This window comes from Ciconia boyciana, chromosome 1 (assembly GCF_034638445.1).
Source record: "Ciconia boyciana chromosome 1, ASM3463844v1, whole genome shotgun sequence".
NCBI classification, from domain to species: Eukaryota; Metazoa; Chordata; class Aves; order Ciconiiformes; family Ciconiidae; genus Ciconia; species Ciconia boyciana.
The window spans coordinates 79,153,449-79,389,168 of NC_132934.1; the positions used below are offsets into that span (position 1 = coordinate 79,153,449).

At 40.5% G+C, this 235,720-nt stretch overlaps 3 protein-coding genes and 1 long non-coding RNA gene across 8 annotated transcripts; 2 read left to right on the top strand and 2 right to left on the bottom strand.

Annotated features, from left to right (window-relative positions):
- The first annotated feature begins 35,872 nt into the window (after window positions 1-35,872).
- Window positions 35,873-53,352, top strand: NUP50 (nucleoporin 50). Of its 2 annotated transcripts, XM_072876212.1 has the most exons (9): window positions 35,873-36,222; window positions 39,199-39,277; window positions 40,409-40,492; window positions 42,678-42,873; window positions 44,137-44,799; window positions 45,793-45,871; window positions 46,910-47,028; window positions 48,281-48,332; window positions 49,234-53,352. In XM_072876212.1, exons 2-9 carry the CDS (start codon window positions 39,209-39,211, stop codon window positions 49,319-49,321), a joined length of 1,350 nt encoding a protein of 449 aa, XP_072732313.1. In that variant the 5' UTR covers window positions 35,873-36,222; window positions 39,199-39,208; the 3' UTR covers window positions 49,322-53,352. The 2 variants fall into 2 exon arrangements, with proteins under 2 accessions (XP_072732313.1, XP_072732304.1); XM_072876203.1 differs by lacking the exon at window positions 48,281-48,332 and having other exon boundaries at window positions 35,876-36,222; window positions 49,234-53,350.
- Window positions 53,353-63,486: 10,134 nt separating this feature from the next.
- KIAA0930 (KIAA0930 ortholog) lies at window positions 63,487-138,844 on the bottom strand. 4 transcript variants are annotated; one of them, XM_072876241.1, is made up of 10 exons: window positions 138,404-138,844; window positions 101,070-101,218; window positions 81,171-81,278; window positions 79,233-79,310; window positions 75,040-75,141; window positions 74,467-74,607; window positions 72,380-72,574; window positions 70,068-70,230; window positions 67,123-67,278; window positions 63,487-63,939 (listed from the first exon to the last, which is right to left on the bottom strand). In XM_072876241.1, exons 1-10 carry the CDS (start codon window positions 138,546-138,548, stop codon window positions 63,899-63,901), a joined length of 1,278 nt encoding a protein of 425 aa, XP_072732342.1. In that variant the 5' UTR covers window positions 138,549-138,844; the 3' UTR covers window positions 63,487-63,898. The 4 variants fall into 4 exon arrangements, with proteins under 4 accessions (XP_072732342.1, XP_072732332.1, XP_072732324.1 ...); XM_072876231.1 differs by having other exon boundaries at window positions 72,380-72,569; window positions 74,462-74,607; window positions 81,171-81,275; window positions 138,404-138,843; XM_072876223.1 differs by having other exon boundaries at window positions 72,380-72,569; window positions 74,462-74,607; window positions 138,404-138,842.
- Window positions 123,898-130,599, bottom strand: LOC140649037 (uncharacterized). The gene is made up of 3 exons (XR_012041447.1): window positions 130,588-130,599; window positions 129,392-129,509; window positions 123,898-123,918 (listed from the first exon to the last, which is right to left on the bottom strand). It is a non-coding gene; the product is annotated as an uncharacterized lncRNA (long non-coding RNA).
- Window positions 138,845-169,715: 30,871 nt separating the features above from the next.
- UPK3A (uroplakin 3A) lies at window positions 169,716-205,001 on the top strand. The gene is made up of 7 exons (XM_072850220.1): window positions 169,716-169,790; window positions 198,111-198,184; window positions 199,006-199,161; window positions 201,849-202,128; window positions 203,358-203,440; window positions 203,923-204,055; window positions 204,914-205,001. Exons 2-7 carry the CDS (start codon window positions 198,130-198,132, stop codon window positions 204,999-205,001), a joined length of 795 nt encoding a protein of 264 aa, XP_072706321.1. The 5' UTR covers window positions 169,716-169,790; window positions 198,111-198,129.
- Window positions 205,002-235,720: the final 30,719 nt, after the last annotated feature.

Here is a 235,720-nt window from a genome sequence, read left to right on the forward strand (position 1 = left end):
GAAGTCAGCTCATTGGGGAATGCTTCCCCCGTTTATAAAATGCAAATAATGATACTTCCTTCATGTGCTGCAGACCAATAAGGAAATGCACAGTAGAAAAACCCCAACAAGTTGTTATAAGTAGGAGAAATTTCCCATGCACAGGTGTTGACTAAAAGAAACGACAGAAATCTTACCTGCCGTATCTCACTAGTCCCAGTTAAAACTATCTAATATTCATGCCCGTAGAGCTAAGTTGGTTCCAGAAAAATCCATTGTGGCAGTAGCTTTGGGCTTCTACCCCAAGATCAAAACCACCACTGCCACATAACTCAAAATGGTGACCTAGCATAAGTTCATTCTCCCAGTTTAAATATGTTCAGAAAGTATTGACAAGAAGTGTGCTCCTGGCAGGTTTTCATACTGAAGCAGGTACTCTCTGTCCTCCTACAGCTGGTGGAAAGCTGGAATAAGGTGCTCTGACTAATATGGGGAAAACAAAGTCATGTGCCCACACCTGCTCTGGATCGCAGTGGTACTGCAGGTGATAAAGTTGGGCACAGAATTAATTGCTGTAGCACTAGGGCCAAATACCCTGCATAGCACAACCTGCGCAAGGCTACGCCTGGTTTTATATCTGCCACAAAACAGGGGCCAGTGTTAAGGTCTGCTGCACACAACACTCAGGATATTCCTTCAATCTGCTGGTGGGGACGTACAATTTGAGCGTGGCCTTGGCATGCAAAGTGGTGCTGAACGACACCAGGATCAAACGGATCATCTTGTTTGATTTGCTGCAGGTTCCTCCAAGGCAGTGATTTCCTCCAGCCCCAACTGAACAGGAGTTTTAGGCTTGGGAAACTCAGCTGCATCACATAGTCAGAGGCTGAATCAGAAAAGAAAAGAAAGAAAAAAATACCACACAAGTTTCCTGCAGACGTTGAGGGCTGCCTGCCTCTGCTCCCTGCAAAACTGCTTTCCGTGTAGCCATCTAGTGGAAGGCAACCGAAATGTTCCCAATTACGAAAAAAATAGAGAAGGTTATTTCACGCATTCAAAAGACCTCAGTACAAATACCTGATAAGTCAAAAGGAACAGCCACCTCGCTGAAAGTTTTCCTAAAGCATAAATTTCAGTTACACAGTAGCAGTTTTATTAGGCAGCCTCCTGTCTTTAAGAAAACATAATAGAGGATCCCCAAATGTAATGGGTTGATTTCTCCTATCAGGTTGGTTCTACTTTGATGTAGCTCTGTTCTGCATTAGATGAGTTTGTTTCCGATTACAGGAAGGTAAATGAGATGGGAATTGGGCCTATTAGGTGTATATTTAGCTGCTTCCCTAAGCAATCTATTTTTTCAAAACCAGGGCTTGCTTGTTTGAGACAGGTTTAAACAACTAATAGAAAAACTAACTCCCTGCCTGAAGAAACCCAGTTTCGTTCTTACCATTAGCACAGCCACAGGTGACCCCAAAGGACCAAAGTTTCACTGCTGCTGTGAGCAGGTGTGTACTGCTCCATTCGCTAAAATACCTTGGGGGGAAAATTCCTGCTCCTTCGTAAGTGTGAAGCAAATGCGGGAAGCACTATACCAACTTAATCAGGAAACCATGAGGGACAAATAGAACATTTCTTAAGCTACTGTTGCAACTAAGCAAGGAGGCAAAACAGAGTCATGCTGCACTCTATACCAGACAAATCTCTCTGGTTTTCCATGTATTAATAAAAAGAGAATGCAGAACTGCATTACCTGTACTTTCTCCCCAGTTCCTTCTTCACTCCAATACTTTCATTTTAATTGCCAGCTGGGTTCACAAGAAACAAGTGACTCTGAAAGACTGAGAGATGCTTTAGTGAAGGGCAGCAGTGGTAACTGAATGTTAATTCTGCTCCCAACTTCCACTCACTTTCCAGACTAGAGCAATTTATAGCCATATTCCCCCCTCAGTTTCTCCACCTGTAAAACGAGAAATGGCAGGGTGAAAAAACACCAGAAGTTGGGATTCTTTTACTGCAAGGTTGGTCTCATCATGTAAGTTTTGATATGAACAGCAGTGTCCAGCTGAAATATTTCCTCCGTAAGATAAATGCTAACGAGTAATCAACTCTTCCTGGTTTTACCTAATTTACAAGTGCTGTGAACTCTAATGGTTTCACACCTAGCTCTGGGTTAGGCCAATGCATTGATTAAATGACAAGAGAATCTGGTTTAACATTTGCAAAGCATTTTAAGGATAAAAGACACCAATAAGCTGTAAACTGAGTATTATTGGATCTATGCAGAGCTGAACTGGAAAGGTGAAATTACCAGCATCGCCAGTATTTTCAAATCATAACATTGGATAAAAATGCACACCTGATTCCTCATGTTGAAAAGTATCTTTCTGACTGATATCAATAGAGCGAGAGGATAAGAAATGTGTATGAAGGTTTCAGACTGGGAAGCAGGAGGATCATACTGAGCTAGATTGCTTTATTCTGAGTTCCCTCTTACTCCATGAAAAGATGAGATAACTGGACAGACTTAGGTTGTCTGAAGGGCAAATTACTATCTAGGCTAAGTTGGGACTGTAGAATTTGTCCTTACGTCGTTCGTTTTATTTATAATTTGAGCTCTTTTTTGCCTCCAAGATAGTCCCATAATAGAAACAAACAATTACAGATGCTGAGTTACTCTAGGCTTTTTGGTCGCATTTTTCCTAGAAACACAAAGGTCTCATTTTTTTATTTTTCTGAATTCCCAGGGTTTACTTGCACAACTCCCATTAATATTGATGGGAGTTAGATATCTTAAAAATCCCAATGCACACAAAAAAGAATAGACTCCTAAGTGAATGTCTATTATAAAATGACAAAGAGCTGTAGTCTTTGCAAAAGCCAGCAAAGAGTATTCTTCTGTTTAATGCTCTAATAAGTGTCCTATTATCCATTTAGTTCAATTACACTGAATGAGTCTGGGTTTTCCAAAGCCTTTCACTTTGTCACAGTGAGTACAGGGAGGCTGACAAGAAAGATGAGCCACTGCTAGCTCTTGGGTAGCTACACTGATCTCTCACTATACCTCAGTGAGAACCAGAATCCACTCATTAGCAGAAAGGAAACAGGCATGACAATGGCCCCCAGTAGAGCCCTCGAGGTACAAATCTGACAATGATCCCGTTGTAAACCTCTTATCATCAAAATGTTTTTATTCTCATCCATTACCCAATCTTTAGGGGCTCAGACTTAGAAAACAAGGAGGAAATGGCTCCCTTCTGAACCGCTCAGAAGAATATAAGACCATGCTGAACAATTCAAGCCAAGAGCTACATGGTTTTTGATATGCTTCTTAATTCTCAGAAATTGGTTTTGTTGTTTTTCCACAACAGTGACTTTTTCTTTTAAGAGACACCCACTTTCTTTTTAGGAGAAGCCCTCCTCGGTGCCACAGAATGGGACACAAATACACAGTGCTTTCAAGTGGAGAAAGTATACAGAGATATCTCAAGCAGCAGTGATACCATCACAAGTTAGTTAATCTTATCCTATCAAAAGGGTCAGTATTTGAAAATAATGGATGCAAGATAATTACAGACTTCAAAGATATTTCATAGTATTTTAGCATATACTATATCTTTAAAGGTGGAGTATATATGCAGACTTCTGTTTTATCTCACCTCGTCTTTTACATTTCATGTTTTAGCAACTTACCCAACATGCAGAAAGACTAGTAGCAGAAATCTTATATATATTTATATATATATATATATATATTCCATTCAGTAAATAATCCGGTTTCTTAAGTTACTGAAACACACATGTATGCAATAGAGTGTCATTGCTCCACAAAAGCCCCTATAATATATTAGGTAATAACACATTTTAAAAATTGGCTACATTTTTTTTTTTTTATGAGGTACACCATAACAGTAACCTGTGAAGCGTTACGGCATGTCTGGTAAACCATAAGCAATTGAAAAATTATATTGGTAAACACACACCTACATAAAGATATATGCATACGTGTATGTGTGTGTATATATACATACCCTGATATGGTTATTTGAATCTGCTGCAGGGATTGGATTAAAGGGTCATACAGATTCCTTTTCTTTCCACCATTCTTGATTGGGGTCCTGTCAAATCATTGCTCATTTCCATCTACCGAAACTTCCTAAGAGGAACAGCAGTTGGCATCTTGATCCCTTCTGTCTCTATCTTAGTTTTGAGTTCCTCTTCCTAGACAGGTGATGCTATTCAGGTGAAGAAAGCTCTGTGTGGAAACACTTTTCCCTCTGTGAGGCACACCGGATCCCTAGCACCCCGTCCCTCGACCGCTGCCGTTGCCTGCGTGCTACAGCTGCTGGCAGCTGTAACAACCATTGCAGCCTGAGGAGCAGTTAGAGTGAAGCTTTGCCCTGGCTGTCCCTTATCCAGCTGTTTAAACAGAACCCACTAAGTTATACCAACACACACCAATTTTATACTGGCTTAAATATTTCAATCGGAAGAGTGCTTCCACCAATGTAATTACCAGACTATTGTCCCTACTACGGATACAGTTACACTGACACCGTCGTGTCTTCTGCCAGTTACTACTGTCATACCCCAAGGAATAAGCCTTGTTTGAGGAGTTAAAAACTATTTTAATATAAATAAATATTCAATAAATCAAAACCAAAACAACTTCTGGGTGGAGATACTCCAAGCACACAGGTTTCTTTGCCCATTAGAGGAAGTTCGGGATGTCCATGTGCTTTCACGTCTCCTTGTTCCCAGCACACACCCCAGCCTGCAGCATGCACACACGGTCCTTCTTCATTTCCCCTGTGAGAAGTGCTCAATGTTCTCATCTACCCAATGGCACCAGCATGTGAAGGAAAGAAATAGACTGGCCTTCAGCTTTTTCTTCCAAAGATAACCAAGGACTTTTCTAATCCTGATCCAAATCAGCATGAATAGGTGGAGCTGTAGGTGCAACATCTCCCACATGGCTCATTCCTGTCCCTGCTTGGGCTTTGCAGAGAAAGTTGGAGGACCAACAAATGACAGAATCCTGAGTTTTACAAGTTGAGTGTCTATGCCCATAAGCAGCCAGGATATTTGACTACACTAGCAGAAATGGTTAAAACAGGGATACATCTAAGTCCACTTCTCATAGGTTTTGGTCCAGTACTAAAGAATGACCAAACTGATGGATACGTGGGTCATTTTTGGTGCACTGAGGGAGAACACACAAGGGTGTTGATCAGAGCTGTGGAGGGTCAGGACTGAAGGCTTGTTCCTTTAAATTCTATTAAACAACAGCCTAAGATTTCTAACAAGGTGCTCAAAAGACATTATCTTAACAGCAGAAAATGTCTTGGCTGGTTTAAAGAGGTGGCTTTGTTGGATTGTAATACGTATTTCAAATGTTTTACAAAGTATGCAATGGCAATCAACATTTGACACTGCACTTGAACGTCAGAAAGATCTTTCTAGAAAATGCTTTTTTCTATTGATGTCAATTTTCATTTCCATTCAGTAGAGAACTTGTTAACAAAAGAGTAAATGTGACCAAACCATTCTCTCTATCTGTGATTACACAAAACATGTCCCTTTTCAGTAAACTCAAGATGTAATTATTTATGGCCTCACTGATCTCAGCTCTTTATTGCCTTTAAATCCTTTTTCAGTATATCTTCAGTGATTCAGACCAACTCTTGTCTTTATGGATATGATAATAATCTAAAAGCCAGCGTCTCAAAAAAAAAGTTAAAACTTTTTTTAAGTAAACGAGTTTATCAGTGAGGGCTAAAATAACACAGAGAAGTATGCCAAGATTGAAACAAAACCAAAAAAGCAACCCCCCCCAAACCATCAGCAGAATTTCAAATACCATCCCAAGTTTGGATAGCTATAACACACTTTAAAGACAGCAGGAAATCTGTCCAGGAAAGACATGTCAGGAGGACATTTGTATGAGTTTAAAAAGTTTCTCAGGAGATTCAACTCACCGAATATTGAAATCAATGCAAAGACTACCAGTGTCATCACTGGGTATTGTATTGATCTGAAAATGAATTGCTGTCTCACTGCTGTCTATTTAAAAGTTCATCCTTCCCAACATGTATTGGCCATGTCAAAATCCTGGTTTTCAGAATAAATATATTTGTCCAGCTTCATATTCCGTTTTTTTTTCCAGTACCTACTAAGAGTAGGTAACGATACCTTGTTACAATATATTCTTCATAGTACTTTTAGCTGATTAAAATAAAGAAATAGGGCTTAAATACAGTATATCAATAAAATCAAAAGACTGAAGACCCACTGGTCTTATCAGCCTGGACAAGGATTATCAAGCAATAACTGACATTGGTTAGGATTGAATTTATACTTATATGTGTTTGGATGAAAACTTTGAATTTCCTTTTCTTTGTTTCATCTTCCAGGAGTGATTGTACTAGTGGTATTTATTACCAGCAAGCTGTGAAAAATATCAAAAGTATTTTAGTGTGCTGAAATCAGGATCCATTTTGTTCCCTTGAAATCTCATTTTCTTCCACTCTTCCATAAAAGTTTCAATAGTCCACTAAGAGAGCAAAAATAATGCAACACTGACCTGGGCTTCTTAATACACATCATAGAAGGCAAGCAAGGATGCCACTGAAACAAGCAACTTTCAAGTGACCCTTGATTTATCATGAATTTGAAAAAACAAGTCAAACAATTTTGGTTAACAAACAAGCAAAACCACCACAACATATTTTTGAACAAAATTGTGACAGACTAAAGGTAAATGACCTGCCAGAAGTGTTTTACGAAGCTCTAGTTAACATGGGTTTAGACACAGGCAAAATTGCTTTGATAAAACTGCAATTTGTTTCCCAGCATAACTTCAGTATCATTATTTGCTGAAAGAAACAGAGATCCAGAAATTAAATTCTCGATCTCAATTTGGACTCAAATTAAAAACAAACAAACAGGAATTGGGGAAAGTTTATAGAAATAGATGTAATGTGTTTAGAAATAGATTTAATGATTTAACACCCCTGATACTCCGTGCCAATTTTTCAGGAGGTTTTAGAAGACAGATAGAAATAAAGGCTTAGTCATACATAGTCTTTGAACAAATGCAATGCCAGACCCAATTTGCTGTTCCCTAAAAGACGTTTTAAATAACTGCAAAAGGCAAATTTAACTACGGTTACACCAGGGATGAACTCAGCCCATTGTTTTCTTTCCTGGAGGCTATGACATTGAGTAATTATTAGAATGTTCCTTATTGTCAATGTTTGAAGGGAATAAATGACTAGGTACAAGTGTTTACCTGAGCACCATTTATTGATAGGTTGACTTCCAAATCATCTTTGGCAGAAGACCACTTCCAGTTTTTTAGTATGCAGCTGAACAATAGTTGTTTGGGAAATATCTACATACAAGTCTCTTCTGGCTACGCCTATGGAGCCTGTAGGTCTCACAGCACCACCAATATATTTTGAATAGGGTTTGCAAGCTTGTACTTGCTATGGTCAGAATTTTATCTAAGATTTCATAGAATTTAGAGCTTTAACGTTGCAACTAATAGTGGTTATTAGCCACATAACGCCCGCAGTTCTAGTCTCATGAAAATGTGATGTGCCATCAGTGCACAGCTTGAGAAACCGTATAAACTTTATGGGCCATATGAGAATTTCTGGCTGAATGGAAGAACTTGGACAGCCTCTGAAAGACGCCTCACGGCTGAGGATTCAGGCTGTCCGACAGTCTCCAGCAAGCAATCGTCTCTTGATGGTTCCCCTTATTCTAGAACAGTGAATGCTAAAAGAAACAAGGCAATTTAAATGCTTTTTCACCTTTAGGTTATTAATAACATGTCTGCCCCCTCTTTCTCCCCCCCCCCAGTGCCCCCTCCTTAATTCCATGATAAAACGAATTAATTACATTTTAAATACTGTGGGCAGGAGCTCCCCTCAGTAATACCCGCTGCCATTAGGACATTAAAGCCCACCTGCCTGCACTAGGATTTGGTAATGTTCTTGCTGCCATTTGCACTTCTAATTTTCAGTTTGCACATGGATGGTTCACCCTAAATCCAGAAACACCTAATTGCGTGTGGTGTCGCTGTATTCCTGGAAGTTTTACTATCTGTCCTCTTGTTACGTAATCCCTCTGACATTCCCTTTAAAAATGCAATAAAATAGGGCTAGCATAAAAGATGCGGCTGCAATACAGGGAAAGACACCATCTCACTTCCCTGCAGAGGAAAACAGACAGTCAAATTCTACTGCTACTCTTGTAGCACACTCCTGTACGCCTGAAGATTGTCACCTGGCCCTCTAGAAGGGAGAGAAGTAAAAATTATCAAACAATTTTTGCCTCCTAGAAGGGAAAAGTTTGGAAGAAGTCTCTCCAGTGTGAAAGGCTGATATGCCATAGCCACAGATATGCCACCATATGCAAGCACCCCTGAGGATCTGCCCTGAAGAAACCACGTAGCACCCACTTTCCTGTGTCACAGGGGCCTTCAGTAAGTAAAGTAGCCACCGGGAGCCAGAAAAACCTTGATGCCTGCGACAGCACATTACAATTATAATTTCATCCTGAGCTTATAATATCCCTTTCCACCATCCCACTGCAAGGATGAAAAGGGTCTCCTTCATGCATCGCTGTGTGGCTTCTTGAAGGAAGTGTTTTGTATTTTAGAGATTAGCCCACCTACTTTATGCTCCGGTACAGGAGTTGCCATGGGAGGTACTCGTTATAGCAAATCCTTCCACCCAAGTGCTAACAGCACAAAATTGATTTGCTCTAAATATCTTACCAACTCTCTGGAAGAAGTAAGTTGAGCCTCTCTTTAATGAAGTAACATGATTATCAGTACACAGTATTACAGAAAAGTGATAAGTAATAGAAAAAATTGAATTATAGTAATGGGATACTTAAATCATTCTTTACATGTGTTCCCAGAGCAGTTGTGGGAAAAGCTGCAGAAAAAGGCTGTTCTTCTTCGACCAGTGGATTTGCTTTTGTTTGGTTAATTAATGAAATTCAAAGTTTACTTGGGAAATTCCTGTCGTGTTCGAGGGAAGTTTCTATTTCACAAGGGCAGTTACAGCACAGTTATACTGACGATATGAAGTGAGAGACTCTGGGCTTTTTAAAATAAATGTGTTTGTTTTTCAGACAGGGGAAAATAACTTTCCTCTGTTAAGAGACAACATAATGTAACCCATAAATCTATACACTTTACTACACAGGCAAAGGACTCAGCTGTGAGCTAGGCTGCAGATACTTTCTATCAAAGGAGTACCCAGAAAATTGGCCATTGTACATTGAAAATCTTGTCTTTAAACCTTCCAGGACAGGACAAATAGAAAGAAAGCAGCATTTAATAACATTTCATGTCAGGATTATATTATCTCTTAATCTCTATATAGGTACATAGATGGCCATCCAATTACATGTTTCCAGGTAGAAAAATGACAACCACAATTTCAGATGATGAAATGGCCAGGATCCCATATAATACCTTGTGTATTGGAAACATGCTCCTTAAGCTAGCCAAAAGCTAGCAGGAATAGCCACAACATAGTTAGCAACTGATGAAGACACAAGCCCTAGCTTGTCCACTCACAGTTTTGGCCTCTAAGATGATGACTGAAAAGTTGCGATCATGTTGTTTGCTCTCAACTTCAGATCCCAGTCCTGGGTCCATTTTCCTTAATACACTAGCTCTGTTACTCCACAAGAAAAAAAAAACAAAATATTTTTTTTTCTTCCAGTCACGCAGCTCCATGGTGGTACAGTATGACACATAAAAAACTAGCAACTATGGAAATTTTTCTTGCGTTTGACTAGTGAAATTTGCATTGGTAGGAAACATATTCCTTACACAAAACTCCCTGTGGCCTTCAAACCTGCTTGTGGACTGATGAGGCACACTGCCAATGACTTCAAAAATTTCACATTTGCTGCAAAAATGTAACATTTTTCAGCAGTTTATTATGGGATCTTTCCTTAAGGGAAAAAATGTCATAAATAGCATTCTGGAAGAAACACCTTGCCTTGAGACACGGTGTTTATCAAAACATAATGGAACCTCTGAGTAGTCCTTCTCACTGGCGCTCAGCTACACGTAACAGAGTAAGAACCAGGTTAGCCAGTAACCTTGGAGTTTGCATAGGCTGCAAAGGACATAAAGTTAATTTTAAAATATCGGTTATTGTGATACCGTATTATATAAGGTAATCAGAATGTTTAATATATTTGTATGTTCATTTAATTAATGACAGACTAGCTAGAAAACTGACTTAAACTATTCATTGGCTTCAGATAAGCAGCCTCCTGCTAAACAGAGTGAAGGACCATTGGAAGATCTTTGCACTTACCTTAGAAGATGCTGCTTTCATGGCATAACTAAATACATTTCTCTTCTGGAAATGGTAGATCTGATGACTAAGAGATTAGTATTCACTCCTGTTCTAACTCGTTTATTCCTCTCAGCATTGCTTCATCAGTTTTAGAGGTTATTGCCACCTCAGTAGTTTTGAGACTGCACTCTAGGCCAGGTCTGGAGAAAGATCTACCTGAAAATAATTCCTAGGGAGAAAATAGTAACTACTGAAATAATATCAAGCCCTGACAGTGGAGTAATATAAGTAATAATCTCCAGCCTGTGACAAACTACGAGCAATGTTAACACAGCTGGTTTTGCCAATCTGGGAGCAAAGTGATCCAAAAGAACGGTAACAGTTAAAAAATGAAGATAGACTAAAATAATCTCCCTAAAGAAATTCCACAGTGAATAAAGTGCATTGATTCTACTGTAGGATCTGAAGAAGCAAAACTTCTGTGACTCGGTACCACAGGGCAAAGGCCTTAGGGTAAGAAAGACAGGCATGTAGCTCTTTTATTGCGTCAAAATGCCTTTCTCTTGTGTTCTGTTCTCTTCCGGCTATAAAGATTAAATATGTTGGTTTAAAGAAGCTGTTGGGCACTTGAGCACAAACTCTGGCAGTTTTCTGATCTGCGGGATGCTGAACTCTGAGAGGAAGAGAATCAGCGGGCTCTATGCTTTAACACCCAAAGTCCTGGCCTCCTCATTACGGGGATGTGTGGAGGCAGCAACATTAAACTAAATGAAAGGTTTTGCCTTCAAAATATTCAATATATATTTCAGCTATGGTTCAATACAGACAGCCCCCCAGCAGTAATGATCCCTTTGGTTAGTGTTAAAATCTCCTTTAATCTTCACAAATACACAGAAAATTCAAAGCTTTTGCAATCCCAAGGGCATTGTACACAATATTTTTAGCAAGCTTATTAAAGTTGCCATGCACTCCACACAGGGATGAGTGACCCAACTCAGGTGACCACAGTGCATCAGCTGTCGAATACTTCTTCCTTCTTGTGTCACAAAAAGCAGCGGGCCGTAGAAAACGCAGCTTGCTGCAGACAGGCACAACTGGTGGGCCAGTCAGCCATATGCATCAGCTACTAACGTATAGATTACCACTCTCTCATGAGCAAAAAGCAGCATCGAGAGTCCTTTAGAAATAAGAATATTACAGGACTGATGTAGTCATGTTAATAATGGACAATACAGCTAAGAAGAGGCTTTTTATTAAAGCCTATTATTTGGTTTAGTGAAAATAATAGCTTAACTGCTGTTCAGTCTGTTCCCCCCCTGAAGAGCATATTATTTCAAGTATTTCTAGATGTGAAATGAGGGCTTTATTATCTTGGATTTTGAAAAATAAAATAAAAGATGAGAACAACTCATAATGTTTTCTGACATTTTTTCTATACTTGAATCCCAAGGACTTAAAAAATACCTTGTACAATAGCTCTGAGTACCATGTTCTTCGAATATTTGATTCTGACAAAAGCATATTGCAGTTTCAAGTAATTCAGACATTAAATGTAGCCCCCCTTAAATGTTGATCCTCTTAGAGTCCTCATTTTAACATTTATTTCAAAGTTATTTTCCAAAAATGGGGGTTTTTTTCCAAAGAACTCTGAAGTTTATAATTTGTCTCATTGCTGACGCTCATTAATTATACACATTGTAATTAATCTTCAACTAGCTCAACTACCAAAAAAGCGTCTCTCCTCTCTTGGGGAGAGGCAATGGAATCACATCTATCTACTGTGCAGCAAAAGTGGTCTCATTGCTATGGATGACGGATGGAGAAAAAGGTGACAAATTTTGCAGCCAACCTTATCTTAATTATCTTTAACTCAGATTAAGTCTATTCATAGTGTAGCTCATGTTTATTAAGATAAGAACACAAATGCAATGTCTGCAAACCAGGCAAAGCAAAGACATAGTATCAGGCTTTCTTCCTGGCTGGTGTTAAATGAGCTCACCGCAGTGGAAGGATCCAGTTAGTCAATTATGTTTTTAAGAAAGATGATAGAGCACATTTTATGAGAATACATGATATAAACTCCCTCCTGTTTTGCATCTGGTTTAACCATCCCTGATGGTAAGGAAAAGGTTACTCTTAGGAGTACAGTAATTGCCAGTAACAAGGCATGCGTTAGTATTCTTTCACATAATGATAGCATGTCAAACTTTCTGTCATCCTTTCTCTATAATGGAAATTTTCAATATCTCCTTGCTAAGAGAGACCAACAAGCAGAGAAGCTAGCAAAGTAGTATTCGAATTACTTTTACTTGCCAAGATAACAATCAAAACACGTATCTTACTAAATTTAGCATCAATGTTTTCCCATCCCATAAATATTTTAGAGATGTCAAATCTCTCCCCATTCTTTGGGAGGGCAAATAGGAGGACTTTTGAATACGAGAAAGAGCAACAGACTGACTTTTAAAGTCAGCATAATGAAACAACAACAAAAAAACAACCCCCAAAAGAGATATAAAATGTGCACTGCAGCCATCACCCAGCCATGCTAGTACAAAATACACTGACCACAGTGATGTGTCTGACAAAGCAATAATTTTTTTTTTTTTTTTTTTCATGACTATTTGTTGGCTCCTTGGGCTATCACGTAATATGCCAAATCAAGAAACTACTTTATGTTAATGAATTTAGAAAAAGGCAATGCTCAGTAAAGGGGAAAAAAGGCCCACAGTGACAACAAGTTCTATGCAATAATCACAGAGCACGGCAGTGATGCCGTGTGTGGTGGGTTGACCTTGGCTGATGTGCCCACCGAAGCCGATCTATCACTTCCCTCCTCAGCTGGACAGGGGAGAGAAAATACAACGAAAGGCTCGTGGGTCAAGATAAGGACAGGGAGATCACTCAGCAATTACCGTCACGGGCAAAACAGACTCAACTCAGGGAAATTAATTTAATTTATTAGCAATTAAATCAGAGCAGGATAATGAGAAATAAAACTAAATCTTAAAACACCTTCCCCCCACCCCTCTCTTCTTCCCAGGCTGAACTTCACTCCTGATTTCTCTACCTCCTCCCCCCAAGCAGCGCAGGGGGACGGGGAATGGGGGTTGCAGTCAGTTCATCACACGCTGTCTCTGCCGCTCCTTCCTCCTCACTCTTTCCTGGCTCCAGCGTGGGGTCCCTCCCACGGGAGACAGTCCTCCACAAACTTCTCCAACGTGGGTCCTTTCCACAGGCTGCAGTTCTTCACGAACTGCTCCAGCGTGGGTCCCTTCCACAGGGTGCAGTCCTTCACGAACAGGCTGCTCCAGCGTGGGTCCCCCATGGGGTCACAAGTCCTGACAGCAAACCTGCTCCAGTGTGGGCTGCTCTCTCCATGGGGTCACAGGTCCTGCCAGGAGCCTGCTCCAGCGTGGGCTTCCCATGGGGTCACAGCCTCCTTCGGGCATCCACCTGCTCTGGCGTGGAGTCCTCCGCAGGCTGCAGGTGTGTATCTGCTCCACCGTGGACCTCCATGGGCTGCAGGGGGACAGCCTGCCTCACCATGGTCTTCACCATGGGCTGCAGGGGAATCTCTGCTCTGGTGCCTGGAGCACCTCCTCCCCCTCCTTCTTCACTGACCTTGGTGTCTGCAGAGCTGTTCCTCTCACATGTTCTCACTCCTCTCCTCCAGCTGCTGTTGCGCAGCAGTTCTTTTCCCTTTCTTAAATGTTATCACAAAGGCGCTACCACCGTCGCTGATGGGCTCAGCCTTGGCCAGCGGTGGGTCCGTCTTGGAGCTGGCTGGCATTGGCTCTATTGGACACGGGGGAAGCTTTTAGCAGCTTCTCACAGAAGCCACCCCTGTAGCCCTCCCACTACCAAAACCCTGCCATGCAAATCCAATACAATGTGAGAGGTACCAGGGATCCTTCTAGGTAGATGCCTTCCAGGTAAATGCCTACTTAGTGCAGCCATGACTTTGCTGCCTGTGTGGAAAGCATGAGCTCACTTAAGAAAAGCAGGGGAGAGGGAGGGGAAGGCAGTCTGCCTTCAGCTGCTCCTCCCGTTTCTGACATAGAAAAAGGCAGGAGATGCCGTACGTGCTAATTCATCTTTGTCCCCCCTCCCCAGTCTTCGACCGGATTAGGGCTTTTAGTACAAGCAAGATGGAAATGGGGGCAGACAGAGCAGAACCAAATGTCCATGCACATTCAGATCCTACATTAGGATAGGAAAAGATAACAGGGTCTCTAAATCATGGAGATAGTTAAGGGAAATGGACTGGGAGAGAAGAAGCTGTATCTGCAACCTGTTTTGCAGAGTATGGCCATCTACAGTCACAGGTCATGGACCAATGAAGTATACTGACGGCCACCATGCAGTCCCTCTGGAAGGAGGCTGCAGCCCTCGAACTATAGTGGAAGAAAGAAACTTCTCTTTCTACAGACTTTCACAGCCCTACTAGGATCACTTTTCCCACCCTCTCTTCTCTACCGCCCAAGCAACCTACTTCAGGCCATTATATCCACCAAGCCATGACCACAGAAATTACATTTGCTGCTGCCAGTAATGGGATCACACAAGCTACTTTGCCCCTTACCCTGAGGGTGGTAGAACTTCATTTTACCTATACTGCTCAGAAACACTGAACTTGTTGCTTACCTGTGTAGCATAGTTTTTCCTCAAATGCTTGTCATTGAGAAGAAAGACATTTCAAATAGGTACTATAAGAGAGACAGCCATGAAGAACACTGTTTTCAGTGATGTGAGAAGTGGTCACTGTTTACATATAGACTACAAAAGGTAGCACTGAAAATCAAAACCAGCCAGCAGTTCAGTACACATAATAACCAGCAAATTATTATTTGAATAAAACAGATTTCTCAGAATGGAGAGAAGACCCACAAATCATACCCACACAACCAATACCTCTGTACTCAATAGGACCCTTCCCGTAATGAGGAACTACTCACATGAGTAGGGTACACAAGATCACTGTTCATCTACCAAATCAATAAACATGTAGCTTACTGCAGAAAATACTGTCAGCTACTAACAGTAAGGAAAAATGGGGCAGTGGAAGGTTGTGTTGCTTCAGGACTATACTGTTGGCAACAAAAAAAGGCATTATATAGGGCTGTTACAGCTCCATCCAGTATACGAAAAAGGTAAATGCTCAGATGCATTTAAAACTAAAATACATTCAGAACTCCACCAGGGCTGAGTATTGTTATCATTCATGTTTTCTACTTACAATACAATGTATGCATATTTCTTGTAGACAAGGCCTGGGGGAAGAGAGAATTCAAATGAGATGTGCCATAGTTTGGCTGTCTGAGTCAGCCTGATTAGACTTTCATATATTCCGGAAGATTTACAAATGGATTGTGTGCCTTTATTTTGAAAACATCCTTGTCTACATGACAATCAGCAAATCCAAAACTGCTGCCCTTTCAAGGACACTTGTCCTGAGCACAGGAAGGTGCAAAAAATATTGATAATGGAGTTCAAAAATCTTTCTAGCTTCCCTAAAGGAGGAAACGAAAGACAGCCTGGAGGCTTTGAAGAACCACAGCTAAATATTAAACATCTATTCTGTTGGCTTTAAAAATGGATTCAGTTATAAATATATAACCACAACCAAACATTCACCTTTGTGATTTTTTCTCTATCTCCCTTGCAACATTATCTGTATTCTCCTTACAATATAATTAAAAGTGTTTCTGTAGCCTTCACGTTTCGCGTAACTTTACATCCCCTTCACATCAGCAGCCGCTGACAAACTCTAGGATCTTCAGGTCCATCCTCAAGAGCAACAGTGGGGCTGGTGTGGACCATGGTGCAAGGAAGGCAGGAAAGACCCTTGACCAACCATGTTCACTGCCGTCCTCTCACTTCCTGGGAGCCTGGCATCAGTGTGTGCCGTAAGCCTGTGAGCTGCTGTCTAGTTTCTTTTCCTCTCAAGGCAATAGTTATTACTGATAGCTGAGTTGCAGCTACGAAGGTTTGCTCTGTGTTGAGCTGTCTCACTGAACCATTTATTCCTTGCCTCATTATAATCTTTCTAAATCCTGCCAGAAAATGTGCTGCCTCGCTCCTACTTCTCTTAATTATTTCACTTTTATTTGCCCCTTCTTCTTAACTCGGTCACGTCTCGGCACATGAGATGTGTGCTTCATCCTCCGCACCTGGGCCCTGAAAGGTGCCAAGTGGCAGGGCACCATGCCGGCCGGCGGCTGGGGCAGCAGGGGATGCCCATGGGGGAGCAGGGCAGGCTGGTGGGGGAGCCAGGGACAGCCCCGGACATGGGGCACCTCCCTGGGGACACAGAGGACCTTGGCAGAGCTGCAGACCAGCACTGCTGCAGGGTCACTGGGGCAGGGACTGACGGCCCCGGGCTGGGCTGAAATGGGGTCTGGGGCTGTGGGCAGGGGCGGGAGGGGGTCCCAGGTGGGGCTGGGCAGTGACAGTAAGGTCTATTAGTGCTGCCAGGGCCCTGACATTGCCCCTCAGGCAGCTCATTTGTACTGTCCAGGTCACTGGGACACAGAAAATCCTATACTGTGTTGTGATGGGCTAAGACCGGATAACATTTCAGCTGCTTTTATATGCTAATATACCTTACATCCCTGCTCTTAAGTAAGATCCATCCACAGAATCCTGTGTACTTTAGTAACATCCTCAATAGATTTTTTTTTCAAAACTCTCATGTTATAGTATACAGGTCATTTGCCACATTTGTTAAAATTTTCCTTCCTTTGAAATCAGCAATACCCGGACTGAAAGTATGATCTTTTCAACTTTGTTTCATATAAAATCTTTAAGGGGAGGAAAAAAAAAAAAATTAAAAAATAAGCTAATTGATGAGAAAACTGCTGCCCCACTGGTTATGAAGCTATTACTTTCTCTCTCCTGGTTTGACCATTGTCCATGTGATCTGAGATAGCTCTCATAATGTCTCCGAGAATTTGTTCTACCGCTACCTTAGTGAAGATTTCAGTTATGTCCAGCTTATGTCCTAGCTAATATGTCCAGCTTATGTCCTAGCTAATATGGGACTTAATACGACGCAAGATTCATATCAAGGTTGTGCTCCATCTGTTTTACCTTCATTAGTCTGGACTACCTTGACCGTGGAAGAACTGTAAGACTTGTGTCCTATGTTGCTCCTTTGCTTATTTTCTGGAGTTGCTATAATTGTTTCCAGGGACATTTATTTTTGAAAGAAAAGTTCTGCAGGCCCAAAATTATAATAAACAAGGTAGCATAAGCTAGATCTGCTTGCAGTCATGTCATGCTGAAATCTATACTATCTCCTGACTTTTTTAGCCTCTTCCATAAAAGTAGTTTTTGTATACTGTGTGGATTATTCTAAAAGTGATGCACTAGTCTAGCTTATTCCTCCTGTAATACAAATAAAACTGGAATAAAAGGATTTCAGTGAGGCTGAGGGAATTCTAGAATTCTCCATCCTGGGTCTTTCCTCACTTTATTGCTCTTTGCAAATTCAGAAGAAAAAAAAATCTTCTGAAATAATGCACAGAAACTTTCACAGAATCACAGAATCGTATAGGTTGGAAAAGACCTTTAAGATCATCGAGTCCAACCGTAAACCTAACACTACCAAGACCACCACTATACCATGTCCCTAAGCACCTCATCCAAACATCTTTTAAATACTTCCAGGGATGGCGACTCAACCACTTCCCTGGGCAGCCTGTTCCAATGCTTGACAACCCTTTTGGTGAAGAAATTTTCCCTAATATCCAATCTAAACCTCCCCTGGCGCAACTTGAGGCCATTTCTCTTGTCCTATCGCTTGTTACCTGGGAGAAGAGACCAACCCCCACCTCTCTACAACCTCCTTTCAGGTAGTTGTAGAGAGCGATAAGGTCTCCCCTCAGCCTCCTTTTCTCCAGGCTAAACAACCCCAGTTCCCTCAGCCACTCCTCATCAGACTTCTGCTCTAGACCCTTCACCAGCTGCATTTAACTTTGCATGTATTGTGGAGAGTTTCTGGCTTCTTAATTAATTTTCCCACAGTTTTACTCTCAGTGTCTGACGTACATGCCACTCTATGCTGTGGATCACCTCAGTTTATCCTGTAGGGTCGTGAGAGCCCTAAGCCTGCGGTCCTCGGCAGATTCACGAGCAGCAGTCTGCAACACAGCTGTGCAACCAGTGCCAACGAGCGGCTGGGCGGCAGCTGCGCTTACAGTGCTTGCTCTCGAGTGTGATGATGTGGTCACTGAGGCCAGTGGCAGAGGCAGGCAGGTTCATGCTGGAGAAGCCTGTATGCATGATGCACAGGCATCTATGAGATGCCTTCGGTGCTGTAGAGCACTGGGATCAGCATGCAGAACAGGCATGACCTATCCATCCCAAAGCAGGGTCTGCTGCTTGCCCTAAGAGCCATGTGATGATCTTCACTGCACCTACCAAAGCAATTTACACACAGCCTCTGTTACTCATCCAGAGGTAATTTTTGGATTCATGAAGTCCTACAGCAACTAATGCAGGATTGCCACTAAACAAAAATAGCTTCAATTTAGAGCTTTATTCTGGTCTCTGTGCTGCTATTCCCTCGAGCTGGCAGAATTGTTTCTGTAACCAGGTGGTGAACCTGATCAGGAAACTCATCTAAGTTGAAACCATCCTGGTAAAGAAATGTAACAGTTAGTATTAATCCAAACCAGTTCTCTAACCTCAGCTGCAGAAAGCATCTGCCAACACAGAGGAAAAATAGCTTGAACTTGGAATGGGTAGTAGGACTACTTTTTCTTTTTCTGGCAGCAGTACCAGCTTAAGCGTTTATAAAACTATAGCCTGCCTTATTCAACAAGGCTTGTAAAGTTAGCTGCAGACAGACAAGTTGTTAAATGTCTTCTTGCAATAAGCTCCCAGAAGAGAATTACATCAGGGAAAGATCAGGATGAATGATCTTTCCTCATTACTTTATGGTCAACATTTTGTACTTTGTTGTGTTTGTTTTTTTTTTAATAGAAGGACAGCATTTCAGTCTGCTACCTAATGATCTAAATGAAGCAACACTGGGCTAAATCGTTACTTAGTTGAAGAGACTATAGGGAAAACTGGTGTTACAGAGAGTAACACCAATCATATGTAACCTCTGCATCAGCTTTCTGAAATCCTGTTTTAGCCTTCTTGCCTCCTCAGCTTGAAAGAAGCACGAACAGAAAATTACCATAGTTGTTGGGAAGATAGAGGACAGTGCTTTTGCAAACTATGAAACCCCACTATTGAGTCATTAAACAACTGGCACAAAGACATACTAAAATCTTTTTTTTTCTTTCCCATCAATTTAGAAACACCTTGTTAATGCTCCTTTCAACTTCCTCCCCATCTCAACTAAATCTCCTTAAAATCTCACCTGTCAGCTATATTGAAGACAATACATAACACTTAAACAAAACTATTAAGGATTTTTTTGCAGACAGTCAGAGACTCAATTTAACTCACAGTGATATCAAGAAGATTCTTTTCACCATCTTTTTATCAGTGACTTCATTTAAAGGAATACTGTGTGCTACTGGCAAGATCCTCAAGTGTAACTGAGGAGCATTTAGAACAATGACTACTGGATGGACGTGGGAACATAGTCTCTCATCACTTTAAGATAAGATTTACCCCTAAATGTGTGTGAAGTTGCTCTCTGTTAAGTGCAACAATTTAAAGACAAAATTTTTTCTTTATGTTATGATTAAAGAGACAGATTTTTCCTTGCTCTCTTAGCAAAAAACCCCCAGGATTTAAAAAAAAAAAGACTTCCAGTCCCACAGGTGATAGTTTTTCCATTATTTAACATGTAGGGGAACTATTACAGAGATCATATTGGCATCCCAAGCACACACAGAGATTTAACAGAAACCCCAATATGTAATATGGTAAATCAAAAAATGGTTTGGTTAGTTTTTTAAAACATTGCTGAGATAGGTAACGTTAGGGATAGGTAGAGAACTTAAAATGGAACTGGAAATTTATTAAGTCCTACTGTGAAGTGGTGCTAGATGTTCAGGATTAGATCAATATCTACCATATTCATAAAACTCACCACATTAATGGACCTTATTTTAGGTTACATCATGGGATTGGTATCTTTGCTGAACTGAGTCATCAAACTAAGACAACTTCTCTTCTTAAAAAAAAAAAGAGAAAAAGAAAAAAGAGAGGCCTCATAAAACAGTCTTCAGTTATATAAATTGTTTTTAATATTGTTTTAAATTGTTTTAATAATCAGTCTTAAGAAGAGCTAAACGTTCTGTCTGCTTTTATTACCCATGGGATTGATGAAAATATTTTGCTAAGCATTTTATTAGAATAAAGTTTTTGTCAAATCTTGTTTACTTTAACATTCTTTTACTTTAAAGAAAAAAGGACATATCAAGATCTGATAAAAGAAATTTAATTCCCCCCCTTTGGTAACTGAGAGGCTTGCTAAAAAAGGACAAAGCCAAAAAGGCATTATCCATTAAAACCAAATTCAGGGAGGTTATCTATAGTGTGATGCGTTTACATTTCCTGAAATTTCTGCATTTATGCAGGCATATCACAAAACAAGTTAATAGCACAAACGTACATTTTTCAAATGCATGGAGATCTTTGCAGTCAGGTGAAATGCAGATAAAAAAAACTATACTGAAGTGCAAAGCACTGGTCCAGATCCCTCCCCTTATATCTGTGTGAACAACAGAGTTATCTATCACCTCATTTAGAAAAGCTAAGTACTTAAAAGCAAGAAAATGAGTATTTAAGGACCCTATAAATCTTAGGCTGCCTACATCATAGACGCACTATTATTTCTAGGTATAAAGAAATGTCTGTTTCATCATAACAAAACAGCCTTAGCTACAGAATTCAGAATAAACATTATTCTCTATGTAAACATAGCATAAAAAGCCCTGCAAAAAAGAAGCATGAAAGTATACAATATGAAACATTGTTCAGCCTCAAAAATAAGATGAATGTAAATAATTTTACTGTAAAACAGAATTGAAGACTGTTCCTCTCGGACAGCAGGTACCATATTATTGTCAAGAAACAGCACATATAAATATTTTATCACATATTTCTTGACAGTCAGAGGGTTTTTTATCAGCTGAAAGGACATGTCCATACTAGTTTGTCTATGTGGTGTACTGCATATCTATAAAACAGCAGACACCATCCACAAAAGCATGTGCCTCCCAGTGTCCTCCATACCACCTTCAAGTTCACTGCCTTCCAGAAAACAGCTGTCATGCATCATAGGACATTACTGTGTACTATGGATACCCTACATTTCTGTTAAGAAACATTCTGTAGTTTCCCTTGTATTTGACAGCATTTTTAGATCGATTTCCAACAGGAAGCCACTTCATTCAGCACACAAGGTGGATGATAGTCTCTTGACACTTTGCTTTTTCCTCATTCAATGAGAGACTCAAGCCTTTCTTACTGTATGCTCTTCAAATCCTGCTCTAAAAATAATTAATTTTCTCTTTGCCTTTTTTTTTACCACCTTAAGATTTCTTAGCAAAAGCGTGCCTAGTTGTCTTTTGAGTAGCGAGTTTACTCCTACAAATAGCTAGCAGGTACAAAGAGTGTTGCTGGTGGCAGCTGAAGACCTGAAATCAGAAGAATCCACTGATTTTAAATGCTAAGTTGAGGCATCGCTTCCAAAAGAGAGGGCAACACCAACACAGAGTACCGCTTGTGGAACGTGTTTCCTAGTGGCTAGTGTTGAACTGGGCAGCCTGCCTTCTGCATCTTTCTACTAGTTTTGGATTTTTAGGGACCAATTGCAGTTTCTGTCAATCTGAAGTCTCACTAAAGTACTTATCAGTGAATTTTATGTATGAAGAATGTTGTGGCTTTAAATCCATTTGAAAACCGGGAAATCTTACTCAAAGTACAGATTTTTTACAAGTGATCACTAATAGCATGTTTCTCATTTTTGCATCTCCAGATCATGGATTACGATTTGCAAGTGTCTGAAGCACTCATGGCTGTACATTAACTCAATTGTCGCTGTGCCTAAATATATGAAGTACTGAATAATTCTAATTGCTGTAAAAAACAAACAAACAAAAGCATGCTAAGAGATGTCTCTCTTAGCAAACCACTTCTCTTCCTCTCCCTTCCAGCTCCATGTTTCTCAACTCAACAGGAAAACTGGTCATTAGACAGCACACCCTTGCACAGGGTAGAGCAAAACACAGATGACATGACACCTATGTACATTAGGTGATAGGCGCAGACAGTGCAATGAATATATGAAAATATATTGCTCTTAGATGCAATGTGCCTCATAAGCATGAGTGTTGCACATCTGCAGCACAAATTATCCAGAAACCTGGATAATCCACCCATGGATAAATCGGATTGCACGCCAATGCAAAGACACCATATGATACCCATGGTCACTGAGAACCTTCAAGTACCCCAGAAGAAATGTTATCTCTGGCCTCCTCAAACTCCCAAATCTTTCACCGATTCTTTCAGTGACTTCCCCCCCCCCCCCAATTTTTTTCCCCTATTTTTACTTATTACCCCTCTAATAAGTGAGTCTTAAGAGTATTTGATTTGATTCTGGCTCTGGGGGCTGATCCTATTGATAGGATAAGTAGGTTACTGTGGGGAAAATGTGTTCTTCTTGGACAATAGACAAAATATTGGTTATCATGCAGAAGTTTAGTTTTAAGGCACAGAGATATCCATAAACATCTTACTAAATATATGTCACTGCTTCTGCAGAGCAAAGTTAAATTAGGACAAAAATAAACATGCATTTGTAAAAAGCTTAATAGCTCATTTTTTTTTAAAGCTTGTTAACTTTTTAAAGCTATTTATTCTCACTGTCTCAGCTTTGGAAGAGGTTTTCCTTAATTGTGACTGAAAATCCCAAATTAATTTCTTAGATACACCTTAAGCTCAGTAATTCACTCTCCCTATATATTACTTTGTTCAACAGCTTCTTTTATAAACTATTAAAAGTAAAAATACAGTTCCTTAGGGAAAAATGTCATTATGTCTACCCTTGATTTCTGGGAAAAAAAGAAAAAAATAATAAAAATCAAAGGCAAGAGATACATCAGAAACAATTATTTATATAACTGACTTGGTATTTTAACTTGTCTTACTCTTGTCTTTACTCAGTTCCCCTGGACTAAACGGTATTTTGATTTAGTACAATGATGAGATAAAATAGCTTTTTGAGTTTTATTACATTTCTAAAGCTGTATGGCTTTTTGCAGTTGTGGTCAATAGCACACTAACACTCTGAAGTTGAAAGCAGACTGTAACCAGTTTGTTAAAAGTCTCCAGAAACAGGCAAGGCTACAAATTTTCTAGAAGACCCAAAACCTGTAACTACCACTGCAGATGGTAGGTACCACCTTCTGGCTTTTATTTCCCCCTACTGTGGACTGTTCCATTACCTTGGGAGAGAGAGAGATCCAAGTCAAGCAAGACAAAACCCAGAAATTTTTGGATGTTGAAAGCGTGCGCAGACCTATAAACCCTATAGTGGAATAAAGGGAGACAGAACAAGTGCCTGCTTTTTAAACAGTCTGAGCAAGCCTGGTCTCTCAAGGAAGAGATTCTATAGCAAGCAGCAGAAGGACCATAAATTGCTTTCTGCCAACAGCAGGTAAAGAATGATGGTTTCCATTGTGTCAAATTCCAGACACTTACCTTGAAACCTGTTGTGAAAGGCTGTAACAGAGAGACTAGAGGCAGTGTTCAGTTTTGAGATGAAGATACATAAATCTAGGTGTCTACATGCAGGTGATTATACATGCATCTTGTCTATAAGGTTGCATTATAATCAAATGGAGATACAGTAAATATTACCTAGTGGTATCCAGAAAGCTATCGAGCTGACCAGTCATAAGGTGTCTACTTCAGAGTAATCAAAGTCAGTCTCTGGCCTCCACTGACTAAACGGTCAATGAGAACTTACAGTTGACAAGAGCTTATGCACCTAGAGCCCAGGGAGAAGCCCAGACCGTTAATTCTTGAGAGCACTAATCATATTTACAGCAATAAAAGAGAAATTCAAACCACAAGGGAAATGGTTTCCTCTGGCTCAGGCAACCTCAGTGAGCGGCACCAGTCATTTCCACAGATCTGTTCATCACCACATGAATTCGGTTTATAACCAAGTGGAAGCCCTATGGCATAGGATGCAGCAAAGTGACCCTCACCTTGCTGAGCAAAGCAGAAGACAAAATAACTTTGTACTACCAGGGGGGCCTCCATTTATCCCATGTGGACTAGGTACGAAGAACAGGGAAATGTAACGTATTATGCCTGGACCTCTCCGATTGGTCAATATTCGTATGTGCCCCACAGTCTAAACTGCTTTTGAGGAAGCCTACTGGGGTGAAATATGCTTGTTGAGGAAGTTTGAGATCGTACATCTTCCTCTGACCTTTCATTAACATCAGCCTATGTAGGGAACACAGAAATAATATAGCTGGCCCCCTGTGAGCTTGGATTCACCAGGAATCTTGCTAGGGAAAGAAGAGTTGGTAGCGAGGAACAATGGTGCAGAAGATGAAAGACTGGAAGAAGAAAAGAGGCTGTCAGGCTGTTTGGTGGCTACGTTAAAGGTTTAGAGTTCTGGGAAATACAGGAGGAGGAGGGTACAAGCTCTGCCAAACATGTTTACTAGGGGTGTGAGACTGATAACCGTCAGGTACCCAAGTGCTAAAACATCCCTAAGCCCTCTATAGAGGGCTTCAGTGATTTAGAATAGTACCTAAAATACAAATACGCAATTTAACAGTGGTATCATTAAGTGGTGGAAGATTTATAAAATACATGGAATGCTCAAAAAGCCATACACCAGCAACAGCTTTGACATAGAGTTTCAGGAGGTCAGCCTTTCAGACTGTTGTAGCCAAAGGAAGTTAGGAAAGGAACGGCTAAGGAAAAGCAGGGCTAGGAACAGGACTAGCTATATTATGTAAAATAAAAACGTCATCATGAAAGATATTCACAGGGAAATGGACTGACAAAAGGAATCATTGCCATTCCCCCTCCCCAGAGTTTTGTGAGTCTACCCAAATATGCACTCAGCATCCTGGAAGCAAGGCCATATTTAATGAAAAATACCAACAATTCAACAATTTCTACATAACTAATTGCAAAGTACTTGAGGCTTCTGGAAGTTTGGCCCATGACAGCCAAGATACTCTTATGTATTGAGAAGCCTACTCTTGATTTAGCATGTCTTTACCTAAATGAATATACAAAGTCTGTTTAATGGTAAGCTTGCTGTCACTTTACAAAAACCTTCAGAAGTGTTGTGGTTAGGAGCTAGGACGCAACAAAAATCATACAAACAGGTGACGATTCATAATAAAATGTGCATCTGCCTTGTTGTCCACCAGGTAAAATAACCAGCTATCCAGAGTTCTTCATGCACAGTGGCTTGAGATTTTTGGCTCAGAACTGGCAACAAATGCTGCCTAGCAAATGGGGTTTTCTGTTGATTTTCCCCCAGCTTCCATCAGTCAATAGCAGATGCAATTTCATTTTTCTAACAATGACTATAGGCTTAGAATAACAACTCTTACATTTCCAACAGAGATGATGGAAAGCAACAACAACAATAAAAAAATCCCACACAAACATTCTGGCCATCTGGACACTGAAATGCAGAACTAATGCTTCTCTACAGCTAGGCTCTTGTAACATGCCCAGAGTCTCACCGTGGGTAGAATTAGGCACTGTATTTCTACGAACTATCATATGTAGATAATAACATAACTTGATATTCATTAAGAAATAGTTTTCTGTAAATATAGAAAATGTTAATAAACCTGATCGTTTCCTAAAGTTTATGGAGATGCAGCCAAAACTATGACATCCGTTTTTAAAATGAGAAAAAGCTTACATGTGAAAAATAGCTCAAATAATTAGTATTTTTTAAATTAAGACAGTTACTGCTGCAAAGATCTGCAACTTGGTACAAACTAGTCTTTTGCTTGAAGTCTGGTACAGCAGAATTTATATTACAGTCAGAGAATGAGAAAAATTGACAGTCGACCTATTTTGCAGCTAGGACTGAGCAGAAGAGTGCTGTAAGCACTTTTGGATTGCTGAGATATGTCACTGACGAAATATTCCACTCTTTCAGAACATGATTCACCTTAATACTGGTGTGTTTGCAAATATTAATTAGGGCTAATGACCCCACTTTGAAGTAAGTAACTAGTATTACAATCATGATAAAATAACGCACAGAAGAATCTTGAAAATGACATCAAAGAAATCTCTTTTCACAGGCATTTTTCTAACCGGGGGAGTAGAAACTAAACTGAACAGATATACCCCTGACTTTGAATTTTGACTTTGAACTGGTCAACTGTGTCTTCTTTGGACAAATCCATTATCTAGAATTAAGTGACTGTATATTAGCTGAGGAATATTTTACTGAAATTTGCCCCCCCCCCCCCCATAGGGAAGAGTGCAGAGAAATCCTTTCTCTTCCCTTTCCCTTTCCTTTCCCCCTTTTTTAAAAAGAATTATTAAAGCACACACAAAAAAATTAATGGAAACGTTTAATTTCATTTTGGACAAAGCATGTCAACTGGTCCTCACTTGTTTGTATCTTTTGCCTTTCTTTGCCAAAAACAGTAAAAATGTTTCCAGCTAATATGAAATTTTAATTTTTAGAATATTTTAGGGAAGGAACTATTAATAATTCATATAGCTCCTCTACTGTATTGACCCTCTTTAAGATGTCGTAGAGCTCTGTCTCCTTGGGGAAATGGGTGTTATGTCTTCCAGAGCTCTTTGATGCACAGTGATGAACATGCCTTACGCATCATCCCTTAGAAACCTACATAAACGTGCTAACTAGCCTAGACAGCCACCTTTGGTACTTGGTAGCACTGGATGAGCACAACACATTAGAAATAGTTTATAGCATGGACGATCCTATTAGGAGACTACAGGAATGACAGTTGTGCTCATTCCCTCCAAGAGTATTGTAAAAAAGGTGAGCTCTCATACATTCTCAAGCATCTTCCTCATTGGGGAGAACACCTGTGCTGAAGACACCTTGGTTTTCGCAGAACTGCAAAAAAAATTCATTTGAAAACACAGGAAAGAGGCTTCAGGCCTAACTTTACATAAATTGATAGGGAATCAAGATTAACAACTGGAGTCAACACATCTTACAGACCACTAGAAGAAATTTTTCCATTTCTTAGCTATATTAATGGAAAAGGTTTGGATATTCTTGTGTAAGTACAGTTTATTTTTAAATGTAAACATTAATCCTAAGAACTATATTTAATTCTCATTCTTTTCATCAACTTTCAAATTTCTAAGTCAGTCAATATTTTGAAATGCAGCTTTTGTAAAAGATCTCTCACATGACCCCTTACTTTGCAATTGTGATTTTTGTTATTTAGGGGTAGTATAAACTCCATTTCATTTCCACTCATATTCTTTCTCACTGAGGACCAAGAGACAACATGGTATTCTGAGGGGCTAATTAAGAGATTGGTGGTGACATTTTAGCAAATCCAATTCCCTGCTGGGAGATATTCCTTTAATTCCCTCTTTCATAATTTTTGGACTAGAAAGAAACAGTCAAGAAAACAAAGCCTTTTTATAGATAGTTATTTTGAGGAACTCGTGGGTTTTAACAGTTGATTAGGTAAACACTGCAAAACAGAGACAATGACAAGAAGAAAACCTGTAACAACACTCTAACCCTGGATCAACACTGAGTTTGTTACCTGCCAACAGAAATGCAGGTGCTAATGCCTGTATTATCACACAGTGCTGAATATTTTCTAATCATCAAGTCTTTTGCATGGTGTAGATCAGGAGTTTATACAACATAACAGACACATTTCCAATTAAAATACTTGCCAGGAATTCCTCAGAAACCTTCCAGACAACAATGTCCAACCATACAAGCATAAAAAACAGAATGAGGAAATGCCTAGAATCCAACTAAGTGACCCTGGAAAACTCCTTATTGAAAGACCATTTTATAAATGGACCTTTTCTTAAGCACTATGAGTGCTTTCGTTACAATGAATAAGAGTTGACAGGAAAAGCAATTTTAAAAGCTACACTTCTGGAATAATAAAATGTGTAAACAGTGGAGAAAATGTTTATCTACTTTGATAAAAAATGTATTAAAAAAAAAGAAGATATTTTTTCTTCTCCCATTTATTACATTTCAGCACGATATCTGTATTTGACTTCTTGGCTTTTTCTCAGCAAACTACACCTGAAATGCCTCATCCTTGGTAAAAACAGATGACCTGTCAAAGCCTCATACCTTCAATGGACCTGGCATGGTGGGTGATACAATCATGTGGGCAGTGACCTTTTCAATTTAAATTGAATGTGTCTTGCGAGGGCAATGCTGGATTTGTCTTTCAGTTCCTCTTCACGTGTTCTCTGCCCCCTACTGAGACAAAATTACAATCCTTATTTTCAGCATTCAGGCTGGAGACAGAGTTGGATGCAAACCCCTGTCTCCGGGTGACTTTCTTCTTGTCTCACACAGTTATTTCTGATGATTATTTTTGCTGCTGGAACAAGACACTATTTAGCATTTTCTAGAATGGGACTTGAATCACAAACCTTTCTACTGCAGCCTGCCTCACACTTCCGTACAGTTCTAGAGTAGCTGCAAACCAGAGGCTTGGTTTAACCTGGCTGAACAAAGAGCTCAACTGTGAGCCTTGGAGTGAATCCATATTTCTCTAGCACATGTTTGGAGTTGGTGTTTTAACTGGAGCCAGTCTGAATGTTTCCCAAACAAACTCTCCAGGGAAGTTTTCCTGCATCACTAAGACTGCATCTGCCTACTCACACTTTTTGATTACTTCGTTCAAACACTTAATGGGCCAGAATTTCTCCTGTGTCAAAATCTGCTAAGGCCAGGTTATGGTTCCCCAAGTCTGCGGTGCACATGCAAGTCATGGGGTTGCTCTCACTTGTGCCAGCTGGCAGCCAAGGCTGGCTGGAGTGCAGGCACCCCTCAAACACCCCTTCTCTCCCTTTCTGCTCACCAGGAGATTGGTGCCAGCTCCTACCTGCCAGAGCGCGATCAGATGCAATCTCTATCTGGCAGTGCTGGGTTGCCCCAGAGGGGCTATGCTGGAGGTAGAGTCTGATCTCAGACTGTTGCAATAATGAAAGGGGAAGATTCTGAAGCTGTTCTAATGGGATATTCCGATTACAAGAGAACTGCATGGACTTAAGGGTTGCAAACACCAGTGTTGCCTGATGCTGATGCAAAAATTCAGCTCCCTAGGCCAGCAGGAAGTATTTTCATGTACTATACTTTGGTTTCTCACACTGGAAAATAATCAGTCATTACAAAAGCATAGGAGTCATCTCTGGCTTACATTGAACAGGATGATACTGATATCTTTTCAGTGTATCAGGGGGAGTCTTGGGCCAGTTACACAAACTGATACACAGGTCTGCTTTCCCATGAAAATCAAGTGGCTTAATTTACTACATAAAGGATTGCAAGGTCTCTGACACACTTACCTCTTTTCTCAAAAGTATACTATTTCCTGAATCCAGTCTACTTAACTAAGTTTTAACAAGATCATAGTACAGAGTTGTAAGCCTAAACAAGCTTTGATCAAACCCAATAAGCTTATTTATTCTTTACTTCCCAGAAGAAGCATATAAACAAATGTGGTGCTAGGGCCTAAAAAGGATACTGCCAGTATCAGTGGTTTAAAAAAAAAAAAAAAAAAAGAGAAAAAAAGAAGAGAGGATTAAGTACTTAAGCTTTTCATTTTTACTTTTACTTAAAAGCTTAAGTAAACTCTATACACATGTATAGACAGTTCACAGTGAGGTCTGACTACAGCAATAATTTTAGCAGACATTCATCTGGACACAGTGAACTACACGGACTACAAATACAGAGCTTGCTTCAGTTCAGGGTCTCTTAAAGTAAGACCCTGAGCCTCTTAACACCCACACCTTTGAACAGGCCTACTGAGTTTTAAGACTTGCTCACACATGTTAGCACTGCAGATTCAACACCTAAATTTAGTGCTATTGCATCCAATGAAAAATGCATTACACATCAGGTGGTAATATTTCAAGGCTTGGTATAAGAAGACACTCTGGGAAGAAAATGGATGTTGTGGTTTAACCCCAGCCAGCAACTAAGCCCCACACAGCCGCTCGCTCACTCCCCCCATGGTGGGATGGGGGAGAGAATCGGAAGAGCAAAAGTAAGAAAACTCGTGGGTTGAGGTAAGGACAGTTTAATAGGTAAAGCAAAAGCCGCGCACGCAAACAAAGCAAAACAAGGAATTCATTCACTGCTTCCCATGGGCAGGCAGGTGTTCAGCCATCTCCAGGAAAGCAGGGCTCCATCACGCGTAAGGGTTACTTGGAAGACAAACACCATCACTCCAAATGCCCCCCCTTCCTTCTTCTTCCCCCAGCTTTATATGCTGAGCATGATGCCATATGGTATGGAATATTCCTTTGGTCAGTTGGGGTCAGCTGTCCCAGCTGTCCCCCCCCCAGCTTCTTGTGCACCCCCAGCCTACTCGCTGGTGGAGTGGGGTGAGAAGCAGAAAAGGCCTTGACCTGTGTAAGCCCTGCTCAGCAATAACTAAAAGATCCCTATACTATCAATGCTGTTTTCAGCACAAATCCAAAACATAGCCCCATACTAGCTACTATGGAAAAAATTAACTCTATCCCAGTCAAAACCAGCACAATGGTATGTAACTTTCATGAACTGTAACAACGGTGAAGTTACATAAACCAGAGATTACTCAATTTACGCTAAAAGTTATTTAGAAATAGATAGCTTTGTATTTTTATGTAATGGTCTATCATACTGTACTACATGGTGAGTATATAAACCAGGCAAAATGTATTCACAAATTAATGTTTAAAAGCTGACTAGAGATATCAAGTGTCTTGTTTTGGGCCAGGCCACTACCTCTGTCAGTTTTTAAGTGCACAGGGTATCAGCAGCTGGGACCCAGCAAGAGATTTGCACAAAACCATTCCTGAAAACGTAGTCAAAATGACTGATTTACAGGAACAGAAAAATACATATTTAAACAACTCTGCCAAAATATCAGCTCTTCTTTTCCCAGTTTACTTCAGCTCCAATTTATGCTCCAATCTTTAAAGCATACAAGTTCAGTAAGGCTAACTTCAACCTGTAGCATAACTGGTTATGAGAAAATGACATCCTATATAGCGCCATATTAACTGTGTTAAAAAGCTGCCCTAAAGAGTATGCATGGTGGAGAATAGTCCTCTGGTGAATACTCTTATGTGTATTTATTATGCAGACATGAATACTTCCTCTGTCTGGATTCCAGTGTGCTGGGTGCTGTACAAAACTGAGAAAAATAGCGTCTATCCTAGAAACTTTATAATCTAAACTGATAATGTATACATCTATTTAAGAAGCACTGTGAATGTCACTGTGAAACAGCATATGTAAATAAGCTGTACAGGTCCCTGATTCAGAGAACACAGAGTACAGTATTTTGACAGCATGCTGGAAGAAAATTAACAGAAAACCAGAAGCAAGTAGGAAGACAATACAGCAATAAAGCTACTGTTTGCATAAATCACATGGGGGTTGTCCTTAGAAATTCGTTATTTTGTATGAAAATCCTGTATGTTCCCATCCATTTCTTAATCAGTATGTCCTTTCTGAAACAGAAGTTGATACATTTTAGTGTAAGTTTGTTCATTTTAAGATTTGCATAGGCATTTTGCTCCTGACAGTTATGTTGTCACACACATTATTTTGCTTTGCAACCAGATTGGCCTGGAGGTGTACTCGTGTATCCTCACAATACCTTGAAATTGCTCAAAGTACACCTTAATTAAATACAGTAGAAGGATAATGCTGGACAAGACCTCCAGAAATTATACAAAATGTAACTGAACGGTATTTGTCATTAACCTGTAATTAAAAGTTCTAATGATGAACAGTGATTTTTCCTTGGTAGCCTGTAACAATACTTAATTGTTCTTACAGAACTTCTGATGTCAATTTCTACTTTCCCTGGCTATAAAGAAAGTCTATTACTACTTAATCATCCCTTCAATTGACATAAAGGAGGTGTTATTATTTTTCTAACAACCTGCTACATATTGGAGGACAAATCATCTTTTACTCTCCAAATCTTCACTTTTCTTCATCAAACAGACAATTATTTTGACTCTGCTTCATCATTCATCTGTTCTTCACTGTTACAATCTTTTATGATCATATGTGTGTATTTTGCATCCATCTGAAAGCTTAGTGCCCAAATCTGGACGAAGTATTTCACCTGCGGGCTTGTAATTATTTGACTCTACTCATTAGTAAACTTCCAAGCCTTATTTCCTCTTAGAAGGTTGTAAAACAGTGCTTGCGGTCCTCTATAAACCCCCAGGCCTCCCCAGCCTGCTTCTATTGTACCAGTTATTCCACACTGCATTTGTGGAGGGTCTGTTCCTTCTATTTCTGAGGTGATACACTTTTCATTTCCTTTCTGGAATTTATTAAGTTATGTGCTCATTCTTAAAACTTTTTTCAGTTACATCAGCTAAGTCACTGCTTCCACCAGGAGGGATTTCCACTGGCCAATTGCACTTCATCTGAACAACTTATTTCTAAGTTTTCAACACTGACTGACTGTAGTATTTCACTAAGTTGAATCTCTGTTTTTATATTATAGGATGACATAAAAGTAGGATCACCCTATTCTACCGTGACCATCATAAAAACCTCAAGAAAATGTCTTCCAAAACTTTCTTTTTAACTAAACCCCTTTAAACTGTGTTTTGCAGCGTTCTCTTTTTAGTCACTTTTATGTTTGTCTTTGAAACCCAACCAAGAATGGGGCTCCTCTGTGTGGCAGGCACCGCTGAAACACAGAATACTAACCCTACAGAGTTTTGCAAGCAGTGTGCTTCAGAAGAGCACAGGATAGAGAAACGGGGTATAAAACAAAGGAATAGCGAAAAAGCATAATGGTTGTATGTGGAGAGACAGAGCGAGACAATCAGGGAAAAAAAAAGTCAATAGTGACGATATGGGGGGCATGGCAACAGAAAAGGTAAAGGGACAGGACTTGAAGGAAACTGAGCTGAAGAGAACATGAAAGAAGGAACAGGGAAAAAATGTGACCCGGTGAAGACAGGACAGATGAAGCCTAGTTAAAACTGCAGAATTCTCTGAATGCCTGAGGCTCTCTGCTTTCGTATTTCTGCAGACATGCCTGCCTGCTGGAGTCTGCAGACATACAGCTTTGCTTCACTGACCACTTTATCGTCTCTTTCTGCACAGTTTCATTCTCATCTCAGCATTTTTGAGCACAGATAGCCCAAAATATCTGGTAAATAGTACAGACCTCACCCACAGACACCCTTGTTTTGTATCACACTAAGCCTCAACACAGCTACTAGGAAGGACAATTAAAAAGTGTATGTTCTTTGGGAGGGACGAGAATTGGCCATGTGACCCAGTGCTCACCGGGAGAACATGGAACGTTTCTGCATTTTTATGCAAATCCTGCTTGATTAGGGTTATCTACTCATTGTTGTACTGCTAATCTGCCTGGCCTTAAAGAACTAACTTCTGTGCAGAGTGTAAGGAAGGACACAAACAGAGCGGCCATTAACAGCTCCCTGCAACCCCAGAGGTCAGACAATGGCCGAGTACAGCAGCAGTTACAGCCAGAATGCAAGGAGTTCTTACGACGCTTTCAAACGGACCGAGGGGAAAGCAAGCAGGAAATACTAGCACCAAGGCAGTTTTTAAAAATTACAGAGAAAAAGCAGCTCACTAAAAAGGAACTCAAGAGAGCTTGCCTGCAGAAGGGAGCAACTTTGAGATTTTGGGGCTAAACATGCCAAACAACGTGAAATTCAGGGAGAAACCTCCACGACTCAGAGAGAAAAGTCCAGGAACACGGATCTGAAAAACTATAAATCTTCTGGTGTGATTGGACAATAGGGTCACGGTGTTGGTTAGAAACAGAGCCTTGCGCATTGTTTGTGCTAACAAAAGCAAAGAGCAATTATTTTAGAAATTATCTTTACAGACTGCGTCTTTGACTGTTATTGCAACTATGAAGGGGCAAACCAAAATACACCCAAACCCTGGAAAAAGATAACCTTAGACTATTAGGAGCCTGCAGGAGAGCAAGTACAGGTGGGATATTTAGCACAGGTATTAGGGGTAGTTCAGAGATTTTATTTTTTAAGAAAAAGAGTAGAGCTTTTTCAAAAGGGCTACCAGATAGACAATGCAACAAAAAGCTACAAGAGAATGTTTTTTGCGTTCCTATGTTAAAGAGAGTATTAAAAACACATGGAGTTACTGATGGGATCTAAACATAAATGGGATCTGAACCAGATGGGTGCCAGTTAAAAAAAAATTAATGGCACAGTCCTATTTTTGACAGTAAGTGATACTTAAGAAACATTTAATTTTAAATTCAAGGCATTAACGCTGGTTTATGCCATCGTTATGCAGCAAGACATTTTAAAATAGTGTATCTGAAATCCCAGGAGGGCAGGTAAAATAAGTTTTCCAAATCGTTAAAAATATTTGTACATTTTGTAAGGAAGAAAAACACGTGGTGAAAATACATTGTTTGAAAGTTAAAACTAGGTAATACAATTGGGGAGTAGGTCTATGTCTCAGGAGTCACAGGGGCACAGATACGATAAATATCAGTGCTCTTATCTACTGCTGAAGGTTTTTTGTTGTTTTTCCCGCCACTTAATGAATGTATATGCTTTAGAAGAGCAAGTTCTCTATAAAAAGTAATTTCTTACCTTCTTTTATTTTTAAATTTTGGTCAAGGCGTTTCAGCCTGCAAGCATAGCACCCTGTCTTAGCTGTAAGCTAGCACCTAAAGCCAGGGTATGAGAACTGCAGGTTTACTCCGATTGCCTTCATTTTTACTGTTACTAAAGTAGCACATGATTGCCGTACATGATGCAAAAACGCCTGGGAGTCACTATTTTCAACCTGTAACTACAGCAGAGGTCGTTACGTTCTCTCCAGTCGCTTCACACTAGCACTAATCCCACGCTCTATTATACCGCAGGGAGAAAAGGCCACGAGCGAGGCAAAAAGCGAGCTAAGGCTTTACAGGTCAGTCAGGCACAGAGCCTGGCAGACAACCGCTTCTCCCGCCGTAACGCCGGGAGCCGGCCCTGCCCCATGAGTCAGCGGCAGCCGCGCCCGGCCGGGCGAAGCAGGCGGGTGCCGGACGCGCCCGGCCACGCGTGGCTTGCACACCCCTCCACGGCTGTACACAGCCAAATTTCGGGTGGCGAAGCCGCGCCCGCCCGCGGTAACGGCTGCCCCGCCTCACGCCCGCCCGCGCCGGAAGGGGGAGGGGGGAAGGAGGCGCCGGCCACGTGACGAAAATTCGAACGGCCGGCGCGAGACCCATACCTTCCGCAGGGAGCATGCGCGGCCCAGCCGGCCGTTGGTAAGACGAGCCCGCCCACTGGGCTGCGGCAGCCACGTGATGCGCGCCCCAGCGGCTGTGGGGCCGCCGGCTCCGCCCCCCTCTCCCCCCCCGCAGTGCCGGCCGCGGGAGGAGTGGAGCGCATGCGCGGTGGAGCCGGCTGCGGGCACGGCGGTGGACGTTTCTTCTCTGTTTTTTAAAACAATTTCTTCCCCGTCTTTCAGGAGGGACAAAATGGCGGCGGCCTGACAGCGGGTTATGCGTCGCCGGCTAGCCGCGGAGGCAGAGGGGGCGGAGGGCCCGGCCGGGGGATGGTGAGCGGGCTCCGGGCCCGGGCAGCCTGTGACCAGACTCCGCCTCCTGTCCGCCGCAGCCGCAGCCTCGGCCCCGCAGCCCAGCACTGCGGGGGAGAGCCGCCCGCCCGGCCCTGCCGCCCCGCGCCCGCGAGGGGACGCCCCGTGGGGGTAAGTGCCTGCTCTCTGCTCCCCTCGCCTCTCCCCCGCCGGCGTTCCCGGGATCGCCCGTCCTGGTGCCTTTTACGTGCGCGGGGGGGACGGGACACGCCGCGGGGGAGGGCTGAGGCCGGCAGTCGGCCCAGGTGGGGTGCCTAGGGCGGGTGGACGTGCCGGCGTCCCAGGAGGGAGATAGTCCCCGCTCCCGGCGAGTCGGTGTCTCCCCCGGGGCGCCTGGCCGTGTGTGCGTCCCGCCGCGGGCGGGTGGCTCCCCGCAGGCCTCCCCGTCCGGGCGCGGGCCGGCTGCTGGCGTCGCCTTCCCTCAAGAAAGCCCGTGGAGATCAAACGGGGGTGAGGAGAAGGGATGGTCTGTCCGAAAATGTCACCCGTGGGCCTCAAACAGGAGGAGTGCAAGCCAGAGGGATGCCGAGTAGGGAGGCAGTTCACCCTTGGCGCCTCCCGGCTCCGTAGGGCCTGGTTCGCGGTGTTGGCGGGCGATGGCATTTTGGCGAGCTGCACCGTGGCGGGGGGCAGAAATACATCCAGTTGTTTTAAAAGCGCGGAGCTACCTTGTTATGTGTGCGGGGTGGGAGGGAGGAACTTCAGATGTTACAGGGGACTGCAGCTAGGCCTTTGGAAAGGAAGCAAGCGGGACTTGGTATGTTAAACCGAAAGAGCCTACGCTGAAACCGAAGATCTTCTCAGGAAAGGAGAAACGTGGGTCAGCTACCAGGCGGCAGCCTGGCTTCCGCCGCCTCTGCGCACCCTGAAATACCGCAGTTTCCTTCTCCATCACACAGCTCGGGACTGAAAAGTGTCCGCAGCGCTGGGTGTGCGTTGCCCCACCGCACGTCTTCAGTCTTGCAAGTATGACGAGATACCAGTGACTTCTTTTGCCGCCTGGTTTTAGGTTGGGCGCTCCGATAGTGTAAGTTTTGTAGCCTTATGGTAGATAGGTGATACTGTGGAATGCAAATGTTAAAAGTAAGTCTTGTTCTCAAAATGCTGCATGAAGTGGGGCAGCTGTAGTTACTAGGTGGATTTTAGTAGTTCAACAAAACATCTATATTGTGGCTTTTTTAAATAAAAAGAGCTGTTTCTCAAAATACTCCAATTGCAACGTGTTCAGGCCATTTGCTACAAAAACTTCTGGAAGGTTGTGAATATCCAATAGATGTGGTTTTGTGTTGCTTCTTGTTTCACAGGTTAGAAAATGTGTCTAGAATTCTCTTGCTCCTGTCTTATGTATCTTAGATTCTGTTTTCTGCTCCTGTTTTCAGTATTGATGTAGAGAAATCGTGTAAACACAGGTAGGTGCAGAGAACCTGGAGCCAAGGCCAACAGGTTTACCCCACTTCTATTAGTGGAGAACAGGCTTTTTAGTTAATGTCATGCTTGTCATGCTTCAGTGGCTGGGTTAAGAGTAGTAATTTGATCTTCCGTGGAATCCGATGGTGTAATTCTAGGTCTTACTAGCCCTTGAGCTCTAGCTGCTGCCAAACAGATGCAATCTTGTCTTCCTCTGGTTGCAAGTGCTTGCATACCCTTGTGCGAAACTGGACTAGGGAGCCAATATGACTTTTAATAAAGTTTTTTCAGTGGGTTAGATTTAAATAGTTCCCGAGTCTGCAGAGAATCAAGCAGGGCATGGTAGGACCTCTGCTTTTCAGGATGGTGTGGATTAGGGCATTTTAAAGTGTTGACATAAAATAATCTTTTGTCACTGTACTTCCAAAAGATCCTAATAACTTGACCTTATTTGTGAAGTGTGTCAGACCAAAATTCATGGCTTTGACATGTGATCTCTGTAAGACTGCTGTGCAGCTGGATTTACTGTTCTGTTTAAAAATATTTCATCAGCTAAACAAGATGTTCTGTAACCATGTATTGTTATAATTTTCATCTCTGAAATTCAACTATTTGCGAATTTTTTTTTAATCTGACCAGGTCTTACTCACAAACCTAAGAGGGTTTTTTGAAGAGTTTTAATTTTTGTGCTTGCTTGAGACTTCAATTGCTACAAAACTACATCTTTTATTTGAAAAGTTTTCATATTTAGTGTCAGATGATATAATCATAGTTAGTAAAAAAACCCTTTTTTTTCATATAAAATTTGAGTAATGTGGTTGCTTGCCAAGTCTTTCAGATACAAAATATCATAGCTGGAGTCATTCTTTGTTCTTGTATACAGCTGATAAGTTGTACTTTAGTAAAATGGAAATCAGAAGTTAGAACTATTACAGACATTCCTTCTCCAAAGTTGATTTTCCTTTACATTGCAGCAATAACTAGCAAAATGATGACTGGCTGCTTACAGTAATTGCTCTACAATCTATGATACACTTTATGTGTCCTTTAGAGGAAAAATAATCTGATTTATTTGTAATAGAATTTTTCAAATATCTAATTAGTCTACTGATCCTATTTTTTGTAGGAGAGCATTGTCTTCATTCTTACCCAAGCTTTCTGTCCAGTGGCTTCAGTAGGTCCTCATTGGTATTTATTTTAGATGCTATAAAGGAACTTACTTTTCTCTTGCTGCTTACATGGGTATCCTTAGGCAAGATGGAGTGGAATATGGAATGTTTTAACCAGATCTTTTTTCCATATTTTTGGTTTTTTGCAGCCCTTCAGAGTAAGCGGTGACCGGGTATATGGGTTATGGGACTGAAAGGAATTTCTCTAGCCAGCATCGCTGCTAAAGAAAACTTATCCCATAACTGAACTGCATGTTTCTGTTGTTGCTTAAATTTAAGATCAAATATGGCTTATCATCACAACTTTAATCTCAAGTGCTGTTGATTGTTGTTGCCACTACAGTTGTTAGAAACACTTGGTTTTCAACTGTCATTCCAATTTTGACCTAATTCTATATGAACTCTGATTCCCATTATTTATTCTAAGTAATACAAATTAAAGATCACTGTTGCTTAGAATTTAATTTTTGTGCAATTGATTCCATGCGTTTTTTTTTTTCCCCCCACACAGGTGTGGAAAAATGGCAAAGAGAATTGCAGAGAAGGAACTGACTGACAGAAACTGGGATCAGGAGGATGAAGCTGAGGAGGTGAGAGAAACATTAGATCCCCCACCCCTGCAGGTAGTAGTGTAGTTACTTAGATGTGCTATTTGTCTTGTGGGTGAAATCTACAGTAAAATTGGATAAAAGTGTAGCAATTAAAGATAATTTTATATAAGTGATTTTTTTTTTAATAAAGCTTCCAGTATATGCAGACCATATGGCAACGCAGCTTTTAACAGGTAAAATGACATCAGCAGCTTAGGGGAAAGGAACTTTACATTTCTAAAGGGAATCCCAGGCTTGTTAACATGCATAATGCTTTTGAACTCTTCAAATGTGTGATGGGTATTTACTGAGTTCGTGAGGAAAGCAGTTTTGATTTCTTGAGATTAATTTTCTTCATGTCTCGTCTTTTTTTTTTTTAAAGGTCAGTAATAGCTAATTTCAGAAATATGTTAATTTGGAGTGCTTAGCTGAATTTCCCTACACAGCCAGAAGAAGTAAGCAAACAGTCAAGTGATACGTTTCATCTGATTGTAAAAAGAAATTTTCATGTTTAGTGTCTCATACTTATGGTTCATGTATTATCTCTAAACAAACTGTGCTAGCTTCTGTGCTACTAAAAGTAATAAATGTGGAAAAAAGTAATAAAAGTAATAAATGGCCTATAAAATGTGAGGAAAAAAACCTAACAGTACTCTTCTAGAAATCTGAATATAAGGATAATTTGAATTATTACAGGGTAGTAATTAGTCATTAGCTGTCTTTGCTAATACTTGAACTACAGCAGATTGCAGGAGATTGACTTACAGCATATATCTCAATATACCTTCTCCAAACTGAAGATTGTTTGTAACAGTGCAATAAAAAAAAAATTACTTGAATTATTTGTCGTAATAAAATTGAGGTTGCATGAAGGGAAATGTAATGCAGAATAAGAAAGGCAGAGTTCTGAAAGTGTCAACTAATTGTCCAAGTAGCTGGCAAGCTAATCACAGTACGATATTTTCTGTTGGGGTTTTTTTGTTTGTTTGTTTTGTTTTTAAACTTCTTCCCTTATTTGTTAGGGAGAAGTGTTATAGTTGTGTTCAAAAGCTGATCTCAGCCCTCTCTTCAGAATATGATGACTACGCATTCCAAGAATTTCACTAATGATTCCATAACTTCTTCTTAAAGGTGGGAACATTCTCAGTAGCTAGCGAAGAAGTCCTGAAGAACAGAGCTATTAAAAAAGCAAAGCGCCGAAATGTTGGATCAGAGGTAATGTAATCACTGAGCATCAGTGTTGTAGTTTGACTCAGTTGTAAACTATGGCATCCGTGCTCAGGTTTTTACTTATTTGGGCTTGTAATAATACTGTATCAAGCTGTCATTTAGAAGGTATATGCATACATGCAAATTAACTTTTGCTTACTGTTCCATAGCAAGAGTAAGGCTAGAACAAAAAATGGGTGATACTAGTATTGATTGCGTGAAGAGAGATGTGTATTTTTGAAGTATAAATGCAGAGTGTTTCAGACACAGTGTCTTCTACAGATGGGTAAAATAGCATTTGAACTGCTCCAGTTTCATTCTTTGCAGAGATGGAAGCCTGGAAATCGAAAGTTACTAGTTACCCATCCTGGGGGGCTGGGGGCTGTCTTGGGCAGATGCTAAATAAGTAAAAGCCAAAATATTAAGCTGATCTGAGAATGAAAAAGATGTCTTTTGTTAAGAATGCTGCTACTTTTTTTTTTTTTCCCCCCCCGTGAAGAGCTTTAGTGCCACCTACTCTTTGCAAGTAACAAATTGAAAATTGAAAGGCCTTTGTTATAGGTTTAGTCCCTATGAAAGCATTAACCCAGTCCAACCAAATTGTAGTCCTTTCAAAAATCCCTGACATGCTTTGTTGTATATATCTTTCTGTGAAACATTCTTTTAACAGGGTATGCACTGTGTTAGAAATAGGACAGAAACTTTACCTATCACTCAAATTGCTTTTGGATTGAATGGGACTAGGCACAATTAGGGGCTAGATAGTTTTCTCCTGTGCTTTTGATTTTCCTTTTGCTGTCCAAGCAATGTAAATGAGGAGGCTGTCCTATCCCACTTTGGCCTATAGTAGTTTTAACCACAAATGTGGTAGAGAATGCAGTTAATTAAAGGATTGTACTGGGAAGAGGTGATGCAAGAAATAAACCACAACTTGAGGAATTCAGGGGCAAATGGAATGGGAAAAACAGAACTGGCTGAGAAAGGGGACCAGGTGATTGTAGAAGAAACAGTCAGGAGGCTGGGAGTCAGCTGTTAGAGATCAAAGCTGGAAGAAGAGCTAGGATAGGCTGGGAAAGTCTAAAAAGCAGAAGAGATGGCAGGACAGCTGAGGTTGCATAAGAAACCTGTGAAATATTTACAAAAAGGTAAACTTGACATTTATTGATGTTCCTAAATGGAGCAAGCTGAATGCTGCAAAGAAAAAGACTGCAGTTTAACTTGAATGTCCAGAGAGAGAGGTAGGTAGGACTGATCAAAGAGAGACAGAATAAAAATAGCTACCTAGAAATGAGAAACACAGGACTGAACTGGAAAAGGTAAAGCACAAAGGGAAACAAAAAGAGTCCATAACCACAAGGCCAGATACTGGAATAGAACCTAAAATCAGTAAGTTTTGCTATTTCTTCAGTGGCAAAAGCAGATGAAACTCAGAAGCAATTCTCCTTTTCCTCTGATGGTTTTCCAGAGACGTTGAAAGTCCACTTCCAGTAATAAGTGCTCATTACCTCAAAAGATGTTATCGGTAGTACCTACAAGTGGCAGTACCTATTTGCATGTTAATCACACTATATCTTTTAAAAACATGTAAAAAACTATACCGTAAAATAATATGGTTGTAAAGATAGCGTTCAGAACTAGGTAATGAAAAGGCTGCAGAAAGCATACATATTATGTTATCAAGTACAGTCTATCTTTGCTTCTCCCATCAGTCACATTGGAATATTTTGGGTAAATCACTTAAACGTTACATAGGTGCCTACAAAGCATGCTGTTTTGATCAGTGGCTTGAAGTGCTGGACTCTAACTGCGGTTGTAAATGCTAAAAGTTGCTGAAAATAAGCCTGCAATTATATATTGCTATGTAATTATTTAAAGAAAACAAAATGCTATGAATGTCTAAATAGGTAATCACACACATCCGCTGCTCTAAACAACTTTTATGTATCCGCTTCCTAGGTCTAGTTTATTTTTATACCAAACATTTGAGTCCTTTAAAAGTAGTAGCAATATGTGTCATAAGGAAGCTATTAACTTTGTTTACATAACTGACTTAGTGTGTCATTTCATGCGTTAACTCTGAACCAGGGTAAAATAAATGGAATATTAAGTGGGGATGGGATTTTTGTGGAGGAGCTGTATGTAACTGGTTGTCTTTTTTTTTTTTTTTTTTTCTTCCCCCCCTCCCCCTCAGTCTGAAAGTGGAGGAGCTTTTAAAGGCTTTAAAGGCTTTATATTGCCTTCTGGAAAAGGAGGAGGTGGCTTCAGCGGATTTGGTAATGGTGCAGGCATAAAGCCTTTAGAAGGGCTGTCTAATGGAAGCAGTAGTGTTTCTAGCACTCCTTCTTTCAGCAGTTTAAAGACCACCTCTGAAACACAATCAGCATTTGGTAAGTTTTAAATAAGCATACTTGTTTATCAACAAATTCAGCCATAAAATCTGTACCATTATTTTAACAGTGAAAAAAACAAATTCAAACAACCCCGTAGTTAAGTGTTTTAAGGTTTTGAGACTTTATTCCTCTTTGTAAGATTTCTTAAGAAGATCTTAGACTGCTGGAGGAACAAGTTATCAAATGCGTGCAGTTTTAAGAGGTGGAAACTAAATTCGTGTTTGATCTAATACTGGAGGTAAAAGCTTTATAGGCACAAATGGGAATGGAAGACATTGGTATAAGACACTCTCTGAATAGTATAAAACAGCTGATAACATGTTCCAGTTAAATACTTGTCCCAATTATCTGAATTTAATTAAAAAAAAAAAAGCTAATGGAAAACGTCCATTTAGTAGGACTGCAGTTTCTTTGTGTGATTTTTTTTTTTAAGGTCTTGTTTCTGTATTTTTTGCAGTTCTTGACAAATATACACTGCATAGCTAAAGTCTTAACCTTTTTTTCCCCTGTACCTCTTATATGGCAAACAGTCTTACTAGAATTTTATCTCTTACATTTATACCTACATTTTAAGACACTTGAAATACTTTGGCAAATCTCATGCTTTGGTAGTCCCTGAAGAATATTAGTTCTATCCCTTTGTGTTGGAGATATGGAAATGTTAACCATACCACAGAATAGAAATGGTGGAGTTTGAAGGTTAGAGTAACTTAGGTTTCAGTGAGCTTAACTAAATTAGGAGAAACTTAAATACTTAATGCGGATTTTCTTAATTTGCTTATGTTTTTTATATGGAAACCACTCAAAAACATGCAAAATTGTGGGCTAGTGTGTTCAGAGTTTTTTAAAGCACAAGTAGCAAGAGATAACTGAATACTTTGTTTTAATAACTGTTACAGCTTGGTAAAGCTTGAATTAAGATTTTGGGTGTTTTGGTGAAATACAAAGCTCTTATTTTTTTAAATGTTATTCTGTAAGATTGCTTTGGATTTTTTTTTATACAACTGTGTGCTCCATCTGCTTTGTCTATCCCTGAACTAACTTGTCTAAACTTAGGGAGCTTAGGTCTGTTTCACAGCACTGTCTGTTGACTTGTACCACAGTATCTGGTACACAGTGTTGTGATAAAAGACAAGGTACCTAACTGAGCAAGAATGAGTGATTTGAAAAAAGAAATACTGAGAACATTTAGTTTAGGTTTTTATGAGAACTGTGCTTTTTGGAAGAAAAATGTTCTAACCCATGTTTTTCTTCTAATAGGATCCACAATGTCAAATGGTCCTACTGCTACTGCATTTACTGAGAAAAAGGCTGCAAGCCCCAAAGCTAATGGTGGGAGTCAACCGTCCTCATCTGGCTATGCTCAGAGTAAAGTTTGTAGCTCTGGTGTTTACCACAAACAGTTAGCAGCTTTAAACTGTTCTGTGCGTGACTGGATAGTTAAGCATGTGAACACAAACCCACTATGTGACCTGACACCCATCTTTAGAGACTATGAGAAGTATTTAGCAAATATTGAACAGCAACACGGCAGCAGTAGTGATAGTGGCTCTGAAAATGAAAGCAACAAGACACCTGGCGCTCAGTCTGTTTCTGCATTTGGGAATTCAAAGCTACAGCAAGGATCAACTTTTTTGTTTAACAGCAACAAAACTGAGGATACCTCGGACAAAAAACCTGAAGCTGCAACCGAAAAAAAAGACCCATCATTAGGAGCTACATCAACAGTCTCATTTAATTTTGGCAAGAGTGTCGACAGTTCTGTTTTGGGTTCCCTTGGGTCAGGAATGCTTAGTAGTTTCTCATTTTCTCCTGGGAATTCAGGTTTGTTTGGAAAAGATGCAAACCAGGCTAAGTCTGTCACTGGAGTATCCACCAATGTATCGGAAGCTCAGACAGAAAGCGGCAATAGTGATGATAAAGGTAAATTCTTTTTAAAACAATTATTTTAATGGTAAGTTGTGAATGTATGTGACTTAAGAATACTGCAAAGATGAAATAATACTAAGTTGAACTAGATCATAATTGTTCTTGAATTTGAAAGTGCAAAACTACCGCTAATCTGGAAATATGAGTCTTGCATACTGTTTAAGTATAACTAAAAGTATATGGTTATCAAAACCTACGTATTTGTCAGATTTGTACTTTCTGTGATAGAATATAGTTCTTTAGCTGAATACAAGACTTGAAACAGAGAAATTTAAAGCAACTGGTATGTTCATCTTTGAGCCTGCAGGACATTTCAATCCTGCTGCTTTTCCCAAGAGAATTATCAAGAGATCCCTCAGTAAAATGTGTAAGATATGGAACAATTTCATACATCTTTCTTATAAGACTGTAAGGCTAGTAAAGTTGCATACTACCTGACAGTTTTACTCCGCTATTTAGCTAAGCTGGATATAGTAAGGTGATAGAAATCCTAGCAGTTGAGGGACTGGATAGGCATAATCCTGCCACTGTCTCTTGGCTGTCATTCCTGCAACTGATTACCCTTCCCCCAAATTAAACTTGGCTGTTGGAAGTATTTATTATGCTTTACTTGGACCCATTCGTGGAGACTATTCTTTGAAAAGTTATAACTGTTTTCCCCCTGACAGAAGGTTTTGACTTAAGTTTGACTTGTCAAGCTTTGCATTTTTTGGTTTTGATTGTTTGGTGGGGGTTGCGTATTTTCATTGAAGAAGAGCATGAAGTTGCTTGAGGGGTATGGATGAATGAAAAGAAAATAAGACTTTTTTTCTGTAGCTGAAGCTGCTTCAGAGCCCACATTGATTGCTAAAATGCATTTAAATAATTGACAGGCTACACATGTATATGTCAAATATAGCATGTGTAAACTAGTTGTAATACAATGCCAAAAATACCTTCCAGATTATATGCTCACAACATTAAAGTATTAAAACTTCTTATTTAAAGGAGGAGAAGAGGAGGAAGAAGAGCCACCAAAAGTCATTGTTAATGAAATAAAAGAGGATGATGCTTTCTACTCAAAGAAGTAAGTGACTTTAACTTGGAATAGTGAATAGAATTATAACTTTGAGAACAAAATTCATACCTACATACTGCTATTCTTCACCACTGCAGTGCAAAATTAATGATGTATATGTTCTTGACTTCCTAGTTAATAAAGCTTGTTAGGAAGCCATGCAGAATACGAAGTTCCACTTGTGTAAAAGTTAATTACAGACAAAAATGTGTAAGATCTTACTAAAATTCTTGTGTATCTTGGACCAGCACTGGTAGCTAGTTTGTGTTCTACTTGTGATCAGTTTTTTACAAATAAAGATGTTTCTGTCTTAATCAGGTTTTGGAAGTGTAAATTGTAGGGCTTGTACCACAGAAACAACGTACTGTACTTCTGAAAAATCAGTCAGGTGCTCAGCTATTTGCATAGCCTAAAATAAGACTCTTCAGCTGGAAAATGCTGATTGTTGTATGAAGGAGTGAACAAGTTGTACTTTTAAGTTCGAAGTGAGACTACCTCTACGATAAGCAGTTTTTCAAAGCATGTTCAGTAGTCCATGTAATTGTATGTCTGCTTAACACTTAGCACAGAATTTGTCCTTCTACAAAAAGTCATTTGCTTTATCTGAGAGAAGGTACGTGCTAATTTATGAAGAATGTTTTTAAACTTTACATAAAAGTCCTATTATAACTTCAGAACAATACAGCAAGTTCTTACGGTTTTGTAATTAGTGTTTTTGAACAGTAGCTTACAGTTATTACTCCTTATAAACCCTGAGTACAGGTTGCTGTGCATTTTTAACATTTCCCTGAAAGTAATACATTTGTCATTTCAATACTGAAAGAAATAATTAGCTTTCTGAACTGGAAGTACTATCTGTTAGCACATGAAACAAGGTCAAGAAGAATAAAGATTTATGCTACTCACAGCATGTTAACTCCTGATTATTGTTAAACTGTTGGCTTACTGTGAGTCAGATGTATACATATATGTGTGTGTACTTGGGAGATATCTTTGTGTACAGTCTGTACATATCTGCACAAACAAGTTTGGTTCCTCCCCCCACAGGTGCAAACTGTTCTACAAAAAGGATAATGAATTTAAAGAAAAAGGTGTAGGAACATTACACTTAAAACCAGCAGGAAATGAAAAAACTCAACTCCTAGTCCGAGCAGATACCAATTTAGGTAAGTAAATTTCTTTAGTAGCAAGTCTTGATGTGAAATTCCCTGCTAAGCATTAGGAGATTTTTGTTACACAGCATAACAGACATGATTAGTGAAAACCTTTCCACTTTTTTTTGAATAATTTCAAGTATTGAACAAGCAATTGGATGAGTATTACAAAATAGCACACATGAAGCAGTGCAAGGAAGTAAAAGGTTATGGTGTATGTTTGGGTATTCCCCCCCCCCCCCCTTTTTTTTAATAACTTTTATCTATCCCCGAGTTGTTGAGTGGCTTTGAAGTGTGGCTTAAGATCCACAATGAGGTATACACATATCAGGTGTGATGAGCAAAGGGGAACACATTTTGTGCTAAGATGCAGGCCAACTGTCATTTGTCTGCAATTCATCCTGAATATGTAAATAGTTGACCATGTGGGCAGACATCCATTGTACTTGGGGGTAAAGGGGAGCATTATTTAGGTCAGGCATGCAGGATTTTGCTGTATGCATTGCTCTTAAAACGCATGCTGAAGTCCAACTGTTGAACTGTCGTAGCTAACTTCAGTTGGATCACAAATGGTAGGTTGACTACAGAATGAGGGTAACAACCTGTAGTGTGATAGTTCCTCAGAGTATCTTTTGAGATGAACGTTAACGCATACAGCTAATTAAAGAGAAGAAAACCCAACCATTTGTTTGCTTTTAGAACCTAGAGGAACTTGATGTGTTAAAGGTGTAATGTTCTGGCTGAAGAGTGTTTACACACTCAAACTGTGCAAATCAGTGTTTTGATATTCATCGCTGAGAAACTTTGGTACACTTCAGTACCTAATTTCACCAGACTTGCATGTGGGGTTTGTGTGCACCTGACAACTTCCATAAAATAGAATAAATATGCTTACAGAAGACCTGAGGACTAAAGCTGTGCTGCACTGTAGGCTACTGGTAAACCTCACCTCCCTTTCAGTGTATAATGCACTCTAGCAAGTCTACGTGAAGCCTCTGCAGGCCCACGAGGGGCAGTTTTCAAATACCTGGTGAGACTGGGACTCCTGTGTTAGTCACTTCTAAATCATTAACTTCTTTTAGTGGAGACAAGGTTTGCCAGATAAAGGGCAGTTCTTAGCAATAAAACTGAAGGCAGATGTACAGCAGAGTTGTCAGTGCTTTCAGCATTTCCCTGGGGATTTGAATGTGTTGAATAGAGCATATGAAAACTTGATTTCTCCACATTACCTCCTCTTTAACACAAGTCTTGATTTTTCACTCAGCTGATGCTAATTTTCGTGATGTTGATTTACATTCCCTCTACCTTCATCTGAGGTGATGTATTAGGAAATCTTTCCTTTTTCTTCAGCTCATACACCAAGACATTTCAGCTTGGTGTTTCCAAGCATTGATTTCTAGAAGCTGCTGCAGTCATAGTGATGCACGCTTTCCTTTTTGCTATCTTCACACAGTGCTATAATCCTTTCCTAAAATCTCACTGTGTTGAAAAACTGAACTGGAAAGGAAGGTGAAGACTGACTTTTCCCTAAATACTACTACCGTGTTCTGAACTATTTACCAGGTTTACAAAATGTGTGCATCTTCGTGGAAGCAGATTTGAGTTTGTTTGCAACTGTTTTAATAGACCACTAATACTGAAGCTGTCAAACTCGCTGTATCATTTAACAAGTTGATGTAGAGCTGTTATTAGTAACCTGGTGGTAGACCACATCAGATGTGTTGTACGATTTAAGGATACAAAGTACTTATTCTACCATAGTTTGTCCAATTTTAGATTAACATGTCTGTATGCGTGTTAAAGCTAACTTTGTGCTTCTGCTTATGAACTGTGCTTGATGGTCAGAATGAGTAACCTGCATAAGCATAAACTAAGCACTGTGACTCGAGTCCTCATTTGCTGCTTCTCCCTTGTCCCCTTCCCTCTTTCCTGCGTGTCCCTACTACAATTTGATTGTAGTCTTCAGATGCCTCCCTTTAAAAAAGGAGGATGCAGTATTTTCAGAGATGTCCTCATTCTTAATGAGGAAAGAAAGCTGTGAGAACAGTGGCCATGAGCAGATGCTTAGGGAAGAATAAGACAAGTATATATGACATTTGTGAATTGCCTTCCTTCCAAACACAAACTTAAATCCCTATTTAGTAAGGATACTAACACCTGTATTGCAGTAAAAGCTGAAAAATTGCTAATTGTAATCTTTTTCCTCCTCATATGCAGGAAACATACTGTTGAATGTTCTCATTCCACCCAAGATGCCATGTACAAGAACCGGAAAAAACAATGTTCTTATAGTTTGTGTTCCTAATCCACCGATTGATGAGAAGAATCCAGCTGTTCCTGTCACTATGTTAATAAGGGTGAAAACAAGTGAGGATGCAGATGAGTTGCACAAAATCTTACTGGAGAAAAAGGAGGCTTAAATAAGTTGCAGTCAGTGATTTGAGGAATTATTGCCAAGCTGCTGCTGCTCTTTTTTTCTTCCATAACTTCACTTGAACACTTAACTCTTTACTCTGATATTAAGAACTGTTATAGGAATTCTGGAAAAATTCTGTGAGGAAAAGCTAAACTAGCTAATAAAAGCTTTAATAGAACACAAGTGTTGGACTGTGCTCCCTCATTTTCAATATCTAAATGCAGGACCTCTTCTGGATAGAGCATATTGATTTAAATTAAAGCATATGTTTTTAACACCGGTTGATTTCCCAAATGGACTGAAATCAGAGTAAAAAATATGGTACCAGAGCTTCCTCACAGACTGCGGTGCAATGCAACAGCCTCCTGTTGTGAGAAGGGAGGATGTTGAAGTTTAACTGTTGAAACTGTTTCTAGACTCCAGATTTTTAATTTTAATTGGTCTGTCATATTCTGGTGAGACTAATTTTTCAACCTGTTGATGACAACAACGTACCCCAACAACAAGGATATTATATATTGTACTGTGTTTTAACCCTTCCAGACTCGTAGGCGTTTGGGACTCGGAGACTGCATCTCCAGATATTTAAAAGAAAATTTGCTTGCGTAGTCTTGTTGAGAGTAGTGTTTCTTAGAGAAGAACTGTCAGTTATTCTTACTGTAGCAACAAGCTAATGATGTGCAATAGTACAAGCAGACAACTGGAAGACTGTTTATCTTGGACCACAACCGCAGCTGGCATTTGCCGACTTCTGACAAGTCAGAGGCAAAGGGTTGCACTTCCACTATGGTCCCTCCAAGGTATTCTTCCCTAGTCCCTTGGGCTAAAACTGAAACCCAGCAGAGGCAGAGTTGTAAATGTTGTACTTGTCTTGCTACTAGTACTTTTCTGAAGATAGCTCTTTTCACAAACAAATTTCAGGATTTTTATAGATCTTTATATTGCCTCTGGCTGTTACCAAGAAGATGTGCATAAATGTGTGTGTGTCAGTAATTATTTTTCCCCGTGTGCTAAAACTACAGTGCTTTACTGCATTACATTAAGTAAAGCAGTAGTTCGCAGCTTTAGGACAAGCTTTCTGTTGCAAAAGTAGGGAGCACTGGGTTAATCTGTAACTTCGTTTTCAGGTGTGTTAAAATTAACCATGTGGCAATAATTTGGATCAGAACCTCATTCTGTTCTCAGTTTCCATCTCAACTTTATCAGACCTTGTTTGGTTATTTAATTCTTTTCTTTCTCAAATCTTGTTTGCTGGAAACTCCTTCCCTAGTCATTGTTTTTCTGCTTCACTTCCAGCTCTGGAAACTATCCAAGAGCTAGATGTTAACATTAAACTTGAACTGCTCTCTGATCTTTCACATGGACCAGCTCTGGGGAGATGGAAGAAACATGCCAACCTGTCTCTGGCTAATGTGGCACAGAGGAAAAAATCCCATTCTTTAATAAAAAGCATCAGCATGCAATTCTCACAGGGGACCTGGAAATCCAATATAGTGGCATCCTGTGGGTGGGGAAAAAGTAGTAGCACCATTTGATTAGATGCAGCACATCTTTCCTGCTCCCCACTGCTCTCTGTGGGGGGACAAATGGCTGCCTTTAGTCCTCATTCACCGCACAATTCAGGTTATGGCCTTTTTTTCCCCTCTTAACTAAAAGGAGGAAAAACTTTATAGGATCTGTAGCCCTCTTGACCAATGTTCAAAAACAAAGGCCTTTGCTCACATTTCAGCTACACTGAGGTCACAGGAATTGCATTTTTAATAGTCAAGTGTAAAGGAAGCTTAGATATGATTTCAAGTATTATTTGAAATATAAACTGGTGCCTTTTTTTTTTTGCTTTTGCAGCTGGCTCAGTACTTAACCATTAAAAGTAAGTGGCATTTCAGGAAAGTAATGTGCTTTTTTTTTTAAAAGAAAAAATCTTGCTGATACCTAAATTGGAGGCCAAAAGCTGAAGGTGTGCATGTTAGCCGTGTATGAATGAAAAGCAGAACATCGCCTGAAAGTTTATTACAGGCTCAGGTTTAATGTCCAAGGGCTCAGTTAATTTTGCATTTGTCGTTTGGCTGCAGTGTCTTAAACGTGTCTCCATGCAGAAAGGTTTATAGGCTAGAGCGCTGGATGCGGGAAGCGGATTTGTTACGTCTCCCACTTTAAGAGCAACTCTGTACAGCTTGTGTCAGCGGTCTTGGGTTTGTGTCTGTCTACTTCAAAAGCTCATGGATATATAACTCTTTCTTCATCCATTGAAATGTGGACCAATTAACTTAAACAAGTGAGAGACAAACTGAACTTCCTATGTATCCTTATGATTTGCCTCCCAAGTGAGGCAGTCTTGGGGTTTTGCACGCCCGTATTTGGCCCAGTTCTAAAGCTGGCAAACTGAATAATGGCTGGTGCATCTCTGTCGTGTTTTCAAGGCTGGACATTCTGAGTGTGAGCACAGGGTGTAAAGAAAAATAAGTAGAATAATAATAAATTGTGTTGGAAAAATTAAACCTTACAATATCCCCGGTAGCAAGTAACATCTATTAGCTGTGGGAAAGACTAATTCAGATGAGACACTGTAATTCTTCAGCAACATATGTATTTATCAGTAAAGCTAGGGGAAGGTATATAATTGGAATCTTGTGTTAATTAGAATGTCAAATATATGCATAAACATATGATTTTAAACATTTTACACAGGGAAAGTTGCCACTAAAAGAACAGGGAAGAATTTTACTGCAAATTAGAGATTTTAATCAACATCATTCATAGTGACCCTGCAATTAGCTGGACTATGAAGCAGGAAAAGTATAAGTGATACACTTTTCACTTGGTGTTCAGTTATAAAGCACAACCCTTCTCCAATATTATTATAAAACCAAATTTTTGATGATGCTTCACTTTCTAGTTAAGGAATAATAAAATACATCATCTCTGGCCTTTTACAATATTTATTACATAGAATTAAAGGCCTAAATTGAGTTAAAAGCAAAAGTTAGTGGAAAGCATAGAAATCAATATACTAATGCCTTCATAACAGAGTGGCACATGCTGTACAAGGAAGGAATTTTGATCAGAAGTCCAACTCAATGAGGCATTCCTGTATCTTAGTAGATACTTAATATATTTAACAGCTGGATATCAGATACCTGATGTTAAAGATGCAAGTTTCCTCCCTAATTTGAGTTAATGCCTTCACTGTTTAAGCTGTACATAGGTGTTGGAGTGTCTTATGGATCATGCATTCTTCCTTCTGCTGGAATTTTGAAGTTTCAGCTGCTTAGAAGTCTTTCCTTTCCCTCTCACCTCCCCAAAATAGAAAAATCAAGATCTCTGCTTCTTTTAATTATCAGAATCATCTGTAAGGGAGACTATTACAGTTCGTTTGAATTTTATTTTAAAATATTAAATTGCTATATGCAGGGGTTTTTTTGTAATTTACTTAAAATTATCTATTTGGGAGCACAACAGCATGTTCCTATAATCCCTTTTGGTTGATGGATGTGAAAGTTTAAATTGAATTTACAGTTCAAATGAACATGTTTTAGAATGTAAACCAATTAGGAGGTATGCTTTACTATTAAGAACTTCAGCTCCCTTTGCAGCACTAACATTTAAAATGCCCTTAAAGACTTTCTTTCTGATGCCTTAACTTATTTGCATTTGCTAAAATTTTGTAGCTGGTGCCTGTGTGCAGAAATTAACTGACATTAAACAATTTAAAGTGGCATGAGCTAGTATAAATCCAATGAAAATGCTGAATGTGACGATTTGTTAATTGTTAATAGATTTCAAACTGCTCTGAATTTTTCAGTGGATACTTAAGTTTCACATAACTTGTCATGTAACAATGTTTTCATTAGTTCTAATACATTAAGGAAGTGTACAAAAATCCATGGAAAATGTGAATAAATGAATGGGAGATAAGTGTCGCGTGTGTATCACTTCCACTTCGAGTATGTAACACTGTATTAATAAAATGAATTTTACAATTAGTTGCTGGCAGGTGAACTCCTGGCTAGGTGTTCCTGCAGGTGAACTCCTAGGCAGGAGTTCCTGCCTAGGAAAATCCTGTGCACAGCCCTAGTACTGCTAAAAGAAGCAATGTCCTACTCTGCCCCTTCCTTGAGCCAGCTTTGAAACCTGTCACATTGTTAAGAGCCAGTTCAGCAAAAATGCTTTCTTCTTGCAAGGTCAGTGAGCTGAATCAGCTCAGAGAGAGCAGCTAGGGCTGCCTTTTACTAGCAAGAGAAAAAACTAGTTCTTACATGCTAAGAGAATGACTGTAGAGATCGACCTCTAAAAATCCCTCCACTTGAATATTGAAAGATTTTAGAGCAAAAGTAATCTCTGTTTGCCTGATGACATATGTAGAACTTATTTTAGATCTAGCCTAAAAGTACTATCCTAAAGCCAGCTCACAAAGTGATTCGTCACTGGTTTGTGACAGTTTGGCAAATAGGAGGGGAAAAAAAAAAGGAGACTAAAATCAAGACAGACTTGTCATGACAAGTGTAGACCATCTTTCCAATGCACCATAAACTACTGAGACCATGAGAGCACCTATCATCCAGCTGTACTTTCTGCTATTAGCCACTATCATGCTGTTTAGCCCTACCTTAATTCTGTTCATAGTTCTGGAGTTATCCACTTTATGCCCACAAATTGGAGCTACTTCTTGCATGAGGATACAATTAATGGTTAGCAAAGATTATCTCAACATCCCCCCATCATCATCCCCCCAATTACAATGATTGAGAAAACCAAGAGCCTATGTTCCATTTTTAAGGATGCAGTTGGTATCAATAGAGAACCACATTTCTATCTGAATTGCCCAGTACTACTTTTTAAAAACAAAACAAAACACAACTTCATGCACTTAGGGTGTTGGCATTATTCCACATTTTGGACATCTCTTTCTTCTACTTAAAAAGACAGCCAGGACTGTTTACACAGTCTCCTTAGCTTTTGGCAGCCATAAAGAAAAGAAAGCAAAGTAACAGTTCTCAAGAGCAAAAAGGAGCTTATTATTCATTTCAGGCTGGAGCAATCTAGAACATCTAATGCTTAATGCTTTGTTAATCCCCAAAGATTTTACCACTTGCACAACAGGAAGGGGCAAAAGTAACAGTGCAGAAAGCAGCAAGTTCTGAACATCCAGACTAAGAAAATGCAACACTCCAAGAACAGTGTGCATTAATCAAAATCGGTCTCTTTCCTAATCCAGCAGGAAAATGCCCCTCACAGCAGACTAGTTACAGCAACCAAGTCATACAGAAGTCAGAAGTGATTCATCTGAAAAGCACATCAAGTATAAGCTAAAGGCTATGTACATGTCATCGGCTAGAAAAACAGTGAAGATGGCAAGTAAACTTTAACCATGATCCAAACGATGCATCAACAGACAGGTTACCTGCTGTAATCGATCTCCTGCTAAAGACAAAACTAAAAGCCAGGTGAAGAGCAACAGCCAGCCAAGTAATTTTGAGTAACATAGCCTTACATATGACACAACATTTGAAGCTGTGAATGAGTTCAGACTCAAACTTTGGTAAACAGCTTGCTCTGGTAAAATACTCGCTTCACAGAAAGGTCGCAAGACAGACAGACAACTAAAGCTTAGGCGGAGAAGAGCAACAAACTTCTTTGGATATTCACTAGATGACGACTGGATTACAAACCTCTGCACTACCGCACAAGTTACAGTATGTGACTGTGTGAGCACCCATAACTGACTGACCTGCATGAAATACAGGAGGAACGGCAGACAAGAACCAAAGGCTACACAAGATTAGTAAAGAGGTAGAAGAAGATTGTACATTGTTTGTAGTCGTCATCAATATACTTACCCACATTTCTGTTAGGGTAGTATACTGCTCATTTTTTTTTTTTTAAGGCATCTACTCGTTTAGAAATTCTTATTTGCATCTGAGCATCCTGAATAAGTATTATAATAAAAATAAATATTCATAATCATCAGTTTAGTGGGTATTACTATTAGGAACATCATAACCTTTACTGAGACGTAGCATAGAAATGGATCATCTCTGGAAGTCTGCAGAGGCTTCAAAGATACAAATAGAATTTGCCTGCTCAGGCAGTACCACTGAGTAAAAAGTCTCCAACTTTCGTTTACTACCTTATATCACAGATGACATAATGCAGTACAAAATTTTTTGTCTAAATTATGGTCAATGCTAGTTTTGGAGCCCTACCTGAACTGGTGGGCACTTGGGACATTCTTCCTACCTGCAAATGCTACTTCTGTTGACTGCAATTCCAGGGAAAACTTGCAGATGGTTTCTCCACTGTAAAAAGCAAATTCCTAACACTGAAGAGAAAACAGCAGATCATATACCAAATTTAATTACTTTGGCAGTTTATGAAAAAAGTGTTTCCTTACCTTTACAGCAAAGTCCGAAATGACTACTGTGAACAATCACCTATGCTGATCATCATCTTATGTGCTGGGCAGGTTAACCATGGAGGTGCTTACCAGGAAACATGCAATTCAGAATTCTTGCTGAGAGGGAAACTTGAATAACAACTCTTCTTGCTCCTTGATGCTACATCTATCATTCTCATTTTCAAAACAAAACCTAGTCTGACACTGGGAGCGATGAGCAGGGATGGACGAGTGGGTTCTGCCAACCTTCTTGTCCTTCAGGAGCAAAGGAATGCCTCAGACTTGGTGCAGGCTTAAGACATTCTCTAAGTGACATAGGGTTTTGATGAACACAGTGATTGCATCTGAATTAAAGGTTGAGTATGAGACTTTGAAGAGTCTGTGGACTAGTAAACAGCTTTTGCTGGATTTCCCCAGCAATATTGCTCCAGCAGGAAAAGCAGAACCATAAATATAAACAGCCTTTTATGTCAGGGGAGATGGGAGGCAGAAGAGCAAGGGTTGAGTAATCACATATTGTGAAATACTAGGTTATGAATCACCCGAATCAACTGAAAGTTGGCATAAACAGGTAACAGGGAAAACGTTAAAGCACCTGGAACTAACACTTCGAGACAAAGCTTGTTTTAAATGTAGGTGGTCTCCACTGATCTCTGCAGGGTGACTTGGTATTTTTGAAAATTATCAGCCAACTCCATTCATTTCAATAGGATTTTAAAACTGTTTATTCCCATCTTCATTTAAGCAATTTCTTTGATGTGAATTCAGAACTATGCGAGTTAACTACTTGCACACATTATTCACAAATTGATGTTATTGCCTGAAGTTCAGCATGTTCAGCAGTGCGCTCACATCTGCACAGGCAGCAGCTGCCCCAGTCTGCTTTGTGTAATAGGATGCCTCCTCACCCTCTCCCACCCCTCATCCATCCTGTGCTCCGACAAGGATATTTTGCCAAAATATCATTCTTTTTGTGTAGGTGCCACAGAGTATACATTGCATGCAGGTTCAACGACACCTACGTGGCTGGCCAATTTTATCTTCTGCAGTGGAAGTGCAGTAGAGGGAAGAAGTCCACGCTCCTCACACAGAAGTAAATCCAATTTGTGCACACAAACAATTCTGTCTAGCCTGAACAAGAAAATGGATCATCTACCTTGGTTTTCACACCACCATCTCAATCAACATTAACCCTACTAGGAAAAGCCAACTAGCTTGACTTGGGGAAGAGGTTTCTGGCTTAACCAATCATAAATGACTTATTTCCCATGATGAGATCACTACATCCCATCCTTACCCCTGTAAGGAACCAAGCTGGGGACAGAACTTAAATTAACTCTTATTTTCCTTGATGTATTTTAATATGTTTTCTTTACTGAGTAGCATCTGCCACTCCCAGATTCTCATCTACAGTGTTAATGGAAAATTGGACCCACGCTCTTCCTGCCGTTTACTCCTTTGCTTCCTGCAAACTTTTAATTACAAATTTCAGGAACAACATTTCTGACAGGAGTACACAAGTAACTATTTGCTAGCAAAGATGCGTATTTTTTCTTCAATCTCCAAAGTGTGATTTTACTTTGTAAAATCAGACCTTGATGATAAATTTGCATGCAAAGCAATATTACGGTATTTCTTGGGAGCATCTCTCCAGATGAGGACAGGCAAGACACAAAACACTCCAGGACAAAAGGACATGAGTTAACCTGGCTTCCCAAAGCAGGGACTCTGTTGAACAAGATATACTGCCACACTGTTAAAACAGTATTTTTCTTTTAGCATATTCATGAAATTAATTCATTAAAGTTGTGAAAGCTTTTCAAAGATTTGTGAGGCAGTCTTCTGTCCCACCGGTATTTGGATTAAAAAACAAAACCAAAACAAGCACACCTTTCCCTGTCATTAACTCATGTTGAAGGACTAACTAAACAGGTGAGGTTTATGACCATGATTTGCAAGCTTCTGCTGCTCTTTGCCTTTTGTACTCTTTTAAATAATGCTTTCTCCACTATGGCCGCTTTCAAAAGCTTTCAATTTAAAGCATTCAAGGAAAATCACACTGTTTGTTTCTAAGCCATATTTTAGTATTTCCCAACCAGTCAAGATTCCTGTCCCATTGCATGTGCATGCACAGAACAACACCGCCAACAATCTGCTCAAATACCCATATAAAGAACTAAAACACCCTGTTCTCCTTCCTAAGCTCTGTTTTTTAGTTTTGCCTAACATACCACACATCTCCAAGCTACCATGCATGACTGTGCAGCAACGATGTTATGCCACACCTGGGTTCATAAAACAGTCCTGGTCTGGGATTCTTTGAATCATCAGCAAGTCACCTCCTATCTATAGTTGGTAACATTTGTTTGATGAGTGTTTCATTTTAACTAATTTAGATAGAAAAATCCCCCGAAGAAGCCTACTGTGAAATGTTAGTCACAAAAATCAGGTGGAGAGGGAGGATGCAGTGCCTTTGCAGGTCTTTAAACCAAAACCAATTCAATGCTGGTACGCACAATTTAAGGCAGTACAAGCACTTAAGAGCTAAAGGGCAATCTCATTTTCACAACATTGCACAAACCCATACTGAAGTTTTTCCTGAATTTATCAGGAAGAAATCATTACAGCCATCAGTCTCTCAATATTATACACTGTACAAACCTAAATGTTAATGACTACATAATTAAGTTTAAAACAAAACAGATCAGTTTAGAAAGGCTGTTTTGGGGCTTGGTTTTTTTTTTTTGTTTTAAATACTAGCATCTAAAGGAAAAACCAAAAAGCCTTTTTAAACAAATTCAGGAATACATTGACTTTTACCTTCTTCCCCCCTTATACAATGTCAAGTTGTCAGAGGCTGATCACTTCCCCCTTATACAATGTCAAGTGGTCAGAGGCTGATCATTGAAAGATACAGCAAGCAGAGTCAGAAGTTGGGCTTTGCTCAAAGTGGAATAAGAACGGAGAGTAAAGAGGCTACTTTGCCTCATGAGTGTCTATTTGGGAGCGTCTATTTGGCAATGCTTACCATGAGTGCCACAGAGCATTACTCTGCCGTTTATGCTTGCCACCAGTAAGGAATACCTTCAAACTCAAACACCACTAGAGAGCACAGTAGAGAGAAAACACTATTAACAAAATTAATGGTCGTTTAAGAGGTCTGTTTATTGGCTGCAGGGTTCAACACTTTCTGCACTGCTGCCATATGAAAAGTCAACTCCATTTTTGGTGCACAAAGGTTCTCCTTGCTCTTTGTTCAAAGGGCTCGGTACAGCGCCAGCATGATTTTCAACCCATCATCTTTTAATCAACATTGATGATCAATGAGGCAAAAAAACCCCCAAACCATGCAACATGTGTTAGTCTGATAAAATTAGGCTGAGAATATTTATATATTTACACAGAGAACATTCAACATTGTAACCTGCTTGCAGCCTTGTATTATCTTGACCAAGCATCCAAACAGCTACATTCTGGTGTAAATACTCTTTTGTTTAAGGTTTGGTGTAAAAGCTACTTATTTCACAATGCCTTTAACTGGATTCTACTGCACCTATTTTTGACACAGAATTTCTACACACCAGCGCCACACACTTTCAGTCGTACCTCACAAAACAAGATAAGGCATTCGCAGATATCTGACTGCTGTGGTCACAAGAAATCCATTTTCCAGAGCTTTCAGCCACAAACTTAGGAGACCATGAGAGTCTTTCAAACATGAAGGGCGAGTCCGTAGGAGACGGCCAGTTCTTCTGAGAACTATAAACTTGTCATTTCTTGATGCTGCTACACACAACACAGATAGAATTTAAGACTACTTTATTCATTTCCTAAATAAAAATTTGTTCTTAAACCCCACTGCATAACAACAGGGCTTAGGCACTTCTGAAGATTTTATCTTATATCTATCTTTAATAAGGGAAGCTTTAGACTACAAAATACAGGACAAGCAATCATTTGGAAAGGGAAAAATTAATGATTGGCAAGAAGCAGGTCAATAGCCTAAAAGTGTAGACTATTTAAGTGGACTTCATATCCATACAAAACCTCAGTGACCAGATGGGATTCTGTACATGAGGGTCTGCCAGAAGAAATCTGTCTGCAGAGCCAAGGACTTCACTGTTTAAATTAAAACTTGGTGTAAGAATGGGAAACCCATTTTACTGTGAAAAGTCACCCGTGCAAACAATTCTCTTTTCAGGAAAGCACACCATGCTCAGAAATGGAAAACTGAGCAACAGTGATCCAGAGCCCAACATGCTCAAGCCTTGTAAACAATGAAGACCAGGAGAATAAAAAGAGAAGGAACATGAACCCACACAAACTGGATTAGCCAAGACAGCTGAAAGATTTGTGGCATTTCTAAAAATGGCTTCTTCTTTTACAAGGAGACTTGGAACCCACCCTGTGCTGGCTGGCAATAAGAGAATGTGATTTCACATACGCGGTGGTCTCTAAGGCAGAGCAATAATCTGCTAATACAAAATAATTGATTTAAGACCTTTCTTAAAAAACAAAGGCTTTTTACTTGTTAAATTGATAGCAGTGAAAAACCTGTTAAGGGTGAAAAGATTTACATCCTTGCATTTGACATCTATCAATATACATCATCTATGGACAATTCAAGCGGTAAGCCTTGATCCCCAGAGGGAGTGAATGGGCAGAAGGATGGAAGAAGTTAACTGAGTAATGAGGTATGGGGGGATTCTGTAAATAAAGCTGTTCTGCAAAGCTTCCCAAATTTGTTAACGGTGCTGCTTTCTCAAGCATCAAGATAACTAACGAAGACCACTGTGCTCCAACAGCTAAGACGTCGACAGCCATACAGCCATTATGGCATGCAGAACACTCCAGTTAATTCCTCAGCAATTATTTAAATGGCCAACAGAGGCTCAAAATGGTTTACTGCTTAGGAGCTACAGAATTAAAAACCCCTCCAAATTAAAAGGGTGAGATGTTCCTATTAACATGCCCTTTTCTTTTTTGGTATAGTGCAATAGCATGCTAAGGGCCCAGCTGTGCCATCTTGACCCAAGCAAAACTTTGATCACATTCCCTGTCAATCTGTCCTATACGAGGACAATAAATTATAATTTTCAGGGTTCGTTTAAAAGCAGAACAAAATGCAGAATTGGTTTCCCCCACTTGATAACAGGAAGTGGGAACCAGGGGCTACACATAATAAGTGTAAGTCAGCTGTTTAGAGAAGGAATAACTGAGAATCTGGCACATCTACTTGTTTCCGAAAAGCACTATTGACATTCAGTAGACTTTTTGACCTCCTTTTTCTATGGATGTCCATCTGAGCATGCCTGTAGCCCTTTTCTACTAAAAAAGGTGAGGCTTCAATGTACCTATAGCATATCCACTAGCAAGATACAAGAAATAAATTTACTTTTTTTAGGACATTTACATTGCAGCCCTTCAAAAACTAGACATCAAAATCCACCCACTTACATGTAACAAAGCAGATGATACCTCCTGCATAATAGATGTGGGATCTGAACTGTATTTTCTGTAATGTTGCCTTTATACTAATGTACTAGTTTAGAATCATTATTCATTTGCTCTGAAATCTTACGCAGCAAGCTTTGCTCAGTCTTTCAGATCACATGAAATTAAGCTACCTAAATGTAATACACGATACCAAGAAAGCGTTACAAATTACTGTCTACTGAACAGTATTCAGGCACCTACCACTCAGGTTCCAATCTGGATACATTTCCTTTTCAAATATGTTACTCCTCTGGCTGTTTTAACTGAAAGGTATCAATTGCCACGAGTAGTACAAATACCAACCCTCTTGCCCTTCCCTCCCCAATGAATATTTAAAGGAAAACTGAGCACTGATTTTCCCAGACCAGCAGTCTGAAAGTGCAGAATAAGGAGCATCTTGAGAGGCTTCAGAGTAGGACTGATCTTTGAGCTGAAGAGTGGTTTAATTCTCAGCATGGGCACAGGGAGAATATTTGTACCGACTGACGTTAGGCACACTACCTAGGGATCTGAGGTAAGCACCTAGGCTGCCTAGCAAGTTCCTTGAGAGGACACTTCAGCTGCTGATTTAGGACTCCATCTCTCCCCCTGGCTCAGGAAGAAAGCCTAGGCACCCAAGTTACATGCCTCAGGTTAGACCGTGTGAACACCCTCACATACACACACGCACAACCACACACTCCCACAGAGCAAAGTTCAAAGGCTGCAACATCAAAAGTGGCTTGTGCTGGTAATGACAAAGTGAACATTTTTCTAACGCTGTTGCAACACACTTGAAGCGAACTAAAAAACTCGTCAGCCATCCCTGTCATGCGCTCATGCTGCCGGTATTAGAAATGCCATCACTCTGCGCTAAGGTGACTGCTTCCAGGCCTAGCCTCAAATAAAAAAAGACCTCCTTACCATGCTGGATTCACCATGTTGGGCTGAATGATAAAGTTAGTCTACCTTTATGCTGAAGTGGAGCTATTCCCATGGAACCTGGCCTGAGGAAAAAAGCAGAAAGTCCTATTTGAGCGGTTAAGTCATCAGATGCTATTGAGAGAACAACAACAAAGCACTTCGGGAAAAGCTGGGTATGAGGGAGACAAAGGTCCAGGCTCAGAGCACATGCCACTTGGTAACTGTGGCAACAGCGTTAAGTTTGGGTGCTCAGAGTCTGAAAAGTGACAAAAATGGCATCTTCGCTCTCCCTCTGTGCGTGTATTGGAGTCTCATGTGCTCTAGGCGACACGCTACCCCACCCATTGCTGTGCCAGTTATGCAGTCGTAAATAAACTGAAGTATTGACTGGCTCCCATATCAAAACAGTGAATCAGACTGCAGTAGTCTCAGTGTTCAATCACTTAGCTTTCAAATGTCAAGGACAGCAGAGTTTTGCTATTTAGAGAGAGCTGTGTTTTACCTGTAAACATAAGGCTTTTTTCCTGAGAGCTCCTGACACACAATTTTCAGACCTCCCACTATGCAATTTTTAGTCACTTTTCAGAGCAGAATTACATTTCAATCTTTTGTCTTTCAAGAAAACTCTCTGTGCTCCAGCATGTAACAGTACAGCGAAACACCACCAAGAGATGAAGAATCCGGGCAAGCTGCCCAACCATTAATCAGCTCTCATGCCCTCCTTGGCTACAAATGCTACCACAAGGACGACTCTACATACTCTGAAGTCCAGTGCATGCAGGAGGATGTTGGTTATAGGTAAGGTTTTTAGGTTTTGGAGTCCGATTATGGCCTCCTGTTTTTCCACTTGACTCAAACTTGTATCGACTTGGCTAACAGAGAGAGATAAGCAGCATTGGTACTGGACATGAACGTCGGCTTTACTATAGCAGCACATTTTAGCCTTCTTTTCACTGGCTTATTTTCTTAACCAGTTCTTGAGGATGAAAATGTTGCTGTTCTTTGGTAGATAGGGAAATCTGTCAGCAGAGTTTACCTGTCCTAACACTGACACACGAACAAATGGGAACATTTTCAGCCTCTCTTAAGCTCTGACCTGACCCGCTGCACATACCAAAATGGTGATGTATCTTTGTAGCATCTTTTTCCTTTTCCTCTCTCAGTAGGAAAGTATTCTCTCAACCCTTCAATCCCCACACGCACACACACACGCTCACACACACATTAAGCCAAACCAACAAGGAGAGTGTATGGGCGAGAGTCTATGGAACGACGTTCATTAGTACATCATTATGAAATTCTCAGGTTGTTTCTCTCCAAGAATATAAAGTTTAACACATTTTGTACATATTGTTGGTTTCTTAGTTATAAAGTAAACACAGTAACAAACTGTCCATAAAACGTTGACTTGTTTTAAACACAGCCCCTTCTCATTTTATCTCGCTGAAAGTCCTCTTCCAGTCAGAAACACTCAAGCGATGTACTGCAAGTGTGCATACGGTGTATGACAGCAGAGGAAGGAAGAAAGAGGCACTTTTGATCGGCTGGTATTCTTGGACTTCCCTTTTTCCTGCGGAGGTTTATGTTCCTGACACTAGATGGTAGTGTTAGCACAGAAAACCGCTGTGGTTAGGCACTTGGCAACAAGGCTCCAAGGCAGTGCCCGCTCTCTGCTATGTCATCAGAATTGGTTTCTGCCGCACTTCCAGGATATCTGGGCAAGGGAGAGAAACAAAGAGATACAGCAAACTTTGGAGGCTCCTGAAAGTAGCCACAGTACCAGAAAGCACGAAGAACCAGAGATGCAATTGTGGACTGCAGCACAGTTCCCCTGTTATGCCGCTAAAGGAATTTAAAACATAATGAGCATGCGACTTTGCCTATTACCTAAGTCCAATTCCTCCCCAGCTGCATCCTACTTAAGAGATGGTAAGCCGCAAATATATCCCATCACGTAGAGATGACGGCTGATCTACTAAGTATCATTTATAGTGGGATGAAGCAACATGTGTCAGACACAGAGTGGCATAATATTGGAGAGAAACAAGTGGAAGTGCCATTACAGGAGATGCCAAGGGTTTTCCCTTTCTTGAAGGGAGAAATGCACCATCCCCAAGACCCTTAAAGAGACTTTTGGCTCTGAAGATGTGGGCACAAATCAACTGTTTCCTCCATTCTATAGCCTGAAGCCTACATTTCTGCACTCAAAAAGCTGCCACAAAAAACACTCCTTTTGTTGGCTCCTCAGCTCCGTATTGTCCAAATATGACAGAATATGAACCTGTAAAATATCTGTCATAATCATAGGCATCTTTCCAAATATGGACAGTAAACCCAGCATGCTGGCACAGCAGTACATAGAAATATCTGGAAACTGGGCTGCTATGTCCTTTTCAAGGCTACACAGAGAATAAAGAACATGGGAAAAGGGAGCACACACTTAATTAAGAGGCTGATCACACACAGCTGCACAAAGAGGATGACGTGAGTAAAAATTGATCCACAGCTCCAGAGGGCTCTAGCCACACTTGTAAAGAATGAAACACAGTGGAGTGAGTCCAGTGAAGGGCCACAAAGATGATTAAGGGGTTGGAGCATCTGACATACGAGGAGAGGCTGAGAACACTGGGATTATCTAGCATGCAGAGAAGGCTCAGAGCGAAGGAAGTCTTATCACTATGTATAAACTCCAGACATTATAAAATGTACTTTTTTGACTATCACTAGGATTTAAATTTCTTAGTACAGGCTTCCTAAACTACCCAAGGGAGATGAGCATCTTTCCCACTTCACCCTGCCCCACATGTAATGCTCCTGCTTGCTGGAAAGCTGCCACTGGCACAAATTAATTACAAAAAGGCACTGGAAATGGGCTCCACCTGATGTGCCAAGCTAAAGCAAACACGGGTAGTGAAAAACTGCAGATTAAAATTCTGCCTTACAGCCCAGACATTTTGTCACATATTTCTGTGCATCTCAATATATACACCAACTCCTGCAACTGTATGTTAAACAAATTAAGTCTCAGAAAGGATGTTCAAGCTCAAAGCAAATATTTGAGCATGGAGGCATTTATACCACCCACTTGAGTGAGTATTAAATGCCAGCAGGAACAATACATCTTCTGTGAACTCCAAAATGCCTGTGGTGAGAGCGAGTAAGCTTGATAACTCCAGCTAACTAGCTGTAAGATTATCAACACAATTATCATAAGGAATAATTATGTATTTTGCTGAAACATTGTTCAAAATCCACCCTTAATTACAGAGGATCAATTTTTACTGGAATCCATAATTTCTTCTAAACTGAAATCAATCCCTATGTACAGTGAAAGGCCAAATGTAGAAACACCTCTTTGCCCATAATTTCCACCTCTACCTTATCAGCCACAATATTCTTCTCTGTAGAGTAAAAGCCAGCGTACTTTTTCAACAGGCTCTGAGATCTCAGCCTGCAAACGAAGACTGCAGCTATTACTATTACACTAGCATCGTACAACTGATGACATTCATACCCATACTATCTCCTCATCTCTTTTAGCAGCAGATTAACCTGTTTAACAACAGATTTCCCAACTCCTTTCCTCTTAGCTACCTTTCAGGAAAAGTCTGGAAATAACCGCTGTGTAATAGATTGGTTTTGTTTTCAAGTGTGTTCTCTTTTTAGACCCAGACAAGAAAAAGCAGGCACTGATCAAAAGCCCACAATCCAGACAAACCCATTCAGAAGTCATCCCAACTGCTGGATGGGAAAAGAAGGAAGAAGATTAAGTTCTTAGAGGAAGTAACAGTTATAAGGATCTTCCAAGGTTAAAGACAGGACTCTACATTGCTCTGGGATCATAACTTCCTTCTGGTCTAGATTGTGGAATTGAGCAATAGTTTTGCCTAAGACACAGCTGTGCAGCTGGATCAAACTTTCTTTCTGCCCACAATGGTCAATGAGAAGGGATTTCAGGGCTTCACTTTGGAAGAATGAAGAGAACGGATAGTAACACTAGTAATGTCTGTATGAAAGAAACTGCTACTGCATTTAGACAGAGAGTCCTTAACCACTGCTGCTTTCTCAGTTTTCCAATGTATCTCAAGAGTCCCATGTGCACCCTCATACTGCAAGCTGTATCCCTGGAAGGCTAGCAGGCTTGCTGATGGATAGAGTTCTAACAGACAAGTTGTTTTCTCTAGTCCACCTGTATATGTAGGCAGACAAGAGTTATCTGGATGAAAATCAAAATTTCAGTACTTCCTGCAGATGGTAAAACCCAACTTATTGTGCTATCCTAGCCCAGCTGAACAAATGCAGAGTTGGTCATCATCAATGCAGTAATTGGCATAGCTAGACCAACAATGTGGGGGACTGATTATTCATGGTAGAACACACAAACATCATTACGTCTAGCTGAAGACACTGGACACCTGACAGATTTATGGGCATCAGTGTGGACACTCCGATCAGTCCAAGCAACTTATATGGAAACGAAATCTAAGAGTTGAAATTGGCAAAGGAGGTCACTCCAAATTCCAGAGCTGCCTTTCTGTAACCCTCTCAGTCACAGGTCTCTGCTACAACTATGCTGTCAGTGGATGGGCTCACAATGAGTTGCCTTGCACTCATGAGATGGATGAAGTTTGAATTCCAGTATTAAAGCAACAAGTGTTCCTCTAGAAGTTTGTTAGAGCAATCTACCAACTTGTTTGAATTGTCACCAAGCAAAACCAGCCCAAAACCAGAGAACAGGTTGACACAATTCCACTTGTTCACACTGATTTGCTGCTACAGTATTTCCCTTACAGAGAAATACTTGTTCTTCTATCTTAACAGCAAAATCCCACAACACAGAAGGCTATCTTGGAATCAAAGGGCTCTCTGTTTATGCATAATACACGTTAAAATTCACCTGTTAAAATTCGATGCAATGGCAAAGTGATGTAAGTTAAGTGTGCATAGAGTAGAAAGTTTTCATCTGTTCTGTTCAGCTTCAGCCATGAGCCCACCAGAGACCGTCCTGTTCCAGATAAGGACCGTGACCTCAGATTTGTCGCATTGTGCAGATCTGTAAAGGTAGAAGACAGCAAGCTTAAAGTGATGGTACTTTCTGGGTTTTATTGGAAGACCCAATGAAAGCTTCTGAAAGTAAAAAAAAAAAGCCTACTATTCATTGTCTAGACAGAAATCACATGCAGGTCACTATTATTACTATTTTTATTTTTTTTAAATTACTCAGATCTTGCCCAGCACAGAATTCACCATTTACATTGAAGCTAATGAATTATATCAGCAGCTGGCAGCAGCAGTAAACCATTATCCACTAACAGACCAGCCAGGAGAGGGAATGAAGCCTTTGCTGCCACACTGCACAAGCAGAATCCTAACCCAGCCTTCCCTCATATACAAAATAATAGAATATCCCTACAATTAAGTAGTTACTCATGCAGAAATTCACTAGTGTAAGACAAGGAAAATTGTATCTTATGAAGAAAATTGACATCTACAAGACAGGGGGAGTGTCAGCGTTAATAAGCCAGTTTACTGCAGATTTCCATGCATCCCCCAAGCCAAACCTGGCATCAGCAATGCCATTCTTCCCATAATTAGTTTAGAGGTCCACAAATAACTTTTAAAACAAAAAGATGCTGAGTTCCCTGTAGGCTAGAGGCCATTTTTATAGATGCAGGTCTCTCCCACAGCCAGGAATGCACATGCCATATATTTTGAGTGTTTCTAAACTTTCCCTCCATTCCCCTGTAAAAATCAGCCCTGTCCCACAGTGCTAAAAGCAGATGTTGAACTGAACACAATTCTGACCCAGAGTGATCCAAGCTTTGGGATTCATCTGTTTAAAAGCGGGTCCTAATTCACACAAAGAGGCCCTAGCAAAGGAAAAATACGTAGTGGTAGCTACTCTAGCAAGATGCATAACAACGTGGGAGGGAAAAAAAAAAGAAGAAGAATGTGTATCTTGTTTTCCCTCCTTCCCTGTAAATGTGTATAGCCAAGCAGTCTATTCCCTTCTCCCCACGCATTACCACTATGCCAAGAGCACTGTGGTGATTGGGTCAGAAGGACCTGACTCCAGTAGCTGGAATAAATACAATTCTTCTACTGTGTCATGCTCGCACACAGCAAAAGCAAGTGAAGTGGGCCCTCATGGGCTGTTACTGTCCAGAACAGGTCTGTCTGCATTGCGGGCAGGTCTGCAGCAGCACTGGCCAAACCAAGGACACTGCTGATCTTTAGACAAGCAAGTTATCCTCCACCCACGAGGCCAAGATGCCCCAGAATCTCTCTGCTAGGTGAAATGAAGTCAGCTTTCCCACTCTGAAGTGACAATTTCACCACTGCAGCTCCTGAGCAAACACTGATAGGACACTCAGGTTTCTGAAATTTGTAAAATCTCATTTTAGTTACTTCTTGTAGAAATCTCACCTTTGAATAAATGAAACTTCCTAGCATAAGCTGTTAAAATATACCTCTATTTATTTTTAGGACCAGGAACAATAAGGTCAAAACATTTATAACTAAGTGAAACCACACTTCTCGGTATTTTATATACGTTCTATAAGATGTCAGAAAACCTGGAATTTGTTCATTCCATAAATATACTAGAAGGAAAAGAAAATGAAAATAAGAAGAATGTTCATCATTACGATTATGTATGCTAGGATCAGACCCTGCAAAACAATACTGAACAGACACCACCACCACCTATGAAGGCTGCTGGATAAATGCTTTGAACTCCATTCTATCCTGTGCACCCTCCAGGAGAAAGACATCAAAAGCAGGACTCCATCTGGGAAAGCTGCCCTTCTCCCCAGACGATGTAGTAATTGACCCAAGCCCTACCCTTTGCCTAGTAAAACATGCTAAAACACATCTCATTTGAAATAACGCAAGTTTTGACTAGGCAAATTAAGGAAAAAGAGATGAGGAAAAGTTTCTATTGATGGAACCCTGAATTAGTTACAACCAGTCTAAGTTGCACAGAATTTGAATTAAACATTATCACTTAAGCTTGTTTTTTAATGTGTAATTCCTCACTAGCTAAGCTCATCCAGTACCGCTGATGGGTAATACCTTTGCTACTACAAACAGAACTTGTGATCTGGAAATTACCTTTGTGTTTATCTATTAGCACGTCAACAGATAGTTAGATGTTTTGGCTTTTCTACTGAATTGTTTTCAAACATATGAAAAGCAGTTTGGACTTTGACATTTGTGAGCTTCCCACCTAACAAAACTGCAATATGATTGGATTTATACACTATATTCTGAATCAGACTCAATTTTTTATCTTGTTGGTTGTTTCATACTGAGTAACTAGAATTCAAAGGAAGAGTTCCACAAGGCGTTAAACCATTATATAAACAAATTCATTAGGTTTTCTTTTTAGAGAGTTCAGAACTGATCCCAAGCCAGTGGAAGTAAATGCCTTTTCACCAACTTCAACCAACTCTGGATCTAATCAGGGAATTCAGAAAACTTGTCCATGACACCATGCTCTGCTCTACCCCATTACATTGTGATATTTGGAAGAGTGCCACCTGAGAGTGTGGTATCTGTGAAAGAGGGAGGATCTTTGCCGCTCAAGTTTCTCTCAAATGGGTCTATATAAAAGCAGGAGATAAGTTTTAAACATATTTAGGAATTGTTGGTCTCCAACCTTCAAAGAGATGCTAAGCCTGTGAATAACCCCACTTTCAGAGTGGCACTGGTGTTGGACTTTCTGTGGAGCTAGGTTTTTTCCACACTGCAAACCTTTTGGAAAATCCGGCACTGGGATCCCTTTCCATAGCTCTGTGCTCCCTCCAGACAAGTCTGGTTAGTTGATATTACTTCTCTCACCTCCACCATCATCATCTCTGAAGAACTCCTCGCTGTCATTTGCCGAGTGGGATTTTTTCATCTCAGCAATTCGATTTCGGGGCACTTTCCTCTTGAGGGATGGGGAGAAAAATGATGGGCGATTGTTGCGTTCTGGAGTTGGCGGTGTGCTGAAAGAAGTGACCTGAAAGGGAAATAGAAGAAATGCTAGAGAAAGTTTTGTTTAAAAAGTTCTATGCTTCTAGAAAGAAATAATCAAATATGTGCCACGAGGCAGTCACATGTGTAAAAGTCAGAATCATGACTGGTGTCTAGTTGTAAGTTATATCAGAGTGGCCAGAGAATGTCAACTGAACAGTTCTCAGCTTCAAGATGATCATCAAGATGAAAATATTTTGATATATCATCACCATCAACTATTACATGAATAATGAAAAATCTCTCTCCTCAACTGATCACATTTAACAAGGATTTATAGTCATAAAGGAACAAAATACAGATTAATAATTTAGGCACCAAGAATGTCAATAATTTTTGAACGTTGAAATTCAGAAGACTTAATAGGCTAAGAATGTATTGTTCTGGACGTACTAAGATTGTGCATCTTAATTTCTTTGGCAAACACAAGACAGTGGTTTCCCTGCTTAGAAGGATGCCACATGGGATTACTGTGAAAGGTCATGGTGTCTCTGTGAAGCAGGATTACAAGGAACTTACTCAACCAAAGATGCTGACACAAAAGTGAAGTCAATGTACAATTATATTTATATCACATTTCAATATGGGATGGGGAAAAACAAGTTGAGAGGCCCCTGATGATTTGGTTAGTCTAAGTGATGACAAATACAAGGATATAATTGTCTATGGTGAAACACGGGTTAGGGATGAAACTATAGAGACACCCATCCTTCAGAGCAGTAGTTGCTCTTGCGTAAACCACGATTATAGTCAACCATATCTATTTCAGAAAGAATTGAGAGGCAGTGCTTATGTACTGGTTTTGCTAGTAATATTTTAATAGTTTCATTTAAAATTAAAAAAAAAAGGGATAACTACTTTGCTAATGGAGGTGAGCAATTTCTACCTTTTCCTTCCTTCTTTATAAAGTTAATTTAACAATCCCATTACTCTTTCTGAGATGAGATCTGATATTGCTCACATCTGTCCATACAAATAAGGAGGAAGGTGACATGTGAGTGAGAATGACAGACAAGCCAGGTTGGTGTTGCACTGCAGAAACACTCTATTTAGTGTACTTGATCTCTAATTTGTGTGTGTCTCTATTTTTAATTCTGAAGCCGTTTCATAATTACACCTGGAGGGAAAACCAGAAACAGACAAATCACCACTAAAACCATTACCAAAAAGCAATGATAATATATTATCACATGTATTTTGACATTTTACAGTTGACACTGGAAGTCTTGGAGCCAAAAGATCAGAAAGTCCCTCTGGCCTGATTTCTCCAGGCTGTATCTCTATTTTAGACAGCATGCACATCTGGTTAACAAGCTCTGTGCTGGCAGCTCATTTTGCCTTTTAGGAAGCCAGGAAACAAAAATTACACAGCTTGCATGGAGACCTTTAGAAGCAGACCTGCAGAACTTTGAACTACACAGATTAGCTATGTTACACAGGAAACCAGACTAGAATCCATCAGGAACTGCCCAGCCCAGGTCAGGACACATCTGTGCAGGTATTTTGAAGACATGTTGCCTAATCCCCATTAACTAGGTAAAATGCCTTAATGGAAAACAAGGATCAGGACTGAATAAGGGCCAAATCAGCATCTATGGATTGATTCTATTGGTATTTTGCTGCACTTGTATTAAAATTAAGCATATGCATAAATATGGTACTGCATCTCGATCCGTAATCTTTGCTTTAATATTATACAGGCTTCACGTTGGCAGCATTCATCAGTGGCAAAATCTCCTAACAGTACCATGTCCTGTGAGGTTTAGCAAGCAACCTACATAACATACGAATTCCACGTTTCTAGGTAAATCCCATCTTGTACAGAAATGGAATCTATTAATTTTCATAGAAAACAGGCAGAATCATCATTTTCCCTGGCATCAACATTGCTGTTGTTTCAACAAAGCACTCCTCCAGAAGTATGAATCATCCAGTCATCTCTGTATTCAGTATTTGCTCAAGGGAAACTGTGCTAAAAATCCATCTGCGTATACTCAGTATGTTCAAAATATATACAAGCAAGCCTAAATTCAGAACCCTGATAAGAGTTAATCCCAGCTTCAGTCCGTCTACTGGCTTTGGAAGAAAACTTGTTCATGCTTAAGGTCAAGTCAGTATTTCCATCTGCTACTTACTCTCTCATGCACCGGGGATTCTGGATTTGAATCTTCTTCTGTCCCATACGGTGAAGTGTCACCAGTAGAAACTCTACTCACTGCCATCTCCGCATGTCCTTTCCCTTGTGGCCCTTTCATTCGGACAAACTCCATGTTGTTATATTTATAAAAGCCGAAAGACATTCTTTGAGCCATCTTAGCTGCAACACTCACCTACAATGCATCAAGACAGGAGAGAAAACCATGTAATATCACCTCCATGTTTCAAAAAAATAACACTCTCTGAAAGCAGTTATCTAAGAATAAGTCAAACCCATAATGGGTACTGATCATTATCTTGATTTTTAAGAAGCATTTTAAGCCACAATCTGAAGTGATCTCCAAAAGGGAAGCAATTTTACAGATACAAAAACAGAGGCTCAGAATAGAATCAACTCCTTGAGCTATCCAAAAGGCAGAGTTACGCAATGGCACGCTGAGATGAAACAAAAGGTTTTTATCCAGACCCGTACAATGTGGCACACCAGAGCACAAGCAGACATACACACAACACAGCCTGTGCAGGGACACTCATTTGAGTTTGAAAAGCAATGGATACACACACGAGACGCTTCAAATTAGTAAAGTGCACTGCACAATTCTGGCACTACTTTGTGGCAAGTCAATTCAGACATTTGTGTGTCCACACTGTCAAGGCCCAAGCATAAAGAACCAGCCCCCATGCACAACTAACCTGCATTGCATTGCTCACTGCAAAACCCTGACAGCTTTTGAACCCTCTCAACAGACAGAAGGGCTCAGTTTCCAGTTAACACAACTGAAAACTGAACTGAGAACTGAAAAAAGGAACAGACCAATATGAAAACAGTCAAGGTTTTGCCAAGTGAAATACGTAGGACTTATCCATAAGTTTAAGTGGTTTATCACAACTTTCAACAGTTTATCGCCTGAAAGGGCCAAGATGCTCATCATGTAACACAACTCGTATTGTACTAAAAATTAATACAGACACAACTGAAATCAAGTAACCTTCAAAAGCATAGAGCAATTGCTTCTGTTCTGTTAAAAGAATGGTCAAATTTCAAGTTTTGCCTTTGGCCATAATTGAGTATTTGAAGAGCTAACAATTTTATTTCATCTAACAAAACAATGTAAAGTAGCTGTGTGGTCAACAGAACATTCCTCAGCTATGAGGTGACTTTACCACATCAAATCTTGTCTTTCCACTGCAGGGCTTTCTTCTTACGTTGTCTTTAGTGATTCTGCACTCCCATGCATTTTAATAACCCACCTGCTGATCGTGTGAGGCCATAAGATGATGATGGGACAGAGAAACAATTTCAGTTTCATGTTCTCTCGAAAAACTGCTAGAAGAGTATAACTACTCACATTTAAAACAGGAAGAAGGGAAATTATTCAGGACCTCTCCTGACAAGGGTAGGAACAAAGGTAAATGAAGTTTAGAGTTACAGTAGATATTGTGGGGATTTTTTTTTGTTTGTTTCTTAAAATGTCTCAGGACTGCTTTAGTAACAAACTTTGAGAAGTTTATTGGCTCTTGCACTCTCTTGGCTTCAGCACAAAGTACTGAATTTGAAGCTGAAAGTGCTGGCATTTCATGTTTCTGTAGGAAAGCAAAGAAAGCTTCTTTCTGTGGCAGTGAAACTACAGTGGTCTTTCGAAAATAGCTGTGAGTACAAAACACACTAAAGAAAAACATGTTTTACATATAGCAAGGTAGTTATCAGAGTTTAAGATCTCCCTGCAAAACACGCCTTCTCTGAATTAACTAGAAATATCTATGTCCTTTCAAGAAAATGAAGGAGCTCCCAGAACTCTGTTATTCAGATCCATTCCTGTGTCATGCTCTTGACTACTTATCAACTTCACTCCTTTTGACAAACACCAGAGTGATATATCCTGATCTGAATACTCTCAGCTGTCTGGGCCAAAATCATTAGTTTTCAGGTAACTTTCAAAGCCAAAAGACAGGCTACGATGCAGATGATCTAAGAGGACAAAAAGCTAACAGCCTCAGCAGCAAAGAAAAACTGTGGTCAGAGTATCATTGTTGCAAAGGATGTTGTCTTTCAGAAGCACCTCACCCTGTTGTCATAGACCTTCTTGAGTGCTTCATAGCGGATGGACCCCTGAAAAATCACCCCTTGGAAGGTGTTGCTTTTGTCACTGGCCACCAGCTCCACACAGACCATTTCTCCTTCTCCCACAGTCATGTCACTGAAAACCTGCCAAAGATGCAAGATGAAACACTTCAAGTCAAACTGCAGCTGTTAAAGTTCAAATATATTCAGATTCCCATGATTCTCCTTAGGCAGTTTCAATGTAAATGGCAGAAAGCAAGGGAGCTGTATGGTCCCCCCCAGCCTTTGAAAAAAACAGACTTCGGGTAGTGCACGCTGCAAATCAGGTGTTGAGATAAGCAGCTCTCACATCAGCCTGTCTTGCTTTAGCCCACCATAAAGACAGATGCCAAAATCCAGCTTTAAGCTCAGATGTCAAATATTAAAGAAAGAGGAAGGTCAAATAAATAAAATAAAAACTACTGGAAGATAACCCTCGATTAGCCAAGAACATTTGTCAAAAGGTACAAGAAAACAGCTCATCAGGACATAAGACTAGAATAGGACAAAACTCTGCTGCTGCAACAAGGAACTCACCTCTTCAAAACTGTCAATCATGAAGAATATGTTCGGGTAGCTGATCTTTGACTCCTCTCCTTTACTGTCCATTGGGTGTTTGCTAGGAGACGCAAACACTTGCTGAGTAAGACATGGGAAAAAAAAATACATCTTCTCAGTTAAACGTGCTCAGGAATGGACGCACTGAATACAAGGCAAGCAATACCAAAACACCACAGTCCAACACTGCTCAGTCAGCCAACATTTTCACTTACGCTAGAGATGCTGGACATCCTGCAGGCAAAGCTGAGCTGGTTTCTGACTACAGCCTGTTTTGCAATAATGACAACACTTGTGAAATACTGGAGTTTTCACATGCAAGTTATCAAATACTAATTGCTCCACAGTAAGTGTCCCTGTGTGTACCTGACCTCTCACCATCCTATGGTACAGCTAAGGTATCCTCCTTTTCATTAACAGAGAAAACCACCTTGAGCTGCCTTTAAGTTACTGCAATGCACTGCAAAGTAAAAGCACACACAGCAAGAAAGTTACCATGGAGTAGCTGACCTAACACTATTTGCTTGTACAGTTAATTTTATTGTTATTGTTTGCTTAGTACCACGGTAAGATCAACATCACTCAGTATGGGAAGCATGGCCCTCAGGAGGACAAGCTCTTGATTTCTCATCCTCATCTTCTGCTTCTGATTCTTTCTCTATCCACTGTGCTTCCTCTTGCACGTTTCTCCCTCTGAAGCAGTTCCTGAACTCCTTTGGTCACTTCACTCCTCAAAACAACCTATGTTCAAATAGCTAAAGGCTTTAGATTTTATCATTCCAACAAGATTAACAAGCAGGTAAAGAGGGAGAAGAATTCATACCAAATAGCTTTCTTTGCTTCCACCTCTGTTGACAAACAAAGCTTTGAATTAAAGAAACCTGTCAAATCTTATCCCACTGTGAATGTGGGCTTGAAAGCTCTGAATCTGCCCAGATTGTCAGGCTTGTGATACTCTTGCTACAAACCATTCAACACAAAACATGACTAAGGGTAGGATATTAGATATTCATGAGACGGTTGCTTTTCCGTATTTGTACTTATGAAGCCTACATGCACATTTAAATAGAGATTATTAAAAAGAAAGGCTGCTTCATGACAAGAAACAGCATGAGAAAGTAACAAGACTCCTCAAAGATGACACTTGCACCAGTGCCTGAAACAAGGACATCTTCCAGGCATCCTTGCTCTCATGCCATCCAATGTAAAGCAAAAAAAACCCCTCAAACTCATCTCCAGTCTGACACACCTGAGGAAAATACAGTTTGCAGAGATCTTATTGTCAAGCCAGTAGAGAATCAATGTAGTCTGCAAAATAAATTAAGGGAAGTCAGCCTTTTTTACACTGGTTTCGTGCCTTAGGTACTCTACTGGTATGAACACAGTAGTTTTGTCATAGGTCTGGAGTAGCACAGCAAGTCCTATGCCTGAAGAGGGCTTCTACCTATTCAACATCTGGCTGCACAGTGACAGAATAATATATGCTTTCTAAAGCAAGAACCAGAGCAGTAACATAGATCCAAAAAAGTTGGCTTTTGTTCATTTAAAACTAAGAGCCTCAATGGTACATGTTACAATGAAATGCCCTACTGCAAATATGCTTTCCACAGTATATAGAATTGCCTTTTCTCTCTCCATAGATCAACTTCATGATGTTGAAATGTTACTAGTATGTACTGGTAAGTTTTAATGTGTGCTGAGTTTCTCCTAGAAAAGGGGAGACAAAGAAAAATTTATAAGCAGTCCCACAGTACAAGCCTCTAGGAATGAGGAACAGAAAACCTCCTCCTTATTCTGAACACTGCTCACACACAGTGAGGGCAGGTTCCTCATCCTCATCTTCCTAGTTTTCAAATCTGCAAGTAATATTTACAGATTTTTCTCAAAAGAATTTTGCAGAAGTTAACAGGGGGTGAAATTTGGACTAGTAAACAGTGAAAAAAGCAATGAGAAATAAAAGGCTTACATCAGTGGTGTAATGTGGTGTCTCAACAGCACCAGAAGAAGGGAATTATGCACCTAACTAATGCAAATTACAAATACAATAATCAGTGTTGCTAGTTTCGTTTGTAGGCAAAGCAACAATTGTTTTAAAGTGGTAAAACAAAACTAAAGGATTAAAGAGCATTGGTTTATTTCAGGTAAAGCCACAGAAGCAGCTGAGTGAGCTACAGGAAATGCCTGGGAGAAACAGCCTTTTAATGGCAACAGGAGCCTTTTGCACATGGAGGACAGGGAGGTGATTCGAGACAGCCAACATGGCTTCACCAAGGGCAAGTCCTGCCTGACCAACCTAGTGGCTTTCTACGATGGAGTTACCACATCAGTGAACAAGGGAAAAGCAATAGATGTCATTTATCTGGACTTCTGTAAAGCCTTTGACACAGTCCCCCACAACATCCTTCTCTCTAAATTGGAGAGATATGGATTTGATGGGTGGACTGTTCAGCGGGTAAGGAATTGGTTGGATGGTCACATCCAGAGGGTAGCGGTCAACAGCTCAATGTCCAGATGGAGATCAGTGACAAGTGGTGTTCCTCAGGGGTCCATACTGGGACCAGTGCTGTTCAATATTTTCATCAATGACATTGACAGCGAGATCGAGTGCACCCTCAGCAAGTTTGCAGACGACACCAAGCTGAGTGGTGCAGCTGACACACCAGAAGGATGGGATGTCATCCAGAGGGACCTGGACAAACTGGAGAAGTGGGACTGTGTGAACCTCATGAGGTTCAACAAGGCCAAGTGCAAGGTCCTACACCTGGGTCGGGGCAATCCTCGGTTTCAATACAGGCTGCGGGATGATGTGATCGAGAGCAGCCCTGCGGAAAAGGACTTGGGGGTACTGGTGGGTGAAAAGCTGGACATGAGCCAACAATGTGCGCTGGCAGCCCAGAAGGCCAACCGTATCCTGGGCTGCATCAAAAGAAGTGTGGCCAGCAGGTTGAGGGAGGTGATTCTGCCCCTCTGCTCTGCTCTGGTGAGACCCCACCTGCAGTACTGCGTCCAGCTCTGGAGCCCTCAGCACAAGGAGGACATGGAGCTGTTGGAGCGGGTCCAGAGGAGGGCCACGAAAATGATCCGAGGGCTGGAGCAGATCTCTTACAAGGACAGACTGAGAGAGTTGGGGTTGTTCAGCCTGGAGAAGAGAAGATTGCAGGGAGACCTTATAGCAGCCTTCCAGTGCTTAAAGGGGGCCTATAGGAAAGACGGGGACAGACTTTTTAGCAAGGCCTGTTGTGACAGGCCAAGGAGCAATGGTTTTAAACTAAGGGAGGGCAGATTTAGACTGGATTTAAGAAAGAAATTTTTTTACAATGAGGGTGGTGAAGCACTGGAACAGGTTGCCTAGAGAGGTAGTGGAGGCCCCATCCCTGGAAACATTCAAGCTCAGGCTGGATGGGGCTCTGAGCAACCTGGTGTAGTTGAAGATGTCTCTGCTCTTGCAGGGGGCTTGGACTAGATGACCTGTAAAGGTCTCTTCTAACCCAAAGCATTCTATGATTTTATGATTCTGTCAAAGAAGAATTTCTGCCAACTAGGAGAAGTTGTTGCAAGATCTGCTGGAAACAGTGAAGAAGTCTGGGGTTTCTTGTTCCTATCCCCTCCATGCTTACTATTCAGTCTCCTCCACTGTGCTAAACCCTGGATTAACTATGCTGCGCACAAGCAAGTGATAAAAGCCTTTGGTGTGGAGATGGAAGGAATGAGCAGTTTAAGAGAGAAAACAAGAATCTCATAAGACAATGGAAAGATAAATTAGTAATCAGTAAATTGTCTACCCTTTAATAGCTGTACATTACAGATTTACCCTGAATGCTTCTTGTAACTCAGGTCTCTCACAATTTCAGGTTTACCCTCAGATTGGTTAACAGTTGGGCATACCCCCTGCCCAGCACCCCCCTCCCCCCAATCCAGTAGGCAAAGATATAAATCTTGAAAGCACGCAGAGGTTCTCTACAATTTTTTGAGAGGGGCCATAAAGGACATGTAGATCTCACATTTAGATCACTGGCAGGAAATGTCCCTAGACAAAGATTTGAGGTGCTTCACAAGGATGCATCTGTCATAGCACAGCCTGAGAACCACTGCCCTGGTTTTGATATAGTTTTTAAGATTAGGTAATACTGGGTGCCAACCTCTTACCCACAGTAATAACAGGGTAATCTCACCTGAGATTTCTTTTTGTGAATGTGAATATCTCCTCCATCAGAGCGTGTGCACACAGCACATGTCACCACATAATCCAGCTAAAACACGGCACCAGATAGAGAAATAAAGGTTTAGAGTTAGGAAAACAAAACATTAATGCGCATGAATGTACATTTCCCCCTGTACTCAGCACTGGTGAGGCCGCACCTTGACTACTGTGTTCAGTTTTGGGCCCCTCACTACAAGAGAGGCATTGAGGTGCTGGAGCGTGTCCAGAGAAGGGCAACGAAACTGGTGAAGGGTCTAGAGCACAAGTCTTGTGAGGAGCGGCTGAGGGAACTGGGGTTGTTTAGCCTGGAGAAAAGGAGGCTGAGGGGAGACCTTATCGCTCTCTACAACTACCTGAAAGGAGGTTGTAGAGAGGTGGGGGTCGGTCTCTTCTCCTAAGTAACAAGCAATAGGACAAGAGGAAATGGCCTCAAGTTGCACCAGGGGAGGTTTAGATTGGATATTAGGGAAAATTTCTTCACCAAAAGGGTTGTCAAGTATTGCTGCCCAGGGAAGTGGTTGAGTCACCATCCCTGGAGGTATTTAAAAGACCATGTAGAGGTGGTGGTTAGGGACATGGTTTAGTGGCGGACTTGGCAGTGCTAGGTTAATGGCTGGACTTGATGATCTTAAGGGTCTTTTCCAACCTAAACAATTCTATGATTCTATGAAGCAGATCACATTCTGTCTTCATTTTTTTAGCTGTCTGGCTAAGAAGTAAGATGTTTTGCTATTGCCATTTTCTTTATTCTGTTTACTATACTGAAACTCCTCCTGTTTTCAAGCCTGTGTTTGTTTATTAACTCAGTGATACTGAAATCTTTTGCACAGATGCTTGCTGAGGTGCACAACCTATGGGTAAAGAAACTCCCGTCAATATTGTTTAACACTAGCTGGCTGGTCAGCTGGGGGAATAAGCATGACACACACAAGCACACTTTAAGGTAGAAATGGAAAAGATATCCTCCCTTTGAAAAGGGAAGAATAGAAACACTAATGAACACAAGCAACACATTAAAGAGGTCAGAAACCATTAACGTAGCCCGCCAAACAACCTGAAAAAACTTGTAAGGAGCAAGCATGATAGCTCTGGACAGCAATGCCCAGCTGTAACAGCATCTCTGAATTCTGACTGTAGCAAATGGATTCTGGTTTTATTCAGCACCAAATAAAGGTAGAAACTGCTCTCTGCAGAGAAGTTCTGCAACAATACTTCTGGGAAGGAGAGAGAATGAAAACAATTTATTTTCCAGGATGTGTGCAATGAGCCAGCAGTCTCTCATTCCGAAATCATAATCGACAAAACTTCTAAGGGATCTCGAATGACTACAGTAACATGCAGCTTCCCTAAGGGCCAATGTAACATATGCAATAACTAAACAACCTATGAATTAATTAAAGAAATAATTTGTGCTAGCTTCATGTTTACACCACCAAAAAAAGTTTTATTAAAGTTTTATTAAAGTCAAGAGCAGCAAACTCCCAGTGTAATACGTAACACCTTTACTGCATTTCCACTTTGCAGTTCCCTCTCTTAGCTGCACCAGTATTGTGAACCCTAACGGAAATGTTTCTTGTCTAACAGTCTTGTTCACTCTCAGAAACTATTAAACTTGACAAAGCCTTCCATTTTGCAAAGCTTTGTTACAGAGCATAAAATTCAGCCCAGCTTCACTGGATATATTTAAAGTTTTTTGAAGAAAGCTATTAGGACTCTACTGACAAAGAATAAACATCTCAGTTTATGTTCATTTAGACTCTGAAAGGCAAAATTAAAGCCATGTTTTCTTTGTATCCTCCAGAAGTGTTCAAATCCCCCAAGCCAGGGAGGAAAGGCGACAGATCAAAGCCTACCCTGAAACTGCTCTAGCATAAATAGCCCATGAAAATTAGATAAGCATCACTGTTACCTTCTGCAGGATGAGGTTCAAGTAGACACTCTCTTCCCAGTCAATGTCGGGGTCTCCCAGGCCAGGAAGCTTCTTAGAATCTCTCCGGTAAACTTCAACTTCAACCTGCTAAGAAAATATCACATCTCCTTGAAAAATATTACCTAAAGGTACCTATATGCATAAATAAAACTGACACCAGAAGCTGCATGTTGTGTAGCTTCCCACTGCATTTTTCTGTCAGGATTGGATTTTGTTGACTGTGGAAGGTCAGCCCTTGTGGAAGGCTTTGCATGGAAGTGAAGCTGGGTGGGACAGGGGATACGAAGGAGAAGAGATGAGAAAGGCAGGTCTGTGCAGGGGAATCTCAGTTTTGGACAGCAGCTTCATTTATTCCTTATGATAGGTGTGTTGTAGCAAAAATGAAATAAATAAAATTTGCCATCCACACATGTATATACTTCTCAACACAATCCCTTGGAACCAAACATGTCACCAGACTAATGCTCAAAAGTCTAGCTGGTGGCTGTTGCTTGTTCCCAGGTGCAGTGGGAGACTCTGGGAAGATGTTCACTAATTAATGCCTCACAGGGGATATTTTGGTAACCCCTCTTCTAAATGTTTCACACTGACAGTATTGACTGGCCCTAACTACATGTGACATTTTCAGTGTACTAAAAACAAGCAAATAAAAAATCCCAAATAATCCCAGAAAGCAGAGACAACTCTACCAATGCTAACATATTGAAGCAACTGAGATAAATATAAAACTTGATGTAGTACAGAGTTAAACAGTAGTTTGACGCTTTACAAAAAAAATCTGCAGCACAGCTTAATCTCTGAACTGGTGTGTAATACAAAATAGGGTGACAAGTCGCACACTTAACAGATGTCAAAGCTATGCACTACCTTGACAGAATACCTGGAAAAGCATTTGTTTTCTCTTTGTTTGTTAAGTATCTTTCTTTGTTAACACAGTAACGTACTTTAAAAGATATTTAAGAAATATCTGGAATATTGTGACCAGTTGACATCACTACAAACAGGGCAATTCATGAACCTTTTTTCTGCTTTGGTTGGGGCAAAGAAAGAAGAGTAGAGCTGATTTGTTAGAAAACAGATTGTCATAAAAGTCAGAACATGTAAATGAAATCAAACAGAGTAAGATTAAGCCCTATAGTAACTGCGCATTTATTTCAAGTCCTCTGGGAAGCATAAAGCTACAAGACTGAAATATAGTGAAGAACAGTGAAACAGTACAATATTTCAGGGTTGACACCATCATCAGATAGCGTGAAAGCTGAACGCACTGCTTTCTATCATTAATTTTTTTTTTTTTTACTTACAAATATCTTTTAAAAACACCTATAGACTCATACATCATCATTCCCTTGTTTGTTTTAATTTTTTTCTAAAGCTCCTAACCATGAATTTTTTCTATTGGCAATACAATCGTACAAACTAATGAGAGTTACTGTAAAAAACTAAGATGTGAGCAGCTGAGGGAAACACTATAATTTAAATGAATCTCCAAATAAACAAAGGTAGACATTTGCACTGTCGTGCCTAAAAGTACAGAAACATCACATTCACAAGATTCCAGAAATACCCTGTGAAACAAAAGCCGTCCTGTCTCTGAAGGAAAGACACAGCAAGAGGACTGGGTGAAGACAGGACTAATTGCAGGGTAAAACTCCAGCTCTAACGCACGCCAGGGTAAGTCAGACCAAGTGCTCAGCAGACACCACCTCAGTCTCTTCTGCCTCCACATCTGTGGAGCCTTTATTTTAATCCAGGCAGAGTTTAATCGTCTCTTAACGGTAAAATTTAAACCTCCCTTTGCAGAAGCCAGCCACTAATTTTTTCTGCTGGTGAAATTAATTCACGCGCTGAACCACTTCTCCCCAGCAATTAAAAAGCCATTGCACAACAACTCTTTCACGGAATGCCCCCCCCACCCTGTCAGGTAACAACAGAAAAAGGGACTTTCTTTAATCACTTTTTCCCTATACACTAATTTAGGGTAGGATTCCCGGCCAGTACAACCTGTGGGTTAGGGCACAGTGGATCACTGTGAATCACCGCCACGGCTGTTCCCTGAGCCAAATGCTTAAGCCACACTGTATTCCAAAGGAAATTAATTTAGGGAATTTAAAGAATTCATTTTTTTTGCCAGGCAGTAAACTGCACAGGGTATAGATCTCTGTTCAACCGGTCAAACTTGGCAGGACAGGGGCGACCTCTTCCCAGGGAGAAAGGAGCCATCAGCAGCCAGAAGCGACAGAGGCAGCACTCATCCAACCCCAGAAGGACAGAAAATGGACTTCCAAATGCTCTCCATGGCACTGGCATCTGCTGGATGTGTTTTGCAGCTCCTGCTTGTACCTGGGTAAGCGTCCTCAGTGAGCATCAGGGGAACAAACCAGCCCTACCCAGCACTAGGGCAGTAGTTACACCGAGAAGCCAGCATTTGCTTTAGCAGTGAGTAGTTTCAGATGCCTTACTTTCCGCACCACCAAAGGATCTGCTTTATAAAATGCAATGAGCCTTCACCAGGGTGCTGTAACAAGCAGCACCACCTCTCCCCATCTGACTGGTAATACGCTTCACAGTGCAGGCAGCCAAGTAATTTTTGAAAAAAAAATCTCACCCTTTATCTCATAAACACCTCTATCTGCAACATCTCTTTTACTCATTTCTAAACAATTGTCCCAGAAATAGCAAAAAGGCATCCATAAGGCATCTCGGCATAAAGCAAAGTGCTAAATCTGGGTCGGCCAAAACAAACAGCACTTTGTAGGGGCTCAATTTCCCATGTAAGTGCTGTAGCTCACAGATCAGTCTCAGCTACCCTCTACTGCCACGGTGCTGGACATGTGAAGGTGGCCATGTGATATTATGTGAAATAAATCAACAGGCTCGGTTCAACTTGTAGCAAATGATCCCACTGTTGCTGGCACACTGTGGAGTCTCAGGCAGGGCCAAGGACATAGGAAAGATGGGCTGACTCCATTCAGACCCTGCAGCCACCTGTTCAGCATTAGCCAATAAAGGAGGCATCCAAATCAATCATTAAAAAAATTATATAAAAAAACCTCATACAAAGAACTCTAAACACAGATTTTCACCATTCTATACATCTTAATCACTATCATTTAAAATCAGCAATCTAAATTTCTTGGCAGGCTGACCTAGTTTGTCCATGTCCCAAGGAATCTTGCTCAGCATCTGTATGCTTATCTTCCTGGTACTATGTACAAACAGCATATATGCCAAGAACGTAAAATCAAAACCTGAAACATCAGAAAGCCCCATTACTCAGGCTCCTTATGTGCAAAAGAATTGCAGTTGTAAGATCACATAAATACTGTAGAAGTAGCTACCTTAGCTGTCACTAAGGGATTTTCTTCATTTAAGTCCCAATCCAAAAATCAAGGGGTAAGTACTAACCTTTTATATTTAAGTGAATCATTTCAAGTGAATGTAGGCATTTGGGATTGACATCATGTGAAACAGAAGACTGACATGTTTGCTGTTCTGACCTCTAAGTGCTCAGAGATCAACAAATAGGAGTGCTGTCAAAATCTCAATGAGTTCCCAGGAATAGAAACCATTACATGAGTTTAGGTAAGTCAGTGTTGCCAGTGCTGAACACAGTGCTTCCTAAATGAAGAGAAACACCTGCCTTACAGAAGTGTTGCCTTATATTTACATAGAAATCACATGGTAAATGTGAGCTTATTTATATATATATAAAAATAATATATATTTTATATATATTATATTAAAATATAATATATATATAAAAATACAAATTTAAAATGTAATTTCTTAGTATACCTCATGCTTTTCATCAGAACACCATTTTGTGATATTCTAGGCTTAATTCACGTTGTCGTGTTTGGCCTTCCAGAGTTAAGAAATGATACGGACTGGAGAACATACTGTATTTCAGACAGCTGAGTCCTCCCAAGAAAACAAATCTGTCTCAGCCGGGGATCCCGGAGACACTGGGTCTTTTTCCAGGTCTGCTGCTGATTCACTTGGCCATGCCTCACCTCTACGCTTGTTTATCTGTCTTTAGATTAGACATGCCTTCCTGCAAGCATGAAAATTTATTAATAGAAATAACTACATAAATACTAATTATTTATTCCCAGTGAAACCCAAGTGGGATATTTCCTCATTCAAGTCAAGATGATGACCCTTCTAAAACTTCAGCAAGCTGAAATCCATTATGCCACCTTTATAAAGTTTTCACAGGCTTACCGAGCTAAGGCTGTAAAGGAGAATTACATCAGCTAGGCTGACCTCCTACGTGTCACAGACATTTCACCCTGTTACTTCTTCACAAAACCCAGTTAATCACATTTGACTAGACAGTGCCTGGGAAAATACCTTATTTTGAGAACTCATTCCAATGATTAATCATCCTCTTGGCTGAAAGTGTGCAACTTCATTTAATTCAGCTGCTTTCCTTTCGCAGCCTCTGGTTCTTTTCATGTCTATTTCCACTATACTAAGAAGCTCTTTAATACTCAGTTTTGGTTTGGAATTTTTTTTTTTTTTTGGTCATTTGTTAATCTTTCAGATAAGCCAGACAAAATTCCTTTAGGAATTCTCTGTGCCTCTCAGCAAGGCACATCTGCAAAACGTTTGGTCCTTTTCCACCCTCTCGGTATTTCACCAGTACTGGAGTTTTCTGGTACTGGCACAGCACCGGTGTACACACTCTTACTACTCCCTCAGGACTGCACTTTTTCTGCACAGCAACACAACTGCGTGCTAAATAACTTGCACTCTGTGCCTTGCCTGTCCTTTCCAGAGCCTGTGTGCACTCCTGGCACTGAAGTATTGAACTATACTAATAAATGGATCCACATTTCCCAGGGATCAGGGCAGTGCGGTCCAATGGTCATGCCCTCATAATTTATGCAGCACCAATGTGTGTCATCCACAAATCTGAAGCCTCTGTAATTTTATAGTCCCACTCACCGATCCCTACAGAGCCCCCTTACAAACACCTCCACCTGAGGTAATTTCCCCCTTTGCCCACTCCATTTTACCACTCCTGCTAGCCAGGACCCCCACCATCATCCTGCTTTTCCTCAGCCTGTTTCTTTTCCAGGCTTGGCAAATGTTCTGGCTACCTTCTTGCACAGCTCTCGTGTACTAGCGTGGCCCATCTCTGGGACTTCATGGGCTTCTGTGCCACAATGCTTGTGCCTACTCTGGAGTGACAGCAGAGGTCCTGGAGAGCCTCATGGCTACTTCCAGCTGCAGCGACTCCCACCTGCAACACACATTATTACTGAAACTGTTGTCAGGAGTTATCATCTGCACAAAAAGAACATCCTAAGTGCAAAGGAACAAAGCATCTATTAACGCAGATGTATTTTATTCACAGAAATATGCCTTTCGGACATGTATGTTATGGACTGGTTATCTTTACAAAAGAATTCAAGCTACACAAGATCTTGTACTGGAAGCCAATATAATGCATGTGTTAAGTTACACACTTACAGACAGCTGGAACATTTTCATCACAAAACCCAGAAAAACCCATCTAAGACCCCAGCCTAGGTTTAAAATCTTTGTGATAAACTGGATACTTTTTCCACCATGCCTATTTGCTCCCCCAAACTTCCAATCAATCTTTTTAATTGATATTAAAAATATGAACACTGGGATATTTACACCCTCCCCCTAAAAACCCCCTCACTCAGGAGAACATTAATTCTATATAGTTCCCAAGGCACTAGAGCTGTTCGATAAAACCCATGTGAATTGAAAATCACCTTGTTTGCACAGCTTAGCACATAAGCCTTTTAAAAACTCCTGAAAAGAAATCTATAATCAAAATCAATACAGGCTGTCAAGCTGGGCAACACGGAAAGCATGGGGTAATAAGAACAGGGTTTACAAGATGCACTATTCTGTTGGCATTCAGAAGTCATCCAAAAAAAAGCAGATTCTGGTTTTCTGTTAAAAAGAAGTCTAATGGGATTACAGGTCTATCTAGCCTTAGCACCACTTTTCAGTTTTTTTCAGACCACATTCACTAAAAAAACAGTACAGGGGAGGGGGTTGAACATGAAAAGGGAGAGGAAGAAGATACAGTGAAGTAAATTCAAGACTTTCTACAATACAAGTTCAGCAAGGAAATGCTCCTCCTGTCTCCAGAGCCAGCTGCAATACAGAGACTGAAATTTGATTTTTAGGATTGTACATTGACAGGTTTGGTTCAAAAGATCAGGAAAAATCAGCAAAAGAAAAAAGTTTCTTTCAAAAATTGGTCCATCTTCTACAAAAGCAGAATTATCCCCCAGCGTGTGCTCACCAGCGCACAGTTTTAAAAGCCCCCATCACACAGTGCATCCAACTATTGTGAAGCCTAGTGGCTTTCAACATTAGAAGCATCTTTCTCACATTTATCCAAGTATTTTCTGTTACTAGTCTTCCTTTACTAGTAGCAAAAAGGTACCATTCCAAAATGGTATCTTAAATACTAACCAAATTAAATGTTCTTTCTAAATTAATGGACCAAAAGAACTAATGTCCTTCCCTCCCATGCTTAAGATCCACCCTCCAAACACAGTCCTAGTTTGTTCTGCTCTTTTCTTGTGCATTATCCACCACCCACTTGTTTTACTTCCTCCCACTTCAACAATCTCTTTTCAGCACTGGGGTACCTTTAAGCAAACCGTGTAACCCAGATGGACATAAACAGAGCAAATTGGTATTACTAGCCGCATAGCATGTCTCCATTTTCTAGACAACACTTTACTCTTGGACACCTAATATTTTGTACCTCCACAGGCACTTATTTAAGCACCTAATTACATAGCTGGGATTTTTGTGTGGCATCCTGTCCCCTCACCCCAGCAACTACACCCACAGCAGTAGGAAACCAGATAGTTTTGGTACCGGTACCTACGTAGCTGCAACAGCACAAGCCTGGCACGAGTCAGCAACTTGAGCTGTTAGGCTTTTTTGTTCCATTTAAGCAGCTTCACATGCAGCAGCACCACTACCACAGCGTGAAGCTGGAAATAAGGAGTTGCTTCACAGTCTGCAGGCAGTCACAGACACACACGTACCCCATCCAGACCTTCTCCGAGCATAAGTGTTGGTTCTCCAGGATTCAGGGCATCAGAAGAGCCCCTCCATGCAGGTGCAATACTCAGCTGCTTTCGTATCAGACTCGAACATAGTTGATACATACCATGCTTCACACAGCACAAGGCATTTAGTTATAAATTTGGACTGTGAAAGAAGATTATATTTTTACCAGTATAAACAATCATAATAAAATTTTTCTCTTAGGGGAATGAAAGATGTCTTAAAAAAAAATCAGAGAAAATATTTAAAGTACAACAGAGAAGTGGTGCTAAATGCTCAATGCCAGCCATCAAGCAATGTCAGGACAAAAAAAATAAATTATATTTAACTATAACTGCAATGTTAATGTAAGCTCTAGTTATATTCCCAAGCTGGGCAGAACATTAAAACCCCTTTTTTTCTGGATCCTTTGAACACACAGATTACAAGTAACTTGAAACACTTCATATAGGACCAGTAGTGCTACTATAGCAAGACAGTTTATGGATGTGAAGGAGAGAGAACTTGTGACTACAGCAGATTTTTATTGGAACCAACCGGTTAGACAGCAAGAACAAACTTTGGGGCATAAGCAGTCATCTTTGGCTCCTTCCGCCACAAAAACTAATCTATTTTTTCCCAACCTACGCAAAGACATCAGTTCTCACTCCCAAACCTCAGCTCTCCAGTAACCTGAAAATATAGTACCTTCAATGGATTCTCAAAACCTGATATACTTATGGACTTCTGCATCATCTCCACGATTAATGTCACCAAGGCTACCATTGATACAAATGCCTTTTGGAGGCAGCAATCAAGCTGCCAAATAAGCTCCAAATAAGCTATTGGAATGCTTAGAAAGTCCTAAAAAAGGTATTAAGAGAAAAATCCAGGTCCTATGATAGAAGTGGACCTCCATTAGAATGCAAATGATAGAGGGCGTTCACTTTCTACATTTTACTTTAACTGTATCTCTGAAACACTTCAAATCCCAGAAGGCTTGCTCCTCACAGTGTTAACTAAAAGAAAAAAATACATGCACATCCCTTTATAACTTTCAGAATATTATATAATTTAAAGATGTAGCAACCCGAAGTTTTGCATCAGCCTCACAAATGTTTCAAGCTAATTTAATACACTGGTGATGGGAAAAGGCAGGGTTATATTGATTTCTACATCTAAAAAACCATTTTTTAAAAATCAATAAGCTCCATGACCTTGATTTAATGAGAGCACCCTACCCTGGTCTGAACATTTTATGGTATTTTCACCAGGAGGTGTCAGGTCTGAGATTAGCAGATATTCGAAGGTAGATTCAGTCCGAGCCAAAGCCACCCAGTACCAGAAAAGGGTTTGTGTGCAGTGATTCCTGTTCATCTTGCACTTGGGGAGGGGGTGAAGGTAATTCATAAAAAAAAGGCAACGTGGAAAATAAGACTGCTGCCAACTGCTGCCTGAAATCCAGTGGCAATACAGATCTGTGAGACAAATGCTGACACCTTTGCGATGTCTCTGGCTTTAGCACCTCCTCCAGCTCATCAGAGCAAGGCTGGCTGCACAGACTGACCTGCCAAAAATCTGCCAAAACATGTCCAAACTTTCCCTACAGCATGGAGCTGCCGTTACAACAGCCATCGCTACTTTGGGCAAAAACTCCCCACCTCCAGACCACTGAGACGCAGGTCACTCCTCGCTTCCTTGCCTACATACTAGAATGTATCAACAACATGATGCAATTCAGAGGGAAAAGACAGTATCCCAGGAGCTGCCAGGACTCTTTGGCACAGAAATAGTGCATTTTCTCAGAACAAGAAATCACCATGAATGGCATGGAGGTCATTACTCTCATCTCCAAAGACTTCAGCCTCATGTGTATTTAACAAGATGGGAGAAGTTGCAATAACACAGACCTGTATACAAAGCAGTGTTTTTGTGTTTTGTAACAGGCTGCCAAGCATCAATTGTAGAATATACACCCGATAAGACAACATGAACTGATCTGACCAAGTCACCCATGAAAATCCATCTGCTCACTCATCCGCTCAGCATCAGACCCGTCTCTAATTAAATGGGAAGAAAAATCAAAGAAGTCTGGTATTTTCTGGAGCATGCAGAGAAGCCCTATGGGAAGGGTGCATCCCCAGTTCTGTCACATAGAGAAGCTGCAGAAGGAACAATGACATTGACTACAGATTACATTATAAGCCTTGCCTAGAATGTTTATATCCCAGATAATATTTAAAAGGGGACAACTGTATTTAACAATGCAACAATGTACTAAAATTAAAAAGAAAGATTCTTCCAGATGTCACAGAGCTTTCTTCTTAGGATTATGGCTACTGTAATTTTCACTGGCAGTAACTGTAGAGGACAACGAGAAGAAAGCCCTCCAAAACAAAACTCCGATTCCCTTTTCCCAGATACTATTAATTATTTGGAAGTTGCACCTGATCCTCCTGGAATGCACTCTGGAGCCCACATAAAGGCAGCATAATGCCCAGTAGCTATGGCAACTCAACACCCACCTTAGCTATAAAGCTGAAACAAAGCCCACTGCAATAAAGCAACTGTAAACTGTTTTGTGGAAGAGGCAAAGTTCAGCTACAGACTAAACCATCCATTTTCTAAAAATTTGCTTCAATACCAATTACTTAGAATTCTCTCCCCACAATCACTTTGTATAATCAAACGCCCAACCAACAGAAAGAGCAGTATATGATCTACAAAGCTGACTGTAATTTCTAGTGTCCGGATAAATCAGAACAGCAAGAAGGTAACTGACTCCAGTGTCTTGCAGAGGTTCCTTCAAAGGTCCAAATGGGACAAATTGCATGCCCAACAGCAGTTGCTCATCTTTTCCATGATGCAACTACCCAGGAGAGTCTATTCATAGCTTTGGACTCCTCCTTCCATTTGTTGATGTGAGAAATGGTGGATGACTGTAATTTCGGTTACCCATTCATGACTTGCAGGCGAGAAACTTTGCAGCCCAGATCATCCCAAAAGGCAGTATTTATGTCCTACCTCTGCCAACACCATGCTGACATTTAGCTTCAACATTCAACTTGGAAGATTTACTGCAAATGCTACGAGTATTTGTAGGCAAGGACACTCGAGGGTGTTTGCAGGTGGAATAAGAGCCTTGGAGAATGGCAGTGGATTATCCTCTTTCATCACCCAAGTTGCAGGATGGCTAACGACACATGAAAGGTATTGCTGCAACAGACACCATTCCTCCTCCAGACCATACTAATCTGGAACAGAGGGTTCACAGGTGGCTACCAGCAAACATGCTTTTTAAATTGAAATGTAAGCAAACAATTCACTCTGTTCTGTCACACTTATCTGTAAATGGGAGACCCATTCAACTCAAAATCATCCAGACTAGGTTGCAAGAACAGCTGCAATATTTCCGATCCTGAAGAAGCTGTGTTAGTTTAAATAAGCAGCTGAATTTGTTGCAAAATGTCTTCTCCCTTCCTGTCCTCTTTCTCACATCTCTTGTTTGTATTTAGGACTTCACAACAGCAGGAACCACCTCATGTGAATGTGGGGTTACCAGAGAGCTACCATCTTAGAGCAAACTGGCTATATGCATAAAAAGCTGTAGGGTCACTGACATAATGGTGTATATAATGGGGAAAAAATACAACATCTGGTTTAAGAAAATCAACTTGCACAACTGAGTTCCTTCCCACTCCCACCCATCTTTCAAATGCTTTAGCCAACTTCAGACAAACTTGACAGAGGTCTCACGGACTGTATCATCATGACAATTGGCAATGACACCTCCACGTTACTATTACTGCTAAAGAAGGGCCAGGGAAGCTCCGCCTTTTTCACACATGCCATTTGCCATGGACCACCCACAGCATAGGCTACCTTTTGCCTTGGTAACAACTGAAAAGACAGAAAAGGACTACATATGTTCAGAGGCATGGGACGTTGCTGGTGGGACACTGGGGACAGAGCGGGGAGATGAGCTGTACTGTGGCAGGGCCAGGGAATACTGCAGGAATGGAGTCACAGCAGATGAGAAGAAAAGCAAAGTTAGTCGAAGGGGATTTTTACAAGAGATCAGACACATCTATAGGCCTGGCTGTATTATTCTGCAATTCAGTTTATTTTACCCTCTATATTTAATGGGAATGAAATTCTTGCCCACTGAAGTGAATGGCAAAATTCTCAGGAACTTCAGAGGAGCTGGAATTTCACCTCAAGATTTTCCAAGTATTTGTAACTTATACACACATACCTCAAGGTAAATTTGACATTGGTGTATCTACAATAATCTAGATTGAAATGTTTAAAAACCAGGCAAACCACTGTAACTATGATCAGATTCCAAAGAGGAATAAATACATATAAGATTCATTAATATGACAATTCACCACACAGGACCTTTTCTTTTGGACCAAAGTAATTTGCTGGATTTATAGACCTATTTGCAGTCCTATCACTAAAAGCCACAGACCTTGTAAGGTTTATTAGTCTTCATATAAGAAATACATAAAGTAACAGTAATGATTATAAATAAGGTAATGAGTGCTGGGGAAGCTAAAAAGAAAACATGATTGTATAAAACATTTCTATTTGGTACAAAAATACAAAGGGCAGTAGGGCAGTAAAATACTGAATTATAAACATTTCATTTATATTTTGTTGTCACTTAAAGACTTCACTTGCAATTATTCAACCGGACAGATACATTTGGGAAAGAGAGACATTACAAGAAGAATCATTAGCATAATTTGTATTATATGTACTATTATTTTTTTATTCCTGAGGATTTGTATTAGTTAAGGAGGTTAAAACAGGCAGTGATTTCACCATATTTGATAAGGTTCAGCACGGTTCCCAATCACTTAAGTTTAGCTTTCATCAGGCAAAGAGCTAGAAGTATGCTTTCTTTTCATAGTTACTTTGGGATTTTAAAGAGAGTAAGATGACTAGGCTGACGACTGCTCTCCCTTCTGACAATCAAACAGGACTTAAATCCTTAAGGGAATAAGATGATCATGAACTAGATGGCTTGGGAACTTTTCCTTGTGCTAACCAAGAGCTTTGAGGGAGAAAGCCTCATACACCTGTGAAGGAGAGCAAAGCAGCTTGAACAAAGCTCGCAGCAAGATACGCTAAAATTCTAATCTTGCACCACTTCATTATACAACCTCTTGTACCTTCCACAGACTAATGCGCAGTAACGCTGAAAGGCTCAGGCTGGGGATGACAGAGGTAACTGTACCCACAAACCGGTTGACTCATCGCCTGTTCACTGAACAAGCGCCATTGCAGTCTAAGCTTGAAAACAGCAAAGTCAACTCACACGTAGCCTTTATTCCCTCCCATTTCTTTTCCTCTTGGTATTCAGTTCTGCAAAGCTATTCCCACTACTCACATGGGTTTCAGTGCTGCTGTAATTCCTTACAGCCTAATCTTTCTCCTGTCATTTATTGATCTGGTTGCAGATGACAGGTTAATGACATAAGACTGCCCTAAAGTCAACATTTTGGTTTACCTTAGAGCAAGAAGTGTTCTGATTTGTGAAGTCCAGCCCCTGAAATTCAAGCTCATCATCTGACACACATCATCTGACACTGCTCATCATCCCAACCCCTTTCAGAAAAGATGAGGCATCACTGCAAACATCCCCCAACTTTGATCCATTGGCATCCTCTCCTTCCACCCAACTGTGCTTTTGGGGGGAAGAACAGGCTTTGGTCTATGACTAGGTCTGAACTGAACGGTAAACTTTAAAAAGTCAGACCCCATTTATCTCTAATGAGACAAGAGTAAAAGGCCCTCAGGGCAACCTATAGCATCAGTTGGCAGCTAGAAACAGCAGCTTCCTCCCTCTTCAAAGATAGAAAACACCTTCCTGTAACTTTTGCACGTCATCAATCTGTAGCAAAAAATACTGTTTGCCCCCTTCATTTGAGGGCACACACCAAACACTAGTTTTTTAGATCCTGCACTGCCTTAAGATTGTGTTTTCTCACTGAATTCTCATTTTCTTTCTTCATTATTACATAAGTTTATATCTCGTATTAAAGAAATCACCTTAAAATTAATTATAGCTCTTGCAAAAGTAATTCTTAATCACAAGGAATTCCTACCAAACATATTCTCTTTTCTTCTTTTCAATGAGCACAAGACATTCCTTCTGGATCGGCAAGTCACAGTCATAGAAAAGAAAAGATTTAATAAGCCTACACATCTAACTGTTCCCAGTATCTGCATATTGTACATGAAGAAGCAGAATCTAAAGCGATAAGGAGGAGTAAATTTTAAGACTGAGAGAAGCTAATGGGACCCACAGAGTTAAAAGTTGACTTAAACCAGCCATAATTGAAATTACTTACGTGAAAAGGAACCAAGAGGTCTAGTTCTGTCTTTGCAATTCTCGCAATAGTAGAAGAGTTATAAAAGATTAAAAATAAGAAAAGTGCAAGTTGTTCAAATTACTGGAATGGTCTGAATGCTTGATGATGCTCATCAAACAAATGAGGGGAAAGCAACAACATGTAAATCATAGGACACACAGGGTGTGGAAACTGTTTTCCCCCAGCATAGCTCTGGCACCAAGAAAGCCACTGTAACTGTGGCTAAAGCAAGACAAGCCTGGGATTTAAAATATGCTGATCAGTATCAGCAAGGCAAGAAATCACTGTATTTAAGATACTGACAAAGTAATCCTAGCTGCTACCTGACACTTGTACTCTGTGAATCGCATCAACTTTCATTCCCCAATTCAAATGCTCCATAAATATGCTAAATCAGCTTTCAAAAATTGGAAGGATACACATGTGACTATTTAAGCACTATCAAATGTGGCCCCAGACCACAGAGTAACTAATATTTTCAGATGTAACAGGTTGCTCCCTGTTACCTTATTCCCGTAATATTATTTCCTAGCCTTTCTGAAGTCCTCTCTAGAAATCACAAGTACCTGAAGCAACATGTAGTGTGCCTCCTGCAGAATACAGTAAGCAAAACAAGGGAAGGCATACTACATCAGTAATGAAGGCAGCCGACAAAGACATGGGAGAAATAAGATTCCAGAATGTTTATAAATCATGGTATTTCAAACCATCTCTGTTGGATGTGGAAATGCATAAACTCGGTTACTGACCAGAAAACATGGGGTGGGGGGGGGTGGGGGTGGGGGTGTGTGTGCAACTGGTGGACAGACTAGACATTTAAGTTCTAATTACCAGTGTTATTAGAGACTTGACTACGATATTCCAGAGCTTCAATTCAATTGCATATTAATTTCAACACCGAAAACAGGCATTTTCATACCTCTAATGAGCAAGCCGACACTGTGTTACCCATAGATCAAACACACTAAGTGCTCTGCTGAACTAGTAGCCTGATGAGGCTTTCAGGGAGCTCCAAGCAGATGCTTTTACCTTTTCCAGGGTGCAAAGCCCAGCCTAGCAGCGCACTTCTGTCCCTCAACCCCCCAGTGACTCAGATATGCTGCATTTGCAATACTGAATTATTCATTAGAATTCTATCAGGTGGGGGAACTGGGTCTGGGCTTATTTTCTTCACAATGAAGTTTCTCTCTGCTGCAGAGAACTGAGCATCTCCAGCATCTCAGCCCACATGACCCAGAGCTGCCATGTTTCACTGCAATTCATATTAAATTCACTTCTGATCCTGGCTTTCTTGTCACCGTATTTGACTGCGTAAGAATAGTTCTTCAGAGACTGGTAGCAATAAAAAGCAATTCATTAAAATGCCCCTGCAGCACACAGCCCCTTCCTGAGTTGGGAGTTTACTGCCTGTGACACCGCAAGGACATTTCAGCTGCACGCTCACTTTGCCTCAGACACAAATTTACTCTGGAAATAGGACCGAATATGAAAGCATCTCCACCCTGAATGCTCATTAGGCTGCCAGGTATGTCACAAGCATATTACAGGTCACAGACGGTCGGATCCAGTTCTGTGTGGGAAAGAGATGTTAGCTGTCACACCTGTGGCAGTATTCTTCTCTTCATTTTTGCCAAGCAGTCTGTCACAGCACACATAGGAAGTGGAGATGGTCTTGCAAAAAATGCACCATGAGCAGAGGCTATCAAGTAGCAGCTCCTTTATGTTCATGTATTTAGACAACAAAACATCAGCAAAATAGCATAAGAAAGCACAGGAACTTCTGAGAAGGATAATTGTAAAAGAAAAGGCAAATCTTTGCATTTGAGATGTTGAGCTCCTCACAGGAAATCATAATATCAGTCTGATAACGCCAGCGTTCCTTTTTCATGTTTCAAAATGAGAGCACTGTGTTGATGCTGTCCTCTTCTGCAGAAGCCACTGTTTCTACTCACTGCAACACCTCCACAAACTTTGTACAACAGAACAGTTGAGGCAGAACAGCTGTGTCTCTGCACAAACTTGCACATGTTGCAATCATCGTTTGTTCCCACATACTATCCATGTACAAGGAGATAATTTATTTGGCAAAAAAGATGCTTTTTTTTGCCATTTGTTTCTCTGTTGCATTCAGATGGTGATGTGGAACTGCCATGAAGTATACCAAACAGCTCTTCTGGAGACATCCTCTTTGCTTACAGTGTTCAAAAAAAAAAAAAGCACTGCTCTGAAAGGTACAACAGAGACAGCAACGTAAGATTTTTAAAACTTGCATTTCTGCTATATGCTGGGTTCAGGCTGTCAAATCTTCCAGCCAGACAGATGGTGACAGTGAATTAGAGATTCGGCTATGAAAAATCCTGTGATTTTCAGTGGGAGTCATGTGCCTAAAGTAATTTAGCTTTGGAAACTAAGTGGTCTCCTACCACAGCCAGTATTTGTTGTGTCACAGGTCCAGATGCACATAAACGTGTAAACCATGGCTCCTGTTCAGTTCTGTCTCTGAAGCTGCAACCACAACATCAGTAGCTTAAGCTTTTTGAAGACTTAACAGCCTGAATGACTACCCCATGCATTTGGCAGCAACTCTACTCCTCCACATTTATAGGACACTGAAGAAAACAGGACCTACTCCAAAATCCAGGCAAGCTCAGAACATATACCAACAGTGTCTTAAATTTATCTTTTTATTGCTTTGCCCTATAAATACAGCACCATTTTCAGGTGACAAAGCATGATGCAAGGCTGAAGCTGTTAATACAACATAGCTCCGCTGGTCTATCACGGATGTTTTACCTTAGTTTCCCTACTCGGCAGCTGTCTCTGTTAACACCATACCAGCATCTTCCATAGTCCCATGAAAAAGTAAAGCTTCTCTCTACGGAAAGATAGGAAGCTTGCAGCTGTAACAAAGCATAATCCTTTATAAATGCCTTTTGCACTGGAAAAAGCCAGAGATATTAAATCTTGATCTAATACCATTTTAAAATCAGAATCCCAAGTCCAACCACTTTAACCTTTTAAAGCTGTAGGTTTTGGCAATGTATAGGACCCCTTATAAGTGAGGATCAGGGCTTACATTTTCCAGTAGGTTGCATCAGCTGGTGTGTGAGGCAGCAGCGAAGGGGTTTTTTGAGTCTTGACTTAACGGTGCATAAAGAGTGACAAGTCAAAGGGATTCCACCTTAAAAAAGCCTACTAAATCCCTTAACCTGAGAAGAGCTATGCTCCACAGTGCCCTGCCTGCACAGATCCTTACAGATGGGGCCTGTGGTTTTGCTTAAAGACACCAAGAGAGGAAGTATCTTCAAAATTTAGCATGAAAAACTGCAAGAGTATTATTGTGATGTGCCAAGAAAACACAGAGTTGAATGCAATTCTCTGGGATCCAAGAGTCTGTGTAATGGATATAGCCCAGAATTCGATATGGCAGTTCTGCCCTGGCATAGACCATATGAAGAGCTTAATTGCTGTTTCTCCCATACATGCGCAGTTTCGAAATTGGTGGGGTGGAAAAGAGAAGCAAACAAAGTTGCTTAGACCAGGGGGTCTACGAAGCAGATCATTTAAAAGGCCTTTTAAAATAAAATTTATGATGGTAGAGAAGTTTACCATCATCACCTACTGATACACCAATTTGTGAGATTTATTACTTCAAGCTGTTGTGACTAAGCTGCATCCAAAGCCCTTCTTATTTAGTCTTAAAATTGAACAGGACCTTTAATCTTGATCCTATCATTTTTTTCTGCTTATCCTCTATTACATAACTTCAACTTAAAATCAAATGTTGTTGCTGACACTTTTGAGCTCCAGTAAGCACAGAAAAAACACCACAAGCAGGAACGACTTTTAATCACACAGGACAGCCATCAAAACTTGAAAACCGTTTGATAAATCGACACTTGTTTCTCACTGACGTGAATCATCATGCCATGGCATGCAAATGATGCGAACATGCTGTGTGAGCTCGTCATCTCAGAAAACAAACATCACCATTGTCAGCATTCAGACAAACAGCCCTCCCCACTCAATCCGGTTTTTTTGTTGTTGTTGTCATCAGTCCTACAGAAGATTACTGTGCTCAAAGCTGTGCAGATCTTATTTTCATGAATATAAACTAATGCTCTGAGATGTCATAGGACAACGATCCACCTCACATGTGTCTGCCAGCATTCTTCAGTCAAAACCTACAATTGCCAGGCAAATCCAGAGCACATATATAGTGTCTATGGAGGAACTACAATGAACTTGCTTTGCTCTATACCCAAGCTACAAAGAGACCCACTTCTACGGTTACCTAACTTCTGTGTGGCCCATGGAGAAATCATCATCAGACTGTTCGGCACAGCCTGGGCACAAGGCAGGAGCCAAGAGTGCAGCTCCAGTTCTAGCCCTTCATGGTCCCAAAGAGCTCTGAACCTCTCCCCTTCATCCACCTTTTCAGTCTACCTCTGGGAACATAAATGAGAGCACACAGTTTGGTGGGTGGCAGGGATGCTTGAAGTTAGATTTGGCTTCTATAAATATCAGTTTCTAGCTTCTTCCCCTTTTAATAATACAACTTTGGTATTTTGACACCATCTTTCAAGAAAGAATGGCCAAAACTACGAAGTAAAATAAAAACCTGTCTAGTCATAATTCAAAGCGTAGGGGTAGTTGTTTGGTGTCTTGCTGCACAGGACAGGCTCAAAAATTAGATACAAGAGGAGCTGGAACTGCAAAGCAGTCAGCTAAAATCAAACAGGAGGAGAGCTGCACAGATACCAAAGACTCATCAAACTATGAAGTTCCACAAAGCATCTGAAGTACTTCAAAGTGACAGGAAAGGTTCATTTCTCAGAGGCTGAGTAAAACGCAAACAGTTGAGGGGGAGTTATAAAATACTGTGTGTGCTATAAGGCACACTCCCCATCTTAGTTGCTACAGCAAGCGATTCACTAATGCTGATTTTCTAATAACTACCACTTATGAAACCCCCTCACAAATAAAAATTATTTATGATGCTTTTAGGAGGCTTAAATAAAGCTCTGAGAGCAAATGCAAGGGTTTATTTCAGTCTCCTCTCCATGAGAGGTTCAAACACTTTAAACTGATAAATAAGTTAAACAGAGATTGATCAAGGGTCTGTGAATGAATTTAAGCAACCAGGCTTCCTCTGAGGTTCACCTTCCTTGTTGGGAAGGACAAGAAGTTAAACAACCCATACTTTTATTAGGCTGAACAAAGCCACAGTATTGTTTGATGTGAAACAGGAATGCATTTATAGTCATTTAAACAACGATTAGGATGCAAGTTTCCTCCAAAAGTCTTAAAGCTCCAAGTATGCTGGCTGAAGACTATTAAACCACTAATCTGACAGAGAAAGAACAATATTTTGCCATCTTCTCCTTAGTGGTTGTCATGATGGAACATGGAGGCGTGGGGGGGAAGAGAAAAGATAATTCTGCCCATTTCCTGTATCTCCAACAAAAACTTGGGAAAATCTTCTGGGATCCTTTTCTCAAGGGAGTTGACAGCTATGGCTCTTTATGTCACCACATTTAAACCCAGAGAACTCTGGTATACCTGGTTAAAAACACTCTCGCATACACCATGCGCATATATCTGTGATTCAGCAACAGTGTAAATTATGTACATATGTCAGGAAGTTAATCCCAGTTTTTTCTTCCTCCATTTATCCTTCTGCTTTTGATCCTCTGCAGCCATCTCCTTAATTCCCAATAAAACCATCATTTCTCTTGTTTCTATTTCCTCCACCTAAGATGCAAACTACCATGAAATGCTGAGAAGTTTCTCAAATCTCTAATGGGAAAATACCTGTGCAGCAGCACTAGGCTACCCGATTATGAGTTTTCAAGAAACAGTACTTCTATAGGAGGGCATATTGTCTTAAATGTAGATTATGAGAATACAGTCATTTCTTCACTGTTTATCACTACTGTATCCCAGCCCCAGGAGGCTGCATGTATTCTGCTACTGAGTACCCACTAGGTGTTCATTCCTGATACTCTGGTATCTCAGGAAGGGTTCTTCAAGAAACACCAGAGTGACTATCTTCCTCCTCCTTGTTTCCTCCCTTTCTACAGATGTAAACTTTCAACTTATAAAGTATCATCATTGAAAAGCAAAATGAAAATCAGCATGGATGTTCTCCCTTTCCCCCTAAATGCAGGCTGACCAACATAAAAGCTTCCCAAAAAGGCATGCCAACTCTCTGATCTCCTCAAGTCTGTGATAGTGAAGCTCACTTATACTGATGCTGATGTTCAGAGTTAACCACGGTATTTCTCTATGGGCCAATTTTGCATAACTTCTTGTGGTGGGCAGAGCTGGAGACTCCTTATCCTTGGTTTGTAGTTCTTCAGATGTGTCAGGTACTCCAGAGCACCAAATCCCATGTTACCTTAAATTTCCCAGGTTAAAATATATCATTACTCACCTTTTTCCCCTCTGTACTATCACCACTCACATAGGACAGTTTTCGACGGACATAGAAGAGCATATCGTCTTGCCGGGGAGCCCACTTCTCCATAAAATATGTTGAAAACATCCAAGTCCAGAACACAATACGGTCATCTTTGAAACACCCTAAGAGGCATAAAAGGAGGGAGAAATAAGAGTTGTGGAATTAGTATGTCACATTTGATTGTGCTTAACATGACACCTGAAGTCTTTGCTACACATGGTGCAGTTGAGCCCAGCTGTAGCAGAAATACTCTTGCACAGCTCAGAGTAAGTTTTTCCACAGGGCACAGGATAGCCGCCATTCAGCATGAACCCACACTCTGTCTTTGGCCTTCGTCAACCAAAACTACTTTCTGGCAACCAGTCTGCCCCTGTGCACAACAAACACAGATCAGGGCCCATGAGTATACCCTGGCTATGCCTGTGCCATGGAGAAGGACAGGACCAGCGCGCTGAGCGACAATACATCAAAGCAGCACTCAAGCAGTAATTTCAGAGGCATATAGTGCCAGTATATGCTCCAGTTAATGACGTGAAGCCATCAGCTGCCAACAGATTTATTATATGCTCTCAGGGAGCATAGCTAATCTTTCAGAAACTAGCAGCTGATACCTTCCTTAAATCAAGACACAGGAACAAGAACGCACCCGTGCAGGGGTGACTCATCCACCCTCTCTCTGACAAGGAACAAAACCAAGCTCTTCCTCAAGGAAATGAGGAGCTTTGAAGTCCTGAATGCCAATTAAACAAGAAAAAGCAGGGGGAGAAGGGGAAAAATGGGAAAAGGAGACAAATTACATCAGCATCAGCAATAGCGTGGCAGTTGGCCTCTCACCAGGAAAAGGAGGCACAGTAGAGGTGACATCACATTTTGTGAAACTCTTCGAAGCACTTAACTATAATAAAACAGCGAAAGGTGCTGCATCTCTTCTGTGCCGTAATGCTTGCACATTATTAAAGACCAAAATTTATACAGACAAGGAGAGAAGCCACTACTGTGCCTGGTGACAAGGGAGCTGAATTTCTCCACTGCTCCTCAGTCCTACTGGAGGCTCCTTAATGGAGTAATTGCATCGCCTTCCCAAAGCCCTACTGAGAGATAACTGTGGCTGTTAGCCACAGTCTAGCTGTTTTAAAACCTGTGAAGAGAGAAACACTAAAAAAAAATCATATTGCTGAGAAACAGCAAAAACCTGAAATGGACAATGGATGGTAGTGTTATGTACAAGTCAGTGAGACAGGTGGGGGTGTGTGTATGTACACACGTGCAGCTGACAACCTGTCTCCAGAACATCTATCCTTTACAGTGACTTATTTCCCAAAAAGCTATACATTGGCTGCCAGATTGGTACAGGTGTCACTCCCCAGCCCTCGGCTACCATTCAGGTTTGTGTGTTTCCCTCCCAGCGGTACACTGCACGTATGAAATAGTTCTGCAGAGAGGAGAATCTTGCACGAGGCAGAAGTGACATTTATTTACAGCGATACTTGGATTAAGCTTTAGAAGATTTCCCAATCAATTGCCAAGAAAGCTGACACATACCATAACAACAAACACAATTTTTCTTAGACATTGGTGGTTAACTTCAGGCCTTCATAAAGCAATCAATCAATCTTTTAATCCACAAGTGTAACTCAGCACATTTTCCTACTTCATTGTGTGTGCAATATTTGCAAGATAAATCTTTCTTCCAATCTTTAATTACTGTGGTGGGCAGGATATTAGACTTTCAAATATTTTAGCAGGCAAATAGGTGACTGAAATAGAAATCTTAGGTCTCTCCAACTAAACCCAAAAGTAATATTGAAAACAAAATGAAATTCCACTGATGGACCATGCACAGAATATGTTAATCAACATCATGTAGGATGGTATTTGAAAATATGTATACAGTTGATTATATTTAAAAAAAAAATAATGAAAAGGCTGAGATAAAACAGAAAAAGGCAAAGGTATTTAGTTCCCAGTGCAGGTTAATTCCAGGCCACGCTGGAACTGCTTTATTTGCATGGCTGCAGTGAAGTAATTTCAATTACTTAAGGTGGCATAGAACATAATATGCAATCGTGAATAAAATCTGCAATGCAATTAAGCACTATCCAGTTTTTTCAGCAGAGAAAGGGAATCAAGGACTGGAGAGATCAGATATGGGATGCTGGGCATCTGCATCATCTGAACCCCCCCGTGGGCACAGATGAACAGGACTGTATGGCAAACAGCTATATCTGAGAGCCAGCCACATAAGAGTGGATTCAAATGTGTTCAGACTCCCAAAACCAGGCTCAGAAAGGACAGGATTATCATCAGTCAGTATATTCACAGATAAACACTGAGAACAGAAAAAGAACTATTCAGGTTTAAGGATATACCGCTGACACAAGGACAAGTGGCTCTAAACTACCTGCCAACATATATGGAGGCTGGAAATTCAAAGCCAGTTCCTAAGCATTCAAGCCATGAAGTTCAGGAGCAGCCCTCTCAATTGGAACAGTGAAGGCAAAAATCCCTACAGTTGTAAAGATTCAGCTCAACTTGGTTAAGAAGGTTCATGTGGTATCAGTGACAGCCAAGGACACCATGACCCAGTCCTGCCTCTATATTTAGCAAAGTGTAGAAAACAGGGCATGCATTCATCGCGATTCATTAATAGTCTCAAAGAAACTTATTAAATCTCATGGGTTTTGAGTACCTGAATTCCCAGCCTTAATTACATGGGGAGGGGGGAGGAAAGGGGGAAAGAGGATTGGCCTGAGTTCATCTGGAGTTCTAGGAAAATCAAAGGAAAAAGAAAAAAAGAATCCACATTCTGTGAGATTCATCTCTGAAAGAGTTCTAGTGTTCAGAAATACACCACTTGGGTTTTGCTTCATAAATGAGTAAACCAAATAACCATAGCCAAGGCACTCCTAAATTTATATATTACTGTTTTTCTATCGGAGGGAAGTACTTTTCCCTTATAAAGCAAAAATAATCAAGTTACCTAAACCCAGCATTATAAACAAGGGTTAAACTACTTTTAGATTCTGGCAGTACCTGCAAAAATGTGAGAAGCTGTCATACGAGCTGCTTACACCATCAGATACGTTTTATGCAATAAAGCACAGGAGTTAACATGCTCTTCTGAACTATTTATGGGTGGTTATAACAGAGCATTAATACATGCAGGAGGACAGCAGAACAGGGTGAGTTACCAGGACTTTGTGTGTGCTTTTACCCTTGCTGGGGAATGCGGGACAAACTGATTCAATGTATTCAACGTTAGTATAAACAGAAAACCCAGGGACAGAAGTGCTGCAGCAGTGAAGCTACTTCAGCACTGCAGCATAATGCAGGGGAAAAAAAAAACCTGAAAACCATTATAGTAATGTTGGATGGCTGTCAATTCAGAACTTCACCTGCAACAGATTAGATGTAAAATCATTCTCCAAGCTGCAGGGATACTTGCAGACATTGCTGTAATTAAAACCACCCTGAGGATGTTCTAACTGTTCTGACTGCAGTAGCTAAAGGACTTTTCTTGAAGCCAAAAAGAGCCAAATCACTGCAGCACAGCTGCTTTTATTAAATTTTAGTAGAAGCAGGAAGGATGGGGAACAGCACACAAGAAGAATTAGCCTTTAAAATCGACTATTAAATAGCATTAACTTGGAAAGGAGACAAGAAAATTTGTAATTGTAATCCAGAGTTCTTAAAACTTGAGAGGAGGGAAAAAATCTATTCCAATTTCAAGCCAGAAGCTGTCAGATCCAATATGTCCACACAAGCTTGCCTTCAACTATTAGATCCCCAAAAGCATGGCGTACCCTTACAGTTATTTTGGTGGTTTACAGCATCTCACTGGAAGCCTTCCAGCTTTGCCGAGAAGAAACTTGGAAACTGCTTTTAAAATTGTTTTGGGTAATGGTTTTGAAACTGTTAGGCTAACAGCCCAGCAGACAAAGTTGTTCTTTTCAATAGACAGAACAAAGCACAAAGCCTTAATTTCTCAGACTTTACCACAGCACCCTATTGAGGGGCCTCAGCTGCACTCAAGATGGTAGGGCTCAGAGAGGAGTTCTGCCCCATTACATGCCATCCAACAAAGAAGTGGACAGACTCAGCTCGCAGTTGGATTGCTGATGACCTTAACCCTCTGCTATTATACTTGATATTGCTTCTATCCACCTGGCAAAGACTGAGATCAAAAACAGAAGCCGATCTTTCATAGCCCGGACAATCATGAGTTGGCAGCAGCCTTCTATCACATTGGACCATCGCTGTTTGCACCACACTCCGAAGATGTGCAAGCAACACATATACACTACTGTTAAGTTGGAAGGCCCTTAATAAAACACCTGGCACGTAAAAGCCCTTGAAGCTTTGGCTTCAGTATTTGGGGAGACCTTTTAAAATGCTAACAGTTTCATTTTTGCCAGAAGAGAATTTGAGCCTTCTGCAACACCAGAATTAGATGATATTTGCAAAGGAATCAAATTCCATCTATAGTTGAGAGCAAGTAGCAAGACAGCTTCCTGAAAACACTCCTCCCCTACCAAATTTTGCTTCTAAATGAATAAAATGGAATTAAGAGTTCAGACTATAAATCTTAATACACTAAAAGTTGATTATATAATTATGAGACCTTTGTCATGAATAAATCCTAATTACAACAATTTACTGTAATGATTCATTTACATGGATTTTATCCTCATTAGAAGCAAGATTTATGCCAGCTGCTATGTAATAAATGTCTTTCTTTTTACCTATTAGATTTTTATATTGAGCATTCATTTCGAGGAACTGACTCCAGATCCACATAAGAAGTTGTGATTTTTTTTTTTTTTAATTAATGCTTTCAAAAAAATCAGTGGATAAAGAGAAGTGTCAGCATATTATTTTGCTTCAAAGGAACAGAAGAAAAGATTTCCCATTTGGTGGCTAATAATTTTTTCAGCATGTACCACTCAGAGCTTAGAGGAACAATAATTTCAGCTAGACAGGGTTTCTTCCGATGCTTTTATTCCTCTAGCCTGCCATGAACTACTCTTAACTGTGAAACATCATAAAACTCATTTCATCCAATTCTGCCACAGTGCTATCATCTGTAAAATGAGCATCCTTAGATGTTTGGGGGTTAATTAAATTCTTATGAAGATCCTCACAGCCCCAGCAGGGTAAGCAAACTAGAGTTCTGAGTGATTCACACTGTATTTAATTTTTGTTTTGAGTTTAGCCAAGTATTCTGCAAAGACAATATGAGAAGCGTTTCACAAAGATTATAGCCACCTTTGACATTATAGAGCTATAATTATGACTGCATAAAATCAGAATGGATATTCTCTGTACAGTGATAGTTGCCAGCTAGCCAGATCATTAGGAATCTAAAGTTCAGTCTTCTTCCCATGTCTACATAAAAGGACACCATTTAATCTCTTCAGTTTGACCTTATACAACCACAGGACTTCACCAAATTTTCAGAAGTTCACTGGCAACCAACAATTTGAGAGCAGGCAACACAGAGGGAATGCATTACCAAACGAGAGGCCCTCAGAGCACACCCCTGCAGCACATTCCTCTCTCGTGGGGCTGGGGCTGGGGCTGGGAATACTGAGGCTGGGAAAGGAGCACCTCCACTGATGCCAGCTGTAATGACATAGCACAGTGAGAAGTGTGCTTTTGCAAGCACGCAAGTCCTAAATCTGTCAGAAAAGATGACATATACTTTCAACATAAGTTTTCCTGGCAGAACTCAAGCTAGAAAAGGAAGGCATCATGGTAACAGCAGTGACACGGACAAGGCAGATGCCACAGATTAAACGTCCTGCTCTGCCACAGACACAACCCTCCTCTTTTCCTCACCCTAAAATTGAGGTAACTCTTCTCCTACCACATCATGTGTTTCACACACACAGCCATTAACATAATATGAAGAGGATAAGCAGAATATAATTAAAGATGAGAAAAATAATTTTGTAACAAATACAGCACACACTTCTTTACTAATAGACAGTAATTTACAAGGAGGATGGATAGAAGCTCATTTGAAGTTGAATGAAGAACAGTCTAAACCAAATAGAAGTGTTGCTGCTCTCCCCTTTCTTTCCATGGGCACTTTAAGAATATACCCTCTATCATGCTTTCAAACTTGCACACATATATTAGACTTTTTTACAGCAATATAACCGATTTAAACCTTGGCTTCATAGCATATCTGTGAAGGAGTTGACAAAATTTGAGCTTCAAGCATTGAGTCATCAATGTTAAAAGGCTGAGAAAAACATTAGGCCAATTACTCTTACAGCTGCTGTGCTGTATTTAGTCATTTGCCAATAGATGATATCACCTCTCTCATATTTATCACCTTCTCTAAGCACAACTAAATTGTAGGCATCATTACGAACCCCAGAATCAATATGCAGCTTCAGTACACACCTTAAATTTAAAGCCTGTTCACACCAGATAATTGACTCAAAGGCCTAAAATAACATGAGCCAGAAGCTGCCGTTTGGATCAAAGACAAATGCAGTCCTCTGTGTGGAGAGGGAAAGATAAGCACATTTCTATGTTCAGGAATAGACTATAAAGTCTTCCATGAAGGCCTGTGAACAATTCCATGAAATAATAGGTCCAAAACACTTGAGATTCACAGAAACTGAGCTCATTTTCAACTGATAACTTCCATTTCCTAAAACACAGAAATGACTCAGAGCTGACTAAACAGAAGTTGTGCTTAAGCCTTATGCTGAACTAAACAATAGCGGATAAAAATGTAATTCTGTTCTGAAGATCACAGTTTACCCTATCCAGCAATAGTTTCCCTCCTATACCACAGAGCTTTAACTTTGAAACTCTATAAAAGTCAAGCCACGGTTGTAGCAATGCAACTTCATGGTCCATACTTGTAAAGCACCTGTAAATCACATCACATACCTATCCTCTACTTGCAAAGTGATGGAATTTTATCACTCTGGAAAAAGGGAAGGAAAATGCCACAATGTAACAAACTTTTGATTCAGAGGACTGAAGTATAACCTTCAAGTATATTTGACATTCCCTAGTGATGGCTCTCCACTGCCCCATGCTCCTCCTGACCTCTCAGACTCTCCCCTAATACAATGCATTTTCATTCATATGATTAGATAAAGACTTTGCCTAGATTCTGAAGTTTTCTCTTTTATCCACAGAGGCTATACAATCAGGGTCAAGACTGATGCATCAAGGGACATCCATCGCAGAGATGGCTTTTAGGAGGTATACGTTCCCTGCACCATAAGCATATCCCTATCTAGCCACTTGCTCTTTCATTGGATGGGATAGATTTGTACCATAAATGTCAAGACAGAAGGTTTTGGTTTCAATATAAGCACAATTTCCAAACATCTAAACAGCAGACACTTCACAGACAGTTTATCTTTGTTACCACGATTTACTACCTTCTTCAACATAGCATGCATGTCAACTACAACCAGTTTCCTGTCTCCCTGGAAAATATGAAATAGTTCATTTATATTGCAGCATCAATTTGGGTATCATAAACAAGCTCTTCCTTTCTGCCTAGGAGAGAAAATAATTCATGCAAATTAAACTTTCCCAATATCTCCTAAGGTTGTTAGGAGTGCATATTCTTCCCAACTAAGAATCATCCACAAATAATTTTGATGCCACAAAATGTACCTCATCAAAATATCCAATAGAATGGAGATAGACAAGAATCAGACAACGAAATTTACATCCATCATTTAGGTAAAAGTTCCTTCTTTTGTGAAGGGTCTGCAGAAAATAGTACAAGGTATTAACACAGAAGACATTTCTAATATTGACTGTGTTTGCTTGCATTCCAACAGCATGAAAAGACAGGAATAACAATTTCCAGAGAAATAATCTGTTCCAAGATTGACACAGATTTCAGCCTAAAATTTAGAGCAACACAGCCCATAAGACATTAAAAAAAAAATAAATTAGTTTTGTTCTTTTCCTAACATTTTTTTGTTTTAGGAAAACACCAATGCCATGTTTCTGGAAAGGGCCTAGAGAAACCTGCTTTTTAATAGCTACAAATTGAAGGCCAAATCCTGAATTCACTGAACTTGACCATTAAGCTTGTAAGGGTGCAAACTTAATAATAATGTTGGTTATCCATTGCCTTGGCTCTTACCCATATCAGTAAGACAGGGAGGAAAATTCTGCATGTTGAGGGATCAGTTCTCAGTGCTCCAGTGCTACCAATTACCCCCAATTGTAAAAAAGAACAATTAACATTATATGCATCAACAATAAGCAGATGTTCTACACCTTTTGACACAGAAAGCTTATTGAAATTAGGCTTCAAAGTGGTACTTTCTGAGCTTTTCAGGTCAAATATTACAATGATGAACTTAGCAGCACAGACAGCATATAAATACTGTTACATGACGAAGAGTGATTATTTCATGAATAAGGACCTACAGGTCCCATTAAATCACTTGAAGAGACAGTGACCAACTTCTCTTACATGACAAAAAATTCTGAAGACATTCAAATGTTTCAAGACCCATATCATGTAATAATGCACTGCTTTCAGTGAAATCAAAGATACTACTTTTTTCATACTAGCGTTAAAAAGTGTTTGCCAACAGGTAGGTATGGGATAACCCACTGCATGCCCAAGTCTCACCGTAATGCTTAGCAGCTGGAGCTTGTGCTGCATCTTGGAACATGAAGATTTTTGTCCTTTCTAGAACCTTGGAATTACCCTAATTCACCTCAATAACTTGGGAAAAACATCTTATGAATATAGGAATTCCTCTCTGAACTCAGCAGGTTCCCAGACTTAATTAATTAATTTTGATAGAAAAGAGCTGTGTAGTTTTGTTTTTCTTTGGGGGGGAGGTGTTGTGGGTTTTTTTTAAATAGTTCATAACATATAGAGCTAATTTTGATGAGGGGAATAATAGAAAAAGTGGTACTGCTAATTTCAAAGCTTTCACTTTGCCACTTCTGGAAAAAACACATTGAAAAATAGCCAGCTAGAACATTCCTAGAAGAAGATAAAATTCCTCTTGCAGCTTACAAGAAACAAGTGTATTGTCATAGGGATGGATTAGCAATATTAGCTCCTGGTTACTAATAACAGGTGGTAAATGTGTAATTTCCAGGGCAATGACCATGAACAAACACAACTAATTTTAGAGTACAGCCAAAATATCCTCCAGGTGGTTTTGCTACAGATAGCCATTTGCATATTGACACAAGCAAGTGCAAGCTGAGCACATACTAGGCTTCTCAAAGACAACAAAACACACTTATCATGGGAAATGGTAATATTTTAAAAACACATCTAACTTAGAAATCCAGATCCCATTTCCAAGCACCTGCAAGCACTTGAGGTGTAAGTTTCATGGAAATTCAAAGGACTTGGGTTTCTAAGTGCCATTTTATTACGTGACATTATTATTGTTATTAATATTATACACATTTCCCTCTGCTCTATCCCTTGGCTTTATTTCAAAATTCCCATTGTATGTCTTCTTTTCCCTGGGAAGACACACAACAAATAGAAAAAATCAGGATATCAAAACAGCTAGCTAAGAGAGAGTAGATAAATGCATATAATCTTTTAAAACCTGAACACATTCATGCATGGAATCTGGAAATTAATACTTTCTCCCCTTCCAAAGCCCTGAATTTCTCCATTAAATATGATTTATTTTAAGCTTTTTTCCATAAAAAGAAATTAACAACTTTTTCTCTTTTTAAATGCAAACAAAAGCATCTGGGATGAAAATGAAGGACTAAATCAAAAGAAGGGAAAGGTTACTGGAAATGCTAACAGATCTACTGAGCCAAGACAAAGCCTACCACAAGTGATGCCAGATTTTGCAAGCTGCCATCATTAGCAGAATTGGTGTAAATTCTAGCCCTATTCTAGTAGCTACATACTTAAAATATGTCACTTAAGAACAGAAGGTAATAACAGACAACTATTATCACTATAGCAAATTATTATCACTATAGCAAATGACCAAAAATGACCTTTTGAATGTATTATGTTTAATACACTTCCTCTGGCTACAAACCAGGAATTTCAAATGGACTGTGATTTATTGCAACCGCATGTGGAGAATGGGAGTGACGACTGAACAGTAAATACCTACATCACAAGATCAAACTAGAGTTGAGAAGTCTTGAATGTTTTATAAAATGTAATGCAGAAGACATGCACGAAATAGCTCTTTCAGCAAACAGGCACATTTCTTTAAAAAAAGCACTCACAGCTAGCAAGCAGTAAAAAAAAAAAGATAGATATAAACATCCTGGTAGAATAGGATTATGTCTTATAAATCCTTACATCCATATATTTCAGGAGAAAAAAAAGCTAGTTTTAAAGCAAACAGCTAACTGAAGGTAGCAGTTATAATTTTGCTCTCCAATGCTAACAAAAGACCACACCAATCTACTTTCAGCTGCTAACTTTCAAATCTTACTTTCTCATTAAAACCAACCATGCAGAACGAAAGAAACAAGAGCACTTCAAAGCAATGGGTAGCACAAAGGAGAGCTGCCATCACGGCTAGGACTGCATCGCTCACCGATGCTTTGCTTTGGCTTCTGCTGCAGGCTATTTTGGCTATCCTGGGAAGCTGCCCAGTTTCCTCTCAGGAAAATGGGGTAAGGGATGCTTTCTCTTGTGGTCAGCTTTGCTTCTTTAAGTTGAAAAAACACATACAGCTGGTTTTTTAATTTTGTTTTTCCTTTTCAAGTCTTTGTACTTCTTGAGCGGTCTCTGAATTCTCCACTAGTATACTAATACACACAATGAAAGCTATGCTGACTAAAAAAACCAAGATGAAACTGAAACGTGCCCCATCCCTACTTTAGTCCCATTCTGTAAGCTTTAAAATACTATTTCAAGACCTCATCCAGCTCTTTCTACTCGACACTTGCGTAGATGTCAGTAACTGCACAACATGCCAAGTTAAGGCGTGTGTACGTGGGGATGCTTGCATGGTCTGCCACTGGCTGGTAGGACGTGCTAATACTGTTTCCCATTCACAGCATAACAGTGATACCAGAATTACATGCCAGCTCTTCACAGTCTCTTACAGCTCTTCACAGTATCTTAAAATTCCTCACACTCAGGCCGGAAAGGATACAAAAGGATATCCTTCCTGCCTTTTTTCTTTTTTTTTTTTTTCCCTTTTTCTTTTTAGCCTTCTAGCTGTGAGACTGGGCCAGAACCAAATTTCCTTTCCAAACTTAGTATGCATAACTGCTCTGATATCTAAACCCTACTGAGATTTTATTGAACACTGCTTGAATGTTACCTGGGCCTACTTCAAGAAAAGACGAAGCAGAGTATGAATAAAATAAAAACTGTGGTGACATCAACAAGCAGGGAACTGACAGGGGAGAGCCCTCAACACAAGCCTTTTTACCAAGTACCAAAAGTAGACGACACAGTGCACAGCAACATCTATTGTGCTGATAAGCTGCCCTAGAACCAGCGTAACTTACCCTCAGTGAAAGAAGCAAAACAGGGTACAACAGAAACAATAAAAAGGAAGGGGAACACATTCATCTTATATCTTCTAACCTCATTTTGTGGTTTTTCTTCCCATAAAGCCCAGATTTGTGGCACCATCACAAAGTGAAAACTGCCTTCATTTACCCTCCGTGCATACCAACATCCAGCTTCCTCTGGTATTTGTATCACCTGAGACCATGGACCAAACCACAGATATTCTTGCATGTTTTGGGGAAAATATGGCATCTACCATCAGGCTTTGAATGCCATTTTGACACAAATACTTCTGGCTACGTGGAAGGAATGCATTTGTCGAGTCAATTGTTCTTAGCCAAACACCACTAAGATTCAGAACATCTGAAAGATCAAAGCAAGAAAAAAAAAGGGGGAATTTAGTATTAAAACCCATAAATACATAACTATTATTCTAGTCTTTCAACATAGCTTAGAAATGCCAGGCATTTCCCTGAAAGGCATGTGCTGAGCAGACAAGAGAAATGAATTATTTCTGTTTTTGCTAACAAAGACCCCAACTTTTCTTGCTTCTGGTGAAACAAGAACTTCATTCCATTAGAGAATACACCTAAGCAGATGTAGCTGAGTGAGTGGCTGGTGTTTGGGGCACATAAGGCAATTGGAAGAAAGAAAAGGAGTATGACAGAGTAGGGATAAACAGCTTCCAATTTGCTAAAGGGAGAAGAGGGTGAAAAAAGAGTTACCACTGAGACTCAGCACTTGTGCTTCACAAATTAAAAACCTCAATTCATATCTGCTCTCCCATGCAGCTTTCTTTTGTGTAGGAAACCTGACATCTTGATACCTTTGACATATGCATTTCTTTCTGCAGGAAAAAGCCTGAGCTTTCTTCACAGTGTATCAGTTGTCAAGCTGTCAAGATGACTAACGTTCACATCACTGGCACATCACTATTGTTGTCCTGTTTAAGCACTAAAAGCATTTGTCAGAAATTTTCTGTCAAATTAAAATACAGAAAAGAAAATAGCAGAAATCATTGTGAAAGAGGATTCCCAGCTGGAGAAAGAAAAATAAAAATAAATCATGAGCTGATTACAAAATTATGTCTGCTCCAAATATTAACATGGATAATTGTAATACCTGGAATAAAAAAAAAAGTTATTCTTAAACCTGATGTGTCAGGAAGATAAATTGCCAGGAGGAAGACACTTCCATATGTTAGAATTTTGTACAGTTAGATGAACCTCTTGACTAAAATATGTAATGAAGAAAAGTGGAAGAAAAAACACAGCTTTCCTCTAGCACAGCACTTACTGAAAATAGCTTAGTGCACTATTTGGATCACAAATTTTTTCCTGGGATGAACTAAAGTTCAAAACCTGAACACTAGCACAAGTAGCCTGTGGATAGGAGGGAACACATGAAAGTATCACTTTTCCACCATGGATGCGCACAAGGCAACTCCAAATACACTTATACAATTTCTGTTGGAAAAAATTCAAAGGTTGTCATCTATGGCTAATGGTTCCTTCTTCTACCATAAATTACTGCCTTTGGAGCAGGAACAGCAGAACAGGTGTTGAATTTGCACCTCAACAGCTGTAGTTCAGAGTATTAACATGAACTAACATTGATTTGTTGTTTTTTTTTTCTTTTAAGTCTGCCAGGCTGTGAGCACCTGAGGAACAAACGCAGTGACCATTCTGCAACCTCTGCTATGGAGCCAATCATCTCCAGCAGACAGAAGGGTGGACACAGCTGGGGCTGGCAGCCTCTCAAATCCTCTCAGCATGAGTCTGCTGATCATCTACTACATGTCTTTTCACATTAATTCCAGGTATTTGTTTCCTAGAAGCCCAAGCCAGTAATCTCACAGATGAGTAGTACTTACGGGGGAGAACTGCCTTCTAGAGCTCACAGAAAAGACAGCAAATTAAAGGTCCTAAGCTAATAAAATAGACTCAATATTATCCCAGCAAGAAAAACCGAGATCTCTAGCTTAATACGTATCCAGAAAACAGCTGTAGATGAGCCAAGAAATCCATAAAAGGGTGTGTAACCTGGCTGCAATCAAGCAAGTATTGTTTTCAAGGAAATCCATACCTACACACTGTGCTATAAAGCTGTGTAGTTACAAATTCAGAAAGTCATCCCACAGCATCAGTGACCTCTTACCAAGTTTGTGGCTTGATACCAATCAAATTATCTGGAGAGAATTAGAATGGGAAGAAGTTGTCCCCTCTCTCCTAACAAAAGTGAGAAAGCAATTGGCCCCCTTTCCTCCTCTGGAGTCTGGGAAGATGAGCTTCCTTCCTCCTTTTCATTAGCTTCAGGGACTAAAGAACCTCATGGAGGTAAACAGAAAGGAGATCAGCAGAGAGTACCACTACAGATAAGCAGATATGGAAGAACTCAAAAGGGTTTTCTTATGTTGCTCCACGCAGCAGCATAAAGACTAAGTGTCTGAAAAAGCAGAAACTGCCTAATCAAAAAAAGTGCACCAATTGTCTTTTTTTCAGCCTTCAGGTGATTTTCAACATCCCCCCATCTCCTCCTCTTTGAGACCAGATTCTTTTATTCACTCCCTAGACATCACATTAGAAGCCCTGCCAGGTCCCTCCAGCCTCCCAAAACTCCACAAAGAACGGCCATGAACTGGCATGCTTGAGCACACATGTTCCCCTCCGATCTGTGCATCCACCTGCCACCAGAGATTTTCCAGTGCTCTGTCCCACCAGACAGGAATGATACAGTGTCACATGATGCCATCTACATCTTTTCCTGCTCAGGCTGCCAATCCTCTCTGTCCCTGTGGCTCAAGGCATCACAGGCACTTAGGTTCTCAACAATAATGGCAAAACTGTTTCAAAACCTGAGATAAGTTGCATTAAAAGCTTCATAAACAATTGCATGAAATCACTGTAGAAAACACATGACATAGCAACGAGGAGAGTTCTATAAAACAGTTTAAAGTAAGTTTACCATCATCATCTGTACTTGAACAAAACAGTTTAGAAAACGTATCATCTCCCCTTTGCCACCCCATTCTCACCAAACACTTTATCCTCAGGTAAGAGAGGAGGTAGGAAAGCCAAGCACTAGAAAATCTGCTTGAAGCCTGGCCAGGTCCCCCCGGAGCCTGGCCTGCAGGGCGGCCCGGCAGCGGCAGCACCAGGGACAGCGGCCCGGCGGCACCGTCCCCGCCCCGCCGGGGATAACCCCGGGGATAACCCGGGTAGGGGCACGGCTCCGGCTGCTCCCCGCGCCGGGGATACCCCCGGGTAGGGAAACTTCAAAGTCTCCTGGCCTGAACTCAAAAAGAACCAGGCGAAGCACACCGAGCTCGATGTAACATCCCAAGGACGCTGCTTATGCGGCATCTCTAAATCTATCAGAAAGGATGAAAAAGCCATACGTTTTCAAAAGTAAAAGTAACAATTTCAACCCACACATGTTGACTTTAACCCATATACATTAATTTCAGTCAATAGCTGTACAAGCAAACTCGGTTATCGGGGATACTGCACTTAACCAAGTTGTAACATTTTACAGACCTTTTGAAGTAGAAATGCACATTGGAAACCCTATTTTAGTCCCCAGTCTGAAATACAGCACCATGCAGGCTGCTATGAAGAAAGTTAACTCCACCCGAGCCAGATGCAGTACACGGGTCTGTCTGGTGAGATGACTCATGTGACATCTAGGCCAGACACCTCCAATATAAGCACAAGCCGTGGCAAGCCAAGCTGGGGGAAGGGCCTCCAAAGACACCAGAGGAGACCGACTGGTCAAACCAAGTGCTCAGGGGAGATAAGTTCAGGAAGCCCCTGCCTTCACCAACTGCCTGAAGCAGATGACCTGCGTGTGGGGGGGCTCTGGTCCAGGACAGTCCCACCCAACCCACCCCAACAGCGGCAGGACCTGTCTCGGTCACCAGCGGGACCCAGCGAGGGAGCGCTGCCCTCCTCCTTCCTGCTCCCACAGCCCAGGCCATGCCCAAGAGCAGGAAGCACAGCTACCACGCTGCTGGTCCCTGCTTGGCCTGTCATCCTTCTCTTCTGCCCACCACCATCGCTCATTGGTTTTACGAATCATAAAATTGCCATTTCTCCGCTACCGTGCATCAACTCAGAACCATCACTTGAAATGATCAGTTGCCCAAAGCTAGACCTGCAAATTAGTTAAAAACAAAAAACAACAAAAACACCCAGTGCTGTTCTAAAATTCTTGGTTTGAATACGACACTGAGTGAATTACTGCAAATAAGATCACTTCCCTGAAGACTGATTTTCACAAAGCAACTCCCTTCAAAACCAAGCTAGGGTTATTCCCACCACTTTGTTCTCACAGCTCCTCCCTAACAGTGCACCTGAAAAAGCTCTGCTCTGCTCTCAGTAGATGGGCTGCCACCTTTCCCCCACCATGCTGATTTTAAAGATTTGGCCAGGCTTTTTGGCTGAGAAATTTCTTTTATTCGTTCTTTAACACAGAGATGAATACAACAGGTACCACAACACAAGTTTCACAGTAGGCAAAGAAGTGTTTCTCTGCTCAAGTCATGTAATAAATAAAATGTACTTTTTTTTAAAGGTGAAATTAGATACATTCAAAAACTAGACACAAAGAAAACAAATCGAAGCTAGAACAAACAGGCTCTGCAAAAGGTGTTTCCTTCGCCCAGGGCACTGTCTTTGCCAAGGGGGTTGTATGCGCCAGGGGGACTGTCTTCACTCTACAGGGCTTGTTCCATCCCCGCAGATGAGCGAGAAGTCTCCTCCACCAATTCTGCCTGACAGGTGGCTGGCCATCCTTGCCAATCTGCCCATGCTCCACCAAGACACACGGGGAACCAGTCAACAGACCCGCTGGGCTGAGACCTCGGTGGCAGCAGCCTCTCTCCGCTCCCACTAGCGCCACCCCGCCAGTCCCTGGTGGGGAGCTGGAACCGGACTTGCTTGGGGCGGCTGTTTCTCTGCCCTTCTCTATGCAGCATGGCTACCCAGGCCACTCAGAGACGCAGACGCCATGCCGGCAACGCCACAGGACACAGGGAAGCGCTCCTCCAGCTCCTGGGCTGGGGGAACCAGAGAGCCGCCTCTCTCGCCTCCTCCCACCTCCGCGGTCGCTCTAGGAGTGCGAGCAACGGCCAGCAGCTCCCGACGTCACAGCCCAGGCCCCTGTGACACACCAGCCCCGCCGATGATGCGCCAGGGAGCAAAGGCTCCTGGGAAATGCCGCAAGCAGCCAATGGGGTTCCACATGCAAGTGAGCACGGTGACACTGGCCACCGGCACGGCCTCAGGCCCGGGCCGCGGGACCCGGGGGTTGCCAGCCAGACCCTTCTCCACGGCCTCTCCTTGGAGACCCCCTGCCTCCATGGCCCCTGGACAGGCTCCCGAGAGCACACAGCTCCCGCCATAACCTCCCCAACACCTTCTGAACCCCGCCGCCAGTTCCGGCCACGCCTGGCCAGGAAGGGAAGTCCCACGGGCAATGTCTACCCAGAAGCACCACGGAAACAGAGGCGCAGCGAAGAAACTCTCTGTTCAAGGCCTCTGGTGCAGGGCGAGGGTGAAGCCTGAACTCACCTGTACGAACCACAGAATCCACCTGGAAAAACAAACACAAAGTACCCATGGGCCCAACTGGCCCAAAAGCTAGTCCTGCGCCACCAGCCAAGAGACAAGGGAAGGACCTGGCAGGTGGCATCCCTTCTCCCGTCACACACAAGCGATCCCTGCCTCGGCCTCAGTGCCACTGACTGTGGGAGCCTAACACAGGCACGCATAGAACAAACCTGATGAGAGATTTGGTAAAGCAGCATTGGCTTCCCCTTCTGTAAGACGTCACGCTGAGTTTTATCACACAAGTTTCCCTACGCTGCCATCCTCCATCAAATCCCTTAGAGACCCCTATTTTAGAGACATTTCTGGCTCTTGCTAGAAGCCTTTGGGAAAGCCCCTGCAAGTGACTGGGGGATCACGACAACCGGCCTGGCTACCCAAGCATGGCAAGGGACTCTTCTGCAGGCTCTGCAGGGGAACTGCCAACACGTTGCTCCTCGACAGCTCAACAGCCACACAGCCTGCTTCTCCCCATCCCATTCCTGAAGCAGCTACAGGCAAGGAGGCAGGAACACCAAAATCCTTACCCCCAGTTGCCTTCCTGTACTCGAGCATTATGCCAGGGTTTTGTGTAAATCTGCCTTGATTAACAAGAAGGTTGGCTGCAGAACTGAATTACCAAAATCAAATAATTAAAGACAAGGATAGCTCGTGCTAATCTAACACGTGTACACAGATTTCCTAATAAATGTAATTATAGTATTTCTGTAATATATTTTGGGTCTTTCTTTCTACCTCCTAATTAGCCACTGGCAAGCAGGAAGAGGAGTGCAGACACAATCAATGCTGAGAGATCGGAGCACAGTTCTTCCATGAAGCTGCTCTCATCTGACTCAGTACCGCATTAGCAGAAAGGAGACATTTAGGTTGTTGATCTGTCAGTTATTTCTGATTTATTAACAGTATCCGTGATGATCTACCAAACACAGAGAAAGCACTGACTTCCTTCTCTTTGCAGACTTTTGCAAAATAAATACTTTGTACAAAGAACAGAAAAAGTGGTAATACATTTATTCCACCACTTCCTGCTGATTTTGTATAAAAGTGCTTAAATATAGTCCAGGCACCAAATTATATATACCTATTACCAGGTATAACTATTATCCTGACTTCTAGAGCAAATTTTTTTAGAGGTTGTCGTAATTATTCCATTTAAATGTTTATCACTAGAAAAGTAATTCCTACATTAAGCTTGTACGTCAGGTGCTGTCTTTTGAGTTATTTTGCTTTTTATGTTTAAATAATGTTTTTACTGAAGTTAAAGAAGTTGATCTTGCTATCCTACAACCATCTCGAAAACCTACAGTCTGTTCACCTACCTTTTCCTGCAGCTCCTACTGTTTTAACCTCTTCTCCTCCTCCAACAGAAACTGCCTCCCTTCTGTGCATCTAGACAGAAATTATACCAGACCACAGCATCTAGATTCATTAATATAATACCATGCAGTCTTTCCAGATACTGTACATTAATACTGTGTATAAGAACACAGTGATAGCACTTCTAGTCAAAGATACAAACCGTTAACGCATGTCTAATGCATTTAAAGACTTAATTCAGCCCCAATGTTACTACTAGGCTCAAAGACTTTTGGAAAGGGAAGAGGAGGGCAAAGGGCAAAGAAAATCCTGAAACACAAGTACCAATTCTACCATTTGCAGCACTCAGTTTGGGAAAGGGAAGGTCTCAGCAGGTTTTCAACAACAAAATACAGTACTTTGGGATAAAAAAAAAAGTGTAAGAGGTGGCTCTAGGTCACCTGGGAAAGACCCCAAGGAAGGAAAAAAAAAAAAGGCAACCAAAAGAGGTTCTGGCCTTCCAAACCTCCCCAGGGAAGGAATACAAAGTAGAGGGCAAAGCAGAGAGCAGGGCTTAACAACTCAGCAACTGAAGGGTCTTTTTCAACATTTATTTTAAGGCCCAAAAGTTTCAGTACTTTCTCAGTAGCGAAGCGAGGGGAATAAAGGCACAACACTTCTACACACCTAAATCATAAGAGAAAAGACTCTAATCAGAAGGAGATAAAACAGTGGGGAGCAGAGTCAGATAGCTATAACCATAGCCCCTGACCATTTTGGAGGAGCTCTTTCACATACTTAGACACTAAGTTCAAAAAGAAGCATTCCCAAATTATCCCGTTTTGTACAGGGGGCATGAAAACTTAGATGATCTCACTTTCAGGATTGCCTGCATAACATTACTGAAAATTCAACTTTTGCAAAGTTGACCAAAAAAAAAATAAATCCATGGACTTCAAACAAACCTCATAAACACATTAATGGAGGGATTGAATGCAGCATGCTGCCCTTTATATGAATCCAAGATTTTACTGAAAAAGTTAGCATTCCAGAAAAAAGCTCAAGTCAAAAACCACCAGAAGAGTGTTGTCTCCCCCTGTTACCAACTCTTTTGGTTTGAGTAAGTCACTTAGCAGCCCTGCTTGACTCTATTCCATCTGTCAGGATGAGGCAATATTTTCTTCCTGTCAGGGAGACAGATCAGTTCATAAAAAAAAAAATCCTCCAAATATTTCATTTGTAGTTAGAGAAAGACATGCTTTAAGCTATTCTTTGTCAAAAATGCTCTCAGTTTTGTAGATTATGACTCCAAAGCAGCATAAGCATAGATGAGCCTAAGAGCATCAGTGGAAACATAGGAAAGATACCAAAGATCTATTTAGACACGTGTTATCAACATAATTTGTCATCAACTGTCTAGAACTACCTCTTTGGGTGTACTGACAAGACACAACAAAATTGCAGTTTAACCTCTTCCTAAACCAGCTCCATGCCAGTACCTTTATCTGCCTTGGTTAATTAAACAGTGACAGAAAAGAGCTTATTTTTGTTATCTGTTATTAGCTGCTTGGGATTAGCACTGGGGTATTATTCTGTGGCACAATTTCTTACATTGTGTTTAATGATCAAAGTTATGTATCCAGTAACTCTACAAAGTTACTACAAGAACAGCATAGAAATAGCACAAAGAAGCTAAATTCAGGTAACTGAGAACTGTAAAGTATGAAATTAAAGAAGAAATACTTCAAATTCTTTCTGTATTAAGCCATTACCTAGTGAAATGCTATTACAGGACATTCCTGATGAGGAAATCCCTTGGAGAACATTTTTCTTTCAATTCCAAGGAATACAAAATCAGCACGTGAGAACTGTGAGTCAAGACCAAAGGTTGTTTATCCCAGTACCATGCCTTAAACAGTAGGCAACGTAGATGGACAGGGAGGAATAGACAACAGAGGCAGGAATACATTACCTTTCTCCTCAGTACCCTCAGAGCTCCCAATGGTTCCCAGGTCAGTGACCTTCTGTGCCAGAGACCTGTGTATGTGGCAGCTCCCACTGCATCTCTGTTGTACTCACCTGTTCATGCTCTCCTTGGACCCACATAAGCTTTTACAACCTACAACTCTCTGTGACCATGAACCCCACAGCTTTTGCCATACATTGTGTGTTTTGGGTTTGGTGGTTTTTTTTGTTACCTACCAATTTCCAATTTTACGCAATGGCTTTCTTCACAGGACAATACAGTGAGCAATTACTGCCTATACACTGTATTCACGCCACCCACTTTACAAGTCTCCATTGCACACAAGATCCTTTTTCCACATTGATAAGTTCTAGCCTACCAGTTAAACATCCCCTGTATGGAAGCCATCCCCATAGCACCTCTGCTGCGCTTCTTTGAACCTTTTCATGTCTATAGTATTAAAGATGAGCATATGCCATGGAATCATTCTGTGGCAAAACACTGATTTCTACCCCTTCCCTCATAACTTCTAACACCTGACTTCCTCTTTTGACTGCATTGAACAGAGGAACTATTATGGAACTATTACAGCTCCAAAACCAGGTAATACCAACTTGTTCTGTGAACACAATGTTTGTAAATGAACTAAACCCAGTGGCAGAGTTTCTAATACAACCACTTTTTGGGCACATACATGCCTTTCAACAAAACCATCTCCTCTTCTTCCCTGCTCTTCAAATCTTCTCATTGCAGAGCTCTAGCACAACTAGAAGAAAGAATCTACCCTCATCCACAGCCAGCAACAACGATCAAGATTTCAAATGTGCTCTTGTACAACAGGACACATTAACAGGCCTAGAAGAGGGTATAACAGAGCCCACACAGGCAACACCTAAAATAGAACCATAGTATGAAATTGCACAGCTTTGTATTAAGGAAATTCAGGCCAGAGTTCTTTGGTTTGAACACCTCTATCAACAATATGTTAGGGCTCTTTTGCTGTGTTACAAAAAGGAAAGCTCAATATTGAATATGTTTTCATTTTCCAAGATTAAATTCATAAAAGCCCACTGCTTCAGCAACGGAAACAATTCCACCCACCTGAGGAACGGCCCTGGAACCAAAGAGCAATCAACCAACACATTTCTCAGTTGCCTCCTTACTCTTAAGATCTTGTACAGCTGTTTCTGAATTCAAACCATTCTTTTCTGCTATTTCCTGTTTTATTGAATTTCACCCAAGAGAGAAGTGATTCACAGAAGTTATCCTGAATGAGGCTTTAAGCACATCTATAATGTACAATGAAAGGAGAACAATACACAACACAAAGAGAAGTTCTTTCACGGACTGAATTGCTTTTTTAAGGTCAAATTGAGCACCTCCTTGTACAGAAAAGAGCAAAAAACCAGTAGAACAACTCCCATGAAGAGCTGTTACCTTGTGAGAGAAAGGACACTGTGGTTCAAATACTAGATTTGTTAAGCATGCTCTTGTAGTTTTGCTGTTTGGTTTTTTTTTCTTCTTCCTATTTTCTTATCAAACTAAGATTTTCTGCCCAGTACTCACCTCACCATTCTAGAGACCAATAACGCATCTTATCTACATCCTCAACTGCTTTCTAAAGTACTTCTGATCACCTCAGAAAACTTCAGTTTCTGGTACGCTTTAATTTCTGCTTTGTAAACATCGCATACCACCTGCCACTTTGATCACTTTTATCATATTTGTTTTCACTTTGTTTTCTCCCACTGAGAGGAACACAGAATGACCTTTGTAGAGGTCTAGCACGAGTTCATGTATTTTTTTAAGTCCTCAAAACATTTTTGTGGAAGTCACGTGAAGAGAACAACTTGGCTGATCCTGCAACTCATGCTAAAGTATATTCTAAACCTATGAATACCTGTACTTAGCAACACAAATATTAAGGTGACTGCCTATTTTTACATGACAGCCACATAATATCATATACTACAGCACTGTAAATGCATTTGATGCTGGCTGCCAAAATGCAATGGACATACAAAATCTTTGTGCAGTATTTTGGAAGACCACTAACAGTGACAGAGAAGGGTATAACTGAATACGCCTGAGTTTGAAAACTAGCCACAAAGTTTGGCTGGAGTTTTAGAGCTTCCTCAAATTTGGACCCTCTTTTGATTCCTCCCATCCTGGAAAAAAAAAAATCTTGCTTTTTTGTTACTTTATTTCATGCAAGTAATGATAATATCAAAGGAAAACAACTGTTCGCTTACACAAAAGCATCAAGAAATCTCAGTGCTTGGACCCTAGGCACTGTGGTTTTCTCCTTAATTTTTCTTGGGATGGTTTCTGTATTACTCAGAAGAGGAAGGTCAGGGAGACCTTACTTTCTCTCATCCACATTTGTTTCAATTCTCCATTTCCATTTGCACTTGTTCTTCTCCCACAGCAGAAGATTGCTGCATATCATCATGGCTGAGAACACAAACACAAACTCCTCTAGAAAAAAAAACCAACTGTAAAACATATTCTTAAAGTTCACGCCTCTTCCTGTCAGTCTTCTCTCTTCTATTACTACATACATGGTGGAAACCATCATTTTAGTTAATACTTAACATGGAATCAAAGCCCACAGGATTTAAAAGCATAAACCACTGTGCACCATCTACAGATATCCACTTTGAAAAAGTGGCATTCAAACTGAACCGTAAATAATTTGAGAAATATTTTCCGAGACAGAGCAACCCTAGATGTTACATTTAGAGAGAAATACTTAAATATCATATGTCAGTATGAAATACCAAATCGAAACAGCACCTTACAGGCATCTGCCAGTTTACTTTAAATATCTAATCATAGCAAGGGTCAACACAATTGACAGGATACAGTTAACTTTAGTGCACAGAAATAATAAACTCATTTTCATCCAACAGTCATCAGCTACTTTGCTGTACTTCAGCCTCCCATAGCACGTGGTAGTTCAGTTCCCCAGAAGCTGCATCCAAACCTCGCTCAAACCCATGTGCAATTCCATGAAGGACTGAAGCATCACTTCCACAGATTTAATTTATTCATGAGGATAACACCACAGGAATCACCTAGTTATGCCTTTCACATAAGAAACTAATGCAAAAAGCTTCTATGTTTCCTAACTGACATAACTGTGGGAATTTAGTGCAGGTGTAACCATCCTCCTGTAACAGAGGCAACCTTGATTCCACTGGATGCAATCACTTAAAACCCAGTGGAGGAAGGACAAATGGTTACACATTCCCTACTGCTGCTTCTAGGATCTACCAGCAACAGTCCCAAATTTTCTAAGACCTAAATCCAATCTGGGAAGATCACTTGGTAACTTATGAATCATGCTGGCACAGCTGGAGTGCAGAAACTTGTCTGTAACAGGACAAATGTGCATTTTCAATGCCACATATACATGCTATTTTTGTTCTCTGCCAAAGCAATCACTCTGATCAAAGACTGCTAGTCCTGTAAATTTGTGACATCCAATGTCTCTATTTTCACACTTAATAAATACCACTCCCAAAGCACTATCTGAGAGACTATTGTGGTAGATCAGGTAAAACAAGCAAATGGCATTGTGGAAGAACTGCAGCCTTACAAAACTACCTAGTGTGTGGTTGTTACTGATGTTTTAATGTATGTACCTCCCCTAGCATCTTATCTTTGCTGAGGGCTCCATGATGGCAGAAGGAAGGAGTAATTTTTACAACAGCAGTTTGCAGGGAAGCAGAGCTATTTCCTACACATGCCTACTATCACACACTGGTATTTTCCAAATTCAGTTTCTTTGTTCTAACTAGAAACATTGGCAGCAGCTTTCTGAGTGAGCACTTGGCAACTTCACACTGCAAGCTGTAATTCTCACTTACCTTGTAGACCACAAACCCACTTGCTTTTAGAAGCTGACAACCACCACTTTCACCCATCTTGTGGCCAAGATCGAAAAAAAACAAAGCTGTTTGGCACTGCATCTCACAACTGGGTGTCCAACTTGACACGCATACATAAGACGACTAATCTACAGAAGGAGATACTTCTTAAAAAAACAAGGCCTTTAAAAAAATCCCACTTTGGGTTGCTTTCTAAAGTCTTCAGGCTAAAGCAAAGTGGTACTTAATGTTATGTCCAACAAATTGAATATCTTTGCCAGTGCCTAGATACTTCAGTTAATTAGGCAGCACTCCCTTTAGCATTTCCATTATCATTAACACAGGCTTCTAAGGTAATAAATATAGTTGTTTAGCTAAAAATAAAAATGAAGCATGTCTGCCCACTCACATACATCCCAGTGAAACCTCCTCTTACTGCAAAAGCAGGCCCCTCTCTTTAAACAAACCACATTCATATAAGGAAGAAAAATGTTTCCTCTTACAGCTTATCACTCACTGTGAAACCATCAAAGGGGCAAGAAACGAGTCCAAGGCCAGCCTGTAGGCACTGCATGTAGCTTGCAGAACTCCAGATCTGGAGACCATCAATCCCCTTGATGGCACACCAGCCTTTTGTGCTGCAGGCTTCTTGTATGTGTGAGGAAAGGTATCGTTCCTTGACAGCCCCAAGTAAAGCACAAGATTTTAATTTAGTCCACAACAGAACAATTGAAAACAAGAAAAATTGGCTCTCTGGGGAAATGGTCATTATTGGTTAAAAGAGAGAAAGGAAAAAAAAAAGAAGGAATTTTAGTAACATCTGTGACATACTAAGTTCAGTCAGAAAGAATCCAAAACAACTGCCCTAAAGCCAGCAGCACCCTACTCCTTAAGACAGAGAGCAACTACTGCAAAGCTACTATTTAGTTTAATAAATGGAGATTTAGCCTACCATTAACACATTAGCTGCTGAAAACATGCCATCCCTTTCCATTTGTAACCAGCATCACTACTCCAATTTCTCCTCCAAAGAAGTGACTTGCACAGCTACAAAATCCTACAGATCTGGAAGGCTTACACATGGGTGTACTACAGTGACATGGCCCAAGGAATATGATATTGGACTAAATATTTAAAAGACTTCCTAGCTTTTTGCCTCCACCTTGCAACATGATTATGGTTTGACACTTCAGCTCTGTTTCTTCTGCCCTCCCTCCCCTTCCTAGGTCTCTCTCCCACATCACCTTCAACCAGCCACTCCCTCCAGACTAAAAAATAGTTAAGAAATATGGTTTATAAAACCCAAAAGTGTCAAAACCTTTATCTGTTGAGAAATCACTACCTCTATCTCATGACAGTTACAAGGTCTCAAGTAGGAACATGTGAGTTGAGAAAGAAAGGTCTTATTTAGAAAATTCTTCAGCAAAAGCACAAAGCAATGTCTTTTTCTGCTTTTCCCCACCACTGGGCTTATGAACACCCTCCCCTGTGATTTTGATTACATAGTTTACTACCTTTTGATGTTGCCACTAGAGTTTTGAAGAATATAAATCTTAATATTCTTCCATTCAATCATCAAAGCACTGAAGCATAGATCTTAGATCTGAAGAGACACATAAAGGCTTCAGATACAGTCACAGAAACTCCAATTTCCCCCTCTGTCCTTTTGTTTTCTATAAATTTTAGAAAACGTCCTCAACCTCAGGTTTAAGAGACAGTGACAAACAAGTACAAGGTAAGCATTACATTTTTAATTGCTGCATTTTTCACAGCATTTTGCTGAAGAAGAAACATTTGTGATTTCTTTTAAAGTTTCTTGCCAGGACAAGTAAAAAGAGGAAGGACATGCCTACACTTGATTTCCCCCTTTTGCCCCATTCAGAACAATACAGGATGAAAAATGTGAACCTGGAGTTTTCTTTATCTCTGGCAGGTACATGGAATAATTCAGGTTGGAAAGGACCTCAGAATTCAAGTTTTGACCCAAAACCCCCACAGACAACTCTGTGTTTACTGTTTTTCTTAATAAAGCAAAGTGTATGTTATTTATAGGCATTCATTTTGTTCAGATGGGAAACAAAGCCATTAAATCACTTAACACTGCAATATATGAACTGTCAGTCTTCCGTCTTCCTTGCTATTCCCATTTGCTCAATCTTTTTGACAAACCAAGGAGCTCAGGACTGAAAAGGACAGTCCATGCTGGACAGACCCACGCTTTCCCTGGTGAACTCCACTGTGGCTATGCTGTTCCACTCCTCCGGGATGTTGCTTACAGAGGGAGCTCTCAGATCCCACTCACCCTTTGTCCCTAAAATATTAGTAGAGTTGTCAACCATAGGAGAGTTTTCCCTCTGAGGTAACAGCTTATTATTTCCCAATAGCAGATGGGGAACACAGGTGCAAAGAGTGCCAGCAACTTGCCCAGAATCACAGAAGAAATCCACAGAAGAGCAGACACTAAATCCAGATCTCTTAAGTTCAGCATTAATGGTTGGTATATCCCTCCTCAGTGCATGCATACAGGGTTATAGACTTCAACTGTGTTCAAGCTTAGAGAGTGACTCATTCCTCCCCCTCCTGTAGTGCCAGAAACATCTAGTAAAAAGAACTAGGAATGATAAAACCTCAGGTTGACTAAGGACTCAAAGTCTCAAGCAAGCATCAGATGGATGACAGTCTTCTATACCCTGACAACACCTGAAAGTTTTCATGACAGTAAAATATCACTAGCTGAAGGTGGTGCTCCTGGCCATGCTACAGTAAGGATGTAAGGCAAACTGCCTCTTGTGCAGAGGATTGCACAGCTTCCAGGAACAGGACACCAGCCTTCTCAGAGTGCAACACCTACATCGTTAGTACCATCTACAAAAGCCAAATCATAAAGCCTCAGAGCAAAACATTAGAGTGAGCTTCAAGACAGGATTCCAAGCAAGTCCAAACTGTTAAATCTCTTTATATTGGAGAAACCTAGAAATGTTATTTTAGAAATAAATTCAAAACAGCAAAATTTTAAAAGTAGCAAACAGCATACTTTGGATCTTACATTTTGCCTGTTTTTTTACTTTTTCATCTTGGGCTTACAATCACTTTTTCCCCATTGGCTTCTAGGAGCAACTAGGCACACTCAAACATGGAACGAGTACTAAAGGCATCATTCTTCCATAAAAAAAGTAGTTTTATCTTGTCATAGGATCAATGCATTGAATTAAATATATATACACGTGTGTGTATAAACGAGTTAGCCTGACATTGCTGAACACAATAAAGTGAAAAATTTCATGATAATTATTCTGATCCTGGAACATTTTTAAAGCACTTGCATCCCTGAAGCACCTCATGTACACCTTTACATCTTTTGTTTCTTTTTTTAACTGAAAGGAAAAAAAGTTGCTTATGAAACACAATCCAGTATGAATCTGATGAGTCTGACTAAAGAACACAGCATAATGTAATCTATGCTTGTAATATCAAAGATCAAAGAAGAGGAAATTAGTTCCCCTTTATTCACATATAACATGGCCTACTAACAATTCACATAACGCTTTGACTAGAGTTTAGTCACCCTTGTTATGAAAAACATGGGTCATCCATTCAGTTCTTAATTATTTAGGCAGAATTAAACTTCTCATTAAAACCAAGAAAATTAAGTATTTAAGCATTCCTATGAAGTATATAAAAAGCTAGATCATGATTATTTAGGAAGCCACTGGGCTCACAAAGAGCCTTATCTCCAAGCGATGAGCTTGCTGCTTTGTTTCTGAAGTGATGAGCTCAGGCAATAACTAAGCAGAAGCAACCCTTATGAGGCAATAAACTCACCTCCTTAGGACTGATTACTTAAATCACACTAAACATCCTGTGTATTATTATGGAGTGCTGAGTTTTGTGGAAATTTAAAATCCACCTCTCAAGGCAGGTAAGTTTAAGGCAGGTAAGTAAACGTACTCCTTATTGAAAATATAACATTGCTACACATTCAAGAACTCCTGTATTTGTTCTCTGAAAACCAAATCTGGTGAAGTCTTTCACGACTCTTAGCAGAACACTATAAATACATTTCAAAACACTTCCCTCACCTTGATGATGTTTCAGCATCTCAAGGCAATTAAATCAAACTCTTCATAGTGCAAAGACAGCTCAAGCTCCACTGGCATTTTAATCCATCTCTGAAGTTCCTGCTGATCACATGGAGCCCTGTGAGACAGGACCAAGAATTCCCAACTCATTTCTTTTTTATCCAAGCTTGGTAGTTAGACATGCAAACAGAGATTGGAGCTAAAACTATCTATATTACTTCCAGATATAATCAGAAGTAATACATCTTCCACATCCATTTGATCAAGGGAAACACCTCCCAAGTGTTCAAAGGCTAAGTGCTGCCAATCTTCCCGCAGAATACATGCTGCAGCCCCAATGGATTGATAAAGTGGTAGCAACACCTAATGCAAATTTCCTGAAACTCAGAATCCAGGCATGGAGGGAGCCTCTGGCAATTACTGAATATAGGGCCTCTGTCCTCTGCGTGGTAGCTTACAAAAAGCTAGGTCGCTATTGAGCCATAAAGGTTTTCATCACCCCAACACTAGCATTAAAACCAAGGGCAGCCTCAGCCCGACTCACTGAGCACATCCTGGTTAAAGGGGAGAGACAGAAAGTCCAATAATGCAATTTCCCATGAGGGAAACCAGACACAGTCCAACAGATTAGGTGGCCTTAAATGCACTTCTGAACATCCAGCACACCATTGTACCTGGAAACACCCTGGAATGCTTCAAAAGTGGGCCTAACATGAAGGACTATTGATTGCCTGCCATGTGCTATGCTTTCTGACAGATCCAGTTGTAAGAAAGAAAATTATGCAAAGAATATTTTGAAACACCAGATACAGACTAAATACCAGTAGCCATTTCCTCATTCTGTGCTGGCAGGAAGGACACAGCCCCAAAAGGAATCGCTCTTCATGTCACAACATCCTATCTGCCTGCAAAACAGTACATTCACCTCAAAGGGATTTAACTTTGAGATCCCTAATGAAATATGTTTAAGAAACCCCCAGAGAAGGAAGATAAAGAATACTATTGTTTTCAGGGTTCAACTTCTGCGTAGTACTAGCACATAGTCAGTACTACAGTACTAGAGACCAGGCAAACCAAAATGACAAGAACTTCAGTTTTAAAGCCTTATTTCTAAAATGGGATTGCAGAAAACCCTATAAATCCATAGGTGTAGTATTCATGTCTTAAACAGTAAGAATTCAGGAAAAAAAAATTACTTCAGACTGTTGCTGCATCTGATTAACTTCAACAGTAGTTCTGTTGACTGAAGTGTGCCCAGGTTACTGCAACTCCTCTACAGGAGCAGTATGATGCTGTATCTGATGTTTCTGTATCCTGACTGTATTTTATTTCCTGCATCAAGAAAAGTAATCAATACATTATTTGGGATCACACACACAAAAAAAGAGCAACCTTGATTCACCCTGCTTAGCCCAAGGAGCTGCAAACAGACCAAAAGTAGCTTGTTTCACATTCTTTTGAATACCAACTGGAAGAAAGTAGCTTCACTATTCAGTGGGCTCCTGAGACCATGAATTGATTTTGTACAGACTTTCTCCTTACACCTTGTCATTCACTTCATGGTAATACTTTCAATGTCCGTGAGCTGCTACCCTGATGCTACTTAGCCCATTTACAAGGACAAGTAGATGCAACAATCATTACTAACTATTTAATTGCAGGGCTTTGTTTTTCCCGAAATGTAGCTGGAACATAAGACACAGTGTATTTCAACTGTTGAAAAGTTTGCATCCTCTGAGCTTTTTCTATTGATCATCATCCTGAACACAGACGATGAGAAGGGAGACCAACATGCTTCATCCTTCAGAAAATCCAATTTTTCTTTTCTTTGGAAAGAATCCAACCAGATATACTGTTAAATCCTTAGAAGATCCATCCTGAACTGTAAAGGTAAGCTGTATTTTAATCCCCAAGACAGACATCCCATCCATCTTAAAGTTAAAAACAGAACCCAGACTTCAAAATGGATTTGCAACTAGTACCCTATTAAAGATTTAGAGAGTATACTGCTAGAACAGCAAAACCAAACAGTTAAGGTATCAACTAGAACTACAGTATTACATACATAAGAGATGGGTGTTTTAAAGTACCCTGGCTATTCCCACTGTCAGGCTTACAGATTCATAATTCAGCCCTGAGGGACTCTCATTTTAAAAAAACTGGGTATCCAGCAACTTCTGCTAGCATCCAAAAATGAAGAGCAGCATGCCTTGTTTTAAAAACAAAACTGCTTATTTAGTTGGGGCAACAATGTTCTGAAGGGTAGTTTGGTTTTTTTTGTTGGGGTGGGGTTTGGGTGGGGTTTTTTTATATATTTTTTTAAAAATCTTGCCTCCTTACTTCAGCATCTCCAGTTTTACTCTTATAATTTGAACATTTGTACTCTTGAGCAGGACATGAAAATCCCATAAAGCTTCATCTCCATTAAAAAGAAAGAATAAACTAATAACTCAACTGCTCAAAAAATATGTAAAAGCTGTAATAAAAGAAAGACCACATTATATTATTGATCTGGGATGATGTCTGTCAAGCTCCTGACAGAAACTAACCTTCATAGGCAAATTACAAATCCCCTGAAAACACTGGTGTGTAATGGAAAGCCTGACAACAGCATGAACAAGGTTCTAATAAACAATGAAAATGGAATTTTAAATGAACCACCATTTAAAAAAAAAAAGGCTATTTACCCTGGAGGGCTGCAGCCCTAGAGTTTACCCCAGATTGCCATTCTCTGTGACTTGATCCTACACGAATACTCCTAAATATCCTATGCTTGACTGCAGAAGTGGCAGGATGGGATCCTAGGGCACAAGATCTCAATACTCCTGCTGACACCAGTTATTTTCTCTTCAGCCTTAATATTAAAGATCATTATTTGCCTCTGTCTGTAATCCTACAGAATCCTATCCCAACATCACAAGGCCTCCCAGTCCCAGTGTGAGATTCTCATTTGTCCCCCTCTCAGTCCCCACCACCACAGCACAGAAACACACCACAACAAAATCACAGCCTCTCTTCTGCTCTGTGATACCAACAGAAAGAAATCTCATCAACAAAAAGCATGCCACCTAGCACAGCCCTGCCAGAAAATAAATTTCCCAGCAGCCGCCTTCAACTACTTTGTTCTCAGTGATGCATTACAGCAAGAGACATTACCTTAAAAGTAGGTGCTGCACCCTGGTTTTAAAATTACTCGCTCCAGCTCTGATACAAGCACCCAAAATTACCCTCCATTGGACTTGCCCGAGTCTGACGTCCTTGGAGTACAAACAGTACTCCTCGCATGAGTAGTATTTGCTGAGGCCCATCCCAGATCAGTACCACAAGTTCCTCTTTCCCACCCTCTGTTCTCTAGCGCGGCCAGCCCTGCTCCTTGCCCCTGGGCCTCTCTGGAATAGAGAGCAAGACAGACCCCTCGCAGGACCTAGCGAGCACATCCCTCACCCCATCAGTTCTGCACACAGGGCTGCTGGACAAGCAGAAACACATTCCCATCCCATGACCAAACCCACTGGGTCTCAGAATTGGCTCCAGCTGGGGTTTCTCCTACACCACCCTATCCAAGCACTCAACTACACATCAAATGTCTATGTGCACACTTGATTTCAGAATTTTCTCCCAGACAGTTTTCTATACCAGGAAAAAAAAAAAAGCAGCTTTAAAATCACCCTCCCCTTCCTACTTCTAAAAAAAAATAATCACCTTATACCCATTTTCACACTGAAATTTTTGCTATTTGCTCATCTTTCTCCAACACAAATCTGAGTTTCAATACCCAGAGTGAGCTGGTTAAATCACTTTGACTTCAAAGTACCTACTTCAACTCTGATTTAAATAATCTGTTCTGATCTGGCTTTGCATTTGTACTTTCTAGAACTGTTCCTGGAAAGAAATACAGATTCTTTCTGTCTTGAACGCTGTGATTTTTTTAAATTTTTTTACTGATTAGGAAGCTACTCCATAAAAATTTTTAATTTTACTATTTATAAGTTACTTACATCAGTATCTTTTTTTTTCTCTTCAGTATTTGACTATTCATTTTCTATTGAACATTTCATATTCGTTAGCTGCAAAATGTTTTATAAATAGGACAAAAGAACTTGTACAAATATTAAGGTACAAGTAATAAAACCTTTATTTTAAACTCAAATTAAATCCTTCTAAATGTGTTGAATGAAAAGGAAGTAAATTTATCAACATATTTGCATATGAAACTAACTCATCACAGGGGACATTACCCGTAGTTAGTGAATTTGGTTGTATACGTCCCTCAAGTTTTTGTTAGGACAGATGTTATTTTCATACCTTCTTGTTATTCATAGATCAAAAGAAAACAAAGCTTCCTAGCTTTCGTAGTTTCTCACCTTTGACTGAACAACTCACTGAACTAACTTGAGGAAGAACCATGAATGAAGGATACGTTTTGTTTCTGCACGAAAGCTACTCCTGTCAAACCAGTTCTGTACTGCAGCAAATTCTCAGCAGACACGTCCACCTACTCAGTGGCTACACTTTCTTCAAAGTTTCAGAAGCAAACATATCCTTCTTGCATATTATAATTTAATTAAAAGTTATTACACTATGATAGAGTTAAGGCCTGAATCTGTACTTTCAAATCCAAATTATTCATTCTTCTTTTTAATTCTTCATTTTAACCTCTTTTGCTTTCCAAAAATTTCTTCCACCGTTCTTCATCCTTCTACCCACGTTTTCCCACTTGGGTCTTTATGTTTCCATCATATTTTCATAACACTCACATGCACGAGCACTTACTGTATGCCACCTCACCTTTCCTTCTCTCTAAGGCTAGAGACCTATTTATTTCCAGGATTTATTCATCAAGACGATTTGGCACATGAATCATCCCACTGTCTTTACTCACATGACAAGCCCTGAGGTGCACTGCTGCGCAAACAAGTCCAAGCAATCCTCAGACTTTGAGGATGAACATTCCTCCTTCTGCTGTCCCTATGCCAAGTACACCCTCCTCTCATCAACAGTTGGTCAAATACGAGAACAACTCCTTTACTACCAGGAAACCAAACAGAAGAAACACTTCATTACTGATAAGACTATCCACCCTTCTGCAGGGTCTGGCCTCTCCACCAGCACCTGTGACCACCACCATTACAGACCTTCAGTGCTTGGTGGCAGCAGTTTTCAACTGCTTGTTTACTGGGATTTCCTGCAGCCCACGGGGCAGCCACCTGCTTCTCAGGATCCTTACAACTTTTCCACCTTTCGCCTGGCTACACATCTCCATTACCAGTCAGCCACGGTTCAAGACATTATTCAGATCTACCTATTTATTTTTTCTTACTCATTATAAGTTCCAGTATGCACAAAGTCACACCTCCACCCAAGCACACTGTGCTACACCAAAGGCAGAGCAATTTGTCACTGGAGGACAGAAGGACACAGGGAAATTAAGCATCTGACAACATTACACAGTAGTTTCAGGCACAACCAAAAATAAAACCCTCCCAGTTCAGGGCTTTGGCCAAAAAGGTAACTTCAGAGCCTTACACGCAGCCTGGCTGAGGAGACAGACAGCAAGTCTGTCATTCCCCCAGGAAGAGAACTATTTTGCCAGAGAAATGTTCTAACAAATGGCATTTCAGGGTGAGCTTTGCACACAACACTAGTGTAATATTCTGCACAACTGGACGACACTAACATCCAGCCAAGGTTTCTTCTCGGAGAGGCATCATCCTCCCCTCTAAGCAGCTTGGTAGGGAGTCATGCATGAGTCATTATTTTGAAGCGCAATGTCAGATTTGCTGTATTATCTACATTACACAAACAGCACAATATGGAAAATCCCATGCAAGGGGATTTACATTTTTGGACAATACTTATCCAAATGCTCATGTGATATTCCTTAAATAAAGCAATTCCTCTCAACAAAACCCAGTGTCAGCAAAAATAGCAACTTCAACCTTAGGCTGGGGAGTAGGGGCTCACTTAAAGGAAATACACAAAAGGAGACAGGTCACCCAAATTATGACCCAGGGAGTCCCATTTTATTGTTGAGGGGTTAACAGCACTCAGGGAAAACCCAGAATTTAACATGGTCAAAGTCTTTGCCAGCTGATTTCAAGAGAACTCAGAAAAACTCACAAGAGGTTTAACCTACTGACACAGCTGAAAAGCATTTGGCCATTACAAAAAGAAACACCACTAGTATAAAACCAGCTGTGGGTACGCTACCCAAAAGGTGATGTGCCACAGGTTGGATCGTTGGGACTGTTTTGAATAACAGCACCCAGGCACAAAGAGCAGACAAAACCTCTGTGAGAGCCACCTGAACCCATATGAGACTGTGACTACTATCATGAGTACTGAACTCAAGGAAAAGCCTTTATGTCTGCTGTGCTGACGTAAAGTGCCCAGCATAGCTGGATTATGGCTATGCTAACTATGCTGCATGCCCTGCAACAGCATTTGCTAGTGCAGTCCAGACATGCATAAATTTAAGCCATAGGATTACACCTGATAACCTTCTGTTCATCTACAATTCCTACTGAGCACCACCCCAAAAGGTCAGTGTTCTTCCTAAGAGAAGTATTTAAACTATTTACTTCCCTAGTAATAAATCACAGAAAAGGGAAAAAGAGCACTCATTCACTGGGAGTGACAATGTTATATATCAGGCAACGTGCAGCACATAATGAAATTATGATCTTGGAAAATCCTTCAATATGTAAAAGTGGAGATTTATAGCACAGAGATTCTCTGTCTCCTAGGCCTTAAGGAAGCTTCCCAATATGTTCCTCCCAAACTTTAAATAAGAATATGTATAGATTTAAAAAAACTGGTCAGATGCTGTGACAATTTAAATGTCCCTATGGCAACCTGAATTTGCAATCTCTAATCCTGAGAGGGGTCCCACTTTGCAACTCTGCAGCGCTTGGGGATTAGCAAGGGGAGTGCCAGCAGGACCTGATATTCAGCAACTGTGCTCAGAAATAGCCACCACAAAACAGATTCTCCCTGCATTAAAATTGCCACAGTGTCCCACAACCACTGCAGCTGAAGGTGCATCATGCTCACAGCTGGCCTGGGCAGAGAGATCTATGGCACTTATCCACCTGCAGGACACTGCACCCACGAGAAAGGCATAACAGCTTGGCAAACTGCAATGTTCTCGGCTAAAAGTTCAGCTCCCTTCCCTGTCTATAAAAACTGAACATCCGAGGCACTCATATAAGCTATTTCCACACAGGTATAGACATACACAGGCAAATCTCCATAGCCAGGATCAGCCCCTCAGTTTAACAAGCTAAGTGGTTCTCCTGAGGTTTTCCTTTCAAGCCTTCATCCGGTAGAAGAGAGGTGCAATACTGTCCTATTACTTGTGTGATCATCCCGAAGTTACACAGCAGGATTTCTCGTGATGAGCTATTGTGGATATGTGTTCAAACACCAGTGGAAAGGAAGCATTTCTACGTTCTTACCACCCAACAGAGTTTTTCCCTTTTCCAATTTCAGTAAGAGAAAGCAATAGTAGTATTTCTATTCCCGTGAGTCTTTCTTTTCATTCAAACATGGTATGGCCAAACATGAGCTGACAACAGCTTTTCAGTGAATGCAATCTCACAGGCATTTAGATTTTGGGTTTTTTTCTGTCTTGTTTACAGTTTCTCTGCCACAACACTTTATTTGGCCCTGTAACATTTTTACACCACAGTAAAGCCCGGAGATCCAATTCCATTAGAAAAAAGCATAAAGAAACAAGAAAGACTCATCATTTATCTTTGTTTGCACAAGCTTTCATTATATGCAAGGCAAAAATAAAGAAGGGATAGCCCATTCCTCCCTGTGGAGACCACAGTAAGCACTGGCAGACAAACTGATGCACAAAGGTCAGATGAAGAACCGCAGAGACTTCCCATGTCAATCCACATCATGAAGCCAGTAAAACTCAAATAAAAACTCATTCTGAGTTTTTAAGGAAGACTCAGAAACACAGACTTTTAGGACCTTATAAATGAGCTGAGGAAGGATGAGCCATTAATAAAGGCCACATGGAAGAAACAAGAGAAGTATTGCACATCAGTGTTTATAATTTAAAGCCCTGACCCTGCAAAGACTTCTGGGCATTCATCCCCTTAGAGCACAGGTCCAGTCCAGGATATACAAGAGTTCTGAATAAAGTAGAAACCATTACTCACATCAAAAACTTCTGTCTATGATCCCTATTGTTGCACATAAGAATGAATTATTTCTGTTCATTAGCCTAGCCAGGAGAGTTTCCCGATGCAAAGGATTTTGATTAAAGGAGCTGTTGTACCACTCTGTCGCCTAAAGGCAACAGAATTTCAACTTCAAACTTTTATTTTGCAATGGGTAGGCTTTGCCAAAAGCTAAATAAAGACGTGTCATAAAATTTGCATCGATCGAGATGTAAATAAACAAGATAGCCAGAAAGCTGAAGAAAAACTCCACGATTTGAAAAATTAACTGACCACCAAGAGCCACTAGCCTACTAGACCATGGCAAGCAGCGTGAAGTCATTTACTCAGGGAAGGGAGGTGTCTGACTCAGAAGAAGAAAAAAAATCTACAGAGATCATTTGAGAGCCATACGATCGCATGCATTGGCAAGACTAACAAAAAATGTGTTCTGTTCGTATTCCAAAACACACGATACATAGTTTATACTTAAAAAAAAAATATATCTGCTTCTGTGCGTGGTGCCTTCTGACCATTTTTCTCCAAGGGCATTTCAGACAATGGAGCAGACAGCTGCTCTCTCTCCGGTTCTCGAGGACTTCGGAAGGAAAAAGGGCCCAGCCCCGTGAGAGCAGCACAGCCCGGCAGCCCACAACAGGTTTCCAGGCCACCGCCGCCGGCTGCACACGGCGAACCGGGAGCCTGACCCAGCCTGCAGCCGTGGAGGAGCGGAGGGTTCCCGCTCCCGCCGAGGGCCGCCCGGCCCCGGGGCGCCGCGCCCGCCCCTCCGCTCCCCCTCCCGCCCAGCCCGGCGGGGAGGCCCCGGCCGCCGACTCACCGAGGCCGCTGATCTCCTGGCGGAGGCCGGCGCGGCTCCTCTCCTCCGCTATCGCCCGCAGCATCTGCTGCAGGGAGCGGTCCAGGTCGCCGTTGGCCTCCTCGTCCCTCGGCCCGGCGCGGCCGCCGCTCCTGGCAGAGGCCATGCTGCCGCTGCCGCCGGCGATGATCTCATGTCAGGCCGCCCCGCGGAGGCGGCCGCGGCACCCGGCGCTGCCGCCCCCGCCGCCCGCACGGCTCTCCCGGCAGCGGCGGGCGGAGCCGGGGGCCGCCCGGTGGCAACGACGAGAAACCCTCCCGCCCCGCTTCCTCCGGCTCGGCAAGGGGCTCGACCCTCCCCCGGCTCCCCCCTCAGAAAGTTTCCCGGGCGTCGACCGCAGCCCCCCGGGACGCCGCGATCGTTCCCACAGGCGCTGCCCGGCTGCGCTCCGCCGCTTCCTGCAACAGCGGCCACGGGGGCGTCCCCGCCGGCTCCTGGCACCGCCCCCGCCCCGCCCTTGGGGCGGGGCGGGGGCGGTGCCAGGAGCCGGCGGGGACGCCCCCTTTCCCGCGACGGGCGCCTCGTTGTCCGGTAGCGGGGTTTTCGTGGCGGGAATTGGATATAAACCTAAAATACTTAGGCGGGCCTTTAGCGACGCAAACCTGCTGGAGACCTGACTCCTTGCTGCACAAACACACCTTCAGCTCTAGGGGCTAGGGAGGAAAAACTTCCTCTGGAAGCTATAAACAGAGTAAGGTAAAACAGAGCGGTACCATCAATGGGTTGGTCTTCTGAAGGCATCAGCAGAAGCCCTCTCACCCGGGATAAACCCATGCTCCCACCCACAAGTATTGCTTTTCACGTGCCACGTTGGTGAAAAATACCTTTTCCTCTAGGAAGAACCAAGCATGTCCAAGCAGAAAATGCAAAACAGTGTTTCAGGTGGTCTGTAACTCCACAAGGCCAAGCAGAAAGATAAGAAAATCCACCTGCAGGCAGGCTCTGTGAGGAGAGCAGAGCCACACTCTCGACCATCATCCAGGGCAGCCCACACAGTCCTGCATCCCTCTCATCTAAAGATCTTTTGTTTCCAATCAGGTGCTCTGGACACCTTCTTCCCCATCCTTTCCTCTCGCTGTGTCCCACAGATTTGTCCCCAGACTCTTGCTACTGCAGGCAGAGCTCTCCTGCCTGCCCCACTGACATCAAATCTCCTGAGCTGCTGCTTCCTTCTTGCTCGCCTGTCCCCCACCAGCTGTAACCATATGTGTACAGTGCTATGGGAACAAAACCCGACCTAAGGCATCCCCTGAAGTGTCTACCAAGAGCCGGGTCACCTCTCCCTGAGCATTAGCACTGCTAGTGAGGTGTCATGTAAATCAGGAAAGGGTCATCTCAGGGAATAAGCCAGCTTGTGCTGCAGAGATTGGACCCCAAGCCCCGCCGCTGCCGCTGGTTGTCCCCAGCAGATACCAACAACGGCCAAACCTTCCTCAGCTCATAAATTAAGGATTTGCTAAGCCACAGATGGAGAGCAATACAATGGCCTGCCCAGTTCTTCTGCAAACAATTTGCTTAACATTCTTTTGTTTATAATATTACTTTATGCTCTCCTCAGTTCCTAAAAATACTGTAAGGCTTATGCAGCCTTTTCTTATCTCTGAAGTCCTATTTGAAACTTAGCAGGCCTCAAAGGCGGTGGTGGGAAGGAGAGAAGGGGACAGAGGACTAAAGACTTGAGTTGACATCATTTGAGAGCTGGGCTTTTTGCTGCAGCTTAATAAGAAAGAAAAGTTTTCAAATGCTGCATGATCATTCTCCAAAATAGCATACATTTACACTGTGTTTCCAATTTCAGTTTCATGTCAACTTCTGACACCAATAAACTAACAATCAGACACCTGCTGAACGCTATTTACAACCATATACAGATTTCCCAGTACAAGGGTATAGACAAGAGCATTTTCTATGGAAGGCCCCTGTGCTGAATTGGACACGAGAGAAATTTGAAGCCAATGCAGCATTTTGCTAGTAAAATACCTAGTTTTTTACAAAGCAATGGAAAGCATGGACATGCAATCACAGGACTTAAGCACCTCTTCCATCGTTAAATCTGATAGTTCTGTTTCTCAGAGCGAAGGAAGGTTTGCAGTCACACATTGGTCCTGTAAATGGGTTAGAGTTTAGATAAATAACTTTAGAGTTATTTATCCCATGGGCTTACGAAGGGGAAGAGCAGCAGAAGACTGTCCTGTACTGTTAGCCTCCAAGTTGTTCCTGACATTGCCAAAATATGACACCCGACACAGGAGGAAGGAATCTCTCAGCTGCCAGAGGAGCTCATGGTCTCACTTACCTCGCATCATGCTGTACTAGCTAAGGATCAGGCATTTCTCCCCCATAGATTACTGCTCGACCCCAACACCACTATCATGTTAGGGATACATGGAAATACTTGACACTTGTTGTGTCACCAGCTGGTAGACAACTCTGCAGCAGTTTCTCCAGAGCCTCCAGCAGTTCAGCCCCTCTGCTGAGCCCTAAACACTCACCCTAAAATTGCAGCAACCCTGCTTAAAAAAAGCAATTAAGCAAACCTTCTGCTGCCCCATCCAGGCCTTTTGTATAACGAAATGGTATTCCTGCCCCTCTTCAGTTCCTAGCCTTACCTTCAACTTTCTCTAGCTTCTACCAAAACAGGCCCACGGACAAAATCCTTGGTTATTTTTCTTCTTGTAGGCCTCCCTAGCCAAGCGCACCTCCTAATAGATCACAGCTCTTGATCAGAAGACAGAGGGATAAACTCTGTTTTCTTAAAGGGGCTATTGATTAAGTACCCTTAGGATCAGTTAAAAATCTGAAATGCTAATTGATTTTGTTTTTTAAAGATCCCATGGTGCATTTTAAAACAACAAACCCCTCTATCTAGCCAACCTCTTGATGGAGAGGGGGGATTGTGTTCTATCTTTACATATTGCTCCTAAAGGTCTTCTTCACTGACACTTAACACTGTGTTATCACTATAATGGGTATCAGGAGCCCTATCCTATCATGTATGCTCTCACTGAACTCAATCACACACAAAATAATAAATTCTCTATCTGGCAAAGGGGTAATGGGTGTTAGGGCCCTGGGGGCACTAATAGGCCTTAATGGCCCTGACCAGCTTCACCTGGGGCCTCCACACGCTCACTGGCTGAGGACTCTATTTCATCTCAGCCCTGAGACCCTGCCTGAGCTACAGTGAAGGAGTGTTGGTCTTTGGTTCTGCTACAGCTGTGTCTCTGTTTGGCTAGAGATGCTGTTGATCTGGACCCTGACCTGCAGGCTGACTTCTCAGCTTGGCCATGGACCTGCCTTGTGACCATGGAGGCACCTTTTGACCTAGGCTCTGATTTACCCTATTCCCTTACTTAGGTTCTGTAGTGCTGAGCTGTGGCCCCCAAGGGCCCTGCCAACCTAGGAGTCTCCCCGCAGTTCCCTGGCCCCCAGGGAGCTTCCTGCCTGCACAGTGCCCTGATGATAGATCCCTGTGCTTTCTTATATAATAATGCACTTTGTGTCCTGATGTAAAATATGCATATTTATCAACAACATGGATAGGCTGGATGCATCTTTTTAACTTAGGATGTGTGTTCTATACAGCAGAAACCTAAAACAATACAAAAATTCAAGTTTGTTGTAAATAACCAGCTGACTTAACGTTGTGAAGTATGTCTTTTGAATTAGTCACTAATAGTCAAGCTTTCCTATGCTTACACAAAAGTCAAGCAAGTTATTTTTATAAGGTTATATTTTCCTTACTATATTTATTTTAGTGGCAGCTAATAGTGATAGTCTACAGTGCATGTTAAGACAACATGGTGTGTGAATATCTAACAATTAAAATGAGTTTGCAAGTTAGCAGATATGGGCTTATTTAATACATTAGAATGTATTTCTAATGGATGAGTCCTATACTATATATGCGATACAACACTGACCTCAAAACTTGTGTAGCTACTGTCAAAGAGATCAGCATTACTTACGTGCTTCAAGCTCTGTATGTGCATAAACTTTTGCAGGAATAGACTTTGTAATTCTGAAGCTTTGAAAGTCCTATTCAACCCATTACAAGCATGCAAAGTACCCTCATTTTTTAAATGTCTTTCTTTACTGATAATAATGAATTCAGATTTATAACAGCTACATGTGGCAAATTAATGTTATATCCACTTTAAAGATACAGGGCATGAAGTGCAGCTTTGTGCTGAAGAGATTAAGCAATTTGCTTAAAAATTCTGATCATATTTTAGTCATAAATTGGGGTATCTCCATCTTCAGCAGTCTGCTGCTTTCTGCTGAAGGCATGCTCATGGGTCAGTGGGCCATCCAGTGAGTTTATATGCAAAAATTAATTCTGCAATTTTTACTTAATTGCCTCCCTAACTGCATCAAGGCATTTTGACTTAGGACACAGCAGGTTTTGGCCTCCCATTATAAATTGTGTTAAATTTGTCAGCTTGAAAGATAATTCAAAGTTACTTTTAGAACTTTCCAGTGTTCAGCATAGGACTAATTCTCCTCCCAAGATTAAACCTACAATTAAAGCTTCTGAAAATTCTATCTATAGAAAGTTACAAGATTTTTTTCAGCTAAAATTATCCTTTGTAGTTACTCCTCTGAAGGCACAGCAGAGTACTTAAGGTCACATATTTCTGAAGGTAGATGTGTTCTACCTGTTTAGCTTTCTTTTGTCCTTCCCGGTTTCTTTGTACTACTCTTGTCATCCCTGTCACTACTTTCATCAGTCAATTGCCATGGGATATGCTGAATGGAAGCCAGAGATGCTCAGTCTTGCATTGTACAAGTAGAAACATATGTCTGAACTTGTATGAATAGCTTTCAGTCCAGCCTGATCCCTCTCTTCTGCAGCCAAAACCACTGAGCCTTCTGCACCTGAGCCTTTTATCCTAGGTTGCTCCTGTGCTGTTCCTGAGAGTGCAATTATCTTAATAGGATTGAGAGGTGAACTGCAGCCTTTGTGGTAACAGGCTCCTGGGTTTTATAAGCCACTTGCACAAAATCCATGTTTCATTGTTTTCCTTGAACTGTACTTGTATTGTATCCAGAAACACCTCACCACTTACGAACCCACACCAAGCCCTCCATCAGCTCAGCAAATTTGAAGTCCAAGTTGGAATTCATTAATTTTTTTGATTGTATAGCTAAGCTCTTGCCAAAAAGAAAATTGGGTAGTCCTTTGGTAAAGGCAAGCCTGTTGCAGGAAGGCAGCCCCTGCCAGTCTGGGCATGGCTTTGCATTCTGGGTACAGGATTTTGCTGAAAAAACTGAACTGTCTGGGAAGCTGCCTCAGACAGCAGAGGTAACATGGAGCTTGCACAGGCCAAGTATCTGCTGAGAAGTCTGTCCAAAGCAATGACAAACTTAGTATTGCTTTTCACTGGAGTGTTACTTGATGCTAATATATTGCCAAGCTGCTTGAAGTGTTTACCTTCTATCTGTCTTGTCTCTATGAATCTGTGGTCTTTAGCCTACATATATATATTTGCAAGCTTTGAGTGTGTAAGCAGTAACAGGTAAGGAAATGTAGTCCACCTCCTAGGGACACAGGATTTCTGAGCTGTGAATGTGTAAAAGAGTGCTCAAGTATTACCTATATCCTCTGAGATAACAAGTCTGGTTGAAGAGAACTGGGTGGTGAGTCTGCAGTAGTTCAGCAAGATGAGTCAGAGTTGTGAACTGACCTTGTGTAACACCAAGCTGCACCAATCTGGCTGCTGCTGCTGGGATCTTGGATGTTTGCTGTCCACATCAAATGATGCTGAAGGCTTATGCAAGGTCTGTTTGTAACCACAAAGAACAGGTTTCAGCCTGCCTTAAGGAGAAAGTTAAATCTTAACAGACAGTAATAGAGGGTATAAAAGAAATTACTTGTTCGAAGAAGTGATCAAATCATGCAGTTTATAAAGAATGTAGTGACTAACTTTTTAATCCTTTTGGGAAAAGATGTGTGACAACTTTTTCCAAAAATAAACTGAATTTTCAGCAGTAATTTCTAAATAATTAGATTGGAATTTGGAAATGAGATTTTAAACTCCTGAATTTTTGTGTATACTTCTAGAAATGTAGGGGCAAAATCAAATTTGAGAATGAGTAACAATTGCATGAATGCAAGTAGTAACGATTGAATCTCTTATGTTTTAGAAATATCTAACCAAAAGGATATTTGAAAAGCTTACAATTTTTGTAGTAGAACAGTATTTTTATTTTACTGTTTTTAATGTTATATTGATTATACTATATTGTATAGTTACGTTAGTATTTCAGTATTAATTTTAATGAACATTAGTTAATATTTCAAATAACAGGCAAAATAAGAAAGAACCCTGCACTAAGCTCAAAAAAACCAAAGGAAGTTGTTAATAATTTCAATAGACTTTTTAAAAGCATGTTGATAAAGATGTAAGTCTGGGATATATAATGTGTTATCCAAGGGTCCACCAAATTGAACTGTAGTGAAATTACTTTAGTTTTCCATTCTTCCTTAGGCATGTTGGTAGTTTACATAAACCAGAAGTTACTTGAAATACAGTAGAGCTTTCTGTGGCTCGACATTATGGTTTTACTTCTGAAGGGTGTATGTGTGTTTTCCTGCATTGTTTAGACATTGTCTCCTGTTAAAGGCAATTTATATATATGTATAAATCTTAACTGGGCTTGTAGCCTCCTCCCACAATGCATAAAGAATTCCCCAAATGGTATTTTGGAGGGATTGTGTGTCTTAGAATTAAAAGTTTCTTTACTGTTTGTAGACAAGCATACTCTCTGCTGTAAGGCATCTGGGTCACACCAGGAGTAAAGAGTTGAAACATTTGAAGGCTTGAGGTGTGTGGTGCTCTTTCTGTTAGTGGCAGGTTGCTCACTGGCCAGCTGTACACTCCTACGCTTTCCTAGGGAATACTGGGCTTGAATGAGTTATCCTGTTCTAGGAATTACGTGTTAAGATTATTTTGCCAGGGTTAATAGCAAAAGCAAATAACTACAAGTTAATTATTATCAGAAATGAGATGCTCTGCTTTCCCACAGCTGTGACTGTTGTGAAACTTTAGCAGTTTGTGTCCATCTCTGCTAGCTACTAGTGCTGAGGAGCAAGGCTGATGTCAGACTGAAGCAGTCGGAACAGGAAGAGATAGTTTACATCATCAGCAGTCTAGGCCATTCATGGTTTCTGGGGTTCTCCCAGCAGAGCACTCCTTCATGTAGTGGTGTTCTTCCTTAGCCAAATATTTTAGATTAACAAAAGTGCTCCCCAGATCAGCTTAAAAAGTATAGACATCTGTTAGATATAGGGAGCTTATATGCTCATCTTGTGCTTATCTTGGGCAGAAGACTGGGGGATTTCTTTCCCTGATGCAGTGTAATGGAAAAACAGGCAGTTAAGGAGCTTCAGGAGGCAAGATGCCTCTTTCTACTGAAAAAAGGCTTCCCTTAGCATATTTAACATAAGTAAGCTGAGGAACATCAATTTGAATTTCACAGTTCTAATTACTTGTAGAGCATTGAATGATTACTTGATGTCATGAATTCAGGCAGAAACTTTTCACTCTTGAAACATGAATTTGATTCCTAAGGCCAAAAGCAAGTGTATTGCAAATGTCTCTTCCTCTTTCACAGATGTCTTTTTCAATCCACCCAAAGTGTGGTTGTCAGCTTCTCTCCTGGAAAATCCTTTATCTAATAAGTGTTGCATGTCAGGAGTGCCAAGGGGTGCTGCTATGGCTGCTTGGAATCGAAGGCTTTACTGTGCATGCCAACCTTTACGTCTAGTCCTAGCTGCTTACAGGGACTGCTGAAGTTTTATGAATGTCAGATGCCAAATGCACAGAATTATTTCCTGCGTCTTACTAGCTCTTTGTGGAAACATTAAGGGAGAAAAGCAATTTCCTGTCAGGAAGAGCTAATGCCTCTAAGTGCAAGCATTAAGTCCCTGCAGAATGGTGGTTTCACATGCTGTATCTACTTGCCAAACTCAGTCAAGTAAATGGAAAGATTTGGTAGGTAATTAGCTAGTGCTTCATTGTCTCTTCATGGATGCCTGGCTGTATATTAGCTGTGACAAATGCTTTCATTCAACAGTGTAATTGATAACTGCCAGAGTTTCCCTTAATGAGCTAGTTTGATGTCATGATTTATTATAGTGGCTTGCATCTTTGCAGATAAGCTTGGGTCAGGACTCCCATTGTAAGGCCCACATGTTCAGAGGTGTAAACACAGCTGTAAGTCTTTGCAATAGGTAGAAAGGGACAATTCCACTTGAAGATAATACTCATTTGTTGGGCAGTATGAAAAGAATAAGAGTAATATTTTCAAATAAAACTAAAGGAAAAATGTCATGCATATAGCTTTGAATGCTCAATATCCCATGCAACATCTAGAGGCTCTAAATTATGCTGGGTCTAATTATTATGCATGCACAAAGGAAGAAATAGTCTCTGTCCTGTGGAGATTAAACAGACTAGTTATTTCTTATGCATAAAGCTTTAGAAATTAGATGTTAGAAGTCTTTCAAAAATCAGACATGGCAGCAATCAAGATAAAGAAATTGTCATAACAAAAGCATCCCAAAATGTCAGCTCTTTGCTATAATTTGGATGTCACCTGACATTTCATCCATGAAAATCTACCTTCCATATAGCTGGCTGCAAGCCTCACTCCCATTTCTTCTTTTGTTGTTTTTCCCATTCTCCAACCTTTTTGTCAAACCTAGATGAATCCTGCAATCCATGAGAGAAAGAAAACCTGTTTACAGCTCAGTCTGCCCACTCTTGAAATGTTTTACTACATCTTCACTAGCAAACCAAGCAGGAATGAGACTGGCCCTGAACCATGGCACACAACTCTTCCATGCTGGTAAGAGTCACTAGTGCAGCTTTGGTCTAGGGAAATGATTCCCAGCTGTGGTTTGGGGCTTGCACAGGACAGTCACTTGTGGTGGTGACACCTTGTCCTGCAGGATAAGGGAGTTTAGCTGTCTGGATGTCAGTTGTGCCAGTTTGTCTAGGGGACAGAGAAGGCTCTCTGTCCTGTTTTATATGCTAGCCTCTGAAGTTGCAGAAGAGTTCAGAAAGAATTCAGGGTAAAAATAAGTTCAGTAGGGGAAGTTCAAACTAGTGAGCAATAAGACCTACTGAACATGTCTCCCAAGGCTCTTCACTGAAATATACTCAATCAGGAAAATATCAGGGGATCACATCTTCAGGCTGGGGAACTTGCTGTAGTTGAATTCAAGCACCACATACCACATCCTCAAATGTTAAAGAGGTATAATAAAAATGTAAACAGACTTAACAGCACACAAAGGAACAAAATATGACTAAGCAGAGCCTTGAAAGGAGGCAGAGCTGACATGGCATAAAAATGCTGAAAAGCTACTTGAGAGAGCTGTCAGAGCCCTGGGGCTTTGGGTGCCTGGGCTCAAGGCCAGCCCAGAGTTGATGTAGCTGGTAGCCTTGAAAGAAAGGTAAGGAGCCTCAGCAGAGGCTGCCCCGAACATCTCTGCTGAGAAGCCTCAGTGAGGGTTCCTCACACTACTTTTGGGAGCTGCTTTCAAGCTGAGGCTCACACCTTTAATAGCTTGAGCTTTGCTGCAGCCATACCTGCACCTGGCGATGCACCCTGCTGATCCGGACACTGGCCCAGACCTCTGGTCTTGACTTTCCAGCCTGTTGCCATGAACTTGCCTGATGCTCTGGATTAGGGACTGCCCCTGGGCACCCCCCAGATCAGCTCCCTGGCTGGGGGTTGTGGGACAGGCTCTAGATGGTGAGGACCCTGCACTGCCAGCCCTATGGGGATCCCCTGCAGCTCACGGTTCTCCTCTTGCAGAGCAGCCAGCTGTCTCAGCACCCTGACAAGAGCTACTTTGGGTAGTCATTCACCAGCATGTGACCCGGGAGAGGTTTTCAATCATGAGGAACATGTGCCAATGTAAAGAAGTTTTTATGCAATGTTTCATTAGCCCTCAGGAGCACAAGGGTCTGATGTCATTACAACAAATGTCATCATCTTGCATTATAATAGCTATTATTGCATGTGGTAGGTATATGTAACAATCTAATATTGCTGGTTGGATAATGACAGCAGGTTGCCACAGTAAATGTTGACTTATATTTTTTTGACACTAAAATACATCAGTCTGAAAGTAAGACACTTAGTTTTGGAACTAACACTGGTGTAAAGGAGTGTGGGTCTGCTGCTCAAATGGTCCAGCACCAAGGGGGTGCCATGACAGTGTGGGCTAATTGAAATATTTGTTACCAATTCCATAGAAGGTTTTGTTTTCAAATTAAATATATTCCTTTTTAGTTATCAAGAGATTTTGGTTAAATATATATATATATGTATAGCTGCACTGGACTGTTTAGGACAGCTGACATTTCACAGAAACTGTCTTATTTCTTTCCTCCCCTTCTTCCTCAGGAGGAGTGATAATCAACAAAACAACTTTATATTGGAGAACCATTCAACATTTTTCTGCAATGGTGATAGCTCACATGGCTTTTGACACATCCCAAATGTGCACCAGGGATTAAGGAGCACTCTGAAAACATGTGTCTTCATCTCACAGATTGTCCTCATCTCACAGATTGAGATAATTCCTGGAAAAATTAGGTGAGAGAACCTAAGCTCTTTTATAAGCAACTAAAATGTGTGACTATGTAAGGAAAATGAGAGGAAAGGAAAAAGAACAACAAAAAGATGGTTTTGTGAGCAACACCAGGCAATTTCCTGGCTATAATGGAAAAAAGCTGTTATTTTTACCACAATAATGGTAATTATTATTCCCAGATCCTTTTTGTGCTAAGTATTGTACAAACAGAACAGAAATACAAACTCTTCCACAAAGAATGTATGATCCAGCCATAAAACAAGATAAAATGAACAGATACAGATTAAAAGAGCACAGCAAAATACAAAACAGTAGCATGGACGCTACAGAAACATTTCCAATGCATTCAAAAGTGTCTACACTAGAAATTGCAGTTGCTATCAGGTAGCCTCTGGTCATTAGCATAGGCTGAAAAACAAACATTCAGGGCAGACAAAATTACAGGTTGTTCCTTGTTAAATTTGCAGAAACTCCACCTTCCACACAACTGTACCTGATGCTGGCACTTGTTGCAGCAATAGAGAATTTTCTAATCTTCAAAGGTATTACTGGCTACCCTGCAGCATGTGCTGTTCTGCTGGGTGTTTTATGATTGCTACTTTGCATTACAGCAAGGTAATGAGGCTCTGCAATCCATACATGGCAAAGATCAGAAATACCCTTGCAAGCTAGGAATGTGGGAAATCTGGATTCTGCTCCGGGATGTGCTACTGACATGCTGGTCAGTCCTGAATGAGTCAGTTTAGACCAGTGTGCCTCTGTTCCCTGTCCAACCTCTTCTGTGTCAAACTTGTATGGACAGTAAGTAGTAATTTATTTTTCACCCCTTCAGGAGACTCATATATGTATGGAGCCTGGCATAGTGGATCATTTAGCATGATGGATCTTTTAGGCAGTGCCATAATAGTAATACTAAAAAGGAGGAAGCTCCGTATTTAAGCAGTGAATGATATAGGTAGGGGGAACTTCAATACAAGCTTTCCCATACCTGTCCTACTAATATATCTGTATCTTGGTCTGGAAGGATGAATCTAGTGACAGAAAATAATCTAGCTTTTCAGCCCAGCAGCAGAGGAGGACTTGGCTCCTTCCATTGCCAATAAGAAAGTGATTTGGAACTGCACTGTCAAAAGTGTATAAAAAAAATAGCTTTGTCTTATATTAGGTCTTTATGATCTGGTCAAGATGACACGTGATGTTAATGATATTAGGCAACTGCATCCAGATGCCTCATCCCATTTCTAGAGTCAAGAATGGATCATATTAATGATATTTCCACTTGTTTCCAAAACAGTTGACAGGAGAAGTGCTGTTCTGCGGTAGAAGACCTTGGAGTTATTTATCACTCGTTAGTATCTGCTGCTGTAATGAGGAAGACTTTAGAAACAGAAGAAATGAGCACAGCACTTGTGATGTTAATTTTACTGAAATGTCTTGGGTATTCAGGAGCAATCCATCATGCATGACTATTCAGATTTCCCATGTTGGCCCACTACCCGGCACATAATATTTGAGAGCAAAGAAAGTACTGATAATTCTAGTGTGGTTAAGTTCAGGAAACAGTGTGGTAGTGGAATTAATTTATCCTAACAGGCCTATGAAGATACAACATCTTTAACCCACAGTATCTACTATATTTAAGAAATCAAGCCAGTCATAGGACTACTTTAGAGGTGAGATTAAACAACAGAGGATTTCATGTGACTTCTGAGCACATGAAGCTCTGTAGATAGCAGAAATGGTCCTCAGCCCTTACCTTGTCAAATGTGCATTGCTATGATCAACGGGGCCTAAGCAGAATGATGCTAGACATAGACCTTTTAACAGACATTGAAGTGTTTTCAATTACATACTTCAGTGTTTTAAATGAGTGATTGAACCTGTTACAAATCCTAAAAATTCAAGGGACAGAAAGAGGCTAAGAACAGGAGAGCTTGTTGACTGTGCAAATATGAAATCAGAAAAGCTGAGTGACTTGAATCTGTCAATAGGATGTCAGTAATTAGAAGAAAGTGTCAGAAAAACCCACTGAAGAGCAGTCATTTATTTTTCCCTCATACAGGAAAAAGCAGCAAGGACTAGAGTTCACCTGGCTCTGACCAAAGAAAAGTGAAACAGCTCCTTTTGTGTCCTTCAGAGATCCAACCCAAAGTCCCTTCTTAGTAATGGCGATAGTCTGAATAGAGCCTCTAATGCGCAACCACACAAAATTACAATTCAAACACCTGTGAATTTAGTGGTGTTTAAGGACACTGGCTTCATGGTTTCCTCATGAAAAGGGCCAGAGACTATATGCAATACCACAATGTGACTCCTGAAAGTGAGCAAAAATCCTCCTGTGCTTCTAACTTCAAAAGCTTGGTTTGTATCAAGAAAAAGAAACATATCATGACATTTTTGTCTTGCCATTCAAATATGGGCACTTCCAAATTTCCCTACTAGGCACAGTCTCTGAGCTGCCTTAACTTGCTTGTGATGTTTGAGAGATTGCTGTTGGCCTGGGATGAAAGCATGCAAGTGACCATACCAACAATTTAACTGTATGGACAATTGTGTGCTGGTGCTCAGGGCTATATCCTCACCCTATATACTTATTGTCCATACAAAAGTTACTGTTGTTACTAGCCAGTCCAGGCTATGGATTTCTGTACCTGTTCAGTATGTTTCTGTGGAAATATGAGGTGTAGAAGGAGAAGTAAGAATTAGGTAGGATAATCAACATCCTCAACTTGGGAGAAATCAAGTTTCTGACTGGTTGTGATTTGTGCATGAAGTTCTCACCAGTACAGACAGCCATTGCACAGCATGCTGCTTAGGATGGCTAGGATGTGCAAAGTAGCTCAATGCACACAGCTAAGTGGGGTTTTCAAAAGTATTCCATACATCTGGCAGTGATTTATTTTGAATAAATGATGACATATCGTAAGTGTTAGTTGTGGTTGCCGAACTCTGAAAAATGTAAGGAGTTGCTGGTGTTGGTCAGATAAAACACTTATCTTTCAGCATTTTTGAAAATCTGGTTAAATTTTGAAGGGTTTACTGAGATTTCTACTGGTTCATAGACATAAGAACCTTTCTGCAGAGAAGTAAATAGCCCGTGTGCAAAAATATGAAGTAATTGGTTTTCTGTTCTTCAGTGAAATGGTACAGTGGATATGTTTTTCTTTAGTCTCTATGCTATAATATACTCATGTATTTCATTACGGTAATGAAATAAATTAGGAAGATGCTAATAGCTGCCATTAGGTGAATCTGATGCAAAGATTATAGCAAACCTAATCAAAGTAAGTGGATATACTAAGAGGCAAAAAGAAAAAAAATATTACCTTCCCCATGGTAGACAGTTGCACACAGTGGAAAGTCTACTGAAGACAGTGTTGTGTGGGTTGTAGAAAATGTTAGGATACTTTATAGCAGAATGTATATAAAATAGGCTATGAAAGTCAGCAGAAAGCTTGGGAAAGTATTGATAAAAGCATGAGAAAACATGGGGAAGCACATTTGATGTTGTTCCTGATCAAAAAATGGTTAACTATTGTTTCCATTCACAGACTTTTAGATGAATTTTTGTGAATAAACAAAATTCCTCAAAAAAATATACATTCCTTATGACATCGATATTTGATTCAAATGGAAATAAACCTGCACCTCTGAATTTTGGCTAACTGTTTGGCTAACTGTTTGTGGTTTCCAAACAACTGAAAGAAACCAAGACATAACTTATCATCACTGTGCAAGTTTTTTCATTATGGAAGGCTGACGGAAAATAGCAACAAATCAAAATGGCTGCCTTATTTATTCTGCACTGGTTAAGTAACTATAGAAGAACAGTGCTGAATCTGGCTTTATAATTCTAGCTCCAAGAATTCCATATGTCTACAATGTATAATGTGTAGAAATACCACAAGTAGCTTGAAATAAGCTAGTTCAGACTTGACGGCATTAGCAGGAAACTCTGCCTAGGCAAGTTCACCCAAACTTTGTGCTAGGTTGGAAGCTGCTCTGCCATGTGTTTCACTGAAACGTAGCCAGACCTGTACAGCTGAGAACTGTTCAGACTCAGACAGCATTTATTTTGCTAAACGGGACAATGGCTCTGCACGTTTTCTCATATTAGCTGCTTATAAAACAAGAAATTACAACGTGGCAAGATTACCAAGAATTGAGATCAGGACTTGACCAAACTTATTCTCTGGATAAGTACATTTTAAAGGGATAATTTTCATCTTTTCCTCTTCTGTATCAGTCAAAGAAAACTGAAGGTAATGTGCTCTCTTGGCACTGCAGTTGAAGTTAGAACACTAACTCTTCCACTGTCATCTGTATCCAGCTTCAATCTGTGGCTGCCTTCCAGTGATGGTTCAGCATTTGTCTCGCATCTTAACAGGATATTATAAGCTTAGCCTGTAGGCAGTGCAGGAAGTGCTTCTTCCTGCTCTGATATCACGGGTATGATAAGCAGCCCAGAGCAGTATACAATTGCCTAATGACATGCATACTGCGCTCTAAGCATGGCTTTAAAGGAATTGGAGTACATAGCTCTGCAGCAGTTCAGCTAGTAAGTAACAGCCTAACACAATTAAGGCAGAAATTTAGTCATCCTGGCCTTTGTTTTTGTGTTGATTTTTTCACTTCTGTCTGTGCAACACAATGAACCTTAGCAAATAGCCAGAGCTTTTCATTTTAGAGGAATTAAAATTCTTCAGTGGCAAGATGCCATATGTTTTCCTGTACCTTCTTTTTATTGACATTGGTTTTAATTTTACAACAGTCAATATCTTAGCTGGACAGCAGAAAAAAGGCAAATTATTTAATGCAATGTCTTTGAAATTATTGCTTTAAAGTTATAATGTAAATTGTAGAATGACTGATTTTTAGGAAAAGTCAATGAAAAGATACAAAAATCTTTTAAACATACACTCACATGTGCATGCACACATGCATACTCATTCGTTGTTGTTATCCAACTTAAGGTTTCTCTCCTACTGCTGCTTGGTTTCCTGGTTATATATGCATTTTGTTAGTAGTAAATGACACTCAAAAAGCTGTTCAGTTTAGGTGATAATCCTAAAGGCAGGAGGATGCTTTTATTTAAAAGCTACATCAATTTTCCTAAGCCTTCGAAAGCGGGCTGCAGTTTGAGTAGTGACAGACCTTAGGCTGACCAGGGTTCCACCTAAGTACCAGAATGGACTGGAAGGTACAGAAATCACACAGATGTAGCAATTGTCATTGTCTTTGCCTGTTAGCAATTTATAAAGAATATCTTTCTGCTGGTGTTGGGCAATTGGAGGAACAAAATGAGAAATACCGGGGTTGCTGAATGAACATGAGCAGAAGGGCTGTCTGTGATTGCAAGGGCATATTGTCTTCCATGTGTGTCCTGCTCCTTTCAGCCCTTTTGTTCCACTGCCTGTCAACAAATGCTGTTGAACCTACTGTCAAAGAGCAGTACTATCCTGCCAACTGCAGGTCTGTATGAAGGGTGGCCACTGACTACAGTGGTGATCCTCCTTCCAGGTGAAGTGGCAGAGCGCTTTGCAGCATATCAAGATGTTCTAAATCTGATGATGACTTGTGAGTATAAAAACTACATAGTTATATCAATGGGTTCTGGTTGTCATTTTAAATCATTTTGGTCAACATTTTTAAAATGTTGGGGGTGGCATAAAAAAAGGCATGAGAAAAAACAAAGGAGCACAACTCAAGTGCTCAGAAGTTCTGCAATGCCTGTGTTAACACAATTTGTGCAACCTGAAAGCAGCCTTTGTCACTTTATGCATCTATTTCTAACACTTGACCCCCAACTTGGAGCTGCTCTTGGGCTGATTTAGGATTGTGTAAAGAACTAGCTTGTCTACAACATCTCTGCTTTAGATGTTGCAGAAACTAAGAATGCATCTAGTAAATGTGGTCTCCTGAAGCTCAACTTGGTTGAAACTGGAGTCCATGCTTTTTGCACCTGGAAGAAATGACACAAAATGCAATAGAGGTGAAAAAATATAGTTCTTGCTCTCTCATATGAGGTACTCCAGATGAGTGTAATTTTTTTACTTGATTCTTTCTGTACCTTGACCTTCTAATGTTAAATGAGTATTTGTCACTCTCACATAAATTGTATGAAAATGCAGTTATTGGTTTTGAAATAATCAGATACAATTATGATGGAAACTGTAAGAATGTCTGTAAGATTATTGATTATTCCATGGTAGAACAAGTTAGAATTCATCATAGTAAGACAGAGGGTCAGGCAATGATTATTGAAAATACAACAAGGTATGAGTAATCATTCCATTTACTAGTCATAATCCATCTTCTACGAATTAACTTAGGGCTCAAGTTAAAATGAAAATAAGATACAATGAAAGACTGACTTTGAAATCCGAACATTTTTATATATTTTTGCAATTAAAATACATTCTCCTGCTATAAATAAACTTTGAGAATGCAAATATAATAAACTAATAAAATGCAAAACCATCACATACACTTTATTTCATACAAAAACACATAAAAGGAGGGCTTTCCCTTTGATAAAAAAATAGTCCCAAAAAATGACAGGAAGAAGAAACAAACCTTCTTTAAATTGATAACAACTGTTCTATGACTGTCTTGGGATAAGATCTTGAAGGTTGGCTTCTCAGCTGGAATGTATTGCCTATGTATCAATGGAGCTGTGCTGGTCTACAAGTGTGAAGGGTATGGCCATGTGTTAGTAATAATAAAAATTTATGATATTTACTATCTTGGGTAGACTATCTGCTTTTCATAGCATGCAGTGTATTTGGGGTTTGGTTGTTAATGAAGGTGGAGTTAAATTTCACAGCTGATTTTCAAAGAGGCTTATGAAAGTCAAAACTGAAAGGACAGCTATAGAAATAATACACTATTTCAGAAATGAAGCTCACATTCTACTGTAATTGCCTTTTTCTTTTTGTGGTTTTCTGATCTATTGCATTCCTAATAGGACCCCCTACACTGAAATACTATACTGCAGTCGTCTGCCTGTACCATAGTAAAACTCAGCAAATATAAATCAAAGTAATGTCTATTGAGGAGTGCACATGTACATGCATATAAATACTGGTTTTGAAAACTAGGTGAGGTAATTTCTCTCAGTCCCTTGCTTTATGTTTCCCCAAAAAGATCATGCAGGACTTGGCTTTTGGAGAGCTTTCCAATTATCGAAGTGGTTTGTATAATTCTGCCTTCCCACAGGCTGATGCGCTCAGTGTGGGAAGCCCTCTCCTCCCTGTTGGCTCAGAGCTGGTGGTGCTGCAGGGTGGCTAAGGACAGCCAGGTCTCTTGGTGCAGCTTGTCCCACTAGTTACTCATTCACAGGCCACAGCAGAATGGGGCTTCTAAGCTGTGAAGCAGTTTGAGATTGCCTGAAATGGATGTGGCTAGGGAGCTGCACAGACTCCTTCTGGTCTGTATGAGGATCCAGCAGTCCAGTATGTATCCTTGTGCTGTTTTTTATTGTCGAAGACTAGGCTCAGTAATGACCAAGAGAAATGCTTCCTTATAGTTGTCGCCTTATATGGCCATCGTATTTCCTTTGTGCCTCAGGGAATCTGTGACTGAGAGAGGTGGGATCCAGACTTAAGCCACTGAACATCAGAGCAGCACTTTATCTCCTTGCCCCTTTGCTACAAGTAAAGACCTTCACAGACCTTCAGCACATCTCACTCCCCACCCCCTCCAGTCCCACTTACACCAAGTATTAAAATCCTGTTTGAATGCTACCCTCTGAACTGGCATGGGGAAGCACCAGGGTCTGGTGAACAAGGGTACCAGACTGCCAGTGTGGGGAGCTAGACCTGACCTCTGGCCGCCACTGATGCAACATGTGACGTTGGTCAAATAACTTCACTTCTCTGTGAGCTTTCACTAAGCTTTAAGGACTGTTTCTCCCCTGCCAGGCAAAGATACAGTGTTTGAAACCAGTCAAAGACAAACTTCACAATGTATTCAGTTCTTGCATGAAGCTACTAAACCTTTGCTAAAATGAGGAACCACAAGAAAAGCTGATTCTAGCATGACTTACACTAAGCAATGCAAGGTGGATCAACAGTTGGAAAAAAGTGATGCCGCTCAGCTTTCACAATGTGTGGTTAGATGTAGGCATTACTTTGATTTACAGATACACCTGTGGTACTCTAATTTTAGAACACATTCTTGGAGTTTTTACAGGGGGCAAGCCATGGCTGCAAACATGCCCTGTGATGTTATTATCGCTATTGCAGGAATCCCAGTTCTGGCCTCTGCCTGGCCATGCTTGACCCACTAATGACTTGGACTATATGAGTATGTCTGCGTTTGTGTCTATAGAAGAGTTTACGTGTGTGATTGCATGGGGGGGCAAGGTCTTTTTTATGAGCAATATTAATTCTTTTTCTTTTGTGCCTATCTGATAATTAACAGTATTAGGGTGGGATACTTTTCTATGTGGGCTTTATTGCTTTATCTTGATAACCAGTAATAGCTCCATAACTGCAACAGATTTTTGTTTTCTGACATGAGATTCAAAGTGTTATAATGATTTCTTAGTCATACTCAGTGGAAAAAGAAAGACCTGGTTTTCACTTTCATGACTGTAAGGATGGAATTGAATGACTGGAGAAGTAATAACATAAAACCAGTCAAACCCTCAGTTCTCTCCAAGAAATAAAAGCAGTGTCTGGGAGTCATATTTCAAGATAAGATCTGGCTGGGTGTGTGCTCCCTTTTCATTTGGAAAGAAATTCCCAGATAGTGGTCTTTCCATGCAGCCTGAGAAATGCACTCAGCCTGCTGCTGTGCAGCTTTTGGATGACTTCAGTTTCTATAAAAAGAAGATGATCTCATCTTCAGTACTTAAAGATGTATCACCCTATCTTCCTCTTGCCCAGCACGAAGGGGAATTGGAATTTATGAAGCCTAGTGTGACTATAAAAGGATTGACCTGAATGACAGAAAGGCATTAGCTTTAACCCTTTCCCCACTTCCAGCCTGTACATGCTTGTGCCCTGGCAGGAAGAACAGTCACTTAAAGCAGCCGGGAACTGAGCTTCCCGCAAGGTTTGTATGGTGGACTGCAGAGACACTGCATTGCTCCACTGCAGACAGCATTGCTCCCTCTGAGCTGCAGTATCACTGACCTGTGGCAATACCTGGGTACAGGCACTGTGTAGCTTGCTCAGCTCTAGAGAGATCGGGATAGATCACCCAGTGCATTCCCTGGATGGACTGTGAGAGTACTGATAGCCTCCCAGAAGAGAGATATTCTATATTACAGGTATTTACCAACATTTTCAAAAACAGGAAAGTACAGTTTGAACCCTGAAGTTTGGTATGCCCACTATGATTTGATTTTCAAAAGACCTATGGTACATATTTAAGTCACAGAAAAATGCTTAAGGTCCTTAGGCTTTCAAGGACCAAGCTATTCATTTAGGGCCCAGATATTAAAAGGTCTTTAGGCTCTAGAAACCTCTTGACACTAAATTTAAACTGAGCATTTATGAACCTAACTCAAAACTTTTTGGCCCATATGTATGCAACAAGGCTGATTGCAGAGTAGCCATTTCACCTTAGCTACCTGCTTGCATTTTCATAACAAAAGGGTGCTTTTTTTCGGGTCATTTAGTAAACATAGTCTAATTCCAAAAAGAATTAAAAAAAAATGTAGAAGGGACATATAACTGTGGAGAACAAGTTTTGTGCAGAATACGTCTAGCATCCAACATTCAGGCCTTTGTGTATTCCACAGTAGTTTCCCATGAAGACAAGACCCAAGAGGAAGTGGACTGTAACGCAGAAATGGTCAACAGTACTGTACTTGTTGCATTTCCTAGCTAAATATTCAACTCTTCATATCTTATCACTACTTTGTTCCTGGCTATCACTGACAGCACATACCTCAGACTGCAATCCAGCCCCATGTTTACATTTCAATTCCTTCTATTGCATTGCTGCTTCAAGAAAATCCTCAGTAACTTCATCCAGTAGTTTTAAAATGGGCCAAAACAGATGCTGAATTGTCCTGAACACACAATAGGTGTACTAACAAAAAAGAAAGTTTCCAATATCCCAAAGTGTCTTTTAAAATTTGTTTTTCCCCTGAAAAACATGAATCTTTCAGGCTGGTTCTAATCAATACAGTTTAGTCTTCTCAATTTACCTCAGCCAGCACCATGCTCAGAGAGGTTGCTGTATATCAAAATTCATTTTCCACTGCCTTCAAGCCAAGGCTCAGATCTCACTGCCATGTGCAGCACTTCTCATTAGGGGTATCACTGTTAATTTATTACAACAAGAGAGACAGCTCACATGGAATCACTGTAGAAAAGGGTGATTTCAAAAGAAATTATTTTATACTGTGAGCAGTAGAAGTCCTGATGTTATGATTTTGTTTGGAGGGGAAAGAGAGAGCTGTGGATCGCTCTTGCACAAAGCCCATTTTCCCTTAGGTTTCTCATTACCCATTCCTCAGTCCTGTCACAAATAGTTCAGAAGCTTTCCAAGCACTCTATAAATGATTGAACTTCACCTACTAGAGAAATACATAGAGCAATAAAAAGGGACTCAAATAATAACAATTATGAATAAAAATATTTTGTGTTTGTATTATGTCTTTCAACAAGACCTTTCAAAAAACCTTTTTCAGTTATGACTTTTTTAGCTTTTTAAGTTAGACTTAATGAAGTCTTGAATATCTCTTAAAGGAAGATGAAAACTATATTGCTGGTATGCGTTTTACTGGTAAAATACAGCTGCTGTCAGGGTGCAAAAAACAGCTCTGTAATAACTTACTGTAACATTACAGTTCACAAAGGGAGGCATAAGAATTCTGCAACTGAAAACATAGGCTGAATTACTAGGAGTAAAATACAGAATTATCTCAGCTGAAAGTTGGCCAGAGCTCCAGAAATTACAGTTCTGTGAGGTCTTCAGTGACTGACAACAGTGAGCAGGCAGGAGTCTTGTTTTGTGTAACAGTCTAACTGGGACATTGCTAACACTACTACAAAACAATAGATACCTTCAGATTCTGAGTAAGGGGATCCTACTAAACCCTTTCTAACAACAATACCATCACCAGAAGGGAACAGATACTTTATTAAAACATAGTTAAACATTTTCTTTTATGACAAAAAAGTATGTTTGTGGAGAAGAAAACCGTCATTTGACCCTACTTTTAGGCTTGAAGTCTGGAAGTTTGGATTTTTATATGACTTTTGCTACAAACACCAAAATCCAAACTACAAGTGGATTTTTCCCCCAAATGCATCCTACAAAGTTTGCTTTGGGGGTAGCTGGCAAAAAATTTACTAAGGAATAAACTTCAAAGCAGCAAACTTTGTTCAAGTTTGAAAAAAGATATAGAAATGAGTAAAAAACTGACAGAATAGTTGAAAGTTGAATTTGCAGTAAACTGTCCAAATTAGAATGCCATATTACTTAAATATCACTCATTGAATGTTGTTTTCTTGAGAGATCCTTGGACCTATAAAGAATTGGGACTTCATTTGCAAATGGATCTTCTCCTTTTATACTAAAGCCAAAACCTCTCTTCAGAGCACTTCCCATTTATGGATTGCTAAAGGTCTAGATGCAGGTGCCTTGAGACAGGATGCCCCTTAAAACTGGCATCTCATTTTACTGTGCAAATGTGGTCCCCCTGAAATGTCAGTAAACCAGAAAGCAACTGAAACTGCTACACAATAACCCCCCCCCCCCCATTTATTATGTGATTTGTAAAATATATTGGAGTAAGTCTATTACTCAGAAGACTTCCTAAAAGAAAATATAAACATGAGAAGAATGGGCTTTCTGAATTATCCCTCTACCCTTCAAAGGCAGTAATTCTCAGGTAAGCTTAAGGGCATTCTGGCAGCAATCTCTCAGATGCCTGAGGCAGCACCTCAGGCAAGGTCCTCTGAAAATAATGGATTTTTGTGGTGGAGCATCATTGACATTCAAGAGCAATCAGGAAACCTGGGATATAAATGGAGATGGGAGGATAGCCTTGAGCAGCACCCTCAAGGCTGAGTTCTGTTGAGTCAAGCCCTGGTGACTGCAGCTAAGAGGTGTCTTGGACAACCCCAGACCAAAGCCTAAGGCTAGCCATACTCAAAGTCTGTGTTTCTTGCTTTTATGCTTTTATTTCCAGTTTTAAATGGAAATTTAACTCTGTCTTGTTTGAATAAAACTCTTTGTTTTAATTTTTAGTTTCTTTAACTCTTAAAATGAATTCCACTGAGCCTGACAAATTAGGGATTCTTTTGATTTCTCTAGAGGTATATACTCAAATGAAGCCAAAGCAGTGCTGCAGATAAACCAGGTGGGCGTTTGAGGAACTGGGGTGTATCTTCACCAAAGCTGAAATGCCGATGTGAGGCAGGTAGTGTCAAGGGCTAGAGGGGAGAAGTCATCCCCATGAACTAGGAGAAAGACAATCAACAGCTTCAGAAAATCTCAGATTATTTAATGCAGTTTGCAGTTGACCCTGAATCAGCAGTATTTATTATCAGCAGTATTTGTTTGCCATGAACAAAAGAAAAAAATAGGTTCTTTTTCCCCTTTCTTCCCAGCTTTTTTTCCTTAATCACAGAGAAAGAATGACATTAATGATGCATTTTTGAAACTCATTATTACCTTGTGAGCTAGAACCCCCAGATGAGACTGCTAGAAGTAAGCAGCCTAAGGATCAATGAACTGAAGTGAAAGACACTAATACAGAGTTATTCAAATGACATTTTGGTGGTAGCAGTTTTCTCTAATTGCAGAATCTCTAGAATACATTATGTTACATTACCTGAATAATGATTTTTTTTTTAATAATTGTGAGTCACACCATAAAAATATGAGTATATAATAAGTCTGTTCTATTGCCAATTGAATAGAGAGCATGAAATGGCATGAAATACATCTGAGTTCTAAAGAGAAAGAACTGTTTAGATCCATGAGAAGTACAGTTTTAAGTAGTCATGAGGTCTCACTTATATTAACTGAAAATACAGGTACCCCACACTTCTGAGAATTAGTTCTTAGTCATCTAGTTCTGATCAAAAGTAATCCATTATAAAACCAATATTTGCAAATATTTATTTAGTTTTGATTTAATGAAAGAAGACTATTGTCAGAAGTCTGATGGGTAAAAGAATACATTTAGTATAGTAATAAGTCTAGCATCTCTGTGTTTAACGCCTCCATTAATCATCTGGATGACAGGGCAGAGTGAACCCTTGGCAAGTTTGCAGACAACACCAAACGGGGAGGAACGGCTGACACAGTACAGGGTCATGCTGCCATCCAGAGGGACCTCGACAGGCTGGAGAAATGGGCTGACAGGAACCTCATCCAGTTCAACAACTGCATGAAGTGCAAAGTCCTGCAGCTGGGGAGGAACAAGCCCAGGCACCAGTATATGCTGAGGGCCACCCAGCTGGAAAGCAGCTTGGCAGAAAAGGACCTCCTGTGTGTCCTGGTGGACACCAGGTTGAACATGAGCCAGCAGTGTGCCCTTGCTGCAAAGAAGGCGAATGGCATCCTGGGTTGCATTGGACAAAGTATTGCCAGCAGGTAGAGGGAGGTGATCCTTCCCCTTTATTCAGTGCTGGTGAGGCCACACCTGTAGTGCTGTGTCCAGTTCTGGGCTCCTCAGTACAAGAGAGACGTGGACATACTGGAGAGAATCCAATGAAGGGCCACAAGGATGATGAAGGGACTGGGGCACCTCACATATCTGGAAAGGCTGAGAGAGCTGGGACTGTTTAGCCTAGAGAAGAGATGGCCTGGGGGCATCTTATCAATTTATATAAATACCTGAAGGGAGAGTGCAAAGAGGACGGAGTCAGGGTCTTTTCAGTGGTGCCCAGTGCCCGGACCAGAGGCAATGGGCACAAATTGAAACACAGGAGGTGCCCTCTGAACATCAGGAAACATTTTTTACTGTGCGGATGACTGAGCACTGGCACAGGTTGCCCAGAGAAGTTGTGGAGTCTCCCTCCTTGGAGATATTAAAAAAATATCTGGGCACAGTCCTGGGTAACCAGCTCTAGGTGGCCCTGCTTCAGCAGGGGGATTGGACAAGATGATCTCCAGATATCCCTGCCAGATGAACCTCTGCTATTCTGTGATTCTGTGTTAAAGCTGGGCAGAAAGTTTTAAAAAAAACACTTTCACATTTCAAGCCCACTGACTGGTAGTGATTAATCCCATGAATCCCACAGAACTGATTCCCTGTTTGTGAGCTGTCTGAGTTCATCTTGGATAGCCACCAGAATTAGAAGAAGCCATTCTGAGTTTGTCTTCTAGGGAGAAACTATGGGGCAACCCTTTCTTGAAAGATGAAATCAAGTCTTGCTTATTTTCTACCACTGCAAAATTGAAGTCTACACTCATCATGTAGCGCTGTTGACTTAGAAAAAATATTAGTCCTCTTTCATTTCACATTCAAGGCTTGATTTCTCTTCTGTTAAAATCAGAAGCAGTAAGGAGTACCGTGAGTACTCTAGTCTGACACTTGTCCTGGTTTCGGCTGGGATAGAGTTAATTTTCTTCCTAGTAGCTGGTGTAGTGATGTGTTTTGGATTTTAGTATGAGAGTAATATTGATAACATGCTGATGTTTTAGTTGTTGCTAAATAATGTTTACACTAGTCAAGGACTTTTCATCTTCCCATGCTCTGCCAGGTGCACAGGAAACTGGGAGGGGGCACAGCCAAGATAGTTGACCCAAACTGGCCAAAGGGCTATTCCATACCATATGACGTCATGCTCAGTATATAAACTGGGGAGAGTTGGCCGGGGGACAGCAATCGCTGCTCGGGGACAGGCTGGGCGTCAGTTGGCAGGTGGTGAGCGGTTGTATCACTGTTGTTTTTCCTGGGTTTTGTTCCTTTCTCGCTCTCTTGTTGTTTTCCTTCTCATTACAATTTTTGTTGTTGTTGTTGTTGTTCCAATTATTAAACTGTTCTTATCTCAACCCACGAGTTTTCTTACTTTTGCTCTTCTGATTCTCTCCCCCATCCCACCAGGGGGGGAGAGTGAGTGAGCGGCTGTGTGGTACTTAATTGCCGACTGGGGCTAAACCACGACACATTTAAGCATGAGGTCCAATTCTTAGTTCAACTCTTAGGTTCTTAGTCCAACTCTCCAATTACTCACAGTGTTTGCGTGGAGGACTCCAAGTATGTTTAGCACCTACTGGAGGCCTAACCTTTCCTTCAGATAGTCTCAATAGTTGTGTTCATATGTTCACATAAATACCAAGGGAACAGCTGATGTTTTGTTTTTAAAGTATGTTGTAGACCTAGCTATGGGAATGCATATATAATGCATTATTAAACAAATAAATAATTATTTGCTCATGAAATTAAGGGACATTCATAAGATAATCAGATGCAAAAGTATCTTGCCTCCCAGGTCCTCCTCTCTATTTCATTTAGCTCAGATTACTTAGGAAGTCAATGTGTGACTGTCTGGGTGGAATGTATTTCTCAATAAATTATTTTGAATATTATTTGAATATAAATTTCTCAATAAATGTATTATTTCACTGTAATGAATATGAAATGCAAGTTCATCATTCAGTATGCAATGTACATATCACAAGTGTTACCCAAGGATGAATAGGTTTTATTCAGCAGATAGAGCTCTGAATGGATACTGCTTTTGATATGCCTGCAAGTCCAAGCAGTGTTAAGCTGTGAGCGTTTAAGCTGGGGAAAGCTGTTATTGTCTTGCTTAATTAAATCTCTTCTGGTAACACCTTTATCACTGTTGACGACATCTTTCAGAAAATTTGAACTGAAAGTTGGTGAGTTCTCCCTAGATTTTTGTCATTGCTAACTATTAAGGCTATCTTTTTGCTTAATGTTGGACAAGCTCTTTTATAACCATGTTGGTAGAGTGGTCACAGTATCATCAGCAAAATCTAAATCAAGCTTACTGTTGTTAAGCTATCTGGTGCTATATAAAACAAATGTTAAATACTTTCTCATATAATCACCCATTCTCATAATGAAGCAAGCAATTCCATAAAGGTGAAACAAGAGAAGACATTTTCATTTGACACTGAGTTCTATGTTAAACTGTTCACTGAAGCTATGTTTACTTAAAATATAAAGCTAAGCCTTGCTATAAAAGTTTTGATGTCTATTATTTTCATTGGATATCATAACATTTCAAGATGTTCCAGAATGACATTGATGCTGAAGCCTGTCAAAAGCTTTCTTAAAATGTGTGAAGTTTGTGAGTGGCTTTTGCTATTCAATTATCTCTTTGATGACTATTCTTAGGGTAAAAATCTGGTGGGCACATGGTTTTCTGGAAAGAAATATGTCTTGCTCTTTCTTTACTTTTGCCGTAGTTCTTTAATTCTGTTTAAGTCAGTACTGTCTTTGTCTGCGGAAGACTGAAGGGACCCTAAAGCCTGCATAGCTGTTGCATACGCTTAGGTCACCTTTGGCATTTTGAATGAAATGCTGTTTTCACATTGATGTAAAAGCTTCTCCTGATCTCATATGTTTTTTTAACAGTTTGGTGATTTTACTGATAACCTTACCAATTCCAGGGTTTTGTGACTGGTTTCTTTTAAAGCTTCTACCTGAAACTGCATTGGTCTTACATTTTATAAAGCTTTTTCACAGCTTTGTTTGTGATGTGAAATGATTTGGGGTTTGGCTCTGACTGTTTCATCTTTGTCTACATCATTGGTTTTCTGTGCTGCTTGCCAATGTTCCACCTCTTAAGTACGATTTGTCCATAGGCTTAGGTTTTTTCTGTTTTTAAAATTATCCTCTGTTTATTTGTAACAGGTCTTCCAGTTGATACAAACTTGCCAGTCAGAACTCTGCTTTCCTTAATTAAGTGATTTACATTGTTGCATTTCAGAAGCTTTTTCACCTTTTGTGATAATGTTGATTCACATATTTGCTAGTTCCTCCTAGTACTGCTTTTTCCCAATGTATGTTATACAGGGTTTTTTTGCCGCTTCTTTTTCTGGAGGTATTTTTGAGACATGGATGCTAGCTTCAGCTTGCAGCTCTTCTTTCACACAGCTTTATGTGTCTTTATTCATCAAACTTCAGATTTGCTTGTCTAGAAAACAACTGCAATTGTTAAGGCTTCCTCAGTATTGGCACAGCAAAGATGCCATGCCGATTTCTTGTACTGGTCTAACCATCTCAAAACCTATCATTCTTTGGTTCAATTTTATATTCCTTTTGTTATGCTTCTATGTTAACTTTTTGCCCTCCATAAAATGTTAGAGCTTTGAGGATTTATATATATATTTTTAATTTCATCTCAAATTTTACCAGACAAGAACTACTTCTGCTTTCCATGTCAGCATCTTTATATGCTCAGACATTCCTGAAGGGTTTTTGCAATGAATCTTTTCAGGGAAGTTCTCTGGATTAATTACAGTCTTTTGTTTTCAGGGGGTTGATTTTAACAAGAACCAGTTCACCTTCACAAATGTTTGCACAGTCACAAGAGATGACAGGCGTGCAGTGACAGGAGCAGATAGCATGTAGGGTGGGAAGACCTCTGTAAGCTACACCACTGGTTTATGCCATCTTGAACTGCTAGTGGAGCTGCAGTGTGAGGAGATGATCCTCTCAGCAGTGCTGTCAGTCAGGATCTGAAGGCAACTCTACCACTGAGCATTTACCTCAGCTGCACCCTCTGAGTGCTCACCACTGCACAATTCGTCTTGCATGTGTCATGGCTGGTGTTTCATTCGGGTCTAATCAGCTGTTAGCTGGTTTCTGGATCAGAAACACCTCTCTGTTCTGAAAGTCATAACTAATGCTAGTCCTACTGAGTTTTGCTTTCCTTAAAATTTACAACTTTATCATTAGCTGCGAATGACTTTTATCAGCTCCAGAACACTGATGTTAGCTTCCTCCAACAGTCTTGAAATGATGTTTGTACATTTTTTGCCACCTCATAACTTTCACTGTTGCACCCAGTTTTCTAAATGCCTCAAATCTACTTTGCTTTGTCTTTAAAATGAAGGATTCTCAACACTGCAGTTACCTATTAGCTTTTGCAGACTTATCAAGAGAAACCCCGTTATTTTAGCAGGCTGCTTGCCAGAATGGCTATGTTACTGGGTTCCTGCATCTTAATTTGTTTCTCTGGGATAGTCTGTGAGCTTATGATTGAGCTTATGACCTTGACAACCACAGCATTTGTGGTCCCTAGTTTCAAATTATCCAGTTTGTGTGACTGACCAAGCTAAATGTCCTGCTATCACAGAAACAGGTAAGCATTTTCACCATGATAGCACATACTCCAAAGAAAGAACAGTATGTCTTGAGCAGAATGATTCCTCGGCTAGAAAGAAATGGGAAGGTTACAGCACTTTTCTAGCACTCTGTCCCATCTGTTTGGAGTAAAGGAACAAAATTTAAATTCTTATAATTTCCTTTTTTTGATTACCAGAGACAGTTTTGGGAAACTTAAAAAAACACTTGTTAGGCTTAACAAGTCAGACCCAGATCTGCTGAGAAGTACTGGAAGTATTAAACATATTTGTGTAGGTTAGCCCACCTCCAGCTATGTCCCACTTTCTCTTCCCAGAGTCAGTGATATACTCTACAGCTTCTAACTTCCAACATGATACAAACTTTTCCACATTTTCTTTCTAGAAAATGTATATATTTAATTCATACAGTAAGCTCAGGCAAATTCCTTATCAAATATGAAAACTAGAACTGCTCATAAAAATAGCTTGGGAAGTCTTTTGGAGAAAAATTACTTTCCATCAGCTCTGAACACAGACAATCTAAGAAGCTCTGTAACTTGTCAACAAAAAAAGTACCTTATCTTAAACAAAAAATACACCAAAGAAATACTTTTCCATGAAAAACAATTTTGACAGGATATGTTCAGCAGGCTTTGTGTAGGCAAGTGACTCTCTTGTTAAGACTCCCATCTCCTGCCCCCTGCCTCATCTGCTGCCTGCTCGCATGGGAGCCTGCTACTACCCTGCTTGGAGCACAGAATGCAAAGAGAAGGCAGTAGAGGACAAGAGAGCAGAGCAGGACTCTTCCTCCTTAGGTGAGGTCTTACTTTACCTTAACAATTGTATTGCTTCAGAAAGTAGAAAGGAGGCAGTGAGGCTTAGTTTAGAAGGCCATATAATGCCCTCCTGTCCCTCCTTCTGGCATTAAAGAGGCTGATCTCACACACAAAATGCAGAAACACAGTAGAAGCAGTTAGTCTGGAGTTACAATACACTGAAAAACTTCAAGAAAGGGCTGTTTATGGGAGCTGTTGAAACTGAGGTATTCTGATTTCCACAGTGAACCTTTATATGCTGCATAAAACAATAAGCTACTTCATAGTTTTATAACTGCTTGAGATGAGAATATCCCCAAAGAGCAACCTGCTCATGGGCCTCTTCCCTCAGGCCTTTGCAGAGGAATTTGTTGACAAATAGCTATGGACAAAGTCATAAGCAAGAGTCTGCTCCAGAAAACACTGACCAGGAAAAGGTATGTAATGGTAGTATGAGTGGCTGAAACTTCCTTACAAACCAAACTCAGTCATTACTCTTGACACTGCGGTATATCAAGTAAGTGGAGAGGGCAGCCTCTGTGGCAGATGCACCTCCCTGCAATGACGACGCATTTCATCAGCCACTTCAGGGATTAGAGGACAAGAACAGTTTGGCAAGATACGAACACAGAATAACTACCAAATGCCGACTCAGGCATGAAAACAAGGCAAAAAACCCCTCCCTGAATTCTCTGGGAGAAGCTAACAAAAATATCATAACGTCTGTTTTGAGCAACAGTTCAGTCATCCAGCTGTGCCAGAAATACGTGTCTCCAAAACAAGATGTGAAAGGGCTGGGATGTTCCATTACTGAGATTCCAATTAGATAAAATGGGGATAAAATTGGTTAATACTTAAGCTGATTCAATCAGCTGTCTTTAAATTTAAAAGCCAGAATGGTAATCATTTCAAGCATGTTCTCAGCTACGCGATCATGACAGCCTGAGGATGAGCCAATTCAGAAGATGCATCCAGTGAAGCTTATCAAGAGCTGGTTGACACATAATTTGATTTCTATTTTGGCTTCTCTCTTTTGAGTCAATCATTTTTGTGTTGAGAATTTACAGTGATATATCCATCAAAGCACTGAGTAACTACCATTAACACACATAAAGATATATAAATCTCTTACATACCAGTAGCAAAAGCTTTTAATTTTCATTTTGGTAGGGCACTAGAAATCTTGGCATGTGGCCTCTCTTCTAGTTTTTCTAGCTAGCTCACTGTAGTTATGAACATATATAGTTGTGTGGGTTTTAACCTCTTCTCCAAGTCACCCAGAAGATGAGCCAGCGCCCGTCTGGCAGCCAATTCACAGTATTAATATGACACAGTGCCTGAGCTCATCTGCCTGGTTCTCTGAAAAACCTCTCCTTAAACTCAGCATTGCATTAACAGAGACTTCTTTGGATATTAGTCATCTGTTGAACACAGGCAATATCCTTGTTCTGAACACAAACTAGAAATATTTCCCACTCTTTCCATTTGTGCGTGAGGCACTGGGAGCAGCTCAGACAGTCAGCGCACACACTGGGAATTGTCCACTCAGTTTTCACACCACTAGTCTCCTTAGTCATTTAGTCTGGCTTTAAAGGACCAGTCTGGAGAAACTGGGAAAAAGCCCATTGAGAACAATTACAAATAACCTGTCCATCAGAAGACTTTCTCTCTAAACCAATTGGTTAGTGATTGTTTTGTGTCTTTCACCTCCCAATTCAGTTGTTACTGTTGCATTGTGCAGTTTATAGCCATGAGAGGGGAAAAAGAGTAAAATTTGCAGGCTGACAGAACAGTCTCTTCATACCTAAAATAATAGACAACCTCCTCTTCAAAATATCCTTTAGCTGCTTACTACAGATGGTTTGTACATTAAGAGAATGTGTATTGTGTTCTCAGTAATATCTTTGACATCTTCCTGTGGTTAGCATCTGTGTTTACTTTTTGAACGAATTGATGTTTTATGGAAATATACTGAATCTTCTGAATGTACCATTACCATTGAGAAATATTTCATGTTTATTGGTATACAACCCCATTAAGCACTGAGAAATGATCAAAGGTGCCATACGTTAGTTCATTGTTCAATTCCTCAACAACTGTTCTTCACTCATCTGAAATCACGGTATGCTGTGGCACATGTCTACCTGCCCTAGAAGCTGTTAGAGCTATTTTAAGAAGTATATATGTCATTTTTTGGAAACATGCAAAGCACTAGCTATTATGTTTCCACTGATATTTTCATTTATGTATTCATTTATGTATTAATTCTGAGGTTTCAAATCCATGAGTAATATCCCTGTGGTATTGCACAATACTATCAAACCTAGATCAAGTACCTTTCATTCTACATTATCTGATTGTTCTCCAATGCATCTTCCTAAATTCTCTTTAAACTAGGAAGTGTCAGGTACAACATGGAAGATGAAGCTTCTCTCTTTCTGCCAGAGTACAACTCCCTAGAGCAAATGACTTATCAAAAGCCATTTCCTGGTTTTTCATTTAATTACATTTACTTTCTCTATTAAGGATAAAATGTCCCATTTTAAAGAGATATCCAGTGCAGTGCAGAGAATACTTTGCTGGAGGGCCTGCAATCCTGAATCCGGTGTCTGACTCTTCTACTGACTTCCTTTGTCTGTTGGGATTTTTTTCTTTCTTAGGTCTTGCTGAGTAACTTAATCTTCTCCCACCTTCTCTCTGTGATCTCAGCTCAGACTGTATGTTAAAACAGACTCTTAATCTGCGCATACGTGATAATTAAAAATAGGTTCTCAGGAAGTGATGAGCAAAAAAGACCTTTGCATGCTTTACATGCGCTGAAAGACAGGAGAACGCAACCAGTTCTACACAATGTCACCATATAAAATCTGACTATTCTGTTCCTTCTTCACCCCCTCACATGATCCTGTGGCACACAGAAATAGATGATTTAATTTTATTTCACAAACCAACCAAGTTTGACCTGCGTTAGTAAATTTTGCTTGTCCTTTGGAAAATCTGGACACCGTATTCACTTCTGTTAGTTCCTTCTGTGTTTTGCTATTAAAAGATTTCTCCATGGCAGAAATCAGACTGCTACTCTTCAGACTTCTATTACAAAGTCCTTTCGCATTTCCCTGAAACACTCCTGATCATTTTAATAGGCCAAATTACAGTCAAATGTATGATTTGTCCTAACCCACATGCTTCACATTATTGTGTGTCTTCTGGGAGCAACAGCTTGGGAAGTGTCAGAGCTGAGTAAGAACATGTGAAAACAAAGGGATAAAAATAAAACAGGACAGGAAGAAAACTAGAAAAAAAAAACCAACTTGGTTTTTTAATCACAAAGAAATAAAAGGCAAAGTAATACAGCAATGACTACAAACTCATTCTTTTCAATATCCTTTCCCTTATAACCACAACTCATCCATATTATGCACAATTTTAAGATGTAAAAGTTGGAAATATAGAAATATCAGCTAAAGTACCAGTTAAAAACTACAACTGGTTAGGCTGCATAAGATGAATATATGTGAAGCTGTTATGATGTGCAAAGCACCCATATCCAAAAGTAAATATCCAGGAGCAACTGAGCTGCACCCAGCTATTTGCAAAAACAAGATAGCCATTACGAATTTCCTCTTGTATTGCCAGTTGTGGAAATGGTTTGAGATACTGATGGAGGCAGGATGGACTACTACAGGAAGCTATAGAGAAAGCATTCAAAATTACTTTGAATCTGAATCTGAATGATCAAGTAGTTTTTCCTCAAACAATGTCACCTCTAATAATTCCTATAGGAAATAATTTCCCCAGATAATGCCTTCTTAATTCAAAATAAAAAATCAAAGCTATTGAAGATCTCTACTTGTTGAAATGTGGTCAGTAAAACTAGGACACTATTAATTCACTTCTCTCCAGCCTGATGAACATTGCTGAGGTCATGAGCAAGATTCTTCTATCCCTGTTAACCCTGGGCCATGCTTTACATATTTTCTAGATTAAAAATCAATACACTTTCCCTTCCTCAGTATTGTTCAGCAGAGGGATTCTTTTGATTGACCTCTTTCCTTCTATTCTTGGTCTGCCCAAAGGCATGCTCATCACAGTAGATACTTTGGCTTCACTTCCTTTGTGTCTCACGTAGTTATCCGTCTTCTCTGGACAAAGCTGATGGGTTATGTGACAATCTTGACACTTACTAAGAACTCATTATATACATTAACAAATGTTTTCCTGAGGTACTTGCCTTCAAAAGGCATTCTGAGATTTTTCAGAACATTGGTGGATTTCCAGGTTTCATAGTCAAAGATAAAGGGTGAAATAACATTTGAGCTGAAGATTTATAATTCAGTTTTCCTTTGCAGACTCTGTAATCTTTTTGAAGTTGATGACAGCACCCCTTGCTTTGCCTGTTTGTAAAATGATTTATTTCCTTCCTCACTAGCTTTAATGCAAGCTAGTTTACTACCCAATTCAAGGGAAAAGATGTTACTGTGCACATGCACTAAGAATATGACCAAGCTTATGGTGGATTTAATTCACTCCTAGTTTATCATTAACTATGTAATCTAGACCAACACTGTCTGGAATCTCAGCTCCCAGATTCCCTTCCACCACTCCCAGATGTCTTCCCCAGTGGGTAAGGCAGCCCAGGAAACTTTAATTTTCAGCCTGGTTAATTCTATCCAATGCCACACAGGAAGGATATGTGAATCTTGCTATATGCCCATAGTCACATTCACACTCCAAATTGTGCAACACTTACGAAAGATGGCTGTAAAATCATTTGTTGAACAGTGCTTGTTGGCAGTAAAGACGTTTATACCTCTCTTGCGGAAGAAGCTCAGAATTACGTTGTTAATCTAAGACATCACAGGAATTAAGTTGGAAGAATATTATTTCCAGTTCAGCTACTGTCTCATTCTGTTCCACAGTCAGGGGAAACTTGCTTTCCATGACTGCTTTACATGGAGCATGTCATTGACCACCTTGCAGGCTGCAATCTTGATTAATTAATATCAATTCAGAAGGGAAAAGCAATAAAATAACTAGATGACAAGAAAACATTTCTGTACTTATAGCTGCACTAAAAGCTTTTGCAAGGGGTTTATGTAGCACAAATAGTAATAACCATGAAGACACAGTTCATATCTCAATGTTTAGAATAACTGGTGATTCCTTTCAGGAGTTCATTTTATCTTGAAAGACAAACAGAAACACCAGTTCTCTTTTGTTACTGTTGTACCTGTCGTTTGTAGAAATGGAGTGAAAGGAGAGAGGTGAGGCTCAGGGCTTGGAAAGAGAGGGAAAAAAAAAGATGCAATGTTAGCTGGCATGAGAGAAGAGAACAGGTTGTGCACTTGAAATGAACAATCTGAAAGGCAGAGGAGTATTTAAGATGTTGATGGTTAGGCATGACAGTTTGACAGCCTCTGCTAAAACCCTTTTTCTCCATACGTCTTAGAACTCCTGTTTCTCCTTCTCCTTGCCAGAGATGGAGAAATGGAAACTGAGGTCCCTTGGGCCTGACCTTCTGTTGTTTGTGAGGAAGGGTGAAATATGAGCATAACTGGAGCACCCGCAGACTCCTCCTCAAGCCTGTTCTTATCAGTGTAAGTCCAAGGAGCCCAATGGTTTCTCATCCTGGCTGTAGGAGAACAGTTTGGTTGACTGGCCCGGTACAGAATATGGACTACAGCTTCATATGGTTAGATACAGATGCATTTTAAGCCTTTCTAAAGTCCCGGGGATTTAGATCTGGGTGTTTTGTTTTGCAATTAGTATGTGATAGTACTGAATCTGAAAAAGAGTTCTGGGGATGTTCTGGCAAACAAAATAGGAGTCCCCATGGTTGCACACCTGCGTGTCTGTTGGAGTGCAATTCACTAGAGGGAGCCATTGCCATTTCAGTTCGGTTAGCAGCTCCTTCAAAATCAACCAGAGGAGAGAAGTTTCTAGTACAGAATATTCTGTCTTCTGATGTCCTCTCACGAATTTTCTTCTATACACATAGACTTCCCCTGCTTTTCAAGGAAAGATAGGATAAAAGGCAGAAAGATTTTCTGAGAGGCTGGCAGTCAACTGTAAACTGGATACAAGAGTAACAGCTAGGCCCTTCTGTACTTAGATTGTTCACCTCACTCCCACTTGAGACTTCGACTCTTTTACTCTCTTTCCATCTAATTTAAGTCCATTTTTACATGTAATGCATTCAAGATGCAGAGTATTCCCTTTCTTCCTATAAAAATACATTACAACCTTATCTAGAAGAACTCTCCTACAATCAAAGGCGGTATCTCTTGAAAACTGAGATGAATAGTAATTTATTTTGTTAGGCGATATCTAAACCTCCAAAAATTCTTAATTAGTGGAAAATAAAAATTACTGTAATTAAAGGCCAACTATTGCCTACCTCAGAAGTAAATCAGTTACAGTAATGGATGTGAAATAAATCCTCTAAGTAAAAACAGAATCGGATCCGGTATTATGAGAGAATAAATTCTGAACATTAAAGTTTAAAGTTTGAAGAATAATATTGATACTAGTATAAATTCTACTTTTGTAACTCTTCCAACACAGGGAAATGGCTGGAAAAGAGATGACGCTGGTTTAGATGCTACTGTTCTCAGGAATTTTGAAAATCATTCTTGTTCAGAATGTGCAATTTAAACCTAGAAGGAAGCCCTAAATGATTCAGTCTCACACCTGCATGCCACAGAACATGGCTTTTGAACCACTGCTGCATTATCCATGTAACTTCTCCTTTCTACCCTACAGTTATCCAATAATGATTTGAATTCACCAGTGATTCATTAGTGCATCATTTGTCATGGCTTGTTCAATTAGTTCATGTTTATGTTTAAAAAGTTACTCTCAGTTTTTTATGGACAAGGTTTTGCCAGGCTTTGTGTTTGCCAGGCTTCATTTTCCTTCCTTGCTTCTTCCTGTCTTTCTCTTAGATGAAAGTAAGAGATTAGAGTAGCTGGTCTTTTCTTCCTGCAGAGGCTCTCACGTGCTGTAACCATGTTCTCTCTTCATGCATTATTTTTGGACAAATGGAAATCTTTGTCATAAGAAATTTATGGAATTTTATGCAGACATCATTGCTTCCAGTGATCTTCATCATGTTGTCTTAATGTTTTAGTAAAAATACCTCCCAATTTCCACTCTAAAAGAATGACATGAGTCATTTTTATCTCAGCATCCCAATGGCAGTTTTCTCTCTGAGTTCAGTTCATTCCTCCCTGTGATCTTTCAGTCCTTCTCAGAATGACTGATTTGAAGCTTTGTGTTCCCCTATCCATAGATGAGGTTTACATTCCTTGTTGAGATGTGTAATATTTGCATCTGGCTATGCGTTTTACTAGGCTCTCAAGGTCAGTTTGTGCATTGCTTTATCTCTATCATTATACACCTTTTTGCCAATTTTAGTGTCACCTGCAACTTTATCAGCAGTGTCCATTCCCTGTCATAAATTACAATTTTCTGCTACTTTCCTTTACGCTAATGTCAGCAGTACTTAGGTAGCATGGGGGAAGAAATTCTTATGTGCAAATTAAATTACAGAACTATTATATACTTCTTGATAATAACTACCTACACATAACTGGAATGCTCCAATATATAGGATGTCCTTGGTCTGCATCAAAGATACCTAAGTTCTTACCTTACAGACCATTTTTGAAGCTGAATGTCTTCCAGGATGTTTTTATACGTAACAGTGACACGACCATGCGTATGTATTGAGTTTGGAAATCTTTAGCTGTAAAATGCCTTGGAACTGCAAAGTTCAAAAACACCTATTAATTTTCTGACCTCAACTAATAAATTCCTTGATCTTAGATGCTATTGCAGAGACACAATTCTCCTAGAATAAATGTGTGGTTTCTTTGAGGAGAATGATCTTTTAATTGTACTGGCTTTTCTAATCAGCAGGTCTTTTGTAATTTATAAATGAAGCACCTCTGCAGCCAAACCTTTCCCCTCCAAAGATACAGTAAAATAAATGTTTGACATTTCCAAGGGGTGATTATTTTTGCTTCTGAGATTTTCAAGTGTTTCACTCCCATAATTTATTGCTTCGTTTAGTATTAAATTGAACAAGGGATGTTTGTTTGAGGCATTACCTTGTTGAGATCTTTCTTTTGTTGATCAAATTACTAATGTGTAAGACGCAATGTCTCTCAAAGAGTCTCTTAGGTGCTGATGTAAATCAATAAGGTTGTTATTCACAACAGCAATGTTATCTAACTATGATGAGTCTACTCACTCTTATTTTACTAAGGAGCAGAAATGCACAGTTTTTACTTACTCTGTACTCCATATTGCCCTTGAGAACTTCAAAGCATAAGGAAAAGAGCAGAATAAATGAGGGAAGGCCAGCCAGATGGCAACAAAGGCACAGAGAAATCAACCAAGCTTTGTTTTAGTGCAGAGGGGTGAATGTTATATATCAGATACTATGATACTCTCTATCTGTTGACAAGTGCTGTGATGCCTGTTTCATGTTGCCACATTTTTTAATAATAAAAGCAGACTCACAATGCAAAGCATAAAGACCAGGGACATCCTCAGGATAAGAGCAGTTGAGGCACATGACAATTAAGTGACTTGCCAAAGTGACACAAAAAGCTAGAAGAGATTCAGGAACTGGAGTTCCCAAGGCCCAGTTTAGCATCTTGGCCAGAAGTTCTCCTTGTATCACACCCCTTTCCTGATGTTTCAGGGCCAGGACAGATGGCAGAATTAGGACCAATCAGGGAGTTTCATTACTCCTGCCAAAACATATGACAGTGACTGAAGGAGATATTTACTTCCCAAACACAACATGGAGAAGGTGTCTTGCTTATAGTAAGGGAGAGTGGGAAGGAGGTAGCATGAAGACCAAGATTTGCAAGGACAGGAGGCATAGAAGCAGAGAAGGAGAAGAAAGAAGCCAAAATGAGAAAGTGGCAGGAGCTGATGAGGAGGAAGCTTGTTGTTGCAGTGGGAGAATAAGAAGCAACAACATATCCTACTGTAATGGTGAGGTACCAGGCAACCAGTGTGCACTTAGAGGATCATGAGTAAAAATTTATGAGTGTGGGAGTTTATGAGAGCTTTCCTGAGTTTGCCTGCATCTGGCCATATAGCAGAATATCAGACCTGAAAACGTGCCAGAAAAGGCTCTCTCCACTCCTTCCCAGCAATGGTTACATTTTGTGGGCTTCCCTTCTATTTTATTTTTGCCTCAGAAAACAAAATAAACAAAAATCTCAAATGGGGAAAACAAAGCAAACAACAAAAAACCAAAAACCCCTAAATGCAGAGCAGGCATGAAATCACCTTTGAATTCACTAGGTGGCAACAGGGAGTAAGAAATCGGCACTGGAGTCTTCAAGGAGAACATCTGGTTGGACCTTCACAGCCCCCCCGCCCCTTCATCCCCACCAAACAAACTCAAGTTCTGGTTGATCAAATGACCACCTTCTAAACACTAAATAAAATACACTCCCTGCAGATGTATAAATATTGTCTCAGTTGGCCAGTGCTCATGCTGATTGACTATCACCGCATTTATCTGGTTTCACTCACAGCCACCTTCGTGTGGCTTTGATGTGGCATTGAGGCTACCAGCTTTGACGTAAGCCTTGGATCTGTAACTCTCTTTGCCTCCTGAAAGCAGAGCAATTACTTTCCAATCAAGCAGCTTAGGAGTGGGGAGGAAAAAAATCATTCATTTTCTTGAAGTATAAATCAATTACATGTGTTGAAATGTTCCCACTTTACTGAATATGGGTTTCCAAGGGAGACATGGGCTTTCTCTTCCCTTGTTCTCCTAGAGTAATGGCAGCTTTAAGTCAGTAAACAAAGTGGCACATAATTAAAACGTATATTTTTCTTTCAGTTAAAATATACAGGTTTTTTCTTCTGCTATGTAAACCTCTAAAGTGAGCCATTTATAAAAAGAAGTAATACCAGCATGACATCTTTCAAACTTAATGCTCTTTCATTTCCTTGTAAATGGAGGCAACTCTACTGAAGTGTCAAACCCATGAGGGCACCAAATAGGCCTAAATATTCCTGACCAGCCTCATGTGGGGCCTCCACCACACCCCTGCCCATGGGCCCAGGGGTCTATTTAAGCCCAGTGTTGTGCTATGGCCCCTGCCTGAGTTGTGTGTTGGTCTTTAGCTCAGCTGTAGCTGTGTCCTTGCCTGACCATGGACCCTGTTGATACTGGACCTGTGGGCTGACTTTCTGGCTTGACGTCATGCCTGTCTTTTCACCATGGATCTGCCTGGTGGTCACTGGGATCTGTCTGACCCTGGTGATCATCACTGGACCTGATCGTGACTTGTGGATTGCTTTCCTGTCTTGAAGATGGACCTGCTTCATCACCACAACCTTGCCTGATGGCTTGGACCCTGTCCACTTCCCCTGCACCAGCAGGCCTGTCCTGCTTGCCTGGGGCTATGGGATGGGCCCTGCTGGCTGTGGCATCCCCCTGGCTCCTGGCCCAAGGGAGCAGATGGTCTGTGCTGTGCCCCCTGATGTGAAGTCTGGAGTCAGAGACAGTGCAAAGTTTGCCACTGTGAAAGCAAGTGAGAATAGAAAAGGTAGTTGGGTGTGGGAGTACCCACAGCCTCTGTGCATGCTGCAACTCATCCTGCCCCTATTGAGCAGGCAGAGATGAGGGGCAGGAGTCCCTTTGAAATCTGCTGCTGATGGCAGTCTGCTCCAAACATCAGCTCTCTCATGGACCTTGCAGCCTTCTCTCCAGCTGTCCCAGTTATGCGGATTCAAACCAGGAAAGGGTGCCACCTTTCCAGTGAAGGGCTTGGCAACCTCTGGCCTCAGTGCCAAACTTGGCACATGGCTGACTTTTGGATGTCACAACGTGGCCACTGCAGGCCTAGGACCAGGTACCTGCAATATCTTGAAAGAGGTACCAGTGCAAGTTAGTGGCTGTGAGCTCCTGTTTCCCCTGGAGTTTCCAACTCTGCTGAAGTTACTGCCTCCTACGGAGGCAAGCTGTCACCTCTCATCTGAACAGCTTGGGAGCATCTCAAAGTCCCTCTGGGCTTCTAGCAGCATGCCAGCCACTCATCCGAGGCAGAAAGACATACTCTGGCATGTCACCCTCTCTCCAAGCTGTCAGCCTACTCAACGCACAACTGATGAAGGATTGAAGAGAGACGTGTTCAGTTCCTGTGCCATCCTCCTCCTTCCTGTTCAGTCCTCCCATATATCTATCAACTTACTCTGCTCCAGCTCTACAGCTGTAAAATGGGAACAGAACTTCTCAGCCTCAGACAGCTGGAATACAAACCCACCCCTGGCTCTGGGACTTCAGGCAATACCATCTGTGGACTGTGTAGTTGGGTACATCAGCAACTGGGTTCTTATGGTGAGTGATACTGGAAATTGTGTATCAAAATGTCTTTTTCAGATATAGATCTGTACGCAATGTTTATTTAGTCAACCATTCCTAACCTCGCTGTAAAATGTCAACTTCCTTTATCATGGACTCAGCAATGGCATTGCAATTTAAAAGTGCAAATACATTACAGGTAGGTGTCTCATGCTAGATTAAATCTAAGCCAGAGAAAAATGGGTTCATTCTTGGGCAGTAACAGTGCTCTTTATCTATATTTCTTCTTTATCTTCACTAGATAAATTTTTAGTCCTCCCTTTCTAGAATTGCTAGGGCTGTTAATGTCATGGACATCCTACTCACAAAGTGCTTATAATGTCAGTAAACATTTTATGGGTTTCACTCCCAGCTCTCTGACCTGGGGAGTGAGTATGTGCTGTGTTTCTCGCTTCCCTTCAATCATGAGTAAGTATAATGACTTATTTTTCTTTCCTGTAGGGTATCTTGAAAGATATTCACATAATCCCAATCAATCAGCCATGGAAAGACTACATATTGACTTCAGTCAGCATAAATCATATAATACAAAATGTTGCACAGATACAACAGTAGTTACAGCAGAATATAAATTAGTAATATAGTATTATATCAGGCTTTACACTTAGAGACAGAACTGTAAGACACTTAAGTGCAGTGATCAGGCAATGCTGAAACAGCCCTGGTTGTTAGGATCTTCTGATTTATGTTTTTTAGTGCTCCACTTCCTAGTTCATAACCAGATATTCATTATCTGAAGACAATTCCCCTCCCAAGTTTTTGCTCCACATCTCTTAAATGTGTTATGTCTGAAACTCTGTAAGGAACACTAAGAAACCTAAAGGGCTTTGTTTCCACAAGTGCAACTTTAACAAGCAGACCGTTCATTAGCTGTGACCACATAGTCACTGTGTAAGGCTGTAAGTATGCACCTGCAGACCAAAAGGACACCACCAATGGAAAAATGGCAATTTAGAAACACCTGTTCTCAGAATCCTGGCACTATAATTAATCTCCTTCTCTGTTGTTTGTTTTTTTATCATGGCAATAACAGCAATTGCAAGTACTACCTTCTAAGCTAGATCACTGCAGGGTTTATTCAGAAGCACAGGAGAGATGGGTCCTCAGGAAGATAGAGATTAATAAGGCCAGGCCTGAGATCAGGGGTTGGATCAATAAAATAGCTCTCTTGTGCACAAAAAGGACACTATGAACCCTGCGTGTTTCTCTCTGTCCATGGTGTAAAGCCATTCTGTGCTAATCTGAGTAAGTCATAAGCTTGAGCTGGAGTGAAAGCACTTCTGGATGGAGAAAAGGAGAAAATACCTTGTCTTCCTGTGGGGCATAATGGAGTTGGACTGCATGAAAGGAGAGGCATGCTGCCTGCACAGTTCCTCCACAGACACAGACTATACTACCATGGGGAAGAAGGAGCATGGGTCAAACTGTTCAGAAATCAGTATATAAAGCAAACTATAAATCTGAGGGGTCATTTGCCTCAGGATAACCAAGGGATCAAGCCCAGCCAGCATGGGATCAGGAAAGGCAGGTCCTGCTTGACCAACCTGATCTCCTTTTATGACAAGGTGACCTGCCTAGTAGATAAGGGAAAGGCTGTGGATGTTGTCTATCTAGACTTCAGTAAAGCCTTTGACACCCTTTCCCACAGCATTCTCCTGGAGCAACTGGCTGCTCATGGCTTGGATGGGTGTACTCTTCACTGGGTAAAGAACTGGCTGGATGGCCAGGCCTAAAGAGTGGTGGTGAATGGAGTTTACACCAGTTGGCAGCCGGTCACAAGTGGTGTTCCCCAGGGCTCAGTATTGGGGCCACTCCTGTTTAATATCTTTATCAATGATCTGGACGAAGGGATCAAGTGCACCCTTGGTAAGTTTGCAGATAACACCAAGTTGTGCAGAGTGTTGATCTGCTTGAGGGCAGGAAGGCTCTACAGAGGGATCTGGACAGGGTGGATTGATGGGCTGAGGGCAATTGTGTGAGGTTCAACAAGGCTAAGTGCAAGGTCCTGCACTTGGGCCACAGCAACCCCATGCAACACTACAGGCTTGGGGAAGAGTGGCTGGAAAGCTGCCTGGCAGAAAAGGACCTGGGGGTGTTGGTTGACAGCCGCCTGAATATGAGCCAGCAGTGTGCCCAGGTAGCCAAGAAAGCCAATGGCATCCTGGCTTGTATCAAAAATAGTGTGGCCAGCAGGACTAGGGAAGTGATCGTGCCCCTGTACTTGGCACTAGTGAGGCGGCATGTCGAATACTGTGTTCAGTTTTGGGCCCCTCACTCCAAGAGAGACATTGAGGTGCTGGAGCGTGTCCAGAGAAGGGCAACGAAGCTGGTGAAGGGTCTAGAGCACAAGTCTTGTGAGGAGCGGCTGAGGGAACTGGGGTTGTTTAGCCTGGAGAAAAGGAGGCTGAGGGGAGACCTTATCGCTCTCTACAACTACCTGAAAGGAGGTTGTAGAGAGATGAGTGTTGGTCTCTTCTCCCAAGTAACAAATGATAGGACGAGAGGAAATGGCCTCAAGTTGTGCCAGGGGAGGTTTAGACTGGATCTTAGGAAATTTTACTTCACTGAAAGGGTTATCAAGCATTGGAACAGGCTGCCCAGGGAAGTGGTTGAGTCACCATCCCTGGAGGTATTTAAAAGATGTTTGGATGAGGTGCTTAGGGACATGGTATAGTGGTGGTCTTGGTAGTGTTAGGTTTACGGTTGGACTTGATGATCTTAAAGGTCTTTTCCAACCTATACAATTCTGTGATTCCGTGATTCTGTGTGCTTCTGTGATTTGGAAAACAAATCTCACTTTGTGACATCCAGGGCTTTTCTGGTAATGTCAGTAATTGGACAACAGTATTTTAAAGAATTATGTTCTTGTTGGTAGCAACTATGCTCTGTGCAAGTCTCTTTCCTTCCTCACTTACCTAATTATACTGCAAGCTTTTCAAGGTGGAGGCTATTCTTCTGTGTTTGTATAGAGACTTGCACAGTAAAGACAGCATCTCTCATGGGATTTCTATGTCCAGCTGAAATATAATAGAAATATAAATATTAGTTGCAGCAACTTAAGATATACATAATGGAGAAGGGCAGGTTATTTTATTCTGTGTGGTTTTTTTCCCTCCATGGTACTTGGAGGATATTTGTATTCTGTGCCGTATGTCTTATAAACACTATTTCATTCTAGGAAGAGTTTAATCCTAAAATTCAAGACTTGTCTAACTCTCATTCAATGTCCAAAATAGAATTCTAGTAAGACAGATTAAAAATTCTCTAGCTTGGATAAATAAGCTTTATATGTGAAGTGAATTTTTTTTTTAACCCACTTAACTCATGCTACAAATGTAATTATTGTATTTCATTAAAATAGTGTAAGTAAGTGTAAATATAGATTTAGAAGCCCAGGTTTCAATGACTTTAGATCTTAGTCAAAGAGCTGGAAGATTGAAAGAAGCTATACAGCCAGCCAGTAGAACTCTGTTCTTGCAGGTCAGGTTGAAGTGTAAGAGCAAATAAGCGTGTATACACCCGATCACACACAAATGTGCTCTTAAATTAGGACTGACAGAAACCATTCTCTTCTGTCACTGTAACCTTGACCACTTTCAAGAGCTCTAAACTAGCTTGTAAAGCAAGTTGGCTTTAGTGCCCAGTTTCATCTGGATGAGAAAGTGCTATGTAAAGGTGAGAGATTGCTATCACTAAGCCCTGTGTCTTCAGCCCTCAAGCTATCACTTTCATCCATCATCTGGTATTTTGGTGCAAGGGGGGAAAAAGAATATTAAATGTTAATGGGGATGTTAACTTTGCTCATAAATATTTCAGTGGATGAAAAAATGTTTTAAAAAGGGTCAGTGCAGTTAATATGCTCTATAAAAACAAGAATCTATACTTCCTCAGACTATTTTTTTCTTTAGATGAGGCTTTTCATAGTGCTGGTAAGATGAATTACAGTTCACCTTTTATAGTACATTTCTTTCAAATCATTATAGACTCTAATCTCTTTAAAGATGCAGGAGACTCTTCATTTTAGCAGGCTTTGGATCAGATCTCACTACTTTGATCAAAGAAAAGATTTTTGGAAGAAAATGTGTGATTTTTCCTGGGAGATACCTATTCTGCAGTTGCAGTGTGTAGAGTAAATTCCAACATGAAACACTTCATTAGTTTTATATCTCTGGATGCCTATAAGACAGAAGAGTATCAAACACGGGCCATTTCTCTGCAGACTAAGATGCAGAAGCAAAAAGTCAAATTCTGATATACAGCTTCACAAAATGTATGTTTACATTCCTGACAATGTTGAATTCACGCTCACACTGATGAAACTGTATCACAGAATCACAGAATCGTATAGGTTGGAAAAGACCTTTAAGATCATCGAGTCCAACCATAAACCTAACACTACCAAGACCACCACTATACCATGTCCCTAAGCACCTCATCCAAACATCTTTTAAATACCTCCAGGGATGGCGACTCAACCACTTCCCTGGGCAGCCTGTTCCAATGCTTGATAACCCTTTCAGTGAAGTAAAATTTCCTAAGATCCAGTCTAAACCTCCCCTGGCACAACTTGAGGCCATTTCCTCTTGTCCTATCATTTGTTACCTGGGAGGAGAGACCGACCCCCACCTCTCTACAACCTCCTTTCAGGTAGTTGTAGAGAGCGATAAGGTCTCCCCTCAGCCTCCTTTTCTCCAGGCTAAACAACCCCAGTTCCCTCAGCCGCTCCTCATAAGACTTGTGCTCTAGACCCTTCACCAGCTTCGTTGCCCTTCTCTGGACACGCTCCAGCACCTCAATGTCTCTCTTGGAGTGAGGGGCCCAAAACTGAACACAGTATTCGAGGTGCGGCCTCACCAGTGCCGAGTACAGGGGCATGATCACTTCCCTAGTCCTGCTGGCCACACTATTTCTGATACAAGCCAGGATGCCATTGGCTTTCTTGGCTACCTGGGCACACTGCTGGCTCATATTCAGGCAGCTGTCAACCACCACCCCCAGGTCCTTTTCTGCCAGGCAGCTTTCCAGCCACTCTTCCCCAAGCCTGTAGTGTTGCATGGGGTTGCTGTGGCCCAAGTGCAGGACCTTGCACTTGGCCTTGTTGAACCTCATACAATTGCCCTCAGCCCATCGATCCAGCCTGTCCAGGTCCCTCTGTAGAGCCTTCCTACCCTCAAGCAGATCAACACTCCCGCTGTAATGTAAGAACAAACTGCCTTGAAATTATATTCTTTGGTTATCAGCTAACCAATGTCAAAGATTCTCCCCAAATCCTGACTTTCAGACTGCTGCTCAGATCACTGGACCAGACCACGGTACATTCACGTACAAATGTCAGTGAACAAAATCCATAGAAAGTCACAAACATGTACAATGCAAGACTTTTTGGGGAACTGTTAGGGAAACTAGGCAAACTAAGCTATACATAAAAAGTAGACTTCAGAAGAGGTTCTGATGACCTGTGAATTTCTGCGGCTTCATTTCAAAATGTGATGAATTTAAGAGCTACAAACCAATACCTTATTTCAGAGAACTCTTGTTTCTTCTCAAACACATGCATCTAACCCAGCAATCCCAAACAGTTACAAAAGGAAGGGGGGTGAGGGGGGCTGGAGAGGAAATAATTTTGTAAAGAGACTCAAAACCAGTTCATCTCTGTTTACAGATAATATAATGCAACTTATTAAGTAATATTGCCAGACACTTTGTCTCAACATTTCATAGGGATCTCTAATGTCATTAAATAATTAGTATAGCACTCATTATTCCATGAAATTATTTAGAAGTTGGAATAACAATTTAAATTATTGCACACTGTCTTAGGATTTAATATTACTTTGAATATGTTTTATTAGCACATCTTAATGTCTCTGTGTGTATTGTGTGGAATAAGGGAAGCTCTGATTAAAGGATGAACAACACAATGGAGCCCTCTGTTCTTCCTTAGCTTTTGCTCAAACAAATGTCTGCCTGAAGTTGATGGTAGTTTAGCTTGTGGAAGATTAAGTGTGTGTGGGGGAAAGGTCTGGATCTATAACAATAATGATAAATAGCACCTACAAAGCACTCATCATTAGTAAATTATTATATTAAAAATTGTGCAGTATCATTTCTCAACTATTAACAATAAATAGTTTGAATTCCCTATTGTTACAAATTCATTGGAACATCATTTGCAGCCAACAGAGAAGACTGTTCTTTACCCTGCTTACCAGTGTTATACTTTGTAATCCATTCCTTCCTGTCACCATCACAGGATGCTGCCACCATTTGTACTTAAGGCTGAGATCAGTGCTCTTTTAACCCGTTTTAACCCTGGATTTTTCTCCAGAAACCTTTTTTCGATTACTTGTTTCAGAAATTACTACATTTAAAATTAACTAAAGCGCACCTCAAAGCTGAGGACTTGGAAAGAAGCATTGGCATTGTCCTTACCCTACCTCCAGGGCACTCCTGCCGCAACCCTTTGGACACACCTGATCCTCAGACCTGCAGTGCCAGCTGGTGGGTAAATGCTGAGGCACGGTGGGAGTATAGGCAGACAGCAGAGAGGATGGCCATGAGACAGCTAGAAGTCGTCTCTGAACTATGTGGCAGATAGAGGGGGCAGGCAATGTCTCTGGGTGACGTACAACATTTGTGAACACTGCACAGAGAATAAAATTTCCAATAACTTTTTAGGTTTTTGTTTCTATTCTATTACTGATAGTAGGTTCAAGCTAAAAGTTTAGATAATTCCAAACTCTTGTCCTTGGCTATGAATGCACTTGCAACTTGCTTTGCTGTGAGCTGGAATATTTTCTAAAATTTAGGACTTTCGTGTGGATTACTGTTCTGACTTTCTCCTTTTTTGTTTCAAAAAAGCCCTTTTTCCTTTACCATCTTACCAGCTTGTAAGTTTGAAACGCTTCCTACAGCAGCACTGTTTTTATTCAACACCGCCCACGATGTGCCACGTTCCCACAGCCTGGCTGAAGGCTCAGCACTGCTTTAGCATTATCCACTCTCTGCTCCCTGGCAGTGGAAAGGGACATGGGGGAACCGCAGTGCTAGCCACAGGCATGTGGCTTAGGAGGTCTTTGCTGCTCCTCTGCTTTCTACTTGTTGCTTCAAGAGCAAGTCCCTGTGTTTGGAATGTGTAAGGTAATTGGTAGAGATACAAATAAGTAGAGAAAAACTGTTTGACTTGGTATGTGCTGTCTTTCTTTTCACATTGGTCATGGAGAGCTTTGTCTCTTTTTTTTTGTTTCTGACATCATGGAGCTTTTTGCTTTGGTTCTCATCTTTGTGTTTCCAAAATCTTCATTCCACCACCTTCTCTCTCCCAGTTCTCTTCAGCAAGTTCTGCTCTGCTCTCTCCTCTCTTATTCAACAGTCCTTTTTAAAGAATTATTGGCAGTATCAAGGAACACAAGGAACATCTGGCATGTACAGTTCATTCACTTTTTCACCCCTTCCCCAAGGAAAGGTTTGTGCATGCAGAGTAACGCTTCATCTCAGGAAGGCTTTGCTTGCATTTCTTATATATATGGTGCTATATATGCTGTGTTCTTGGATGGAAGGATGTTCATTTTCTGACAGTCATTAGTTCTCATGGAAGTCTATTATGCAGGCTGAGAAATCTGTCTCCCTCACATATGTGCTGTATCATGCCTTTCATCAAACCTTTCTCCTTAGAGGAAATACAGCTCTGCCTTCCCCTTCCCTGTGTCTTTCCCTCTCATTGTTTGCAGAACACTTAAAACAGACTATGGTCAATTAAGAGGGATTACTGCTTGGAGGAGAATACAGATATAACATTTGGTATAAATCTATGTAGCTCCATGGGGTTCAGCTCATTTTGGCTTTGTAAGTGGTATTCACATTTATGATGTTGTATTTATGATGCTGTCCTCCTGGATGATAGATGTCTATTGCTATATGGTAATACAGCTGGGATGGTGGCAATGACTTGTTATAAAACTAGATGGATTATATACTTTAAAATGTATTTTTGTTGCTCTGATTAGTGACGTACTTTAGTATTTAATGTAGAAAGCCACGCATTATAACATTAGGCCTGTGTTACAAATGTTCTCCAAATTCCAGCATGTCAGTGTCAATATCGCTAGTCAGCTTTTAGCAGAAAAAATGCTTTGACCAAGCAGGATTACAGCTGTGTAATACGGCTGCAAATGCCTGAGCTGCTGGATGGTTCTCATTAAATATCTACGTTGTGTCCCATACATCCATTGCATTTAGGAGAACCGACTCTAAAGAGGATCCTTTGGGCCTACGTGGGCTATAAATGCACTTACAGAAACCGTGACAGAATAAAGACCTATAATAAGCATTGCAATTCTTGGTTAATAGAAGAATTGAGATTAATGAAAACTAGAGCAAAAAATGTGTAAACAGGAGCTGAAGTGCAGCCCTCTAGTAGGTGAACAAATAAAAGGATTGCCATGTGAGATAAGCATCAGGACATAAATTAAGCTTTGCCTGATCAAGATCTGAGTACAAGTTTGGAGCTTTTCTTTGGGTTTTTTGGAGCTGCCTAAGTCTTGCCACTACTATACAGGGCACTGAAATAGCAGAGCTATTGGTAGGAAGTTGTCAGATTGGATGAGTACTAAGCTAAATGTAATCCTTTTTTAAGCTACAAGAACTAGGAAATGAATTAAGCTTGCTCAAACTTTTCACTTCAGGCTACCAGTGGGATTGATGTGTGATCCATATGTATAGATAGTTGCAAATGATCAAATTTCCCCATTTTAATGCTCTACTATTCATCAAATAATACACAATAATTGGCAGTGTAATGTGCTCTTACACTGCTGCAGCTGTGTAATGAAACATGACAGGTTAAGTGGTTTAAGTTAACTCATTTTACCCGCAATTGCAAAGGCCTGGGAGGTCACATACATCCAAGCGCACGTGGCTCAGCTGACAAGCTGGAAGCTTGGTAAATCACAGCAACTTACTGATTACCTGTGATTACCTCTATGCAGTCACCAGGTAACACATTCATCATACCAGTTGCTGTGAAAGAAGAAATTGGGTCTATTTCATTCCCAGTTTTAGAAGTATTTAAGGCTAGAATAGCACATCGTACTGTAACGTTTATAATGACCTGGGATGCTGGACTTCTAGAATCACCTCTGCTGAAATTTAATAATTCTACCAAACAGAAATGGCCTCTTGGAGCTATGCTTTTCTCTTGAATGTTTAACAACAAATATAGGGGAAAATATCTTAATGTAAAATGCAGAAGACAGCAATCAACCATTCTGGCCTGTCTGGTAGAACAAGAATTACAGCCAGACTGAAAGAGGGTGAAAAACTCTTACGCATGTGACAAAGTCTATTTAGTAACTTTTCATTCTCATTTTCAGGACTTTTGTACTAGGGATATGCTTTAGCAGGCACTGTGTATGAATGTTTGCTATTAATCCCCAAACCAGCATAGCAAATGAGGTGCCGAAGTCATCTGCTTTTGTTTTATCACCAAAAGCAGCACAAAGGATCTGATTTCATTCTTGTCTTCACATGAGGGACAAGGATGAGCAAAGACGTGTTCTCAAATAAAATTGTACATGCTGTATTCCTGATATTGTGAATCGGGTAGTCTGCTTGGTCTCTGGTCTAGATTACAGCAGGTTTTGTCCACATAGCTTCACATGGGCATTTTCTAATCTGACTTGTTTTATTATCCTGACTGCAGTATACTTAAAAATAAATTCACATCATGCTGCATTGTAGCCTTCCTGACAAAGCATTTGTAAATAATTTGAATGAGTTTTAGAGAAAGCCTTTCCTTCTTAGTTAGTTGATTGTTTATACTGCTGATTGGCACCCCTTTGTACAGAGTCCAGTAACTCCATTTGGTCCCGTCTTTCCGTGTGCTTCTTCCTTTGGCTACCTTCTTGTTATAGGCTCCCTCCCATCAGGTATTTATATGCATTGATCCAGTCCTTCCTGAGCTTTCCCTTTTCAAGACTAAAAAACTGCAGCACTCTCAGCCTCTTCTCTTATGCCAGGTGCTCCAATACTTTAATCATCTTAGTTGCCCTTCCCTGAACTCATGCCAGTAGCTCCATCTCTCTCTTGTACTGGGGAGCCCAGAACTGGACACAGCACTCCAGTTGTGGCCTCACCAGGGCTGAGCAGAGGGGAAGGATCACCTCCCTCGACCTGCTGGCAATGATCTTCATGCAACCCTGTGTGCTGTTGGCTGCTTTGCTGCAAGGGCACGTTGCTGGCTCATGGTTAACTTTTTGTCCACTGGGACCCCAGCTCCTATTCTGCGAAGCTGCTTTCCAGCCAACTGGCCCCATTGTGTACTGGTGTATAAGGTTATTCCTTCACAGGTGTAGGATTTTGCACTTTCCTTTGTTCAACTTCATGAGATTCCTGTTGGTCCATTCTCCACCATGTCCAGGTGCCTCTGGACGGCAGCACAACCCTCTGGTGTATCAGCCACTCTTTTCAGTTTTTTATCTGCAAACTTGCTGAGGGTGCACTCTGGTCCATCATCTAGGTCATTAATGAAGATGTAAGACAGTATTGATCCTAGTATTGACTCCTGGGGTACACCATTAGTGACTGGCCTCCAGCTGGACTTCATGCTGCTGGTCACAACTCTCTGAGCCCAGCTGTTCAGTCCACATTGCTGTCCGCTTATCTGGCCTGCTCTTCATCAGCTTGTCTATGAGGATGTGCATATCCATATATACATAGATTAAACCTTGAGTTTCAGAGTTTGAGCTTTTGGTATGTGGCGATACTGAAAGCAAATTGCTCAAGAATCAAGCCCTGTCATGCAACAAAATGCTGTGTGTATGAAAAAAAACCCCAAACAACCAAACAGTTGGGTCTCAGCTCCTGAGCAGGAATGTCTGTTTAGACTGTGTTCATATGAAACTCACTCTTGGCAGCTAAATGTATTTAAATTATTTCAACAGCTTGTATATATGGCAAGCTGTATAGTGAAGACTTTCTTTCCAGAGGTTCTGTACACAAATGCTTGGAAACTGAAAGTGAGTTTGAGGGTTGTATTCTATATCTGCCCAAAATTGACCAGTGAATTGTATTACACAATTCTTCTTTCAAAGCCTAAAATAACCAACTTTTCCTCAAACCCATATAGACTGAATAGACAACACCAAAAGCTGAGAGCAGAATAATTTTTGTTCCTATTTTACAAGTGGGCAGCTTGAAAAACAGAGATTAAATAGGTTGCTTTCAGAGGGAGCCACTAACTATGCATGATCTTTTGGATCCTCATCCAAGGTCCTAATGACAAAACAACTCTTCCTTAAGGGAGTAATTAACAACTGAGAGCTGAGACAAGTGCACTGCAGTGGTAGGCAGGCTGGAGACAAGGATAAGATTGGAACTGAAGCTGCTTAGAAAACAGATTTCAACAAAATGTCTCTCACTGAGTCCCACTAGAAGTGCACTGAGAGGAGAAAGAGAAGGTTTAAATAGCTTTATATAAAAAAAAAACAAGTTTCTGCCTACCAGGTTAAGTAAAAATTTCAGGGGACTTTATGATTAGATATGAGCTTACAATGGAGTCAGCTCAGTCCATTAGTTGCTGGACTAGGAGCCATAAGAGTTGAGACACAGGCTTTCTTTACTACTGTAACACTCCAGTCAAGTCATTGCATTCTACCATGCATCAGCTTCCCCATTTAGACATTGGTCACAGCAATTCTTTTTCATATAATCTTTTTATGATAAATATAATTGGATTTACTCGTTCAGTTTTATCTCCCTTTACAGGGCTCTAGGTTCAAATCTGTTGACTGCAAAGAAACTTACACCAGCACAGCTGAACTTCTAATATTGTTTTATCTATCGCATCCCTCTCCCAGCAGCTATTTACACTGAATCTCGCCTGTTTATTATTAATTATTAATAATTATCACCTTATATTTGCCACTAATATCAGCTGAAAGCTTAGAACTTCAGAAGCATATGAGTCAGGAGAAACATTGCCTTGTTTCTTGAGTGGTTGTTTCACACTCAATGTAAAAAAAATTTATTCTGGGATGCATTTTTGCAAATGCCTTCTACAGCATTAGATTGACTTTTCCGCCTTCAATCACTGACCAAAGCTATTTACTGCCAAGCATATCCACCATGCACATGTTCTCAAGGAAGCTGTAGAAAACACTGAAGCATCTCAGTCTATTGTAAACTGAAACTCTAAATGTCAAGTTAAACTACAAACCATACAAACACAGCTGGGTCAAGCATTTCTCTCCCTTTCCTAGAGCAATTGTGAATCACAGCAGTTTACTACATTAGGATCCTTTTTTCCCCAAATCTCTTGTTCTAGTCATATTCCAACTGTATTTGTGGATGAGAAGTTGCTGTATATCATGTTATCAAACGATGAGAATTAACTCCTTAAAAAAGCAATCTTTTGATGCTTCTCATTGACTTACAGAGATAACTCAATACATGGCTGGCAGCATTCCTGCTTGACATGTTCTCATGGCTTCCATTCAATTAAGAGTTGAACAAGAAGTCACTACTCAGAAGCATAATTTGTATAATATAGTCCTTTGAATACTGAAGAGGAACAGAGATGAAACTGAGCCGTTCAAACTTTATCAGTAGGAACCTATATGCAAATTATATAGAGGACTACATTGTCAAACAACAAATGCGAGCGTAAGTAACCAGAAATATGGATGTCGTTTAGAACATACATTTTGACTAGCAGCAGATGGCATTCATTATCTACCTTTACAGATTACTCCATCTTCCTGCACAGTCTGCACTGGAACCATGGATATGAATACCACAGACCTGTGTATCAGAATTGTTTCACGAAGTCCTTTTACACCTCTTGGAAGGCAAACGAACGGGGCATTTCTGTGATATTGTCTGAAGAATGAGGATCCAGACTAAGCAACATCTGATTCATATACCTCTTTTTAGGGGCTAGTTCTGGTTTAGGGTTTTTCATCTGGTTGTTAACTTCAAACGGCATCTATCAGAATTCAGCGTAAAACATTTCAGCTACAACATAAGGACTGTAGTCAAAACCAGCATATACTTTTTGTCCTTCTGGGAATGATGAATTAGCTAGTGGATTACAATTCAGTGAGTAAAGGAAGTCCTAACAGAAAGCTTTTTCCATTTTTAATTACATTATGGACCTAATTAATAATTTTGTTAGAAAATTTTTACCTTAATCTGACTGCAGTGGAATTTGGCACACTGATCAGTACAGGATCCTGGTTGTGTTGTACTGCACATTCATATAAAACCACAACTACTGCACCAAAGTTCAGTTGAGTCTCAAGGGTATTAAACTGGCTCCATGAAGTGATGTTTCAGGACTCTAGATTTAGAGAGGTATTCCAAGCCCTAATAAAATCTTTGCGAGGAAAGAGCCTGCTCTTCAGCCATTACAGAGAGATCCTTCTCAAACCTCAAATATTAATCAAGTTGCATGTCATTAAAATTCACTCTTGCTTGCAAACCCAGAAAGCTAAATTTTATTTACCTGGTAAGATTAAATTAAAAGGGCTCCATTATACAAATAATCAAGAGCAACCTGAGGACAAAGGTGAGGGATTACACCCACCACTTAGGGAGGCCTGCTTCCTCACATCAGCCAGGGAAGGGTCATTGCATTGAGCCACGTCATTCCAACACAGCCAAGTTACTTTTGCATGAAGTCAGTCAACAGAAACTGCAGCCTAGGGAATGTAGCCAGTTCACAGGCCAGGAAGATTAACTCCATCCCCTATCATCTTTGCTTAGTTCCTCATCAAAAACTGTGTTACTTTGGTCATAGATATAACACACAATTATCCAACCACTCTGAATTACAAAAGATACTTTATCTTCTTCCTCTTCTATACCAGTGTGACTCCTCATTATAATTGATGTTTAGAACAAGTCCCTCAACCAACAGTAGATTCTCTGAAGTAGGAAAGTATTATCATTTTTTAAGTGAAGAAATGTGGGACCAACCTACATTGACCTGTCTGGCACAAATGATCCATCACAAGGGGCAGTTCTGAGAAGGCTGCAGCAAACAGTGTTTGCTTTTATTAGGGACATCTGAACTATCATGTAAGCCCAGGACTTTCATAAAAAGAAGTACTTCTTAGTGGTTCTTAATGGTATGAGGTGAAAGTTCAAGCAGGTAACTGTAGATAGTAAGACATTTCCTCAGCAAAGAAAACAATAACTTCTGTTTAACAAAGAGGCCTTTCATTTTAACCCCTGGCTCCTCCAAGCTGCAGATGTTTCAGTGTTCTGTGATTGTTCAGGGTTTACTGCAGTGATAAGATCTTATACGTGATTTCTGAGGGGAATGCAAGAAGGACCGGTTCTTCTGTTTGTAAGAAATTTACCTCAATGGAGCCATGCCAATTTATATTAGACGATGGTGTGGCCCTGATTTCTTATGTAGAAAGTTATTTTTCCCTTCCTGATGTTTCCACTGCTTGACCTTTCAGGTTTGCACAAAATTAATTGTCACCAGATGATAAAATAAGTTCCAAGTTCTCATCTTTCTAACTGAACCTTCATATTTCCTTATGGACACATCAAAGATTTCTAATTTAAGGAGATCAGTGGCTCAATGAGTCATGCTGCTCCGATCTGTGCACAGATGGGACCCCCACTCAGCACATAAGTCTGTTCCTGTGCTGAGTGAATGTAGGATGGGGCTTACGTCCATCACACCGGTCCCTTTTTTAACAAAGCATTTTGCCGAGCTCTTTTGGAGATTCGTAATCTACATGCAAAGGGACTTTGTTAGGAAAGGAGGAAGAGAGACCCTAAAAATGAATCCTGAGGCCATGTTAATAGGTGTGTAGATTTTAAGATCAGAAGTGAATGCCCCTTGTGGCAGCAACAAAGGATGGAAATACTTCTCCAGGAAGCCAAAGACATATCAAAGAGATTTCAGAACTGCACAACCGTACCAGGCATCTGTGTGGCCTTTGTGCAGCCCATCTTGTGAGATGTGAATCTCCTACTGCCTTGAAGTGTTCTGAGAAGACTTTGAGAGAGAGAAATGTCATAAGAGGTATTTCACTTCCTGATTCAGTGAGGCGTTTTCTCCCTGGATAAATGGGAAATTTCTCCCTTTTATCTACAGCCTTATGATATAAATACAGTGCAGTAGTGACTGAAAGTTATTTACCATTAGCTGAAAGTTTCCATTGCCAGGACAGCTTGGATTTCCAGACACTGTCCATGACAATCTGTTACTAATACCAGCCTCCAGAACAACCACTTCTGAAGTCTGTAGTAGCTGACCAATAACCTCTTTGAATAGATTTTTTGGTTTCAGTACCACTCTCAAATGGACGAATGTCCTTATCATAACAACAGTACTACAGCTGCTTCCCTTGTGGTTAACCTCTGTAGACCAGCTGATGCATATGAATGAGCAGTAGAGGTGGTTAAAGATCCTGCCAGATCATGTCTGTAGTACAGGGACTGGACAGAAGGAAAAACTTTTCCATTGTTTCTCATTACAACTTGTCCTCACTTTCACGATATTTTACAATCCTATATCTCTGTACTTCCCTATTTTTTAACTGTGTCAACTCTCCACCACTCTCCCAAACCTTGATCACCTGTTTTATCAACTTTTCTTTTTAACCATCTCTGCTTTGTCTTCCAGATCTCGCATATTTGTGGAATGCTTTTTTAAAAATAATTCACAAAGGCATTACTCCCCTACTCTTTCAGCTCCTATCTGAAGGGCTACACACACCAGGATATCTGCAGGAAATTACAAGCTAATAATAGCTATGCAGATAACTAGTGAGGATCATCAAAGTACTTTAAAATGGATTCTCTGTTTTATTTGTCTTTTTCACCCTTTGGATTACCATCTTGACTGGTAGATGTCACCACCATTATTTTCATCTCTTTATTAAACACTGTAATGTTCTCTACATGGAGCTGGGCTTGCAAGTTGCCCATAAATTTTAGCCCGTGCAGTGGACCGGAGAGATGGAACACAGCAGATTATGGAGGGTTATCTCCACTACAGCCAAGCATGTAAAGAAGGTTTGGACTTCAGATCCTGGAGGGTTCCACACATTTCACGGCCTTTCAGGACTTCAGGCCCCATCCTCCCCAAACACATGTTTCACACAGCCCTGGAAAGCCAGCGCTGCAGGCAAGGTTTGTTCTCACTGAGCCATCAATCCAAACTGACTCTGGAGGCTTCTATGAATTACTCCAGAATTGTCCACAAGGTAACATAGAGCAAGAAAATTGGCATTGTTGCTTAAACAAAGACATAGGAATTTATACCGATGTCTTCTCTTGCGCTTCCTTTAAGGAACTTTGTAATTATACTGAGGTTAAGTTTGTTCATGGTAACATCCTTTAAATCTAGACCAGCTCCCCTGACTTCAGTGGAGTTAATATGGATTTACACAAGTGTAAGCAAGGATGAGATCTGGTCCTAATTTAGGACACATCTGCCAGCACAGATGGAGCTGAGAGAGTTTATTGTCATGTTAATTTTCTACCTTTGTTTGAGATTCTTCTGAGCATGGAACAAACCCAAAAATTTTAAACTCTTGCAACACAGCAATGTTATCCCTCCTTATTGTGGCTGGTGAATTCCACCAGAGCGCAAGATGGCCTTGTACTCAACTAAATTTATCCAGCTGAAAAAATATCCTCATGAAAAATAATGGCTAAGATTGTCATCCTGTAACCACTTTGAAAGGTGATTAACTTCCTGTGATGAGCAGCTCTATTGACATACTCCTGGCTGTTGTAAAATTAATCGCCTGAGTAACAGTTTGCACTACTGTAGCCCAAGGAGCAGTTTGCCACACTCTTCATTCAGGCAAGACTCCAAGAAGGTCATGCAGGGTTTTGCCTGAGTAATATGTGCTGAATTTATTGCCTGATGGCTGTGAATCTAAAAAAAAAATTGCTACCTTTAAATAAAAAATTTTTTTGTGATTCTGGGCCTTAATCTGTTCAGTTTTAAAATTTATATTCTTTTCTGTTGTCTGTTTTGATTCTTTAGAAGGTGAATGAGGGAGCAGCGCTTTCTTATAAAACTTGGAAGAGTATTCTGTAGCACATGCAAGTGGCTTGCATGCCATGAAATAGAATATTTCTTTTTCTCTGCCATCCAATATGTCCTGGTGGTTTTTAATTAGGCAAATAATGTGTCTATTTTCAGTCTTAAGGAAAAAAAAGCCAATGCTGATTGCTCTGGAAGGGTTACCTGTCTAAAGAATTCAGGATCTGATTTTACAGGAATCACTGTTTGGAGGAAGTATTGATTTTATGGTGGAGAAAGAGACCTTGTTGTTCTTAAGCTCTGCTTTTACTGTGGAGTCAGAAACCTTACAGGTTTTGCGCATCATTATATTGCTTTAAGGGATAAAAACACTCTTGAGCAGATCAGTACCAAGTTTGTACAACTACCCCCCCCGGTGTAAATGTTAAAATCAGATTCCTAGGAATAAAAGACAGAAAGGAAAGATATTTTCTGGCTTAATCTGATTTACCTGAATATTTATGCCAGCACAGGCTTAGAATGCATTGTAGAGTGAGAAGGAATAATACAACTTATTCTTATTCTATAGCAGTGCAAATCTAGGGTAACTCCTGTATTCAATATTCTCCCTCAAAAGTAGTGTGAGAAAAAAGTCAAACCAAACACACTGAAGATGACATGCAGAATTTGAAACAAAATGAGACACATATGGGGAGGAAATTGCATTATAATCATTTGATTACATATTTCAAACAGATTTCTGGGGCCCATGGCATATCAATAAAGGAGATGGTTTTGGTAATGTAACTGTAGTGATATTGGTGTAAATCTAGAGTTGCTGCAGTGACATCATGTTAACCCCATTAATTCTGTAAAATCTTGCTGATACTTATTTTTTCCCCTCAGCTTATTTTAAATGGGTGATTAATAATTTTGTAATCTGACCTCTTATATAATAAACCATTTGTAATAGCAATTACTCATCAAGAATATTCTCAGCTGAACAATTTGGTACAACAGGTCATTTCCCAGTGGTTTGCTCTTCATGTAGTCACCCTGAATCACATTAGGGTTAACCAGAAGCAGGTGGCTTATGTTTTTCAGGATGTAACCCAGAAAACACAATTCAGAAGGCAATTGTAACCTCTGTTAAGGCTGCCCAAATTTAGAGCTCTGAATCAGAACCATCCATGATACAGACTGGATGCAGGGTTCAGATATTCCGTTCCAAATTTTCCCTACATGATTTCAAAAGTTTTTAGACAGAAGAAGGTAAAGAACAAAGCCACCTGTCAATGACACAGGTGGGAAAAAAACTCTCTTTACACCCATACCGCTGCTGAGAGCTACACTGGTGCCCAATATCAGATGGAAACCAAAGCTGCAACACTCTTCCTCACCTGGGAGCAGATAATAGCTGGGGAGGGGTTGGTGACACCTGAGCAGGAGGGGCAATAAACATATAGGGAGGTGCTGAGGGGGTAGGCAGCTCCTAACCACAGGGACCTTGTGGAAAGGAGCAGGTGTGGTTGACTTCAGGGAAGGAGTGGGTGTGGGAGCTCTTCAGTGGGGGCTGCCTCCCAGCATTGTTTTTCTTTTCGTGGCAGGTTTCTGGAGGGCTCAGGCATGTGCAGCCATTGGGTTGTATTAGCCTTTTGCTGCTTGGGACAGCTGTGTGCAGGTAAGAGGCCTCTATCTGCAGTCTCTTCTCCTTTTTTGTTGCTCCTCTCTTTGTATCTCTTCCCTTTCTGTTTCTCTTATGGTTTTTTGCTTTGTCTTGGGTGTCAACTTTCTGCTCTAGGATCTGTATTGGGAGCGGAGTTTAGGGCTTCAAACATATATTCTGCTGGAAGATTGTTAAAGTGTCTCTACTGCAGCTAGGCTGGGAAGGAGCTGCTGAATCTCTCTTCTTTGTTAGTTAATCTTCCCCAGGAGACTGGAGATAGGATGAGCTTGTGTAGGGGGGGAAGTGTCTGATATAAACTTTATTCTAATATCACTTGCTCTCTTGAGGGCCTCTCCCAGACAGCTTTCCTCTCTGATAAATCTCTCACTCTGTATGTTAACAAGCCTGGTCTTAAAAACCTTATTAAGACTCCTTGCTGCTAAAGGACTCAAGAACTGACTGTACTGCTTCTGGTGCTGCCACTGAAGGGGAGAGTCTGTACATGGGACCCTAAAGACAGAGGTTCAAGTCTCTCCTATAATGAGGCTTTGCCTTTGTCCTTCTGAGGTGATGTGACCAGTATGTTTGAGCAGCAACATCTCTTACCTCCCTCCCCAAATCCTTGTGTTCCCCATTTTGTATTAAAGCAAAACCCCTAACTCTCAAACTTTCACAGGGCAGGTAGACTGTTTCCTGCTCAGCTGCAGTTCCTATCGCCCTTTTATGTTTTAATGTAGTTTGTTAGCACTGCCAGATCCTCCCTTTTGAGTCAGAGCTTGCAGAAAGGAGAAAGATTTTTTTTTTTTATATGCTTTTTTGGTAACTTTCTCTTCTAGATCAAAGCCTGAAGCCTCAGATTGCAGCCCCTCAGCTTGCTACAAACAATCCCACTCTCACTACAGTTGCTCTAGAAAAACCTTTCTGTATGTTTGACAGCTCACTGTGTCCAAATAAATCTTATGTCATCTACTTGTATGCAATGAAGGAATCAGGTGAGTATCCAGCATTATGCCTCTCTGGAAGATAACTGTATGATGTGGCCATTGCATGCAATTCTTCACAGTTTGATGGGAGTGGGTCTGAATGAGGGAAAAGAGAAAAATCTGTAGCTGTAAGCTATGTACAAGCTGAGCCTCTGGTCTCAGTTTTCTCTAGGGTATTATTGTAAAATGTAATATAAATAACCGTAGTATTTCAATGGGGCTGATTAACGATAGCAAGTGTTAGTACTGTGCTAGCTGACTCCCAGTAGGTATGGAGCAGCACTATCAGTTATAAATGTTTGCCCAAATCTTGCTAATGAAACCAAGTGGTCCACAGTCCAGTACTTTATCTTTGTCTAAACACAAATGCCTTGTATAAAAGCCTGAATTCCCCTAAGTAAACCTGCTGAGAGAAACTGGGTAACTGCTGCTGTTTGCTTCATAGTTAGGGTAGCCAGCCCTTGCAAGGACTACTTGTTGTTGTTGTTGTAGTAGTAGACAAAGGCAAGTCGTGCTAGACTTGTGGTCAAAGATGCCTGGACCATGTGTTCATTCATAAAATGAATTTCATAACTGCTTGGCAATGAAACATTGCTGGCAGTGACCAAGAGCTGCCTTCTCTGTTCCCTGCTGCTCTGGCAGACTGTTTTGAATGCCAGCTAGAGGTACTCTGTAAGCTGACAGAAATAAATGACTTCTTTATATCACACCTTCTCCCCTGGATGCTGTATGCAGCCTCCTTTTCTAAGAGGCACAGAGATCTTGAGGGGGGAAGTAGAGAAATTGGCCAACAGACAAAATGGTCTAAAACTTCCACTGTTGATTGTTGCCACTTTGGACAAGGTGGAAGGAGGAGGCCTTGAACGGGTAGAAGCCATAACCAGAGACACCATCCCATACAGGTAACATAGACAATTGTGAATGAACGGCCTTCTGAGACACGTCCTGTGACCAAAGTGCACATCTTTATATGTCTAAACCAGACTATAAGTGCATTATAATTATATGAGGCTACTGATAGCTAGTTATACCTGCAAATATGATGTTTTGTGTTAGAAACTACTTCACCCCATCTCCTGCAGATTCTATGGCAAAAGCTTCCTACACATATGGGTGAATCTTTACAAAAGGGGTTATTTACAGAGAAAGCTCTTCTGCTGCTTTTAAGGCAAGCAGATGCAAACTTGTTACTTGGCAGACTGGGAGGAATTTTATTTGGATTTGTCTCTGGTCTGCAGAGGAGCACACTGGCTCACCCTTGGATGCCTCCTGGAGCAGGGAGAAGGAAAATTTAAGAGAACTTAATTTTCTTAACACCTTATGTTCAGTTCTGCTGGTAAGGAAATATATCAGCATACTACAAAGCTCAAGGTCTAGCAAATTTCTGAGGAAGTAATGTAACTTTTAGCTCTATTCTTGTTAATGTCGCTATCAGACTTGATCTACCTAGTAAAGTTTAAAAAAACAAACAAAACCCAACAACAACAACAAAAAAACCCCCACAAAATGAACTTGCTTAGGCATCAGCTCTTACTTTTTCACCAGAGCCAGGCTAAGAGTTATTGAAGTGGAGACTGGGAGAGCAGGAAGACATAGCTGTGAGAAGTATTATAATTTGGGGAAGCAAGCCTAAGAATAGAGCATGTCTTAGCTAGTATTTGCTTTCATGTTATTGGCTCCCATTGAAGAGAGGGGTGTCAGAGCTCAACTACCTTGAGCACCGACCCTTAAGTTGTATTTCTAACCTGTGCTAGAAACTTTTCCCTTTTAAAACAGGTTTAATTTTGCATTGGATCATAGGTAAAAACTTCTCATGACCAAGCAGTTGCAAGAACTCTGCTCCAGGAGCACAGCAGAACATTTCCAAACTGAAGTAGCTCCCAAAGTACCACAGCTTTGGAAAAACTGGCATTCCTTCACTGCTGACAGCACTGAACAGCTGGAGGGGGCTCCCAGAAAAAAATGTAACCTGCATTTGCAGAACTTGGGAGCATCTCTTGGGACTTGTGCCTTGGCTTTGCAGCAGGAAAGGTTTGAGAGCTGCAAGCGAGCTTCCAAACTATGCTGTAGGGCTGGGTGCAGATTCACACTTTGCTTGAAGCTGTGAGGACTTTCAGGCTTTGAGGCATGCTGTCTGGAAGCAGTGACATGCCTGGCTGGCCAGAACTGTAGATACCACATCTGTTCATGCAGCCCCTACACACTGGTCTGCATACTGGGTGGTTCTGGGAGGTCCAGCTGCTGCATGACCAGAGGTCTAAGGGTTTCTGCTCCAGGAGACAGGAGAGTTGTGACTATAGGAACTCTGCCTTGGCCATAGTATCAAATCTGAAATGGCAGGATTTACTGGATGTTTATTGGAGCCATGTGTGGCATGGGGGACCAGCAGTCTTTGCCATCCTCCTCCCTACTCCATCAGGTTCTCCTTGGAAAAGGAATTTTGGGAGAGTGGCTACTAAAAAGTATTGATCTGAGACACACTGTGGATCCTTCACAGTTTCTGAGGGACAAATGTAAAGAGCTTCATCAACATATGAGGAAGGGGTAGGATCACTACACAGCCAAACTAGTAGCAGATTTTTGGTTTCCCTTTTGAGTGCTTTGGGGTAGAAGAGCAAGTTGGCAAGTAAATACAGGGTGAATGGAAAGGGCTGAACTAGTTCTAACAGCCTTATTAAAAAGCATCTCTCCTGCAGCAAGTGCAATAAGCTCCCTGGTGACCGACAACAGCAGCAAACCACTCGACAGCACCTTCCAGCAAACAAGCGGGGGCCAGCTTGGACCTTACAAGGCTGCCTCATTCAATGTACCCAATTGTGCATCACCTCCCAAACTTGCTGATGTAGGAGATATCAACAAAGTTTCTGATGTCCTGAAACAATACCTTTTCAGAGTCGGGGATGATGGGACTTGTTTGTATGACCCAAACTTTCTAGCTGTCTGTAACCCACCTCTTGCACCAGACACAACATACAGGTATAATTCTTACTTCTTACAAGGTGATTGCTGCTCTTAAAACATGATAGGAAGCAACATTGAGTCTGTAATGTCCCTTTGTAATGGCATGATGTGAATTACCAGTCCCTAACTGAAATGCTCTATTGCAAGGGTAGTTATGAAGATGGCTTGGCTTTGGTCTAGCACCCTGCAGATGGTGCTCTATGGTGCCCTAGCAGTGGTGAGCTCTGTCAGGTTAAATTCATGGATCAGTAGGAAAATTAATGTGTGAACTGCTGGATCTATACCTGTGTTGGAGTAGGTAATCCAGTGACAGCATCTGATTAGAAACTGCTGGTAGAAAAGGATTTTGACTGGAAAATGATGTTGAGATTATTCACCATGTATTTTGTGTTAGATGATTCTGCCAAATTGCAGATATGGATCTGGCTCTGCTTGCTTTGTCTTGATGGGATTCTGGGGAGCCAAAGTTCTTCTTGGTCTCCAGCTCCAGGAAGCCCCTAATGTTACTGGAGACTTCACAGTGAGGGCCAGGTGGTTTGCAGACTTGTCTGACCCCTGTTGTCTGGGGAAGCTGGCCACCTGGGGAATTCGGGCACCCTGACAGCTGTTACCCGGAACACTTCTTTTGCTGTTGCCAGCCATTTAAAAGCTGTAGTAAAAATGGCAGTCACATGGAGCCACATCTGCTGTGAAGACCTAATATGCTTCTGAAACAAAATACTATGGGCTCTTAGTTTTGTAAAAACTGTCTTGCCTTTTCTGTCTCTTGAGGACATTTCTGAAAACTCAAACTATTGTGGAATGGAAACTTAATTTCTTTGCCAGATCTGATGTTGGCCTGTCTCTTCAATACTCTCCTCTAGCAGGGAAAGTGCCAAAGATCTCTATTGTTGGACAAAATCTTTGACTTCCATATGGAAATCAAAACCACTTGTTGTCCTAAATAATGAGGTTCTTCACAACAGGGAATAGCAAGCTGGGAAAAACTGTTGTTGGAAAGCTATTATCTGCCAAGGCTCACAAGAACAAAGTGCAAACTGCATGACATAGCATAGAATGCTTTTCCATGATTGATTAATTCTATTTGTTCTTTATAAGGTCTCTGGAAATAGTCAGTTACCTTTGACTGTCTCCGTCTAATGCTTTGACAAAACCTGAAGTCTGACCAGCTAATCCAGTAGCTTAAAAATGCTAGTAAGGAAGCTCAAATTTGAAATACCTAATTTAACACTCTTTCCCCACAGGTTTAAATACGTGTTGCTAGATACCACTGAAGGTATCATGAAAGATCAAACTCTCTGGTCTGACCCAATCAAAACCAGAAGAGGTAAGTCTGTGGCTTTGCTCAGGTCTTCTTGAGTAGCTGTGCTTGCCTTAGGACACTATTGCTCTGTAAGCAACACCTAGTCCTTTCCTACAGCTTTAACAATTTTGTCAGCCTTTCAATATTGGAGTAGCAGACTTAAATATGGAATAATTCTCTACTACTTTTGTGTACTTCAAAATAATTCTTTTAGTAAAGATAAAGTTTGTACATGCGGTTTCAGATTTGATGCATGTCACGGTATCTGGTACTGTTGACACTTCTCAGTAATACAGATACTCGTCATACTGGCTAACCTGCTGAGGAAAGCTTATAAACTCTAAATGCTGGTATTGAGTCTTAAACCTGTTTCCCATAAATCATCTAAGACTTCAGGTATAGACATAACCAGTTTGCCTCTCCTAAATCACCAGCTTTCTCCTATTTGGTGGTGGTGTTCATGGTCAAAAATAGATCATAGGAACATTCCTTCCATGTGTTTCTAGTTAAACTTCCCTTGAAAATTGATACCTGGCCTGGTCGAAGGAGTGGAGACATGATTGTCATTACATCGATCCTAAGTGTTCTTGTGTTCCTTCTGCTTGCTGGCTTCCTTGCTTCTGTGTCCTCCGCTGTCATGTAAGTACTGCTACACCTTACAACTTCCAGTAAGAGTACCTAGACCCTCAGTCATCAGCCTTCTTCCCTATGGCTCCAAGCCCCTGTTGCTGGTGGTCTTTGAGATGACAGACCAGATGGTGTCCTCCAAATTTTGAAGCTGGTAATGGGAAAAGACTACTTTGTAATAATCTTCCCTAAGATCAGCAGCTCTTGTAATTATTACACAGCCTTAAGCTTACTAGGTGCCAGACTTTAGTAAGGACTACTGGGAAAAAAAACAGTAGAGTTGCACATACTTAAAGCCTTTATATTCTTTCTTACATATTGCAGCTTTCCATCTATTTAGGAGTTTGGAAACTGTCTTAAGGAGTGCAGGGATTTGTAAATATTACATAATGTCCTAATTAATGCCTTGATTTTAATTTATTTGCCTCCTCCCCAGAAGAAATAAGTTAGCCCTTTCAATTAATAAGTGAGGCTTTGCTGGAGCTGTATAACTCAACTAGTCTATGCATGTTCCCTAGTCTTCTGCACGCCCTGCCCTGGGAAATCAATGAGGCCTGATTGATTCCTAAACTGAACTTTTGGAGGGAATGAAATAAATTTTAGAAATGGTGGGTATCAGGGCTGCTAACACCCACTTCTTTCATTCACTTGAAAATGATACAAGTGCTCTGTATTCAGTCAGCTCTGCCAGGCTCTCCTGGATTAAAGATGTGGAAAGCAAAAACTGCATTGCAAATTTTTTTTTTTAAATCTATGGGCTTCTCTGATGCTAAATGATATAAGTAGCAATCGGCCTTTGCAAAATGTTGTGACAGTAGGCTCCACTCAGTCTCTACTGGAACTTAATAAAGCCTTTCACTTGCCCACCAGGGGATCAGAAGATTCTTCTGCAGAGACAAGGTGCATGTCTCAGACTGTTCAACAGAGTGAACCAAGGCCACAGTTAAGCTCTGAGTGAACAACCTGCAAGTCAAGGGTGGAAATGCAACTGAATTGCTACACATGCTAGACCTATGGGACTATTTCTTCTACTCAATGCTAGCCCAAAACAAGCTACAGAATGCAACCAGGCAACTGAAGATGAACAGCACAGATGAAATAAGGACAACTTTTTTGAAGTCTTGCAGTACATGATATCCTGTCTTGTCCTAATGAGATTTGGTGTAGTTAATTGCCTTGTATAGCGCATATCAAATGCCTGAACTGAAGAAAGAATCTTAACAAGATCCTTCAACTTTGGTGTGATAGAGGTCGTCTAGCACATACATATCATCTGGAGTAAGCATTACTGCAGACCTCTCACCTGCTTCTCACAATCAGATGAACATGATGTAGCCATTTGTGTCTCAACCTTTCTCTATAGTAACTGTTGAGGAATAAAGAAAAACAGGCTGCTTTAGAGAAAGATGTTCTTAGAGAAACTAGGGATTAAAAGGTAGGTAACAGGGAGCTACTGCTGCTTCCTCAGGATTTCAGTGACTATTTGTGTCATAAGACTTCCCTTTTTTTCCTCTCCTTCCCTAAAAGAAAGCAAGCAAGTTCCAATTGCCCTGTATGTAGCAGAGTAATTCTGATCTCAAATACTTAAATACCCTCAAACAGCTTTGCAGGGATGAAAGCTAACAAAATTTCTTCAAAGAAGGTGTGTTCTTTCAGAGCGCCATAGAATTTGTTGGTAGGCTAGTAAAGGGGAAATATTGCTTTAGTGGGACACATGAGTATATTCACTGTTGTCAAGCTTAGCCTCATTCCCAGCCTTTACCTTAGGCAGCTGCAAGCCAGCACCCTTCACATCTTAGTATCTAGACTGGTGGGGTTTTTTGAACTAATTCTCTTCCTTCATTTCATTATCTCAGTTGATGACTAGAAATAAATCTTTGCCCCAGGTCTGAGTTATATACTGCTTTTTTCCATTGATGCCAACTTCCATATATGATTTTGTTTCTACAAAAGACTTGAGGAAGAGCCAACGTCAAAGCCCTGCCTTATACCTCTTGAGTATGTAGAAGCAACTGTCCTATTGTAGCAAGCACTTAATTGTGATAAGCACAGAGCTGTCACTCATTATTGATGTTTTCCTAGTTTATCAGTAAATTTGTTAAACTGTCTCGGATTATAAATAAGGATTCTGTTTTGACATAGGTAGTTCACTATCACTGTTGTGACTGGATGATCTTGCACTGATACTTATTTCAGGGAGTGGGACATTCTCTTCAGACTATGAAAATTAAAAAGCTTTGTGTAAAGTCAAACGTTGTCAAGATAGAGTGTTGAGACTGTAGCTTGGTGATTGCAAAATTTGTCATTTTAAGCTTCAGGACTTAGGCCCAAGAGATTTGTACACAAGCTCCTGGTGTTTGGGTATTCTAGCTACAGCATGTTAAAGCTTGCCTGCTCACCTTCTTTGTTTCAGCTGCCTAAGGGCTGGCAGGGAGAAGGGAGAAAGCACTTTAAGGGGAGAGATGGGTGCTGTGCCTTCTGACTAGAAATGGATGCTGAAATACCTGGAATTATATCTTTCTGGTTTCTTGGCTATTGGTGCCTTCCCTGTAATTTTCTGCCATACAGGCTGCTCCAAACACTGTTCTGAGGTGCCTTCTCATTCATGTATTGGGTACTAACTTGGAAGCAATGGATATTTGAAGAAAAAGGGAGTAAAAATTGTAGGTATGCAATGCTGAACATTAGAGTACATGAGAGATTCTTGGAGTGTTTGCCTCCTTTATAAAGCCAAAGTAGTACTTCATTGCTATAGAGGGTTCTAACTCTTTGCTCTGGACCCAGTGGAAAAACAGGCTATCTAACAGTAGTATCAGTAAAATTAATAAAGGCACGTAAGTATCCTTTCAACTGCAGACAGTCAATACATTATATTGGATGACATATCAGCTAATTCTATTACTGGAATAAGTTCTCCTTCATTTTGTTTAAAGGACTTGCTTGAGACTGTATGTCAGCATGTATAGCTATCATTTAAAATACAGCACTAGAATAATCCAATCTGTTTTCTGCCAGTATCTATTAAGACAGTCACATTAAGCAGTTTGTCTCTCCCTCAACAGATAACTGATTTTAGTCAGTTTAATCCTGCTAATGGGCCTAGTTGAATAACTTGTATTTCTTCTTGTGCTTCATTTATATATTTCATTTGAAAGATCTTCACTTTATTCCTTTATGGAAAAACTCAGAATGGATTATTTTTAGTTGGTGTCCTCCCCGCTACCCCCCCCCCCCCCCCCCCAAGCAGAATTAACTGTCTGAGTTGTTCCTGTATTGCCATGCATACAAGCTTTGGGTTTTTTCACTTCAGCTTTTCAAAACTTCCCCAGTGTTCATAAAGTTTGTGTGAAAAAGAATTCTGCCTTTCACCAGCTTCAGATCTTAGGACATCTCTTTCTCAAAGAACATGGGAAGGAAGAGAAACTCTAACATATTGTGATTTTTATCAAAATTTCCTGTTGAAATATTTTGTTGAAAATGACAACTCAAACTACTTTTTCTATGCAACCCTGCCTTTAGACAGGGAGAACTACACCTGGAACAGCTTTAGCTTTTCACAAGGTCTTGCATGTCAGTACCCATTCATTATGCTGTGAACTGTATTTCAGGACTGCGCCCAGTCAAAACAACAGTCATGATAAGTACCAGAACAGGGTCACAATTACTTTTGCCTCTCCATATGGTATTTCCATTGACCTAAATATTGACTTTTTTCTGCTCTGCTTTTGACTCCTCACTGAAGAAAGGGTATGGAAATTTCTGTTTGGAGACTATCAGGGCTGTCCTGATTCTTATCCTGATCATGCAGAAGAAATATAAGGTATCAATGACTAATAGCATTTCTTTAGTACATAGACTTAAGAAACAGAAAGGTTGGCAGGCACTGCTTAATTTTGAAAGAGTGAGGATGCAAAAAGACTACATCAGGTTTTTTCAGGAGTTGTGGCCAATGTTATCTGTATTTTTGTTCAAACATGCCTTTCACAGTCAGCCTGCCCCACCGAAGGAAGGAACATGTATGGATAAAACAAAGTTCCTGAGCCTTATGTATTTACATTAAAAGCATCAACAGAAAAGAGACAAAACTGAAAAGTGATATTTGCTAGGTGTTTTCTAGGTGTTGTACATCTATTCCTAGCTGTTGCCTTAGGCACTGAATGATAGTTATCATTTCTTCAATGACCCAGCAAAACTTATTGAAAATGCTGATTGTAAGAGCTGCTATGTGGTAGAAAATAAAGATAAAAATCACATCTATGGAGAGAGTCTAGGAACCACTACAGAAGTCCTGCTTACATTTAAGACTTCAAGGTTGTGCTTAGGTTTTATCAATGTTACACATGATGGTTATGAACACATTGAACTTGAGCTCTCTCTTCAAGAGAAACTCTAAGAAGACTTTAACCCGTGTCTGCTGGTCTGCAGAGATGAATGTAGCCCTAATAGCATTAAGTTGCCAAGAGTATAGTTGTATACTCCATTTTTCATATCTTTTACTTGGGTCCTGGTATTTCTCTGGACAGAAAATAATAAATAATACAAACTGTGCTGTGGAAAAACTAGTGCTGAGATGAGGTTATTGTACATATTTTCACCTGTACTCTAGGTTAAGCTTCAAATGCCTGGTCTTCAGGATTGAAAAACAAATTGCATTCAGTTCTCTTTGCATCACTCATTCCAGCATGCTCTCAGCTGAGGCCCTGGCAGAAATGCTGCTTTAGGCCTGTTTAGCAGATGGACTGACTGCACTAAGATTCAGTACAGTTCAACGCTGAAGTTGTTCACTAGAAGCTATGTGACCCAACTTGTCTGTGGAGCTGTCTGGCCTTGGATGTGGAAGGAAAGTGAGAAAAGGAGTGAGAGCTAGACAAGATTTGTGCGGTTTCAATCACCCCCTTGCTTGTGTGGTTTGTTTGGGCCTCGGGCTGTCTGCTGCTAAAACACGGCTATAGGAATCTTGAGTTGACTAAAAGACTCCTTTCTGTGCCAACTGTAATAACTTTTGTGAGATTGTTAAACTGTAGTGTACCAAATAAACATAACTTTTTAATGGGAGATAAGTGAGCACAAAGATGGTAAAGACATGAATATGGAGAGATGTTATGTTGCATTTTTTGAACATGGTGTGTTCATGAAGATAATGCCCTCTGCATTTTCAAACAAGTCTTTTCTGCTTTACTTTCACCAGGATGAATGCATAATTAATCAGAATTAATACATGCACAGGGTGAGGGAAGAGTCATTTCCTTCCAAACTACTTGTCTTTTATTCAGTAAGTGATTCTGCAGATTATTTAATGGACTGGTCATTAGTAACATTAGAGACTTAAAAAAAAAAACCCTTCTTAGATAAAGGAGGAAGCAGCTCATTTGATTGTAACAGGTGATGTTTTGGGGCAGACTACAGAAAATTAGCATTCTCAGAAGCTCCTGGTAAGAAACTCTGTATTATACTCTCAGTTGTATGAGAACTGGGCTGGGAACCTGGCAGATGCAATATTTAATACTCTCTTTCAGTTAAGTTGGGGCATATAGCATTAGGTTGTTTGGATGCTGAAAGAACCATGGCCAGTTTACTGAATTAGCTTTGCTTTTGTTTAGCTTGGGCATAAATGCAATCACTTGCGATATATATTTGGAACTGGGGAATGAACCTAAGGAAAAGGATACTAGCGAGAGCCATACTGTAAAGCAGTCACAGTACTTCTTATCAATATTTGTGATAGATCTGGTCAGCTGTGATCAGGAAACCTACCTCAAGATCAGGACCAAATTGCAAAAGACATTTATCAATGCCTAATGGTACTGAGCATCTGTAGAGTGCTGGATGCTTTTATTAATGAGCAAAGAACCTGATATTTCCTACTAGAAAGAGTTTACAGGCTTGTTCAGGAAAGAAAAACAACCAGGCAACAGAGTACAAGTTTGCCTGTGGGAGGAAAACTTGCTCTAGAAATTAAGTATTCAAAAATCAGTAGCATGATTTTTGAAGCAGTCTGAGCACTCAGGAGCTCTTATTTCCTTATGGTTTTAGTAATGAAATGTAAAAATCCCTCTGAATTTTTTTTTTTTTTGTGTATGGTACTTTATCAGAAAAGTACTGACTTCTAAGTGTAGCTCTGCCACTCTGGTCACTGCACTGAGCCATCTTCATGGCTCTGACTGTTCTTTGCATATATTTTCCTGCTTCTACTGCTTAGTTCATGCCTATGTCACTACAGCCAATGTAGTAATGCATGCACAATGTTAAGGTTCATCGCTCACCAGTGAATTCCCATTTTGACTTGACCTACCCTCTGATGCTTGGAAACAGGACTGAGATGGAAGACATTGGTCTCAGCAATATATATAACCTTATTACTAAATGTCTGTTCTTTGAATTTATTTAAAGAGCTTTTTTTTTTTTTTCCCCAAATTTTGGAAGCGATTGGGGAATTCTGGCTGTAACTGCATATATAGCATGTTGTTTCAGAGAGACCCTTGTGTATTTTTATTCTGCTTAGATGCATGGGCCTATCTCTGGGAAAAAATCTGACTGCTGTTGCGATATAAACTATAACAGTGTGCTACTGAACACTGTTTTTCTACTTGGTTAGTAGTAGTTAGACAGTTTAGTTCTGTCTTTGCGAGGTCACAGTCTCATGAGAGATCAAGACATCTAGCAACTCCAGAGAAAGTGTAACAGTATGGCACCAACACCCCCCAAATTTAACTCCTAATCAACTGTAGAAATGAGGTCTTGGCCCTAAGTAAGCAGCTGTCTTCTCACTCCCCTCCCTTCTTGCACCTTGTCCTTTCTTACAACATCTGTCTGGGTAAGCTTGATGTTTAGCTGTCCTGAAAAGAAAAGCATGCTGGATATTATCTGACTGTAAAAAATAGTAACAGGCTGGCAATTCTTTTATGTACAGCTCATGTATAGCTGAAGCTGATTGTGACCAAAAATTATTATAATCACCTGGCTGCTTTTCTGGGAGACAAGTTTGAGTTTCAAGCCATTCCCATTTGAACAAGTGTGCATACAGTACACATCCTCTCCTGTAACTAGTAACAACTTTCACTGGCAAAAGTCTCAGCAGAGTAACCAACTTTCAAATGGCTTTTAAATGGCATTCAAACCTTCTTTGGCTATGCTTGGTAAAATGCACTGGCCTCCATATATGACTTATTGCATCAGTTCTGACCCTGACAAAGTCAAGTATGATAACTTTCAATTCTAATATTGACAGTGCTCCTTGAAGAAATGCTCTGACCTCTTACATTTGCCTGCAGGGGCTATGTGCCTATCTAAGCAAAATAACTGAACTGAACATGAGATCATGTCTCACGCATATGGCTGTCTCTCACAGAGTGATTCAGCTTTCACAGTAAGTGAATCAATGTATAAAGAGCCTTTGAAATTATTTGGATTAAAAAATAATGGTTTGGTGTGTGCTGAATGCTAGGTAGAGTTTCCCCCCCTTCATACATTATATAAATTAATGGACAGGCCTCTGAATGGTTAAATTGAACCTGTTCTGATTCCTTGTTCTACAGGGACATTTGTAGCAAGCACCTCTATACTAAACCAGTTAAGATTTAATGACAGAAGAAGGATGGCAGTATCAACACACTGAGATCACAGTTACTGTAAATCTCCTTTGATCTGACATCATAAGGGTGATTTTAAGCCATGGTGTCATGTCTTGAAGTTAAAATGTATGAACAAACTTTGCCAATGGTATTCCAGATGTTATGTCTACACAAACTTTTTTGCTTTCCTGAGAGATATGACATGAACCATGCAATTAAAAGTTGCTCTAAATCTGGGAGGATGAGAGTCTACCTGGAAAAGGGGAACAATCAGAATAAACTGTGGCCATCTGGATCTGTCAAACAGACCAGTTGCTGGCTCATTGTGTTTATCCACTCAGGGATACTGAGTGGAAGGCTTCGTGTTAGAAAACAGTACCAAAAAACCCCCACAAACCAACTTTTCTTCCAGAGGCACTTCAAAGGGTATTGTGGATTGGAGTGCAGCCAGCACTGGGGTGCAGTGTGGCAGACATTCCTTGTTGGCACCATTATAATGCATTGGACAGCAGCTTCCCAGGCATGAGAGACCTCTCAAGTGAAACTGCAAAACACTTTGCAATGAAAAATCATCAAGCTTAAATTTGCTGGTGTGATGTTTATTAAATATGAAAATTATCCAAGCATTACCTTCCTCTGTGGGTTTGTTGTCTCAGGTTGTAAATTTCTCAGGATAAAGACTGTCTTTTGGTAACATACTAGCACAATATACTGCCATTTCCTAACTGGGCATACTGTGATGCGTAACTGTGACAGTTGTTAATACTGTCAACAAGTGTTAATACTCCCAGATGAATTTGCCTTAGCAGAATGTAAGCATCTACAAGTTACTTGGTGAGGGCACGAGTTTTATGCTCCCATCCTGTGACATTATGTTCTATTTGACTGCAAACAATAGCACGTCATTTACCATCATTCACTTCCTCAACCTCCAGCACCAACATTTTCATCTAATGCTTTGTCTGCACAGCTCTAGACCTAGTCAAGTTTTAGTAACATTGATAAATAAGTCTGGAGTGTCTGATCTTTATTTTCTGTTTTCCTTCCATATAGCTCTGTTGTAGAAATCTATACTGTTGCTTCCTATGCCTCAGTCAGTATTTGAAAGCTGAAGTTATTTGCTCTCTCTTCTTCCTCAAGCTTTCTAAAATACAACAACATTCAAAGATGCCAGAAAATATGACATATTTTCTTTAACAAAGTTGACTACATTATCTGCATTACTACTATAACCCAAAGCTGGATGTAAAGAAGAATGTAAAAAGTCTCCCTAGAAAATTTAATGTGTCATAGATAGATAAAACTTCCTGAATATCAGATGGATTTTGCCACATCTTTGGCTGATCCACTGATTGCTAACTATCTTCCATGTGTGGTAAAGAAAACTGAAAGAATACAACTCTGATCAGAGGGTGATGTGGTGTTTTCTCATATCTAATTGATAAGGACCTCATTATATCAGTTGTGTTGCAATAACCCTGGTTCTTTCCAGGATAACATTCCCAATCCCTTCTTTATATAAATAGTGGACAATATTTGGAAACAGAAAATGGATGTCACACTACTAGCAGAATATTACAGTTCTTCCCTACAAACTCAGCTCAAGTTTCCTCCAGCCAAAAAGTAGTAACCAGGGAACTGCAGAATTTTTTACCCATATTTGTCTTGTCTTTTCTTTTCCATGAATGCATTTCCTGGTGAGATTTTCAACTTGAGAATTTTGGATTGTCTTATTCTTGAAACTGGACGTGGCATCTTAAAAGCAAATGCTTTCTGTCAAACTGAATTTGTTTCATTTAAAAAAGAAATGGGATTCTGGCTTCTGCTATGACATGGATCTGTTATCTGAGTATCATTTACTGTGAATTATTGAACAAAAGTTTGTTAACTTCTGAGCAAGTCAACCATCTTTAGCATTTAATATCAAAACTAAGTTTTTTGTTAAAGGCCTACATGTGATAAAAATTATTGTCTTAAAGAGTACGTGCATCAGCATTTTCTCTTTCCCTTTTTTTTATCCTCCTTCTTTGCTTCTATTTAATGAATGCAAATCTGTCCCCCTCTCCTGTGATGCCAACTCAACAGCCCCAGAACTACCTCTCAATTGATGGACAAGCTGGACTACCTCCCCCAGCCCTTCCTGTGCCTTGGAATAGGAAGGGCTGTTCAGTTTAGACAATGTCTGTAGGTGCCCTTTTGTCATCTCAGCAGTAACAAACAACATTTAGTTTTTATATCATAACATACCCCAAATTACTATTTGGAGGGTTGTTAAACAATATGTTGTAACTGAGTAATTGAAATCTAGAGGATGAGGAAACAGCAACACTTAGTTTTATATTCTGTAGCAATTCTTACATACCTAGTTCTGTGCGTGTCTATAGCTGTATAGACAGCTGTATTAGAAACTATCATTTATTTCCATTGAAAATAACTATTTGTAAGAGACATTTGTATGCATTATAGACTTCACATACAACCAAATTCTCAGAAAATAGATCTGAAGTATTTCTACTGATGCCAAATTAACTAGCAAGCTGAAGAAGAAATTCTAGCATATATTTTAAAAGTAACTTGTACAATCATTTTCATGGTTGCTTCTGATGGTATTAAAAATATTAATAATATTAAATTAATTGAATTATTCTAGATATATCCAGCTATAAGGAATATTGATCTTTCAAACTGCAGAATAATAGCATACCCACTGAAGAACACGAAAGGACTGAGATGACATCATATGTGACTAAAAAGAAATCATAAAAAAATCTTGTACTTTCCTAATAACTATGTTAATTTGGCCTGAATACGGGAACTTCTTTCTTCTGAGGTAGCTTGCAAGGGGAAGCATGTGCTGTCATATAACCATTTTCCCCAGTCCAAGCAGAATTCAGCAGTAGAGGTCTGAAGGTTCAAAAGCACTAGGATTAGTTTTCTCATGATGGAAGAAGGCAAAAAGGAAAGTTGTTTACAATCCCTAGTTCTGCATCAACAGGTTCAAGACTAAAAGTTGGGTACAGAGGTATATGGGTGTAGCATGTATGTTTGCTATTTCTATTCACCTGAATAGTTTTATTTGTGATGTTAATATGAGAGAGACAGAGATGGTATTATATTCTAGAAGTGTGATATTTTTGAGGGTAATGCTTTGTTTCCTCATTTATCCACAAGCTAGTATTCATAAGCAGGATCTGTGACATTTCATTATTGCACTTAGTCATATAGTGCTTTATGGCTAAAACAAAGCACCAGCTGAATTCAGTTAGTCTTTCCGTTGATTTTTTTTTTTAATAGCTCTTGTATAGTGACTTTGCAGAATGATATATATTTTCTTCAAAACATTGTAAATTCTTTCTGGATGAAAGGATTTATTTAAATACAATGGATTGTTATTTTTTCCTTAATGGCATGAGTAACTTTGGGATAGATTCTGTTCCACATTTGCCAGCGTAATTCAAGCCAAATCCATTGAAGCCTGTCCATTTTCTCTGCGTTTACACAAGGACAGCTTAGCAGCAGAATGCTTTCCAGGACCACAGCCCTTTCTCAGGAAACATCCTCACTGAGATTTGCCTAAGGTTTGAAGGATTATGCACAGTTGGAATCAGTTTATGAATATACGATTCCTCTCACGTCTCCTCCCACCCCCTGGCATCAGCACAACTGGCCAGAGCCCAGCTAGAGCGCACAAGGACTAGTCCCATAGAAGAACATCACTCTTCAGTCTCGCTGAAAGAGTGGATCTGCTCTTGGCATCCACAAGAGAACCCTAGGGTTTATCTCAAATTTGGCTTAGGGAGAGAAATTCTCAGCTTAAATGTCAGTAAAGATTCATGCATTACTGATAACATATGAAGTAATTACAAGAGAATATGATGGGGCTAATTCTACATGTTCTTGTACCAATTTTAAACTACAGTTTAATGAGGAGTTTGAGCCTGAACCTAGTTTTCAGCATGTGAGTATTGGAAAAAGACTTTTCAATACACAGAATTCTAGCAAAAGATATTGTTTTAATCAGAAATGTGTTTTCATGAGGGAAACAAAGAACCTGAAAAGTGTCAATGAACATCAAAATGCTTTGTCCAAGTTGTCTGGGCATTTTTTGGTTGGTTTTGGTGGTTTGGTTTTTTTTTCTGGAGAAGGCAGAAATAATTTCCTAACCAGCTGAAATAGAGATGTTATACTCATCTTTTATTAGATTTCTGTCCTTCATGCATTTGTGTGGAAAAGAATTTGCTCTAATGTTGTCTCTTATTTTCAACATTGCCTTTATGTCCACTTATGAACAAAATTATAGCAACAAGAATAGTTATTTCTTATGTTGGTCATATTCATAAAAGTATTCCCTCCTCCCCACCCTTTTCGGTTTATAGCCAAGCATCAAGGCAGCAGTAGCTATTCTTGGAGATTAAATTGCTGCACTAAGTACCTCATGCTTGTCCTGTTTATTTTTGGATTCACAGGTGGTTTTTAACTTATTGGAGCATTACCAATTAGAAACATGGGAAAGTATTGCCACCCTCACAAACACATTTCTGATCTTCACTGAGAGTCAAGGCAGTGAAAGAGTCTTCCTCATCTGTGACTTCTAGCAGATCGCCTCTGTATTGAAAAGGTTAGTTCAATGTCTGTGCCCATCACACCTTGCTGCCTCAAAAGATTTAAGAGCTAGTTATAATTTACAGCTTTCTTGTATACAGCTTGCAGTCTACCAGGAATTGACTGAAAACTATTTTGATAATTTCAGACATTAATGTCTTCCCCTCGTTCCCAGTACTATTCCCAGGCAAGCTTTAACTAAGAACATGCCCATAAGACTCTACAGTCACCTTCAGTGTACTATTCTGAGGTATCTACTGCTAAAATCATCACTCTGTGTAGCAATACTGTGAGATCATGCCAGAGGCAATGCTAATCGTTTACTGGTGCAACACCAGTTGTCCTCATGTTTAGCCCAGTCCTTTTTAATGCATTGGTCACCAGTCACCTCACCCTGCACCCTGAGATCAGAATAGGTCTGCCTATGTATGTCTGTTCTTCATTTTTATCATTAAAATGCACAGTTAAACTAAGTTAACACCCTGCAATATTTAAAAAAAAAAAAAAAAAAGGAACAGATGAATACTATCAGAGGAACAGTGACTGTATGTCTTAGCCTGTTGGAGCTGCAGGCATATGCATCACTGATTAGGCCCTGGCCTGAGGTTAAGCTCACTCAACAGGATGTGAGAAACTACTGAACATGACATGAGAAATTGCTGGACTTGACAGATAACGATGTGAGGAGCTGACAAAAGTTACAGATAGTGCTGTGAGGAGCAGCTGGACTTCACATGTGGTTAAAGGGGGAATTATATGAGAAATGGACAAACTTCATGGGCAATTGAAGAACAGTGCTGGGGACCTTTAGGGGAGCAGAACGTTGCAAGGTCATCTCAGTAATATCATAAGGCCAAGATAACCTAAGAAATCATGTCAGAAATTACACATTTGGGTATATGTGTAGCAAAACTGGGACCGGTAGGGAAAAGTGAGACTACTTATTTAGGAGGGGGCTGAGCTGGAGAAAAGGATGGCTAAGAAACACAAAAAGGTCACTGAGGCACGCAGATACTGTAACTGGGGCTGTCCTGAGCAGCACTGTCTTTGATCATCACAGCTTGGAGCAGGACAATAAACCAAACCTGTTCTGATGTTGCCACATGTCAAGCCCACTTCCACAGTTAGGAGAGCTGTGGTGCCTACCCTTGCCAGCAAGGAAACACCCAGGACAGACAGATATTAGGTATCACTGTGTAGGAGCCCTTTCCAGGCCTGATGGCACCATCCCAAGAGAGTCGTGTTCAGATTATGCTTTTCCCTATGCGGGAGGAATATAACATGTGACAGCTATCTTCAGCTGGCTTCCCTCCTTGTGCCAATGCTTACCCAGCCTCTGTTTGGGTCTTGGAGGAAAAAATGTATCCCAAGGGATGCCGCTTCCCCCCCATGCTTTGACACCCTCAACGTCTATACAAAAGATCTCTTCCTACAGATGCCTTTTCCTGCCACACCTTACTACAATCTATGTTACGTCCTGAGCTAACACTTTCATGGTATAGTATAAATATTTTGTTGTGCTCCTCCAATTGCATAGTTAACACTTTTGTTTCCTACTATTCTTTGCAAGCTGTGATGGACATGAATCAGATCGCTTCTGTGCATAATTTCTCTACTATACAAATATACTTTTGGGGAGAATCCCAGTGTCTTGTGTTATAGCAGCTAGGGATTTTTTTTTTAAACAGACATTGATGGGAACTATAAAGTGATGACTGTTACAAGCTGTTAGGTGGGGTTCTTCCACAATCACATCTTTAAGTCATCATCATTTTAAACATATTGCATCAGCCAAATGAAATAATAATATTGTTGTTTCATTTAACTTGTTTAGAAGCTTTTACCTCTTAAAAAAATAACTCTTACGCTAGTACTGATGATAGGAAGGTACAAGGTTTTGTGGTAGACTGGTGTTATCTATTTGCCTAAAACATCTTTTCCTGATTGCATTCAATCCTTACGTAGAACTAGGAGATGCACTAGAGAGTTATACGAACGACGAGTCCACAGGCAGTAACTTTAAAAAAACTACAGTAGAACTGATAGCAACAGAGGCAGTTCATTCTTAAAATCAAAGAGATGTTTTCTTGCTCTACAGCCACAATCTGATATCTGAACACTCAATGCTCATGTATTACTATGTGACTAGAATATGCATTGGTTTATATGTTGTACCATTTAAAGTAAGTCTAAATTCTATCTGGAATGTAATGCATCAGCTTCACAAACCTCCCACTTTTGTCAAATATCACGAATAACAGTTTCCAACTTAAAGTGTGTGAGATTTCCAAACACACTAAAGTCTACAGGAGTCTTTCTTATGATGAATGGCTTTAGACCAGACTCTTGAAGTGTCTTGCTGGTAAAGTAATGAAAGGGCTCCATTTAAACAGACAACCTAAAATTGGTTTGAGTGAATATATTTAGGATAAACTCAGAAGCACAGGTACAGATTTAGGGTAAGTTTGGAAGTAAAAACAAACATTTCTTAACAGGATAAGAAATAGTGACAAATCTAACCCAAATTCTGTTTCCAAAACTCCTTCCTCTGAACAATGGTAAATTGAATCCTGTGGAGGGGCTTCGATCTAGATTTTTCAAATGACTGATATCACATGGTCCTGCCCTTTTCCTCTATTAAAGCAATATTTATTACAGTTTGGACTGGAGTGACATAATATATAGAAAAAACATAATACAGAGCTAATGAATAAGACAAATACAGTATGCTAATTTCATAGGACTCTACTAAAGTGTACTGTCTTTGGTCTTTCCCAGAGTTAAGTTCTTTATTTTGGATGAAGGAGCTACAATAAGTGCTCACACAGATTGGCCAGTCTTTAGGATTATAATGTAATCTTTCAGCTGTGCTCATCAATTTTCTTTATTTGCTCTGACCTTGCAGTAACCCCCCCCCCAGTACTGAAACCATTTTCTAAACAATAACCTTGCAAAATTTCTGCCACTCTATTACACTTCATTTTGCGTAACTGTTTACATGTGTACTATATCCAAATGGCAACATTTATTTTACAAGCAGAGTCAGATCCCTGGCTACATCTATACTAGTAAAATAAAACAGATCACCACCTTTTCTCTGGCCTTGAGGGCAAAGTGACACAGCACAGCTCACTTCCACATGGCTAAATGCTTTCCTCTTTGAACAGAAGGGCTTTGTCCATATGCTGTTGGGAATGACACCTGGCTAGTGCTGTCCCCCAGATTCTGTCTGGACATTGATTTTTTTGAGCGTGCTAGTTGTCATAAGCCAAAACTCTGCTGGGAACTAGCCTGACAGTAGAACAGTATGGACAGCCATGGGGCAGAAGTTGGGTCCATAACTTGATCCTGCTTATTAGTAAGGTCGTAGCTGCTGGTTACGACTGCATTGATATCCAGCATTAATTCCTGCCCACCCAAGCTGGTATGAGCTAAATCATCATCTTACAGCCTCCACTACAGCTCCTACTGCAGCTTAGATCAAATGCAGAAGCCTTTTAGGAGTCACTTTCTCTTTTCTGACTGCCTTTGTTCACAGGTAATAGCTTCAATATCCAAATCGTAAGGCCCAGCTACGTCCTGCTCTATGTTGAGGTGAGACCAACACCCATCTACTCTTCCCATCTTTCATGTCTACAGGAAAAAAAACAACTTATCAAAGGGCTGCAGTGTGCCTTGCCAGTTCTCCAGTCTGAGGGATGAGAAATCATGAGTGTGTCCTGGAAAACATGTGCTTCATGGTGTAAATGTAGCCACAGAGAGAAAAGCTGTGGAACAACATAGGAGGAAGGCAAGAGCTGGAGGACTTCATGGGCTCAAGAGGTGTCCCATGCCCAGGGAAGCTGCAGACCCAAAACAGTGAAGAGCAGGACTGGAGGGTGAGCAGTGACAAAAATATATAGAAATTCTGAACAGCTTCTGCATCTGGGCAAGATTGCTCCAAGGGGTTGATATGAAGAGACTTAACTTGCAAGACACACACACACACACACATGTGTACATATATATGTGGCAAACTTTTCTACCACAGTAGACTTCCCTTAGAAGTCTGTACTGTAATTGTTTTAGAGATAATAAAACTCTGTTTTTGGTTCAATATTTTATTGATCTAACATTTTCCCCTAGACATTTAAAAGCTTACCTGCAGGCAATATATTACATTGGCTTAATTATACAGACTTTAAAACTGACTTAGTCAATACACTGCAATATCTTAATGAAAGTAGTCTTAGATCAATTTACATCTAATTCTACTAAAATAACCCTGAGTGCCTGCTGCATTGACTGAGTCCAATCTTACTAAACTTAATTTCTGTAGCTGACATAGCTTATCGAAAGACGACTTCTTCAGATCATCTTCAGCTAAACCGTAATGAGTCTGAATGCACGAGTATTTAAATGCATATAAAATCTTATATTTAGATTTTTAAATACTGTTTATATTCTTACGCTGAGATATAAAACCAAAAAAGCCAACTTTGAAAATCTGCTGCATCTTCTTTAATGTCTTGTAATTTTAGGGGTTTGGGTTTTTTTTGCTTTTTAGTGGTAAGTTTCACATAGGATGGGTCATTTGAAGGGCAAGTGGCAAGAAAATCAGAGAGTGCTGTTCTGCTTTTTGTTGTTAGATGCTTCCTGTTTTTTGGCTTAGTTGTAGCAACATCTCATGAAAGTAAAAAAAAATAAGCATAAAGCAGCCAAATTATGATTTCCTTCCAGATAGTAAGAACTGCAAATATAAAAGAACCAGTTTTGAAAATAATATGATGTGAAGAGTAGTATATCATGGAGGTAGCATAAAGAATTAGAACAATGCAAACTGGGTAGTGAAGATATGCAATTTATGAAGTGTGTGCAGTGACAGAGTTTACCTCAATTCCTCATGGAAGAGATAGGGAACAGTGATGATTACTTTGAACCTTTAATTTATGTCCTCTGTAGTATAATATAAAACTCACTGTTAATTGAGATATTAATATGGGAGAAGGCACAACTTCTAATTTTTTGAGAAGCAGTATTTCTGACAGACTGGACTTTGCATCTCAACACATACACATATGATATGTATTAGCCAACTATGAGCATACGATCCTGGGTATGTATCCTTTGACATTCTATTTAGAGCCTTGAGTCAGAGGTCATCTGCCTCAGACTCAAGTCTCATATTTCATATCAGTAGGACAATTTATGATACACTGTAGTGGTGTCCAATCTTCAGATTAGCTGAACGTCAGTTATTCTGCTGACTCAGCTCTGCAGGCTCCTTACTAATATTTGAGAGCTGTAGGCCTCAGCCCATCTTCAAATCCAGACTTACAGCTATGCTGTAGATGACCTGAGGAGTTGCCTGCTTCTTGTGCCAAATTACAGTATCATTTAATGTCCTAAATGTTCTGTGACCATTACCACTTGAAATACTTTGGCCGAGCCTACTTAGACTTCTCATGTAACTGATTAGTTTTCACCTGGAATAGTTTTTACTGCTTGTAGATCTGATCTCAGTGATTATAAGATCAAAATAAATTCTAACAGTTGCACTTGCATCTAAAAAGTTGCTGCTGTGATCTCAAGGAGGAAAGATGCGAAATAATTTTTGCAAAACAAAGCAATGTTGAAAAATGTTACAGTGATGCCTGAGTGAATAAAATAGCAATATAGCAAGCCTCTGCAAAATTCTGTAATAACTTTCATATAATGTATTGTCTATAATTAAGTAGAAAGTTATAGAAATCACCCTGAACTTCAATTAACCATTCTCAATGGAATTCTGTTCTCAATCCAACCCATGAAAGGCCCATTGAATTCAATGGGACCTCACATGTTTAAGCACAAACAGACTATTACTTTGGACTTGATCCAAAGCCTATTGAATTCATACAGAAAACATCCTGTATACACACAGTGGACTTAAAATTAATCTCTTTCCAGCTTTTATCCTTCAGGAAATGAACTTTTACAATACCTAAGAATTAGCTAAAGACAGTGACTGGTGATTACTTTCATAAAATGACAATGGTATATCAAAGTGGATGACAACCCCCAATAAGAAATAAAAAAGAATTATGATAACAGAAATGTAGCTGTAGTTCTCAGATAACCCATACTAAGGAAAAGGATGCTCTTCTAGCCTATGCCGGGGGAAAAAGAGCTCTGCAGCACTCCATGGAATGTGCTGACTGATTTAAAAGCAATAAATACAACACAAATTTAGCTTACACATGAAATATATTAACAGTGATCTATTAGCAAAGTTGTTTTGTATCTACTGATACCATTATTTGCAATTTCCTATTTCACTACTCTTAGATTCTCACTAGGCATTCACATTTTTAGCTGAAAAACGTACAATTGTTATGGTCTTGATAAATTATGATGTTTGGGCGTTCAACAAACAGGAATTCTTTTCCTACCTCTCTCACTCACTCCAGTTTTGGGGTTTTTTTCCCTTCAATTCTGGCCATTGGTTTGAGTGTCAAATAAAAATGAGTGATGTTCATAAGCTAAAGATAACCGCAAATACGTCCTGACTCAAGTTGCAAGAACACTGAATCTTGGTTGAAAGGAAGACTATTCTTTAACAAAAAAAAAAATAATCAAATTATTTCCTTGTAAAGGTGAATTATTAAAGAAGCCAAAACCATATCATAAAACATTTAATGAGAAATTTTTAGTGCTTTCTATACGCTTTCCAAATTCAGCTAGACCTGCTCAATACTTGAGAGTTACACCTACAGTAAAGTAGGCTATGATTTTTTTTTTTGTTTTAAATCCTATGAAAGTATAGTTACAAGCAAAAGCCCTTGTGTGGACATAACTGCATATTCACACTGTGGGTGACCACAGTCAGTACCCTAGAAAGCATACTTGTTACATGTGAGGGAGTCCGACTGTATTTAGGAAAACAGTGATTGAAAAGCAGCTTTGACAAGCACTGTATCTCAGCTGGTAGCATCTGCCATAGCAGAAAGCTTGGCAAAGGCATGGGTGAAGCAGAAGTTGGTTGTTATTACAAATAGATACATTTTTAGAACATAATATAGAGATCACCTGAACTCTCCTACAATGCAGTCAAACCACAGGTGATGGGTCAGTATTAGCCACCTATGACAAGTCTTGATACTGCCTTCTGTTTGACAAATAAAACCTCAAGATTAGCGCTGGAGTACCCAGATAATTTATTTCCTTGGTGGTGAGGGCAGGGAGGCCCATCCAAAGCCAAAGGTACAACTGACACTCATAGCACTGATCTGGAATCAGAGGAGTGGTGGTACCTATGGATGGCAAAGACTTACTCACATGTCACATGAAAAATATGGTCCACTCAGGTGCATCAATACACATTTTAGAGTCTGCAGGGAGGAAGGTGCATTCTCCGAGACTCATCCAACACGCTGGTGTGGGAGATCCCAGCACAGCGATTTGGACAAGTCAGACCCACATAGGACCACATAGTATACAGTCTGTGCCAACAGATGGAGCCAGCAGGGTGCCTGCTGGGGTCCTCCTTTGTGTACTGGGAGCCTGAGCACCTGCCCTGGATGGTGTGACTGCTGCCACAAAGCAGAGATTTTGCAATGCTGGTGCTGAATGTAGCAGGGCAGGAGCATCTCGGTGGTTCTCATGCTGCTCAAAACCTAGGCCCGAGCTCTGCTGTCTGATGGCAAAGGCAGAACTGGCTCTTAGTCACTTAAAAACTGTTGCAGTTAGAATATGTGACTTAGCTGAGAAAACTGCAAAGGTGATGAAAAGAGAAGGCTTTCTCCCACAGAATGCAAAGAGAAATAGGGCACAACAAAAGAAAAATAACATAAGGTAAGACAACAAGACAACAAGGGCTACTATTCAGAGGAACCTCGACAGGCTGGAAAAAGTGGCTGACAGGAACCTCATGAAGTTCAGCAGAGGCAAATGCCAGGTCTTGTGCCTGAGATGGAATAAGCCCATGCAACAGTCCAGCCTAGATGATCTCCAGAGGTCCCTTCCAATCTAAATTTTATGATATTATACTGTTTACATGCTCATATATATACACCAGGAACCAAGTGTATATTGGTTTTCTAATACAGAAATAAACTACCCACAAATGCACAATTATACAATTAAAAAATATGGTATGAACAAGTACATAAGCTACACAGTAGAGTTGCCACACATATAAACTATAATACAAAGTGCATCCTCCAAGCAGTTATTATCACAACACATGATAGGTTTTACTTTTCTCTGAAGGCCATCCAACAGATGCCTCAGCTGCAGGGCATTATGCCAAGCAATGCTTAAAATGTCCTAGAAGTCATAAAGCACTTTGCAGACAGTTCATCTCTAAAGGGAGTTATTTCTGCTTGAGTACACAGTTATGGTTCCTAGGAACTATTAAGATACACAAGGTATCAAGAGTTGAGCTACTTGTGTATATACTGTTGCCCTTATTTGCATGTGCAACATTTAAGAGATCCTCTCTTGTAAAAACAAGAGCTGCTTGTGCTCTGTTCTGCAAAGAAAGCAAACCTGGCTCAGACTGTAGGATGGCCCAGTGCTGCTTTGTTTAGTACCACAGAATCTGTTCCACACAAAAGAGAAAAGCTCCAGATCCCATACCTGAAAAAGACTGATTTTTGCCAACTGCTGTACTTTTATACACCAGGTTATTAGCATGGAATTAAATAACATAAATGGAATGCAGGATCCCCCTTATATAATTCAAGATATTTCACCCCAGGATGAAAAAGGTATTTGCTTGAAGGTAAACATTTATATCATACATTTTATTACTTCAAGCCCATATATTCCTTGTTTTATTCCTCTACTCTGTTTGAAACCTGGGGTATTGCATATGCCTGGCATGTTCCCGATGTTATGCACCATTTTCTAAGAAATTGAATATTTACATCATTATTTCCAAAGACTTATCTACACTTAGAACTGAATCATCTGTAGCTGAATCAGTGTATATTGTTTCAGTTACAATGCCTCCTGGGCACTCATCCCACAAGTCCTGGATTTGCGCCTAGAGAAGCAGTGGGTTCTGGGATAATTTTAAAACCACTTTTGAGCTGTTGGACAACAGACAACCAAGTAAAATTTTAAAATGCATTTCATTAACAAGATAAAACTCCAGGAGACATTTCATTTTTTTTTTACTGGTAGTGTTCTAGTTCAATTTGGTAAGTTATATCCTGCATCAGCTTCATGCATTACCTATGACAAGCTTGCTCATGTACAGCAGAAGCACATGTATTTTCATACACGCTGCATATTATCTGGAATTTGTACCATGTCTCTATTCCGTGAGCTTTTTTATAATAGCACTGATAATAACATATACGGTTAAGCTTTCCCACCACTTTCCATTAAAGGACCCAGTCTTTAGCTACTTTACGACCTTCCCAACATCCAACCATTCTGGCTGATGTTTTGCAACAGGTTAAAAAGTACTCCAGAAAACAGACTTAAACAATTCAGCACTTTCTAAGAGCAAAGCTAAGGAAAATCATTTGGTTTGTCCCTGCTTTTTTCCCCTTGAGTGCCTGTAGCACTCCAATGTTTTCTGCCAGGAGCTTGAAATTTCATGTGAGAGAGAAAGGGAGGGGAAAAGGCATAGCATATGTGCCGAGTAGGAATTGCCTCACCTTCTTCTCCTCATGAAAGTAAACTATAACAAGCTAAAACTTATTTTAAAAAATTCCCATGTGGAGAAGGCTGAGCAAGTCCCCAGTAAGACCTAGCAACCTCCCATCCCATCATCCCACTCTGTTCTCACCTTTCAAGTGCCCCCTCTCCAAAACAGGGAAAGAAGTGCCAGCTGGAGACACCAGAGGGGCAGCAATGGCTGCTGGTGGCAGGGGCAGTATGGCTGTCACATATAGCACTGGGGCCAACAAATCCAGCAGCCCAGGGGCCGAAGGCTAGGCAGCCCTGGCCCTGCCCTGCTCTATGGGCCCCGTGCCTGGCTGCTGCATAACCAGCTTCCACTTGACAGTATTGGGGGGGAGAGGGAGGCTCTTTTTCTGGTGTTTGGGATAAAATAGGGCTGAATAGACAGATATCTCTTGGAGAACTGAGGGTGAAGCAGAGCTCAGGGGCCACAGCGCAGGCTCCAAGGACCCTGGTTCCCAGGCAGGAAGGGACAGCTGAGGCAAGATGGTGCTGCTGCAGCTTCGGGGGGGGGGAAGATGGCTCCTCAGGACTGCTGCTGCCCTGGTGGCAGGCTGGGGTGTGGGTGCTGGTTCTCAGGCAGACTGCTACAGAAACAGCGAGGGGACTAACCTCATAAAACGCAGTTTTCTCCATTAAGAAAAAAACACTCCCAGCTACTTACCACTCTAGCTTGCTGAGGCAGCTGAGCCTATCCATATAGGAGAACAGTTGAGTTTTCCCCAGTGCAGGCTGACCCAGGCCCCAAGAGGCAGTTACCAGCTGTGGCGGGCAGCCACCAGGCAGGGCCTGCAAACTCCGGACCCACAAATCTCCCAGGGCCCAGCTCAGCCATCAAGCCTCCAGCAGTGCCCCTGAGGGGCTGGCTGCTGGGGGGGGGCAGCTCAGGGCCACTGTGCCCACACCTGCCTATGGCCTCCAGCTGGGAGCCAGTGGCCACCAAGGCTGAAAGCACACCACAAAACAGCTGAGCCCTGCTGGGGTGAATGGTCTCTGCCAATTCCTGGGCCAGGAGCTTAATTACATCTCTTTTTTTCAGCTTGACCACCTGAGGAAACGGGCCAGCCTCTCCAACAGCTCTTGAACCTGCTGAGCACCTCCAGCCAAATTTGAGTGAAGTGTGGTGATCTCAAAGATAATTACGATTCCACTTAATTAGTAGCCATGGCAGCAGCTGGGCAGAGGTAAGTGCCCTGCTACAGGGAAGACACGCAGAAACTGTTGTCTCTCCCTTGGCAGCAGAAGCAGCATGACTCTGGCTTTAAACCGGCAGCTGCACTAGTATAACTAGCCATTGGAAAGACACTAATGTATAGGAGAGCAGGTTTCTTAGTTCTGCTGATTAAGAAGTAATTTATTGCAATTTATTTTCATTTGGTGAATTGAAAAGGCTCTTCTCAGTGTTTCATTGCCCTGCAAGGTGCAGTGGTAGCTGCTTTCGTTTGCCATCACTCCCCATGCTATGGACCAGGGTTTGCTGGTAGGTGGTTGCATGGAAGAGTTTGGATGGGTCATGAGGGGTTTCCCACAGGGCCTGCCTGATCCCCTGGCTGATGCCATGGCAAGGGTGGTGGTGGCGGCTTTGGTGGCCCAGGTGTAGTGCATGCTGCTCCTTTAGACTGGGAGATAGTTCACGGCTGTGAAAGCCCAGCTCCTGCCTGCAGCAGGTGTCTGTGGGCCTTGTCATGTTCCCGACCCTGAGTGAGCTACTGAGGGTGCCTCGCCTCAGGAGCACAGCTGGGACGCTGCCCTTCCCTGCAATGGTTGCTCAAGGGCTGAGGTTACACTTGCAAGATTTCCTAGGGGTGATCTTGTCTCAGTAACTACTTGACTGCAGAGGAGGGAGGAAACCATTTGGTTTAAATGTCTCAAGGGGAAAAGTGCATAATGGGAGAGGAAGGAAGAGATAAGGGCAATACAGCCTGCTAAAACTGGGATTGATTGGTAAAACTATGCTGAAGGGAAGGATGGAGAGTGATTGTGAATGGGACTTACGGAGCAAACAGACCAGAATTAGGCAATGGGAAGAAATGGAGGCTGAAATGTGTTGTGCAGGGTAACTAAGATGGGAAGAAACCATGAATTGGGGTGATAGCAGAAGAAAAGAAGAAGAGGGGATAGCCAGATCTAGTTGTCTGTATGTAAAACAGAAGGAGGGACTGTGACTGTGAGGGAAACAGATACCTGTGATGGGAAATGAGCCTGGGGAAGAAACGACAAGTCTGACAAGGAGCCAAAATGCTCAAGGAAAGGAGGGTGTTCAGCACAAAGAGCCAGAAAAGGGACAAAGTAGGACTGCACCTCATTGTGCAAAGGAAGCACAAGAGTAGGGTAAGCACTGAGGGATAAGGAAAGAGGAAACTAACTGTGACCTAGCGAAGAAACTATATTGAATGTACTGAGTGTCAATGACTCTCTCAAACTGAGAGTACGGCTCGCTGGGTAAAGAAATCAAGATTGGAATAGGAAGAACGAGAAACATAGAAGGAACTAGGGAGAAAGGATCAACTTGTATAGAGGCAGGACTCTCTAACAGACTGGCAGGAACAGAACAGAGGTGGTGCTGCGTGCATAAAATTGGAAATACAGAATATAAGATGCTTCCCTGCAAACCTGAACAGGAACCCAGGGTTCCTGAATCTCACCATTCCTCTGCTGTTCCTGGTATCCATGAAACCCACAGGGAAAGAGCTCCACCCATCACAAGTATCTGTGTATTTAGAGCATGTTAACTTTTCTCCCATTATCAGTTCCTTTCTTCACTTAGGTGACAAAGGTCCTTGACTTGCTTCTAAAGTCTCTGGTCCTAAAAACACATAATGGAATTTTGTCTGTTTGTCTTTCACTAACCTTACACTCATAACAGTGTTAAAATAACACTATGGCTGCAAAGTCAAGTTAGTTAAGAATGGAAATCTGTATTATGGATATTTCTGCAATATTAATTTAGCATCTTACTTACAGGTGTTATGGTACTATCTTGAATTGCACAGTCACAGATTATTTCTTCTGCCTGCTTCTGTCTCTGCGGATGAATCAGGTCTCTATGCCAGATAACACCACTGCTTTGCATCAAACAAGGAACAAAAAGAAAACGACAGTCTCAAAGTTCAGGCAGTCCAGCCCTACCCAGAAGGTAGTCTCTTCAACTATCATAGAGTTCTTGTGCTAACCTGGACAAAAACACTTCAACAAAAATTTTTAGTGTGATCGGTAGTACTTTGTTCTTTGCTATCTGGGTGCAAAGTTTGAAGATCCAGATCTGATTTGGACAAATACTTAACCCTCCCAGTTACCGCTGTAGTCAGTGGAAACCGTGCTTTGAATATTTAAGGTACTACAAAATGCAAAGTAGTAGAACAAAACAGATTCTAGTAATCTAAAAATAGGCAACCAAATTAATAAATATTATTTTACTTTAATTTCTCCATGAATAATTTTTTCTCCCATGAGTCAAATAGAGATAATATTTCCTCTTAGCTCACAGGAAGTTTAAAAATAAATGACAAGACATTATATTAGGAGAATATTTAATTGCAAATAAATAAGTAGCTTCATATTCAACAATGGCTTAGAGAATGTGCACTATATTGAGCACAAAGGTTGTATGTTTGACAATAATGAAAAAAAAATTTTTGAAGCAAGCACCATCCATCCTATCTACTAAAAGACAAAGAGGTAGGACGGGGGAAAGAACTATGTATTCCTATAAAGTAGCATCATAACACAAATCCATGGTGAAGCAAATCAGGGATAAACAGGCAATGTTTACTTTTATATTTCCTGGCTTCTTAGCATTTGAGCTTGAATCTTACTGTAATGTGCTTTTAACCCTTTTGCAAGGGACTTATTTAAATTTGCTTATATTAACATACAAACCTTGCAGTAGGTTTCTCCAAGTTAGTCTGTAACACTCTTCAGCCTCTAGTTAAATCATTTATTCTGCTCACTTTCAGTTACTTAAAATAAATTACCTTTTTTATATTAATCATGAGTATATTTACATAACGCTTTCATTCGGAAGCATTTAAGTCAGTGATTGCTATGCCCACCAGCGCAACTCAGCTTCCTACTGTTTAGTAATACAGATAAAATATAGAACTGGACTTGTAAACCCAAGGGATTCTTCCTAAACCTACTCACTACGTTCCTGTATAAAATCATGGAACGGTTTAAGCATATGGACAGGAGGTATCCAATTAAAACTACTAGAGGAAGTTAAACAGAAGTGAACTATTCAAATACGGATTTGACTAAGTCACAAGTATTAATACTTATCTCAGTTAAGTTTCTATGTCATCAGAAGAATAGCACAGTTTTTTGTTGTTACCTTCCTTGAATTTTATTTAGTATGGGCAAAAGAAAAGTCTTACTGACTTGCCAATGGGCACCAAATTCTATGTATACTACCTGTTGTTTTGGATCCCCTTGGCCAAATACCAGTTTCTGTAGCTTCTGCTATGTAACAGGAACACAGCCCACAATAGGATGGCTGCAGACTGAATTTGATCTTTCTGTGATTAACAGCCTTGCATTACTACAATATACTCTGATGTCTTTCCAGGAAATATTTCTGGGATGCCTGTCTTTGCAAATATTCTTTATAAATATTAACCAGATATTTGTGGTGTGTATATGCTTATGCTGTCTAGTCTAGTGATAGTACAGATTTTCTTTTTTGTTTCTACAGATCTTTAGTTGTAGAAAAAAATCAAAAGACTGGCTTTTTAGTTTGCTGAGAAGTTGAAGAGTGAAATAGAAGGGGTAATGACTTTTTGTACTAAAACTCTTTGAAAAGCTTTAATCACAGTGCTGGTTCACACCAAGTCAAATCTTAGCCTTTTATGTAGGAGTAATAAAATGCCATTGCCCAGGATTTCTTCAGGCTCTGGCATCTCATGGTGTTGAGTGCCAGTATTTGCTCTAGCTAGCAGGTGAGGAGATACCAACCGAAAATGAACAATGAGCCTGAACAAGATTGAAATCTTGGGAAATTCTTGTTACTCAAACCTTTTAACTCTCTTATCTTTCCATGAAAAAAACAGGACTAACACCTAGGTGAAACTACCTGGAGGTATCTGGATTTTCTCATAAGGAAGTTTTTCAGCTTGGAACACACTGCATATGTAAATTGGTTTTGATATTCCTTTTTTTTTTTTTTTTTTCCATCTCTGCTGCTAAGAGTCACTGTAAGGGATGCAGCAGGAGAAGGCAGCCATTTATTAGAAAGCTGACTTTTAAAAAGTTACCCACAAACTAACCAGCATTTGCTATAATCAAGATTGCATTAGTAGAATAAACCTAATTCTACTTTTATGGTTTCTTATTAAGAATGAGGAATTCTGGAGAGAGCCATATTGCAATATGAGTCAGTACTGGAGTTGATAACGTGCACAATAAATCCAGTAAAACTGGAGGTTATGGAGCTTTTTATGCCTCATCTAGTTAAAGAGACTCGGAGCCAGTTAACAAAATAACAGACTGAAAATTTCTTACAGAAATTTCTTATTGTAGTATACTCTAGTAAAATATTAAAACTCAAAAGTAACCTATTAGCTTTTTTCTTCTGTAGAATGCAGACCTTCATATTATAACTTTTCAAGCATTTATGGGTTACATAGTATTCAAGTAGTTAAAGCTGAGGCCTGAAGACATTGCTATGATAATCCTGCCTGAATGTCGTCTTTCTGTGATATACTATCTATGAGTTTCTGCATGAAGGCTCAGATTCTCCAATGAAAGAATGGAAGGTAAGTGTCCAAATATCCCTGGGCCAGGATCTGCAATCTTTATTGGAATAATAGCATACATTATAGCAAAACACTTCGTTACAACATGCGTTAAATGGGACTTGTAACTGAGAACTCACACCAAAAATCATATACAATACATAATATGGTTCTCATCTGTTATGTTAATCCAAGCAAGTGTAGTGTAAATGTGGTATAATGCTTCATTTCTCTTTAGGCATATGACAGGGTATAAGGCATGGCAGCTGTCTGGATACAAAGACCTTTGCTTCTTAAGTAAGATTTCATTTGGCTTGCATTCCTGGACTTAAGCGCTACATTCGCAGCTTCCCCTGTAGACTTGGTCCTGACTTCACAGGAATTACAATTATAGATAACCCCAGCTATACCCCCAAATTAGGAGTCAGGCACAACTATTTAAGCCACAGGAGAGATCATATTACCAACCACCTCAAAGCAAAGCATTGTTTACTAGAAAATACTTGAGATCCGCACAGTCAATAGCTTTATTATGCAAACAATTCCCCAGTTGATCAGTACATTAGACAGCCAGTCTGACTGGCCACTGCAGGGTCATGGGGTTCCAGTCCTCAGGCCTCCTTCTTGCTGCAGTTTGAGAGAAGTCCAAGATCTTAACCAATGCTTCTCTACTGCACTTCTGCACTGCATACTGGACCCGCGTGCTGGTCGCCTTTATAGCTCTCTGCTTGCTGCTCTGTTGATTGTGTTTTTAAGCTGGTTAAATATATGCCTAGGTAGAAGTAGCAGCCATTGGACCACAAAAGCCCAGCCAAGCAGAAAAAAAACCCTCATTACTTAGTACTGCACCTGATATGTTCTAACAGAGCAGAGTAACACCTCTACTTTTGTCCTGGTTTTATGTATATTTTATTTCTGCAAATATTTTGGCAAACATTTTCAACATCTGATATTTGACAGCCAAGAAAGACCTTTATGCCAGTTCACCAACGAGTTCTTAAAATAACATTCCCAAGGTTCATTTCTCTTACGTAGCTATGTTTTTTACCAACCAGCAACTCATTCAAGTAAAATTTGACTATTTGCAACTTCCTGTCTGGCTTTCTCTCTGCCCATTCTTTACAGTAATATGCTTGATTTAAATCCATTCCTTCCAGTCTCTATAATGTTTTATTTCCTTGTACCTTTTTTCTCTTTTTTTTTTTCTTGTACTGTCTTGTCTTTGGTTTTGTTTTTGCTCCTTTTTTCCATTACAGTTCTGCCTCTCCTTTGAAATGGCTTTTCTCCCTTTCATATTACTTCACGCATTGTTGCTGTTCAGAACAGGTAAAGGCATTGTGACAGAGCGTCTTTGGTTTGGTTTTTTTTGTCAGAAAGGTGCAAAAGGCAACCTATTGAATCAAAGGACATTCCAGTCAGTTACACTCCTTAGTTTCTCAAAGCAAACTCATATATTCAGACTTCATTATAAACAGTTCAAACGAAATTCAAGGTCAGAAAGACCGCAGCTAACAGAGCTCATTTCCCCCATCATTCACCCTTTTTTAATATATATTTTTTCCACATATGACTATACTGAAATGATTACACTCTCACTGATGCTAATGTTACTGGACTCTAGAAAATGGATTTTAATTATAGGAATTAATTTATTAATAATTATTAATCCAATAACTATTAATTTCATAATTGTTAATTATTGGATTAATTTATTATGGGGGGAAAAAACCCCATGGTAAATGGATAGAACAGGTCATGTTTAATCCTAAAAGGAACCATACTGTAAAATTATATTCTGGTGTTTTGCCCTGTATTCAGTGTAGAGTCAAATCTGTTATTAAAGCCTTTTACTATTAAAGCTTATACTGCTATTCAAAAGAGACCTCAAAAAAATTTCCCAAAAAGCTGTAGCTTATCATCTCTTCCCTGTCTCGTTGAAAGCATAGGACAGCAGCAGCAAATTGTACACATTGAAGAACACTGACTGCGATTCAGACTGTGGGAGAGAGATAGGTGCATGGCAATGCAAAACTTGCACGTAGCTAAGCTCTGTTAAGTAAAAGTGGACTGTAGGGAGACCTTGTTGGTCTCTGTCACTGAAGATGTGCTTATCACTTGGCAACTTTAAAAATAAGCTCTAGTGTACACCTGCAGTTACATGCAGAATTATTTTACAGATCACGTCACTCTGCAGGTCTTATACACATACAGTGCTGGAAGTAAAAATTAAAAGGTTGTCTTTGAAAATTAATCTCTATGTTCAATCATAGGTAAACTCTAAGTGAACTGACACCGGCTTTTGAAAGCATACTTTGAATTTCTGATAGTATCTTTCTTCTTCAAAGCATTTTATAAACTATTCTGTTTACAAAGATGACAAACTAGTAAGATCCAGTCAGCTCTGAGGTAGAAAAAAGTAATCACCTACCAGGGGGTAACTAGCAGTTCCATTGTGCATGTAGAAGGAATTTTATCTCAATCAACAGGGGCAAATTGGCTTCCTGCTATGAAAAAAAATTAAGACACGAGTTAGTTGGTGTCTTAAAGATACTTTTCAGCAAGCTCAATAAACTTCTATTATGAGTTTTACTTGTTTTCTTTCAAACCAGCAGGTTCCGGCATAACATAAACAAGGATTTACTTTATCATAACTTATTAAACAGCAAGATGTCGAAAGTAAATCAGCATTACATCTCAGTACATAAAAACACAGCTGAATAATCAGACTCATTGCCATTTCCAGCCAAAACCAACCAGCCGCATTTCTTATCCTGATTACATCACCTCGAGTAATATTTCCAAAGTCTGCAAGAAAGCCCAAAATAAGCAACTGAATTAATGCATTGTAAACATATGAATTTACTGTAGTATGAGAGATAAATCTTAGGTTGAATCAAGTGGTAAGCTTCTGTAGTTATTTCGTTTAAAATGTGTTCTACCTCTCAGAGTTTCTCAATTGTAGCAACAGTACTTGCCTGCCTTTGTTGCTTCTTGAAACTCCTTCCTATTTCAAAGCTTACAGGTTTCAACACACTTCATCTTCTTCTCACTGTGACTTTTGCTACTGAACTTTATGCCAATTTTCTTGTAACAGTGTTTGCTTGTCTCTCTCCTATACAGCTTTAATAACAAGGAAATACAATGAAAAATAATACATTGTTGACTCTTGCTGTAGATTTGGAAAACTATACTAAACCTCCTTTTGATTATATTTTATATGTCTACTTTTGGACCACATTGGATTGAAAAGTATTGATATTCTTTGTCCTTAGTGACTTTCCTAACCCCTTGCATGGGAATCCAGAGCTTACATAATTTATTACTGTTGTGAGTACTGCTGAGGTTTTTCAATAATAGTTATTGTAGTCTAAGGATATGAAAGGAGCAAGACTTACAGGAAAAGGTAATAACATCTATCAGATGAATTGATTCAGACTGAAAAATGGAAAGCTTTCAAGGGCCTTTCTTCACAAATATTTCCTTTCATATTGCTTTTTAAATTAATGTGAAACAAAGAAGAATAGTAGGTATTGTGAATCTACAGGGTGGGTCTGACCTTGAGTCTCGAGCTCAGGAAAATATTTAGCAAGTCTTTGTGACTCCTATCTACAGCTGACAAAATATTCTAAGATATTCAGCAAATTGTTTAGTAATACATTCCAACATTATTACAAGGCAGTGTCAAATGGCATTCCAAGCTGGATTTCCCACGTAGTTACTGGGGTTTAGGGAGCAGAATATCACCTGGTTCTTTTGAAACACAAGATCTTTGACCTTCAGGGCTACTGAACCCTAAATATCAGTATGTTAAAATACCTTGCTGACTACCTGGCAGTAGCAAAGGGTGAAAGACAAAGAGCTAGAAGTGTTGCAGAGCTTCTCTAACTCAACAAACTTCAGTTTTCAGGTGAGACTGTAGTTACATTCTTTCTTCTCCCTTCCTGTTCTCTCTGATCCTATCCTCCATCTTCCTTACCACTATGAATATGATTCTCCAAATGTTTGTTAAGCCTTTCTAGGGATGCTGCAATATAGTGATATAAAAAAATGACAAAGCAAGAAGTGATGTCCAGGGAATATTACATGGACAGTTCACAAGGTCACAATGTTCTCACACAAAG

What these genes read in the sequence shown, in the direction of transcription:
- KIAA0930 (XM_072876241.1), bottom strand. Translation starts at nt 138,548, where the DNA reads ATGGCCTCTGCCAGGAGCGGCGGCCGCGCCGGGCCGAGGGACGAGGAG. An exon ending in CCAGGAGATCAGCGGCCTCG is followed by an intron (nt 101,219 to 138,403) that starts GTGAGTCGGCGG and finishes TATGCCTCTTAG; the next exon opens with GGTGTTTCAAAGATGACCGT. An exon ending in ATTGCATCGAATTTTAACAG is followed by an intron (nt 63,940 to 67,122) that starts GTGAATTTTAAC and finishes TCCCTTGCCCAG; the next exon opens with ATATCCTGGAAGTGCGGCAG.
- NUP50 (XM_072876203.1), top strand. Translation starts at nt 39,209, where the DNA reads ATGGCAAAGAGAATTGCAGAGAAGGAACTGACTGACAGAAACTGGGAT. An exon ending in GCCGAAATGTTGGATCAGAG is followed by an intron (nt 40,493 to 42,677) that starts GTAATGTAATCA and finishes CCTCCCCCTCAG; the next exon opens with TCTGAAAGTGGAGGAGCTTT. An exon ending in TGAAACACAATCAGCATTTG is followed by an intron (nt 42,874 to 44,136) that starts GTAAGTTTTAAA and finishes TTCTTCTAATAG; the next exon opens with GATCCACAATGTCAAATGGT.
- UPK3A (XM_072850220.1), top strand. Translation starts at nt 198,130, where the DNA reads ATGTGCAGCCATTGGGTTGTATTAGCCTTTTGCTGCTTGGGACAGCTG. An exon ending in GCACCAGACACAACATACAG is followed by an intron (nt 202,129 to 203,357) that starts GTATAATTCTTA and finishes CTTTCCCCACAG; the next exon opens with GTTTAAATACGTGTTGCTAG. An exon ending in CCCAATCAAAACCAGAAGAG is followed by an intron (nt 203,441 to 203,922) that starts GTAAGTCTGTGG and finishes ATGTGTTTCTAG; the next exon opens with TTAAACTTCCCTTGAAAATT.